Genomic DNA, 219,893 nt, shown 5'->3' on the forward strand with positions numbered 1-219,893 from the left:
GAGGGTGTGTGTTCATCCCTTAAGAGAGGTTTCCTCCTCTTGATACCCCACGTCTTCTCTGGCATACATCCCGTCACCTTGTCCTTCCAGCGTGTCCAGGGATAGGCTGTGGTGCTGCAGCTGTCCACTAGGGGTCAGTATCTGCACGTCGGGCGGGACCCTGGGTAAACCCCTGCACAGACTTCTCTTCCTCTGTGGCTCCTGGTGGAGCTCCCCGTGGCCCATAGATGCGGGCAGGAGGAGGAGGCAGTGTCGTGGGTGGGGGGCCTTGGGTTTGGGCCATGGCCTCATGTAACGTGAGCCTTCAGCGCTGTTTCCATTCAGTGAGGGAGCGCCGCTGTGCACACTCGGCCTTAAGGCTGGTGGTCAGGTAACACCCCGTCCTGATGGGCAGCTCAGGTCTCATGTTGACTTGCTGGCCCATGCTTAAGTGTTCCGTCTGTTTCAGGCCAAAAGCTATTTCTCAGAAGGAGAGTCGTTGTCTGTGGAGGATGGCCGGGCTGTGCTCCAAACCCCGAGGCCTGCACCGAGGTGCTTCCACCAAAGGCTCCAGACAGCATCCCTTTCTAACATTGAAGCTTTGGGTACCACTGGATCTGCTGGATCATGTGACCCAAGCCGCAGGACAGGTCACACAGTGGCCTGATTCGTGAGGAGCCTTCTCTTGTTCTGGGGCCCAAGTGGCCTAGTCAGTATTAACATACATATATTGATTGTCTGAGGAAGGGACCAGGAAAATGAAAAAGGATTCTAAGAAAAAGAGATGACATAGGACACTCGAAATAATGTTAACTGGCTGTGACCCAGGAAAGGGAACTTGAAAGGCAGCGAAAAATGTGTCCATTGGATGTTTGTGTTTGGAAGATTCTCCTGGAAGTTGCAAAATTTTAAAAACCTAATGAAACTCCAATACTTGGGCTACCTGATGTGAAGAGCTGACTTATCAGAAAAGACTCTGATGCTGGGAAAGATGGAAGGCGGAAGGAGAAGGGGACGACGGGATGAGATGGTTGGATGGCATCACCGACTCGATGGACGTGAGTTTGAGTAAACTCTAGGAGTTGGTGATGCAGTCCATGGGGTCGCAAAGAGTCAGACACGACTGAGCAACTGAACTGACTGTATATTTCATCCTCTATGGGTTCAGATACACTATGCAGTTCATATAGGATATGTTAATGTTCTGATTTTTAATTATTTGTATCAACCTTTAGCCATCGCGAAAGAAAATTTATGATTATTATAAATCTTGACAATGTAAACATTGTAGCTAAGTATCTGGAGAGGAGAGGTCAAGGCATAGTGGAGAAGGTCTGTCTATTTGTCAAGCATGTGAATCCGGTTGCCTGTCTCCAGAAGCAGCAGGTCCAGGAAGTTGGCCTCCTGTGAGGTTGGCAGGTGTTGGAGTCCATAAAAGACACGACTCACAGGCTCTGGATGGAACGAACGTAAAGAGGGAGATCAATTTCTTCAAAAATGAGTGTCGACAACCTGTGAGAGGTGGTCTGTACCCACCCCTATTGTGCAGCAGGGAACAGACCCTGAACCTTCTTGCCTGGGAACAGAGCTTGGAGTGGGATTGACCAGGCGCTTAAGCAGAACAAAGAAATACATATCAAACCCACAACAGAGTGAGATAGTCCTGAATAAAGAGATAGGCCCATACAGGCCATGAGAGTAACTCTATATAAAGAGGTATCCCAGGCCTGAGATACCTTTTTTGTGGCTGTGCACGGGTGGAAAAACTGAGCTCCTGAGACTGCCTTTCCCAGCATCCCTGGTCTACAGCCTCCGTGGAGGGATTCAAGTGATCCCGTCTAAAGGTTGGGAATCCAAACTTAATGTCTTTTATTTAAAGTAGTAAAAGCTTACTCCTTGAAAGAAAAGTTACGACCAACCTAGACAGCATATTGAAAAGCAGAGACATAACTTTGCCAACAAAGGTCCATCTAGTCAAGGCTATGGTTTTTCCAGTGGTCATGTATGGATGCGAGAGTTGGACTGTGAAGAAAGCTTATGAGCACCAAAGAATTGATGCTTTTGAACTGTGGTGTTGGAGAAGACTCTTGAGAGTCCCTTGGACTGCAAGGAGATCCAGCCAGTCCATTCTGAAAGAGATCAGCCCTGGGATTTCTTTGGAATGAATGATGCTAAAGCTGAAACTCCAGTACTTTGGCCACCTCATGCGAAGAGTTGACTCATTGGAAAAGACTGATGCTGGGAGGGATTGGGGGCAGGAGGAGAAGGGGACGGCAGAGGATGAGATGGCTGGATGGCATCACTGACTCAATGGACGTGAGTCTGAGTGAACTCCAGGAGTTGGTGATGGACAGGGAGGCCTGGCGTGCTGCAATTCATGGGGTCGCAAAGAGTCGGACACGACTGAGCAACTGAACTGAACTGAACTGAAAAGTACTCAAGTAACTGTTTTTATGCTTGAATAACTGCCAAGGGGAACTAATAATAATAATGAGGGAGGAAGGTATTTTTTTTCCGGTACATGTTTCTTTTTTTAACCTGTTTGATTTTAAAATTCTTTTCTCCAAAGGAAGGAGAATTTGAACTCCTTTCCCAAGGGTCTTGTCAGCTGTGCCAAGAATACAGAGTCCTTACGCATTCACCCAGGCTGATTCTCAGCCTATTTGCAAATGTCCTTGATGAGGTAAGGTCTTTTTTTTTTTTTTTCTTTTTGAGGTAAGGTCTTTTGATAAGAAGAGCAGGCCTGTTTACTGCTTGCTATAAAAATGCAGTTTCCCAAGCTCCAGTTTCCTTGCTTGTCACACAACCCACTGCACGAGCAGGCGTCCCTCTGGCTCCCCCTAGTCGCCACCGACGGACTTGCAAGATAGTGGGTGAAGCTCCCTGCCGCCTGTACCATTAAGTTACCCCTCTTGCTTCTGACTCAGGAGGCCCTTTCTCCTGCCAGCATCCATGAAACAGCAACAAACTAACTTGCTTGTAAACAGAGCAAAATCAAATCGCATACCCCGCAGTTAGCCTCTGTAAGGAAACATTTTTTAAAAACTAAGAAAGAATAAAGCCACCAAAAAATATACACACTATCAGAGACCATTAAAGGATGAGCTGTAATCTTTCACACTCCACCAGCAAACAGTATAAAAGAACCAGGGGAGGAATTCCCTGGCGGTCCAGTGGTTAGGACTCAGTGAGCCCAGGTTCAATCCCTGTTTGGGGAACTAAGATCCTACAGGCCTCAAAGCGTGGTCAAAAAAAGAAGGAACCAGGGGAACAAATTGAAGTTTTAGCAAAGCAGAAAGAATATTTTTCCCCAGCTTTACTGAGCTGTAATTTATGTGCAACCTTGTGTGAATAGAAGATATACACCATAATGATTTGTATGTATACATTTGCAAAAGATAACCAAGGTTAGTGAACACGTCCATCACCTCACATAGTTATAATTTTGTGTGGATGAGAGGAGAAGTTTTAAGATCTACTCTCATATAGCTTTCATGTGTATATAGCACAGTATTTTTAGCCGGAGTCCCCGTGCTGTCTAAATGCTGTTAACAGTTCAAAGGCCAACAACAGGCCAGATTGTCCGAAGGCCATTAAACCTCTGTGGAGAAGATTGTTTAGCTTCTGAGTCAAGACTAAGTTCAAAGGTCTTTAGGAATACACATCCATATCTTAAGTCAAAGTTGTAAAGTTCAATTAAGCAATCCATTTATAGCATTCGGAGAAGTCGGGGTGGGGGGCGGAGTGGGCAGAGAAAGAGAAAAATGTGTGTACCAGGAACCCGGGCCAGGCATAAGTTTGAAGCACATTTTTTTTTTTTATTTCTTAATGGTGAGGGCCTCTCACCTGGCTCATCCCCAGGAGCTGCCCTGATGAATTGGGGAGGCCCAGGAGATGGGGTTGGTGGTAAATCATCAATTCCAGAGAAAAGCCACTGACATCACCAAACATGATGTTGTTTGACCAGGAAGCCGGAGTCACGCACTTCTCTAGGTATAAGACGGTCTCAGGGCATGTGGTGGTGAGCGAGGGCACAGCGGCCGCCCACGGTCAGATGCCTGAGGTCACAGGACACACACAGCCCCGTCACTTGCCCTGAGAGCACTGGCTCAGCCAGAGGTAACCCTGTCCTCAGGAGACACAATAGGGACGTTTATTGAGGACGAACTGTCATCTGGTGGGTAGGAGCCGAGAGGTTGCTCAGCATCCTCCAACGCACAGAACAGCCTCCACGGAAAATTATCCACCCTAAGTGTCTCTCTCTCTCTCTCTCTTTAGTCACTAAGTCATGTCCAACTCTTGCGACCCCATGGACTGTAACCCGCCAGGCTCCTCTGTCCATGGGATTCTCCAGGCAAGAATACTGGAGTGGGTTGCCATTTCCTTCTCTAGGGGATCTTCCCGACCCAGGGATCGAACCCAGGTCTCCCGCATTGCGGGCAGATTCTTTACCAACTGAGCTCTGGGTGAAGTGTCAATAGCACCCAAACTGAGAAACTGTTTGGGACTTCGCTGGTGGTCAGTGGCTAAGACTCCACACTCCCAACGCAGGGGCCTGGGTTTGATCCCCAGTCAAGGAAGTAGATCCCACATGCCCCAACTAAAAGATGCCTTGTGCCAACTAAGACCTGGACACCCAAATAAATAAAAACAAAATACTAAACTAATAACTTGAAGGAAAAGAAAGCAAACAGACAATTGCAATTTGCCTGGAGATCGGTAGGTGTTTTCAGGGACATACAGGAGGCATTCAACAAATGCCTGTGGATGCGGATAAAAAGCTGCCATCAGTGAATCTAGACATGCCCAGGGCAGGGCAGGAATCGCAGGCAGCCAGAGGCTCTGAGGCTGAGAAAGCAGCGCTTGGGCCAGGAAGCAGGACACGAGCTGAGACTGAGCTCCTCCAGAGGTTCTTTGGGGGTAAGACGTTGATATAATGATATAATGATATAAATATAATATATAAAATTATATTTTTCTGAATTTTTTAACAATGAGCTTGTTCATAATCCAAATAAATCTAATGCACAACATGGTGACCGTAGCTAACACTGCTGTACGATGTACAGGAAAGCTTTTAAGAGTAAATCCAGGGGATTTTCATCACAAGGAGAAAATCTTTTCCTCTTTTCTCCTGTTCTTTTTATTGTATCCATATGAGATGATGGATGTTGTTAATTGAACCCATTATAATCATTTCTTACTATGTGTAAATCATGCTGTGCACTTTAAATTTATACAGTGTATATCAACTATTTTTCTATAAAAATGGGAAAATGTATAAAAATATATTTGACATCACTAAAAAATGTTTTTCAAAGCTATCGGAATGATCTAGTTTCACAAACCATCTCTTTCCTGGGCGTTATTAGTACTGACCATGAACTAGGCTGATTCCCTCTGCACATACAGACCTCAGTTCACCTGCTGGTTCAACCCTGTGAAATGGGAATCATCAAAATTTGAAGACCTTCCCTCCGGTGAAGAAACCCTTGGCAGCGTAGAGAGGTCCGAATTGTGAGTGGGAGCCCTGGGCTGTGGTCTCAAGTGTGGTACCGGCGTCTGCCACCTTGAACCAGTCATGTGAGCTCTCTGGATCTCTGTCCCCTCGGCCCCGGGGTGGCCGGCTGGACAGCAGGTGTGTCCAGAGCCCTGACCAGCCCTGGGGCCTCCCCGAGGTGCTCACATGAGAGCAGGGAGCTGGGTGCAAGCCCACCGCCCATGGCTTCAGTGCGGGCAGCACTGCCTCCCGAGGGACCCCCTAGGGGACCCAGTCCCGGTGTGCTTAAGGGCAGGGTAGAGTGTGTCGCAGACTGCCTGCGTTCCTCATTCCTCAACCCTGCCGATTCAAAAGCTGGACCGGCTCCGACTTCTACCTGCTGCTCCTGGTGCGTCTCAGCTGGCAGGAGACAAAGGCGAGCTTGCAAGGAGATGCGATCCAAGCTGAGTGTCCAGAAACCCTCTTGTTCCTACAAACCTTCTTGATCTCAGAGTGGTCAGCGGGTGCCAATTGACTCCACAGCCGTTGGTGAGGGGCAGTGCAGATACCGATTCTCTCTTCCGTAATGACCACTGCTACCCTGCTGTCACAGTGGGGAAACCAGGGCAGGACTGACACCCCCACCCCAGGAGTGACACCCCCACCCCAGGACTGCACCCCACCCCAGGACTGACACCCCACCCCAGGAGTGACACCCCCACGCCAGGAGTGACACCCCACCCTAGGAGTGACACCCCACCCCAGCAGTGACACCCCCACCCCAGCAGTGACACCCCCACCCCAGCAGTGACACCCCCACCCCAAGACTGCACCCCCACCCCAGGACTGACACCCCCACCCCAAGACTGATATCCCTACCCCAGGACTGACACCCCCACCCCAGGAGTGACACCCTTACTCCCTCTCCACACCGGCCAGGCACCAACTTTGAAGCCTCAGTCAGCGCTCACTCTTGCCTTTCAGCTTGACAAGCACTGATCCTTCACAAAATAAGCCTCTAAAGTAACAGAGACCTCCCTAATGGTCCATTGGTTAAGACTGCGGGCTTCCAATGCAGGGGGTGTGGGTTCAATCCCCGTTCAGGGAACTAAGATCCCACATGCCTTGGGGCCAAAAAACCAAGACATAAGATAGAAGCGATATTGTAATAAATTCAATAAAGACTTTTTAAAAAACTAGTCTACATCAAAAAACAACTTTAAAAACAGAATTTAAATCTACAGTCTTAAAAACCAGCAAGTTCTGTGATCTTTCTACTAACTAGCACGGGCATTAGGAGAAGAGACTCGTCGTCTCCAAGGCTTTTGAAGTTACTGCTGGTGCTTTGGCAGGCACCTTCCTTTGGCACAGGCTCGCAGCAAAGTCCAAGGTGGCTGAGACTCTGCGAGCTTATTATTTGAACACTGAATCCAGTATCACGGGATGCACTTTGTCTGGAAGGTGAAGCATGTGATAGACCGAGAGTGAGGCCCGGGGCCTGGTTGAAACTGAGCCCCGGTGCTGAGCACAGGGCCACCCCGTCCTCCAGGCTGAGGGGATGGCTCACCCACTCCCCACCCCCGCTGCCCAAGGAAGATTATTCTCCAAGTCCCTTCTGTTGTCTGGGTGTGCATGCATGGTCAGTGGCTGAGTCCTGTCCGACGACTCTTTGCGACCTGATGGGCTGCAGCCCACCAGGCTCCTCTGTCCATGGGCTCTCCCAGGCAAGAATAGGGGAGTGGGTTGTCATTTCCTGCTCCAGGGGATCTTCCTGACCCAGGGACCGAACTTGTGTCTTCCTGCATCTCCTGCGTTGGCAGGCGGGTTTCTTTCCCACTAGTGCCACCTGGGAAGCCTTCTCCGAGTAGCACCCAGGTGATTTTGGCTGTCAGATACTAATAGTGGATTTCTGTTTTGTTTCTCAGCCATCAGATGTAACTGATGAACGGGTGAAGAGGGGAAGGGAGGGCTAATAACGGAAGTGTTGAGCTCAGGGCCGCACCTAGAGTGGCACGTTGGGTGCTCCTCCGTCCAGGTTACCCTGCTCCACGGTCCTTCCCAGCTGCGTGTGGAAACCTCAGGCTGCGTTCAGTTCACTCCTTCACTGAATAATGTGGCTGTGATGGTTATTGCTTCACCTGGATTCCCAAGGAGACGCCGTGAGTTAGCTACCGAGGACCTCGCTCAGCCTAGGGCACAGCAGGCAGAAAGGCCGGGGTGGGAAGAGGGGGCTGGATACATAGAACAGAAAGGTGGTGAGCAGGAGAGATGGTTCCCTCCAGTCCAGCCAGGAGACTGGGCTCGTTGGGGGGACATGAGCCCTATCTGCAGGGACACCTTTCTGAGATCCCCCAGTAGCCTGCAGCAGGGTGTCTTCCCACTCTGGCTGGCAGCTCTGTGACATATTCCCAGCCCTCTGCGAGTCCTGGGAATTGATTTCTGCTGGTTCTATCACTGTCCTCCCCCAGTGACCTCACAGGGACACATGGGATGATTTTCAGCCAAAGCCTTGTCTCTAGGGGACTCAGGTACAGCTGTCCAGAAGACAGCTCCCCTCTCTCTGTCTCTCTTTAGCTCCCTTCTCTCCTGAGCTCTGCCCGTCTCATCCTAGCCGCCTTCATCTCCCCAAACTCTGATCTGTCTCTTCAACTCAGTGAGGCCATGAAACTCTGTGGCTCCCCCTTCCCGGTTCTGGGCCTGGAAGCAGCATTCGGACAGCATCTGGGGACGCCATAGGGCTCACCTGTTCCTCTTCTCACGATGATCAAGGTCCTTTCTAAAGCCTGAACCCATTTTTCCTATATTCTCTTTTTCTCTTTATGGAAGGAGAGATAACGTACCCTCTGTTACCCTGTCAAGGATAACAGAGGAAGTGGAAAGCCTCTCATTTATTTTTAAAGTCTGAAGCGGGTGGTAGTTCCCCACACAAAGAACACCCCTGCACACCTTCCTCAACATGTACTTTTCAGCCATGTTCTCACGGTCCCTGCAGCAGATGTTCTAACTTCATCATCATTTGGTTCAACTTCCCTTGTGGCTCAGATGGTAAAGAATCTGCCTATAATGCGGGAAATCTGGGTTCAATCCCTGGGTTGGGAAGATCCCCTAGAGAAGAGAAAGGCTACCCACTCCAGTATCTGGCCTGGAGAATTCCATGGACTGTATTAGTCCATGGGGTCGCAAAGAGTCGGACACAACTGAGCGACGTTCATTTCATCATCATTTGGTTCTCGACCGCCTCTGTGCCCCCCGAAGGATCACGCTTCCCCATCTCCCTAGAATTAGGCATCGCAGTGTGACTTGCTCTAACCAAAGAAATGTTGCTGGGAGCATCCTCTGTGCTTCCTACTGCTCCTCTCTCAGCCCGTCTTTTCCATCATGCAGTGAGAGTGTGGACGTAACAAGGCTGGAGAGCTGAAGCACATAGTGGATAGATGGGCTGGAGGGCGGTGGAGGCCTTCAGCGGGATCTGCACGAGCAAGGAGGAGGCTCCTGCCACCTTGAGCCACTGAGGCCTGGAGTTATTTCTTACACAGCATGAACTACACCAGTCTGAGTCTGAATGAGTTCCCCTGACCCTAGATACCCATCTACAAACAGGTTGGTTTAATGAAGCAAGAGTTCTTGAAAATATACCATAAGAAAAGCTATCAATCCACCAGAAGAAAATGAGGAGGAAGAAGCAAAACTTTACAGAAGTAAGCAAACTATTTTTTTTTGAGATCGAGTTCTTTTGTTGATGTGTTTGAATCACTTCCAGAAAGATCAGTCCACTATCATTCAGAAGGGTTTATACTTGCCTTGTCTCAAACCTAAACAGAATGGAAAAGAACTTAGCATCAACGGTAGATATTTGTCTACAACAGGAGACTTGACCCTCATAAACTGAAATTTTTCTGTGAGGAGCCATCCTCCCCAGTCCTCTTCTATTGCATGAGGTTAGCTTTGCTTTTTTTCAGCGCCAAAAAGGAAATGCTTTTGTGGGTAAGATTTACTTCCCAGCCACCTGCAGAGGTACATTCCCTCCCAGTTTTATTGAGCTGTAATTGGCATATGACATTGTATGATTTAAGGTATATAGCAGAACGACTGACATACGTGTATATTGTGAAATGGTCACAATACGTTAACATACATCGCCTCACATAGTTACAGATTTCTTTTTTCTTTTTTGTGTGATGAGACCTATTAATAGGTACTTTGGGGGCTTCCCTGGCAGCTCAGTGGTAAAGAATCCACCTGCCAATGCAGGGGACACAGGTTTGATCCCTGGTCCAGGAGAATCTCACAGGCCATGGGGCAATTAAACCGATGTACCACAACCACAAAGCTAGTGGAGGTGATGGAATTCCAGTTGTTCAAATCCTAAAAGATGATGCTGTGAAAGTGCTGCACTCAATATGCCAGCAAATTTGGAAAACTCAGCAGTGGCCACAGGCCTGGAAAAGGTCAGTTTTCTTTCCAATCCCAAAGAAAGGCAATGCCAAAGAATACTCAAACTACTGCACGATTGCACTCATCTCACACGCTAGCAAAGTAATGCTCAAAATCCTCCAAACCAGGCTTCAGCAGTACGTGAACCATGAACTTCCAGATGGATTTACTTCCAATTTCCAGATGGAAGTTCCAGATGGAAGTTCCAGAACTTCAAGCTGGATTTAGGAAAGGCAGAAGAACCAGAGATCAAATTGCCAACATCTGTTAGATCATCAAAAAAGCAAGACAGTTCCAGAAAAACATCTACTTCTGCTTTATTGACTATGCCAAAGCCTTTGACTGTGTAGATCATGACAAACTGGGAAATTCTGAAAGAGATGGGAATACCAGACCACCTGACATGCCTCCTGAGAAATCTGTATGCAGGTCAAGAAGCAGCAGTTAGAACTGGGCATGGAACAACAGACTGGTTCCAAATTGGGAGAGGAGTATGCCAAGGCTGTATATTGTCACCGTGCTTATTTAACTTATATGCAGAGTACATCATGAGAAACGCTGGACTCGAAGAAACACAAGCTGGAATCAAGATTGCTGGGAGAAATATCAATAATGTCAGATATGCAGATGACACCACCCTTATGGCAGAAAGTGAATAACTGAAGAGGCTCTTGAAAGCAAAGAGGAGAGTGAAAAAGTTAGCTTAAAACTCAACATTCACAAAATGATTTCATGGCTTCCAGTCCCATCACTTCATGGCAAATAGATGGGAAAACAATGGAAGCAGAGACTTTATTTTCCTGGGCTCCAAAATCACTGCAGATGGTGATGTAGTCATGAAATTAAAGACACTTGCTGCTTGGAAGAAAAGCTATGACCAACCTAGACAACATACTAAAAAGCAGAGACATTACTTTGCCAGCAAAGGTCCATCTAGTCAAAGCTATGGTTTTTCCAGTAGTCATGTATGGTTGTGAGAGTTGGACTATAAAGAAAGCTGAGCACCAAAGAATTGATGCTTTTGCATTGTGGTGTTGGAGAAGACTCTTGAGAGTCCCTTGGACTGCAAGAAGATCCAACCAGTCCATCCTAAAGGAACTCAGTCCTGAATATTCATTGGAAGGACTGATGCTGAAGCTGAAGCTCCAATCCTTTAGCCACCTGATGCGAAGAACTGACTCATTTGAAAAGACCCTGATGCTTGAAAAGATTGAAGGCGGGAGGAGAAGCGGACGACAGAGGATAAGATGGTTGGATGGCATCACCGACTCAATGGACATGAGTTTGAGTAAGCTCCAGGAGTTGGTGATGGACAGGGAAGCCTGGCATGCTGCATGCAGTCCATGGGTCGCAAAGAGTCAGACACGACTGAGTGGCTGGACTGAACTGGCCACAACAACGAGCCTGTGCTCTAGAGCCTGGGAGCTATGGCTACTGAGCCCGCATGCTTACAACCCGCACTCTGCACCATGAGAAGCCACCACAATGAGAAGTTCATTCACCGCAACTAGAGAGTAGCAAGGTAACAAGAGAAAGCCCACGAAGCGACAAAGACCCAGCACACACAATTAACAAATACATAAAAATAAAACAGCAATGTAAAAAAGAGGTACTTTTGATAGCAGCTTCTAACTTGCTTCCAAAAGAGGAATTCTTAACCTGTGGTCTGTATATCACTAGAGGATGTGTGACAATGAATCACATGGAATTGTAAACAAATTATATGCGTATTTTACATTTTTTTCTGGGAAAAGGGATTTGCACCTTTCATCAGATTCTTAGACATCTGGGTGACTCACTTTAAAGACAAAGTCAGTTTCCTCACCTAACAAGACTCTCATCTCACATTTCGTCAGCTGAATCCTGTTCTTTTTCTCGTAATTGCTTCTTCTTATTTTTTCTTTTTCTTATAATATGGACACTGAAGGAATGTCCTGAGAGGGAGGGCTGAGTAATTTCACAAGTGGATGGGCGGTAGATTCCACTTGGCCCTGGAGGTTCTGGGTGATCACCCAGGTCAGCTGTCTGAGCCGGATGCCTGATTTTGATCCAGCAGGCTTTATGCAAAATCCCCAGGGGCCCTTCAGGCTCAGCACCAGCTTGTTAAGTGATGGCAGAGCAAAGACCTACTGTCTTCCTTGGCCAAAGGAGGGAGAAATGGAAAGTCATTTAGCCTTGAGGAGAAAGGAAAAGTCCCTTTCACAGGGGTTTGACTCAGTGTGGGGTTTTGGATTTTTGTATGAAGGGTGTTGGGATGGGCAGGACATGTTGTGGCAGAGAGAATGAAAAGCGAGGGGAAAGCGAGCTCTGAGTATATCCTCACTGCCTCCTGGGGAGTCCTGGCACCTAGAGGCAGAGAAAGCTTATTTATCACTGTGAGCAAACTTCCGGATATAGAGACAAACAACCCTGACTGTCTAGTCGACACTGCTGTCTAAAAAATGCATGTGAGCCGCTGGGGGCCTCCTGGGCATTGAGAAGCAAGTCAAGCTGAAAATAGCCACCGTGACTGGAGACCCTCTGCTCCCTAAAGGCCACTTAGGAGCTAGGCGTGGAGTCTCGGTTCACGCATCACAAATATGCCTAAAAACTGAAGGAGGAAACAGACAGAACAGGCTCCATCTCGAGAGCAGGACTCCACCTTAGGCCGGACTGTGGACCTTGAGCTCTATGCCCAGTATCTATGGAAACAACATACCAACTGGAAAACCAGGGCCCCCGGATGGAAGAGCCCCAGGGCTCGTACCTAGACTCTCTGTTGCCTAAAAGAATACCCTAATTATCTGTGTAACCAAATAGAATCATAAATTCTATTATGATTATTGGGGTATGACCACAGGCCTATTGATAATTGTCCGCTGTTAACTACCTAGGCTTAAGGCATACGAACCACGGGTTAACTTTGATTGTATCTTTCTTTTCGTTTGTTCAGACTAGTTTCAGGGAATTTGGGGAGGTGGGTTTGGGCATGTACACTTAGGGTATATAAGGTTTTCAGAAAAACTGGTCAGGGTCCTTGGCTGAGAGGAGACTCTGCCTTGGGCCCGCCGGTATAATAAACTGCACTCCGCTATCCGCATTGTCCTTCTGAGTGAGTTTGTTTCCCGGAACGTGTGGCTACAACATTTGGTGCATGGGCCGGGAAACTCCTCACTTTGAGGAGACAAGTCCCATTTGGGACTACTCCGAGGCCTTGCAGCTCGAATCTTCTAGAGGCGGGAAGGCGCCTTGCCCTTCTGGAAGGATTCTGCTTCTCAATGTCCGGACTTTTCATGTTAGCAGGTAGTGGATGACAGCAGGGGAACTGAGCACTCAGATGAGGAGGAACCCACCTGGTAGGGTGGAAGAGGGGGCCTGACCACCCCCCTGGGAGGGATTAGAAGGGGCACGGACCCACAGGAGCCTGGAGTAGGCAGGCAGCAGCGATTGCTTGGTACACAGGTTGACGAGCATGTTAGGGCTTAGGAAGGAAATTTGTGAAGGTCATTTAGGAGGTGGTGTCCACGCCGTCTTGGGGAAAATTATTATCAAGCAATTTCCAGGGGATTTTAGGAGAAGAAATTTGGTTTTTGTGTGCTCGTATTCTGCCCTCCCCAAGGAGGTGTCCCATCTGCTATGAAATTCTTGACCCCCTCGGAATTGTCAGGCTAGAAGGAAGGGGATACATAAGTGAGTACGAATTAGCTTTTCCAGAGACGGCCTGAGACGTGGGATATTTAACCCATCTGTATTTTCATCCGTACCTGGTCAAGCCCACCAAGGCAGAATGGACTTTAAAAGTTAAGGGAGAAACAATCTTGGATCACGTGGTGTTCTGGTTCGGCTGTGCTGACCGGCAGGTGAAGACACGCCAATTCCCCTTCTCCCTCTGGGATCTGGCAGGTAAGGCTCTTCTCATTCCAGTTAGGAAGGAGGCAGAATGGCAATTTAAGTGTCATTGAGTGGAAATATCAGAAGTACATAGGGTACTGAGAACTTCGTAGACAGAACGAAAAGGAAAAGTAGAAGAAGGTCCGAGAAGGTAAGCAAGATGGGGGGAAGTGAATCCAAGGCAACTGTACTGGAGTGCAGGATTAAAAATTTAAAGAAGGGATTCGGAGGAGACTATGGGGTGAACATGAAGCCTAACCGCCTCCACATACTCTGTGAGGTCGAATGGCCCCTATGGGAGTAGGATGGCCACCAGGGAACACCATGAACTTAAAGATAGTGGAAGCAGTCTATACAGTAGTCACAGGAGAGCCAGGACACCCGGATCAATATCCGTATATTGACTCATGGCGAGGGTTAGCTCAAGACCCTCCTACTTGGGCAAGGTCCTGTATCCAGAAGGGAAAGGGAAGAATATTAATGGCACAAAAATTGACTGATGATAAAAAAGGAAATTCTACAGGATTTGGATGGGGATGACCTGACCCCTCCCCCATACTGGATAATGACACGCCTGCCTCCCAGTGCTCCACCAGGACCGGAGGCGCCTTAATGCCCCATCCAGGGCCAGGTGAAGTTCCTGCAGCAGCCTCTGCTCTTCCACCAGCTCTCCCGGAGTTCATAGAGCCGCCGTTTCTGCAGGCTCCAATCCCAGCGATGGAGACCTCTGGTCAGTGTCCCCAGAATTCCACCTCAGCTGGAGCTCCTAGATTGTATCCACCTCTCCTGGTGAGTACTGATGGGAAGGGGGAAGAAAACACAGCAATTAGACAGAGGCTGCTCTCCACCAACGAACAGGGGGGAAGAATCCCACTACAGATGCCCCTCAGAGAGCTACAACAGCCTCCAGTTCAGGACACGCTCCACTGTACTCGGGGGAGCCACAAGCCATGATTAGGCTAATGGGCGAACCCACCGCCCTACATAGAATGACATAATCCAACTACTCGTCTCCCTCTTCAGCACTGAGGAAAGACACAGGATCCTAACTGAGGCCAAAAAATGGTTAAGAGCAATGGCACCTGAGGGTTCTGCAAACCCGCAGCCGTGGGCAGAACTAGCCACCCTGAATGAGAGGCCCAATTGGGACTGTAACACAGAGGAAGGGGGGGCACCTGAAGAGATATCAGGAGGGTATTTTACAAGGTCTCAAGAGGGGAGCCCGAAAAGCTATGAGTATCACAAAACCCTCCAAAGTGATTCAAAGGGAAGGCGAATCACCCTCCGAGTTCTGCGAGACTAGGTGAAGCCTATAGACTTTATACGCCAATAGACCCCGCCAGAGGCTCCTGGGTCTCAGATGGTGATAAATGCAGCCTTTGTGTCTCTAGCCTACCCTGAAAATGTCAGATGGGGGGACAGCAAGTGACTCATGAATTTTTATACATCCCTGAATGCCCAGTACCCTTGTTAGGAAGAGACTTGCTGTCTAAATTGGGGGCACAAGTCACCTTTCCCCCCACAAAAGACCCACTGTTCGAGTGGGCTCAACCACCTATTTACTTGTCCTCTCAGTAACCCCTCAAGATGGATGGAGGTTGCACGATCTTCTGGAAGGGAAATTGGACAAGCTAAACAGTCGAGAGAGAGTTAACTCAACAATTCCCTGAGGTCTGGGCGGAAGACAACCCACCCCAGGCTTGCAAAACAAGTCCCACTGGTTTGGTTTGGTTGAACTCAAACCCAGTACAATGACGTCAGCATCTACCTTGGGCCTGCCAGACCTTGCTAAGCCGTTTACTCTTTACCTGACTGAAAAGGACGAGGTGGCTAGGGGAGTGTTGTCCCAGACTATGGGGACATGGGACAGACTGTGGGCTTATTTCTAACCAGCTGGACAATGTTGCCACTGGGTGGCTGTGACGCTTACAGGCAGTTGCTGCGGTTGCCTTACTGGTCCGGGAGGCAACCAAGCTGACTTTGGGCCAAGATTTGTTTGTAAAAGTCCCGCATGAGGTCAACACTGTCCTGCGAGGGGACCCCCATAAATGGCTATCAACATCCTGGATTACTCAATACCAGGGACTGTTATGTGAGACCCCCATGTTACTACTGAGCCTTGTCAGGCCCTGAATCTGGCCACTCTCCTTCCTGTGGGAGAAGGTGGGCCCTCACATGATTGCAAGGAAACGTGCCAGCAGACCTGACTTGAGAGACCAGCCAATCCCAGACCCAGATTGGGTCCTGTATACCAATGGCACCAGCCTGGCGAAACAAGGACAGTGACTGTTGGGATATGCAGTAGTCATGGAAGAAATCGTCGCTGAGGCTCGCTCTCTGCCATCACACTGGTCCGCTCAACAGGCCGAACTACATGCTCTAATCCAGGCCCTCCAGCTGTCCAAAGGTAAGAAGACAAACACTGACACAGACTCCAGGCATGCTTTTGCCACACGACAGGGCTCTGTATAAGGGAGAGGCCTCTGACAGCTAGTGAAAAAGATATTAAAAATAAGGAAGAAATTAAGACCCTATTAGATGCTGCCTGGGAACCAGAAAGGGTTGCAGTCATACACTGCTGAGGATATCAAAAAGAGGATACCCCCCAGACTCAGGGAACAGACTGGCAGATAAGACCGCTAAGCAAGCAGCCGAGGGCTTGGGGGTGACAAGTGAAGCCGCTATTAAAGCTCTCATGTTGGCGGAGCTACCCGAGCTAACGCTAGACTCTCCAAAATACACTGAAGCCCAAAACCAACTAGCCAAAGCAGAAGGGGCCATTAAGACTGAAAAGGGATGGTGGGAATTGCCAAGTGGCAAATTATTGGTACCAGAGGAGCTGGCACCCACTCTGGTAAGCCAAACACACCAAGCGACCCATCTAGGCCGTGATAAACTGGAAGAGCTAATTTGAAAATATTTCTTGGTTCCCTGCTTCTCTTCCTTATGCAGGACAGAATCTCAGAACTGCACCGCCTGCTCACAGGTCAGTGCTGCCTCTCGGCACAGACAGAAACCTCCAGGGATTCAGGTAAAAGGCACGCTGCCCTTTGAACACCTGGAAGTGGGCTTCACTGAAATGAAACCTCACTGACACTACCATTACCTGCTGGGCATGGAATGTACGTTCTCGGGATGGGTACAAGCTTTTCCTACCCGGACTGAAAGAGCATCACAAGTAGCCTGGTGCCTGCTCAGGGAGATAGTTCCCAGATTTGGATTTCCTACCAGCATTGGATCGGACAATGGCCCCGCTTTTGTAGCTTATTTAGTATAACAAGTAAGCAAAACTTTAAACATCAAGTGGAAATTACATACAACATACAGGCCCCAGAGTTCTGGGATGGTGGAAGGAACCAACCGGACACTTGAAGAGACTCTCCAAGTGGATCTTAGAGACTGACTGCTCCTGGGTGGACTTGTTTCCGACAGCTCTGCTCAGACTCAGGATGACCCCACAGTCCCATGGCTCTTCTCTGTACAAAACTGTGTATGGGAGGCCCCCTCCCATAATAAAACAGATGTCAACAAATTTGCCTCACGTAAGGGGAGATGAGATTTCACAGCAGATGGAACAACTGGGTAAGGTAATAAATCAGGTAACTAAGTTTGTACAAGAAAGGGTGCCATTCCCCCTTGGGGAACGGATTCACGAATTTGTGCCCAGGGATCAGGTGTAGTCAAGGACTGGAAACACGACTCCTAACCAGCCCTGCTGCAGTTAAAGTTGCAGGCGTCACTCCCTGGATCCACCACATGAGGGTGAAGAGGGCATACCACGAGACCCGGAGGACGCCAAGTGGACTACACAAAAGAACCCCACTGATCCCCATGAAACCAAGATCATCTTAAAGAAGAAAAAGAGATGAAGCTCAACTGCTGCTACAAGGACTTGCTGGTATCATCTTGAGACTAACCATAGTTTCAGTACAAAGAGGGATCTGTGCTATAATTAAAGTTGAATGTTGTGTATATATTCCTGATTTATCTGGCTATATATCAGCCACCCTAGATGACATGAAAGGTCAGGTAAAAGTTATGTCTGATGATAATCTTCCTTGTTGGACTTCAGTCCTATCTTGGGTGAAGGGTGATTGGTGGAAAACTATATTTACCATTGTTACAGTTGCCTTGATAGTTCTGCTTTGTGGACCCTTTATTTTACAATGTATTATGAACTTTGTAACCCAAAGGTTGGTGTCGTTCTCCCAAACTGGAGGTCAGAGAGTCAGGGTGCAATATATCCCTATGAATTATGCTCATACTATGAGTTAAGAGCATCAAGAGTGGGGAATGAAGGAGGAAACAGAGAGAACAGGCTCCATCTCGAGAGCAGGACTCCATCTTGGGCCGGACTGTGGACCTTGAGCTCTATGCCCAGTATCTATGGAAACAACATACCAACTGGAAAACCAGGCCCGCTAGATGGAAGAGCCCCAGGGCTCGTACCTAGACTCTCTGTTGCCTAAAAGAATACCCTAATTATCTGTGTAACCGAATAGAATCATAAATTCTTTATGATTATTGGGGTATGACCACAGGCCTATTGATAATTGTCCGCTGTTAACTACCTAGGCTTAAGGCATATGAATCATGGGTTAACTTTGATTGTATCTTTCTTTTCGTTTGTTCAGACTAGTTTCAGGGAATTTGGGGAGGTGGGTTTGGGCATGTACACTTAGGGTATATAAGGTTTTCAGAAAAACTGGTCAGGGTCCTTGGCTGAGAGGAGACTCTGCCTTGGGCCTGCCGGTGTAATAAACCGCACTCCGCTATCTGCATTGTCCTTCTGAGTGAGTTTGTTTCCCAGAATGTGTGGCTACAACAAAACCACAAACCGTGGGACGTTTTTGTAGTACAAAAGCCATATCTTCATGGAGAATCAAGCAGACTACCTCTTCTAACTTTAAACTCATATAATGTCACATGTCAGTTACATCTCAGTAAAACTGGAGGGGAAAACGTGACTGGGAAACTTAACTGCTAAGACATTTCCATGGGCACTAAGAAAAGATGCAAAGCTAACCTTGTGTAAAAGAAGAGAATCAAAGACAGATGTTGCCTCACAGAAAAATTTCAATTCACCAGGAAGTCACAGAAGTAAAGACTCATAAGATGGATGTGAGCCAGGTGACCTGAGGTAACAGCTCCTTTATTCTTCTTACTGTGCTCACTAAACTGTGGCAGATCCTTTTTTTTTTTTTCCTCTGGCTGTGCCACTGGACATGCAGGATCTTCCCCAACTAGGAATTGAACCTGTGCCCCCTGCAGCGGAAGTGCAGTGTCTTAAGTACTGGACCACAGGGAAGTCCCAGATCCTCTTTTGTCAGAGAAGTTATTTCGTGTTCACTTTTGTGGTTGAAACAGTCACATAGCTTGATCTGCAAAAAATGCTGTAATATTGTTTTGGTGACTGTCAGCTTTTTATCTGATGAGTTTTCTTCCATACTCCCTGTGGAAACATGTCCACTGGGGACAGCGACATGGTGGCCTCCTAATTCCAGAGCGAAGTTGAAAATACCAGTGATCTGTGTATTTGTTAGCAGAGGAGGAAAACCATGTGAGCCTGCTGAGTTTGTTAGCACCCCAGTGAAAAAACAAATTCTGTCAAATAGATAAAATACCAAATTAGAGGGTCAGAAGGCAGTGTCGCCAACAGAAAAAACCAGCAGATGAGACATTTGGAGAACCTGGTATTTAGTAAGTCCTGTTGAGGCTTTCGCATTCAATGAGCAAGTCAGAAATCATTGCTGTCCTCTCCATTTCCCCATGATTTCTTTGGGAGGAGATACATGACATCAAGAACAGTTAAAATAATTTATAACTGTAGGCAGCATTAAGCTTTACGCTAAAATAACCAGATGATCAGATGCTGGCTGTATTAGACACAAGCCCATTCATTCCCAACCCCTTTTTCTCTTGTCCATTTCAACTGAAGAGAGAGGGAAAGTCTCTAAGGGGGGGTCATGTGACATAATTTGTTAGGGGCTTCTGGGGAAGCTTTTTAGACACCACTGACCTAGATTCCTCTCTTCTTTCTACCTTGGATATTAGTGTGATGCCTGGAGCTGAAGCAGCCATTTTGTGATCATGAGTCAACAGGCCACTGTGTTAAGAATAAAGGAAAAGAAAGAAGGGCCTCATCTTGATCTTTGATGACATTGCTGAACTGCTACCCTAACTCTAGATGCTCTACCATGAGACTTCTTGTTTATTTTAAGATTTTTATACGTGAGTTTTCTGTTACTTCCAGCCAAAGCATTCCTAAGTACCTCTGATACATTAGCTATAATATGCTGTTACTGAGAGAATTTTTAAGTTGAAAAAGCACAGTTTATTTTAGATGTACATTTTATTTGTAAAATTTGTATTTATTTAAAATTTATATTATTTTTAATTCCCTAAAATTTATATTTTGAAACTTTTCAAACATAGAAAAACAGAAACATAAAGTTTCTCCTTTCTTACACACCCACAGGAGGGGGTCAGTCTCTGCCTGCATCTAGCCAAAGATGGGGAGCTTACTTCTACACAGGCAGTCCCCCCTTTTTTAAACTATAACACGCACCTAATTGCTAAAAAGTTCTTCTGGATGTGGAACCAAAACTCACCCCTCTGTAACTTTTTTCTCCACGTTCTTGGAGTGACGAGATACAGAGGTCTTAATATTAAACAGTGGCATTTTCCTCCATGGATGGGTCTTGTAACCCCCTCAGGAAAAGGGTGTTTCTGGAGAAGAGTTAAGGATAGAAGGGAAAGAGACACCCCCATACTGAAATGGGAGCGCTGTTGAGAGGCCTGCTCTTCCTCTTTGGCAGGAATGCTGTGGGGGAGGGGCTGGGCAGCTGACCCTCCTCCCCGACCCCTCCCCTCCTTCCCACCTCACCCACCTACTGGCCCAGCTCTTATGGAAGGGCCGGGGGTGGGGAGAGGGGGCAGACCTTTGTTGTCAGCTTCTTCGGTTAACTGAACAGCCAGATTCCACCCTGAACAGCCACCCGGCCCCTGGAAAAGGCTCTCCCTGAGTGTGGAACTGAACCGAACAATGGACAGGCAGGTCCTAGCTGTTCTTGGCTTGAGAAGGGCCCCGCCCACACCCCCCACCGGTGACAGGTGCGCCTCGGGTTGTTTTTCCGTCATGATGCGGGGCGGAGCCCAAGGTTGGACTGGCAGCGGGCACACCTGTGTGCGGAGCTCCGTCTAGGCCAGAGCCGCGAATACAGCTTCCCTGGCTCTCTGGCCCGTCGGGCCCGTCTCTGAACGGACGCATCGGCCTCAGGGGTCGCTGGCTTTCAGAAGGAGACCCGGGGGGAGGGCAGGGGCCACACAAAACCGCCTGAGACCCTGAGTCACCTGGGCTCCGGGTGCACCACGGCTGCGGGGTGGCCGAGCTGCCAGGCAGCCTGACGGGGTTCAGTCTGTGTCTGGGAGGCTCCGAGGGGTCACGCTCTTGGATTGTGAGGAAAACTGATGAGAGCCCAGACTCAGCTATCCCCCCGTGAGGTCAGAAGTCCAGTCGTGTGTGTATGTGTGTGTGTGTGCACGCGCGCACAGATCAGTGCCTCATGCTCCCTGTTTACAAAAGATAATAACCTAATAAAATGAACCTCCAAGCAACCCCTCCTATTAACGATGTCCAACCCCCACCCCACGGCCACGGCCAGCAGAGTGAGGCACGCTTTCCCGGGGACCTGAGCTGGGTGACCCCAGACCTCACCTGCACTGCAAGGCTTCTCAACCCCAGTGGGGTGGACAGTGGCCAAGACATACGGCCATGTCTAAGAAGGCGACGCCAGGGAGCTAGAAGGACCTCACGGTTGGACAGCCAGCGGGGGCCACCTGCGATGGAGAACACAGAGGGACCTCCCACTTCTCCCACGGCTGCAGCTGCTCAGTCCTTCTCTTGTGTATTCCAGGTCTAGCCTCTGGCAATGAAACCCAAAGACCTGTATCATCTGAGCTGCCATTGGCCCAGTGTCTACGTGAGAGGCTCGGTTTCCAGGCCAGTTCCACATGGGTGTCCACGTGTCCTTCATTCCTTCACTCAACAGGGACTCCAGGATGCCAGATGCTGGGTGTCCAGTGATAACTGTACAGACATGGCCCTGAAATGTACAGTTGGGTGGCAGCAGGGACGGCTGACACCAGCGTAGTGTCACTGTGGGGCAGGCGCTGGTCCACATCCTGTGTGTGTGTGTGTGTGTGTGTGCGCGCGCGCGCACGCACGCGCATGCTCAGCCATGTCTGACTCTTTGTGACCCATGGACTCTAGCCCACCAGGTTCCTCTGTTCATGGGATTTCCCAGGCAAGAACACTGGAGTGGGTTGCCATTTCCTTCTTTCTCCAGGGGATCTTCCCGACCCAGGGATTGAACCCGCGTCTCCTGCACCTCCTGCAGGTGGATTCTTTACTACAGCGCCGCCTATCTTAATGCTCACAGCATCCTTAATTCTCACATACAAAAGATTCAGAATCAGCGGCAGCCAAGTTCGGCTGGTTGCTCGAGGCTGCCCCGCTTGGAAAGTGTGGCCCTAGGATTCAAACCCAGCCGAGTTTGTGCATTTAAAGTTTGCTTGGTTCTGTCTGAGTGAAGGTGACCGAGTAAAGCACAGATGTGTGGAGTCAGATGAATCCCTGCCACTGAGGGTAACAACAGGATAGGTAGAAGGGTAGGAAATAGTGTGATGGGCTCCCTCTGAGGGCGTCTCGTGTGGGAGGGAAGCAAGCTGAGAAGGATGCAGCCAGTGGATGACAGTTCACACTGGCACCCTGAGTTGGGACCTGGCTTGTCGGGGACCCAGGGAGGGCAGCAAGCCTGGACCTTGGGCGGCAGGTAGAAGGACAGCAGGGGCAGAAAGGGGACCATGCCCGAGTAACAAGGGGGTGCCATGCTTTGCCCACCATGCTGTGGGGCGAGGTGCGGAAACAGGCCAGTTACTGCCAGTCCAGAGAAGGGCGGATGCAGTGGTCGGGAGGAGAGATGGGCCCAGGTGAGGCTTACCAGGCAAGTGTGATGCGGAATTAACAGCCCTGGGTGGACAGCTCCAGCTTGCCTCCGACACCCCTGAGTCCCACAGACTGGCTTCATTTCAAGTTTATGATCTCCGAGAAGCGCTGTGGGGAGCCGGGTGGGCGAAGGGTCTCCCCCTTATAGTGGGAGATCCTGGAGCACATCTGGACCCTGCAGGGCATGATCCAGGAGAGAGGGGGTTCGGTGACCCAGACGGTGGGGCTAAGGGAAGGGACAGAGTCCTTGGGAAGGAAGGGGGACAGGGTCTGAGCACGTGGCAGGGAGCAGGACTGCAGAAGCTCGATGCAGAAGCTCGAGTCTCTCCCCAGGACAGCTGTTTGTTGGAAGCTGTTCTTGCAGCTGTTTGAAGTTCGTGTCTTTTTCTAGACCACAGAGCTTACACAAAAGCGCTGGAGAACCTTCATGGTCAAGTTTTCCTCCCTGTCATTGCAGGAAAAGAAGACGATGTGGGAGCTTCAGGGATGGAAAATGAGGTCTCCACTTTCTCAGGGAAGCGTGAGGCCAGTGAATTGCTGAGAGTAGGGGGTGGAGGAGATGGGGTGGGAGGGAAGAGCAGCTTCAAATAATTGTCTTAGAGAAAATGAGCTTAACTGGGTAAAATGGGCCTGGATTAATATGCAGACAGGGTCTGAGACCATGAGGGTAAAATTTCTAAATGACCAAATATGGTCTTCAAATACTGTTTTCGACCAAAGAGAATCGGGGCTTTTTAAAGAAATGATTAATTCCCACTCTTAAGAGCAGAAAATGTACAAGATGAGCTTGGTATTTCATTCTAGAAGGCAAGGAAACAATCAAGGACTTTTGGGGTCCTGTCAAGAGGAGCCCTGCTGCTGCTGCTGCTGCTGCTGCTGCTAAGTTGCTTCAGTCGTGTCCGACTCTGTGCGACCCCGTAGACGGCAGCCCACCAGGCTCCGCTGTCCCTGGGATTCTCCAGGCAAGAACACTGGAGTGGGTTGCCATTTCCTTCTCCAGTGCATGAAAGTGAAAAGTGAAAGTGAAGTCGCTTAGTCGTGACCCCGTGGACTGCAACCCACCAGGCTCCTCTGTCCATGGGATTTTCCAGGCAAGAGTACTGGAGTGGGGTGCCATTGCCTTCTCTGCAAGAGGAGCCCAGAGCCAACTTAAAGATGCTTCCAGTGGCCAAAGAGGGAACATTTTGAGCATCAATAAGATTGCAAGGGACTGGAACACATCAAGTCTGTTTAAACTCAAATAGGAGTTCATAATGAAAGTGAAAAAAATATAACTAGTTGGTCACTATTGGAGGATGTTAATAGACCAATTCACTGAGTTCAAAGTAACTCATTATTTTGAACTCTAGTAAATAAAGGAAAAGAATCATGTTCTACCTCTTTTGTTTGTGTTGCCATCAGGTAAAAAATAGTAGATGGGAATTTTCTGTTTTTTAAGTAGAATTTTTGCTACTAATGGGGGCTTCCGAGGTAACTCAGTGGTAAAGAACTGCCTGCCAATGTAGGAGACACAGGTTCCATCCCTGGGTTGGGAAGATCCCCTGGAGAAGGAAATGGCAACCTGCTCCCATATTCTTGCCTGGGAAATTCCATGGACAGAGGAGCCTGGTGAGGTACAGCCCACGGGGTCACAGAAGTATTGGGCAGGACTTAGCGACTAAACAAAAAAGGCTACAGATCAATAAAGCAATATAATAGAGCATAACTGGTTTGCAAGAATAACAGCATTGAAGCTCAGTGGCTGCTACATCACAAAGAGAAGCAATCAGACCTGTGCTTCCTGATGGGAAGAACATATCTAACCAGGAAATAGAATCTGCTAGAGCTTCTATGTCCAACTACTGAGCTACATTACAGGTCATCCACTCCGCTCCAGTACTCTTGCCTGGAAAGTCCCATGGATGGAGGAGCCTGGTGGGCTGCAGTCCATGGGGTCGCTAAGAGTTGGTCACGATTGAGCGACTTCCCTTTCACTTTTCACTTTCATGCATTGGAGAAGGAAATGGCAACCCACGCCAGTGTTCTTGCCTGGAGAATCCCAGCGACGGTGGAGCCTGGTGGGCTGCCGTCTGTGGGGTCGCACAGAGTCGGACACGACTGAAGCGACTTAGCAGTTAGCACAAAGCAAGGGGACACTCTAAACGATACCACGGGAACACTCAGCAAAAGGCAGTCTGTGAGGGCTGCTGGGCATGCGAGCTAGTTTTTTCAACAAGTAAATTGCAAGGGAAAAAAGAAATGGAAGGGAAAGTTGTGTATCTGAAGAGGGTTAAGAGGACCTCCCTGGTGATCCAGTGGTTAAGAATTCCCCTGCCAGTGCAGGGGAACAGGTTCAATCCCTGGTCTGGGAATATCCCATGTGCCAAAGAGCAACTAAGCCCGTGTACCACAACTGCTGAGCCCACGTACCACAACTACTCATGCACGAGAGCCCTGGAGCCCGTGCTCCACAACGAGAGAGGCCACCGCAAAAAATAAAAATAAAAAAAACTAAAGGGGGTTTAGAGATGCATCAGTCAGATTGTGTCAATATTACTTGCGCAGTTCACACAAACTATGGAAAGTGACTGATGACATAACACATGGAAATGTGAAGACTAACAATATCCAATGATATTAAATAATTGTTGTTTAGAAAAATGACACCAGTCTGCAAGGTTATGCAATTTCTTTGGTGACTAAACAAGTTTATGGGAGATTGCAGTCTGGGTAAATGAATGAATCAGTTAATTAATGACTTGAGAATAATACGTTTTAGCTTTAAATATCCACAGTGTTAATGGCTAATTAAATATGGCATAGGAAAAGTACTTTGAAAAACTTTCAAGTTTTATCTAAAAGTTAGGGCTAGAAATCTTTTAAAGCCAGCCAGTCAGTACACACAGAGACTCGATAAAGCTCATCTGGGCTGGGTCGTTTGGCCAGTATATTACAGTGGTCACATTCTTCTCAACTCCCTAAAAGGGCCCGTGTTCTAGACAAAAGAATATCTTCTAATCTGTGAATGCATTTAGATGGAAACTTTTATTAAGGTATGAAAGTTAAGTCATAATTTGTTGTATGTTTAATGAAACCCTTTTAAAGAGAGTAAAAAGGTACATGAAATTGAAACAAACCCAGCAATGACTGTGGATCATCGCCTTAATCGTGTGCCACGTGAGTCAGAACCTTATTAGACAGTCCAGCATGCACACCACACGTTTCCAGGCAAGGAAGCTGGAAGACAGACCCAGAGTAATTAGAACAATGGAGCGTTTCGCCAGGAGAAACTGAGGGGGTTCAGAATGACGGTCTCCAAGTGTGTTGCATGCTTTCAATCACCTGGAGTCGACACCTAGACGCCTGGCTACACAGAGGGTCATGCAAGAAGAAATGGGCTGTAAAAAAGAGCTCCCTGTACCCCCTCCCATGTCCCCAAACTGCTCTCCTAATGGGCAGTCTTTCGACTGTGACAAAAGTCAAAGGACCAGTCCTGTCCTGGACCCAGAGTGGCCTTTGCCATCCTTGACTGCCGTCTGCTCCTTGGGATGATTCCTTCCTTTGGATCCTAGGACGGGTAATGGCTGGTGGTCCCCTACCTCATGGGAATGCTCACATTTTTATATTTACTCCTTTGCCTGGACCTCCCCCTGGACTCCAACTTATATAACCAACTGCCCACTCGACACCTTCACCTGGATTTTTAACAGGCATCTCAAAATTTTGTTGCTGTTTGCTAAGTCATGTCCGAATTAACATGCCCCAATCTGCCTGCCTGTTCAGCCACCTGCTCCTCCAATGGCCATCTTTATCTCAGCTCAGTTCAGTTCAGTCGTTCAGTCGTGTCTGACTCTTTGCGACCCCATGGACTGCAGCAAGCCAGGCCTCCCTGTCCATCACCAGCTCCTGAAGCTTGCTCAAACTCATGTCTATCAAGTCAGTGATGCCATCCAACCATCTCATCTTTATCTCACCTGATGACAACTCCATCTTTCCAGTGATCTGGCCAAAAATATCATGGTATCTCCAAACTCCTGCCTCCTCCTATTATTCCACGTCCACTCTAGCAGCAAACCCTGTGGGCTCACAGAATTCAAAGAACTACCCCAAACCCAACTGTTTCTCTCCTCTCACTCCCAGAGCCCATGCACACTTGCACCCCTGGGATGTCACAGCTGCTTCCTCTCTGGTCCCACTGCTCCCTCAAGTTGCAACTCAGAAGCCAAGATGATCCGATGAAAACATCACCTGAGCAGGCCTGGCCTGTCTTAGAAAGGTCTCTCGTCCTCTCTTGTCCCCTCTGCCCACTGTCCTCTTTACTTTGTGTTTTTCCCAGTCAGGCTTCCAAAGTTAGCAAACTATGCTTATTGCCCCCGTTTCTTCCTTAATTCTTCCCCGAGAACTCTGCATCTCAGGAGTGGGATGTGCCCCAACATTCCCCAGACGGGTCCACTGGTCTTCTCAGGCTGCACTCATGGTTCAGGTGTCAGAGCTGACCTTTCCTTGAATGTGTTAGGATCTCTTACTTTCTCCATCTGCTAAACGGGCCAGTGCCTAGGTGACTCTCAGGAAGCATGGATGAAAGGGCAAGTCTTCTTTTGCTGTCCCCGTGGACCCATCCCACTCCAAACCAGGGGGCAGCGACCTGAAAACACAGCAGGCACTTGGCTCATTCAGCCAATTCTCAGAGGTAGGGGAACAGCCATTATTGGCATCTAAGACGCACATTATAACTGCTGAAATCAGGGCATTGCTAATGATTTCATTACGTAGTTTAATTGGCAGCATTTTTTCCCTTCTCAGTGGTACATGAAATAGGAGTTCATCTTACAGTTCATTGTGTCTGACAGTGTCTAAGCTGTAAAGCTAAAGTGCTGGTCTGGACTATAGGAAAGTTTCTAAAATGTGTTCAGCACGTCACTGGGCAGAGCTGTGACTCATGGAAAGGCAGGAAAGAGGAGAGAGAAAAGTTTAAAAGACTTGATCCCCTTCTGCAGACCTTACAACCTAATTTGTGAAACAAGACTAAGAAAAAAGGACTCTACAAACACTTCTCAAGCAACATGTGAGCAGGTGAGAGCCAAAGTGGACATCTGTGAGTGTGAGGGGTTATCTGGAACCTCCACATCACAGGAAGGCTTCCTGGAAGAAGAGAACTTAGAGTTTAAAAGGAGAGGAAAAGTGGGCCAGAGGCTACTCTGCCTCATTCAATGGGCTCGCTGTTCTCAGGCAGAAACAATGTCTGCATTTTACAAATGTTTGGATAACTTAGGAGCATCCTTTCTGGGACTTTGATCACATCATACTGGGGTATGTGAACAAGAGGGCAGAATGCTCAGGAGCGACTTGAATCTCTGCTGTTGTTAGCATTTCCTTCGTTCTCCGAATCACACCTGGGAGGGTCCACAGAGGACGGACTACCTGGTCAGTCACTGCTGCTCGCTCCTCAATGTCTGCAAGGCGCGGCCATCCTCCTTGGCACCGGCACTTTACTTCTTCTGGAACATGCCCGATTCATAAACTACCTGCCCACAGTCTTCTTTCTCTGTGTGAGCAGGATAGGGGTGAGAGGGGAATCACCTGGACTCGGCGTCTAATGAGAACACCTGGATGAGGTCTGGAGCCGGCGTGTAGACACTCACTGTAGGAAAAGGAAATGAAACCCCCAGACCCACCCAAAGGGTGACTCCAGGTAAGCCCTCTCTCCTGCCCTCTCCTCTCCCCTGCAAGACCAGTCCCAACACCCGGGCTAAAACCCAGTGCCCAGAGGGGCATACTTCCTGTTCCTTAGCTGCCAGTCATCCTAGATGGGCCACATGTCCTAATGGGGGATGCACGGATACATGCTGGTGTCCACAGCCTGAGTATATACTGGCTGAGTGAAGTGTCCCCCATGAAGTCAAGGGCGGTACACTCAGCAGAGTGGGAGGAGGGGTTGCAAGGCGGAGGGAAAAGGCCCTTCACTCTCACTCCTGCAACCATCAGCACCTCACAGTTTGCCCTGCTTGCCACTCCCAGAGTGTTCAGCTCCTCTGAACGATGACTCCACGCCCATCCTGCAAGCCTCTGGGGCAGGTACCCTCACCATCTGATAAGAGAGAAAAGCAGGTTCAGAGAAGTCAAGGTCCCACGGTAAGCGTCAGGTCCAGAGATCAGGGGCTCAGTGTCTCAGAGACAACCCACCTTTGACTCCCCGCTACCCAAATTCTGCCTGGTGCGGACAGTGGGCCGCAGGACCCTCTGAACAGAAAGCTAGTAAAAGGCACCATGGATGGAGCACTTTCCGCTCCTCAGGCGTGCACCAAGCCCTTTGTACGAATTAACTCCATCCTCCCCTGCAACGTTATGAAGCAAGTACACTTTCTAATCCCGCTTTACCCTTTAGGGCCACTGAGTCACAGAGGACAGGCGACTCGCCCAGGGTCGCAGAAGCAGACCAGAGAGGGAGGCGCAGCGCCCTGGACGGGACTGGGGAGGACTCCGGAGTGCTGCGGAGGGCCGGGGCCTGGCAGTTTCTAGCCTAGTGGCGCCGCCAGGCCCCGGCGGGTCCATATAAGGCCGCGGGGCGTCCCGTAACGTTGCAGGAGCTTCAGGGCGCCCCGCCGACGGCAGCCTCCTCCGCGTCCAGGAATGTGTGGAATCTTCCTCCCCGGCTGCCGCCCACCGGGGGAGCACTTCCCCTCCGCTCCTGGCCCCCATCAGCCCCCGATCTTGCCCGGAGCTCGCCCCCCACCCACCCACCCAGCCGCGCCCCGGCCGCTGGGGGGAGCGCGGCGCCTCTGCAGAGCCGGCGGGGCGGCGGGGAGGCGGCCGCGCGCCCTCACCTGCCCGGGGCGGCGCGCGCGGGCGCGGCGGAGGCGGGCCGGGCGGAGGCCGCGGAACCGGCTGGGAGGAGCCTGCACCCGGCCCGCGGCGGGGACGCAAAGTGAAACTCCTGGAAGTTGCGGGCGCTCGGGGAGCTGCGCCGGGCCGCGCGCCCATGGCTTTGAGCAAGGCGCTGCGGTTGCTCCGGCGGCTGGAGGCCTCGGGGGAAAGCAGCGTCCTGCTGGAGGCGCGCGGCCGCAGGGACTGCCTGCTCTTCGAGGCCGGCACGGTGGCCACGCTCGGTGAGTGTGGCAGGCGGTGCTGCCCGGGTCAGGCGACTCCGCAGCGGCGCGGGGGGCTCGGGCCGCTTCCTCCGTCCTCTTCGGGGGGAGGTGCCCGAAGGGGAGGGCGCCTGCCTCTTGTGCTGAGACCGAGGCATACGGGGCACCTCCCTTCCCCGAGTTGAGCGGTCCCGGGGGCGCGAAGGCGGCCGAGGAGTGGGGGTCGCACGCGCGGGGTGGCCGGTAGGGGCCTGTTTGAATGAAGTGGCGCCGGCACGCCCGAGAGCACGTGCGGCTGCGCCCCCAGACCCAGGCGGCCCGCGGTCCCCCCTCGGGGTCTGCCATCTGCGCGCCTGCAGGCGGGCGGGTCACTCATGGAGAGCCGCCTCTGGCTTCTTCTGCCCCGCGCTCCCTCGGGACGCGTTCCACATTCGTGACCATCCGGGAGGGTTGACATAGGAGCCGGCCTGACCAAGCTCTTGGCGCCGTTTCTCTTTGGCACCTGTTGATGAAACAGGGAATGCCCACTGCTCTGCGATGGCCTCCTTTGCCCCTGGAGGGGATGAGGACAAAACACCGTTAACCCAGACGCCAGATAAACAGCTGATGGCACCTTGGCCTCAACTAACTGCTTAGTTGAGAAGCGTCAGTCCCGCGAAGTATAGAACTTGGAGGCAAATAAACGACCGGATGACCCTGTAGTGGCTGTATTTGACTTTGTTGTTGGGTTTACTCAGTTGTGTCAGACTCCTTGTGACCCTTTGGACTATAGCCCACCAGGCTCCTCTGTCCATGGAATTTCCCAGGCAAGAGTAATAGAGTGGGTTGCCATTTACTTCTCCAGGGGAATCTTTCTAACCCAGGAATCGTATCCTTGTCTTGTGCATTGCAGGCAGATTCTTTACCACTGAGCCACCGGGGAAGCCTGGATTTGACCTTAGATAGTTGCGACTCCCCTTTCACTTTCCACTTTCATGCACTGGAGAAGGAAATGGCAACCCACTCCAGTGTTCTTGCCTGGAGAATCCCAGGGACGGGGGAGCCTGGTGGGCTGCCATCTATGGGGTCACACAGAGTCAGACACGACTGAAGCGACTTAGCAGCAGCATCAGTTGCCAAGTCTGTGTATTTCAACTCTATCAAGACCGGCAAGTCTTGACACTGACATTGTGTCAAGGGCTTTAGAGACTATCTCATTTAATTTTCATAGTTCTGCAAAAGGGCTATTATATTGTCCATATTACAGAGGAGTAAACTGAGGCCTGGAGAGGATAAGAAACTTGCTTGGCCAGGGTGACAGACAGCACTGCCTGACATCCGGTGGCTGTTTCTGTATTGGTGTACAGAGTGTGGCTTCTTGGAATCACCAGCCATTGGGCCCCTTGTTTGGGGCCCTTCCCATTCACAGGGAAGGCCAGGTAATACCAAAGTGAGCAAAACCAGGTACAATTGTTGGAACTTCAACCTGAACACTGGAGAACAGGCTTACAACTGGTGTCCAGCTGCACCGTCTCCCTTGTTTGTTCAGTTCAGTTCAGTTCAGTCGCTCAGTCGTGTCTGACTCTTTGCGACCCCATGAATCGCAGCACGCCAGGCCTCCCTGTCCATCACCAACTCCTGGAGTTCACTCAGACTCAACGTCCATTGAGTCAGTGATGCGATCCAGCCATCTCATCCTCTGGCGTCCCCTTCTCCTCCTGCCCCCAATCCCTCCCAGCATCAGAGTCTTTTCCAATGAGTCAACTCTTCACATGAGGTGGCCGAAGTACTGGAGTTTCAGCTTTAGCATCATTCCCTCCAAAGAAATCCCAGGGCTGATCTCCTTCAGAATGGACTGGTTGGATCTCCTTGCAGTCCAAGGGACTCTCAAGAGTCTTCTCCAACACCACAGTTCAAAAGCATCAATTCTTCGGTGCTCAGCCTTCTTCACAGTCCAACTCTCACATCCATACATGACCACAGGAAAAACCATAGCCTTGACTAGACGGACCTTTGTTGGCAAAGTAATGTCTTTGCTTTTGAATATGCTATCTAGGTTGGTCATAACTTTCCTTCCAAGGAGTAAGGGTCTTTTAATTTCATGGCTGCAGTCACCATCTGCAGTGATTTTGGAGCCCCCCAAAATAAAGTCTGACACTGTTTCCACTGTTTCCCCATCTATTTCCCATGAAGTGGTGGGACCGGATGCCATGATCTTCGTTTTCTGAATGTTGAGCTTTAAGCCAACTTTTTCACTCTCCACTTTCACTTTCATCAAGAGGCTTTTTAGTTCCTCTTCACCTTCTGCCATAAGGGTGGTGTCATCTGCATATCTGAGGTGATTGATATTTCTCCCAGCAATCTTGATTCCAGCTTGTGTTTCTTCCAGTCCAGCGTTTCTCATGATGTACTCTGCATATAAATTAAATAAGCATGGTGACAATATACAGCCTTGATGTACTCCTTTTCCTATTTGGAACCAGTCTGTTGTTCCATGTCCAGGTCTAACTGTTGCTTCCTGACCTGCATATAGGTTTCTCAAGGGGCAGGTCAGATGGTCTGGTATTCCCATCTCTTTCAGAATTTCCCACAGTTTATTGTGATCCACACAGTCAAAGGCTTTGGCATAGTCAATAAAGCAGAAATAGATGTTTTTCTGGAACTCTCTTGCTTTTTCCATGATCCAGCAGATGTTGGCAATTTGATCTCTGGTTCCTCTGCCTTTTCTAAAACCAGCTTGAACATCTGGAAGTTCACGGTTCACATATTGCTGAAGCCTGGCTTGGAGAATTTTGAGCATTACTTTACTAGCGTGTGAGATGAGTGCAATTGTGTGGTATTTTGAGCATTCTTTGGCATTGCCTTTCTTTGGGATTGGAATGAAAACTGACCTTTTCCAGTCCTGTGGCCACTGCTGAGTTTTCCCAATTTGCTGGCATATTGAGTGCAGCACTTTCACAGCATCATCTTTCAGGATTTGAAATAGCTCAACTGGAATTCCATCACTCCACTAGCTTTGTTCGTAGTGATGCTTTCTAAGGCCCACTGGACTTCACATTCCAGGATGTCTGGCTCTAGGTCAGTGATCACACCATCGCGATTATCTGGGTCATGAAGATCTTTTTTGTACAGTTCTTCTGTGTATTCTCGCCATCTCTTCTTAATATCTTCTGCTTCTGTTAGGTCCATACCATTTCTGTCCTTTATCGAGCCCATCTTTGCATGAAATGTTCCCTTGGTATCTCTAATTTTCTTGAAGAGATCTCTAGTCTTTCCCATTCTGTTGTTTTCCTCTATTTCTTTGCATTGATCGCTGAAGAAGGCTTTCTTATCTCTTCTTGCTATTCTTTGGAACTCTGCATTCAGATGCTTATATTTTTCCTTTTCTCCTTTGCTTTTCACTTCTCTTCTTTTCACAGCTATTTGTAAGGCCTCCCCAGACAGCCATTTTGCTTTTCTGCATTTCTTTTCCATGGGGATGGTCTTGATCCCTGTGTCCTGTACAGTGTCACGAACCTCATTCCATAGTTCATCAGGCACTCTATCTATCAGATCTAGGCCCTTAAATCTATTTCTCACTTCCACTATATAATCATAAGGGATTTGATTTAGGTCATACCTGGATGGTCTAGTGATTTTCCCTACTTTCTTCAATTTAAGTCTGAATTTGGCAATAAGGACTTCATGATCTGAGCCACAGTCAGCTCCCAGTCTTGTTTTTGCTGACTATATAGAGCTTCTCCATCTTTGGCTGCAAAGAATATAATCAGTCTGATTTTGGTGTTGACCATCTGGTGATGTCCATGTATAGTCTTGTCTTGTGTTGTTGGAAGAGGGTGTTTGTTATGGCCAGTGCATTTTCTTGGCAAAACTCTATTAGTCTTTGCCCTGCTTCATTCCGTATTCCAAGGCCAAATTTGCCTGTTACTCCAGGTGTTTCTTGACTTCCTACTTTTGCATTCCAGTCCACTATAATGAAAAGGACATCTTTTTTGGGTGTTAGTTCTAAAAGGTCTCGTAAGTCTTCATAGAACCGTTCAGCTTCTTCAGCGTTACTGGTTGGGGCATAGACTTGGATTACTGTGATATTGAATGGTTTGCCTTGGAAACGAACAGAGATCATTCTGTCATTTTTGAGATTGCATCCAAGTACTGCATTTAGGACTCTTTTGTTGACCATGATGGCTACTCCATTTCTTCCGAGGGATTCCTGCCCGCAGTAGTAGATATAATGGTCATCTGAGTTAAATTCACCCATTCCAGTCCATTTTAGTTCAAGCGCAGAGGAGGGTCTCTACTCCTTTAGGTGGATAACCAGTGCACTTACCCCACCACACTTTATAATTGACTCTAGTCTTTTTTTCACATTGTACACATCCATTCTGCAGTTAGATTCTTCAGTCTACGTCTTGGAAGGACCGTCTCTTCTGTTTCCACTTCCTTAATCATTTTATTAACATATGGTTATCTGACTTGTTTTCAGTCACTCGGTTACTAAAACCATGTCTCCAGTAGTGTCAGCACCATAAGTTGTGCAGTAAATCATGGATTAAATTGTTATCAGATTATTTCAATTTGTACTCTAGCCTGAAAAGTCCAAGTTTGGTCATTTGCTAAGGTCTGAGGAAAAAAAAATCACAGAAATTTCCATTCCATTTTAAATGTCTACTTCATACCACATTTGTCAGAGCTGAGAGATTAATTGCATGGTACAAAACTACCGCTTCATCAAAGAGAGTAAAATATTCGTCAGTTGGATTACAGCAATCTTAAGAGAGTTCCTGTATATTTAAGAGTTCCTTTGAAGCCACTGGGCTTCCCAGATGGCTCCAGTGGTAAAGAACCCGCTTGCCAGTGCAGGAGATGTAAGAGACTGGGGTTCAATACCTGGGTAGGGAAGATCCCCTGGAGAAGGAAGTGGCAACCCACTCCAGTATTTTTGCCTAGAAAATCCCATGGACAAGAGGAGCCTGGTGGGCTGTGGTTCATAGGGTCACAAAGAGTCGGACACAACTGAAGTGACTTAGCACACTGTTGAAGCCACTAGGATAAAAAAGGCTTTATTTTTTCAAAAGTGAAGATTTTAAAATGATTAATGAAAGTAGTATAATGCGTATTTTCCATTTGGAAATTAGGTTTGGGCTGAAATCATGTATATTGTGTTGGTGGTTAGAAGTCTCTGGATTCTAGAACAGAGGAAGTAGTGAAGGCAATGGATGCGGCCTCAGCTCACGTGCAGTCCACGTTTGTCTGGCATTCATTTTTCAGTAGACTTTGGACTGACTGCCTAATTTTTGAAGTCTTTTGTGTCAGTCACTCAGTCGTGTCCGACTCTCTGTGACCGCATGGACTGTAATCCGCCAGGCTCCTCTGTCCCTGGAATTCTCCAGGCAAGAATATTGGAGTGGGTTGCCGTTCCCTTCTCCAGGCGATCTTCCCGACCCAGGGATTGACCCATATCTCCTGCATTGCAGGCATATTCTTTACTGTCTGAGCCATGAGGGAAGACCTTTTCTTACATTAAGTGAAACTATTTTTAAAAGGCATTCATTGGGTAATGTGGCTGGTCCCAAGAACGATTGTAGGAGCCTCTATTACTGGAAAGTTGTCTCAGACTTTTAGAGCATCCTAAGTATGTCACAATGGGATAGACTGGATCTGAACTTAAAATGCCCGTCTGTGTTCCAAAGGTCTAGCTTTTTGCTTTCCTGGATAAGGTTAAGAGTGCTTTCATTCTCCTCGCCCCCAGCACCCTGCCGGAAAGATGAAGGCTCTTCTTTTGTGTGGGGCAGTGCAGCTGTGGCAGCTTGCATAGCTGGTGGTGGAACCTTGGCCATTCCATGAGGTTCAGGCTTCCTCTTCAGGTCAGCTCTGGTTTCCCTTGATGAGTCTCCCCAGGGAGTGAGAGGTCAAGCAGACTCAAGTCAGTGGTTTATTCCCACGGGGTAGTGGTTTCTTGGTGTTTACTGAGTGGCCCTGGAGTCTGTGCAGCTCTGTGGCGGGTACACACCGCTACTTTTACAGGGACGTGGGCCGGACGAAAGCATAGCTCTTTAGAGCACATCCTAGCCCTCGGGGTCATAAGTTTAAAAGGCTTCCCACTAATGTTTTCAGGTATTGCGGAGACAGGGCTTGACTTAGGTTTTGAGTTTAGGAAAAACTGATGATTTCTGGGTTAGTCCTTCTATGCCAACATGACCTGGGTGGCCACCCGGCCTGCCAGCCGGTGAGGAAAACTTCCAAGTTCCAGCTTCTAAAAGATTTGAGAATGTTTCTTTAATATGGATCAGCGGGAACAGGCATTCCAGAGGCAGAAAAGCCTAACATGTTGGCACCAATTTCAAAGGTTTTTATAGCATTTTCTTGATGACCTGATTCGGCAGTAGAAAGAAAGAAAGTGAAGTCGCTCAGTCGTGTCTGACTCTTTGCAGCCCTATAGACTGCAGCCTACCAGCCTCCTCTGTCCCTGAGATTTTCCAGGCAAGAGTACTCGAGTGGGGTGCCATTTCCAAGGGCCTCTCAAATATCGATACAAAGCCGGAGCCTGTAACAATTCCCTTGGGTCCGTGGTCCACAATTAGCATACAGATGTTCTCTCATTTGCATACTGGGACAAAAAGTGCTTGCTGTCTTCTTTGTCCCTTTTAGACATCCTCCTTTGGACTAGATGAAGGGAACCGTGCGTTGTTCATGAGTTTCGTCCATTAGTAGAGCCAGTGACAAGGCTCCAAAGTCCCGTGTTCTCCAAACAGCCCCCCAGGAAGGGTGGCCTGTGACTGTGATGTGTTTACACGTGTGTGCCAGGTGTGCAGCCCCGCCTCTCTGCATCCCCCAGCCATACTCGAGTGAAACAGGCAGCCGGGAGCAGGGTGGGCAGGAGCCCCGTGAGATTTAATTAAGCTAATTAATGAGTGTCCTGAAATCGCTTTCAGCTTCTGAGGGGAAAGGTTCTGTGTAAACACGGGCCTGGGTTCTCCCTGCTGCCGCTGTTTGCATAGAGGCCACCCGGTCAGATCTTGTTTGACTTGGACACTCAGCCGTGGAGCCCAGCAAGGCTCTGAGTGGTTGCCTTGGCCCCTTTGTCAGGCTCCGTGGCCTGGATTTATTTGGTCCGTGACTTGAAGTTTGACCTGCCTGAGAGCATCTGAGAGAGTCGAATGAATCCTCCTGGGTGAGGATTGGAGCTCAGATAGAGCCTGGCGGGGGCTCCGGACTCCTGGCCGGTGACCCAGGGTGGGGGCACAGCGGCCTGGTGGATGGTGGCTCCTGCAGAGGCCGTTCCCGGTTGGTTGCAGGTTTGCTCCTCACAATATCAACAAAATTGCAGGCCAGGTTAGTGTGTGCTTCTGCCAGCCTTTTCGTAACTCACTGGGAGGAATGTGATTTCAGGTCTTGCCAGGCTCTTTTTTGGGCTCTGTTCAATCACTCAGTTGTATCTGACTCTTTGCAACCCCATGGACTGCAGCACATCAGGCTTCCCTGTCCATCACCAACTCCCGGAGCTTACTCAAACTCATGTCCATCGAATTGGTGATGCCATCCAACCATCTCATCCTCTCTCCTCTTCTTCTCCTCCTGCTCTCAATCTTGCCCAGCATCAGAGTCTTTTCCAAGGAGTCAGTTCTTTGCATCAAGTGGCCAAAGTATTGGAGTTTCAGCTTCAGCATCAGTCCTTCCAATGAATATTCAGGATTGATTTCCTTAAGGATTGACAGGTTTGATTTCCTTGCAGTCCAAGGGATTCTCCAGAGTCTTCTCCAACACCACAGTTCAAAACATCAGTTCTTCGGGACTCAGCTTTCTTTATAGTCCAACTCTCACATCCATACATGACTACTGGAAAAACCATAGCTTTGACTAGACGGACCTTTGTCAGCAAAGTAATGTCTCTGCTTTTTAATATGCAGTCTAGGTTGGTCATAGCTTTTCTTTTGTGGGGGCTGCATGGCTCCAAAACTTTCCTTTAACCTTTAATTGTGAAAATTTTCAAATGTACACAAAAGTGAAAGGAAAAATGAATCTCCTGTACCTGTCACTCACTGTGGATTGTTGTTTTTCAGTTGCAAAGTTGTGTCCAACTCTGTAACCCCCTGAGTTTGCTCAAACTCATGTCCACTGAGTTGGTGATATCACCCAACCATCTCATCCTCTGTCGCCCCCTTCTCTTGCCCTCAATCTTTCCCAGCACCAGGGTCTTTTCAGTGAGTTGGCTCTTTACATCAGGTTGCCAAATTATTGGAGCTTTAGCTTCAGCATCCATCCTTCCATTGAATATTTTGGGTTGATTTCCTTTAGGATTGACTGGTTTGATCTCCTTGGTGTCCAAGGGACTCTCAAGAGTCTTCTCCAACACCACAGGATGAAAGAAAGTGAAAGTGAAGTTGCTCAGTCGTGTCCGACTCTGTGACCCCTTGACTGGTTGGATCTCCTTGCAGTCCAAGGGACTCTCCAGAGTCTTCTCCAACACCACAGTTCAAAAGCATCAATTCTTAGTCCGGCATCTCCAGGCTGCGGGTCCGGAGGGCAATTCGATAGCCTGAAGCCCACCAGGCTTCTCAGTCCATTCTGTGTCACCTATCCCTGATTTTTTTTTTATGAAAAATAAATCTCCTAACTGATTCATGGCCAAGCAAGTTTTAATTTGTTTGGCTCGCTTTTTTTTTTCCTCCCCTACAGCTTGCATTTGTGCGAGTTCAAAATTTATTAGATGGATTGAAATGTGACCAACAATAGAAATGATGGTGTGAATTGATTCTGAGGTTCTGGCCGAGATACATTTTTGACAGTGAACTGACCACAGGGCAAGAATAAACCACAGCCTGGAAGAGCAGGGTGTCCCCTCCTGGGACAGCGTTGATGGGCTCAGTGGTTGCACTGCCCCCGGACCATGGCCAGGTGGGCCTTGCCCCGTGCCTCTCACCAGAATGAGGGGTCGGGCCAAGGGCTGTGTCCCCTGCTGTTTGCTGACTGCCCCCCGCCCCGCTGCACTGCCGGACCACACTCCAGAGGATCCTGGAATCTCCTGCACACGTGGTAACCTGCCCGCATACAGCCTGCGCTGGTCTCTTCCCAGAGCCCCTGACAGACTGCGCAGTGGGTGTGTCCACCCGGGTCCAGGGCAGCAGTGTGGCAAGGCTGCAGGGTGTTAGTGGAAGTGGACACACACTTGCTAGGGTGTCCTCGGGTGTGTGCATGAGGCCCCTGCAGGGTGGCGTGGAGCCTGGAGCCCGGGGTGGGTGGAAAGAGAAGGCGGCCAGGCTAGGGGCAGCTCTTTCTGCTGGGTACCTTCTAGACCTGACCTTAGTCCTGGGGTGTCTTTCTGGAGCCAAGAGGATGGAACGTAGTTTGGTTTTAGCAGTTTGTAAGCTTGATTGATACCTTAGAATTATTTCCACATGGAGGGTACAAGGCTCTGAGGGTGCCTGGCTCAAACCCCATCGATGTTGGGCCAGGTGAGCCCTGGGCACCTAGGTGGGTCTGGGTCCCACTCCGGGGCGTTCCTTGGGCACCCAGGTATCCCTTTGTGATTTCTGGCTGCTCAGCTTCTGTTGCTGGATGGTGTCACCTTTTCACCTGAGGATGGGGAACGCATTGTGTGTTTTTTACACTTTAAGTGTCCTTAAAGCCCTGGCAAACTGCCCCAGGCTCAGACTTGGGCATTAGATTGGGGTCCCTAGGATTAGGGTGTGTGTGGTGGCCAGGTTTCCCCTCCAGGGGAAAATCAAATCAGGCTGGCAAAGGTGTGTGCACCTGAGTTTGCTGAGGGCTTGACAGCAAGACCCCCACGCTGCGCCGGCATCTCCAGGCTGTGGGTCCGGAGGGCAATTCGGTAGATGCCGGATTCCCAGCAGAAGTCAACACAGAACAGCCCATTTATAGGCACTTCCTGCTTCCAAGACTTGCTGGAAGGAGATTGGGGGCCCTGTTATGTAAATATGTCCTTCTTGAGTACAGTTTACTGAAAAACCTTAGAAACATGCCTATCCTTGACCCAGTGTTCTACAGCTAGAATATCTCAGGAGACACACACACACAAGAACCCATTTTGCTTCAAGGATGTCTGTCTGTTAGAGTGTTTTGGATTTTCAGGTGGTCAAATAAACTTTGGTTCACTTGATCATCCTAGCTAACGCTCGTGGGGTGCTTGCCTCGTACCAGGCACTGTTTGAGGTTTACATGGGTTGACTGCTTTGGCCCTCACAGAGGGGCCGGTCCTGATAATCTCCATTTACACTTGGAGAAACTGAGGCACAGGGATGGGTAAGAGCTTGCAGGAGGTTCTGTTTCTAGTTAGTGGCCGAGCCACCATTTGAACAAGTCCAGGAGGCTCCAGAGAGCGGTGTGTTTGGCTGAAGTCGCATGCTTAGGAAAATAAGAAAACCTACTGTATGAAAAACACTTTTTTGGTCCTGTGTCGCTCTGCTTATCTTGGGCTTCAGGACGCACGTGCGTTCAGTGACGAGAAGGGCTGCTGGTAAGAGTGAGCATCCATGCCGCCTCCTGACCGTGACTGGGTTTCCATCGGACACTTCTTTTTTTAATTTGAAAGAGTTTTAAAAACTATTCATTCATTTTGGCTGCATCGGGTCTGAGTTGTGGCACGCGAGGGCTTCGTTGCGGCACGTGGGGTCTTTCTTTGGGTCACACGGACTCTAGCTGTGGTGCCCGAGCTCAGGAGTTGGGCCGCGTGGGCTTAGTTGCCCCTCAGCCTGTGGGATCTCCCTGGATCAGGAATGGAACCTGAGTCCCCTGGACCACCGGGGAAGTCCCCCATCTGCCAGGCAGATCCTGAAACCCCTGGACCACCGGGGAAGTCCCCCATCTGACACTTTTTTATAGAGGGGTGTCCAGCTGGGGGAAGCAGTCCCCTCCTTTCTGAGCGGTGTGTGAGATATTACCAAGGGGAGATCTTCACCGGAAGTGTGTGGGTTCCACGTTCTGGCAGGGCCAAGCCCTATGCCGGGTCTTGTCCTTCTCTGAGGACACCCTGATGCCTAGAGCAGAGCGTGGCTGGGACTCAGGGCTCAGAAGGAAGCGACGGGGTCCTCAATAGAGATGGCAGCGAGACCCCAGGCTCCTAAGGACATGCATCTCTATTGAGGCTGGTCAAACAGGTGACACATGGTGTCTTCCTGAAGCTTGCCTTGATGGTGAGTGGGGCGAGGTTCCTGAGGCAGTGTGCTGGGTGCCCCTCTGGGTGTATCTTCCTGTCCTCCACCTGCTTGTCCTGGGGGCCTGGGAGTGGCTCTGCCAAGGGGGCAGACAGACCGCTTTGCACCCGAGGTTGGGCGCCAGGCACCTGGTGTGGGTCCAGTGGGGCCAGCAAAGCGCCCGCCCAGGAAGGCTGGATGCAGCTGCTGGGTGCTGGGGAGGTAGCGGTCTGCACTCAGGGTATGCGATTTGCTTATATAGCTTCTTGGTTGAGAAAATGAATCCGGGCGGGAGGATTCACTCTGAGCGTGTTAACTGTGGAGGGCGGGCAGGGCAGCTCTTTCCGGTTCTTGGGAGCAATTCCAAAGTGCAGATGCAAAAGTCTGAACTTAATTTTAAGGCTGGTTTTTTGAGGATATGGGACTCTCCCAGAGAGGTTTCTGTAATATCAGGGGAGCTGGTACTTAGTTCCGCTCCTGCTTCTCTGCCCACTTCCGCCCCGCCTCCTCCGCTCCCTGAGGCTTGATGGGCCACCCCTCCCACTTCCTCGACGCTGTGCTCTGCTCTCTGACTCTTGTGTGTTTCAGGGAAACCATATGCCCCCCGAGAACAGGGCATCCTCCTCTGCTACTTCTGCTCTTTGACGAGGTCTGAGGTGATGGCCAGGGCAAAACGGATGGTGAGAAAGGAGAGAGGTTTTCTCTGTCGTCTAAGGCGCTGTGAGGTCTCACGCAGCAGAACTTGGGCCACCAAATGCTTCACTAGTAATGCGTTGACATGGGAGGTGGCAGTGGGTTGGGAAGCGGGCAGGGTGTTCAGGACTGATGCTCAGACCCATGGGAGACCTGGGGCGGTCTGGTCACCCGGCAAGATCTAGGAAGAAGGCCAGGTTTGAGGTGAGCACCACGCACAGCTTCTCTCTGCTGGCCGGCTGCCTTTTGTGTTCTGCTTGTACTGACATTCCTGACAGGTGGTAGTAATCTCTACTCAGGAAAAGCAGACTCTTTTCCTTTCCTCACTTTTGACCTTGGAATGTTCTAGTGATAAGTCCTCCCGGCCCCTCACCTGTTTCCTTCCTGCCTCTTGGCAAGAGAGAGGAGACCTGAATTTTAGCCCTGAGTCCTTAGGCTATTCCTCCCCTGGGGGAATTTAGTGAATCCCCCAGGCCTCAGAATCCTCATCTGAAAACAAATAGCAACCTGTCCTGCCTTCCCCCACTCTCAGATTCCTTCTGTCTTTAAAACAAATAAACCAGCCAAACCTTAAACACTGAGCATAGGCAGATAAGCAGTGCCCCTACCTTACACACCGTTAAAATTATAAGCCACCCAGAAATTTGAATCTTAGGAGAAATGACTTGGAAAGTAAAATCTAACATGGCTGAGATCTAAGATTCAACTAAACCTAGGAATCTGATGCTATACATTTTAAATTGGAGACATCAATTAATTAAAATGCATGAGATTGTTTCTCCTTGATTCTGGCCCCCCTATAATTAGCAAAAAAATATTTTAAGTCGTATCAATTTAAGCTTAAATTAGGAATATAACAGTATTTATTAAAGTATTATTGTTGTGGTTGTGTAGTCCCTAAGTCATATCCAGCTCTTTTGCAGCCCCATGGACTGCAGCCCACCAGGCTCCTCTGTCCATGGGATTTTCCGGGCAAGAATACTGGAGTGGGTTGCCATTTCCTTCTCCAGGGGAATCTTCCTGACCCAGGGATCAAACCCACATGACTTGCTTTTCCTGCATTGGCAGGTGGATTCTTCACCACTGAGCCACCAGAGAAGCCATTAAAGTATCATAAACTGTGTTAATTCAGTAGCTCTTTTAGCAGATTCTTATTAATATCCACTGACATCCCAAAACTGGGGTAGGGTGAGTTCTGTGTCTGGGTAAGTGTGGGCTTGTTTTATCTGTCTGTTTTTATTGCCTGTATGTTGCATGGACTTAGCTTCACCATCAATCTTATTGGTGGCTGATAAATATTATATGTCAGAAAAACTGTTTAAGCAGAGACAGTCCTCTGCTGCCTCTGCCTCCCATCCAAGCAGAGCTGAGGTCAGGCAGAGCCAGCTGGCCCCTGCTGGCGGAGAGGGTGGGGGTGGGGAGAGCGCCGGGGGCAGCAGCGCTGTCCCTGGTCCTGTGGACAGGACAGTGACACTCGCCTCGTGGCCTGTTCCAGCAAGGACTTGTTTGCTTCTATTTACATAGTGTGGATAGAGAAAGGAATGTTGAAAAATGAGGGCTGGAAATAACTTGCTGCCCACCCAGGCCTGTGCTTAGTTGCTCAGTCGTGTCTCTTTGCCACCCCATGGACTGTAGCCCGCCAGGCTCCTCTGCCCGTGGGATTTTCTGGGAAAGAATACTGGAGTGGGTTGCCATGCCTTCCTCCAGGGGATCGTCCCAACTCAGGGATCCAACCCAGGTCTCCTGCATTGCAGGTGGATTCTTTACTGTTTGAGCCACCAGGGAGCCAGGCCCTATAACAGTGTCCAAGGGCCTAGTGGTACCTGCTTCTCTTTTCACCGGGACCACTAGAAGTGGAGAAGGAGACGGCACCCACTCCAGTGTTCTTGCTTGGAGAATCCTGTGGACAGAGGAGCCTGGCGGGCTGCTGTCCATAGGGTCGCCCAGAGGCGGACACGACTGAAGTGACTTAGCATGTATGCATGCATTGGAGAAGGAAATGGCAGCCCACTCCAGTGTTCTTGCCTGGAGAATCCCAGGGACAGAGGAGCCTGGTGGGCTGCTGTCCATGGGGTCGCACAGAGTCAGACACGACTAAAGTGACTTAGCAGCAGCAGCAGCGCTAGGAAAGGAGCCTCTGGGCCAGGGAAGAGGAGCCTGTGGACCAGGAGGGGAGGAGTCTGTGGATCAGGGAGGAGGAGCCTGTGGGCCAGGAGGGGAGGAGCCTATGGACCAGGGAGGAGGAGCCTGTGGACCGGGATGGGAGGGGCCTGTGGCCCAGGGAGGAGGAGCCTGTGGACTGGGAGGGGAGGAGCCTGTGGTCCAGGGAGGAGGAGCCTGTGGACTGGGAGGGGAGAGGCCTGTGGACCGGGAGGGGATGTGCTGGTGGACCAGGGGAAAGAGCTGCAGCCAGATCACATCCGTGTGGGTAACATAAGAGGGCCAGCAGTAGAGCTGCAAGAATAGAATTCCATGTTGAAGTCGTATGTCTCTGGAGTGGACCAACAGAATCTTATACTTCCCATTTTTAAGGGCTTAAGAAACACCTGGAGTAACAGGCAAATTTGGCCTTGGAATACAGAATGAAGCAGGGCAAAGACTAATAGAGTTTTGCCAAGAAAATGCACTGGTCATAGCACCCTCTTTCAACAACACAAGAGAAGACTCTACACATGGACATCACCAGATGGTCAACACCGAAATCAGATTGATTATGTTCTTTGCAGCCAAAGATGGAGAAGCCCTATACAGTCAACAAAAACAAGACCAGGAGCTGACTGTGGCTTAGATCATGAACTCCTTATTGCCAAATTCAGACTTAAATTGAAGAAAGTAGGGAAAATCACTAGACCATCCAGGTATGACCTAAATCAAATCCCTTATAATTATATAGTGGAAGTGAGAAATAGATTTAAGGGCCTAGATCTGATAGATAGAGTGCCTGATGAACTATGGAATGAGGTTCATGACATTGTACAGGAGACAGGGATCAAGACCATCCCCATGGAAAAGAAATGCAGAAAAGCAAAATGGCTGTCTGGGGAGGCCTTACAAATAGCTGTGAAAAGAAGAGAAGTGAAAAGCAAAGGAGAAAAGGAAAAATATAAGCATCTGAATGCAGAGTTCCAAAGAATGGCAAGAAGAGATAGGAAAGCCTTCCTCAGTGATCAATGCAAAGAAATAGAGGAAAACAACAGAATGGGAAAGACTAGAGATCTCTTCAAGAAAATTAGAGATACCAAGGGAACATTTCATGCAAAGATGGGCTCGATAAAGGACAGAAATGGTATGGACCTAACAGAATCAGAAGATATTAAAAAGAGGTGGCAAGAATACACAGAAGAACTGTACAAAAAAGATCTTCACGACCCAGATAATCACAATGGTGTGATTACTGACCTAGAGCCAGACATCCTGGAATGTGAAGTCCAGTGGGCCTTAGAAAGCATCACTACGAACAAAGCTAGTGGAGTGATGGAATTCCAGTTGAGCTATTTCAAATCCTGAAAGATGATGCTGTGAAAGTGCTGCACTCAATATGCCAGCAAATTGGAAAAACTCAGCAGTGGCCACAGGACTGGAAAAGGTCAGTTTTCATTCCAATCCCAAAGAAAGGCAATGCCAAAGAATGCTCAAAATACCACACAATTGCACTCATCTCACACGCTAGTAAAGTAATGCTCAAAATTCTCCAAGCCAGGCTTCAGCAATACGTGAACCATGAACTTCCAGATGTTCAAGCTGGTTTTAGAAAAGGCAGAGGAACCAGAGATCAAATTGCCAACATCTGCTGGATCATGGAAAAAGCAAGAGAGTTCCAGAAAAACATCTATTTCTGCTTTATTGACTATGCCAAAGCCTTTGACTGTGTGGATCACAATAAACTGTGGGAAATTCTGAAAGAGATGGGAATACCAGACCACCTGACCTGCCTCTTGAGAAACCTGTATGCAGGTCAGGAAGCAACAGTTAGACCTGGACATAGAACAACAGACTGGTTCCAAATAGGAAAAGGAGTTCGTCAAGGCTGTATATTGTCACTGTGCTTATTTAACTTATATGCAGAGTACATCATGAGAAACGCTAGGCTGGATGAAGCACAAGCTGGAATCAAGATTGCCGGGAGAAATATCAATCACCTCAGATATGCGGATGACACTACCCTTATGGCAGAAAGTGAAGAGGAACTAAAAAGCCTCTTGATGAAAGTGAAAGAGGAGAGTGAAAAAGTTGGCTTAAAGCTCAACATTCAGAAAACGAAGATCATGGCATCCGGTCCCACCACTTCATGGGAAATAGATGGGGAAACAGTGGAAACAGTGTCAGACTTTATTTTTTTGGGCTCGCTCCAAAATCACTGCAGATAGTGACTGCAGCCATGAAATTAAAAGACGCTTACTCCTTGGAAGGAAAGTTATGACCAACCTAGATAGCATATTCAAAAGCAGAGACATTACTTTGCCAACAAAGGTCCGTCTAGTCAAGGCTATGGTTTTTCCTGTGGTCATGTATGGATGTGAGAGTTGGACTGTGAAGAAGGCTGAGCGCCGAAGAATTGATGCTTTTGAACTGAGGTGTTGGAGAAGACTCTTGAGAGTCCCTTAGACTGCAAGGAGATCCAACCAGTCCATTCTGAAGGAGATCAGCCCTGGGATTTCTTTGGAGGGAATGATGCTGAAACTGAAACTCCAGTACTTTGGCCACCTTATGCGAAGAGCTGACTCATTGGAAAAGACTGATGCTGGGAGGGATTGGGGGCAGGAGGAGAAGGGGACGCCAGAGGATGAGATGGCTGGATGGCATCACTGACTCGATGGACGTGAGTCTGGGTGAACTCCGGGAGTTGGTGATGGACAGGGAGGCCTGGCGTGCTGCGATTCATGGAGTTGCAAAGAGTCGGACACGACTGAGCGACTGAGCTGAACTTCCTCTCTCTCCAGACACATGGTGTTTGGGGTAAAGACTGAGAGAGTTCATCTGGTATAAATTGATTTTAATGAGGAGTAACAAAACTATTGCAGTTATTTCTCTAAGTTTTATTTGTTTGTTGACAGGGGAAGGGGTATGATTCCATTAGGGTGTTAAAAATATCGACATCTGCAAAGACCTCAGGAGTCTGGGATGGAACCACAGGGCAAGGTCCAGGACTCTGTGCCAGGTTCTGGGGTGAGAGGAGGGGGTGGGAAGAGTGGGTGAGGAGGGCTGAACTCCTGTTTTCTCCAAAGCCTCCCTGCTTTCCAAGCTGTGACTCTGGGTCTGAATCTGTCCATAACGGGTGCTTTTTTTCGAATTCACAAAAAGGCACTGTATGGCCTGGAGACCACCCTGGAGAATGTGGACAGCTCATGGCTCTTTTTAGCTTGTGTGGTTATGATAAAATTTTAATCCAACCACAGAACTGGTCATTGTAGCCTGCCTTTACAACACAAGGACCAGACCTATCTATGAAGTGAGAGATGATAATGACGTACCATTGCACACGGATGGCACCACACTTTGGGGGTTTCCGGGTGTGTGTCTGACTTCAGTAGCCCCCTCCCCCTTTTGGTTTCTGGATCAACTGGCTGTTAGAAAAATTAGGCTACTGAGAGCTTATTAGAATTTTGTCTTAAAAGAGAAAACAGACAGAGAATGAAGACTGGAGGAATGATCCTGTAAAGAAAGTTCATGAGCTTTAGAGGGTGGGCCTGTGACTTCAGTTTGGTTCCTGCCTTTCTCCTGGGTCTTGCAGGAGAGCCATGATATCAGTGGTTCTGTCTTCTCCCCTCCTGAATGCTCTCAGGGTCTTTGGTTGCAGATGCTAAGACTGTCCACTTATGAAATCCAGGAGCCAGACCCCGGTGTCTCTTAGTGCATTGACATGATATCTGGCACTTGCTTGCCAACACTCTGGGAGGATGGCCAGACGGACTTGTGTGTACATGCATGGTGGGGATGGGAGAACAGGTGAAATAAGATTGGGAAAATGTGGATGCCTGTTCGAGCTAGGTGATAGGTATGTGATAGTTCGTTAGACTTAGTGAATTAATAAAGTGGCTGCTTTTCAAGCTCAAGATGAAAACCTAAAGTTTTCCCATATACCATCATTAGTCAGTTAGAGTGTGCAATAGGAAAAACAGGTTCCATGCCCAGTAACAACAGTTTCGGGAATAAACATAAATGTAAAGCTATAAAACTTTATGGAGTCACTGAGTAAGTGAAAAGGTACAGCATATTCTTGGGAAAGGGACATCAACATTGTAAAAACTTTGTTCTTAATAAATCTGTAAATGCAAGTACCTATGAGTAAAATCCAGTCAACAGGAGTTTGATGTAAAGCTTACAGGCTGATTTTAAAATATCTGGGACTCGCCCCCTCTCCCCACTTAATCTTGTGCTTACCTTAATCTTCCCATTCTGAGTAATGGCAGCCCCCCCACCCCGACCTTGGGCTTCCCAGTGGTAAAGAGTCCTGCCAGTGGCAGAGATGCAAGAGACACAGGTTTGATCCCTGGGTCGGGAAGATATCCTGAAGAGGAAATGGCAACCGCTCCAGTATTCTTGCCTGGGAAAACCCATGAACAGAGGAGCCTGGCGGGCTATGGTCCTCGGGGTTGCGAAGAGTTGGGCATGACTGAGCACACACACAGCACCCACCCCGCATGTGTGGGCATAATAACTCCAGACAGAACCTGTGAGTCCTCCAGATCCTGCTCTCTTCTTCAATTCCATCCAGTCCACCGGGGCATCGAGACCCACTTTCCCTCCAAAAGAGATCTGAATCCACCCGGTCCCCCGTTTCAGCTGCAGCTGTACTGGTCCAGCCACTGCCTCCCCTCGCTTGGACCACACGCCACCTCCTAACTGGCCTCCTGGCTGCCACTCCCGGCCATCCCATCACCCCACACCGAGGGGAGGATGTCATGTGGAGACACGGACACACAGAGGGGAGTTGGCCAGGCGAAGACAGAGGCAGAGGCGAGAGTGATGCTGCCAGCAGCCATGGGACACCCTGGGCTCCCAGAAGCAGGGAGAGGCGGGAAGGACCCTCCCTAGAGCCTCCGGAGGGAGCCTGGCCCTGCCAGCTCCTGGATTTTGCTGTTTAATCGCCTGCGGTTGTTTCAATCCCCCAGCTTGCAGTGCTTTGTTTGGCAATCCCAGGAAACTAATAAGAGGGGCCTTGTCTTCTCAACACTGATGTGTGGAGAGACTCAGAAGCACTGTTGAATGATGAAGAAATGGCCAAAATAGTCAAGATGATACTGTAAAGTCATAACACTGATACGGCACAAGTCAATAGGCTAGAGGAGAGGGCTCGGAACAGACTCGTGTAAATAGAGTAATTTAGTTTCTTATTAAGGACAGTTTAAATCAGCTGGGGAAAGGTGGCTACTCAGTAAATGGTGTTTGTGCAACTTGGCACTTCCTCCATTAGCGAATATTTAAGAGCGGATCCTCCTTGGCCCTCTGGTCTGAGAGGAGAAGGCCTGGCTCTCCTCCGGGGAGTGAGTGGTCTTTGCAGCCGTTCATTGCAGTTGACTGTTCACACGGATGTCCACTGCTTACTAGCTTCTCCCCAGCTTAAAGCCTTGTGCCCGTAGGAGGTAGTGAAAGTGTTAGTTGCTCAGTTGTGCCCAACTCTTTGCAACCCTGTGGACTGTAGCCCACCAGGCTCCTCTTTCCATTGGATTCTCCAGGCAAGAATACTGGAGTGGGTAGCCATCCCCTTCTCCAGGGAATCTTCCCCGCTCAGGGATTGAACCCACATTGCCTGCATTGCAGGCAGATTCTTTATAAAAAGGCTAGGATCCTTTATAAAACCCCCATAGTTACGGGTTCCTGGGTTCACAAAGGGGCATGCCTAGTTACAAGGGTTGTCACACTTAAGGAAGCCCCAAGCCTGGTGTCCCCATCAGGGCTTCGTCATTCATGAAGTTCACTTTGGCCATAAGCTGTGTTATCTAGTGACATGGGGGATGTTTTACCTTTAAGGACTTTCAGGGAACCAGAGCTAGAGAGTTTGAAAAAGGTTTTGTTAAGCCCATGTGGACATGAATTAAGTTAGAGCCCTACATTAAATCATATATAAATTCCAGAGGTACATAAGTGTTAACTGTAAAGAAATCTCACTTTTAAAGCATTAGAAGAAAATATAGGAGAAACTTTCACAGTGTGATGGTACGAAAAGCCTTTCTAAGCAAAGCATAAGACTCAAAAGTCATAAAGGAAAAGTAACCTAAGAAGTTTTTTATTGACATATAACATATAGAGAAAAATGAACAAATTCTGAGTGGACAGCTTCATGAATTTTCATGAAATGAACTTGCCATATAACCAGCATGCAGGTCTGGAAACAGGATTGGAGGCATCTAGCTCAGCTGGTAAAGCATCCGCCTGCAGTGCGGGAGACCTGGGTTCGATCCCTGGATTGGGAGATCCCCTGGAGAAGGGAAAGGCTCCCCACTCCAGTATTCTAGCCTGGAGAATCCGGGTGACAAAGAGTCAGACACGACTGAGCGACTTTCACTTTAGCACCCCCGGCTCCTCCTGTGTCAGACTGAGAGATTTGATTACATAAAAATTTAAAGCTCTGGGATATCAAAAGATACCATAAATATAGTTAAAAGACAAGCGGGAAACTGGAATAAACTCTGTACAGCCTTTTGCCACATATGCAGGGACGAGAGATTGATGGCCTTTGTACACTGTAAAAGCCGCCTGTAGATCACAAAGAAGGATCAGTCATCCAACAGAAATAGTGGCTGCAGCCATACATTCTTGAGAAAAAGTCCAAATGGCCTGAGCAGTGGAGCCACATTGTCATTCTTGTCATGTCTCATGAGCGGCTCTCCAGGTCAGCCCTGTGGGCTCCCAGACAAGCCCAGATCCGACTTGTCTCCGAGGGACACACCTGCTCAGCTGAGCTCCCGCCCATCAGGGCAGGGCTCAGGTGCTGTGGCCAGGGCAGGAAGTAGGAGGGGGCCGCCATGGCCAGAGGTTGGGGCTGGTGAAAGGCGTGGCAACCGTCGGAAAAATCCAGAGTTGGGGAGGGCAAAACAGACCCCCCTGGAAGGTGGGGTGGGGTGGCAGGCTTTAGAGGCATTCCGTAAAGTCAGGCTTCCCCAGAGGGGAAACCCTCAGGAAAGGATTTCCTGGGCAGATGGCCGGGGTGGGACCTCTGGACAGGGTGCCCCCAGCCTGGGAGACGCCCAGCATGAGGTAGTGCTGGAAAGGTGTCCAGGCCCCGCAGTAAAACCTCCTGCCCAGCCAGCCCGGCCTGCCCCAGACACCTTTGACCTTTAGTTCTCAGAACACACACCGACACCTGACGGTGACCAGCGTCCTTGGTGTGTCCTTGGGTGATTCCTACTGCGAAGACGTGCAGATTCTAAAGTTAGGGTCTGAGCCAGCCACAGGCTTCTCTTTTCCAGACTAGAGCTGATTCCAGGTAAGGAAAGCCTTTGGCTGGAGGAGACAATTTCCAGTCAATGAAACAGTGTTATCTAGGTTCATTTGAGGTTTCTTCTGCCCTTTTGTAACAAAAAATGTGTGACTGTTTCCCCCCACCCCGCCCCCGATTCTGGGTGGGGCCTCTGTGACTGGGCAGGTGCGTTTAGCTGATAGACTTAGGGGACTTCCCTGGTGGTCCAGTGGTTAAGACTTTGCCTTCCAATGCTAGTAGACTTAAATGGAGAAAGATGCCAAACCTGTCACAGGTCACGCCCCCAGACAGTACCTGTGTGTGGGATTTAAGTAGAGAAGTGATATTAACGTGTCTGCTCCGAGCTGCACTTCCATCATCTCCCCTGGACCTGTGTGCTCCCAAGTTTGTCACAGAGGTCCCCAAAGAGTGTGGATGCAAAGCTGTGACAATCTGTGAGCATCAAACACAGGTGAACAAACTGCTGTGGTCAGATCCCTAATGAATCTGATCAAACAAAAAATTGTAAAAATCAAAGAAGCCTAGGAAATGAACAGTGGGGCTGTTGTCTGGATTCTGGATTAAAATACAGAGGAGGAATCGACCTCGGGGAGCTTGATCCACTCCCACACCAGCCTCCTGGAACTGTGCCCCGTCCTCATCTGCTCGTACCCCGCCCCCAAACCTGGCAGCCTTGCTGGGGGTGGGATGGGCACTGTGTTTCTCATTGCTGCTCCCCCCGGGGCCCCTCGCCCTCCCAAGAAGACTGCCTGCCTCCCGGCCACACTCGCATTCACGGCAGGCTGGGATTCTGCCGCCTCTCCTGCCCCCATCCTAGGCGGGGTCGTGCCCATGCGGTCTGCCGCCCTTCGTCACTGCCAAGTCTTTGCTCCCATCGCCTTCACACCCCAGACCTGCTCATCACCAGTCACCACACCGCCCTGGGAGTCTGGCACCAGGCGCGCACTCTGCTGCCTCCTGCCCTCCTGCCCTCTCAGGACCTCTGCTCAGACCTTGAGTCTGTGGTCCCTGAGCCTTCCCCCCACCTTCCCTGCCCTCCCATCCTGTCTTCCCTCCTTATCCAACCGTGGCGATCGTCCCCGTCTTGAACACACTCTCTACTCTTCTAACTGTTCTGTCTCCTCATTCTTGCCAGGCAAAGTCCCCAGCCCCGAGCGAGTCCTCTCCCCTGACTCCACACACGTTCTCATGTTGCCGGACACTTCTGGAGAAAACCCTGAGTGCGTGATTGGTCTGTTACAACTTCCTAACTGTTTCTGGTGCTGTTTGGTAGTCTGGTGGATTTGCCTGCTCATATTTCCCTCCCGCTCCCCCAGGTGACCATTTCTCATCTTCTCAAGCCTTCAACACCTTGGCCCTCTCAGCTCATGATTTCACTCCCTGTGTCACCGAGAGAATAAAATCGTTAAAAAGAGAACTTTGACAAGCTCTGGTGTGTCCTCTACCTGCCCCGTGCGGCTGGCACCGCCTCCCCCTGTATGGGTGCGTTGCCCTCCCAGCTCCTGCACCCCTTTCTTCTCACCGGTCCTGTCACCTCTCACCCGTGAAGACTCCATCCCCAGTTTCCCCTTCCTTCCTAGCTGGGTGATTTCCACTGTTAAACCAACAGGTGATGTATCTCATGTTTTGTTCAGTTGCCAAGTCTTGTCCAACTCTTTGGGACCCCATGGTAGCACGCCAGGCTTCCCTGTCCTTCACCATCTCCCAGAGTTTGCTCAAACTCACGTCCATTGAGTCGGTGATGCCATCCAACCATCTCATCCTCTGTCTGCCTCTTCTCCTCCTGCCTTCAATCTTTCCAGCATCTGGGTCTTTTCCAATGAGTCGGCTCTTCGCATCAGGTGGCCAAAGGATTGGAGCTTCAGCTTCAGCATCGGTCCTTCCAATGAACATTTAGGACTGATTTCCTTTAGGATTGACTGGTTTGATCTCCTTGCAGTCCAAGGGACTCTCAAGAGTCTTCTCCAACACCACAGTTCAAAAGCATCAATTCTTCGATGCTTGGCCTTCTTTATGGTCCACCTCTCACATCCATACATGACTATGAGAAAAACCATAGCTTCGACTATCCAGACCTTTGTTGGCAAAGTGAGGTTTCTGCTTTTTAATACGCTGTCTAGGTTGGTCATAGCTTTTCTTCCAAGGAGCAAGTGTCTTTTAATTTCATGGCTGCAGTCACCATCTGCAGTGATTTTGGAGCCCAAGTAAATAAAATCTGTCACTATTTCCATTGTTTCCCCATCTATTTGCCATGAAGTGGTGGGACTGCATGCCATGACCTTAGTTTTTTGAATGTGGAGTTTTAAGCCAGCTTTTTCACTCTGCTCTTTCACCTTCATCTTGAGGCTCTTTAGTCCCTCTTCGCTTTCTGTGATTCGAGTGGTATCATCTGCATACCCGAGGTTGTTGATATTTCCCCAGCAACCTCATGTTTAGAAACACTCTGTCTCCACAGCACCCCCACCTCCTTGCTCCACCCCATCCTCCTGTGAAGGGTCTGTCCTCGTGTGCCGTCTCTGCTCTCTCCTCCTGTTCTCCTAGTCAGGCTTAGGGGCGTGCCACTCCTCTGAAGCCTTTCCTCGGAGTCCCCGGAGATTGCCAGCTTGCCGGCTGGATCCCCTGCAGGTCTGTCCTCCGTCCAGTAGCTCCACCCAGGGATCACACCTCCTTCCTGAAAGATGCTTCTCCTCCTGGTTCTGTTCCTGCCTCACCGCTGCTCCCCCAGTGCCTGGGCCAGCCTTTGCACAGCAGACATCTAGCATCCTTGTTGAGTGATGGGGTCAACATGCAAAAAGGTGTTTTCTTTCCCCTTCTCTCTGACTCCCTTCCTGCACCTCATGTTGTATTGTGCTCAGTCGCTCAGTTGTGTCCAATTCTTTGTGGCCCCATGGACTGTAGCCCACCAGGCCTCTCTGTCCATGGCATTTTCCAGGCAAGAATACTGCAGTGAGATGCCATTTCCTCTTCCAGGGCATCTTCCTGACCCAGGGATCAAACCCGGATCTCCTGCATTGGCAGGTGGGTTCTTTATCGCTAGTGCCACTTGGGAAGCCCCATGTTGTGTTAGACAATATATATGGATCTCCAGTGCAGGAGACTTGGGTTCGATCCCCTGGGTTGGGAAGAGCCCCTGGAGGAGGAAATGGCAACCCACTCCAGTATTCTTGCCTGGAGAATCCCATGGACAGAGGAGCCTGGCGGGCTCCAGTCTGTGGATTCTACTTAGCCACTAAACAACAATATGGCTTCTAAAGGTAGGTGTGTATGCATGCATGGGAACAGGGCTTCTCTGTGCGGGAGGAGACCTGCAGGCAGGGTTTGGCAGGGCTGGGAGAGGCATTCAGGTGGAGTAAGGCAGTACTTCTTTCTGAGTAACGATGACGGTGATGTTGAGAGGGGGAAATACTCCGGAACTGGCCTGGCTGGTCAGTTAGAGAAGAAACTGGAAAAGTAGCTGGGAGTGGAGCCTCCAGCGCCAGAGCCGGGGGGTGGAGCTGACATGTTAGTTACGGGAAGCAAACGGAAGGGTTTGTTGTAGGCAGAAGTGACGCATCAGGACTTGCTCTGGGCGGAATCCCTGGGGGAGGGGGTGGACATCTGTGGGCAGGCCGTGAACTTGGCCTGAAGGGTCTACCTCTCTCCTGTGTCCAAAGAGAAGCATGCACACCTCTGTGGAAAAGGGGGTGATTTACACTCCTTCTTGTGCTCTGTGGGGTGGGATGGTCCTGCAGTCAGCCTGGCCCAGCCCTTGGTGCCCTCTCCTGGAGGTGTAAGGGCTGCTGAGCAGGACTTCAGCCCTATCGCCTGGCTCCGTCAGAAGCATAGTCAGCCTTCTGTCAGTACTTTTGTAAAAGGCCCAGATTCCTTCTTTTCAGGGGCAAAAAGAAGACTCTCAAGGCCCAGTGTCCAGCCCAGCGCTCAAGCCCTCTTGTCCAAGGAGGACAAGCCTCCCTTCCCCTGTCTGGTCACGCCAGCCTCTGCTGACTCTGCTGCAAGGAGGGGAGTTTGTCCAGCTGTGGCTGCAGGAGACGACCCGTTGTCCTCTTTTTCCCTCTGGCTGGTGGTACACGCGAACACATTCTTGCAGGGAGGCAGTGCATCTGCTTAGGTAGCGTTTTTTTTCATTTTTAGTGTCCCCTGCCAAACCACTCTCCGCTGACCTTTTCGTGTGGCTTGGACTTTTTGGAGAGAAAAGTTGGGGATAGCACAGGAAAGTGTCCTAGCCGGGCTGACGTGTCTGCCTGATTGGGTTTGTCTTAGTTCTCAAGCTTCTGTTTCAGACTGATGTTTTGATTTCCACTTTGCTTAGCAACCGCCCCCACCCCCCCAGCAGCCTCCACCCGCCCCCCCACTGCCCGGCCGGCCCGAGGAAGGCCATTGTCTTTCTGGAGCACTGCTTCAGCTCCCAACTGATAACTCTGGAAGGAACGGCCACAAGCCAGTCTGAGCTGAGCTCAGAATTAGCACATGAAGAAGACAGTGACCTGAATCTGAGTGATTCTGTCCTCTGGAGACCATGAAATAGAAGAAGCTGATATAATATCTGGCCCAGGGACACAGCCACAAGGGGTGCCTCAGTCTTGGGCCGTCTGCATGGTTAAATTGACCTACTTATTTTTCTGACCCGTGGGCTGGACCTTGCTGGAATTTCCTTAAGGCGTGTGATTGTGGAAAATATTGTGAAAGAAAGAAGCACGTGTGCTTGGGTTGATGACTGGTCCAGACAGCTCGCCTGCTGACCAGGAGCACAGCCTGCTTGGCCTGGGTTTTAAGGAGCAGAGCAGATTCTGGCCGCATTGCTGAGCTCTGTGGCTCCCAGGAGCCCTGCCCCGGCCCTGGAACGTCTGACGACAGAGCCCTGTCCTGGGAACCAGCATCTTGGACCGGCTTCGCTCTGCTGGGGCAAGCGCCGTCCCCTGCAAGGGAGCCCTTGCCCTTCCACTGCCCTTGGCCCCCTGGACCCAGGGGTGGGATGGTGGTCCCCCAGGCTCCTCCTTGCCACACCCAGGCTGTACTTCTTCCCTCCACTGTAAAAGCAGTCAGCTAGGAATCTCATGTCCAGCGCTCACCAGGAGGTCTTTCTAGGTTCATCTAAGCATCCAAACTGTCAACACCCCGCTCTGTACCCAGGACAGGAACCAGGGCTCCTGGCGGGGCCGCATGGAGTGTTCCTCTGTGAAGTCATTGTCACAGCAGCCCTGTCAATGGCATGGATGCTGGGTGGGGGGCGGGGAGGTGCGGGAAGGGCGTGGACGACAGGGTGTCTTGCTGAGAAGCCTCACCCCTGCTCCCAGTCACCCCAGAATGCACTGTTGGTGGCTCAGCTTCCAGGCGCCTTGCCCCATTCACGTAGTCTTCCCGGGCCCCCATCACTGTTCCTGTCAGCTGTGATTCCTGCTAGTCCGAGGTTTGCTGCCAGATGGTCTGTTTTTGCCTTACTGTAGTCTGGTAACATGGACGGTGTTTATCAGTTTACGGGACTGGGAGGCTAACCTGGGGTCAGATTCTCTTGCAGGCTCTGTTGACCCTTTATCCACATGCACCACAGAACCATGTTGCCCTCTGTCCCCCCTTGAGATTGCCTGTTTCCTTGCTGGTTTTACCTTCTTTTCTGTCAGCCCAGGCGCTCCATCTATGTCAGATGTTGCCCTTTTCATCTGCCACCTTCGTCTTTCCAGCTCATCCCTCAGTTCTCCAATTCCACCCACTTTGACCCCAGTGAGACTGCGATCCCATGAACCTGCCACCCCTTTAAAAAAATTTTTTCACATATATATATTTTTTCCATTATAGTTTATCATAGGATATCAAATATAGCTCCCTCTGGGATATATAGTAGAAACTTGTTGTTGATTCTCTGTATAATAGTTTGCATCTGTGAATCCCGAATCCACCCCTCTCCCATCCTGTCTCCCTCTTGGCAACCGTAAGTCTGTTCTCTGTGTCTGAAGTCTGTTTTGTAGATTACTTCATTTGTGTCATATTTTATTTTAAAAATTTTAAAAATTTTGTTTATTTTTGGCTACACTGGGTGAAAGAAATAGCAAACCACTCCAGTATTCTTGCCTCGAGAACCCCATGAACAATATGAAAAGGCAAAAAGATATGACCCCGGAAAATGAGCCCCCCAGGTCAGTAGGTGTCCAATATGCTACTGGGGAAGAGCAGAGAAAGAGTGGAGAGGCTGGGCTAGAACAGAAACGATGCTCAGCTGTAGGTGTGTCAGGCAGTGAAAGTAAAGCCCGATGCTGTAAAAAACAGTACCGCACAGGAACCTGGAATGTTCAGTTCAGTTCAGTTCAGTTGCTCAGTGGTGTCCGACTCTTTGCGACCCCATGAATCGAAGCACGCCAGGCCTCCCTGTCCATCACCAACTCCCGGAGTTCACTCAGATTCACGTCCATCGAGTCAGTGATGCCATCCAGCCATCTCATCCTCTGTTGTCCCCTTCTCCTCTTGCTCCCAATCCCTCCCAGCATCAGAGTCTTTTCTAATGAGTCAACTCTTTGCATGAGGTGGCCAAAGTACTGGAGTTTCAGCTTTAGCATCATTCCTTCCAAAGAAATCCCAGGGCTGATCTCCTTCAGAATGGACTGGTTGGATCTCCTTGCAGTCCAAGGTACTCTCAAGAGTCTTCTCCAACACCACAGTTCAAAAGCATCAATTCTTCGGTGCTCAGCCTTCTTCACAGTCCAACTCTCACATCCATACATGACCACAGGAAAAACCATAGCCTTGACTAGACGGACCTTTGTTGACAAAGTAATGTCTCTGCTTTTGAATATGCTGTCTAGGTTGGTCATAACTTTCCTTCCAAGGAGTAAGTGTCTTTTAATTTCATGGCTGCAGTCACCATCTGCAGTAATTTTGGAGCCCAGAAAAATAAAGTCTGACACTGTTTCCCCATCTATTTCCCATGAAGTGATGGGACTGGATGCCATGATCTTCGTTTTCTGAATGTTGAGCTTTAAGCCAACTTTTTCACACTCCACTTTCACTTTCATCAAGAGGCTTTTTAGTTCCTCTTCACTTTCTGCCATAAGGGTGGTGTCATCTGCATATCTGAGGTTATTGATATTTATCCCAGCAATCTTGATTCCAGCTTGTGCTTCTTCCAGCCCAGCGTTTCTCATGATGTACTCTGCATATAAGTTAAATAAGCACAGTGACAATATACAGCCTTGACGAACTCCTTTTCCTATTTGGAACCAGTCTGTTGTTCCATGTCCAGTTCTAACTGTTGCTTCCTGACCTGCATACAGATTTCTCAAGAGGCAGGTCAGGTGGTCTGGTATTCCCATCTCTTGAAGAATTTTCCACAGTTTATTGTGATCCACACAGTCAAAGGCTTTGGCATAATCAATAAAGCAGAAATAGATGTTTTTCTGGAAGTCTCTTGCTTTTTCCATGATCCAGCTGGAATGTTAGGTCCATGAATCAAGGTAAATTGGATGTGTTCAAGCAGGAGATAGCAAGAGTGAACATCAACATTTTAGGAATCAGTGAACTAAAATGGATGGGAATAGGCGAATGTAATCCAGATGACCATTATATCTACTACTGTGGGCAAGAATTCCTTAGAAGAAATGGAGTAGCCCTCATGGTCAACAAGAGTCCAAAATGCAGTACTTGGGAGCAATCTAAAAAATGCCAAAATGATCTCAGTTTGTTTCCAAGGCAAACCATTCAACATCACACTAATCCAAGTCTATGCCCCAACCCCTAATGCTGAAGAAGCTGAAGCTGTACAATTCTATGAAGACCTACAACTTCTTCTAGAACTAACACCAAAAAAAGATGTCCTTTTCATCATAGGGGACTGGAATGTAAAAGTAGGAAGTCAAGAGATACCTGGAGTAATAGGCAAGTTTGGCCTTGGAGTACAGAATGAATCAGGGCAAAGGCTGACAGAGTTTTGCCAAGAGAACACACTGGTCATAGCAAACATCCTCTTCCAAGAACACAAGAGACAACTCCACCCACAGACATCACCAGATGGTCAATACTGAAATCAGATTGATTATATTCTTTGCAGCCAAAGATGGAAAACCTTAATACAGTCAGCAAAGACATGGAGCTGCCTGTGGCTCAGATCATGGACTCCTTATTGCAAAATTCAGGCTTAAATTGAAGAAAATAGGGAAAACTACTAGACTATTCAGGTATGACCTAAATCGAATCCTTATGATTATACAGTGGAAGTGACAAATAGATTTAAGGGATTAGATCTGGTAGAGTGCCTGAAGAACTATGGACAGAGGTTCATAACATTGTATAGGAGGCAGTGACCAAAACCATCCCAAAAAAAAGAAATGCAAGAAGATAAAGTGGTTATCTGAGGAGGCCTTACAAATAGCTGAGGAAAGAAGAGCAGCAAAAAGCATGGGAGAAAGGGAAAGACATATCCAATTGAATGTAGAGTTCCAGAGAACAGCAAGGAGAGATAAGAAGACCTTCTTAACTGAACAATGCAAAGAAATAGAGGAAAACAATAGAATGGGAAAGACTAGAAATCTCTTCAAGAAAATTGGAGATACCAAGGGAACATTTCATGCAAAGATGGGCACAATAAAGGACAGAAACGGTACGGACCTAACAGAAGCAGAAGATATTAAGAAGAAGTGGCAAGAATAAATACATAGAACTATACAAAAAAGATCTTAGAAAGCATCACTACAAACAAAGCTAGTGGAGGGGATGGAATTCCAGCTGAGTTATTTAAAATAATAAAAGATGATGCTGTTAAAAGTGCTGCACTCAATATGTCAGCAAATTTGGAAAACTTAGCAGTGGCCACAGAACTGGAAAAGGTCAGTTTTCATTCCTATCCCATAGAAAGGCAATGCAAAAGAATGTTCAAACTACTGCACAATTAAGCTCATTTCACATGCTAGCAAGGTAATGCTCAAAATCCTTCAGGCTAGGCTTCAACAGTACGTGAACCGAGAACTTCCAGATGTTAAAGCTAGATTTAGAAAAGGCAGAGGAACCAGAGATCAAATTGCTAACATCTGCTGGGTCATACAAAAATCAAGGGAATTCCAGAAAAACATCTACTTCTGCTTCATTGATTACACTAAAGCTTTTGACTCTGTGGATCACAACAAACTGTGGAAAGTTCTTAGAAGAGATGGGAATACCAGACCACCTCACCTGCCTCCTGAGAAAACTGTATGCAGGTCAAGAAGCAACAGTTGGAACTGGACATGGAACAATGGACTGGGTTCAAAATTGGGAAAGGAGTACGTCACGGCTGTATATTGTCACCCTGCTTATTTAACTTCTACGCATAGCACATCATGTGAAATGTTGAGCTGGCTGAAGCACAAGCCATAATCAAGATTGCCAGGAGAAATATCAATAACCTCAGATATGCAGATGATACCACGCTAATGACAGAAAGCAAAGAGGAACGAAAGAGCCTCTTGATGAAGAAGAAAGAGGAGAGTGAAAAAAACTGCCTTAAAACTCAACATGCGAAAAACTAGGTCATGGCATCTGAACCAATCACTTCATGGTAAATAGACAGGAAAAAAAATGGAAACAGTGGCAGACTTTATTTTCTTGGGCTCCAGAATCACTGTGGACAGTGAGTGTAGCCATGAAATTCCAAGACACTTGCTCCTTGGAAGAAAAACTATGACAAACCTAGACAGCATATTATAAAGCAGAGACATCACTTTGCTGACAAAGGTCTGTATAGTCAAAGCTGTGGTTTTTCCCATAGTCATGTACAGATGTGGGAGTTGGAGCCTAAAGAAGGCTAAGCACCGAAAAACTGATGCTTTCAAATTGTGGTGTTGGAGAAGACTCTGGAGAGTCCCTTGTGACAGCAAGGGGATCAAACTAGTCCATCCTAAAGGAAATCAACCTTGAATATTCACTGGAAAGACTGATGCTGAAGTTGAAGCTCCAACACTCTGGCCTCTTGATACAAAGAGCCGACTCATTGGAAAAGACCCTGATACTGGGAAAGATTGAGGGCAGGAGAAGGGGGCAGTTGAGGATGAGATGGTTAGGTGGCATCACCAATTCAATGGGCATGAGTTTGAGCAAACTCTGGGAGATAGTGAAGGTCAGGGAAGCCTGGCATGCTGCAGTCCACGGGGTTGCAAAGAGTCAAACATGGCTGAGTGACTGAGCAACACAGGGTGAGCGCCGGCTTTTTCTAGTTGCGGCATGTGGGGCCTACCCTCTAGCTGCAGCACAGGCTTTCACTGCGGTGGCTTCTTCTGTTGCAGAGTATGGGCTCGGGCAGCGCGAGCTTCAGTAGTGCATGGGTTTTGTTGCCCCACAGCATGTGAGATCTTCCTGGAGTAGGGGTCAAACCAGTGTCCCCTGCATTTCAAGACATATTCTTAACCACTGGACCATCAGGGAAGCCCAGGTATCACATTTTAGGTTGCCGATATGAGTGCTATCGTACATATGGCATTCGTCTTTCTCTTTCTGACTTACTTCACTTTGTATGATAATCTAGATCCATCCGTGTTGCTGAAAATGGCATTGTTTCCTTCTTATTTATGGCTGAGTAGTATTCTATTTGTGTATGTGTGTATGTATGTGTATCAGGTAAAGCCATCATTCTTTACCTGATGGCTCAGTGGTAAAGAATCCTCTTGCCAAAGCAGGAGACGCAGGTTTGATCCCTGAGTCAGGAAGATCCCCTGGAGAAGGGAATGGCAACCCAGTCTGGTATTCTTGCTTGGAAAATTCTATGGACAGAGGAGCCTGGCGGGCTACATACAGTCCATGGAGTCACAAGAGTCAAACATAACTTAGCGACCGAAGAAATGAATGATGAACGAATATATATTTTCATTTATCCAGAATGTTTATCCATTCATCTCTTGCTGGACATTAGGCTGTTTCCACATCTTGGCTATTGTGAACAATGCAGCTGTGACACAGGGGTGCATGTATCTTTTTGAATTACAGTTCTGTCTGGATATATGCCCAGGAGTGAGACTGCTGGATTCTATGGCAACTCTCTTTTTAGCTTTTTAAGGAACCTCCATTCTGTTCTCCATAGTGGCTGCACCAACTTACATTCCCACCAGCAGGACAGGAGGTGAACCTGCCTCCTTTTCCAATGCCTTCCCCACCCCCTTACCCACCTTCGCTCCGCATCCCTCCCCCTCCACCCCTGCCCCTCACTTGCCCGCCCTACTCCCCTGGGGAACCGCTGAGCAGGTCCTCCTGTCCTCGCCTGGACCTGCCTCCATGTGGCGGGACGTCTCTGGAGCGGACCCACCGTCACGCTGGCAGTGGACCCCTCTTTGGGGTCCCCAGGCCCAAGCGGGGCCTCCAGGTAAGTTCCTATGTCGGCTCACCCTCCCGCCTCCCCCGAAGGCCCTTCTCGCTGAAGCTCCTTCGAGCCTCCGCCTCCGCGGGGCTTTGAGCAGACGCTTTGCTTCTCAGTTCACAGAGAAAGCCGGAGGCACCAGGAGAGCGTTTCCACCCGCGGCCTGCGCCCCGGCAGCCCCACCGCCCCTGAAGCCCCACCGCCTCTGCCCCAGTCCTTCCGCTCTCTTGTCGCCTTGGACGGACTCTTTGTTCATGTGGCCCCCCACTCACAAGTCAGGGTCATGACCGCGTCCGATCAGTGGGCCCCTTCTCTCCCCTCCAGCAGCCTTTACCTCCCGTGGATCAGTTCTGCCAGCGTGCAAACTCGTGTTAACTCCTCTTCTTAGGGCAACTTTTAGACCCCACTTTCTGCTCCCAGCCCCCCATTTCTACACACACACACGTGCACACACACACACAGATGAATTTCTCAAGGAACTGCTCCTACTCCCAGCCTCTATTTTTGCCTCGTCCTCCCCATTCAGGATTCTGCCCCTCATCTTTACGGAAGCTGCTTTTCCCCTGGCTCACCTCTGTGTGTAACTCGAAGGATGAGCGCTCAGTCCTGCTGGGATGGGACTCGGCAGCGTGGGACCTCCTCGCTGACCGTCTCGCCTCCTTGACACACTCTCCCCTGGCTCCTGACACCAAGCACTGCACCTTTTCCTTGTATCTTTCTGGCTTCTCCTCTGTCTCCCAGACCTTTAAGCACCCTGTCCCCCTCCACGCCCTCTGAAGGCGATCTCCCTGAGTCTGTGATTTTAAGAAGCTTCTGTTGGCCAGGGGTGTCCAGTTTGTATCTTCAGCCGATATGCCTGTGTGACTGCAGCTGGCACAACTGCATCCTCAAAGTCTTTACCGGGGCCGGTCTGACTCCATGACAGATGGCTGATCAGTCTCCATGGACGCCAGGGGTGATGGTCACACCATCCTGTCGGCTGTTCAGCATTATCCTTGAAACCTGTCCTTCGCTCATGTCCCACGTCCGGTCCGTCCATAAAGCCTTTTGCATTTGCCTTTGACGTATATGCAGGTATTTGATGACGTTAAGGAATTATGGTTACATTTTTAAAGATATGATCATGGTATTGTGGTGTATTTTTAAAAGGAAGCCTCATCTGTTAGAGATTCTTACTGAAATATTTATAGATAGAACAATATGAAGTCTGGAATTGGAATATTATCTTAGACAGTGGTTCTCAAGTGGAAGACTCATGAAAACAGATTTCTGGGTCTCAAGGCCAGAGTTTCTGATTTAGTGGGGTTAGGATGGTTTTTTTTTTTGTTTTTAAACTCCTGACACTGATTGTTGCTTATTGTCTGAGCCCACACAATGAGACTGATGTGAGGTGTCTGAGATGGGATGTGATAGCTTACGGTGAATAATGTCAGATTCATGATCTCTGAAGAAGGTTTAGCTTTGGGACCAGGGACCAGGCTTGATCACTCAAGAGCTTTTGTGTAGCAGAGTTGTATTAAAGTGGAAAGGGGACAGAGAAAGCTTCTGACACAGACATCAGAAGGGGGATGGAGAGTGCCCCCCTTGCTAGTTTTAGCAAGCTGCTTTATGTCTGTTAGAAAGCTATTAATCAGATAAGAGAGACACGTCAAGGCTGAGGGAGTTTCACCAGGCCCCTCTCCCACAATATGCATTTTTCAGATAGGATGGCTGGAGGTCTGTCATCCCCCAGCCATAAAACAATTGATATGAATACTGGTTTGTTGAGCTATTATCAGCGCAAGGTTTGAGAAAAGAAAAAAAGTTAGTCTTAGGTGGAACCATTTTGAAGAAAGGCAAATTCCCAAGCAAATACATAGTTTCATTAACATAATTTAAGAAAAACATTTCCATAAGAAAAACGCATTGGGTAGCTCAAGGTTTGAGAAATGTGAAATTCAGGTGGAACCAGGTGTCGTCATAGCAACACAGAACTTTGAGAGACACTTGCAGCCTGTTTTCTCCGTTTGGAGACCCCTGGCCTTCCTGCCTGTTACCCTCTCAGATGGGAGATACGAATGAAGTAAGCTTGAGTGTGAATAGATACCAGTCAGAGCTGGTGGGCACATAAAGTTATTACACTACTCTGCTTTTCTTTGCAAGTTTCAATAATAATAAAGTGAGTGCGTGTGTGTGGTATGTGCGTGTTCCCAGCACCTCCAGCCGCCCCCCCACCCCACCCCACTCCAAGCATCCTCTCTGCAGGATCATTGTAGCGCCTCCTAACTGGTCTCCTTGCCTTCCTCTTGCCCCTCCTGGATTTGTTTTCAACCGAGCAGCCATAGTGATCCCCCAAACCCCTCAGTGCCTCCCTCTGGCTCAGCACGAAAGCCCAAGTCTTGGTATGACCAAGACAGTGCTTCTCAGCGTGTCCCTGGCTCCATCCCCTCTGTCAGACTCGCTGACCTCACTGATCCTGCATATTCCAGGAATGCTGCAGCCCCAGGACCTTTGCACATGCTCTTCTGGGCCCACAGTGCTCCCCGGCCCTCCACTCAGCCATCTCCCTCTTTTCCTTCATCTGCTTTCACAGATTGCCCCTGCAGTGAGACCTTGCCAAACTGCACCATGTGAGAGTCCTCATTCCCCCGCTTCCCACCCCTCTTCCTTGTTCGCTTTTTCTTCTTGGCTCACGTCGCTGTCTGCATTGTGCTGCTGATCGCGTCTGTCCCCCTTGGCAGGAAGCTTGTGTGGTTCCTGGCCCCAAGTAGGCGCTGCCGCTCCACCACCTTTGTGACAGCCTTGTCGGGGCCGCTGCTCCTGCCTCCTACCCCCAGCGGGTTGGCTTCCACTGTCGTCACTCATCCGTTCATGACACATGTCCCTTCTTTGCCGAGGCCCCGCGCCTGCCTCGGCTGCCTCTGGGGTGGATGGGTTTGGGTCTGTTCAGGTCCCTGCTGGGTCCCTGTGCCTAGCCGGCCCTCAGATACACGCTCACTGGAACGAATGGCTAAATCCCAGGGCAAGAGGTGGATGAGGACAAAGGGGAGGACTTCCTGGAAAGTCGTAGCCGATGGTCGGGGTTCGAGGGGCGGTGAGTATGGGGAAGCAAAAACATTCTCACATGGACTAACCCTCCAGAAATGCAACAAACAAAAGCGTGGAAGACGGGAAAATTCTATTTTTGAGACATTAAGTAAGGAAGGACAGAAGTTGCCAATGGGCAGACCAAATACAGTCTGCAGAGGTGTGTGCAGCCCACACAGAGCTTAAAATAAACCTGGGTTGGTTGCCAAGACTGAGAAATCAGAAGTGCCCTATTTCTCTCAAAAAACTGGAAACTCGCTGGTACCCAGGCTGGTCTGACCTCCTGGGGGCAGTGGGCAGAAACGGACCATGTGTCCCCATTAGAAGGTGCGTATATCCTTGGGTCACCTTCCTGCAGCTTCGTTCCTTCATTACCTGCCTGAGGCTTTTGGTTTGTGAACTCCCTTTTAAGAGCAAAACGGATTTTTTCTTCCTTTGACACAAAGTGAGGAAATACGGTTATCTGGGGCAAGCGGTGGTGTCGGGTGGTTTTGCAACAGGTTGCCTGGGAGGCCAGGCCTCTGGGGGTCCTGGGGGCGCAGTGAGGAGGCCCTGTCTCCCAGGCTGGGACGTGTCCCGCTTACACATCACAGGGATGGGAAGGAGCCTTGGAGGGGAAGGCCTGGAGAAAAGGAGGGATGCTTTGCAGAGAGTCTGGACTTTTAACAGGGCTGGCTCATGGAAGGAAAAGGTTACTGAATCTTATGGGTTCAGCTGTGTTCCCCAAAAGATACATGCAAGTCCTAACTTCCAATACTTCAGAATGGGACCATGTTTGGACATAGGGTCCTTTGTGTAATTAGGTTGAGATGCGGTCATCCTGGAGTAGGGTGGGCCCCCAATCTGATGTGATGGGTGTCCTTGCAAGAGGAGAGAGACCCAGAGCCACACAGGGAAAAGATGGCCACGTGATGAAAGAGGCAGGGGTTGGAGGGACACAGCTGCAGGCCAAAGAAGGTCCAGGTTGATGGCCACCACCAGCCAGGACGAGGAGGGGAGGACCCTCCCTGGAGCCTTCAGAGGGTGGTGGCCGGCTGACACCTTCCTTCCAGACTTCCAGCCTCCAGACTCAAGAGCTGAGAAAGTTTTGATGTTTTAAGCCCCCCAGTTTGTTTACAGTTGGTCTGTTTGCGATGGAGGAAAAGCATCTTCTCCCAAGCCTGGCACATGCAGTCAGGTTGTGGCCGTCCGTGAGGTGCCTTGTGTGAAAGCCAGGGATGATGGTGCTGATTCTGTATTAAGGAGTTGATCATTTACAGGATTCGAATGGGACAAGGTGGCCTGTTGGTGCTGTGCTTGTTTGTTTTTAAAATAAGATGAGAAGCCTTTTTAAAATTTGTGTTGTTTAATTTTCCCAGCGCAGGGGGACCGGCTGTGTGTGCTTGTCTTCTGTGACCAGCGGGGCAAGGGGTCGGGTCTGTTTCCACAGCTTCTCCTGCTGTCCCGTTCCCACCTCTGAAGTGTGGATCTGACCAGGCTCCTTTGGCTGGCAGTTTCCCAGGGTTTTGTTTGTTTGGTCAGGACTGTTTGTAGAGGGACATAAAGGCACAAAGACTTCCTCATTTTAGGGTCAACAGGGTGAGACCCAGATGATACTCTGGCTTCAGGGTTCTGTGCTAAGGCTTTGTAAAGCTTTGCGGGTTGAAATACGATTTTTGTGTGTGAGTCAGAATTATGCTCTTGCATTGATCAACGTGTCCACTGTAGTGAGGACTGGAAGCTGCCTGTTTACCTCTCTCTCTTTAGACCAGGAGACACCACGTGTGGCCCTGAACAGGCCTGCAGGGGGCAATTCGCTTCCTCCTGCAGGGATGGGATTTCACAGGCTTCACCTGCCCTAGAGTAGGGGGCAGGCCACTTCCAGAAGGGCTCCGTAGGCACGTGGCAGCAGGCTTGTCCCTGAACGGCGGACTCGTCATCACCTGGATGGAGGAGGCCTTCATCTCTTTGGGGAGCAGACCAGGGTGGGCAGGAAGGCTGCCTCGTCCTCCTCATTGTCATCATTGTGGGGGCAAAGACCCGCGGGCTCCAGGAAGTGGGTCATGCCCATCTGTGGGCCCCTCAGTGCCCCCATCCTGATGCCCACTTCCTGTGACGGTTCCCACGTGTGGCAGAAGGGGCCTTGCACTTGTGATTAAGCTAAGGGCCTTGGGATAGGAGATTGTTGGGGATGATCCAGGGGCCCCGTGTACTCACAATGGTCCTTAACAGATGGAAGAAGGAGGCGGGAGAGGGAGAGAGGATGAGATGTGAAGATGGAAGCAGGGATTGGAGGGATGCGATTGCTAGTTTTGAAGGGAGAGGATGTGGACACGAGGGAGGGTGCAGTGAATTGGGAGGTTGGGACTGACTTATATACACTTGTTTAGTGGCTGCTTTGCAACCCCATGGACTGTAGCCTGCCAGGCTCCTCTGTCCATGGGATTCTCCAGGCAAGAATACTGGAGTAGGTAGCCATTCCCTTCTCCAGTGGATCTTCCCAACCCAGGTATTGAACCCAAGTCTCCTGCATTGGCAGATGGATTCTTCGCTGCTGAGCCACCAGGGAAGCCCCGGCTTTGGGTAATTACCTTTAGATTACTCTGCTCCCTCCTCCCCCAGCAAAAAACCCTGATTAGAAAAAGTCATGTGAATTTTGGAGGAAAATGTCATTTATTAAACTGGTTCTTAACCTTAGAGCTCCTTGAAGATTCTGATGAAAATTACGATCCCAGTCTCATAAAAATATACATCAAAAATTTTGCATACAATTTTAGAGATTATAGGGCTTTCCTGGTAGCTCAGTTGGTAAAGAATCCGCCTACAACGCGGGAGACCTGGGTTTGATTCCTGGGTTGGGAAGATCCGCTGGAGAAGGGATAGGCTACCCACTCCAGTATTCTGGCCTGGAGAATTCCATGGACTGTGTACAATCCATGGGGTCACAAAGAGTCAGACACGACTGAGCGACTTTCACTTTCACTTTTTAGAGATACAGAGCCCCCCAAAACCTATCTATGAAGCTGTGGTGTCTGCCAGGCTTTTTCCTCTGTCGCCTCAGATGGAGAGCCCTTGTATTAGATGAATTCAGTTGAGGCTGAGTTTTTGCTTCCATAGGAAGTCGCCCTAATGGTATTTGCTGCTGCTGCTGCTAAGTCGCTTCAGTCGTGTCCGACTCTGCGCGACCCCGTAGACGGCAGCCCACCAGGCTCCACCGTCCCTGGGATTTTCCAGGCAAGAACACTGGAGTGGGTTGCCATTTTCCTTCGCCAATGCATGAAAGTGAAAAGTGAGAGTTTGCGGGGTCCTTATTTAAGGATTCATCTGTGTTTGTGTTTTGTTCTATGCATTTAGAAATGTTCTTCTGAGAAAAGGGCACAAAGGCCTGGCCCCTGTAAGAGCCAGTGGCACCTCCAGTGGTGTCTGTGGTATTACTGTCAAGGTTAAGGGCTCCTTCCTTTTCCTGGTTTTTCCCTCTGCCAGGTTTTCTTCTTCTGCTTCTCATAGGCTGGGTGTAGTCCTGGGTGTTTCTAGTAACTCTGAAGACCCCAGGGACCTCTGCTCATCAGCCTGCCTTGGGATTCACTGGCCCCGGACGTGGAGCACCAGGCTCACCCAGGCCTCCTGCTCAGCCCTTGTGTGTTAGCAGGTCCCCAGGGGGCGGGTGGGCACTTGCACGACGCGGCCTCTGGTGGACAATACCTAGGAAGGAAGGTCCTCCCCATCGGGGAGCGATGACTCAGTGCTGTTTCTGAGCACGTGGGCTGCAGTACCGAGGGATGGGGCCGGCCTGAGACACCTGCTCCCGCCTCAAACCCAGCACCTCCACCGGCCAGGGACTCCCCTCCGCCTCTGCAGCCCTCCCTGGGACGCTGCCGGAGCTTTCAGACAGCAGGTGGGAAGGTCTCAGTCCCTGGAGCTCGGCGATCTTCCGATCCACAAGCCTCCACACAGATGACTTGGGGCCGAGTTACTGACTCTGCGTTTTCTTTGCCGAGTGGGTGGGAGCCGCATCGGAAGCTGCAGTGAATGAACTCCACCAGGAGGTTTGGCTGATGCTCTGTGCTGTGTTTCTCCCGCAGCCCCGGAAGAAAAGGAGGTCATTAAAGGCCAGTATGGGAAGCTCATCGATGCTTACGGCTGCCTGGGGGAGCTCAGGCTGAAGTCCGGTGAGTACCCGCGTGGAGGGCGGCAGCTGTCACACGCTCGGGGCTATAGACTTCTAGTGTCGGGCAGAGCTTCTCTTATGTGAGTTTGGAGAGGCTGTGGGATTTAGTCGTTTTATTTCAGCTGCTACCCTCTTTTAAAATGTTTCTTTATTTCCCTGAGCCGGCTCCTCCAGGCTAGGGCAGAGGTCGAGGTGAGAGCAGCCTGGTCCTCCCCTGTTGGCACTCCTTCCCACCCTGGGCACAGAGTGGGCACAGACCTTCTCTGGGTGCCTGCCAGGATCTCAGGTCTTCCAGCCTGGTCTGGGAGGGCAGGGGCATCTCCCCAGGGGCTGGTGTGTTGTTTTACAGGGGATCTGTATTCTAGAAGGGGGTGGAGGTCAGAGGTCAGAAGCCCCTGGACCTGCTGAGTGTGTCTTGACAGAGTGGAGCTGGGATGGGGCATCATTGGCAAGGAGAGAAAAGCCACCAGCGCCTGACCATTGGGCACTGAGGGTGGGTGTGAGTGAGAGCAAGGAAAAGAGTTCCAGAACTGGGCCACATGATCCGACTGGAAAGGGCAGAGGACTCACAGGAACGCGAGGGCATCCTTGCTCAGTGTAAGACGCGAGGGGCTGAACCGTCGACCCGGCTGCCTCTGGGGAGTCACAGTCTTCCCGTGAGGCCGCTCGGTCACCTCTGCACTCCTGGGCCTCGCAGGAGCCCTGATGCGATGTCGGGGCTCAGCAACCCCCTCCTTCCTCCCCTCTCTGCCGTCTGATTTACACTGTCCCTGCCCAGTGTCTCTGGTGACTTATGGGGCCAAGACCAGATCAGGCTGTGAGCTGCTCAAACGCAGGCTCTTCCCAAGCCTACATCCACACAGCAGCTGCTTTCATCTCCACATCCACACAGCAGCTGTGTTCCCTGGTCTGAGGATTTTCACAGCAGACAGAATAGCACAGTTGTTTGCCATTACTTTTCTGGCTCTTTTTTCTTTAGTCGGGTGGTTTTTTTTTTTCTCCTCTGAACTATGATGGTGATCATCTCCAAACAGTGTTTAGGAAAAACACTCAGTACCCACATGAAAAAATGCATGTATTAAATGTCTGTTTTGTGCCAGTGGCTAAGTGTACATTAGCTTCTTTAATCCTAAAAACAAGCCAACGTGATACCGTGTCTTTATTCTCCTTTTATTCTCCTTTTCAGTAAAGGAAACAGACTCAGAGGGTAAAAATCACTTGCCTAAGAAGCTCAGCTAGAATTCAAACCTGGATCTAGCGGCCTCTAAACACTTTTTTTCCATGAAGATGTGCTGCCTGCCAAGGGTTTCTGTAGGTTTTTTTTTTTCCCTTGCCATGATTTTTTTTTTTCCCGAGGTTATAAAAAATTCCTGCGGCCTTTCCTCAATCACGAGGATGTGAAGATGACAGCTGACCTTATGTGGTGCTTACTCTGTGCTGGGCCCAGTTTTAAGTGTTTTAATTTATTAACTCAGCTCTCCCAACAACTTGAGGTAGGAACTGGAACTGTTAGAAAGCTTAAGAGTTGTAATTCCTCTATTCCATGACACATTTTTTTATATTGTAACATCTGGGTGTTTCAGATATGTTACAGTTGTTGGCATTTTACAATTATGATTGGCAATATTTTTCTTGTGCGTAAATTAATGGTTCATTTCGCATCGGTGACTTGCCGAAAGTGGGGCAGTCCTTAAGTGGCAAGTGGGTTTTTTAAAAATTTAAATGTACTTATTTTTAATGGGAGGATAATTGCTTTGCAATGTTGTGTTGGTTTCTGCCATACAGCAATGTGAATCAGCCACGGGTATACATGTGCCCCCTCCCTCTTGAACCTGTGAAAGTGAAAGTTGCTCAGTCGTGTCCAACCCTTTGCGACCCCATGGACTTTACAGTCCATGGAATTCTCCAGGCCAGAATACTGGAGTGGGTAGCCTTTCCCTTTTCCAGGAGATCTTCCCAACCCAGGGATTGAACCCAGGTCTCCTACATTGCAGGCTGATTCTTTACCAGCTGAGCCACAAGGGAAGCCCCTTGAACCTGTGACTAGGTTTTAAACTCCTTTTTTTATGGCATCAGGGGCTGCCTTCACCAACTAGGCTGTTCTGTCCTGAAAGGGGCAGAAAGGCTAAGGTTCCAAGACCAGGGAAGTGGTACCTTGCCTGTATCCCAGGGGAAAGCTTGTCTTCCTGGGCTGAGGTTGGAGATCAGCTCTAGGAAACTGGTCCTGACTGGGAAGGCTTGCAGCCCCCACGGACAGTGTCCGAGTGAGCCAGGGTGTCTGTGGGTGCCTGGCTACGGGAGGCTCATCCCAGGGCAGGGAGTGGAGAGAGGTGACCAGCTCCCAGTGCTGCCCCAGACAAGGCCCTCTTCCCTGCCTGTGGCCCTTCACCCACCTGCTCCTCCCCCCGAGGGGGTAGCGAGCACAGCCCCTGGTCCCCAGCCATGTTTGATGTCCTCTGAACACCCCCAGCCCTGCCTGCCTGTGTCACCTTCCAGGGGGGCCTGTGAAGGCTCCCTGAGTGTAGTGAGAGTGTGTCTCACTTGGAACGTCAGGATTATCTGGCCTTTCTCAACACATTTCTGAGAGTGCCCAGGATATCTGAAGGATGTGGGCTTCCCTGGTGGCTCAGTGGTAAAGAACCCGCCTATCAATGCAGGAGACTCGGGTTCCATCCCTGGGTCGGGAAGATGCCCTGGAGGAGGACATGGCAACCCACTCCAGTAATCCTGCCTGGGGAATCCCATGGACAGAGGAGCCTGGCGGGCTACAGTCCATGGGGTCACAAAACGAGTCGGTCAGACATGATTGAGCGACTGAACAAGAGTCTGAAGGATGGAAGGACTGGGCCTTGTCATCGAGTTTTTCCAGTTCTCTTCGGTTACGCTGAGGAATGTTTGGCTTGAACTTGATTTTCTTTTCCGTCTGCAAGTCCCTATCCCAGAACTACGATGTGTTTTGTTTCTTCCCCACCTGTTGAGGGTGCTGGCAGTACAGAGTGAAATTCCAGCTTTCACCTGCCACCAGGATGACCAGACCGAGTGGGAGGTGGGCCCTGTTTTGACTCTTTTAGACTGAAGGTCTCTGTACAGAGAGAGAGACTTCCGCTCAGGTTCTTAATTAACTTGGGGCAGTTGTTCAGTTTCAGTCTACCTAAGTGAACACAGCCTTTTATGTTAGAAATTAAGAAATGTTCACAAGTTTGTAGATTTCCATGGAGAGCTCAGAGTCCCTCCTTCCTCTCTGAAATGCTAGCAGGAAGGGGACAATAAGCCCTGGAGTTGGGGCTTCCTATTGTTGTTCAGCCACTCAGTCATGTTCGACTCTTTGTGACCCCATGGTCTGCAGCACACCAGGCTTCCCTGTCATTCACCATCTCCCAAGAGCTTGCTCAAACTCATGTCCATTGAGTCGGTGATGCCATCCAATCATCTCATCCTCTGTCGCCCCTTTCTCCTCTTGTCTTCAATCTTTCCCAGCATCAGGGTCTTTTCCAATGAGTCGGCTCTTTGCATCAGATGGCCAAAGTATTGGAGCTTCAGCATCAGTCCTTCCAATGAATATAGGAAGGTTCATATAGTCAAAGCTGTGGTTTTTCCAGTAGTCATGTATGGATATGAGAGTCAGGCTTGCTGACCCATACACAATACAAGGCATAGAAAGTGAGAGTGTTGTTATAAAAAGAATTTATCCCAATGATTATAGGGATTTAACTCCCCTTTCCCCTAAGCTCTCAAGGCCTCCCTATTTCATAGCCTTGGGGGTTGAATACATTGAGGTCTCCGTTGAACTGTGTTTCCTGGAGTTGGGCAGTGCACAGCCTGTAAAGCTGTACTTGACAGTCCTGTAAGCTTTCCACCACACAGCCCTCCTCAAGTCTAATTTCAGCTTCTCGACAGACTGACCTTCTTAGTTCATTCAATATCTTGAGGGCTGTTTTCACACCTCTAAAAGCAGGAAAACTGCCTCATCTCTATCTTACATAGTTCTGAAGATTTTTATTAATACGTGAGAAAATGAACATGGACTGAACTTGGCTACTGAGTGGGTGTGAAGGGCTGTCCTGCAGGGTTCCCTCAGGGAGAACTAGGCGTGGGGCCCAGGCTAAGTGCCTTGGGTCTGTGACCCCTGGTGGTAGTCAGCCGCGGCTGACTTCTTTGGGCAGTCACTACACGATGGACTGTCCCCGGAGGGGGACCTTTGACAGTCTTTAGGAGTCCTTTGAGATTCAGAAAATGCAGTATTCTCTAGCAAGTCTTGAAAGGAAACGGCCATCAGTCTTAATAATTTAACTCTTATACCCAGTGGTGGGCTGGTCATCGTCTTAATAATTTAACTCTTACACCCAGTGGTGGGCCGGTCATTATTTGGCGTCCGGCTCTCTGGTGGGGAATCCCTGACGGTTTGTGTTTGTCAGGTTCCGTCATGTAAGTGTATCCACCGTGGGTGGTTTCAGGCCAGGATGGAATTGGGATGCGCTGTGCTCAGCCGGCTCCCGGAAGCTGGTGAAAGTAGCCAGCACACCGCTGCCTTCACGGCGCTTGTGTTCTCGGCAGGGAGGAGACAGATACCTGGTGGATCCAGGTATTCAGGATTCTGAGCTCGCTGGTAAGGGGCGGGGGGCTCGGACTCCTCCAGCCACAGCTGCTGACTTCACAGGTGGGGAAGCATCGGCTCCCAGGTCCTCTGTTCATAGATCTGAGGGTATCCCGGACCCGCAGTCAAGAGGGAGGATGGTGTGTAGGCACCCACGGTTGAGATCCCTCATACCTGGCTGGGGAGAGAACTCTTAGGCTGAGCAAACAGAGAAATTCCAACGCAGAACACGCCTGGCACCATCTCTGAATGAACCATTGTGTGTGCTGGTGACTCATGGTGGCCCCGGCGCCCGACCTTCCCGGCCAGATGACGAGTGGCCTCGGCTGGATGAAACTCGGGACCTGTCCCTGCAGGGCTTGGAATTTCTCCCAGACAGCTCTGACTTGGAGCTGGGCTTTGAAGATGGCTCTCTTGAGGGAGAGGATTTCTAAATTGAGGTTTTGGAGGTTTTTACAAATTGTGATGAAATATACATAAGATAGGGCTTCCCAGGTTGCTCAGATGGTAAAGAATCTGCCTGCAATGCAGGAGACCCGGGTTCAATCTTCGGGCCAGGAAGATCCCCTGGAGAAGGGAATGGCAGCCCACTCCAGTGGGATTCTCTTGCTGGGAGAACCCCATGGACAGAGGAGCCTGCTGGGTTACAGCCCATGAGATTGCAAAGAGTTGGACATGACTGAGCACCTAACATATATAAGATAATAAAATTTACCATTTTTAAAAACTACTTATTTATTTATCTATTTGGCTGCTCCTGGTCTTAGTTATGGCATGCGAGATCTTTGATCTTGGTTGTGGCTTGCAGGATCTTTGGTTGTGATCCTGCAATCAGATCCTGAGAGATCTGATTCCTTGACCAGGCCTCTTGCATTGAGAGCGTGGCATCTTAGCCACTGGACCACCAGTGAAAGTGAAAGTCACTCAGTCATGTCCAACTCTTTCCGACCCCGTGGACTATATTCGGTCCATGGAATTTTACAGGCCAGAATAGTGGAACGGGTAGCCAGCCGTTCCCTTCTCCAGGGGATCTTCCAACCCAGGGGTCGAACTCAGGTCTCCCACATTGCAGGCACGTTCTTTACCAGCTGAGCCACAAGGGAGGTCCCTCAAAGTTACCATTTTAACCATTTAAGCATTACAGGTCAGTGGCATGAAGGCCATTCATGTTCTTGAGCAGTTATCACCACCGTCCATCTCTGCTGCTGCTGCTAAGTCGCTTCAGTCATGTCCGACTCTGTGTGACCCCATAGACGGCAGCCCACCAGGCTCCCCCGTCCCTGGGATTCTCCAGGCAAGAACACTGGAGTGGGTTGCCATTTCCTTCTCCAATGTAGGAAAGTGAAAAGTGAAAGTGAAGCCTCTCAGTCATGTCCGACTCTTTGAGACCCTATGGATTGCAGCCCACCAGGCTCCTCCGTCCATGGGATTTTCCAGGCAAGAGTACTGGAGTGGGGTGCCATTGCCTTCTCTGACCGTCCATCTCTAGAACATTTTTTATCATCTCAAACTGAAACCCTATCCCAGTTAACCTGTATATATAATTTGCTCAGTCATGTCCCACTCTTTCGAGACCCCATGGACTGTAGCCCACCAGGCTCCTCTCTCCATGGAACTTTCCAGGCAAGAATACTGGAGCGGGGTTGCCATTTCCCACTCCAGGGGATCTTCCTGACCCAGGGATCGAACCCTGTATCTCCTGCATTGGCAGGCGGATTCTTTACTCCTTGAGCCACCTGGGAAGCACATATTTATATCGAGGTAGTTGCAATCCACTGCCCCACCCTGCTCACCCAGGCTGCCTCTGTGTGGGTATGGCCCTCCTGGTTCTGGTGTAGATGTCTTTTTGGTCTGTGACCCATTTCTTGCCCTCGCCAACACCTCACCTGACTCTGGCCAGCATCCTCTAACCCAGGCATGGTCTTGCTGCTGCTGGAGCCCTGGAACCAGAGAGTTGGAGCTGAAAGGGATGGGAGCCCATCTGGTGCCCAGAGATGGCCTGAGGCCCCACAGGCCGCTGAAAGGCGTGCGAAGCCCTATCTTCTCAGGCCAAGGTCAGCCTGACTTTTGTCTTTGCCTTGTTTTCAAGATCCTATCTGGTTTCAAGGCCCTGGACTCAGCCTTGGCTGATGACGTCTGAGATCCCCAGCCCCCAATCACTACCCCCCGCCCCCCCACGGCCCGTTTCATTTCCGGGCTGTGAGAAAATTGATCCTGAGTTACTGAAAACACAGCTGGGATCCCATGCTCAAGGTGACCTCAGAGAGGATTTCTCCCTCGCCTGGGGCAGGCGAGTCTCGCCAGCCTGTTTTACCCCTGGAGACACCTTCTGTGTGGGCTCAGGGGCCGCTCTTAAACAGATGGGGGGACATGGTGATGCCAGGACTGACTGACCCCTGCCAGGCTGAGGGGCCGTTTTCTTGGGGTCATGGAGACTGTGAGCACGGACGTGGTTAGATCTGAGGAAAACAACTTCCGCTCCTCAGCGCCTCCCGGTCATCAGTTTGCCTGAGAATGTCCTGGGATGTGGAGCTGGCTTCTCACCCTCCCTGCTCCACCCATAACCACCCTTCTGCTGTCTTATTTCGCACAGCATCTCAGCATGCTGTGTTGTTCCAGACGTAAATGCCTCTAGGTTGCCAAACAAAGGGACAAGTCAGAATATTGTCAGCGGTTGGGCAAGTCAGTCACCTCAATGACTAGGTGACAGATTTGTTGACAAGTCAGATGACAATTGTTTTCTTTCCACAAAATGGAAGAAGTAAGTGGGGTGTCAGCTGACAGCATTAACAGCGCTGTGTCAATAATTCATTGTGATTTCTTTTTTTCTTGCCATGTAACTCAGAAGGACTTTGAAGAATTGAGTGACGTTTCTCTAATGAAGCCCTTTCTGTTCCCATCTGTTTATCAATGCGAACAAGGTTCCTCAGCGTTTACATCTATAAAAATGAAAAATAGAACCGGAATTGGAATCTAGTTTCATTCCACCAATAAATACGTGTCCATGAACGAGAAATACCACTCGTCTCGTTAAGAGAAGCCTTTCCAGCAAATCTTTACTTTTTATGTTAAATGATCGTTTAACAAAAATGTTTTGTTTACACCATTTGACCAATCTCTACTGAAAATCATTGTAGGGATGACTCAAGCCCGAAGAAAAACTTTTTAAAGACTCGGAACTTTAGGATCAAAGTGCTGTACAGTATGATCGAGTGACGCACAGAATGTAACATTAGGATGAAATTCTGTGGGGAAAGTGGACGGCAAATAGGAGTAAAAATCCCATCTGTTCAAGAAGATCTTGTTCATGATTCCTTAAAAAAAATACATGATGATGAATATAAATCACCAGCTGGATTCCTCTGGATGCTGGTATGGAGGCCCACAACAGTTTTATTTTTACATGTCAATATTTAGCACATGCTGGAAAATATATTACTCACAACCATTTAAACTAATGATGAAAACTTCTGGTGTCAATTTGAAAATGAGCGAGGGGAGCATTGGCCAACCACAATTCTTAGACAACAGCTGAAGTGGTTGAAGGCCACCCGCCCGCAGGGCTGGACGGAGCCTGGGCCGAGGTGAGACCCATGTTTGCATCTTGGGTCCAACAGAGATGAGCCGTGCACTGGACAGGCAGTTCCGCTCCTCGAGGGCCAGTCCCCAAGTCTAGAACAGCGGTGCTGTAAGACAGGTTGGCTGTACTTCTGCCAAGGACACAGTCAGGAGCCCCCAGCCCTGGAACCAGACTTGGCTTGAGTGACTTTCCTGGGGTGGGCTAGAAAGTGGCTTTGAATCCCAGCTCCCCGCTGTGCTGCCTTGGGCAGGCTACTCACCCTCCCTGTGCCTCCATCTCCCTGCCTGTAAAATGGGACCTCCTGGTTGAGGGTGCTGGGAGCAGGTTTGTGGAGTGGTGCCTGGCACACGGTAAGCATCCCTGAGAACCGAGTGTCACTAAAGCATCTGCTTCCAGCTTGCTCCCACGCAGCGGCTCTTTCCTGCATCTTCTCCCGAGCCCCTCGGCCCAGGACTCGGGAGCCTGCCTCCTCAGTGGTGATGGCTCTTCCCCTTGCGCTCATTTATTTCAAGAGCCTTTTCACGCCTGCTGTCGCACGCCCGCCCCGAGCCTCCCCCGGGCCGCTGCCCTGCACAGAAAGTGCCTGCTGTCTTCAGAGCAACCTGGGACTCCTGCCAGGGACTCGGTCCCCCCACGCAGAGGCTGTTGAGGAAGTGGGGCTAGAAACCCACTGCACGACTGCACGACGCGGGTGTAGAGAGAGAGGAGAATTTCCAATCCTCCCCCGGGATCCGCCCCCTTCCGGTGGGACCCGCCCCTTCCGGAGTCCAGTCTCCGGCTCACAGCCTCAACCACTGGGCTGTCCTCTGGCCCGTGCGAGTGGACGGTTCTTGAACTCCACCTTGCCCGTGCTGAGCCCACGGAAGGAGGCAGATGAGATGCTTGCGCGCTGGTTCTAGCACAGGCCGTCAGCCGCACACAAACCCCAGCTGTTTTCCAGAAAGGACACTGGTTCTCCTTAAGAGACTCGGCCCCTGACTCCTGTCACTGTCCACAGCCATAACCACCTTATTCCTGCTGCTGTTAAGTTGCTTCAGTCGTGTCCGACTCTGTGTGACCCCATAGACGGCCTTATTCTTATGTTGTTTCAAAGTGGTTTCCCCGGCTTCCCTAGTGGCTCAGTGGGAAAGAATCTGCCTGCCAAGGCAGGAGACTCAGGTTCGAGCCTTCGTCTGGGATGATCCCACAGGCCGCAGAGCAGCTAAGCCCGTGTGCTGTAACTCCCAAAGCCCCCATGCCCTGGAACCTGTGCTCTGCAATGAGAAGCCCACACTGCAGCAAAAATCCAGCACAGCCAGAAATACAGAATGAATAAAGGTTTCCTGATCACATGACCGGAGAGGTGGTATGTGACCTCCTCCCCTACCCCCGAAGCCTATTGGAGTGGGTGACCTATTTATTGAATGAAGGGGTCTTTAATGAAACCTGACGTCCCCTGGCCCCCAGCAGTGCTGTCTTCCTGTTAAGTGCTGTCTTCAGGGTCTCAGCGGAGTGTCCAGAGATCTGAGAACGCTGACCACCACGGCTCCAGACGGTGACCACAGGTCATCCAGAGTAGGTCTTGGTAGGAGCGAGTCCCTTAAACCTTGGTGGGATGAGGATTCTGGCCGGCTTGCCGGAATCACGCCAGCCCCTCGAGGCCAGCTACCCACCGAGTTGTCTCCTGGGCCTTCTCCTGAAATAGAGGACGGTGGGTCAGTGTCCCCACCGTCCCCGCCCCCAGCGCGTGTCTTCGAGCACCTTTGTGTGCCTGGACCTGCTGCAACCTGGGGACGTGGAACAGAAAAAGCCGTGGGTGGTGTGGTGGGGTCCCCAGAAGGGGGGTGTCTCTCCTCCTGCGAACAACAGGGTCCACAGTGGTTGGGGTAGCCTTTCACGGGGAGGGGGCGAGGGGGCTTGAGCTGCTGTCTCATTGGCCTATTTAGGACGTTTTCATCAAACACTTGCTGTGTGAAGTGCCGGCTTGCCGGGATATGACAACCAAACAGAGTCTGTCCCTAAGGAACCCCCAGTCAGCTGGGGGATACGTGCATGGAAGGAGGCTGTTAGCTTTGTATGTGATGAGAACTAAGAGGGAACATCTGAGTGCTCCTCGCAGTGTCTAAGGGGCACCTGGTGGTGTCTCAGGAGAGCAGGGAAGGCTCCCCAGAGGAGGTGCTGCCGACTTGACCCCAGAAGGGTGGAGAGGAGTTCTCCTGGGAAGGGCGTGGGGTGGGTGGAGACATCAAGGAGGCCCCAGCTGGTCTAGAGGGTGGGGGCAGGAAGGTGAGTGGGAAGGAAGGCCTTGCTGGCAGAAGTCCAGGGGTGCAAGGGTGCTTTGGGGAGCCACAGAGACAGCCCATAAGAGCGGCTGGACTCTGTGTGCTGCGTGGTGGGGAGAGGCGAAGTCGGTCTGAAATCAGGCCGCTCTGTTAGTGGCGCTTGGAGGACGGGGCCCTGGGGGTTTGTGGGGAGGGTGGATTTGAGAGGCTTGGGGTGTGGGCTGGGCAGGCTGCAGGCAGTATGTCAGGCTTGGGGGTGGGGGAGGACCCACCTGGAACCCCTAGGCTTGTTAAGAGTAGGCTGCTGGCCCCGCCCCCGAGGCCTGGTGGGGTGGGGCTGAGAGTTCCAGTTTTTAACAGGCTGCAGGTGGCTCTCTTGCTGGTGGGCCGGGCCGGCTTTGGGCTCGGGTGGCAGGCGGATCCCTCAGCTGAAGGCGGGGTGCTGGGAGGTGAGGGAGAGAACAGGAAGTCCATCTCGTGGTTGCGGCTGTCGGTCACCCGTGTCACCGCCTGCGATCCTCAGTCCCCGTGTCTCACTTGCCTTCCAGGTGGCACCTCCCTGAGCTTCCTGGTTCTGGTGACAGGCTGCACATCTGTGGGCAGAATCCCAGAGGCCGAGATCTACAAAATCACCGCCACCGACTTTTACCCTCTCCAGGAAGAGGCCAAGGAGGAGGACCGCCTCACGGCCTTGCGGAAGATCCTCAACTCGGGGGTCTTCTACTTCTCCTGGCCCAACGATGGGTCTTGCTTCGACCTCACCGTCCGGGCGCAGAAGCAGGGTGACGACAGCTCCGAGTGGGGGAATTCCTTCTTCTGGTGAGGCCCTGGTCCTCTGCCCCCGGCTCACACGGAGGGCGGGCTCTGATGAGCACCTGCATCTTCTGTCTCTTAGCATCATCCCCGGGCACGTGGGTTACCTGTGGGAGCTGTGATTGGTGCCCACGCTCTCTGCACAATGAGAGGAAAACTAGCCCCCGCTGGAATCAGGGAGGGTGTTCAAGGTGGTCTTATGTAGACTCTGGAAGGAAAATCTGCTCCGTAACTAAGGAGCACAGTGCCGGCATCTGCCGGTGCTCCCTGAGCGCCTGGGCCTGTGCTCAGCGCCTCCCCTGGGCCCCTCAGTTCTCGTGGTGATCCTCCAGCGAACAGACATTTGTAAAGCAAGCGCTCTTCTAAGTTCTCTGTGGGTCGTAACTCACATACTCCTCATAGGAAACAATGAGGTAGGGTCTGTTTTTCCCATTTTACAGGTGAGGAGACTGAGGCTTGAATGAGGCAGGGAATTTGAACCCAGGCATCCTGGCTCCAGGTCCCACGCTGTTAATCCCACAGCCAAACCTGTCGGTTTCAGTGGCAGAGCCGAGTCATCCTGCCGAGGTGATGGGCGGTAATGGGCCCCTTCGGAGACCACGGGCGTGGATGCCCCTCAGTGTCAGTTGTCACCCCTTGTCAGCCCCGGGGCTCATGACCTTTGACAGGTCCCGTGGAAGACCCGGGGTGGGGCCTGGTGATTTGCATACAATGGAGCTGCTCCCTTCAGACTTACCCGGAGGTTCGAGTCAGAAGCCGAAGAGATGGAAGTCCTGCTGTAGGAATTGTTCAGAGACGCCTCACAGGACTGTGTGTTCTTGGCTCCAGTGCTGGCCTCTGGGGCCTTTCCCGCCCTGAGTCAGGGCGGATGAGGCATCTTTGTGCCCTCTGTTTGTTCCTTCCTCCCTTTGCCCAAACAGAGGAGGTCACAGGTTTCATCACCTGTAAGTGTACTTTCCTTGGCGCTTGGGACCCCACAAGCGAGCTCCTGACTCCACTTGGACAAAGAGGGGTTCACGGTGTCCTTGTATATGTGCGTGCTGCCTGTCCCCCAGATCCCCTTAGGTTCTCTGGTGATGTGGGGTTTGGGGGGGCAGTAGTGTGCTCAGACTTCAAGGACGTGAATCTTGTTAAAAATGCAGATTCTGATTGAGCAGGACTGGGCTGGGTCCCGAGACTCTGCCTTTCCAGCAAGCGGCCGACGGTGGCGCCAGGGCCGCTGGTTCAAGGACCACACTCCGGATATCAGGTCCAGCGGATGGTGTGTCTGAATCCCTAGCTCCGTTTTGCGGATGTCTGTGCTCCTGAAGGGAGCCAAGCTCAGGGACGCAGGGGCTGTGGATTATGAAGGAGTCTTTGTTAGGCCACGGGGCCATTTTCAGCCGGGACTGCCTGATGAGCTGAGGCTAGAGGTCTCGGAAGCTGTAACAAGCCTTGAATGCCTGGGGAATCTGTGTCACCCTTTGTACCTACCTACTGTTCCCAGGGCTCCTTGTGCCAGCTCTGTGGTTGGAGATTTGAGGTACACAGGGAAGAGAAAGACAAAGCAGGGAGTCACCCAGTGAAGACTGAGAGGGACTTGGGAAGGGGGAGGCCCCAGGTGGACTCTGGACTGCCTCCAATTGGCCAGGAGAAGCCAGCCCTGGACGGTGCGTGGTGTTTGGGCTCAGGGCGGCACCTGTGCAGCTCACCACAACTGAGTCAGGCCCGGCTGCATGGTCACGGGCTTGATTGCCTGAACCCACCATTAGGGGTGCTGGGTTCAAGATCTGAGCCCACATCTGGAGTCAGATGGGGTCAGCAATAGACGCGGCTGGTGCATGAGAGTGGGGGTTTGGTGGGTGAAGGCGTTTTTCTGGGTGGTTACTTTTCCCCGTCGATAACTGCTTCCCGGTACAATCAAATCCTGGAAGGAGATGCAAGCTCTTTTCCTTTATAGGTTTGGGTTTCTTCTTTCAGGGTTATGAGCTGTCCTACAGGGGGTCAGGCCAGTGTGACTACAACAGGGATTGTTTAGAGTTGTCTGTTTAGCAGAAGGTTGCTTTGACCCCTGATGACTGATGGCAGCCATCACTGTATGGCTGGAAGACCCTGGAACATTCTGGAGACCTTCCCTTGATGCAGATTTAATACATGGGTTACTAAAGTTGATTTAGTGCAGATGTGAGAATTGGACCATAACGAAGGCTGAGCACCAAAGAATTGATGCTTTTAAACTATGATGCTGGAGAAGACTCTTGAGAGTCCCTTGGACAGCAAGGAGATCCAACCAGTCAATCCTAAAAGAAATCAACCCTGAATATTCATTGGAAGGATTGATGCTGGAGCTCCAGTACTCTGGCCACCTAATGCAAAGCTCTGACTCATTGGAAAAGACTCTGATGCTGGGAAAGATTGAGGGCAGGAGGAGAAGGGGGTGACAGAGGATGAGGTGGTTGGATGGCATCACTGACTCGATGGACATGAGTTTGAGCAAGCTCGGGGAGATGGCGATGGACAGGGAAGCCTGGTGTGCTGCAGTCCATGGGGTTGCAAGGAGTCAGACACGACTGAGCCACTGAACAACAACAAAGTTGGTTTATCAGCTGAATTTCAGAGAGGGATTCAGAAGAGGGGAAGGTGTTTTTGTAAAGTGATGCTTCGAGCTCATTATTCCTCAGCAGCCCAGCGCCCTGTGTGAGAGCTCAGACATGGCCCTGCTTCCCGGGGGGCGGTGTGTCCCTTAGTGCCCACGTGGCCATGTCAGGGAGGAGGCTGGCCTGAGAGTGGGGAGCGGCTGCTCTTGCCGCTTGGAGAAGCCACCTGGGATGTCAGAGCTCACAGCACACTTCTCCAGAAACGCGGGCGCTGCGTCTTTGATGAGGGCTCAGGGCAGGAGTGGTGCTACCTTTTTAAATACACCGTGATCTAGACGAGCTCGCTACACGGTGGGGGTCCCTGCCTCTGGGGGAGCATGTGAAGGACCTCAGAACTGCACAGCTCGGGTTCCCTGGGTGAAGCGTGTAGAGTCTGGAAGCAGCCTGAGGTTCGTACCACCCCCAAGCCCCACTTCTCAGCCATCACCTGCTCAGTAAGCTCCCGTGGGTGTCGGGGAGGTGAGTGAGACATGAGAGCCGGTGTGACTATGTGCGGGGGCAGCTCTATAGTTAGGGCCTTTGGCAGGAGAGGCTTGGGCTGAAGAGCACAGCTTCCATGCCACGCGTACCTGGTTCTGTGACCTTGGGCAAATGTTTCTCCTCTGTGCCTCAGTTTCTTCATCTGTAAAATGGGGTGAATGATAATGCCTATACATAGGCTGATACAAGGATGAAATGGGTCGATCCATCCCAAAGCACTTAGAATGGAGCTTGGTTCCCTTTCTAAATGCTGGCTGTTATCCCATGAAGATCATGGACGCCAGAGACCCAGAACCATCCACTTGGTTTGGGGAGGAAGTACTGGAACTTTTAAGTTTTATGTTCATCTCATCCTTTTTATTTAATTCCCATTGCTTTGTAATACTCTCATCATGTTCACCTTGTGGAATCTGTATCTAATTTAAATAAGCATGCACGTATTTAATTATTTTTATCATTTGTCGTTTATCATTATTCTTTCATCATAAAACATGATTAAATTGTTACTGAAGGGATTTATGTTCAAAAACTGAAGAGGGCACTGATGTAAACAGAAGCTCCTCTGTGGTTCCCTGAAAGCCCAACAACTGGCTGACACCTGCACCTGCATGCCATCACTGATGCTGACGCCCGGGAGTAGCCCTTTCCCACTGCCTGTGTCCTGGTGGCCCTGCCGTTTGTGGTGCCCCTAGAGCACGTGAACGTCCTTGCTGTGTGTCCCGAGTGTGGAGTCCACGGGGCGTGTGCAGTGCAGGAATACGGCCCCCAGGCATCGCCCCTGCTTGCTACAAGTGCAGTGTTTCCTGGAGGGTGTGAGGCGGCCTGAGTCACTGTGGCCTCCGTTTTGCAGGAACCAGCTGCTGCACGTGCCCCTGAGGCAGCAACAGGTGAACTGCTGTGACTGGCTGCTGAAGGTCATCTGCGGGGTGGTGGCCATCCGCACGGTGTATGCCTCTCACAAGCAGGCCAAGGCCTGCCTCATCTCCCGCATCAGCTGCGAGCGTGCTGGCGCTCGCTTCCACACCCGCGGCGTGAACGATGACGGCCACGTGTCCAACTTCGTGGAGACGGAGCAGGTCAGTGCCCAGGCCAGCCCGGGGTCCCCGGTGGCTCAGAGTGGATGCACCCACGCAAATGTGTTTCCACTCAGGGTGTTGGGGGCAGTTTCTGATGATCGTGGCTCCTCACTCTCCCAGGAAGGAGGACAGAAAGTGTCCCTGGGGCTGTGTCTGCAAGCGTGGCCTCTGGTTTGCACGGTGTTCTCCTGATTCTCTTCTCATGCTGGAAAAACATGGCTTACCTGGGGTAATTGCAGCTAAAAAACAGCAGGAATTTTTGCTGCAATCAGGAAGGGTGGTGGTTATTCAGAGAGCAGCTGATGGATGAACCAATAGGATTTTTTTTTTTTTTTGAACCAATAGGATTTGAAAATTTTTTAAAGACAAAAGTAAATAGATGAATGGGCTTCCCAGGTGGCTCAGTGGTAAAGAATGTGCCTGCAGTGCAGGAGACGTGGGTTTGATCCCTGGGTTGGGAAGATCCCCTTGCAGAAGGAAATAGCAATTCACTCCAGTATTCTTGCCTGGAGAATCCCACGGACAGAGGAGCTGGCGGGCTATAGTCCATGGGGTCATGAAAGAGTTGGACATGGCTTAGCAACTAAACAGGAAACAATAAAAGTAGATGAGTAATGGAAGGATGAGAGAAGAAAGTTATTTTTCATTCTTGATCTCCTGAGGCTTCATCCTAGAAGCAAGTCTTAGCAGCTAAGGTTTGTGAAAGTTCCGTGTTGGGCATCAGTTGCTTTCAGTTCTATGGAGTAGAATCATCTGCTTAATCTCTTACTGACTTCATCCCCCTAACTTCTGTTCTCATTCCCAGAGATGCTTTATTTATTTATGTTTTTTGCTAACATGCAATTTGTAGGATGATACCACCATGTAGACTGGCAGTGGAGTCAGTCATAAAGGAAAGCCCACGAACGGCGCGTGTGCGGTGTTGCCATGCGTGTCAAGCTGCAAACAGCCCGTGTTTAGTTAGTGGAGATGTGACTTCGCATCCCCTCTTACTGCTGCAGCTGCACCAGGTGGTTTCTACCAGGACTTGAGCGGTTTAATTCAGCACAGGTTTGAGTCCCTGCCCTTGGTGTGTGAGCTGCTCCTGCCTGGGCTTTCCGAAGGCACAGTTCGGGGGAGGGTCCTCTAGGGGTCAGATGCTGAGTAGGAGGACCTCAATCAGCAGCCTGAAGATGAGTGACAGGGGCAGTTTCTTGCCTGTGACTTCTGTTTTCCCACTGTCTGCTCTCCTGGACATAGATGAGGCTGGTGAATGAACACCTGGTTTAAAATGACAGAGAATGGGCCTTCACTGGGTGGTCCGGTAGCAAAGACCCTGCACTCCCAACTCGGGGCCTGGGTTCGATCCCTGGTTAGGGGACTAGATCCCACGTGCCGCAACTATGACCAGGCACACCCAAATAAATATTTTTTAAAAACTGAGAGAGGAAACGTGGCCCCCATCTCCTCTCTTATAACCACGAGGTTTTTAAAATATATATGTTTGTTTGTTTTTGGCTGCCTCGGGTCATATTAGTCATGGCGTGTGGCTCCTCATTCGGCACATGGGCTTCTCTGGGTTTGCAGGTGTTTCTCTCTAGTTGCAGCATACTGGCTTAGTTGCCCTGAGACATGTGGGATCTGAGTTCCCCAACCAGGGATTGAACCCGCGTCCCCTGTATTGGAAGGCGGACTCTTAACCACTGGACCACCAGGGAAGTCCCTCAACCAGCTTTTGTTTTTTTAATTGGTGCCCCATCTACTGTATCTTGTCAAGGAAGTCATCGGGAAAGCACTGCCCCCCGGCTCACTGTCCGTTCCTGAAAGATAAGACATTTAAACACTGAAAATGTCAAGAAGATGGTGGTACTTGCCTGGAGCTGTTGTAACAAGTACCACAAATTGCGGGGTGGGGGAGTTAGGGGGTGAGGGTGCTTAAAGCAGCTGAAATGCATCGTCTCTCAGTTTTGGAAGCCAGAGTCCGAAATCAGGGCGTGGGCAGGGTCGTGCTCCTTCTGGAGCCTCTGGGGGAGGGTCCACCTCTCCTTGTCCAGCTTCAGGTGGCCCAGCCGTAGCAGCATCGCGCCAGTCTCTGTCCTGGTGTCCAGAACAGGGAAGCCAGAAAAGGGAGGTGTTTTCAAACCACCCACTCCTGCCACTCCTCCATGTGGCTCCTCCCCTTTCCAGGACACCAGGCACGTTGGACGATGGTGTCCTACCCCAACCTGACCGTGCTTACCTAATTGTGCCCGCAGTGCCTCTTCTGCCCAAATCAGGTCACGTTCACAGTGCTGGGGGTTAGGACGTCAGCATATCCTTTGTGGGTGGGGGGACACAATTCAGTCCGTTGCAAGAGCACCATCTGACCTTAGCAGATTAGGACTCTGCTTTAAATGCAGTACACTTAGGTGTATGAGAAATCCCTATGGTCGTTGCTTTTCTCATTTCTCTACACACAGGGCTTGAGCCTCTGCTCTTTGTTTCATCTAAGGTGCCTGGTGACTTGCGTTGGTACCCCCGTGGGCCCAGTTTCTGGGCTCAGAGGCAGGGACCTGGTCGCCTCCAGTACTGCGTGGCAGCCCAGCAAGGCTTTAGAGATGACCGCACCTGCCCCACGGCTCCTGGTGTCTGCAGCCCAGTGATTTCATTTTCACAGACCCAGATGGGGCAGGAGGTCGTGGGCTGGCAGCCAGGGCAGTTCCTCGTGGGGCGTGTTCATCCCAGGCTGCTCCGCAAGGGCCCCGTGCTCTCCACCATGGAAGGGAGGAGCCGGGGATGGTTCACGCCCATCGGGGGCCCCCCACCCCTGAACAGCCTGACTGCCCTGGCATGTGGGGGAGAAGGGGACCCCGGAGAGGAGTCAGTTCCCAGAGCTGATGCCAGGAGCATCCTCGTTGGCAACCGGATGCACATCTTGAGTTTGATGGTGACCCTACCGGCTGAGGATGCCACAGGAAGGAAACAAGCCAGCTGGCCCCTCGTGGGCAGGCGTCTGCATCTCGGGGGTGTCTCCCAGGGTGAGTGGTCAGTGTTCAGCTGCAAACCTCCTGCCTGGAGAGAGACGAGAAAGATAGCAGAGCAAGCGGGGGCAGGGAGAGGTCTGTGTGTTAGGAGGAGCCTGAAGGAAGACAAGGTGTTGCCTGCTTGCTGACCTGGCATTTAGAGAAACGGCAGGGTCTGAAACCCCACATCCGCACCCAAGGGGGGCAGGCGGCGGCTCTGCTTGGTACTGAGCCTGAGGCAGGAAGGCGCCCTAACTCCGGCGGCTCAGCCCCTTGTGATGCCAGTGGGTCACCTCCAGCCTGTGTCCCCTGCTAATGGGCTGGGAGGCGTCAGCCCCTAGGCGTCAGGAAGGCGGCTCCCATAGCAGGCGCCTGAGGGTGGTTAACGGGCCGCGGTGCCCCCGTTGTCCAGACAAGAGATGGGGCGAGATGGAGCCGGCTAGATCCCTGATGTGGAGACAGCAAATGGGCTTCTCCTGAGTCAGACTCTTGGGAAGCCAGAAAAGGGAGGTGTTCTCAAACCACCCACTCCTGCCTTTTATGTTTTTTCTCTCAGAGGAAAGAACAGTCTTTCTCCGTCAAGGCAGGCTATGTGTGTGTGCACTTTGTGGGTAGGGGGCTTTTGTTCGGGGGGGCGGGGGGCACGCCGGCATATGTATGCTGTGAACATGCTTGTGTGCACACATGTATACGTTCTGTGTGCATTTGTGCTCTGGATACGCATTAGCATGCAGGTGCGGATGGCATCTTGGTCTCCCTGGCGACAGGGAGGAAGCGTCTGGAGTCTTGGCCGCTCAGCTGGAAGACCTGCCTGGTGGGTATGCTCTGCCACCGTGACTCAGCCCAGAAAGTCCCCTTGTCTACCCAAAGAAAGCAAAAGCTAAAGCTAAATATTTGGCTCCTGAAGATAAGGCCACTGATTAATGAGGGAGGTCGGGAGGGACGTGAGTGCAGACCTGGAAAGAACTGGTTTGCAAACTGTTGAGGTCCTTTAATGGACGGGAACCTGGTGGTCAGAGTCAACGATAAGAAAGTAAAGGAGAGAAAGAGGCTGATATTCCTTGGTTTATGCAGAAAGCCAATAAAGCCCCTGGCACAGGGCTTGCTCTGTTCACGAAGGCCTCAGGCGCCCTCTCGATGGGGTGAAGGTACAGAGCACCTTCTCGAGAGGGTCTTGAACATGGTGTGGGTATATATACTGTCTTACAAGGTAGTTATTCTCAGCAAAGATAAAGATTAAAATTCCAGACTTAAAAACATAGGCGATCCATATTAAAGAGAGAGAGAGTTGTAAACAATCACTTTTACCGTATGGTTCACAAGAAGGAAGAGGGTACTTATCACCATATAGAAACACTAATGAAGGAAATGCCTGGATTCCTCAGTCCCGGGAGAGGTTTCCCTCTCCTCTTAATTCCTGAATATTCAGGAATTAATAAGGAACAGAGAATTCCTGACAGATCCAAAACAGCACACAGGAAGCCTCCTGTTAAATGCTTCCTCACAGCAAACACCTCATCCTGCAATAGAAGCTCAGCTGAAAGCCTTTTAGAGAAAAGCATCAGTACCAGTGGCGAGTCTTCCTGCTGTCCCTTTCTCTTGGGGGTTGTTGGGTCGCTGCTCCCACCTCTCTGTGAAAGAGGGCACGCAGGTGCCAGGTCCAGGGGCCCCCGGCCTGGCCTCGAGCCACACTCCGCCGTGACTCCCCCTTCCTGACGTCCCGCCTGCTGTGTGGCACCCCCACCTCTGTCTGTCCCCCACTAGATTCCCTCTCCTGCCTGCAGCCTGAGCCCTGCCCGACTCACTCCCTCCCCTGCGGGGCCTCGTCCACACCTCTGTGATCCAGGTTATGCAAGCTCCGTTGAGAGAGGGAAACTGAGGCTGGAGATGGTTAAAGAACACAGCCAAGGCCACCCCGCGGATCAGATGAGTGTGGGACCCAGGTTGGTGGTGTCCTAGAACCCGCAAGCTCACCTGTGTTCACCCTTCATTGTGCCTCCCCTCCCTCCGCCAGGTACCCGCTGTTAAAATTACCTTTGTGAAGCCAGGCCACAGGTGTTGAATCTCCCACTAGCATCAACACCTGTGTTCTTTCACCCAGAAAGGAAAGCCCTGCAAATCCGTCACTACTGGGTGACAGTCGGGGCTGTCCTGTCACCTTGGGAACCAAGAGGCGGGTGTTCCTGACGACAGGATGGGGCACAGAGCGGGGTATTTTCATGCGGGAGGAGGAATGGAGGAATGTGGAGGCATCTTTCCTTCCTGGCCAAGGCGTGGGGTCTGCAGTGCTGGGACTGCCTGTCGGGGGTTTTCCTGAAGCTGGTTCTGTGCGAGTTCCAGCTCGGGAGCAGCATGTCTAACTCTGGAAGCAATGCTTTTAGCGCTTGTTATATAAGGTGAAGGTGGCTTGACGGTAAAGAATCTGCCTGCCAGATCAGAAGACACGGGTTCAATCCCTGGGTCGGGAAGATCCCCTGAAGAAGGAAATGGCAATCCACTCCAGTTTTCTTGCCTGGGAAATCCCATGGACCAAGGAGCCGGGCGGACTACAGCCCATGGGGTTGCAAAGAGTCAGACACGACTCAGTGACTAAAATAACAACAAAATAAAGTGAAGGGTAATAGTTCCCTGAAAGCGAACGTGTTAGTAGCTCAGTCATGTCCAACTCTTTGTGACCCCATGGACTGTAACCTGCCAGGCTCCTCTGTCCATGGGGATTCTCCAGGCAAGAATACTGGAGTGGGTTGCCATTCCGTCCTCCAGGAGATCGTCCCGACCCAGGGGTCAAACCCAGGTCTCCTGCACTTCAGGCAGATTCTTTACCATCTGAGCCACCAGGGAAGTCCTTAGCATACACCAAATCCTGGGCTCAGTTACGAGTTGCCTTTACGTGGAGATGTTGGCCGAATTGGTGATCTCTCAAGAGTCTGGACGTGTGTGTGGTTGTATGCATTTAATCTCTTTGTAGCCAACAGTACTTTAAACAGCCTGCTACTTTCTTCTGCTTTTGTCAGTAAAACAGTGGTGGGTAACCCACTTGCTGGTGATCAGTATCTGGAAACAGACAAGTTCTTAACCCAGTGCATTTTTTCCTTTGGAGATGAAGGGATAGAGTTTCAGCCCAACCTAATGATGACCAGGCTTACGTGGTTCCTGTAGTCCAGGGAACCTTCACGTCTAATGTTCAGCTCCTCCACTGCAGAATTACTAATGCATGTGTGATCTGAGTGTGATCTAGCCACATGGAAAGCTACTCTGTGAGGGAGCAGGCCAGTAAGAAATAGAAAGGGCCAACGGCATCGCCCGGGCCGGCCCTGCCAGGCCAGGGTAGAGTTACCCAGATAAAGGGCAGCATCTGATAGCTGCCGCAGCCTCCCCCTCATGACGCTCAGGACTGTACTTTTTGTCCCTTTAGACCTCCCTGGCGCTAGAGCATCCGTGGGGGCCCGCGGGCAGGTGAAGAGTTGGTACGCCCTGAAGGAACTGTGTGCGGTGGGGGTGGGGGGAGATACTTCAACTTGTAAGAATCATCCGTGTCCTGCAGGTGCTGTCACCCTGGAAGCTTGTGGAAGGGGTGTGTGTATGTGTAAGCTTGTGGAGAGTGTGTGCGTGTGTGTGTAAGCTTGTGGAGAGTGTGTGTGTGTAAGCTTGTGGAAGGGGTGTGTGTGTGTAAGCTTGTGGAAGGGGTGTGTGTGGGTAAGCTTGTGGAATGGGTGTGTGTGGAAGCTTGTGGAAGGGGTGGGGTGTGTGTGTAAGCTTGTGGAGAGTGTGTGTGTGTGTGTGTAAGCTTGTGGAAGGGGTGTGTGTGTAAGCTTGTGGAAGGGGTGTGTGTGTGGAAGTTTGTGGAATGGGTGTGTGTGGAAGCTTGTGGAAGGGGTGTGTGTGTGGAAGCTTGTGGAAGGGGTATGTGTGTGTAAGGTTGTGGAATGGGTGTGTGTGGAGGCTTGTGGAAGGGGTGTGTGTGTGGAAGCTTGTGGAGAGTGTGTGTGTGTGTGTGGAAGCTTGTGGAAGGGGTATGTGTGTGTAAGGTTGTGGAATGGGTGTGTGTGGAAGCTTGTGGAAGGGGTGGGGTGTGTGTGTGTAAGGTTGCGGAAGGGGTGTGTGTGTGTGTGTGTGGACTCCGTGACACGCTTAGGAACACAGTGCTTGGGGCCGGGACCGACTGTGAGGTCATGTCCAGTCTGGACTCGGGCGGTCAGGTGCCGCCAGCCGGGCTTTGCCTACCGCTGCTCCCTTTCACTTCCTCTGGTCCTTTTCCAGTGGCGCCTGCTGCTTGGCCGGCTGACTGGCTGACAGTCGAGGGCTTCCAGGAAGGTCTCAGTTAAGTCCCAGAGCCCATCTGCTTCTGTTCCTGAAGCTGGTGGGGAGGGGACTGCGGGGCTTTTCGGGGAAGGTGGGTCAGGTTGTGGGAATTCCCGTCCGTCCTCGGAGGCTGGGGGGTGGCCTGCAGGCCCGTGCGCTGGGCTGGCCTGCAGGGCGGAGAGCGGGCCAGGCGGGGCGAGGGGCAGAGGGCACCCCAGCCCGCGGCCGCCCTTCGCTCTGGCTGGTGTCGGGTCTCAGCAGCCGGATCCCGTTACCCGGCCCCGGGACGTTCGCTTTCATTGAAGAATACCTTTCCCCTTCTGTCTCTCTGCGGTGCAGACAATTTACATGGATGATGGCGTGTCCTCTTTTGTCCAAATCCGAGGCTCCGTTCCGCTGTTCTGGGAGCAGCCAGGGCTTCAGGTAAGTGATGAGAAAGCCTGTCTGTGTGTGTCTGTCTGTCCTTGTTCACCTGCTCTTGCACACCGCTGTGGGCTGCTTCTTCTCATCGTGTTTCTTTCCTGGCACAGTTTCAGGTCTTTTTCCCCAGCCCAGCTGGATTGAGCTGAGCTGTCAGTGTGTGTGCACATGTGCATGTGAGCGTTGCACGTGTGTGTGGTGTTGTACACAGAGACACACGCGTTGTGTGATTTCCCACCTCGAGCTCCCTGATGACACTGGTGAGATGGGAGGTCTCTGGGGGTAAGTGGACCACGTCGTGTGATTGCAGTTCCCTTTGCTCAGACCCCAGTTCGGTGCGTTGAAAATGTGGCCTCTGATGTCTTTTGAGACCTGTGACCCTCCTGGAAAGCTTTGAAAGGTTTGGGGGGCCCTAGTGGCCGTGCGGCAGGTCTGGTGTTTGGAGGTGCCTGTTCCCGGACCACCTGAGAACTGCACACTGGTTTCTCGTGATTTCTAAAAATACCCCTTGCTGTCCCACGTGGGGCTCTGGCCGGTGCCAGGGCTGTTTGGCCTTCTGTCTCCTGGGAAGTGTTCAGGGTATGAGGCCAAGTACACATTTGTCATCAACCAAACAGCACGCAGCCCCATTGAGGGAGTTCCTACCCAGGAGGGTCTTGGCCATGTCCTCCTGGACCTTCCTCCCTGGCCAGAGGGGATGTAGGTGCCCTCACAAGACCCCTGTGCCCGGCTTCCATCGCTTTGGCCCTTCTTCCCGAGGGCTCGAGGCCCAGGGCCACCTGCCAGATCCTTGGGAGTGTTTGACACACCGGGTCTCACCGCCCTTGACCTGACTTGGCCTCAGCTGTGGGCACCTTGTCCTCACGCAGTTGGCAGCTGTGGAAAGGAAGCTTGTCCGCCCTTCGGGGAGACAGGTGGGCAGATGTCTTACGTGGGCTCTGAGTTCTACGGAAAAAGCTCTGAGAACGTTCAGTTTCTCCAACAGAAAGGAACACCTAAGACGCGTGCAGCAGCTTGTGGCATTAAGTGGCTGCAGAGAGAGGCACTCCCGGGGACGGATGGAGTGTTCCCTGGAGCCCATCCCCAGAGAGCTGTGTTTTTAAACAGCTCAGCTGAGATATAATTTACACAGAGAAACCTGGAGAAGCCTGTGAAGCGTACAATTCTCTGGGTTTTAGTCCATTTACAGAGTTGTGTAACCATCGCCGTGGTCTAATTTTAGAACACATTCTTCACCGCCAAGAAACCCTGTGCCCATCAGCGGTCACTCCCCATCCCCTCCAGCCCTACCCGAGTCCTCGGCAGCCGCTCATCTATTTTTTGTCTCTCTAATTTGCCTATTCTAGACATTCTAGAAGGGGTTTTGAAGTTTAATTTTCTTTAGATGTGCAGTTTCCTGGGCGGGGGTGGTTATGGGAGCATCTTAGAGTTTGGGAAGGACCCTTTGGAACTCGTCTGTTTTAGCCTCTCACCCAGTTTGGGGTTGCTCTTCCAGGCTTGAGGTCATGATTCAGGATGGCTCCGTCATCATCATCATTGTTACTAGCTAGTTTCTCCTTGCCTTGCACAGTCTGCCTCTGCAGGGGCTGTGCCACACGAAGTCTGCGTCCTCGGACCTTCACGGTCCCCCTTTTTCCACTTCATCTTCTCCAGGACCCTCCTTCATCATCTCTGTCTTGTTTCTAGAACTCGCCATGCTCTGGTCTCTCTCTTCTGAAAACAAAGCTTGTCATTCCCTTCTTTAATTTCGGTCTTCACGTTGAACCCGCAGATGCTCTAGATGCAGCCTGACCCTGCCGTGGAGCAGCCGTGCATCTGTGGACCTTGGCTGGCTCACTTTTCTGCAGCTATAGCACCTCCTGGACTCATGATGCTTGTTAAGGCTCTTCTACAGCCTTCGTGGTTTCTTCAAAATAAGTTTCAAAAGACTTCAGTGTTCATGAATCTTTTGCTAACCTTTGGGTTTGATACCTGTGTTTACCCTCTAAATATGATTCTGCATCAAAGGCAGATGAGGTCCTCTTTGGAGGGGGTTAGCTCTCAAACCCCCTACCTGGACTATCAGTAGCAAGTCTGACGATCAGTCTGGTGGTTTTTTTCCATTTTGAAAAACTCTCACTCCATCTTCACTTAGGTTAGATGAACAGTGCAAAGATTTGGAGGTGAATAGCTTGCATTTTAAGTTGCAGTGTTGCAGCCTCTTACGCTTGCCCCAGGGAGCAGATGAGCCCTGGTTGCGGGGAGTGGGGGGGAGGGGGGTGGGGGGGTATGAGGGTATGGGGGTGTGCAGAGAGGTCTGTGGATGGTGATTTGTCTACACATTTTCACAGGCCCAGGACCTTCATTGCAAACGCCTGGGTCCCGACTGCGTTTCCAGCAACACGTTCCCCTCACATTTCATCTTTGTCATGTCAGCAGGCTGTGCCGTTTATAAAGAGCCATATCGAAAGCTAGTTGCTCTTCCAGTTCAGTCTATTTAGTGATGTTTTTATATAGGATTCGTTTGAAGACTTTGCTGCTCTTGTTGCTTTAGCGTCTTCTTCCCTGTAAGGTGCACACACAAACAGGTCTTGCACTGGTGGGTCAGGTCTGTGTTTTGAAGCTTCATGTGGCTCAGCCGAGGAGGGAGAAGACCACTCCCCTCTGCGGCTCCCACCGTGCCCACATCCACCTCCTCCCCGTCAAAGCCTGTTCACTGAGCTCCGGGGCACGCAGCCCTGTGTGCTCTGAGTTGGGTGGTTGTACCTTCCTGTGTTCCAAAGACGATGTGAGATGGATCATACTGCAGCAGTTTTAGAAATAATAACAAGGTTGGGATGAGGAGAAAAAAGTGCTTAAAATGGATGTGAACCGAAGCCAGCATGACCCGGTACACGCAGTGCAGACCACGGGCCTTGCACAAAGCTCCTGGGCTCACCAGCAACATCACAGAAAGAAATAAGGTCACAAGACAGCTTATTGTGGTTTAGAGCATAGGCTCTGACGTTATAGGGACCTGAGTTCCAGTTCAGGTTCTGGTTCCCCTACTTAGGAACCATATACTGTTGAGAAGTTTTTATCTCAAAAAAAAAAGTGGAAAAACTCTTTCTTGCTAAGCCTTAATTTACGCTTCCGTAAAATGGGGTTGGCTGTACCAGTCTCATAGGGTTATGGAGAGGATTGAATATCATGAAATGTGTTAGAATTCAGTACAGTATATAGACTCTAAAAAGTATGAAAAATGGTAGTTGTTAATGTTATTCATAACATAAAATATAGCATCTAAGAGACAGAAGAACTTCCCAGGTGGCTCTGGTAAAGAATCAGCCCGCCGATACTGGGGACACAGGTTCCATCCCTGGGTTGGGTAGATCCTCTGGAAGAAATGGCGACCCACTACCTGTATTCTTGCCTGGGAAATCCCGTGGATGGAGGAGCCTGGCGGGCTACAGTTCACAAGGTTGCAAAGAGTCAGACGCAACTGAGCGACTGAGCACGTACGCAGACAAAAGCCCAAGTTGCATTAGGAGAGGTGTGGCTCTTTGTGCCCTATGAGTCGAGTAGGAGTTTCACACTGAGTCCCCACGGGGATGCTGTGTGGTGTAGAGACAGTGTCCTCACCTCTCTGAGTTCATGTGCAGCGCGAGGACCAGTCTCCGGGCTCTTCCACCACCCAGCCCTCATACACACCCCCGGGGAAGCCGTTTATTCATCCCGCAGGCTCTCATCACACATCTGGTACGTTCAGACACCTGACATCAGAGGTTGCCCCTGCCTTCCGGGAGGCAGGGACAGGTCCTGACGGTGTGGTATGAGCAGAGCCAGGAGAGAGGGCGACTGAGGTCCCCGTGTGCTGGGGTCCAGCCCCGGCTGGTCCAGGGTATTCGAAGCAGGGATGTCGTTGGTGAGGATCAGAATACAATAGCTTCAATTAGATATTAATTAAAGATGTAAAGAGTAATAGAATGAGGATAGCTCAGTAGGAAAATTCAGTGGAGAAAAGAGGCTGAGTAGCTTGGTTTATGCGGGAGACCAATAAAACTTCAAGACAAGAAGCTTGCACCACTTACGTAGGCCGCAGGCGTCCTTCCATTCTCCCGAAGGAGAGGAGACACTGAGGCCTCCCCGGTCGGATCTTAGAAGCCCAGGCATAATTAGTAAGCATGGCGGGTTCCGCGCTCCAGATGGAGACTCAGCCAGAATTTGAGAGAGAGAGAGACATGGGGAGACCAGTCTTTCAAGGAACTGATCCCAATTCTTTATTTTCCATGGTCTACTTTTATACACTGAGATGTTATTCAAAAGTCACACGGGGTCAGCAGTCCTGACTTTTATCAAAGTCAGGTGCTTCATACAAATGTATACGGAGGTCTTAGGGATGTTACATCATCTTCTGGCCAGGGGGCCTGCTGACAATTTATGACCCTCTCCTTGTGACAGCGGTCAGTCAACCAGGACATTTATTTCTCCAGGGGTGATTATTCTTGAAACAGACACCACCTTCCGAAAGTACCAGATAAAGTTACATTCCTATAGGGTGAGGGTGTAGTGGGTTTTAATTAAGGAAAGAATTTACTTAGCCTAAGGTCCAACGTGATTAATATCAAAGGTTAATACTTATTTCTTCTATATATTCATTAATGTGTGTAAGGGCAGGGGATGTGGAGTCTTAGCAACAAACATTGGCTCAACAAATGAAAAACCCTTCACCAATACAATTTCTAATCAGCCCATTATACTTATACTAATAGTTTTCTAACTTTTCTAAGGAACCTGTTTTTAGAAGGTTTAAGCATCTCGTGCCTCTCATGGTTGGGAGGCTGTGAGCAATCACATGTGGCCGGACAAGCCTGTCAGTCAGGCCAGAGAACCTTCAGAGGAGTTTGTAGGTTAAAACATTCTTGTCACGCCCAGGAGTTTTTATTAACTGGAGCTCTAAGTTAACTCCTTCTCCGAAAGAGGTGGTGGGGGACAGCCCCCCGTAAAGTCAGAGGTGTAGGTGAGAGCACAAAGTAGTAAAGCAGGCAGGCTCTGGTTATGGGGGTAGATGCTCGAGGATTTCCAGGGAGACTCCTGAGGCTCGATCCCGCCTTTGCGTATGTCGAGCCTCCTTCCTCATGACCTTTGCCACGGGCGGAGTGCCTCACTCTGGCCCCCAACACCTGTGCTGCGGGGGTGGGCGTCTGAACTGACTTGGGAAGGGTGGGGTGGGGTCACCCCGGCCAGGAAGGCAGAGGGGACCACGATGCAGATGCTGCAACCCCTGCGTCAGACCACATCCAGGAACTGTGCTGGCTCGGCCACCTACAGCTCGGCCAGGGGGACAAGTTCGTGGGGAAAGGTGTGGCTGGAGAAGCCAGCTAGGTCCTGATGAACATGGGCTTTGTATGTTACACTGAGAAGTTTGAATTTTGCCCCAGTGGTGCCCAAAGTGCTGCATGTTGAAGCTACTGGGCACTCATAAAATTCCTGGTGCTCAGGGCGTGTGCTATCCCCATTATATCACGACGGGTGGGAGCAGCCATGCATGCTGTTTTAAAGATGCTTAGATGGCTCCAATGTGCAGAAGGCTTGGGAACCACTCAAGGTTATGGTGGTAAACCAGCTTTTCTGGGGCCAGGAGGGAGAAGTTTGGAGTTGTTGCTTTTGCCCATTTTTGTGGTATAAATACTCCCATCATGGCTGATTTAAGGCCAACGCCTTAGCCGTGGAGCTGGGACACACCATGGCTTGTGAAGATAAAGGTAAAGCCACCAGGTAGGATGATGGCAAGGATCCAGACCACAGAGGCTGGCATCTTTAACTAGGGGAGGGGCGGGGAGATGTTCAGAGATGCCCTTTGTGGGTCTGGGACCCTCTCAGGAGCTGGTAGACACTCCATGTCCACCCAGCCAGGCGTTATTCTTCCATCCACTTCCTCAGGCTCAGCCTGGAGCGTTTAGGATCGCACCTCTGGCTTTAGAGACCAAAAGGGAATGGTCGGTCACGCGTCCAGTTGGCTGGGGGAGGAGGGTGGGCAAAGGAGGAAGAGGGAGACTAAAAAAAGCAGCGAGGTCAGTTCCTGTGTGCGGGGCCAGCTGTGGTTTCATTCTAGCCCTGCCCGAAGCTGCTCCCTGCGGCTCTGACCCACAGCAGCCTCAGGACTAAGTGACATCGGAGAGGAGAGCTGCAGGTCAGTGTCCGAGCCGGGCATGGGCAGGGCCCAGCATGGGGAGGCCGGATGTGAGGCCTTGGGCAGCCGGACTAAAGGGTTGTCCAGGTGACAGAGGAAGGGTGACCTTCCAGAGAGCATCCCAGGCCCGCTTCTGCCCAAGGACCACGTCCTCAGATAGTCCATCCCGCTGGGAGCCCACAGTGTCCCTTGGCCCCTCCTCCGTGATGTTACTTCAATCACCTGTGCAAGGTGTTCCTCAGTTTCTCTGTTTAATATGTCTTACTTTTCAACCGAGAAGCGATTTACGGGAGACACTTTGCAACCATGCAAATATCCTGCTCCTCGTCAAACTCCCTTAAGATGTATGGTCAATGGATGATTTTTGCCGAACAGTTTTTTCCTGGGATGGTTATAAGGCGATGATTTCCCATCACTCCTTCTGTGTTTATTGGTTGGTATTTGCTGTAAAAACCTTCCCTTCTCCCCATCCCTGTTCCCCACCCAGCTAGTCGTCTCACCAGGCGGCCACCGCCCCATCCACCTGCCCGCATCCATCTATCCATCCAGTCATCCACCCAGCCAGCATGCTCGCCTCTGTAGAGATTCCTGGATTCCTGTTCTCTTCATCAGGTTATAATCCGCTACTATCCTTAACACTGTTCCGTGTCAGGTTGTCCTAGATTTATCCAGCTTCAGAGGCCCTCAGCCAATAGCAACATGTAGTTTCAAGTTTGCGTTTTAAGCTGCCAGTGTGAAGTAAGTAGTTCTAGATAGTAAGGCAGATTCATTTGCGGGTAGTTATGGCAGCTCAGATTTGAGGGGCAGTCAAGGTCCCTGGCCTCGCAGAAGAGGCTGGAGGCTGGTTTCTCTCTCCTGGTTGGCTGGGCTACACCTCTGCCCCGTGGAAGTGTTTGTGGATCCAACCTGGGCCTCGTGGTCTGTCTTCTGTGGATGAGTCCAGCTGGCATGGTCCATGCGGCACTTAGGAGAGGGCCACAGCAGAGCCGGACTCGGGTTCAGGGTCTGGCCATCCTGAGCTGTAAACAGACCACAGAGGGGCCGTGGGGCTCCTGCTCTGGCCTGGCTGGTGGCGGAGGGCGAATGGGAAGGCAATCGAGTCCTGGGCCGGAGGAATCACTAGCGTCATCTCTCTTTGATTTAGGTTGGCTCCCATCATCTGAGACTCAGCAGAGGCCTGGAGGCCAGCGCCCCTGCCTTCGACAGGTAGGGCCGTCAAGTCCATCCTTCCTCCTATCAGACAGTGGGATGGGGGGCCAGGGAGTGGCCAGAAGGGGGAGACCCCAAATGTGCACTCTGAATCTGCCTTTCACTCTGGTTCTTTCTGCCAAAAGGCAGTTTACAAAGTGGAATTTTTCCCTTGCTCTCAGGTTTCCCTGCAGGTTCATTTAATAAATTGCTCAGGTAAAACTTTGCAGTTATTTTATCCATTCCTTCTGCAGTCACGCTTTTATCTATTTGTCCTAGTTAATAAGGGATCATCTAAACTATAGGGTATTTCCAAGCCAGTTTCCTTTTGTTTTTGAAGTTATATATTCCCAGGCTTTACAAAGTCATGGTATAGAAAGGTATAAGGGAAAAGGCAGAGGTGCCCTAACTCGCAATTTCCACTGTTAGCTTTTATGTGTCATTCTAGAAGAAATTCTGGTTCATTTCAGTTGCTCAGTCATGTCTGGCTCTTTGTGACCCCATGGACAGCAGCACCCCAGGCTTCCCTGTCCGTCACCAGGTCCCGGAGCTTGCTCAGACTCGCGTCCGTCGAGTCGGTGGTGCCGTCCAGCCGTCTCGTCCTCTGTCGCCCCTTCTCAACTCTGGGTCATACATAGTTAATTGTTTAAAGCACCGATTGAGTCATTGCACGCTTCCTATTTTTCAGCTAGCTTAAGAAAAGCCATCACTAACCTAAACTCTTGGTAATCTGTACTTGAAAGTTATTAGCTTCTTAAAATATATGTTGTTTTTACTCTGAATGCTAATTTTAAAATGATCTTAATGGCTATAAAAATAATTTTCAAAGTAATTTTTTAAGTGTTCTAATCATGCTACCTGAAGCTTCATTTGGACTTTAAATTTGCTTGCAGCCTTCTTCTTGACCTTAAAATCGGTAACACCATCCCACCTGTGTCCCTCAGTTGGTGTATTACTACTCACCTGAGCAGGCCCTGCTCTGACTCCACATGTCAGACCTCAGGCCAGGACGCACCTTCTGTGGGCAGGAGGAACCACAGAGCCTGGAGTAGTCAGGCCATGCATGTCCTGTTCTTCCAGCACCCGCCCCCCGGGGCTGCCTGGCTCCAGGGACGGGGTGCAGCCTGCCAGCTTGTGGGGAGGCTTTGATCGCCTAGATCTGATCCAGCCCTGCATCTTCCCAGGGGAGAGACTGAAACAAGGCAGGGTTGCTAGGACCATGGCCCTGGGAGAATTCCTCCCCACGGAGGCAGAAGCCCATCTGAAGATGAGCAGGCAGGCTTATTGTCAACCGTCTGCAGAGCAGCATAGACTGCCCACTTTCAAATCCTTGTTCTTTTCTGCAGTGTTTTCCTTCAGAGCTAGTAAGACAGGTTTTTTGTGTCCACCACCCCCCCCCCCCAGCCTTTATGGGGCCAAAATGGTTCTTTTGTGATAATTGACTTTAAAATATTCCATTTACGAGAGAAACGTTATTGCAGACACGGGGAAAATGCAAAACTGTTTAAAGAAGAAAAGAATCTAAAAGCGCATAAAATTCCACCACTTTTAACATTGTCCTGTGTTGTCTTCCAGTTTTTTCTAGTTTCAGACGTAAAGATTGCATTACTAAATCAGTTTTACGTCTGTTTTTTGCATTATGTCTCCCTATTTTTTTAAAAAGCTACATTTAGCTATTCTAACATTGATGAAAGTAAAAGAGGAGAGTGAAAAAGTTGGCTTAAAGCTCAACATTCAGAAAACGAAGATCATGGCATCCGGTCCCATCACTTCATGGGAAATAGATGGGGAAACAGTGTCAGACTTTATTTTTTTCAGGCTCCAAAATCACTGCAGATGGTGACTGCAGCTGTGAAATTAAAAGGCGCTTACTCCTTGGAAGGAAAGTTATGACCAACCTAGATAGCATATTCAAAAGCAGAGACATTACTTTGCCAACAAAGGTCCGTCTAGTCAAGGCTATAGTTTTTCCTGTGGTCATGTATAGATGTGAGAGTTGGACTGTGAAGAAAGCTGAGCGCTGAAGAATTGATGCTTTTGAAGTGTGGTGCTGGAGAAGACTCTTGGGAGTCCCTTGGACTGCAAGGAGATCCAACCAGTCCATCCTAAAGGAGATCAGCCCTGGGTGTTCATTGGAAGGACTGATGCTAAAACTGAAACTCCAATACTTTGCCCACCTCATGGGAAGAGTTGACTCATTGGAAAAGACCCTGATGCTGGGAGGGATTGGGGGCAGGAGGAGAAGGGGACGACAGAGGATGAGATGGCTGGATGGCATCACCGACTCGATGGACATGAGTTTGGGTAAACTCCGGGAGTTGGTGATGGACAGGGAGGCCTGGCGTGCTGCGATTCATGGGGTCGCAAAGAGTCGGACACGACTGAGCAACTGAACTGAACATTATTAAAATTATAGTTACTTTTCAATAGCTGGTGGTAAGAATATTGGAGTCTCCCCCTACTATTTCAATATATGTGTAATAGTCTCTGATATGCAAAGAATTTTCCTAAAGATGGAAATTTTCTTATAACCTTCTTGCTGAGGTTAAACATCATGAAATGCAGTACTTAGATGAAAAGACTGGGCCCCGAGGTTGATGGCTCCCCTACTGGTTTTTCTAGATTTGAGAAACTACCAGGTGAACTAGGTTAACTTTGGAGTTATGCACATTGCGTTTTTGAGGCTCTGTTCATGAGAGGCAGGTTAGCAGTTCTGGATTTACGGGGGGACTGTATAGAAGTCCAGCGTATCCTTGTCTGACGCCACGCGTGTTCGGAAGTCTGATCTGCTGTTCCTGTCGGCCGCTGCCTTTCCTGGGGCCAGCTCACCCTAGACCGCTAGTGCCCAGCTGGTGCCCTCGAGGGCGGGGTCGTCAGTGTGTGTCCCAGAGGCAGGGCATCACAGACTGCCCCGCTCTGTTGCAGGCATATGGTGCTTCTGAAGGAGCAGTACGGGAAGCAGGTGGTCGTGAACCTGCTGGGCAGCAGAGGCGGAGAGGAGGTGCTCAACAGAGCCTTTAAGGTAACTGGCTCCCTGCCCTGGGGCGAGGCCAAAAGAAGGGGAGGGGGGCCTGCTCTGGGTGGGCTTCCCTGGGGACTGGAGACAGTGGCCTGCTCGCCCCATCTTTGAAGAGACTTTTTTCCATCAGAGCTTCAGCATTAAGTGATCTGGGCTCCTGATGAATGAAGTTTACTTTTCGTGAAGCCTTGTTTGGGTGAATTTGCTCAGAATGAGAACAGAGCGTCTCCTAGCTCCAGCTGCCTTTTCTCCCCGCTGGGTCATTGAGGACTCAGCATGGCCAGGCCTTTCCCCACCTCTCTTGGACAAACATACACACGTGTGCATGCATACATGCACGCATACATGTATGTTTGGGCTCCACCCCATGCATCCCTGACCCCTCAGGGGGCTGGGGTCCCCTGCTCACTCGTCGGGCAGGCCCAGCCACTAGTCCACACCTCCTGGCAAGTCCACACGAACACCCGCAGGACACTTGTACCTAAGTAGCTCTTCAGAGCCCCTGCTGGGTTTAACGCGAGCAGCCTAACATAATTTCCTCCTGTGAACTTGGAGCCTTCAAGTCGTCATCCAGCCTTGTTTGGGCTGCCCCCCACCCCGCCCTGCCCGAAGCTGCTCACTGTCCCCAGCTCTCTGTGGACTCCCCTTGGCTTTTGGCACATATTCCCCGCCCTGGGAAGATGCAGCGAGAAGCCCTGGATGGGGAGGGGGGCCGTGAGCAGAAGGCTCCACCCACCTCCAAGCATCTCTCCCGATTCCCAGTGCCCCCATGCGCATTCAGTCTTCTCTGGACCGAGTGGGCTATGGGCCTACACAGTCCTTTCAGCCCGTGTCCCCTGCTGGATGGGAAAGGAAAAAACCCTGTGGTTGTTCAGAGCTCAGGGAAGCCCCTTATGGAGAGTGTGAGCTTCCCGTCACTTCACAGGAAGCGTGTCCCCCGTGGTCCTGGCCCCTGGCCAGTGGAAGCTGAATCCACGGGGTGCGCGTTTCCCGCTGTTTGGGGAAGCCCCGTGCTTGCAGCAGACTTTCTGGTGGCCAGTTTCACTTGGCCAGACCTGCTTTTCCTGTTTGGTTTGTTGCTATGGGCAACAAGCTTGACAAGTATCTCCCCTCCCATCCATCTTGGCAGCAGTGTTGGCAGCTTATTTTAAGAAAAAAGAAGGGGGGGAAACCCTCAAGAACCTTCTCCCCTTTGTGCCTCGATTTTGGGGAGAAGGTGTTCTTAGCTGCCCCAGCAGCTGGTGGACCCCCGGGCCAGAATGGCAGACAGCCGACCTGGGGCCCAATGCAGGAGGCCAGGCTTCTGGGCAGGGAGGGGGTGAGAGGCAGACACTACCTGGAGAGCCTGGGTCATGGTCCCCACTGGAGTCGCATCAAAGAAGCTCCCTCAGCCCGTCGGCTCCACCATGCTGAGGTCCACGCACCGGCAGCTGGCCTGTGACCCATGGCTCTCAGGCCACAGGGGACCGGGCACTTCTGCAGCTCATGAAGCCACCAAGCGTGCCTGCTTTGGGTCAGCTGACAACCTCAGAACGAGACCTTCTTAATGTCGGTGCTTGTGTGTTGATTTGCATCTAGCCCGTGGGGGTCAGGCACTCAGAGTCATAGGGACTAGACAGCCCGAAGCCCTTCTAGCCCTTTAAGTCACTAGACTCTGGCTGGGCACATGGTGGACAAGCCTGACCTGAAGCCACACTCTGGGATGGCAGCACGTCATCCTTGGCCCCCAGGGCTGCCTGGTGAGAGTGCTGGGGTACCCGGTGTGGAGGCCAGACCTCTGCCCAGCACCCACCTGCGTGCTTCTCCATCTCGGCCCTGCCTTCAGTCTGGCTCACCTGCTGGATCTAAGCCCCGGGAGGCCCTGAGCCCCCGTCTCCCCCAGGGTTTCATTGGGCCGGACCTCCCCCACCCGCAGGTCCTCCTGGAGGACCCTCCTGGAGGCTTGGCTTGTAGGGATGGGACTGGTTACCAGGGCAACGGGAGCTGGATTATGAGCTCCGCAACCTGCTTCACTGCCCCGGGTCCTGGGACACTGAGCACTGCGGGGCCTGCAGAACAGAGCCGTCCTTCCCCGCAGGCGCCCTCCGGAGAGCCCTGTGGGAGCTGATGTCCCTGCCGGGCCCGGGGCTGCCCCAGGGAGCCACGGGGCAGAGTCACAGAGCCACAGAGCCACAGTCTGGCTGTCTTCCGCCCGAGGCGGACCTCCGGCCCTTCTGCAGGCGAGACGCGCTTTGTGGTTTCGTCCCCAGGGTCGTGTTCTGTGCTGCCCCTTTCTGGATCAGGGCTGGTAAACAGCCTGGTCCACCGTAACCCTTCAGGCCAAGCCCCTGGGCCCTGCTGAGTGATGCGGTTAAGCGGCCAGATGCCCCGCCACCCTCTCCCATCCCCTTTCAGAAGCTGCTCTGGGCTTCCTGCCACGCCGGCGACACGCCTATGATCAACTTTGACTTCCATCAGTTTGCCAAAGGTGGGAAGCTCGAGAAATTGGAGAACCTCCTGCGGCCCCACTTGAAGCTGCACTGGGATGACTTTGACGTGTTCACCAGGGGCGAGAATGTAAGTCCACGGTGAGTCTCACTCATGTCCTGTCCTCCTGCCAAGAGGCAGGCGACTCCTGGGAACGCACCCCCAAGCCTCGCTGCTCCTGCTTTAGCCGGTGGGCAGACCTGTGACATGTCCTATTGGGGAAACCTCCACTGGGGTTTCCGTGGGAAAGACAGAGCCAGACAGGCAGCTTAGGATCCGCTCGTCTGCATCGTGCTGGTGACTCTGGGCTGCAGGGGTGGGCTCTAGGTGGCGGTGGGCTACCAGGCAGGAGGTGAGGGGTTCTCTCTTGATGAGTTTCCTTGGGGGCCTGCAATCCCACAGGCTTCTTCCAACACAACTTGTAACTTGTATCCATTGGTTTCCTAAGTTTTCAGAAAGGCACTTTGCGGATGAACTGTCTCGACTGCCTGGACCGAACCAACGCGGTGCAAAGCTTCATCGCCCTCGAGGTCTGTCTCTCGGCCATCTATATCCTGTCCTGGGCTGCTGGGGGGATGGGCTGGGCTCAGCACCCTCGTGGGCTCTTGTGGTCACCGTGGGGAGGGGACAGCCATGTGCCTGGCATCTAGAGAGGGGTCTCGCTGAGGGTCACGTGACCGGTGGCCCCTCACCAGTGAGGGGTGGTGGTGGGCCTCACACACTCTTTGGAAGGACCCCAGACGCGGCGGTCCATGGCCACCACCTGGAGGAAAGACAGGCTGTAGTGGTTGTTGTGGACGAGGGCGGAGTAAGGCTGCCTGAGGTGAGGCTGGGTTTGCAGCCTGCTGCCCGGGTGACCTCCCCTGGCTCCCTGCTGGGAGGAGGCGTGGGGTCAGCGCTGCCCGCCATCCAGCCTTGGCTGTCCTGCTTGCTGGGGGTGTCAGGGGAGGGCTGGGTGGTGTAGATGAAGTCCAGTGGGCCGTGGCGGGAAGCCCCATCCTCCGATGCGAGGGGGCCCTGTCCTCTGAGGGCGCAGAGTCAGCCCCATAATCACTGAGTAGGAGCTCTTGGGGGGTGGCGCCTGGTGGTGTACCCTGGGCAGCTTCCGAGGGGCACGTCGGTGACCGCTGGTCCCTCTGGCTTTCCCAGGTCCTCCATCTGCAGCTCGAGAGCCTCGGGCTGAACTCAAGGCCCATCACTGACCGCTTCGTGGAGTCCTTCAAGGCCATGTGGTCTCTGAATGGGCACAGCCTGAGCAAGATGTTCACGGGCAGCCGGGCCCTGGAGGGGAAGGCCAAGGTAGGGCCATGCCTCCGGGGGCGGCGGGCGGGCAGACAGGCGGGGGCCCAAGCGGGCCCCTCTCACGGCTGTCTGTCTGTCTGTCCGTTGTCCGGCCGGCGGCAGGTGGGCAAGCTGAAGGACGGGGCCCGGTCCGTGTCTCGCACGATCCAGTCCAACTTCTTCGACGGGGTGAAGCAGGAGGCCATCAAGCTGCTGCTGGTTGGAGACGTCTACAGCGAGGAGTCTGCGGACAAGGGGAGGATGCTGTTGGACAACCCGGCCCTGCTGGGTGAGGGGCTCCCACTTGCCTGGAGCTGGGTGGGGGGGCGTCCAGTTGCCCTGCCATCCAGAGGACATGCGACGGGTCCAGCCAGCCTGCCCACCCTCACATAATCTTAGATGGCAGGTGGCAGGTAGCCCCTGAGCGAGCTTCTGTGCTCAGAACCTGACCCTTGACTCTAGCTTGACCCGTCTCACGGTGTGACCAGCTGATCTAAACAACCAGCTGCCTTGTCTTGTGTGAGATGCTCAGCCAGGTGCAGCTGCAAGTGGAGGCTGAGGAGAGGCTCAGGAGAACACAGTCATTGCCCTCACAAGTCCTGGAGATGCCGCGTGAGGCCATGTAGAGAACCCCAGGGTGGTCAGGAGGCAGAAGGGCGCTTAAGCCATGGTTATTATTGGGGTTTTCATAGCGAAGGCTGGGTGGGGTAGACAGTGTGGCACGGGCTGGCTGGAGTAACTCTGGAGCTTTGGGCTACAGCCGTGGGCTCTAGGTGGATGGTTGCTCAGCTGTGTCTGACTCTGCAGCCCCATGGACTGCAGCACACCAGGCTTCCCTGTCCTTTACTATCTCCCAGAGTTTGCTCAAACTCATGTCCATTGAGTTGGTGATGCCATCCAACCACCTCATCCTCTGTTGCCCCCTTCTCCTCCTACCCTCAGTCTTTCCCAGCATCAGGGTCTTTTCCAATGTGTTGGCTCTTTGCATCAGGTGGCCTAAGTATTGGAGCTTCAGCTTCAGCATCAGTCCTTCCAGTGAATATTCAGGGTGGATTTCCTTTAGGGTGGACTGGTTTGATCTCCTTGTTGGGAGGACGTCGACTCCAGGGAGTGGGGGCTGGAAAGAGGAGGCGCAGCTCTGGACTGGTTGTGTGCACAGAACAGGTTCTGGCTGACTCTGAGACCAGGCTTAACCCCAGGAAGAGCAGTCCCTCCCCACCCCGAAGGTCGAGCTCCACAATATACAGAAGATAAAATTGTTTACACGAAACCAGCTGTCACTCTGGTTTCCGGGAGCCTGTTCTTCTGGACTCACGGAAGCATTCACGCTCCTCCTCTGTTAGTTTGGACCATTTTCCAAACCGAGAGGCTGGGAGAGATAAAGTGGGCTCCCCAGGAGCTGATGTCTTTGAATGTTAACTTACTCCAGGAATCTTTCTCAGCTAGAAAGGGTTCTTGGTCCCATTGCCACATGTTATTTATAGGCATTCTCCCCTGAGGGTAATCTCCTGTTTCTGTTATGACCCGGGACCCTAGAAATCCTGCAGTAGGTAGGCTGCCTTCCACTCTTAGGGACAGGACTGTCATGGTTCCCTCAACAGCTAGAGGTTTCTTTTCTTTTTTTTGAAATTAGTTATACTTGACATGTTAGCTTCAGGTGTATAACATAATGATTTGCTATTTGATGTTGCAGAATCAGTTCAGTTCAGTTCAGTCGCTCAGTCGTGTCCAACTCTTTGCAACCCCATGAATCGCAGCACGCCAGGCCTCCCTGTCCATCACCAGCTCTTGGAGTTTACCCAAACCCACGTCCATCCAGTTGGTGATGCCATCCCACCATCTCATTCTCTGTCGTCCCCTTCTATGCCCTAACCAGCATCAGGGTCTTTTCAAATGAGTCAGCTCTTCGCATCAGGTGGCCAAAGTATAAGAGTTTCAGCTTCAACATCAGTCCTTCCAATGAACACCCTGGACTGATTTCCTTTAGGATGGACTGGTTGGATCTCCTTGGAGTCCAAGGGACTCTCAAGAGTCTTCTCCAACACCACAGTTCAAAAGCATCAATTCTTCGGCACTCAGCTTTGTTTATAGTCCAACTCTCACATCCATATATGACTACTGGAAAAACCATAGCCTTGACTAGACGGATCTTTGTGGACAAAGTAATGTCTCTGTATTTTAATATACTGTCTAGGGTGGTCATCACCACAATAATTCTAGTTTACATCCATCACCACACATAGTTACAAAAGGTTGTTTTTTCCTTGTGACGAATGTGTAATGCGACGCTGTTAGCTACAGTCATCATTCTGTACGTCACACCCCCAGGCTGCTTCTTTCATAGCTAGAAGTTTGTACCTTTTGGCCACCTTCATCCACTGCCCCTCACCTCCACCCTAGCCTCTGGCAACTGTTCTCTGCATCTGTGACTTCATTTTTTCTTAAGGTTTGTATATGGGGATGTGTTGAAGATTCCGCATAAAAGTGCACTGGGGGCTTCTTTGGGAAATTTTTAATGGCATCTTACCTCCTAGGGCTTCCCTGGTTGCACAGACATAAAGAATCTGCTTGCTATGCAGGAGACCCGGGTTTGATCCCTGGGTTAAGAAGATCCTCTGGAGAAGGGCATGGCAACCCACTCCAGTATTCTTGCCTGGAGAATCCCATGGACAGAGCAGCCCAGCAGGCTCGAAAAGAGTTGAACACAACTGAACGACGAACAGTTTCACTCTCCCCTAGAGCAGGGGTCCCCAGCCTCCAGGATCTAACGCCTGATGATATGAGGTGGAGCTGATCTAACAGTAATAGAAATAAAGTGGACAATAAATGTAACGCACTTGAGTCATCCTGAAACCACCCCACCCCACCCTCGCCCTGGTCCATGGAAAAACTATCTTCCACGAAAACCAGTCCCTGATGCCAGAAAGGTTGGGGACCACTTCCCTAGAGCCGGTAAACATTATAGGTTCGTGGAAAAGAAGGGGAAACCTAGCAGTTTTCCTTATAAAGGTGTATAACTCTTATCTTAGAAATTTTTGGAGTTTTTGAAAAATTGGTTTGCCCATGCTGAAAATGGCTTCACACCCCTTTTCTGCTTTTATTCCTCCATTGCTGCGGAAATTCCCGTTTGGCTTCTGATAGGCAGGGTGATGTTTGTGTCAACCCTGGAGACGAGGCCACCTCAGGACAAGTGGAAAGAAGCTCTGAGTGGCACAGTGCGTCTCATTTCATAGCAGAGTGTATGTGATGGAGATTTGGCTTAAGTGCCCAGTTTAAAAAATGGAATATATTTTGGCCATCTAGAGGACGGACCTGGTTCAGAGTAATGATTTTTTAAAGGCTTGAGTCTGGGGGTACCACAAACCGTTGCTGGTGCTTGGACTGGAAGATGGAGAATGCAAAGTGGGTGTCAGAGCCGAAGTTCCGTGCGGGAAGTTGCAGGGTGCCTGTTGATGAACTTCCGTGGGATCGTGGCGTGACCGTGGAGGATGGGTGTCCCTGTGACCTGACGTCAGAGCCCGTGTGGCTGTGCTGGGGGAAGGGTGTGGAGGGGACATTGTAGCAGAAGGGCCACAAGGAGGTGCTCTGCTCGTGGTGGGCTTTAGCCTCATCCTCATAAGGCCCGGCCACTGGTTCCTGTGGATGGCCTCGGCGTCCCTCTCTGGCAGCAGCCCTGGCTGGGTTTCTGGGGGTGTGGGGGAAATGCATGAGTTTTGGGGTGAGACAGACACGCCCTTTCTGTGTCCCCGATAGTGACTCCCAAGATCCTGAGAGCCATGTCGGAGCGCCAGTCAGAGTTCACAAATTTCAAGCCGGTGTGCGTGGCTGTGGGCACCTGGAACGTGAACGGTGGGAAGCAGTTCAGGAGTAACCTGCTGGGCACGGCCGAGCTGGCCGACTGGCTGCTGGACGCGCCCTCGCTGTGCCGAGTCACCGGACCCCCGGGTGAGTGCGGCCGGGTCAGGGTGATGGGTGTAGAGCCCCCTCGCCGCGGGCCTCGCCCACAGGTGGGAAGTTGGGTGTTTGGCCTTCTCGCTCCTTAGAACGTTCAGCAAACGCTGTGGTCTGACTTTGCAGAAGATGTCCGGCAAGTTACATACGTGGCACCTTTTCTTTTCCAAGTGTTTGGAAGAGTTACCCAAGCGGTGAATCTCCATTTTCTCTTCACACATAGATTTTGCACTTTTTCAGTTTTGATGACTAGAACCCTCAGGCTGTAAGAAGTGAGTGAGATGCCAGACCCGGCCCATGCCTTGACCCAGAACACACACCCCTGCCTTTTCTCAGACCCCTCTTATTGACACATGTTTGCTTCAGCAGTCATGAAGAAGTTGTGTCCCCTTTTAAGAATAAAATAATTGCGAGGTTGGACACCTCACCTTTTATCCTATGTCATGCAAAATAATATTTAATGGCCTCAGAGGTCAGTATCCAAACACGTGCTTTTTCTCTGAGAGTCAGCCGTTTATTTAGGCCTTTGGTTTTTCTCCTGCTCATCTGGGTTCCAGTTCCCTGCCTGCTGTGTGCAGTGCTGGGGGGCGTGTGGGGGGCTGCACTCATGTGCCTTGATGACGATCAGAGCCCAGAGCCCCGTTTCCACTGTCTGTGCCCTGTCTGCGTGGGGCAGGGGGCAGGGTACCGCAAGGACACGGCTCGGAGTCACGGGGATGGCTTAGGGCTCGTCGAGAGGGATGTGGCCGGTGGCTGCAGGGCTTCTGTTCACCAAAGGCCCCTCGTTCGAGGGAAGATAGAGCTGAACAAAGAGCTGATGAGAAGCCCCTCTGCTTGCTCTGCTGTCTGTAAACCAGCATTTCTGGGGCAGACTTCATCAGAGCGGGTCCATCCCCTGACCCTCAGGACACCAGAGCCCTGGGAGAAGACCACAGTCGGACATTAACCCAGAGGGGCTGGTCCAGGGCTGTGAGAGTACTGAGGGCCACGCAGGTTTGAGCCAGTGCCCCCCACGTCCCGGGAGCTTAGGGCCTAGCAGGTTGGGGTGGGGCAGGTTGGGCCTGGGGCAGGTCTGCTGGCATGGAAGTTATGAGTCCAGGCACTTTCCACGTGTCCTCTGACTTCATGACCACCCTTCAGGGTGACCATTAAAGTGTCCCTTTTGAAAAGCAAGCCACAGAGAAGTCAGTGATGCTCCTGGGATGCAGGCAGGGAAGGGCCGTGTGCACAGTGGGAGCTGGAGGGAGGTGGGCGTGTGCTTGCCTGTGGCCAGGAGGGCTTGCCCAGGCCGCGGGGCTCTGGCCCTCGAGTTGGCCGCACCGGCCCTGGTGGGTCTGACTTCCTCCGTCTTCCGCTTGTTCCGCAGATGATGGCGGCAGCCCAGCTGACATATTTGCCGTGGGGTTCGAAGAGATGGTGGAGCTGAGTGCGGGGAACATCGTCAACGCCAGGTGGGCGGCCGGGCCTGGGGTGTGGGATCCCGAGCTGGGGTGGCCACTAACCTGCGACCCTTGGTGCTGCCCGAGTTCCTTAAGTCCTCCCAGACGTGCTCCTCCCTGTTCCTCTCTCTGCTGATTGAGGGGCCAGAAGGAAGGGTGGGGGAGGCTCTGTGCTCCCGGAGCTGCCTGGCCGGGAGGGTTGAGTCACCAGCTGCCAGTGGTGTGTGTGAGCCCCGAGGGTGTGGGCTGGGCTGGAGGGGGGCTGACTCACGTTTCCTGGGGAAAGATGAGAGAGGGAGAGGTGTAAAAAATCCGTACAAAGGAAGGAAAACCACTGGACTAACATTTGGTGTGAACTCAGCTGGACTCTTTCTTTCCTAGTCCGTTGTAAAGTACTTTCTGAACGAATAATAAAGCCTGGTTCTATGGCAGTCTAGTGGTAAAGAACCCACCTGCCAATGCATGAGACCTAAGAAACTCTGATTTGATCCTCGGTCCAGGAAGATTCCCCTGGAGGAGGAAATGGCAACCCACTCCAGTATATTCTTGCGTGGAGAATCCCACAGACGGAGGAGTCTGGCGGGCTACATATAGTCCATGGGGTCACAAAGAGTCGGACAAGACTGAAGTGACTTAGCGCGCACACGTGGAGGTCTTATGAGTAAGGCCCTGAGCTGGGTGGCCGGCGGCAGGCGTAGAGCTGATGTGCGGAACACAGTCAGAGACACGCAGATAGCACGCTGTGAGCGCTGAGGCTCAGAGGGCCCTGATGCAGGCGTGCAACCCATATGATGTCTGTGCGGAACACAGCCAGAGACACGCAGGTAGCACGCTGTGAGCGCTGAGGCTCAGAGGGCCCTGATGCAGGTGTGCAACCCATATGATGTCTGTGCGGAACACAGCCAGAAACACGCAGGTAGCACGCTGTGAGCGCTGAGGCTCAGAGGGCCCTGATGCAGGTGTGCAACCCATATGATGTCTGTGCGGAACACAGCCAGAAACACGCAGGTAGCACGCTGTGAGCGCTGAGGCTCAGAGGGCCCTGATGCAGGTGTGCAACCCATATGATGTCTGTGCGGAACACAGCCAGAGACACGCAGGTAGCACGCTGTGAGCGCTGAGGCTCAGAGGGCCCTGATGCAGGCGTGCAACCCATATGATGTCTGTGCGGAACACAGCCAGAGACACGCAGGTAGCACGCTGTGAGCGCTGAGGCTCAGAGGGCCCTGATGCAGGTGTGCAACCCATATGATGTCTGTGCGGAACACAGCCAGAGACACGCAGGTAGTACGCTGTGAGCGCTGAGGCTCAGAGGGCCCTGATGCAGGTGTGCAACCCATATGATGTCTGTGCGGAACACAGCCAGAAACACGCAGATAGCACGCTGTGAGCGCTGAGGCTCAGAGGGCCCTGATGCAGGTGTGCAACCCATATGATGTCTGTGCGGAACACAGCCAGAGACACGCAGGTAGTACGCTGTGAGCGCTGAGGCTCAGAGGGCCCTGATGCAGGTGTGCAACCCATATGATGTCTGTGCGGAACACAGCCAGAGACACGCAGGTAGTACGCTGTGAGCGCTGAGGCTCAGAGGGCCCTGATGCAGGTGTGCAACCCATATGATGTCTGTGCGGAACACAGCCAGAGACACGCAGGTAGCACGCTGTGAGCGCTGAGGCTCAGAGGGCCCTGATGCAGGTGTGCAACCCATATGATGTCTGTGCGGAACACAGCCAGAAACACGCAGATAGTACGCTGTAAGGACTGAGGCTCAGAGGGCCCTGATGCAGGTGTGCAACCCATATGATGTCAGTTTGGTAAAAAAGAACCAGCTCAGGGCTGGCGGAGTCTCCAGGTGGGAGAGCCTGCGTCCAGCTAACTGTGAACAGCATCGCTGCTTTCTCTCCTCCAGTACCACCAACAGGAAGATGTGGGGTGAACAGCTCCAGAAGGCCATCTCGCGCTCTCATCGGTACATCCTTTTGACTTCGGCACAGCTGGTGGGCGTCTGTCTTTACATCTTTGTGCGTCCGCACCACATCCCCTTCATCAGGTAAGAGCATTTCGTTTACAGACATCTGGGGGAACCCGGGATTCTTTTATTCCCACTTCCTTTCCCCCGCCCCCCACTTCCTGCAGCAGGAATCAGGACCTGCCATTATTTTAGTCAAATGTAACACAACCCCCAGGGAAAAACCAGGCTGAATAGAATATTGTCTAGCATTTAAAAAGCCTCGATGGGAACTTCTAGCTCGGGAAGCTGGACCCTTTTTGGAGCAGCGTTTCACCATCCCTGTCAGCCAGGCTCAGTTGGGCGCAGGGAAGGGGTTCCTTGCTGCAGTGTTAGACAGGAAACCTCTGGCCTAGAGCTGGGTAACTCATCAGGAAATGAGTTGTTGTCTCTTTTCAAAAGAATTCTACATTTCAAAAGATGTGTGGGCAGAAACTCTCTACCGCTGTCACCCCGTTACTCAGTCTCCAAAGTGACAGCTTTGTGAATGTCATGAGGGGAAAAGCCTTGGAACAGGATGTCTTTTAGGAAAGGGCGTGTGTGTGTGTGCACGCACAGGCATGCATGTGTGTTTTAAGGTTGGGAGGAACTCCCCTTCTCCCGCAGCTGTCTCATAGCCTTCCCTTGCTCCCTGGTCTCACTCATGTTGTTAGAGTCCCTGCCAGTCTTTCTCTTTGCCGATACCTGGCATTGAGCTGGCCTGACCCCTGAACCCAATAGGGTCATACAGGTTGTGCATCTCCTCAGAGGTCAAGGACCACAGACTGCCCGGGGCAGCACCTGGAGAGCAAAATGCTCTGTGTTCCTAATAATCTCTTCTGTGACCTCTGGGAAACTTTACGGTTCGTGTCCCCCGTGGTTGCTGTAACAGCCTGGCAGTGTCCACAGGGAGTGGGTAAAGGTCGGTTGTGGTTACAGTGAGGCTGCGGTTGGGGTCGGGATCAGAGATGGAACACGGGGAAGGGGTCCATGCCGAGGGGCTCTGGGTTTCCCAGGCGCCCGCTGAGGTCCCGACCCCGATGTCCTTGGCCCCGAGGCCCTCCAGCCTAGGGCTGGGTGAGCGCGCACTCTTGCTGGCAGGTTACCTCATACCTTGTCTGTCGGGCGCCAGTCCCAGGGAGCAGGTGGAGGCTCCGTGGTCCTGTGGACCCGCGCACTCCCTTGCGTGCATTGTAAGTCAGCATCTTAACACCAGCAGGCCACTGCTTGGTGGCCACCCCCCTCTACCAGTCCAGCACAAATAACTGGATGGCTCCTGTTTCTTAAACGTACGTTGATTATCTGAGGGCCCCTCCTGTACTTTGCAGAAAAGCTGTGTAGGATGCGGTGGCTGCTTCTGCTGTATCTGGGAGACCAGAAGCAGGTGGTGGGGGAGGTGATTCAACTCCAATGTGCTTCGTGGGTGCTTGTGTGAGCAACCTCGGACGGAGCTGGGACCACAGAGAGGATACTCCTGTCTGCCCCAGGGGGCTGCCCCAGGGCGAGGAAGGGAAGGGGTGACGTGGAGTGGACGGTGACGCGGGTCCCCGTGTGGCCTGGTCCCGGGCGGTGGGAGCCTCCGAGCGGATGGTGTGGGGGGGTTCTCGGAGCCCCCAGCCCCGAGCTGCCACCAAGTGGCTCGTCTCTGTAGCAGAACAGCGTCTGCTTTTCCTTCGGAGGCACTGGGAAGACCCCCCACCGCGTGTGCATTCTCTGTTCCAGGGACGTGGCGATGGACACGGTGAAGACGGGCATGGGAGGGAAGGCGGGGAACAAGGGCGCCGTGGCCATCCGCTTCCAGTTCCACAGCAGCAGCTTCTGCTTCGTCTGCTGCCACCTGACGGCCGGGCAGTGCCAGGTGAAGGAGCGGAATGAGGACTACAGGGAGATCACCCAGAAGCTGAGCTTCCCCATGGTGAGCAGGGCGGTGGGCGGTGGCTGGGTCCCTGCCCCGGTCAGCCCCGCCCGGTGTTCTGAGCAGCTGCAGGAGGGTGGGGCACATGGCTCTAGGAGCATCCCTGCCCTGGGGACTCAGCATTCCAGGCGGGGGAAACCAGCCAGGGAAGCTGAGATAGAGGTGAGCGGGCGTCCAGCCCAGGAGTGCTGGGTTCCCCCTGTATCTCTGTACCTTGCTGAACACGCTGATACACCCTGCGTGTTCTTATTCTAAGGCAACCGCGTGGAACTGGGAAGGAGAACCCGTGTGCTCTGTCTTAAGTTGGGAAAGAACGTTTGAATCCAAACCCAGCGTACGATTTGGTTTTCCTGAGACTCACACTCACCTTCTTGTGGTGGCTCAGAAAAGAATACCCGGTTTCGAAACCAGTCCGTTTGGGAGCCCCCGGATCCTGGTCTGGTTTCTTGGTTTCCAGTATCATGCATCATGCCGCCCTCTAGCGGGGGTTCCAAAGTTTTCATTCTGAAGCCATCTCTGCAAATTCAGATTTGAATGTTTTCCTTTCTATGTGGAGATGATGGTCTCGCATACCGTCAGCCCCCTGCAGACACACCTGTTCCCCAGCAGTGAGAGTAGACTTCAGCCGTTCTTGCCATGGATTCTGTCTGAGACACGGCTGGGTCACAGAGCTCTTCTGTGTAAGGCCAGATCCCTTAAAACTGACATCCTGTTCAAGGGCCTGCACTCAAGGCAAGAATTCCTTAGTTTTCATGAAGAAGAGCTTGAAGTTGTTCAACAATTAATCCTTGTTGAAGCTTTTATTTCTTGGAATAAAAATAAAGAAGTGAGTTGGGAAATTTGTCACTGTAGTTTGCCAGATTCAGTTCAGTTCAGTTCAGTTGCTCAGTCGTGTCCGACTCTTTGTGACCCCATAAATCACAGCACACCAGGCCTCCCTGTCCATCACCAACTCCTGGAGTTCACTCAGACTCATGTCCATCGAGTCAGTGATGCCATCCAGCCATCTCATCCTCTTTCGTCCCCTTCTCCTCCTGCCCCCAATCCCTCCCAGCATCAGAGTCTTTTCCAATGAGTCAACTCTTCTCATCAGGTGGCCAAAGTACTGGAGTTCCAGCTTCAGCATCATTCCTTCCAAAGAAATCCCAGGGCTGATCTCCTTCAGGATGGACTGGTTGGACTCTCCAGAGTCTTCTCCTTGCAGTCCAAGGGACTCTCAAGAGTCTTCTCCAACACCACAGTTCAAAAGCATCAATTCTTCAGTGCTCAGTTTTCTTCACAGTCCAACTCTCACATCCATACATGACCATAGGAAAAACCATACCTTGACTAGACGGACCTTTGTTGGCAAAGTAATGTCTCTGCTTTTGAATATGCTATCTAGGTTGGTCATAACTTTCCTTCCAAGGAGTAAGCGCCTTTTAATTTCATGGCTGCAGTCACCATCTGCAGTGATTTTGGAGCCCCCCAAAATAAAGTCTGACACTGTTTCCACTGTTTCCCCATCTATTTCCCATGAAGTGATGGGACCGGATGCCATGATCCTCGTTTTCTGAATGTTGAGCTTTAAGCCATCTTTTTCACTCTCCACTTTCACTTTCATCAAGAGGCTTTTGAGTTCCTCTTCACTTTCTGCCATAAGGGTGGTGTCATCTGCATATCTGAGGTTATTGATATTTCTCCCGGCAACCTTGATTCTAGCTTGTGCTTCTTCCAGTCCAGCGTTTCTCACGATGTACTCTGCATATAAGTTAAATAAGATTATGTAGGACTAATATTTTCTTTTTGTGTCTGTGTAACTTAAAAAAAAGTAAAGTCCAACCCTTCTCACTTGAAATGTGCTATTTTGAAGTAGCAAACATGGGACACAGTTTCAATAATTAAAGAGTTGATAATAGAGCTCTTTTTCGGTAGAAATATTGAGGGTACCCACACTCTATACCGGTGCTATTCAATAGAGTAGCCACTAGCCACAAGTAGCTATTCAAATGTAAAATAGAAAAAATAAAGCCAAAAGCCCTCAGTCACACTGGCCGCATTTCACGTGCGTGGCCCCATGTGGCTGGGCTTTGGACAGCTGAGGTTCAGAGCCTTTCCATCACTACCGAGCATTCTTTTAGGCAGGGCTGCTCCACATGGTTCTCTTATTGGGCTGTGATAATTTCAGTCTTCTGTCCAGAATACTGTGGGCTGAGGGGAGTGGAAGTACCACTCAGTGGCAGTGAGCAGAAGCAGGTTTCACGGCTGGCAGGTCTGAGTTCATATCTTGCCTATATCATGCACTAGTGGTGTAACCTTCAGCAGAGTTTCTGAACTTTTTTTTTTTTTTTTCTTTTAATCTGTTAGAGAATCAAGAGTATGTGCTTCTCAGGGCCACTGTGAAGACAGGGCACCTCAGAACAGAGCCCAGCATTGTGGGCGGTGGATACTGTGCTGCTATTGTTGTGATTCCTGGGTGGGGAAAGGGGAAGATGTCTGAGATCGACAGGGCTGCCCTGGATGCGGGCACACAGCTGACTGGGCAGGCTAGGGGCAGGGGGACTGATCAAGGCGGGTGATGGAGGATCAAGGATAAAAATGTATGAAACCCACGAGCTTTTACAGAGTTGCATGTCCTGAGCGTTTATACTTATTTTCTTAAGCCTCATTCTCAGAACACTGAATATTTGGGCCATTGTTGTTAGGATACAGACATAACGAAGCAGGGGTACAGCCTGGCGGCCGAGATCTGATGGGCAGAGCGAATACTGGCCATCATGCGCCTTGTATTAGGGATGGTGCTTTCCCCAGACCACTCAAAAACACTATTTAAAGTGTAAAAAGTAAGCCACATGCAAGTCTATTGGCAGGTTTTTATGGCATTAGTGAAAAATGAGATGCTTTAGCAGACTCTTGTTTTAAAAATAACATTTTAAGAAAAACATATCTGCCTATCTTCTGTACGGTGAATTTTTTTTTCCCCCTCTCCCACATTTCCTTGCAAGATGGATCAAATCATCAGGATTTCTTTCTTTTTATGACTTAGGGAAGAAACATTTTCTCTCACGATTACGTATTTTGGTGTGGTGATTTCAACTACCGCATTGATCTCACTTACGAAGAAGTCTTCTATTTTGTTAAACGCCAAGACTGGAAGAAGCTTCTGGAATTTGATCAGCTACAGCTGCAGAAGTCAAGTGGAAAAGTAAGTTGTGCTTTTGAAATAGTTTTTAACACCTGCTCCAGAGTGGAGTGTGCATGAGTGTGTTCTACGTTGCTTCCGTCCTCTCCGACTCTTCGCGACCCCATGGACTGTAGCCCGCCAGGCTCCTCTGTCCATGGGATTCTCCAGGCAGGAATACTGGAGTGGGTTGCCATGCCCTCCTCCAGGGGACCTTCCCCACCCAGGGATCGAACCCGCGTCTCTTCTGTTTCCTGCATTGGCAGACGGGTTCTTTACTACTAGCGCCACCTGGGAGCCCCCAGTGTGGAACAGCATCTACTGAATGCACACGCTCGTGTTTGCAAATTAAGCTTCATGCGTGGATGTAACTGATTCTGATATGGTAGAAAACGTGCCAGCATAAGAAGCTAGAGACATGTGAGTCTCCGTCCACACTCGTGTCCTGTTCCTGCTTTCTCTGGCCACAGTCAACGTCTGTGTCTTCTCGTGGCCGGAGGGGCTGTCGCTGTTTGAAAGGACACTGGCTACACGCAAGCCACCGCAGCAGCTCAGGGTGATAGGAGCCTCTATGCCCCGGCGCCGTGGTTGGAGGGGCAGGAAGCTGTCCCTTCCTCCTCCAGACAAGCTGAACCCTGGTCCAGGGCTTCCCGGGGAGTAAGTTTGAATCCAAGCTGATTCAAACAGCCCCACATCAGCCTCTGTGCACACAGCTGGTGAGGATGGCGGGTTTGATGTACACAGTCCAAACACCCTGTACTCGGGCTGAGGCTCGTAGGAATGGCTGTATGTCAGGCGCACTAAACCAGCAAGTGACATGCTAGACTCTGCTCAAAGCAATTCATTTTGGTGATATCTCTGTTTCTTGTTAGTGAACATGCTAACAAATTCATTTAATACACCATCTAATACACTTCACACACCGACTTGTATACATAGTTCTCAAGACCATCCTACAGATTAGGTATTATACCCATTTTATAGATAAGAAGACTGAGGCCAAAGTCACATAACATATCCAAGATCACAGAGTCAGTAAACAGAGCCATGATACAGCCCAAGACCGTCAGAGTTCAGCTCAGACTTACCTTGTGCGACCCCATGCAGGTTTTTAGTGCCTCCTCAGGTCACGATGCGAAGGCGATGGCACCCCACTCCAGTACTCTTGCCTGGAAAATCCCATGGACAGAGGAGCCTGGTGGGCTGCAGTCCATGGGGTCGCGAAGAGTCGGACATGACTGAGCGACTTCCCTTTCACTTTTCACTTTCATGCATTGGAGATGGAAATGGCAACCCACTCCAGTATTCTTGCCTGGAGAATCCCAGGGACGGGGGAGCCTGGTGGGCTGCTGTCTGTGGGGTCGCACAGAGTTGGACATGACTGAAGAGACTTAGCAGCAGCAGCAGGTCACGACGTAACAGGGAAGATTCAGCTATAGGATCTGTCTTCAGTTCAAGGTCACACTGGTGGGCCTCCACACCTCGGCACCTGTTTACTTCCTAGCAGGACAGACTGAGGGGAAGGGAAGCACAGCTAGTTCCATTCACCTGGTGAAAGCGCAGCGGGTTGTGTGGCACAGGCAGGGAGGGCAAGACCCCTTCTGAAGCGAGATCCGGTCATTCCTACGGGCTTTCTGTCGTCCCCCTCGGGGACGTGGGTCGCTGGGGATGGCCAGAGGGCAAAGGGACCTTTACAGGCCTTTCTGTTAAGGGTCCTTCTTCCTTCCTCCTGCCAGTGTCCTCCACATCCTTCCACTTGAACACCGAGTGAGTGTCTGTTCCTCGTCTGCCCACAGCATCAGGGCTGGACCAGGGTTAAGTGAAGACGGAGGGGAACTGGGCTTCCGTTCTGAGCCGCTCCCTACCTATGTTGACTAAAAAGATGTGCAACATGAGAGTTGTGAATTGTTTTATTTGGGGCAAAATGAGGACTGCAGCCCGGGAGACAGCACATCAGAGAGCTCTGAGAGAGTGCTCCAAGGCGGCAGTGGGGAAAATTAAACGTATAAGATTTTGGTGAAGGAGGAGTTCAGTGCAATCAAGCACTCACTTTACAAAAGGTTTTCTGCTAGTCACAAAGGGATTTAGTGATTTCTCGATATGAAGGGATGCAAAGATTGGGATCAGGAAATCAGTTCCTGAAAATATCTATCAAAGACCAGTCCCACTGGGTTCCCTGGAGCACTGAGTGCCTCATTCTCCACCCTGAACTCCCTCAGTTCAGTTCAGTCGCTCAGTCGTGTCTAGCTCTTTGCAACCCCATGGACTGCAGCACGCCAGGCCTCCCTGTCCATCACCAACTCCCAGAGCTTGCTCAAACTCATGTCCATTGAGTTGGTGATGCCATCCATCCAGCCATCTCATCCCCTTCTCCTCCTGCCCTCTTTCCCAGCATCAGGGTCTTTTCCAGTGAGTCAGTTCTTCGCATGAGGTGGCCAAAGTACTGGAGTTTCAGCTTCAGCATCAGTTCTTCCAGTGAATATTCAGGGTGGATTTCCTTCAAGATGGACTGGTTGGATCTCCTTGCAGTCCAAGGGACTCTCAAGAGTCTTCTCCCTGAACTCCCTCAGGGAGTGTTGAAGGTCAGCAGCTGCAGCAGCACAGAGTTCAAACTGCAGACGCAGATGGGAAGTGTCCTTGGCGAGTGCCCATTTGCAGTTGATAGCCAGTTGGTTTAGTTAACAGATAGGGATCAAGGCCTTGCCGGGGCTGGGCTGGACAGTCCTCTCGCATGGAAGCGGCCTCCTTGCCTGTGTCTGTCGCTGTCCCCCATGTGATCGATCTGGTGCTAAGGCAGGTGGGAGGCCCAGTGGTGTGTCCTTCGGCAGAACAAAGAGATGATCGTCACTTTTTTTTGCTGATTAAAAGGCGTTCAGATGTCCCGTATTCGACACGCCTGCCACTATGATGTAGGTTCTGTTCCTGTCAGGAACAAAAAGAACTGCTTTGGGACATGCCCTCTGGTGTGTGTAACGGACGTGACCTAGGGGAACTGAGATGGTCCTGTGACTTCTCCTCCCGATAGATATTTAAAGACTTTCACGAGGGCACCATTGACTTTGGACCCACCTACAAGTACGACGTGGGCTCCGCTGCCTACGACACCAGTGACAAGTGCCGCACCCCCGCCTGGACGGACAGGGTCCTGTGGTGGAGAAAGAGGCACCCTTCCGACAGAACAGGTGGGTGACGTGTGCAGCGTCAGACGCGGAGGGGGCGGTGACCCCTGTGCCACGGGAAATCGCGTTTCCTAGTCCAGTGCTCTTCGCTCTTTAAAGAACAAGGCTCCTGTTAACCCAGAACTACAGGAAACTCATTCCCGATGTTACCCCTAGGCTTTGGGAGTGGTGCTTTGGGGGAGCCCCCCTCTGGCCTCTTTCTAGAGACTGTAGCCTATGAGTGTGCGGGCTCCCGGGTCTCTGCATCTGTGCCTCGTGGCTCTCTGCCCACACCACCCCACCCTGCTGCCTTTTGTTCACAGCGGGGACCAGGGGAGAGGCCCTGGGTCCTCCTCTCGGGCACCTCTGCCTCTCACACTCGTGCCCTTTCTCTAGCCCGTTTTGTTCAGCCCAGCTCTTGCCTGCTGAAAGCCCCAACTCCAGATCACACATGAGCAAGACACAGGAAAGATAACTTTCATCCATTAGTCGTTGATTGTGTTTTGAACGATTATTGAAGCCCAGCAAGAAATGCAGTTTGTTAAAAAATTCGAACACCTATAAACTGATACATAAACAATTAAACTGTCCTGGTGAGACGGATGCTGAGATTGTAAAGCCCAGAAATCTCACCTGCAGATTGAGAAGATGCGTTTTTGTCCAGATCAGTTTGTGGACATCTGCGCAAGAAGCTTCTAGTCCTTAGTCTCTGCCTCTCCTACTGTACAAAGAGCTGCGGGCGTCCTGTTTACCGTGGGCCCGGGGCAGGATGCCTGCAGCAGTGACTGCTGTGTTCTCACCCACTCCGCCTGCTCAGGACGAGTGTTTTTTGTTTTTTTGGCTGCACCTCGAGGCACATGGGATCTTGGTTTCCAGCCAGGGATAGAACCCACACCCCCTGCATTGGAAGCGCGGAGTCTTAACCGTGGGACTGCTAAGGAAGTCCTGGGGGAGGGGTTTTTACCCCAGGCCCCAAAGCCGCCTTGACACAGTTTCAAGTCCAAGGGGTTAGAGCCACTGAGTCTGAGATAGGAGGTGGGCCGTGACATGGACCCCCGCTCTGTAATCAGTGTTTGTTCGTGTTGATAAAATTTTGTCTTGTATGCATACGATTATGTCTTGTATGTCTTTGTGTGCATCTCCTGATTGGAATCTCCATGCGCAGCTGGAGAACTCAACCTTCTAGACAGCGATCTGGATGCTGGCACCCAACTCAGACACACCTGGTCTCCCGGTGCTCTCAAGTATTACGGCCGGGCAGAGCTGCAAGCGTCTGACCACAGGTAAGGTCCTGGCCGCCGTCGGCATGTCTGCTGCTGGGGAAGGCGGGGTTGGGTGTTCCCTGCAGAGATCAGACCTGCCCATCCGAATGCGTGTGTGTGCATGTGTGACATGAGGTAAAGCAAAGAACGTGTGACAAGTAGCTGTGTGCTTGCCACCAAGAATTAATCAGTGTTAGCCTTTTGTCATCACTCCACATCAAAAGTGACTTCATTTATGAAAATTGCCAAGATACAGCCTGTATGATGTTTTGTGTCATTTAAGTTTTGATAAATTATGTCATTGTGCAACTTGCCTTTTTGTTACTTAAATATTTTTGAGATAGTGATATTGCTGTTAGAGATCTGATTCTCATTTGCAACCACTGTCCCGTATTCCGCTAAATATACCCATTGAATTTACCCACTCACCTACTGATGAATATTTTCCTAATATTTTATTATTAAAAACACCACAGAGTTTATAGTATTAGATTCAGGATTTTTTTGGTTTTTTTATTGATGTATAGTTGATTTATGTTGTATTTCTGTTACACAGCAAAGTGACTCAGTAATACATACATATACACTCTTTCTTATGTTCTTTTCCATTATGGTTTATCCCAGGATATTAGATATAGTTTCACTTATCCACTTAATATGGTAGATGTCTTCAGTAAGATGATGTCATCTGCCTAATAGAGGATTTTATAAATTTTTTGTAGAGTAAACCCATCCCTATGTAAAAATTACAAGATTTGCCTTATTTGCTGCTGATCTGTTTTCAGTGAATGTCAGGTAGATTTCTACAACGTTGTTCTTAGCGCATAGCATACGGTCATGTGGCTGTGTCGTAACCCCTTCCCTCTCCTGGGACAGTTAGAGGTTATTCCTTTGTCCCTCCCATCAACAGTGCTGCAGAGATCAACCTTGCTTATAAATCTTTGTCTGACTCTGGTCGTTTCCTCAGAACAAAATTCTAGAACTGAATTTGTTGGTCAAAAGATAATCACTTTTGAGGTTCTTAACACAAACCTCCAAATAGCGTGCCCTGCAAAATGCTTGAACCCCCCCAGCCCAGGGAGAATCCCCGCTTTTCCACATCCTCAGTGGTCCTGGGTGTGGTAGTTGCTCTGTTGTGTCCAACTCTTTGCGACCCGATGGACTGTAGCCTGCCAGGCTCCTCTCTGTCCATGGGATTCATTCTCTAGGCAAGAATGCTGGGGTGGGTTGCCATTTTCTTCAGCAATCCTGGGATTACATGCAAAGAACCTTTGCTGATGGCTGCTATGGATTTTCTCTCAAATCATCTTTAGACAGAAAAGCCAAGATAACGCCAAGGTTAGGGAAAGACGGATGAAAACTCCAGGACTGGAGAGCTCGGTTCCAGGCCCGAGGGGTTGCCGCACGCTTGGGCTGCGTTGTCAGTGTTTCCTGTTGACAGCAGAGTCTGGATGGCGGTTGGGCTGGGGGACGGTCTTGCCCTGGGCTAACGGTGCCCTCTCTTCCTTCCGTGTCTAACGCAGACCCGTGCTGGCCATCGTGGAGGTGGAAGTGCAAGAAGTCGACGTGGGGGCTCGGGACAGGGTGTTCCAGGAAGTGTCCTCTTTCCAGGGCCCCCCGGATGCCACCGTCGTCGTCAACCTGCAGTCGCCAAGCTCAGAAGAGAAGGACGAGTTTCCTGAGGACGTGCGCCTGGAGCTCATGCAGACCCTGGGGAATTACGGGACAATCGTGCTTGTCAGGTGGAGACACGCTTGGGCTGAGCTGGGTGCTCATCACTGGACAACATGAACCCGGGGCTGACCTGGCAAATCTCCTCTCTTCCAGGATCAACCAAGGGCAGATGCTCGTGACTTTTGCCGACAGTCACTCGGCACTCAGTGTGCTAGATGTGGACGGAATGAAGGTGAGGCATGCTTGATCACCCGTGGGGCATGCTTGTCCCCTCCGGCTTCTTGTGGCTGGTTTCTGTGAATGTAGACGCCCACAGGAGGGCAGGAGCTGGGTCTCTATCACATCTTTTTATTGGCTGTGCTGGGTCTCAGGTGCTGCATGGGCTTTTCCCTAGTTGTAGCGTGCAAGATTCTATTCCCTCGTTGAGGTGTGTGGGCTTCTCACTACAGTGGCTCCTCTAGCTGTGGGGCACAGGCTTTGGGGCACACGAGACGCCCTCACTGTGGCTCCCAGCCTCTGGAGCACAGGCTCTGGTTGTGACGCATGGGCTTGGCTGCTGTGTGCCATATGGAACTGAGACTAGAGATCGGACCTGTGTCTCGTGCATTGGCAGGTGGATTCTTTACCACTGAGCCACCAGGGAAGCCCCACATCTTTTTTTTTTTTTTACATAAAAATTTTTTTAAATTTATTTTTTGGCCATGCCACAAGACATGTGGGGTCTTAGTTCTCTGACTAGGGATCAAACCCATGCCCCCTGCATTGGAAGCCTAGAGTCTTAACCACCAGACTGCCAGAGAGATACCCTCATTACCACCTCTGCTTCTGGTGTCTGCCCTCCAGCCCCGGCTCCTTGCAGGACTGGGGAGAAACAGCAAGTTTTGGAGCACCGTGCCCCCTGCGTGACTGGGGCTCCCTGCGCTCACCCCCCACCCCGACAAGAATATTGGGGTCGTGCTCTCTTCATGGGCTTCCCTTGTGGCTCAGCTGAGAAGAATCTGCCTGCAGTGTGGGAGACTTGGGTTCGATCCCTGGGTTGAGAAGATTCCCCTGGAGAAGGGAAAGGCTACCCACCCCAGTATTTTGGCCTGGAGAATTCCATGGACTGCATAGTCCATGGGGTCGTGAAGAGTCGGACATGACTGAGAGGCTTTTCACTTTTCTGTCTCCATGGTTTGGGACATGCAGCTCATGGTAGTTTCCATTTTGATGAATAATGTGCTGGTTGTAAATTCACACCAAATGAAAAGCTTGGGATGACAGTTCGACTTCTATTCAGACCAAATGTGAGCTGTGCCGGGCCTGCCCGAGGTCTAGACCCTCTGGGAAAAAAGTGAAGGTGGGCCTGGCTCCCGATGCATGCCTTCGAGTGAGAAGCACTTTGGGGTCAGAGGGTCTGAGGTCAGCGATCATTCTCGGGTGGCCACTCTGTCCTCAGGTGAAGGGCCGAGCCGTGAAGATCAGACCAAAGACCAAGGACTGGTTGAAAGGTTTGCAAGAGGAGATCATCCGAAAGCGGGACAGCATGGCCTCCATGTCCCCCACGGCCAACTCCTGTCTCCTGGAGGAGAACTGCGACTTCACGAGTCTGGACTATGAGTCGGAAGGTGAGTCACCCCCCAGGACTTCCTGCTCTGTGTGGCAAGGCTGGCAGACGAGACCTTCTCCCAGCACGAGAGCCTCAAGAGCCCTTCTGAGACCCCCGCCTCGGGAAGGTTCCAGAGACCCCTTGAAGTGCAGGCTCACTCTCCAGGCCAGAGTTGGGGGACATTCATGCTGACGGGTGCTACCTGCAGTGCTAAGACTGGAGGCGTCTGAAGGTTCACTGAAGACAGTGGTTTTGTGGATGTCAGGGCTGTGGGCTTGGTCCTGGGTCTCAGACATCCGTGGAATTGGGGTCCCAGCCTTGCTGCCATGTGGGTGCCTGGGGCTGCTGGTGGCTGTGCCTTGGGGGACCTCGGGGGTCCTGACATGAGCCACGGGCCTCGATGTTGAAACACACCCATTGATGAATGACTTGGTGCTTTCCCCCTAATTGTTCGCTGTGACACTTCCTTCCCCAAGGGGATATTCTTGACGACGACGAAGACTATCTGGCGGATGAGCTGAGTCAGCCTGTGGTCTCAGACAGTGATCCAGGGGGAGACGAGGTCTCTGATGCCCCCGGCTCCACCTCCACGGCACCTCCCGGCAGGTCACCGGCACTCGCCAAGAAGAAGCAGCGTCCAACCTACAAAGGTAGCGTGGACCTTCCTTTTCTGACTCGCCTCTGGTGCAGCGTTCACTCTCAGCAGCTGGGCGTCAGGTAAAGCCACATCCAGTGTGCTCGGCCCATGAACAGAGGGGCAAAATGAGTCACAGCAAGAGGTGGACACTGGGCTCTGGGAAGACAGTTGCCACTACACTGATTTCCTCTAGTGATTTCATTTTTCCCCAACAACTAGGACCCCTCTAACACGCCAGATTCACGACCATTCAGTTCAGTTCTGTCGCTCAGTCATGTCCGATTCTGCGACCGCATGGACTGCAGCACACCAGGCCTCCCTGTCCATCACCATCTCCCAGAGTTGCCCAAACTCATGTCCGTCAAGTTGGTGATGCCATCCAACCATCTCATCCTCTGTCATCCTTTTCTCCTCCTGCCTTCAATCTTTCCCAGCATCGGGGTCTTTTCCAATGAGTCAGTTACTTTCCTCTATTTAAATTGGCATGGCTCTGAACTGGTTTTACATTTGTGATATTCCCCCCTCCCCCCGCAAGACTTTTCTGATTCAGTCCCATAAGACACATACTCACTATCAATGTCCTGAGTTGTTGGTGTCTTTCTATATTTGTGTAACATTATATTGTTATACAGTAATTTTACATCTTAGCATCATTATGTCATTTTAGACTCGAGAGGGACTGAAAGTCACTGGGATCGAACTGCCGGTCCCTAGATGATTAGAGTGGTTCACATTCTGCATCGAACTCTTCAGCTCCGTTTCAGCCACAGCCACCAGTGCCTTCCAGCTGTTGGACATTGTATCTCCTTGTTGGTGGCGAGCAGGTGCAGGAGCTTAGCTGTGTGTCAGGACCCTTTGTGCTGTGGCTGAGAACAAAGAACGGGTGACAGTTAGATACTTCCCAGGAGGTACAGAGACCACCCCCAAGCCCCTTTGACTGTTTTTGGTCCCAAAGCCAGTCAGTAGCCTGGCTGTGTTGAACTATCAGGAGCTTAATAGACTGCTGAGGCCTGATCATTTGCCACATTATAGAGATGTGGGCCTGGCAGGTGTGGCTGGGACCCTGGAAACCTGGCGACTCATGGAGCTCCCAGGTGACTCGGATGCACATCCAGGTGTGAGTTCAGTTCAGTTCAGTCGCTTAGTCGTGTCCGACTCTTTGCGACCCCATGAACCAAAGCACGCCAGGCCTCCCTGTCCATCACCAACTCCCAGAGTCTACCCAAACCCATGGTGTGAGACTGCTGCGCAATTCAAAGGCAACAGCCTTCTTTAGCGAATCAAGGTGCTTCTATATGCTGCACATCCAGAGGGCTCCTGCCCTGGAGCGGAAGTGGCTGAAGGGATGTGTCCTTGAGTCAGGAAATGGTCTTCTTCTCCAGGGTGGCTATCATTCAGGCATCCTTTGGAGGCAGAGCAAGTGTGTGCCTTTTGAATGAAGAACTTAATAAAGCAGCTTGGGGTTCTGACATGTGGGCAGACTCGCCTCCTGGTGGACCTCAAGGGAACATCTCCTTGATGCTTTAAGGCCCTCAGTCCAGTTGCTCAGTCATGCCTGACTCTGCGACCCCATGGGCTGCAGCACGCCAGGTTTCCCTGTCCTTCACTCTCTCCTGGAGTTTGCTCAAACTCATGTGCCTTGAATCAGTGATGCCATCCAACCATCTCATCCTCTGTCGTGCCCTTCTCCTGCCTTCTTCGATCTTTCCCAGCATCAGGGTCTTTTCTAGTGGGTTGGAAAAGGGCCCTCAGGAACTCCCTTTAGAAGGAGACATCCTGCCTCCCCCATCAGAGCTCACAAGATGCACCTCGCTTTTAGATTTGAGGGATGGGAGGATGAGCCGCGATGAAATGAATCGGTGTGTGCTGTGGTGTGGAAGAGAAGACCTAAAACTGTCCTGAATTTAAATGTAATAAGTGAAAAAAGTCACTCAGTCGTGTCCAAGTCTTTGCGACCCCATGGGAACAGTCCATGGAATTCTCCAGGCCAGGATACTGGAGTGGGTAGCTTTTCCGTTCTCCAGGGGATCTTCCCAAACCAAGGATCGAACCCAGGTCTCCCGCCTTGCAGGCAGATTCTTTACCAGCTGAGCCACAAGGGAAGCCCCAAATGTAACAAATGTACATTAATAAAACAGAAGCAGTCCCCTCCCCATACCCCTGGTGAGTCAGGATGGTGAACGCTCGGGCAGTCGCTGGCGTGGGCTGTGGTATTTGGGGCTTGAGTGAGCAGGGACCTTCCATGCTGGACTTTGCCTCTGGACTGCAGGCTGCCCCACCGGCAGAGAAGTGACAATATTCTCAACGCCAAACCTGTCACTGCCCTGTTTCAGAGTGGAGAATGAAAAATGAGGGGCTCTAGGGTCTTCCCTGGTGGTCCAGTGGTTGAGACTCTGGGCTCCAAGTGCAGAGGATACAGGTTCGATCCCTGGTCAAGGAACTGAGATTCCACATGCTACACAGCTCACCCAAAAAAAAAGAAAAATGGAGGGGCTCTGGTTTTCAGCTGTCATTCTGTGTGGAAGTCTTGTGGATTATTTGGGAAGGAGGCACGCGTACACTTTAAAATTCTTCGGTGTCTCTCGTGCGTGGACACCACACCTCATGCACGGCTCACCAAGTGTTCCAAGCAGGCATTGGGTGCCCTCTCCCCGCCCCCACGCCAGCAGAAAGGGACCCTTCAAGCTGTCCTGCGGGAGGGGTCCCTGCAGACCCGAGTCTGACTGCCCTGACTCACGTCCCGCCGTGTCCTCCAGATGATGCCGACCTGGTGGAGTTAAAGCAGGAGCTGGAAGCAGTTGGGGACTTCCGCCACCGCTCTCCAAGCAGGTCTCTGTCGGTTCCCAGTCGGCCTCGGCCACCTCACCCACCACAGAGACCCCCCCCTCCAAGTAAGACTCCGCTTGCTTTCACTCACCACGATGCCTGCTGGGAATAACCACGCCCTTCCTACCTGCTGAGCGAATGGCTCTAAAATCCTGCTGTTGGGTTTTCACAGCGCTTTCTCCCCTCCTCGGCCTCCTCTTCGTCCTAAATCCTTGGCAAGTTTGGTATCAGAGATCACTTTGTGTCTTGTGGACAAATCAAAGCAGCCCTTCCTAAAGCTGCTCTTCGCCCTCCTGTGGCTGTGCTTTTGCTTGAAGCTGCTTGCAGTTTGAAACCTTATGGGTTGGAGAACTGGGGCCACAAACGAGCTGGGGACATTATGAGCTCCTTCTCCCCCCGACCCCCAACGGCATCTCTCAGCATCTTCTCTCCTGGACCACTGCCCCCCCACCTCTCTGCTCACGAGGACGCAAGTAAGCCCAGGTGCCCTGACCCGGAAGGTGGCCATGCACGCGCCTCTGAGCAGGCAGCACTCCATCTGTGAGCCCGAGTCTGCTGAGAACGGCTTTTCCCAGTCCGGGCCTCAGCATAGCACTTTTCTTCCTGACTCCCCCAAAAAACAATGCTTCGCCCATAAAGCACTCCTCAATAATCGGAAATAAGGTTGTACCATGCTTCTGATCAGTTTGCATTTACCTCCACTGCTTGCTTCTCCCCACCTCCACCCCGCCGTGCCAGTAAAGATTTTCCTAAGCTGTACTTTCAGAACTGGGTTCATCACAGTCTGGGTTACATCACAATCGTAATCAACGGCAAATCAGAAACACATGACTTGTGAAGCATATTTTTTTTTTACTTTGCAGAGTTCATGCTCAGAATATAAAATATTAAATAAAAATAAAGTGATGTCCTATATTATTGTGGAGGTTTACAAAAAGAGATAACAGAAACAGTAAAAAATTTAATTTCACTTACCTAGCAATGATAGTTGTTAACCAAAAGATTTCCATCCTTTTTCCAATTAGATATATCTATGTCTATGCAAAATTTTAATAACAGAATTGGTATCCAATTTTTTTTGGTCATCTGTCTTTTCATCTAGTGTTTCTGTCACTAACTGTTGTTCTAAATATGATTAATGGCTATAAGTACTATTAAATATAGTTTATTCTCCGCTTTAGGAATGTTTTTTAAGACTTTGCCCAAGAAACATCTTTAAAATTTGGTCCTAATAACAGTAGTGTGTTTTAAACCACTTAAAAATGACTGATTAGGTTTTTTGTCAGATTTAACATCCCCCCGCCCAGGATGTTAGATTAAAATTTTCATTCAAACACTGCTTCTCCAGAGAATCTACATTAATAGGCCCAAGTTGTTAGAGAATCAAAAGACAGCCTCAGAAGCACCTCTGAATCGCTGAAGGCCATGGATGTACTCAGACCATGACCTTGCTCTTGCTCTCAGCTGGCTGGGAATTTTGTGTTGAAGTAGCTGTGACTGTACTGAGATGGAGTCTCTGCCCTCCTTGGTTTTTACAGCTGGTTTCATGGTGAAAAAATCAGCCTCGGATGCCTCCATCTCCTCCGGCACCCACGGGCAGTACTCGATTTTGCAGATGGCAAAACTCCTGCCGGGAGCCCCTCAGCAAGCGGTGAGTTCTCCTTTCTCAGATCTGAGCAAAACGGGCCAGCTTCTCAAACCCATGAGATCTGCCCCGTCCGTGGTCCATGCATAGCCCCTCACATCATGCCAGGTCACCTCTTTCCAGTGAATACATAGATTGCTGTCTCTAACTCTCTGCCTATCCACCACTTACCCCCCCAAACTCTATAACTTACTACCAGGTCCTTTATAGGGGTTTTTAATGGTCGTCCAGAGTGTGAGAGAGAAAATCGCATTTGAAGAAAACTCCCAAGCGCCCCTTCATGGAGGGACTGTTGGTTTCCAGACATACCTGCTTCTCTCCCTTTCAGCACTTGCATTTGACCTTGGAGTATAGAGCAGGGGCTGGTAGAAGGGGAAATATGAGAACTTCAGGTCAGTTGTCTTGAGAGAAGAGACTAAAAAGAGATCTAAATAATGCAGTAGAGATGCTGGTAATAGTAACAATAGGGTTTTAGAGGCGGGCATTCTAGAGGGTGGCACTGAGCTCTAAAGAAGACTGTGGGTGAAGGTCAGTGGGCTAGAGGTGAGGAAGGAGGGAGGTGCCACTGGGGGCCGGGTGGAAGGGACAGTGAGGAGAGCTGGGCCAGCTGATGGCCATGGTCATGCTCACAAGCAGGGGTAGGAGGCTGACGTGACCTCAGTGGTTTACAGTGATGAAGGCAGGTCCTCAAAGGCGACCCAGAGGTGGAGGTTGAGACGTAGAACAGTGAAGAAGTAGAATCAGCACTTTTGAGAAACATCTGGAAAGTGCTGAGTGACTCATTGGACCTTGGAAGGAGTGACTTCTGACTAATCTTTCTTGCTTTTTTACCTGGTTGTCGAAATAAAGATAGAGGATGGTTGGTCCGCATTGCACAGTCCTAGAACCACCCGGTTGGGGAGACCAGCGTCATCTAGATGTTACTGCATCCCTCCCCTCGGGTATGCGCGTGCTCCGAGGGAGAGACTTGAAGGATGCAGTTTAGATGGGAGCTGTGCCTTCATCGCTGATGGAGCTCTGTTAACCTCACGCTCACGTATGGATCCGTGGGTAGAGGTCTCACAGGGTGAGGCTGTTTTCCCACTTGTGCTAATATGTATTTCTTCCTGATTTTTGTCCTCAAGCCCAAAGCAAGGACTGGGATAAGTAAGCCTTATAATGTAAAGCAGATCAAAACAACCAACGCTCAGGAGGCAGAAGCAGCCATCCGATGTCTCCTGGAAGCCAGAGGAGGTAGGTGTTCCCCCGGAGCTCCTTCGAGATTCTGCTTTTCTCCTCATATTCTTGCAAAAAGAGGCCTAGAAAAGAACAGAACTCTTTTTCTGGAGGCAGTATTCAGTAAAAATACCCTTTAGCAACGTTTTATAAAATTCATCTATGAAGATTTATCGTCCATTTAGAACTTATATTTAAAATTCAGTAAGTATCAATAGATAAAAACAATCCCAAGATTATTAAGGAGCACTTAAGGGAGAGACAGAAATAACCGAAAATGAGTTTTAGAAGAGGTTCATGCTGGAGGCACTAGCTCATCCTGCTGGCTCTGTAGAAAGAGATGGTTAAGTAGGTGTTCTCCTTCAGGCAAAACATCTCGGTTTTTAATTACCAGCATCCCTAGATTCTTCACTGTCAGGCAGGGACCTCTTCTCTGCATACTGCCTGTTCATTTTTTGTTGCTGTCACTTCACCTAACCCTTGTTAACCATGTTTTAACTTAGAATCTCCCCTATGCATTCAAAATCACTGGTAACTAGCAATTTGGGGTTTGTTTGTTTGTTTTGACTTTATACTAGACTCTCTTTTGAAGAGGGCAAAGTATGCCCTCTGAAAAGCCAGATGCAATTACAGTTGCCTGATTTGTTTTTAGTCTGGATATTTCATTTATTTGAAATTCCCAAATAACATTTAAAGAGGGCATGGATTAAGAGGAGGAGAAACACTGTTGCATGATAACACCATGGTTTCTCTTTTATTAAAAAAAGAAAGAAAAACTCATTGAATGGATGAAACAGTCCATCAGCTGATGGACTCTCTTCCACCCAGCCCCCAGTGGCACCTCCCTCCTTCCTCACCTCTAGCCCATTGGCCTTCACCCACAGTCTTCTTTAGAGCTCAGTGCCACCCTCTAGAATGCCCGCCTCTAAAATCCGATTGCTGTGATTACCAGCATCCCTGCTGCTTTGTTTAGGCCCCACTAGGTCTCTTTATGGCACCCACTCCAGTGCTCTTGCCTGGAAAATCCCACGGACGGAGGAGCCTGGTGGGCTGCAGTCCATGGGGTCGCTGAGGGTCGGACACGACTGAGCGACTTCACTTTCACTTTTCACTTTCATGCATTGGAGAAGGAAATGGCAACCCGCTCCAGTGTTCTTGCCTGGAGAATCCCAGGGACGGGGGAGCCTGGTGGGCTGCTGTTTCTGGGGTCGCACAGAGTCGGACACGACTGAAGCGACTTAGCAGTAGCAGGTCTCTTTATCGGAGAAGGCAATGGCACCCCACTCCAGTACTCTTGCCTGGAGAATCCCAGGGACGGGGGAGCCTGGTGGGCTTCCATCTATGGGGTTGCACAGATTCGGACACGACTGAAGCGACTCAGCAGCAGCAGCAGCAGCAGGTCTCTTTATAGCCTCTTCTCTCAAGACAACTGACCTGAACTTCTCGTACTTACCCCTTCTGTCAGCCCCTGCTCTGTACACCAAGGTCAAATGCATAAAGTGGAGCATATCCATCCCATGGAATCTTATTCAGCCGTAAAAAAGAACAGAGTGCTAACATATGCTCTGTCATGGGTGAATCGTGAAAATACTGTGCTGAGTGAAAGAAAACGGACCCAAAAGGCCATGTGTTGTATGATTCCATTTATGTGAACTGTCCAGAAGAGTCAGATCTATACAGAGAGAAAATTATAGTGGTTTTCAGGAGCGAGAGGAGAGGAGGGACTGGGCAGTGATTCCTGTGGAAACGTGTGGGGTCTCTTTTTGAGGTGATGAAGACGTTCTGGGGACCATATGGTGATGGTTGTACAACTTTGTGACTATAACCACCAAAGTATAATCGTTAAAAAAGGGTAAATTTTATGGTATGTTAATTATATTACAGTCAAGGGTTTTTTTTCCTAAGTCTGTATAGACGTGGAGAGTGGGAGAGGTTTGAGGTTTGAACTCTACCCTGCGTCACAACTTAATATTTTCCTTCTCATGGGCCCTGCTAAGATTTCAAGGCGTTCTACCATCATCTCCCCTGAGCAACACAGGTACACATTAAACTTTGCAACTGATCTTAGGGTCTCACTGATTCTTCCCTACACAGACCCCATCCCTGTTGAGAAGGTGAGCGTGAGGAGCTGGGGTCAAGCCTAGCTGGTTGGTCCTGACAACCCTCAGAGATTTAGATCAAAGAGAAATACACTGCATTATCCTTTGAATAATGCCTTGTCCTTTACGCCTCTGCTGTGCCATTCCATGCTTCAGGCGTCCCAGGAGAAGCCCTAAATGCTCCAGCCTTGAGGGACCAGGAATCTTCCAAACCAGAGCCCACAGTGGGGGTGGCGCCTCTTCTGCCCCGTCGGCCCGCCCCCAGGGTTCCTGCCATCAAGAAGCCAACTTTGAGGAGGACGGGAAAGGTAAGAACCTGTCATGTAAGCCCGTCGCTCCTGGGCTGCTCAGATGTCTCCTTAGATAAGAATTATGTCTCCGATGAGTCTGGTCTCTTTATACATGTTCACGACTCCCAGCCACGGCCTCATCTTTGAGGAACATGCCCAGCAATTGCTTTCTCCCTCTCATCCCTGCTGCTTCTTAGCTCTCGCTGAGCAGAAACATTGGGAATTTCTCACCAAGACAGGAACAGTTTGGAGGCATCACTCTGTCCAAATGTTCCATTTCTGTTCCCAAACCAAGCCAGCGTGGGACGCTGTATTCCATTTGTCCCAGTAATTCCCATTTGTGTGTGTGGTCTGTGTCCTATGCCCACAGTTCACGTGTACAGATCTTATTTGCATTAGAAAAACAGTCACCGGTCTCCGGACGGGCCTTGTTTGACAAGCACTGGAGGCGCGACAGCTTTTCTTGCCACTTTTCTTGCAGATTGTTTTCTGCTCTCGCTCTCAAGCTTCTCAGCCTTGCTTGCTGCTTCAGAGACGTGAGTTTGTCAGGACAGTAGCAGCCCAAAGACTGGCACCTCTAGAGACATCTGGATCTTCCGTTTGAGCTCAGTGTGCCAGTCACGGACTCTCGGTAATCCTTGGCTGGTCGTTACAGAATGGCTGCTTGTCCACCTGGAGGAAGTGTGAGCGTGGCTTGGGCACCTGGTTCTTCCAGAGCCGGCTTTGTGTTTCCTGGGTTGCTCTGCTGTTCCATGTCTGCTCATTCATCCGCCCTTGCACTTACACCTCCTTGCACTTACAGACCTCTTTCCTCAGCCTCTTCTCTGTTCTCACTTTGTCTTTTCAAGGCCAGAGGTAGAAATGGGTTCGTTTTCCTCACCAGCTGCACAGGAGCTGCAATAAAAGGCTGTCAGAGAACAGGTTGTTTATTGCAGCTGGTTTATCTAAAGAACCAGTGGCAATACTGAAATGCTGATGTTTAAACTACCCACAGCCATGTCTGTACAAAAGCTCCCTCTGGTCTCATGCAGTTGTTTCCTTTGTGGTCCGTTTGAATCAGAACCGAGGAAGGGAAGTTCCTGTGTGAAATTTGCCATTCTTCTGTATTTAAATAGCAAAGATTCAAGGAGCCAGTATACCCTACAAAGAGTCCTTCAATTAGCTTAACACTGTGACATAAGCTACTTCACTGAATCATCAAAGCTGCAGCCTCCAGGAAGAATTTTCAGAGAGGTTCGCTGTTTAATAAAGGAAGACTATAATCCCGTTTCCTAGGTAACAGAGAAACTTGTTTCAGATTATTCCCTGTGGTGGGTTTAAAGCTTCCACTCATATTTCATTGGACCTGCTGTTCCTCATTGATACCTGTGCTCTCCCATGCTCTTTCGTGCCTGATGACACCCCCGCATCCCAGACATTCTCAAATCTTGAATTTGCTAGAATGTCCACGTGGTCCCATCTCGCGTGTGCTGATCGATTCCCAGTTCCCTGGGCAGGCTGCTTATTGACGCTCTTTGTCGTACCTTTTCTCAGCCCGCGTCACCGGAAGAACAGCTTGGGCATCAGGCCGTCCATTTTACAATCGAGCCCCCGGAGTTGAGCCCTGACACCCCTCCACTAGCGACAGTCCCTCCGGTTCCCAAACCGAGAACCCTTCAGCCGCGGAAAGGTTCCGACCGGAAGGCCACTTCGGACGAGGCCCCGCCTACAACCACCCCGCCCACTCCGGAGGCCCCGCCCACGGCCACCTCGCCCACTCCGGAGGCCCCGCCCCTCGTGCCGCAGGTGCCCCCACGCAGGAAGAAATCCGCGCCGGCGGCCTTCCACCTGCAGGCGCCGCAGAGCAGCTGCCAGCTTCTCCAGGGGCTCCCCTGCAGCGATGGTCCCCCCACAGCCCCGCCTGCCGGCGGTGCGCTCTCTCCACAGCCGGCTTTCCTGGGCGTTTCATCATCACCTGCAAGCCCCGAGGCTGATGGCACCACGAACAGAAAATCAGTGGGTGCCCCCCTTCTCAGTGACTATCAGGATCCCTTCTGGAGCCTACTCCACCACCCTAACCTGTTGAATAATTCCTGGCTTTCCAAGAGCTCCGATCCCCCGGACTCGGGGACCGGGAACCTCGGAAGGGTGTACTCAGCCCCTTTGCAAGTCAGTGCCTCACCAGCCCAGGAGCCGCCCCCGGAGCACAGACCAAGAGACTTTGGTCCCTGGGTGACAATCAGTGACAAGGACAAGAGAACGGTGCTGCAGGCGTTTGACCCACTGGCGAAAACCTGACGGGGAAACCCACGGCCGCTCCTCCGCAGGATGCCTGCCTTCTCCCCTTGGCTCCACTTTACAGGGGGAAGGCCCACTGCCCTTAACCCCACGTGGAAAGAGACATTAGTTAAAGGCACACTGAAAAAACATGGGTACTCCTGTGTAGTTTACAGAACTTGTGTCTCTTCCTCAATACCATTATTATTCAGCCACCAAGATATGTTTTATTGCAGACTTGTGCATGTTATGTCTCCTCTCAGGGTATGAGAAACCTCCGGGTAGATTCAGCCTGTGGATTTTAGGAAAGGAAACCTAGCCCATAATGCCCAGGAAGCTCCTTCCCACTGAATTTTAAATGATTGTTTAATTTATGTGTGTATGTGGTGTGATTTTTAGAAAAATATTGTTTGCAGTTTACAGATTTGGAATAACTTTTTGGTGACCCACTGAAGGTTGATGCATACAAGATTACACTAGAAGGGGGTTGGGACCATTGAGAGCTGGACCTGGTCAACACCAGGTTAAAAAAAATATCAGAGTAGGAAGCAGCAAATAGGTCCACCAAAAGACAAGACTGTACATTCCCAGCAGCCCTTGTGTTTATTTATGTACATGTATGTTAACCATGATGGTGTGCAAGTCTTAGGGGAGATGGTGGCATTCCCTGCTACGATTCTGGATCATATACCATTAGCTTCACCTGAGCTCCAGCTGGCTAGAGCCTCCTGTACCATGTCTTAGACTTTGCATGTCCCATAAATTGCTGCAGTCCTAAGCTCTGGTGTGCTACCCATTGTTCACACTCTCTGTTCCCTATTGAATAAAACCTCATGGACTTCTTTTCCCCCTTATATTCCATCCCCGGTAAAAGCACAGATTGTGAAAACTCGTACCGGCACATAATCCTGAGTCTCATTGTTACAATTTGAAGAATATTTGTTTTAGTCTGGCCTACCTGACTGTGGCTTCAGGAAAGAAAATACCATATGTCCCCAAGTATAAGAAACCCCAGGATATCCTGAGTTAACTTATCATCTACATTTTATTAAGGTTTTCCCCCCTATACATTTCCAGCACCACCTCTTAACTATTCAGTTCAGTTCAGTTCAGTTCAGTCGCTCGGGCACGTCCGACTCTTTGCGACCCCGTGGACTGCAGCACACCAGGCTTCCCTGTCCATTACCAACTCCTGAAGCTTGATTAAACTCATGTCCATTGAGTCGGTGATGCCGTCCAACCATCTCATCCTCTGTCGCCCCCTTCTCCTCCTGCCTTCAATCTTTCCTCTCAACTATTCAGTCGTCTAGAAAGACATTGCCATGCTGCTTTACATTTCTAAAAGAATGTTAGGAGGCCTGGAAGTCTTTGGGAACAGACTTCATAATTTTGCTGGTAAGAATTTGGCAAGATCGCAGTGTGCCACATAGCATGTTTAGGCATCTTTCATGTCATAGAATCAAACCTCAATGGACCAGGGAATTCCTGTGTTCAGAGCTAATGGTTTTGCTGCTGTTGTTGCAGTAATCATCTTGCCAGGGGAAATGCCACTCTCCTAATTAAACCTCTGGGGTTTCAGAATTAACTCTCATCACCACTATCAAGATAGAGTACAGATTATTTTAGTGTGGCACTCAAGACTATATCAAAGCTATATCTCATTTCACCTGAAGACTAAGAAAAAGATACTAGTGAGCCATGGAGATAAACATAATGTGAGTAGTTAACTCGGTCATAAAAAATGGTGTTTTTAGCCTTAGCTGATTAGGACTCCTTCTCTAGCACTTACCTCCTTTATATCATTTTTACGTCTCTAAGAAATGTAAGAAATAAACATGATCGTTGAAAGAGTTGGGACGAGAGAGGCCGCAAGATGGGGGATAGGCTTTGGAAAGGTAAATCATTTGCAGGATTCACATTGCTTTTAAAGGGTACAGTTGAGAATGGAATCAAAGATTTCTTAATTCAAACACTGTTTTCTCTATAACCTCTTTCCTGCTAAAAAGGAGGTGAATTTGAAGGCATATCTGTGTATCAAGTCAGAAAAAGCATGGGTGGGGGGCAGTAATAACCACAGAAGTCACTTCTAGGGCTTAATTTTCAGGTTTCTTCTTTGTTCTAGGCAGCAAATAGCCAATAAACGGTACTGAGAATAGAACTTCATTTAACCTAGGTGTTCATCACACCACAATTGTATTGAAGCAGGTCAAAGGAAAAATTAACAAGTAGTTTAACATGAAGAAGTGAATACTATTTGATCATGGCTGTTCAGACTTAATGAATAACAGAGACTGGGTTTTGAGTTGATAATATGTAAGGTTCTCACATTAACATTCTCTTAAAAAGGGACAACTGGAATTGTCTTATTTTTTAAATCATTGCTTAACAGTTGGTGTCTTTCCTAGGCTGGCAGTGGAGTTGGTTGAATAATCTTGACAGTGAGCAGCTGGCATCCTGGGGATTTCATTCTGGGGTTTTTATTTTTAATCTTTCCTTGATGCTCCCACACCAGCCTTTTTATTGTGCCCTTGCCGTTTATTTCATTACTGTTCTGTAAGGCGTTACCATTCACTACAGAGTATTTTTAGGCACAGACTTTATAATTTGGCATTGAACCCAATTAAATTCCTTTTTACAACATAATCTTCCCAGACTTCTTGCCTATTTAAAAAAAATTGTTGCAGTAAATTACTGAAACTGGGACATCTGCCCAAGCGACTCCTATAAAAGTTTAAAGTTGTTGAAGTTCAAGACACTTAAAATTCTCCTGACCTGTGTATAAGTAATAAGCAAGGTAACGTATAAAAACATTTCTTCTGTAATAAAGTAATTATATGAAAAAGGAAAGCTGCAAAAATTGCTTACTGAATCTTACTGGATGACTAGCAGTGAACAAAAACTGTTTATTTGAAGTGATAATTTGTACCGAAATTGTAAAAAACACCTATTAAATGTTTTGTCTTTTTTTTTTTTAAAGAAAATGTTTGGCTTTGTTCTTTTCAGATATGAGGAGAAGCTTGGGATATCTTCAGCCAGCGTTTTATTCTGGCTGAAATGTGGTTATTAGTTATTCCTCCGAGTTTCTGTTTCTTTTCTCAACCATCAAACTAAGTTGAAGCAGCATAAAAGTAATAGCTTGGTTAAGAATTTACAAGTTGAATGCTGCTGGCCGGGCTTACTGCCAGAACATTAATAACTTTATGCTGTAATATTGAGAGATGCTAAGATTCATATTCTATAGGATCTTACAGGATCTTCTATAGGATCAGATTGCTGAAGTGATTTGAGTCCATTATTGCATGGAGACAGGCGAAAGGAGTCTTCCGGTTCTGTCTAGGTTTGTTTTTAGCTCACTAATACACGAAATTTAGGTCATAAATGTTCTCTGATGCCTTTCAGGAATAAGAATATACTGACAATCTCCACATATTAAAGATGCTTAGTCCTTCGTGACCGGTAAGTACTGTATTGAATTAATTTAATCTGAGTGCCTGGGACTCGGATGGGGAAGAAGGAAACGACCCGTTAAGGTACCTTCTTTACCCTAGGTTGCAGACTGAAACTCATTCTCATACGAGGCATGCTGTTTGCACCTGTATAATCAGCTCTGTCTCCATGAGACAGGAGAATACAAATGAGGGAATGACTAACTGTGAGCAGAGGGCCAGGGGAGGTGTGACAGAATGTGGGCTAAGAGTCTGATATGTAGCAAAGTAGATTTCTGTACATGGAAAGAATGAGCAAATGGGAAAGACTGTCAGAGCACCTGAAATGACCGTTCAGGATTTTATTCTATTCTTAGGATTTTTATCTATCTATGTAGATACTAGAAGTAGCAGGCAGCAGAAATACCTAAATAAATCTGAGTGTTGGCATGCTTAAGATTACAGGCTTTGCCTGGGGTAATAGCAGTGCTTCAAAGCATCTGGAACATCATTGGTAAATGGTGTGAGGTAGGGGGTCTGATATGCTCCTGAGAGGTAGTTACCCTATGCCTTTTATTAAATATATGCCATTTGTTAAATAACCATCACTTTCACTTTCTAAATTGGGCTTCTCAAGATGTTATCCAATTTTGTTGACATTTTCAAATAACACATTGGTATTTATATTTCCTATTGTTTATTTTTATTTTATGTCAGTTTTTAAAACATTTTTAATGAATTTTAACTTAAAATCTTTCATTTGCACCCTTTTCTGGTTTTGTTATTTTCCTAATTTCTTAAAGCTCATACTGGGTTTCATTATTTTTAGTCTTGCTTAACAATAAAGACATTTAAAGTTATATATTTTACCCTGATTGTAGCTTTAAATGCACCCTACACATATTGGCATGAAAGAGTCTCATTTTCATTAATTTCTAGATTGCAATTTGCTTTTTTTTTTTTTTAAAGAATTACACTTCCCTTATTTTGTATGTGTGGCTGTTCTGGGTCTGTGCTGCTGTGCAGGCTTTTTTTCTGGTTGTGGAAAGCAGGGGCTGCTCTCTGGTTGTGGCTTGTGGATTTCCGTTTGCAGGAGCTTCTGTTGCGGCGCGCAGGCTCTAGGCACGCGGGCTTAACTCCCTGCGGCACATGGGCTCAGCAGTGTGGCTCCCAGGCTCCAGAACACAGGCTTAATAGTTGTGGTGCATGGGCTTAGTTGCTCCATCTTTCCAACCCAAGGATCAAACCCACATCTCTTGCATTGGCAGGTGGATTCTTTACCAGAGCCACCAGAGAAGCCCTGTAATTTGCTTTTATTTTCTATTTGGTTCAAGGGAGACTGTGCAGTTTTCCAGTAGTTAAGAGTTTGGCACTGTAAAATGGTTTCTTCCTAATAAGCTGAAACTCCAGTACTTTGGCCACCTCATGCGAAGAGTTGACTCATTGGAAAAGACTCTGATGCTGGGAGGGATTGGGGGCAAGAGGAGAAGGGGACGACAGAGGATGAGATGGCTGGATGGCATCACTGACTCGATGGACGTGAGTCTGAGTGAACTCCGGGAGTTGGTGATGGACAGGGAGGCCTGGCGTGCTGCGATTCATGGGGTCGCAAAGAGTCGGACATGACTGAGCGACTGAACTGAACTGAACTGACTGAATTTTACTGGACTATGACCTGAGAACATGGCCTAGATAAACATCTACCGTATGTCATTGTACATGCGTGCATGTGTGCTCCGTCATGCTGATTCTTGGTAACCCCGAAGACTGCAGCCTGCCGGGCTCCTCTGTCCATGGAATTTTCCAGGCAAAAATACTGGAGTGGGTTGCCATTTCCTGCTCCAGGATATCTTTCCCATTCACAGATCAACCCCTCATCTCTTGCATTGGCAGGCAAATTCTTTACCACTGAGCCACCTGGGAAGCCCATGTCAGTGTTAAGTATCAAGCTTAATTTACCCGAAATTAATCTAAGAGGATGGAACTAGAACTGATTAACAATATTCCCTGAGCTCCTCCAGGTTTGAGCATGTTGGTCCATTACTTTGGTACCCATGTCAAGGGCAATTCAACTGAACACAATTCTTTCTTTCCAACATCACTCTTTTCTAACATGAGGGCATTTTATTCGTTTTTGGATTTTTGTTTGCATCTTAAAATGCAGTGTTTTCATTCCTCTTTTTTTTTTTTTTTGTATGCCAGGATTTGGTCAATAACCGAACTTGCCAAAAAACACATCTAGGTCCCTATTCTCTGAGTTTATGTCAACTGTGTCTGTCTATTACCTTGTAGTTGAATGGTGACTTAACTGTTATCTTCTAATTAATTTTCCTTCTGCATTCACTGTGGTTCTGCAACCATTAAGCAAAACCTCTATTAAGAAGAGGATTTTCATCCGTGTCTCTCCCGTTCTTTAATGTGGTTTCTGCTGTATCCTGTAATTGTCTTGATTGGGTTTCCAATTTCTCAATCTCTTTTTCCCTTGTTCATCATTCTTTGTATTCTTCAAGGATTACATTTGCTTTCATAATGGAATCTTCAGTCATCAGTATATATAAAACTTGGTTTGCTTTCTTATGTTAAGTATCATGCCATTTCATCTTATGTATAATAAACTTCATCCAGACAAACTTGCCCTGCTTATCGGAAGCTGCTTCCTGTTCATCCCTGCTTGATGTTACTGCTCATCCCCTCTTCATTTATCTGAGTGTGGGAAGGGACAAAGGTTACCCCCGTACACCCCTGGGGAGAGCTTTGTACTATCTTTGTTTAAAGATCTGTCCTCTCCCACTTCTTTTGAGGATTTCTGGCCTCTCCCACTTCTTTTGAGGATTTGTTAATGGCTATCCTGGGATTCACTTCCCCTGGACTCTTATCCTCTGTCCCATGTTGTCGTCGTCCAGTCGCTCAGTCGTGTCTGACTCTTTGCAACCCCATGGACTGCAGCTCAGCAGGCTTCCCTATTTTTCACCATCTCCTGGAGCTTCCTCAGACTCATCTCCACTGAGTCAGTGATGCCATCCATCCATCTCATCCTCTGCCATCCCCTTCTCCTCCTGCCTTCAATCTTTCCCAGCATCAGGGTCTTTTCCAATGAGCGAGCTCTTAGCATCAGGTGGCCAAAGTATTGGAAGTTACTAGTCCCATAAGGGCTTCAGAAAACAAAGCCTGGCTGATTCTGCCTCCCCCATCGCCCACATTTACATGTCCAATTATAGAGGTTTCCAACCTCAAGGTTTATTCCTTAACTTTGCTCAAGACCACCTTCCTCTTTTTTTCTACAAAATAGAGAACTGTTATCACAGTTCTCAAGACTATTAATCTTGAGGTCAACTTTCTTCCCTAATATCACTTATTTTTTTCCTAGCTACCATTTTTCAAAGTTAATGACAGCTTTTAGTCCTTTCATTTTTTTAGTTGCTGTGAATTATTTTCCACTTTTCCTTTTTCTTCCCCCTCCTTTTAATGAGCTACTGAGGGAGAGAAATTCTACGATCAGCTTGGAAGTCCTAGACTACCCACTACTGTGATGTTTTGTCAGTTCTTAATGTTTTAAACGTTCTATGAAAACCCTGCAATGCACACGCATAGGTTTTAAAATAAAACCCAGGCTTAACCTTTGCTCTCACTAGCTCTGAGACTCTGGGCCAGTTTTATGACTATTTTAATGCTGAGTTTTCCTATCTCTAAAATATGGCTAAATCTACCTTGTATTCTTATATAAGGGGCTTCCCAAGTGGCTTAGTGGTTAAGAAAATGCCTGCCAATAAAGGAGATGCAGGTTTAATCCTTGGGTCAGGAAGATCCCCAGAGAAGGGAATGGCTACCTACTCCAGTATTCTTGCTTGAGAAATCCCATGGACAGAGGAGCCTGACAGGCTACAGTCCATGAGGTCACAGAGTCAGACATAACTGAGCGCACATTCTTATATAAAGCAACACTTGGTGCATAAGTATTCAAAACATGTTCACTGAATTACAGTTCTATTTTATCAGTAGGATGAGGACCAATTAGTCCAAACGTGAAAATCAGAATCAGAGACTGGGCAATAGAAATGGAAAAGGATTCTGGGACCCTTGGAAGAGAGAGGACAGCATCTGATAGTAATCCTGTGTGGGGAGGAGAAGTCCACTGAAAAAGGTCCTGCTTGAATGAAAAGTAATGAACTGTCTGAAACAGAAACAGGAGAGATGGACTCGATGGAGAATAAACACTGAAATTCTTAGGAGCTTTCAAAGTGTTAATTTTTTAATTAAAAGTTAATTTATTGAACATGCTTAAATTTTTTTCATGGACATAATTTTTATACCAAATGTCAATAAAAACCAAACCAAACATTAACATATTAAATATTACAAAGATGTGAAAATTCAGGAGGGTATGCCTAAAACTCAAATTTTAGGAATTAGAAGTAATTTGAGGGGCATCATAAATTATGAACCAAGCTCAAGAGACTCATTACTGTATTACCTTGTGGCCTTTCTCAACAGAAAGTCTGCCAGCACCCAACACCACGGGTGTGCCCACTGAGCCGAGGGCCACATCCTCCAGTATATTCCGGCTGTCGGTGTAACCTTGGCTGAATGGCTGAGCCAGCGTCGAGAAAGGTATCCTGATGCTCCACGAGCAGTCTCTTTCTGTGGCAACATTTACACACTGGAGCACAGGGGGCTCAGTGCCCTCGACTTTTAGGGTTGACAGTAAAACCGGAAAGAAGTGACGGGGGTGTAGATGAGAAGAACTAGCTTTCCATAGTCATCTGAATTGTGTTTACAGCGTGCTTTCAGGAGTCTGCTCTCTAACACGCCTGTACTGTTTATTTCCTTCTGGGTGAATCATTTAAAGCGACTTTTCACATGAGGGGAAAGGTAGTCGAAACTTCTCCCGAAATCCTCTCCCAGAGAGGACATTTAAACAAGGCTGACTGAGCTAGAACCATTTTATTGATGGTCTAAGTTTAAAACTGTTTCAAACGTGTTATGTTTTCATATGTTGTATTCTTAAGAGTTTTTCAGGTGGTGATTATTTTAAAAATATTATTGACTTAAATCTCACAAGACTGAAGTAAATCTGTGAATATCATATCCACTTCATAAAAAGAATAAACAGAAATGGTGGCTTGCCTGAGAAACTATAGTAATTCAGCAGTACACTGGATCTCTCTGCTAGACCTTATTTTTAAAGCACAGCTATAATAGCTATATCGAGATTTTATGAAGTGGAGTTTCATTCTATTACTCCACGTTAATGAACAGATGTTCCAACCATGGTTTATCTGCCATGGTTCATGGAAAACAAACAAAACAAAAAAGAACCAAACATACCTACACCTCTACCCTGTGATCCCATTAGCTAGTTTATTGCTGACAGCTAACCAGCACATTCTCTGTAGCAGGATAATAAGATAAGTCAAGTCACTTGTTAGATCATTGCATAATTAAACAATTAGATGTTGTTAGGGTTTATGGCTGACCCCTGTGTACCTTCAGATGCTGTACTTGTTTTAGCTTTTGACTATCCCATTCTACAAATGGCCATCATTTTCAAAATGGTAAACATAAGCTTAACATGACTTAGCAATTCCACTCCTAGTATATACCCAAGAGAATGTAAAACATCTCCACAAAAAAACTTGTACATGAATGTTCACAGCAGCATTATTCATAATAGCCCCAACATGGAAAGGACCTAAATGTCCATCAACTGATGAACGGGTAAGCAAATGTGGTACATCCATGCAGTAGAATGTTATTTGCCATAAAATAACAACAAAGCACTACATATATGCATGTTATATCACGGATGAGACTTGAAAACGTTATGCTCCAGGAAAGAAGCTAGGGACTCCCACAGTAGTCCAGTGGCTAAGACACTGTGCTCCCATTGCAGGGGGCCCAGGTTTGATCCCTAGTCAGGGAACTAGATCCCACATCTCAACTGAAGATGCTACATACCACAACTAAAACAAACAAATAAACGTTAAAAAAGAAAGGAAGAAGCCACATAAGATTCCATTCCATTCCATTGTAAGATTCCATTTATAATGAAATGTCCATAACAGACAAATCCATAGAGACCAAAAGATCAGTGTTCATCAGGGGTTGGGGCAGAGCAGAGGAAGAGTGGTTGCTGGTGAGTATGGGGTTATTTGGGGGGTGATGAGATGTTCTGCAATTACATAGTGGTCATGGTCGCACAACTGTAACTACTCCAAAAATCCACGAGCTATACATTTAAAACTGAATTTTACGGTATGTGAATTATTTTTCAACAATTACTTTTCAATTATTTTTCAAAAAGTCATCAATATTATTTCCTATTTCTCACATGCTGGAGACAATTAATAGCACTTCCAAATGAGCAAGAAGGAAAGGTATATTTTATTTTGCTAAAGTGAATCTGAGAATCTTGATACTAACTATTGCTAATACGTGTATTGGCTTAGAATAGTCTTATCTCACACTCTGATCAATAATGGATTTATTCTTCTTATCTGAGAAAAATTAAAAGTATAGGGAGCTACAGTCTGGAAGGAATTATTATAGGCTAGAACTCTTTGAAAAAGAAAAATACTTGTTCTCAGCAATATGAAAATGAAAACTTACCAGGAACTGACCCATGGATGACAAGAGGTAAAACAAAGCCACCACGTTAGACAAAGGTTTACACTGACAAAGTTTTAAAATTTACAGCACATGGAAATCCAGACCCAAAACAGAGTCTTGAAGGTCCTAGTTCCTGCTCTCTCCACTTTAGGTTCCCTCCGAGAGGCATTTCTACGGTAAGCTGGTGATGGCTCTCCCTGCAGAAGTCACCCGTGCCGCTCCCAGCATTCGCCGGGGATGGCCACAGATGGCCAAAGTCACAGGTCACGTGCTCTGCAGCCACAGCAGCTTGCTCCCTACCACCAGGGACAACGCTGCACAAAGTAAACCGACGCACAGGAAGTTGTTTTTTACTCAAAACAGTGCAGTCTAGCCTCCCTTCAGTCCAGTCTAGCCTCCCTTCAGTCTTGACCGCCCCTTTCACGTTCGTGTTTCACACAACAGTGGTCTGCTGCCTGCGACGCACTTCAAGCCGCCTGGATGCCACAAGGACTATGTCTGCATGATTGAGTAGAGCTTAAAAAAAGAACAGCACGCTTCTTGCACTGTGTTCACATATGAAAAGGGAAAAGACGGCTGTCAGTTTTCCAGGTCTTTGGCTAAAGCGTCACGGATGAACTGTAAGGTACGCTGGTACAAAAAAGCATCCTTTTTCTTTGGCTTACAAATGTTCAGATGGTTAACATCCACAGGAATTAGATCTCCAAGGCCTAGATCTAAAGAAAACAGAAATGTCAATAAAGTCTAGGTAAAAATATAAGCTGCCCCCGTCAACAGGGAAAGAGACCACCAGATGGGTAGATGTAAATGTCAAGTTGGTTGTGACAGAGATCTCTAAAAGATAAAGGAACTTAAAGTTTGACTAGCTAAATGGTATGTGCCTACTCATAAGAGGACGGAGTCTTAGGCAGTGCCCTCATATGCCTATGCTTTTCTCATCAATTCTGCATATGTGTGCACTGCCTGCTTCCTGATCTAACAGTGAGCTGTGCCAGAGCACTGTCATCTTCAAAGCCTTTATACACTGCAGGCTGTTCCTAAGTTACCCCACACTTCTGTGAACCACTTCTTTTTCTAGAGTTAATGTGAGAAACTCGATAGTGAGCTCCCTTGCCCGATGAAAAGAATGGGAACGTCTCACACAGAATCCTTTCTATGCCCAGACCCTCCATGCTCACTCTACCAGGGAAGGCGATGACATGGTGCTTGGGAGACCTGGGTGAGTTTTTCATGTTTCAACCTAGCCAAGTCCACCTCCTGGGCATGCCAGGAGGTACTAGTGAGGCCAGCCTGGTGAGCAAGTGCAGGTGGAGGTTATGAAGGAAGTAAGGCCAGCTGGTGACACAGAAGAAGGGGTGGACAGAGTTACAGTAAGGCTATGTCACTGCCAGCAGCTGGCCCACCATACTGATTCTGCTTTAAGCTTCCAAAGTCGTCATAAAAAACAAACAAAAAGCCACTGTTCTTTGAACTCTTTAGGTTCTTCAACTACCAAACAGCAACCCCTCACTTCATGGCATATTACTTTAAGGTAAAGTCTCTTCAGGTTCCACTACAGGGTATCAAGCCTTTTTCATTTTACTTAGATAATAACTAACGCAGCAGGAGAGAAGGCCCATCGGCAGGCGCTCCGGATACGCTCCACGCCTGGCTGCCCGGAGCCCGCAGTGCCACCAGGACAGCACCTGATTCAGCCTCTGAGGCGATCAGAAAAGAGTTTGACGAGCAAACTCAAGAGTTAGCCGGATGAGGGGAAAGCATTTCAGGGAGTGGAGTGTCCATGCTGTTTACTATGCACAGAGAAACAGAGGAGGCTGCAAGGAGAATGGAGATTTGAGCCCTGCCCGCAAGGAGCCTTATATGGGCTACAGGAGTGGGTACTGGCCATGTCCCTCATCCCAGGAGCAGGAAGAGACTTTACACTAGTTTTTTTCCTTTCAAATCTTTGTTGCTTGAATATTCCCCATGTACCCTCCATTTATTTACTAAGCATCCATGCCTTTAGTAGATTTAAAGGCTCCTGAAGGTGGCTATCAGTCTGTTAAATGAAATACTCCTTTTGATTGGGCTGATAGAAAAGTTCTGGATTCTTACCTGAAGGCAGCAGCTTTCAGTGTGGGAGCTAACACAGCGTTAGCCAGTTAACCTATGCCGTCTAATCAGTTAAATCAAAGCAGGGGAGGAAATGCCAAGGTTGAATGTTTGCCGAGAAATTTTAATCTGTGGCTTAACAGAGTAACAGAATCTAAATCTTCATAAAGCTGTCTTCTAAAAACTGAGAAACTGAATCTAAAAGCTGACGTTTATGATGACCACCTACCAGGAATCTAAGGTCAAACAAGTTTCAAAAGAGTGAATACCTGCCGAGTCCAGGGGCACCACGTGGAGCTTAATCATGCTACCGATGTAGGTTGGTAGTGTTTCTACAAAACTCAGCACCTGGAAGTTTTTGTCTTTTGCAAACTCCAGAAAGTCGTCCTGTAGTGTTTTAAGGGCAGGAGAATCTGTAGAATTATAGAGAATGAGAACATGACAAGTCCTGTGTATCTAGTTCATAATAAAATGCAGCAGCCTTGTGAATTTCGGGAGGAAATTAGGTTCTGATTCAAGATAGTGGCTTAGTTTCTTCACTTCCTAAGGAGCCATGAAGATGAGAGTAAAGGGCTAAAACCACGCGAGAACTGAGGAGCTGGTAGCAGCAGCAGCAGTTTCTCACGTTACTGGCTGACAGGAAGCAGTGCCAGGGCAGTGTGGTATGTAGGACGGAGGGTCCTGCAGTGTGCTGGCGGACACACCTGCGTGCATCCTGAAATACCTCTAACCAGCAGAGCCTGTGTGTAGTCACAGAGCGCCTGTCTCCCACCCTCAGATAAGAAAAGGGCAACCAAGAGGCGCCAGGTCTCAGGAAAGCCTGCCACCGGAGAGAGACCCGGCGAGCAGACAGAAAACCTGAGCACAGGAGACAGTTAAAAACAAAACCTCTGGTATCTTTAGGATGATTTCAAAAGAAAATGGATCACAGAAGAAAGCTGCTAGAAAATAAAATTTGACTTCAAAAAATAAAATTCACCAGAAGGTTTCAAGGTAAAGTCCAATAACTCTCCATAAAGCAGAAAAAAGAACATCTGAGCAAAAGGACAACGGCATATTAAGGCTTAGGCCAGGGGTCCCAAAATTCTCATAGCAGGTGTTCCAGAAAAAGAGAAGATGCTCATTAACCCAAAATAAATATAATGCCTTATAGTTAATATGGTGAATATCTTTAAAGCTCATGTATATTTTAATAGTTGATTTTGCAAACCTGTGGGAAAAAACAGTTCATTGGTAATTTGGAATAACACTTAACGCAGAACATTATGTATCTCTTAAAATTGTAAATATTTAAGATAGTATTAAAATTGTTGTATTTCTTGAGAAAATAATGTGTGCTAAAAAAAATGTGCTAAGTTGCTTTAGTGGTATCTGACTCTTTGAGACCCTAATGATCACAGCCCTTCAGGCTCCTCTGTCCGTGGGATTCTCCAGGCAAGAACACTGGAGTGGGTTGTCATTTCCTTCTCTAGGGGATCTTTCCTACCCAGGGGTCGAACCCGTGGTTCTTATGTCTCCTGCACTGGCAGGTGGGTTCTTTACTACTAGCACCACCTGAGAAAATAATGCTAAGACGAAAAAGGGATGGTATCAAAGAAAAATTCACCCCAAACTGAAAGTTTTCCATGATAGTCTAAACACAACTAATATAGAAAGAGTAAAGTGAGGTAATCTGGGTCAAGTCAGAAACTGTCTCCTCCTCCTATATACTGGTGTTAACACAATGCCAATTTTCTTCTGAAAGAAAGAATTACCTTTGCTGAGTTCTTTGACTTCCAAAGAGGGAAAGAGAAGATAGCGAATATTAACAGAGTATTCAGCCAGATGGGATCCATGATGAGGGACGCTATAAAAAATTATTCCTCTGGTATTGTTTATAATAGTATTCATTTCTGGCTTCTTCGAGGCTTCCAAGAGCATCTTTTTGACAAGAAGACCTAGTCACAGAGAAGGGAAAAAAAATGTGTAAGCTAATTTCCTTCGCAAACAAGAATACAGAAAGAAATGCTTTCTTTAAAAAAGCTGAAACAATTGTTCTCTGTAGTCCAACAAGCAAGGCCTTAAAATATTAACACTTAGTCATGCTCCTAAGCCTCTAAAATCTGTAGCACAAGACTGCACACAGGTGAGATTCTACAAACTGTTTGTAAGGCAGCTCTTACTTCACAGGACGCCCTCTCCCAGAGAAGAAGGTCAGGCATTGCATGCTGAGTGCCCATCAAGGCGGTGAGTATGCATGGCCAACCCCCACCCTAACCCACAGTAGCCCACTAACCGCCACTCCATTAAGACAGTACTAAGATTAAAAAACACAGACTCTCATATCGTGGGAAAAACAAAGCTGTTGTGGGAGAATGCACCTAGGAATGCACCTTCTCCTCTGTCCCCCAACCTGTGCTTAGAGCTGACAGGGAAACCCAAGGTAACATGGAGGGGAACAGTGGGTCTCTGAGAAAGTGTTACATCCACCTTTCGGCCCAGACACAGAGCCAGCAATCCTGAGCATTTCACCAGATAATCTAAGCCAGGAGCTGTACAAAGGCCCTCTGTGAGGTAGATGGTGAAAATTTAGAACTAGACTGGGGGAGAGGGTTGGGAGAAACAGGAGATGTGGCTAGCAAGCAAGCATAAGGACCGAAGAGCCAACCCCTGCGATCACACCGCCATCGTGGGCTCCAGCCAGGGGAAAGCAGGCCGGAAGGGGGCTGGGGCTGTGGGCACCGGAGCAACGACAGACTCTCAATGATGGTTGAGAAACAGGGAAGAAAGGGAGGGCCCTGGGACCAGCCATGCGTGCTGAGCGATATTTACAAGTCAGGCTTATACATGCCATGGACAGATTCTGACATTTACTCATTATCACGCTTAATGCCTCATGAAAGCATTAAGTGGCAAACTCATTTGCTTCTTTTTAGTTTCTCATTTTTCTTTTTATATGATCTGTTACTAGTTGTCCCTTTCTAGAAAAACAAATAGCATGGAAGGAGAGTAGTCATTCTCAACCTCCAAGCTATCGCCAGAAACATTAATTCAGGGGAAAAGGGGCCACCATTACACAGCCGCAGAGACTTCGCTCAGCCTGCTGGCTGACGACTCACAGTGCTGGCTGGCAGCAGTGAAGCGCACTGACCTCCCATGCTGTGCGACACCCATACCACCGGCCTGTCCCCAACGCCAGCAGCTCTGAGCTTCCGCAGAAGTTCGTTGCTCCTGAACGCGATGGACTTCCTGAACAAAATGAGAACAGCAGGCATGACAGGACGCTGTCGCTCTCCCCCACCCCCAGACTTTGCAGTCCATTCTTTAAAGCAAGAGCCTTTGTTCACTGTACCAATTCTACAGGCTACGTTTCGGAGTCAGGACCACCTCCATTCTCTTGGGTTGATCCCTGCAGTTGCTTATTCCCCATTTCTAACTTAATCACGCTGGTGGAAGTGGACATCTTTACTAAACAAGCACTGTTCAGGCATCTAACATGTATCTGGCAATTTTCATGGGTCCAACTGCCCCCCCACCCCACTTAGACTGTGCGTCCCCCTCTCAGTATGTGGCCTCACTGGAGACCACGTGGTCCCTTGCGAGTTCACCTGTGGAGTCAGCTCTCACTGCTGTTTAGCTCTACTTGTATTTATGTCACAAACACTAAGCTTCTATCATTTTGGTTATACTCCTTAGAAACAGCACAAAGCTAATCAGAATCGAAGCATTCAAATACATATTTTTAAACTAGAAGGGAACTTTAAAGCTGTCTGGTCTAGTAGATTTAAACTGTGTATCTGGAGAATCCTTTCTTTAAATAAAGGTGTATGAGCACTCGTCCGAATTAAGTGGGGAGGGAGCCCTGTGGACTTGTCCACTGACCCCTAGGCACCATTCCTCCATCGTCTGGGTGGGGATCATTCAAAGATAACAGTTTGAGAACACTGATCAGACCAACCCCCTCCATTGGCAGATCAAACTTCCCAGACCAGTGAAATGACCTAAAGTGGCTGGTGAGTCAAAGGCAGAATTGGCTACAGTCTGGCTCCTGACACCTGGAAGTCGCGTGCTGTCTCCTGTACCTACAATTGGACGAACGACGTACAAGTGACCGAAGGAGCCCACACGGTGCAACCTCTCTCGGCTGCCTTCAGGTGGTGTGCTCGGGAACACAAAAGCCAAAAGCCTCGTGTTTACTTCCAGGAGTTACAGAGACTGTGCTCCAAATCTGTGGTCCTTACTCAGTTCAGTTCAGTCGCTCAGTCGTGTCCGACTCTTTGCGACCCCATGGACTGCATCACGCCAGGCCTCCCTGTCCATCACCAACTCCCGGAGCTTACTCAAACTCATGTCCATTGAGTCGGTGATGCCATCCAACCATCTCATCCTCTGTTGTCCCCTTCTCCTCCCGCCTTCAATCTTTCCCACCATCAGGGTCTTTTCCAAGGAGTCAGTTCTTCGCATCAAGTGGCCAAAGCATTGGAGTTTCAGCTTCAGCATCAGTCCTTCCAACGAATATTCAGGACTGATTTCCTTTAGGGTGGACTTGTTGGATCTCCTTGCTGTGGTCCTTATTATGAGAGGAGTTTTAAGTGAACCATGTTAGGAACCCAATAGTAATACTCTAAGCCTTTGGTAGTTTCATTACTTATAGCTAACTGTCTCTAGAAGGAAGAGGGAAAAGGTTAAGAAGAAAATCCTGGCTGTGACATCAAAGACAAAACTCCCCTCCTTCCGGGCCACCTGTGGTGCAACCCCTTCCCCTCTGTTACCTTTCTGTAGGGCACCTGGCTCTCCAGTCGCTGAGGCTGGTGTCGTACTCCACAGATATTATTCGGAGAGCAGGACAGTCTCTTGCTAACCACGACTATGTAAAATAAAAAGTACAATAGGACAAATATTAATTTCCACTATCCCACTTACTTCTTAGCACCTGAAATGTGTACCTGAAGGCCCCTTGTTAATACTGACAGCCAGTCAAAGACTGCATTGGAGTCAGGTGTGAAGGTGACCAGAAAAATGATCGCAGCATTTTATCTTTATATCACTGCTCGCAAAGGGATATCAGTATTTACAGCATAAGGTCTATGTAGGTGTTAAGAGTATGCTCAATTTTAATCTGCTATAGACAAAAGCAGGGCCTGGTTCTGGAGTCTAGATCAAATTGGCTTTTTGAAAGCATTTAATAGAAAGCTATGATCTCAGGACAGACAGAACAGAGTGACAGAGGTTAGAGATCCGATCTGAGAACTCAGAGATACTGATTAGAGTCACGGTTCTGTCTCCATGTTCCGGTGTCACCAGAGGGAGGGCGCCAACTATTCTTTCTGCTGATAAGCCTCGTGAAGGTGAATAAGCAGCAGTGGGACAAAGCCCCAGAAACTATACATATTTACAGCATCAATTTTCACCAAGCTTTAGATAAATTTCATTCAGTAAATTCATCCCAGCATTTAGGCTCTTTAGGAGAAATAATGTCAAAGAAATCCAAAGCAGAATTACTTCTTCAAAGTCTTTCTATTATAATTATTGAAATCACAGAACTAGTCAACTGTCATTAATATATTATTTACTGAATTATATTTTCAGTGTGAGTGAACTATTACTGGCCCTCACCCCTGTTTTTTTTCACTTAATACACTTTGTATCATAGCATGTACCCAACATTATACAACAGAGTGACAAGCCCAGCTGTTCATGTAACATACTGTAGGTGTCTCTAAGGGAAAGAAAAACTGCACGGAAAAAAATCCCAGTAGAAGGAGAAAAACAAGTCACAATGAGGACCCAAAGGCTGGTGGCACAGCCGTGTGTCAGGATACGGGGTGGCCCGCCGGAGGCAGCCGCTTCCTTACCTTGGGCCAACATGTTGTATACTTGGTTTCATCTTCTGAGACCTTTTCAGTTAAATCCTGATCATTGTCCTGCTGGCGCCACGTTTTGAATGCTGCTCCCATAAGGCCATGAATAAAAAGGACATCTGCTTTAATGGGCTGACTAATAGGCGGGAGAGAGTTTTGAAAAGAAGCAGAAAAAAGTGCATTATTACTTTGATAGCACAGCTGGCCAGGCAGACCAACCAAAATCAACTGTAATGCACTTAGAGATCAATGAAGTGACATGTCATAGATTACCCTCCAGAGAATTCCATGAGAATATTACACAAATCAATAAAAATATTTAAGACATTAAATAATATGCTAATGTAGTTTCAAACTCAGAGTGCACGAAAGAGATTCTTTTTACCAAGGTAAGTGATGTTTATCAGAAACAGAGCAAATGAGATTTTAAAGTAACTTTATTCTCTCTTTGTATATGACATTTTAAAAATTACAATAGCATATTACTTGCAAGCTATTTATAATACACACACAGTTATGCCACACATATAAAATACATTACCATATCACATTATTTACAAATGAGAATTAACCAGGCCATCTATTTTTCAAGTTGAAAAGAAGTTCTTGCTATTTTCTGAGGTATTATTTTTAAAGTACCTGACAAAAACCCAAGATATGTGTAATTTTTTTGTTGTGGTCCTTTTTATATTTATTGTCTTAGCAATGATACAGCTAGAAATAGTGGCCAGAAATAACCTGAGGAAGAAGCATGAGTCAGATGTATCATTACAGCCCATTCTGCCAGGCACCGGCCTTTATACTCGCCTAAGCCTTCTCCAGTCCCTTGAGTCCTAGGCCCAGGCTCATTTGGTGCCTGCATATAATAATGTCCTAGTCCCTCTTCATCCAGATCAGCCTCTATGACCCTAATCAGTCAATAACTTACATCTACATGAAAAAGTGTAATGTAACAAAGATGAAATAGGCATCACAAAGTTTAAGTGAGACAAGTTATAAAAGGTGAATGCAGTCTTCCTAAAGGTAAGCCCTTGGTAGAAAATAACCCTGGTAACTTAGCTGGTTCCCATTCTTTGGTGAGTGTAGATTGTTTGGGTAAATGAGGTATCTGACGTATTTGTACGGGATTTCACTGGTCTAAATCGGGCAGAAGGCAGTTAGAATGTTAAGCCCTCCAGGCCCCAGGCCCCCGGGGACAGAGCGGCGCTGGGCCTTCTCACCTGGTCCGATACTGCGGGTGCAGCACATACACGCCATCGTGGTACTTGTCTGGCACAGTCTCTCGGTCTAGGTTAGCCAGCGTTCTGGCGGCATGGGAGGCCTCCATGACGTGCTGAGACTTGATTGCTTCCGCCAGTATGGAAACCCAGCCTGGTGAAGAGAACAGACTCCCTAAATACCAGCCCCCATTGCTCTCAGACTGTTGAGAGGCTTCAGGCTAAAAAGGGCGGGAGGAGGGCAAACCTCTGCCTCTGTCTGCGAGGAAAAGCCTGACCGCCCCAATTCCATTCTTCCCTAAGGCCCTCTGGGTCCCACAACACAACGCCACGATGTCCCCAGCCATTTTTTTTTTGTTTAGAAAGTGTAACAAAAGTTGTAATTACTAGGGATGAGGTCATAAACTGTAAGAAAAGGTCCTATTTTGCTTTAGCAATGATTATTAAACTCAGTGAGTTAATACTAGTTATTTCATTCTGATTGGCAGTCAGATTAGCAGGCCTTGATATCCATGAGGAAGCTGTTTCTTAATTATGAACTTAAGACCTGAGGTTCAGAGGGAAAAAAAATATTTTTTAATTGAAGCATAGTGGATTTACAGTGTTGTGTTCATTTCTGTGTACAGCAAAGTAAGCCAGTTATACCTGTATCTATATATTCTTTTTCATATTCTCTTCCTTTATTGTTTATCTCAGGAGACTGAGTATAGTTCCCTATGCAATACGGTGGAACCTTGTTTACCCATTCTCTACATAACACTGGAAAAACTTTCTTAAAGGGAGACAAAGAAATACTGCCTGCAGTACCATTGCATTTCTTTTTGATGTTTTTGTGGTTTAAAAGTTACATAAGTATGTACATAAGTATGTATGAAAATCTACGCATGCGTGCACACATCACACGCAAAGACCTAGAAAGAGGCACCAAACTAACAAATAGCCACTACGTCTTAGGAGGGGAGGCAGTTGGGATTGGGGTGGGCTCTGTAAAGGTGGGTTTAATTTTTTGCTGTATCTGTGTTCTCCGAAGTATTTACAGTGAGAGTCTGCCCATGAATTATTTAATTTAAAATAAAATAGGACATGGGCTTGGAGGTCAGAGAGACTTGGGCATCCAATTTCTGTGCCCTGCTGACTTGCTATGGAGCCTCAGTCAAGTTACTTTGCTCCTTTGACCCAAAGGAAGGTTCTAATAATTAATCTAGATAAAAACTGCCATTACCAAGCCCAGCAGGTGCTCAATAGACAGCAGCTTGTCCTCATGTCCTCCTCCCATTTTCTGTGGCAAAGTGTAGAGAATCACTGTGATGATAGGAGGCCATTATTTAATAATCCAGAAGAAATTTCAGACCTAACAATTTTTTAAACAATATTCTAATTTTAAAGAAAACCCCTCTTCAAAATCTGTTGTAGAATGCTTTATAATAAGTAATGTTTTAAAATTCTACCTAGAGAGATATACAAGTTTGTTACTGGTATGTACAAAAATATGGCTTCGTTTTTAATGGAGTCACAAGAAAGGTAACAGTAGAGCGCACGGCACAAGCCATTTCTACAGCATTCTTCAGTCGACAGAGTATTTTAACAATGCCTGCAATGCTTCACCTTTATAAACCATCAACTGCTCCTTGGGAAACTTGTGTCTTTCTTATATATTTACTGTTTTTAAATTACATAATCTCTGAATATATTTTAATTGTAAAAATGAACAAAAACAGCATTTAAAAATGAACTTTAGCATCCCCATCATTTCCCCATTCTCATTTATATCCTCAGAAGTAACCAAAGGTAAAAGTCTGGTAGATACCCTTCCAAACCTTTTTAAAAATTCAACTACATACCAATAATTTATACATATATCCTAGCTCCACATACTTTTATTTTTGCTAAATGGAATTATCCTGTTCCTACTGCCCAGTGACTTGATTTTATACTTTAGCCATGTACACAGATCAAATACCAATAATGAAATTGAATCAGTAACAATAGTAATAATAATAAACTCCCAACAAACAAAAGTCCAGGACAAGATGGCTTCACAGGCGAATCCTACCAAACATTTAGAGAAGAGTTAACACCTATCCTTCTCAATCTATTCCACAAAACTGCAGAGAAGGGAATGCTTCTGAACTCATGCTACGAGATCAGCATCACCCTAACGCCAAAACCAGACAAAAATATAACAAAAAAATAAAATAACAGACCAGTATCACTGATGAACATAGAAGCAAAATTCTCAACGGAACATTAGTAAGCTGAATTCAATGTACAAGAATCATACACCATGACTGAGTGTGATTTACCCCAGAGGTGCAAAGACGCTTCTACACCTGTAAATCCATCAGGGTGACACACCACATTAACAAGTTAAAAATTGTGAATTACTATGCTGTATACCTGAAACTTATCTAATACTGCACCTCAACTATACCTCAACTATACTAAATAAAAGTACATTAAAAAACAGAAAGGGAAAGCACAAACAAATGTTTGGAAAGATATGGACAGAGCCTCAGTGACCTGTGGAACAGAATCAAGAGGTCTAATATACAGAATTGAGGTTTCAGGAGGAAAGAGAGAAAAGGGGACAGAAAAAAATCTAACAATACACTATCTGTAAAGTTTCCAAATTTGAACAAAAACATCAACTCACAGATACAGTCAGCTCAGTGAACACCAAGTAAGATGAACAAAACAGACTAGATACTTCACAGTCAAACTGCTGAAAATCTTAAAAGAAGGCAGAGGAAAAAAAGACACATATCATATAAGAAAACAAATGGACCTAAGAGACTTCTCATCAGACAATACACACACAAACCAGCATGGTGACAGGAGCCTGCTCTTGGTGTCTTGGAAACATGCCCCCAAATTGCTGCTTTGTTATCAATAAAAGATTGATGTTCAAAAGAAAAAGGAGAATAGAATGATATTTTTTAAGTGCTGACAGAAAAAAAAAAACAAAACCACATTATCAATAAAGTATTTTTTATCCATGGAAAATAACCTATCCCTGGATAATAAAAGTCAAGATATTTTCAGAAAATGAAAGGTGAGAGAATTTATTGCCAGCAGACTCAGGTCTTTAGGTTGAAGGGAAATGATATCAGATGCAAATTTAGATAGAAAAGCAGGTAGAGTTCTGGATATAATATGTAAATAAAATTTGTTTTCTTATATTCTTTAAATATCACTTGACTATTAAAAGAAAACTAACCACAATATATTGTGATGTCTATGGCCTGTAACGTATTAGAGTTTGACAGCACCACAAATGATGGCAGAGGGCATAAAGTGAATCACACTGTTGGAGACACTCACATTATATTTGAAATGGTGTACTATGAATTCAGAATAGACTTATAAGTTAAAGATACAGTCAATCAAAAAAGCACACATTAAATACTGTAAAAAAGCTAAAAGAGGAGAAAGAATAGATTATAAAACAATACTCAAGTAACCCCAAAATTGCCAATAAAGGAGAAAAAAAGAAACAAAAACCAGAAAGGGGGAAAAATGCAAGACAACAGACATAACCAAACAATATCAATGATTATATTAGAGGCAAACAGACAAAACACTCCAATTAAAGGGGATTATCAAGCTGAACTTTCTAAAGAAGATGTAAGTGCGTGATGTCTGTGAAAGATGTACTTATTTTTAGGCACAGCAAAATGAAAGCAAAAGAGAAAAACACAAAAGACATGCAATGCAAACAGCAAGCATTAAAAAAGGCCAGCTGGCTATTTTAATACCTGATAAAGTAGACTCCAAGAAAAGGAGTATTACCAGTGATAGAGAAATTACTTAATAAAAAAGGAACAAGTCACCAGGAAGAAAAATCTGAGAGAACTAAAGGGAGAAACAGACAAATTTATAATCACAGTTGAAGAATTTAACTTGTCTTGGTAATTGATAAAAACTAAACAAAAGATCTGGAGAAGATTTGAATAATATAATCAACGAGCTTGGTTTCACTGTTACCATCCCTGTAAAACACTTGACCCAACGACAGGATATTCATTCATTTCAAGTGCAAATAGTTCACCAAGAGAGACCATAAAACAGGTCATCACATGAGTGTCAAATTACCAAAGACTAAACTCTTATAGGGTATGTTCTTTGAACGCCTGGAATATTAAACTGGAAATAAGAGACATATGATATCTAGAGAGCCATTAATATTTGTAAATTACTCCAACACACTTTTAAGTAACCCATGAAACGAAGAAATCATAAGGAGAACTGGAAAATATTTCAAACCGAATACTGATGAAAATACATACAAAATTTGAGGGATGCAGCTAAAGCAGGTTGGAGGACATTTACAGCTCTAAATACCTATATTAGAAAATAACTAATGATTAAATTAAATTTATTTTAATTAGTTATTTAAAATAACTAATAATTTAATGATTTTAAAACATGTCTTCAAATTCTTTTGACACTGTTCTCATCAAGAGGGGATGGATCTAAACCCCTTCTAAATCCTCTCCCCTCAAATATGAATTAGCCTTAGTGACTAGCTTTTAATCAACTAATACAATTATGTAAAGTTTAAAAATAAAATAAAATTTAAAAAATAAATAAATAAAACAGCATTTGGAGCAAAAAAAAAAAAAAAAATAGATTTGGCAAAAATTACTTCCAGTGCTTGATTTTTTTGTAAAAGGCAAAAGAGCATATTATACCTGGCTCTTTCTCGGAAAATTTGCCCTTGGAATCCAGCCACCATGCTTTAAGGAAGCCCAAGGTGGCTGTTGAAGGAAGCGAATGCTCCTGGCCCTGGCTGAGCTCCCGGCTGAAAGCCGGTACCAATTTACAAGTTGTATGAGTGAGCAATCTTTAAAGGGTAATCTCCATCCCATGGTTGAGCTGCCCTGCTGATGTAGCATAGAGCCCGTAAAGGCCCTCCCTACTGAATCTTGCTCGAATTTCAGATTCATGCACAAAAGATATGACTGACGTTCTAACCGGTGAGTTTGGGGTGGTTTGATACACAGCAATAGATAACTGAAACAAGAAAAAAGGTTCAACTCACTGATCTAAGTTCCCACCTTAAAAAAAGAAAAACAGGAACAAATAAAACCAATACTGTAAGTGGTCCTTTACAGGAAAGTCTGCTGATCCCTGTATCAGACTTCAGTAAGTTAAAATCTTCTGCTTATCAAGACACTCTTAAATATAAATTTAAAAAAAAAATGGAGAGAGATACAAGAGAAAATAGAATATAAATTCATCATTTCTACTAAATATTGTTGAACACATGCATGCATATGTGCACATATGCATGGTTATTTGTATATATCACCCTGCTTTTTCCACTGAAAGAGCCAAGAAGCAAAGACATCCCAGGAGCAATAAGCACATCTAACGCTATAGCACCCAACCTTGGTCTCTTAACAATTAGCCTCCACTAAAAGGAAACAGGATTCTCTGAAGAAATAAGCCTGGAACATGTCATTACACCAGCACGTAAGGAATGCCTCCCAAAATGAGGTGGGTACATCAGAGGACACAGGAGCTAGCTGGCTGGGCTCCACTGACCAAAGCTGGGACAATCTGGCATCAAAGTACAGTGAGAAGTTGTAAACCATGAAAAATTAGGAATCCATGTGCCCATACTGATAGGGAGGGAGGGAGGGAGAAGGAAAGGAGGGAGAAGGAAGAAAGGCAGGAGGCAGAGAAGGAAGGGCTCTTGCTTACAGCAGAATGCCAAATGCTGAACTGTCAACGAGGCAGGGATGCTGCAGCTGGAAAACCACCATGGTGCAGGCATCATGATGCATCATGACAGAGACCAGAGCAGGTGGGAAATTTCATCCACAGCATCTCCCCACAGGCGGTTTATTAGTTACAAGGTAGGGATATCACCTCTCTTTAGTCTTACTATGCCTCTTGGTTACCCAGATCATATCAAAGATGGTCGTCATGGCCGAAACTGCTCTCCTATGACTGTCTACACACTGATTAGCGTAGGTGAGGATTATCCACATGTCTCAAGCAATTCTTTGCCCCTACTAAAACGACATGCTCTAAGGACCCAAAACTAACCCTAAGCAAAGCCTTATGTCTGTTGAGAAATTAGAGTACCACGATGGAGGGGTAGAGGTGGGAGAAGAACAGAGGGCTGGATTCCAAATACTCAGTATGTAAAGTTGTTACCTGAGCGAACTATAGTAGAATGAAGATGTTCATTCAAAGCCATATTTCCAAGGATGCGCATTATATTTCTCTGCACTTTAGGACAGTCCTTGTGAAGTTGGTACAGCCTCTGCAGTAGCTGCAAGCCTCCATTTGCTTCAATTTTATCACAATGTGTGGGTATCTAGCACAATAAATTAATGAAAGCTCACTTTACGTTGTACAAGTTCACTAACCAGATGACAAGAGCATGCTGGCGGGCAGCCAGGTGGCTCCTGCTCAAGGAAGAGACCCAGGGAGACCCCCAAACTCTCAGCTCAGCTCAAATATATCAGCCAACCCCCATCTGCGTGGAAGTGCTTTAAAAATCACTGGAAAATGAAGGCCACTAGGACTTGTGACATTTTTATTCTTAAAAGTCATTCTGCTTAGCTCTTGGTTGGATGGAACCAGGATATCATTATTTCAGAATTGTTTCAGTATATATGGATATTTTGATTGGTTTCAAACTACATTAAAGGGTCTTCTCCCCTTGAGAAACCTGCCACCTGATGCCAGGAAATAACCCCCTGTGTAAATGGCAGATGTTGCTTCTGTCTATATGAACTCCCAGATACAGATAAGCAACATCTGTGATCCCACACAAGCCCACAGCTTGAGGGGGCGGTGCTCGGAGAGGCATGCTCACCTCAAACTTAAGAGTTGGACATTTTTTTAAAAGAGAAAGATCAGGTAAAAATTAGAAAGAAAAGGGGATGTGCACTTTTAATGGAGAAAAGAGATCAAAGAAAGCCAAAGGAAATCTACGGATTAAGGTAAGACGACAGAACTGACCCAGGACAGTCTGCCACGATCCCCAGGGTGGTCTTGCTCTTTTTGCCAGCACTTAGTTTTATCACTTATGTGACACCATGTCCTGTAGATGCAATGACTTTCCCTTTCTAAATTCTTATTAAATTTCACCACATTTTAAATGCATTTAAAAGTATGCCTTTGGGACATGTATCAGCTGAGATATGTCATACATTGAGAAGTTTCTGGAAAGGAAACTGTTACATTCTGTGCACTGGACCTACTACTACAGATGCACCTGTTATTTCGGACAACAGTCATAAGTCACAAAACAGTCAAGCTGCTTCTCCCACGTTCCCTTTTCAGTGTGTTACCACACTCAAGACCCTGGTGCTCATTCCTGATTCCACCAGTGGGAGCTGAGATGAGCACTACACTTCTGTGCTGTGTCTAACGGTTCTCAGTTAAACGGGAGCATTTAGAGCCGATTCTCATGATGTGGGATGACCCGCCTGCATCAGCCTCACCAGGGGTGCCTGTTACCAATGCGAACTCCTGGACCCCACCACACATCGACTCCATTCAAATGGCCAGAGGTGAGTAGGAATGTGCATTTTAAGCATGCTTCCTGGATAATTTTTATGCACTAATGCTTGAGCACCACAGTTTGTTGCTTTTTTCTTTATAAAATCAAACTATGATCATGATAGAAATGTTGTCATAATGCAAAAAAAAGTTTTTAAAATCATTGACATATACATGCTATGGTTAAAATTCAAGGCTATGGTCAAGTAGATACTTTTGCCAAGTATTTACTTTTTTCCTGTCTTACATCTTTGGCACATATTTTAACTGGAAATTAACTCCAGTTAAATAATAATACTTGTAAATTTTAATATTATTGATAATATTACTTGTAAAAAGTATCTGAGAAAGGTAATGGAAGACAGTATAATTGAAAGGTAAATGCTATATTTAGACAACAGGTTGCTTTATGTACACTTGAGATTAAATCCATTTTTAGAAATACTTAGCAAAGATGAAATTCATGTGTTGGTGCTAAATCATGATTATCAATGCTAATAATTGAGAAAAAAGCAGGAAAACAAGCAAAAAAATTTTTTTTCTTTTATAAAAAATTAGAATTACTTCCCTTGAATGAATCAACATGTATAATGTTTTCAATGTGATCATAAAATGTGACCATATTTTGAAAATGTAACTTACCTCAGAATGCTTTACTAAAGCTTCCAAACAGAACATTTCCACTGTAGCTGAAGGAACTTCTCCAAAACTTTCCGCATAAGGAAGTCCATTTCCTCCGAAACACCATAAACCACCCTGACAATGAGATGATCAAAATTCTTAGTGAAAAAAAGGGCCTAATATTTTTTGTTTCACAAAAAAAAAAAAAAAAAAAAAAAAACCTCTGTACTATATATAGTAATTAGAAAGAACTAATATGTAGGACTCAAAATATTTCAGAGACTTACAGGGAACTTTCATTATGCAAACTGTTGCTAGACTAGAAAACATGTGGGATTATTCTTAGAAGACAGCGGTCTTTGAGCTTCTCAGTTCTTTCCTCTGTGTCCTCTTATCTGAAAGTACAGAGACTAACACACAAATCTTCACCCGGTAAGAAAAGCCAGGGCTGAACAAATGGTGTTCTGGTGTCAGATTATGCCAGTAGAGTCTAGCTAAAATCTATCAATAAGAATGATAGAAAAGGCATTACTCAAAAAAGTTAAAATACAGACAATAACAACTGATCAAAGAGCTTTTAATTAAAAAAAGGGGGTGGGGCACGAATTCCCCGGCAGTCCAGTGGTTAGGGCTAAGTGCTTTCACTGCCAGGGTCGGGGTTTAATCCCTGGTTGGGGAGCTAAGATCCTGAAAGCCATGCAGCACAGCCAAAAGAGAGAGAGAGAAAGCTTTTAAGTCTTCTTAAGTTGAAATTCAAATTCACATGGAAGAATAAACAGAAGAGTTAGGAAAATTACGAAGGAGAGGAGTAGTGGGGACTAGTCCTTAGTAGATACTAAAACACAAAAATAAACTGGGAAAGGAAACTTTCAGTTCTTACAGCAGATTGCTAACATGCGATGATCGCCCACAAATCAGTGAGAAAATACCAACAAGGCTATGGAAAAATGAGCAACAGTCAGAAGCAGAAAGTTCTTAGGAAAAGAAATATAATGCCTCTAAAATATATGAAACAGTGCCCAACATGGCTGGATTGTCCTTAAACCAAGACCACAAAAGCTTCACAATGGAAAAACCACTGCACCACATCCACTGTTCTTTGACCCCAGGCGGTTTGTCATATTGGATCAAAAAGAAGTCACAGTCTGCACTGTCCAAATGTTTGCATCCTGTTTGCACCCTTGGGCTCTGAGGTCCTCCAACAGAGGCTGAACCTGGAGACAAGGTGACTGGGAGTGTCCAATGGTAAGAAAAACCAAACAAGACAAACCTGGATCCTGACATCAGAGGAGGAGCAATCTTGATGGTAACATGTGGGATGGTAGAAGACCAAGGACCATTCCTGCCTGGCCTCCCTCCAGAAGTACAGTCAGCAAATTTCCCAGGCTTTAGCAGTGGGAGTAGGTGACCATTAAAGCTGAGAAGCGCTTTCCTGTTCACCGACCCAGTTCTCCCAGTGAACTGAGAAAGTAAAAGCAGGGAAGCCAAATCATCACCAGGGTGGGTGGGGTGCAGGGGGGTGGGGGGTTTTGATACTGCCTCTAACTGCGGGTCCCTTCCTTTTAATACATGTGAGAGCTAATCTCTAGTGTTTCTTCATAAAAAATTACAACCTTAGAGCTCTGCAACTTGTTCAGACTCACTGGGCATAAACGATGTTCATTCTAAAGCACGAGTTTGTAACCCAGGTTATCCTTAAGGGTCTGGGGTATAGAGAATTCGGGGAAGAGAGGATGTAAGCTTGGATGGGAAAAAATTGTCTCTTTAACTTTCCTAACCCTTAAGTGAAACTTTTCATTGTGTTCAATTACCAACAAAGATAAAAAGCCACAGTGACAGCAGCAGTCTGTGCGCCTCTGCCAACAATAGAAAAGAAAGAAAAGGGACGTCGCTCAGTCGTGTCCAACCCTTTGCGACCCCATGGACTGTAGCCTACCAGGCTCCTCCATCTGTGGGATTCTCCAGGCAAGAGTACTGGAGTGGGTTGCCATTCCCTTCTCCAGGGGATCTTCCTGACCCAGCGATCGAACCTGGGTCTCCCGCATTGCAGGCAGATGCTTTACCGTCTGAGCCACCAGCGAAGCCCTGCAAATAACAGAAGGTGCATCTTTTCCCCACCACACGTCACTTGCTGCAGCTGCCTGAAAACAGCATCATGCTCATGGTTCCTTTGAATGCCAACTGCATATTCTCACACTGGTGACCCCAAACTGACCCTGCATCTAACTCTCAAAAGGCACAGGGTGGAAAACTGTAAACGTGCGTAAAAACAGACATAGAAAAAATGTATCTATAGGGCTTCCCTGGTGGTACAGTGGATAAGAATTCACCGGCCAATGCAGGGTACATGGGTTCGATCCCTGGCCCAGGAAGATTCCACATGCCTCAAAGCAACTGGGCCCACGCGCCACAACTACTGAGCTTGCGTGCAGCAACCACTGAAGCCCGCGCTCTAAGATCCAAGAGCCTGTGCTCTGTATCAAGAGAAGCCACTGCAACGAGAAGACCGAGCACTGCAACTAGAGAGGAGCCCCTGCTCACCACAACTAGAGAAAGCCTGTGCAGTGATGAAGACCCAGCGCAACAAAAAAAAAAAGAAAAAAAAAATATACACACATATATATGGAGAGTAAATGGGGAATGATAAAACAAATGGGATAAACTAGGAATAACTGACAAGTCTACTGAAATATATTATTGTTGCAATTCTTTAAGTTTGTAATTAAAGTACATACTTTACAAATTTGTAAATTGGATAATAGTATTTCAATATAGTCGGTCTCCCGTGTAATCCTATGTATTTTAAGCACCTAGAAATGAGTTCATAGGCTTTATCAAGTCACCAGAGGGATCCATGGTGTGCAGAGGTTAAGAAGCCAGGCTCTGAACCCAATCCTAACCGCAGGCTGTCCGCTAAGCCCAGAGGGACCTCTGCACGTGAGCAGTGTTGTAGAGAAGCTGCAGCCCCCACTGCCCCACTGAAGGGGGCTTGGGGACTGTCACGGGACGGGGACTGTCACGGGACAGGTCTGTCATAACTGGTCAGATCACTAAAAACCAGACGGGCGTGCCTCCCACTCCTTCCCCCAACTTACAAAAAAACCAGAGCCTGACTAAACTGGGAGTAAGAGTAACTGAAGTGGAGTTGCTCACTGGTCTGATGAGATGGGATCTCAGAACTAAAGTTACTGATTTCAATACGAAACTAACTAAAGATGGGCTACTCCTCTAAACTGCTGGCTGAGGCCATGATGTCCAGGTAGCAAGGAAGTGGTACAACGTGTTACACCATGCACTCTCTTCACTTAGCGAAAGGTGAGGACATCCTGTAGAAGGTGACAGAACACTAGAGAAGGCAGAGGGATGTCAACTGAATAGTCATGAGCAGAAGAAAATCTTTGGTGCTGAAAAATGAGGAACTCCAGGCCAGGTAGCAGGAGCTCTGCAGGGGCGTGAGGACAGAAGTTGAAAGAGAAGTCGTGGGAGACGGAAGCCGTGGGATGCCCTGTGGGAGGCAGGAAGAATCGAGAAGAGCCAGGGACCTCTCACCATCAGAAAACACAGGTGCTCTCACAGCTACCTTGGGGATAGAATTAAAAAGGACAACGAGGAACAGGCTCTGGTGGCCAGGCAGTGACGCTCTGAGCATCGAAAGGAAAACGATGATTACACTTCATTTGAGCGATTCCAAGACACGGCCCAAAGGAGAAATTGTAAAACATGGGCTAGAGAAGTCATAGCTACTAGTATGTCCCTAATTTCTCATAAAAACGGAAATGAGGGAAAGACAAGCTGTCTGGAAAAAAATGAATAATGTGAGAGTTGTGAGTGAAGTTTTATTTGGGGAAAAATGAGGACTGTAGCCTGGACAGAGAGCGTCTCAGATAGTTCTGAGGAACAGAGGCGGGGGGAAGGCCAGCATTTTATGTGGTTTTAATGACACACTATGGCAGAGGCCGAAGTGAGGAGCGCATGACACTGTTAATGATTTTACTGCTTTTCTAGATAAGAGGACATGCGAGAACTTGGGCTCATAAAATCTTTTCCTAAAAATATCTATCTGAAGGCCTGTTCGGCATGCCGGTTTTCCCCAGAGCACAGAGGGCCTCATTCCTGATCTCCACCCTGAACTGCCTTCGGGGTGTGTTGATAGTGGCTACCGTGGTCAGTGACTTAATCCTTGTGGAGGCAGATAGCAAGTGCAAATTTTTAGCTGGCAGCTCAATTGGTAAAAGAATACAAAATACTATGATTTGTTTTACTGATAATGCTTTTTATTTTATTGCATTTTTATTGCAAAACAAATGCAAACAAAATGCATTTGTTTCACTGATAAAATGCTTTCTCCTCACTGAGTTGATTATGTAATTAATATAGTAATAGTGACTATAATTTGTTTGGTTTCTCTTAGAGATGTAAGAGCTATTCTTTTTAACTTTTTATTTTGTATTGGGGTGTAACTGATCAACAAACAATATTGGGATAGTTTCAGGTAAACAGTGAAGGGACTCAGCCATACACATACCTGTATCCATTCTCCCCCAACTTCCCATCTACCCTGCCACGTAACAGAGCCAAGCTCCCTGTGCTGTACAGTAGGTTCTTGTTGGTGATCCATTTTAAATACAGCAGTGTGTACATGACCATCTCAGACTCCCTAACTGTCCCTTCCCCGTGACAACCGTTAAGTTCGATCTCTAGGTCTGTGGGTCTCTTCTGTTGTAAGAGTTATTTTTGGAAGACAGAAGTCTTGCTGAGATGATAGCAGAGGAACAGTGGAAGCCAGTGACCACGCTGGGCAGGCCGGAGCGGGAGTCTGTTTAGGAGGCTGCTGTGATTCACCGAGAAGCCCTCTGCGACGTATGGGTGGTTTTATGCCAGGTGTTCACATCTGGTCAACAGGCCGTGGCTAGAACAGCAGGAGTAAGGGTTTCGGGGAGATAACAGACACCTCCATCGGAAGTGATGGCTTTTCCTGTCTGAAAGTAGTCTTACTCCCAAGGAGTGGAGCTTCCCCGGGGAGCACTCTAAGAGCTCTGACCACGGTGCAAACACCGCCTTCCTCACCTAAGTGTGGTCTCCTTCAGTTTTCAGCCTCTTTGCCACCAAACAAACTTTACATCTGTGCCCAGTGGCGCCTTCCTGTCAATCTCCTCACCACTCCTAGGGGCAGGCACACCGGTAAAACACAGGCCAGTCCGTGCCTGGATCACAGTGAGGGGTTCAGGTTTAATGTGCAACGGGGAGCCATTTGAAGGGCTCCAAGCAGGAGTGTGACCTGATTGAACTTGTGTTTTGTTTTTAAATCACTGCAGCTGCTGAGGACACAGAACTGGAGACAGAAGTTGGAGGGTGAAGCAGTGTCGAGGTGATGGAGACATGATAAGGAAGCTTTCTAGATGCAGCAAGAAGGTGAACTTGGCTCCCAGGTACGGACAAAGAATGTAGCCTATCATTACACTAAACAAAAAATGTACCCACCATCAAGCCATCAGCCACTGCGGCACAGGCTACCCACTGTGTGCCCTGGGGGAATTCCGGATGGAGGGAAACAGAGAAAAGTCCGCACTCTGGATACTGGCCCGAGGTGATAAAGATGCATATCTAATGAATAATTTCAATGAGCCCAGATTTTTAACTCATGATGTGTTTGTGTGTGTGTGTGTGTGTGTGTGTGTGTGTGTGTGAGAGAGAGAGAGAGAGAGAGAGAGAGAGAGATTAGCAATAATCTTTGGTGTTCAACCGCAGGGTTTTTTTCCCAACAAAAACTCATATACCCTGGCTCCTTCCTCACCTCTGTGGAGCAGTTCCTTGGAGCTACCTTAGCTACAATCCTCAATAAGTTCCCCAAATAAAACTTAACCTGGAACTTTAGGTTGTGATTTTTTCTTTAGTTAACATACTGAGCCCCTCCCATGACAAGCATGCTTAATAAAATATAGCAAAACTATTTTGAAACAAAGTTAAGCTCTAAAGAAAATAAAAAAGAAATAAAGGGAAACCCCTGGGTGCTAGAACTGAAAACAATGTTCAGCAGAAGTGGTCAGCACATCGGTGATGGGTCAGCACATCGGTGATGAGGTAGAATGCTTGCAGGCCCCTGAGGATGGGATAGTAACACGTGTTCAGGGGTCACATCACCGAAGAAGATGGGGTTTGAGTCTCATGTTCTCTGGGAGCTAGATCCAAGATCTCTATTTAAAGAGAGAACCCTGCAAAGTTTGCCTCCTTGTCTATAAGACAGTCTAGAAAAACTGCTCACCAGCCCATGAGCAAGAAACCTGTCTCTGCTGGGCTTTAAGTGGGAAATCACAACCACAATCTGTATCATCCACAGATGTATGTGAATTCACACTACCAATGTGCTCTAGAAATTCCAAGCTAAGGAATTAATATAAAAAAAAATTAGTCCCATTATAGTGAACCCTTGGGGTATCCAAAAGAAGCAAACATAAAAACTTCTCCGTAGCAATAAATTTAGAATGTGAGGTACTTGGGACTCCCATAGAAAACAATCAGTCTAGCTAAAGATAAGCTCACAGTAAAAATGATTAACGTGTGTTAATCCACAATATAATATATCGGGGAGCCTCCACAAATAGGAATCAACACCCCAGTAAACTGAAATAAAAAAAGAGACTTTAAAATTATTTTTAAATGAAGGGAAGAACAGAACCAGGATGAAGGAACAGGACACTATGAGGAAGAGATGACGGTGGCCAGGAGTAAGTGGCTACAGTGAGGATGGTGAGACCATGGATTCAAGGCATATGTGAAGGAACAGCTTACACTAACTGCTGATCAGATGAACATGGAAGAAAAGAATCAAGAATCCCTAGGCTTTAGCTTAAGCAACTACATGGATGCTCTGCCCTCTACTGAAACAAAACAGACTAGGGGAGGAAGAGCTTTGTGGAGGGAGGGAGGGAGAGTTCAGTACGTATAGTTGGGATGCCTGTTAAACATCCATGTAGAGACATCAAGAAGGAGGCTGCAATATTTAAACCTAGAGCTTAGGTGAGAACACAGGTTAGAGAAGTTGAATTCAGGCATCACCAACATAGAGGTAATGTTTAATAGCCTTGTCGGTTACTACCTATTCATTCTTCAAGATCCAACTTCAGAGGACATCCTATAGAGCTTTTTGAACATGGCCTCTTACAAAGAGTGATGGGATCCTGGATCTCTCTTACACGCTCTGTAACTTTGTTTATTAACTGTCTCCCGTTATCCTGAACACCAAGCCCAGGATGTGGCAGACAACCAGGAATCAGAAGTATTCAGTTCCTAGATGAATGACTGCCCTACAGCTCTAAGTGCTAGCCTCTAGCACAACATTTTAGAAAAGTGGACACTCAAGGGTATTTACTAACTGAATAGAAGGGCTAACCTTCTGAGCAGCTAGACTTTGACTGCTCTCACTCAGAGCCAAAGCTGTAAAACACTGGATACACTCGTCCAGGTCTGTTTGAGGTAAAGAAGCCAGCAGGTGCCTGAGCTCTTCTTCAGTGGAAGAATCCTGAAATAAAGGGAAAAAATTCTTCATAACTAAATTCAACAATTGAGTATAATGAAAAGCACCCAAAGAATCTAAGCCAAAACAAAACAGTAGAGGTAAATCAGTGCTTTTAGTCTTGCAGCCGGTCACCCACCCTGGTAAAAGGGGACTGTTTAATTTTGAATTCCATACTTTCCTGTCTACTACCTCAGCCTGAAAGACCTACTGCAATTTATCGCTCAAGATTTCACCTCATGGGCCACTTCACATCTTGACTCAAAATGAATTACTATATTCTCTCTAATTAAAGCTGGCTTTTTAATATCCACAACTTGTTCCTATTGTTCTGATTTTCACTAATAACTTACGTCTAGTATAGTTTTTTTCTGTTTTTCAAAAACTCATGGCAAAGTTTTCAGATTTTCACTTTCTAGGAAAGCCTAGGAAAAGCACTTAGGGAACATGCTCTAATATCTTTATTAGTGGTTAACAATTAACCATTGTTATTAATTAACCACTATTATTTATTATTAATTAACCACTATAATTAATACTATTATTGTATACTAATACAGGGAGACCTGGTGTGCTGCAGTCCATGGGGTCTCAAAGAGTCGGACACGACTTGGCGACTGAACAACAACATGGTAATACATTAGTATCTAAATGCAGTGCTTCTCAGGGGCTGTTTTGCAGACTAGGAAATATTTAGAAATATCTGGAGACATTTTCGGTTGTTACAATTGGGGGGTGCTACTGTCATCCAGGGAGTAGCTGCCACTGTGTACAGAACATCTTCCAACAACAAAGAATTATTTGACCCAAAATGTCAGTAGTGTTGAGATTGAGAAAAACCAATCTATAACAATCTTAGTACAAAGGACCAATTGATGGATGCTGATATGCTAAGAAGCCACCCTCTGGTAAAAAGAGACTCCCAACTCCACAAAGAGGAAAATAATTTAGGAGAAATAGCACCTCCTGAGGAATCAAGAAACCTTGGAATGGAAGCTACAATTGCAGGTTTACACCCTAACTAACCTGCTTGTGAGAAGCAGCCAAAAAATTATTTTTTGAATTGTTATTTTGCACCCAAAGTGAAGATGATATATTAAACTTTTTTTCACTCAGCAGATTATTTTTACTTACTTCTTTTAAAGATGGCAGGGGAGGAGGGCGGAGAAAAAACCGAAGATCACTGTCTTTGCTTCGTGCCAAACCAGTAAGAGTTCTCATATCACAGGCTTGAGCGATTATCCTGTACTGGTAATCTATTGCAGAAGTATGCTGTTAGCACCCAACTTAGGCTATGGTTGTTTCAAAGATTAAATGAAGAACATAATTTTTAAACTATAAGTTTATAATTCAAAATTTTGCTGCATTTACAATACCAATAAGCGAAATATCCAACATTTCCATGACTGATCTGATTTTCAACACATATCTAGACATATCACAGTCTAACTAACCTTTTTGAAAAAATAAACCTCAAATGTGAAACCTGATAGATCAGAACCAATTTAATTTCTTCTCCTTTAAAAAAGAAATTCCAGCATTCAAAAGCTATTTTGATCACTACAGAAAACCCTGCAAGGAGATCAAACCAGTCAATCCTAAAGGAACTCAATCCTAAATATTCATTAGAAGGACTGATGTTGAAGCTCTAATACTTTGGTCACCTGATGCAAAGAGCCAACTCATTGAAAAAGACCATGATGCTGGGAAAGACTGAAGGCAGAAGAAGGGGGTGGCAGAGGATGAGATGGTTAGATAGCATCACTGACTCAATGAACATGAGTTTGAGCAAACTCCGGGAGACAGTGAAGGAAAGAGGAGCCTGGCATGCTACAGTCCAGCGTAGCAAAGAGTCAGACATGACTTAGCAACTGAACACCATCAACAAAAGCCTGCGGTTCCATTTAGATCCATCATCCCCTGGTACTGCTATGGTGCTCTGGCATTTCATGATGCTGATTAATAATCTGAGGTCCCAGATAGCAGTACTTTGGTTTAGCCTTCATGATTTCACTGTTCCATTCTTTATGTATTGCTATAGAGTGAATGTTTGTGTCCCTCCCAAATTCATGTGTTGGAACCTAATCCCTAATGTCATGGGATTTGGAGGTAGGGCCTTTGCAAGGTGATGTGCAGCGCTCATGACTAGGATTAGTGCTCCTGTAAAAGGGACCCTCCATCCTTACCAGACACCAGGGTGCCAAGTCTGCTGCCCTGATCTTGTATTTCTCAGCCTCCAGAAAACCGTGAGAAATAAATTTCTGTTGTTTATAAGCTACCTGAAAAGTGAAAGTCGCTCAGTCGTATCTGACTCTTTGCAACCCCATGGACTATATAATCCATGGAATTCTCCAGGCCAGAATACTGGAGTGAGTAGCCGTTCCCTTCTCCAGGGGATCTTTCCAGCCCAGGATCAAACCCAGGTCTCCCACATTGCAGGCGTATTCTTTACCATCTGAGCCACCAGGGAAGCCCAAAATAAGCCACCTAGTCTATGGCATTTTGCTACAGCATCCCAAATGGATTAAGACATGTGTCAAAAAAAAAAAAAACAAAACCTGCAACCACTGGAGGAGACATTATTTTTAATAATAGCCCTATGTAACCTGGGTGTAAGAATCAAGTGTGGAACTTTTTCAAAATCTACATGCCAGGGCTCCAACTTTGATGTTTCTGATGGAGCAGAAATCTGAATGGAGTCTTGGAAGGCAGATTTTGAAACAGATTTTTATTCTAAACCGCCACTCACATTCTCCACTGAGCTAGTTCAGTTCAGTCACTCAGTTGTGTCCGACTCTTTGCGACCCCATGGACTGCAGCATGCCAGGCTTCCCTGTCCATCACCAACTCCCAGAGCTTGCTCAAACTCATATCTATCAAGTCGGTGATGCCATCTAGCCATCTCATCCTCTGTCGTCCCCTTCTCCTCCTGCCTTCATTCTTTCCCAGCATCAAGGTCTTTTCCAATAAGTCAGTTTTTCGCATCAGGTGGCCAAAGTACTGGAGCTTCAGCTTCAGCATCAGTCCTTCCAATGAAGATTCAGGACTGATTTCCTTTAGGATTGACTGGTTGGATCTCCTTGCAGTCCAAGGGACTCTCAAGAGTCTTCTCCAACACCATAGTTCAAAAGCATCAATTCTCTGGTGCTTAGCTTTCTTTATAGTCCAACTTTCACATCCATACATGACTACGGGAAAAACCACAGCTTTGACTAGATGGACCTTTGTTAGCAAAGTAATGTCTCTGTTTTTTAATATGCTGTCTAGGCTGGTCATAGCTTTTCTTCCAAGGAGCAAGTGTCTTTTAATTACCTCCACCATAGTTTGGTCTCTGGAGAAGGCAATGGCACCCCACTCCAGTACTCTTGCCTGGAAAATCCCATGGACTGAGGAGCCTGGTAGGCTACAGTCCACGGGGTCGCTAGGAGTCGGACACGACTGAGCAACTTCACTTTGACTTTTCACTTTCATGCATTGGAGGAGGAAATGGCAACCCACTCCAGTGTTCCTGCCTGGAGAATCCCATGGACAGAGGAGCCTGGTGGGCTGCCGTCTATGGGGTCGCACAGAGTCGGACACGACTGAAGCGACTTAGCAGCATAGTTTGGTCTCAGGTCAAACAACAGGGAGGGAACACACCCCAGCCCATCAATCAACAGAAAATTGGATTAAAGATTTACTGAGCACAGCCCGGCCCATCAGGATAAGACAGTTTCCCCCTCAGTCAGTCTCTCCCATCAGGAAGCTTCCATAAGCCTCTTATCTGTCAAAGGGCAGACTGAATGAAAACCACAATCACAGAAAAACTAATCAAACTGATCACATGGCCCACAGCCTTGTCAAACTCAATGAACCTATGAGCCATGAAACTAGGGCCACCCAAGATGGACAGGTCATGGTGGAGAGTTCTGACAAAACGTGGTCCACTGGAGAAGGAATGGCAAACCACTTCAGTATTCTTGCCTTGAAAACCCCATGAACAGTATGAAAAGGCAAAAAGATATGACACTGAAAGATGAACTCCCCAGGTTGTTCGGTAGGTGTCCAATATGCTACTGGAGAAGAATGGAGAAATAACTCCGGAAAGAATGAAGAGATGGAGCCAAAGTGAAAACAACACCCAGTTGTGAATGTGACTGGTGATGGAAGTGAAGTCCAATGCTGTAAAGAGCAATATTGCATAGGAACCTGGAATGTTAGGTCCACGAATCAAGGTAAATTAGAAGTGGTCAAACAGGAGATGGCAAGAGTGAACATCGACAATTTAGGAATTAGTGAACTAAAATGGACTGGAATGGGTGAATTTAATTCAGATGATCACTCAAATTAAGTAAGCTTATTTTTACATTATAAATTACTATAGTCACCAATTAGTCAAACTGACTGACTAACTCGTATGGAGACAGAGATCTTATTCTGAAACTAAACTTTTCTTTGAGAACATCATTTTTTTTACATGTTTGTGAAAGTGAAAGTGTTAGTCACTCAGTTGTATTAGACTCTTTGTGACCCCATGAACTGTAGTCTGCCAGGCTTCTCTGCCCACGTAATACTCCAGATAAGAATACTGGACCCGGTTGCCATTTCCTCCTCCAAGGGATGTTCCCAACTCAGGGATCAAACCCAGGTTTCCTGCACTGCAGGCAGATTCTATACTGTCTGAGCCACCAGGGAAAGTGAAAAAAGCAAAAGCAAAGTCGTTCAGTCATATCTGACTCTTTGTGACCCCGTGGACTGTAGCCCACCAGGCTCCTCAATCCACGGAATTTTCTAGGCAAGAATATTGGAGTGGGTTGCCATTTCCTTCTCCAGGGATCTTCCCGACCCAGGGATCGAACCCGGGTCTCCTGCATTTCAGGCAGACGCTTTACCATCTGAGCCACCAGGGAAGCCCTCTACTAACAAAGTATATACTTTAGTCCCTGTACTATATTCAGAGCAGATCTGAGCTCTTGCTCATGTACTTTTACCGCAGAACCTGCAATTTTAAATACAATTAAATATTAAAAACCTTTCTTAAAAAACAAACATACACATGGCCAATTAGGTACATTTGACAAATTATTATATTAAAGCCAAGAGACTGTCAACTGAAAGCACATATCACTTTGGTGCAGCCAGCAATTAAAATATATCTCATTAAATAGGAATGAAAAAACATGCCAACACATTAAGCTATACCTATCAGAATCAAGAGTTTCTCCCATCAAGTATAAAAACTTCATTCTGGGAGAAAGTTTATACAAATATATCTACCTCCGTTTTCAGGGGGTTCTTACCAAACACCCCATGGCTACCAGGCCAGCAGGTTTCGTACTTTATCACTGGAGTTTCTTTTAAAGTTTTTGAAAATATTTTTTACACATGTTAATATTTCCTGAATTATTCTCCTTTGATGTCTCTGGCCCTTCATTTCACATCAGAGATCACGAGCTTGCCAATGTGTGCAGCGTGCGCTGACGTCTCCTTACCGTGCCAGTGACGGGCCTCCGACATCTCCTGGACGGCCTGCAGTCGGGCTGCTCTGTCATCCGACCGGCTCTTCCTCAGCAGCAGCCACACAGCGCAGTCGTGATCTTCTATATCGACTGTACTAAAAGTGTCTTCGCGGTAACAAAAAAAAGACAATGTGAACTGCTAAAACGTTTTCATCCTCACATGTAAGAGGGTAGTTTGTTAAGTATCTGAAATCTACAATAGGGAAGTTAAATCCATCGCCAGGTGTTGATAATGACTGAGGCTTATTCTCAGTTCTGTCATATTATGATGTTTCATTTGTTACGTATAATATGTACATGCTTTTGTTTTATATATTATGTTGGCTTTCACAATAAGGTCTTTGTTTCTTTTTGGCTCCTTTTCCCTAAAGAAACTTTTTATTATGAGAAATATCAAGTATATGAGATAGATTAAAATAATAATACATTAACAGCCACATGTTTACCACAATTAGATTTAACAAATGTTCTTATTTTGCCATAGCTGTTTAATCTGCATGGTGTGTATAATTTATTTTACTTTTTTGCTATGCTGAGCAGCTTGTGGGATCCTAGTTCCCTGACGAGGGATTAAACCCAGGCCCTTGACAGAGAAAGCGTATAGTCCGAACCACTGGGCTACCAGAGAATTCCCCTGGATGTGTATATACTTTTTTTCTAAACTGTGTAAAAGAAAGTTGCAGAAGTAATGATATTTTACCCTTTCATAATTCTAAATGCATGTCCTAAAAATAAGCCTACATTCTCCTATATAATCACAATGCCATTATAACACCTAAGAATACTAACAACAATCTTCCAGATCGTCTAAAAATCAGTCTAACTCCATCTTCAAATTCCTCCACCTTTTCTCAAAATATCTTTAGAGCTGTTTAAAAACAAAACAAAACAAAACAGGATTTTGTTAAGTCTCTTTAATAATTCTAGAAAGTTTTCCCACCTTTCCTTTTTCATCACACCAACTTTGTAAAGAGATCAGGTCAGCCCTTTTACAGGGAGCTCCACAATGTAGATTTGCCCAATTGTGAATCTAGATTTTTGATGCAATATGAGAAAGCATGGAAATGATTTTCTAACAAATAATTTTGAAATATTCATCAAGAGAGTCTCAATATTTATTTGGGCTTCCCTGGTGGCTCAGAGGGTAAAGTGTCTGCCTGCAATGCAGGAGACCCGGATTTGATCCCTTGGTCAGGAAGATCTGCTGGAGAAGAAAATGGCAACCCACTCCTGTACTCTTGCCTGGAAAATGAATCCCTTGGATGCAGAAGCCTGATAGGCTACAGTCCATGGTGTCACAAAGAGTCGGACAACTATCTAAAAATAATGCATCCATAAAGACAGAAGGAAAAATCTTTCCAAGGCATCAAGTCCTTAAAATTAAGTATAGCCCAAGAGAACAAGGTTATTCAATGTTCCATAGCTACAATAAATCTTAGCACAAGAAATGGAAAAAAAAATCTCAGGTTGATCACTGAATGACTTTCAGATTACTGATAAGGATTCTCAATTAAGTATGTGATACTTACCAGCAAATGGACCCCGAAATATCCTGGCTGATGTTGCTAATACTTTTCTTACTGCTTTGTGAAGCTCTTTTCTTGCCTGGTAGGTGATTCCTAGAATGATTACAGATGTAAATAAAATCAAATAGGTACTCTTAATGCTGTGCTCCAATACTTCAAAGAAAAATATATAAATTAAGTTCTGATTTTTTAAAAAGAAAATGTAAAATAGCATCTTTCTTTTTTTACTGTCACTATTAAAGCAACTAAAACCATTATGGGAACACAGAGTCTCCAAATTCCTACCCCGCTTCCAAAATTACTTTCCTAGTCAGGGAAAAGGTGAAAACAAAACAAAAGCAAACACACTAACTCAAGCTAACAAAAATCCTCATATACAACACAGGATTAACTATATTTGAGAAAATGTCACTTAAAAATACCCCTCTCACTGTGATGGATTCATTTTGATATTTGGCAAAACTAATACAATTATGTAAAATTTAAAAATAAAATTAAATTAAAATTACACACACACAAAAAAAATACCCCTCTCAAAGCGAAAATTAGAGATACGTGACTAGTGAGATTCAGCTTTACTATATAAGTAAATTACATGCTATAAAAACTAGCTGTGTAATTGATGTAACACACCATGAAAGCATGCTGAAATAAGTAGGGTACACTAACAATACATGCAGACTAGAGAGGGCGGTGATAGATACAGCTGCAGACAGGGGAGCAGCAGAACCTGCCCGACTCGGGGAACGTAAAGTGCTCACAGACATGGTTATTCTGGCTGACGATGTACAACAGGCAGCTGTAAATCTAGTGTGATGACTTGCCAGGCTACCCATATCCTGATGAAAAGATACTCTGTTCTAAAAGTTCATGTTCACCAAGCAACCATCTGATTACTAATTGGGTTTCTATCTGACCTAAATATGGAGGAGGGAAGGGTTTCGACTAGTAGAGCCAGGTTTTCCAACCTTAATGACACATTTTTTTTTTCCCTCTGTAAATAAGTTGGCATTCACATTTATGAATCCATCCCATGAGTTTAGGGTGCATAATAATAAATGCCTTAGACAAAAATACCTCTGAGCTAAGTGACAAAAATCATGTTTTCATGTTTGCTAAACTGAGGACCAGCGTCTGAACTGACAGTCCTCGTGAAGTAAAGAACTCCAAGTGAAAGTGAAACTCGCTCAGTCATGTCTGACTTTTTGTGACCCCACGGACTGTACAGTCCATGGAATTCTCCAGGCCAGAATACTGGAGTGGGTAGCCTTTCCCTTCTCCAGGGGAATCTTCCCAACCCAGGGATTGAATCCAGGTCTCCCGCATAGCAGGTGGATTCTTTACCAGCTGAGCCACCAAGGAACTCCAAGTTTAGACTAAAACAGTTGGCTAGTCTTCACCTGACTTAGTTATAGGAGAGCTGCAAATTTGGGTTAAATATGTGAAGTCCAAAATTTGATTTTCAATTAATTCCTTAGCAACTTGGTTCTTACAGGTCTGGTTATTCTTACAGTTAGCTGAACCTCTTTTATTAATGTTGTATTCATTTTTTAAAATTTTTATAGTTTTTTCTTCAAGTTTTATTGCACAACAATTGACATACAGGTCCGTATAAGTTTAAAGTAAACAGCATGATTTGAACATCTATCATCTCATGGATACAAAATTAAAGACATAGAAAAAAAATTTTTCCTTGTAAGGAAAACTCTGAGGATTCATTCTCATAATAACTTTCATATATAACATACAACAGTGTTAGTTACATTTATATTCATTAATGTACGTTATACCCTGAGTACTTATTTATCTTATAACTGGAAGTTTGTACATTTTGACCACCTTCATCCAATTCTCCCTGCCGCCACGTGCCCTGCCAATGGTAAGCACAAATCTGATCTCTTCTCTATGAGTCTGTTTGTTCTTGATGTATAATTGACTTACAACATTGTGTTAGTTACTGGTATTGTTGTTGTTGTTTAGTTGCTAAGTCCTGACTGACTCTGCAACTCCATGGACTGTAGCCTGCCAGGCTCCTCTGTCCATGGAGTTCTCTAGGCAAGAATACCAGAGTGGGTTGTCATTCCCTTCTCCAGGGGATCTTCCCAACCTAGGGATCAAACCTGTGTCTCCCACATTGACAGGCAGATTCTTGACCACTGAGCCACCAGGACTGTTGATATCACAATATAACAATCACTGGGGCAGGAACTATGGATTTTTTATATCCTTTATTTTTCTACTTCTCTCTGTTCTGTATCTAATCCTCCTGATCACTTTTAAAACTGGGTGGTTGGGGAGAAGCTTTTCCTTCACAAAGTTATTTCATTTTAGTTTGATACAGTTAGTATGGCTGGGAGACAACTAAGAAAATTTTCCTTTACTGTGAAACATTTTAGTTCTAATTTCTGCCAGTCACATGAAGTAATTTCATACTTCTATATATTTCAAAATGATCAGCACACTAAATCTAGTTATCATCTCTCACCATACAAGAGTACTGCATAATTACTGACCACATTCCCCACACTGAATACTTTATATCTGTAACTCATTTATTTATAACCAAAAGATTGTACCTCTCAATCTCCCTTGCCTATTTCTCTTCTTCCCCAACCCCCACTCCTCTGGCAACCACGTGTAGGTGTTCTGTATAAATGATTTGGTTTCTGTTTTGTTTACTCATGTTCGATTTTTAGATTCCACATATACATGAAATCACACAGTATTTTGTCTTTCTCTGTCTGACTTATTTCAATCAGCATTATACCCTCTGGGTCTATCGTGTTGTTACAAATGGTAAGGTTTCATTCCTTTTTATGGCTGAGCAATATTCCGTTGTGTATATACACACACATATCTTCTTTATCCATTCATCTATTGATGGGCACTTAGGCTGCTTTCATATCTTGGCTATCGTAAATAATGCTGCACTGAATAGAGGGATGAATAATCTTTTAGAATTTTCTTTGAATAAATACCCAGGGATGGAATTGCTGGTTCTAATATAGTTCTATTGTTAATTTTTTAAGGAATCTGAATACTGTTTTCCATAGTGTTTGTACCAATTTACATTCCTAAATACTCATTTTTTAAATTCAATAACTAACTTCCATTGTTCACAAAGATGGGATTACTTTACCATGACCATGAACTTACCATGATTTTCTGTTTTATCTAAAGAAACTGTGTGCACATATATATATGACTTCATTTTTTCTCTTTCTATCACTTGAGTATCTAATGTCAAAGACTTCTTCAAGGCCAGAACTTCATATGTAATAAATAAAGAGCCTCTTAAAAAGAAACAAAAAATTCATCATAAACATATAATCTAAATATAACACAGGAGCCACTCTTTTTTAATAAGCTTTCTGTAGAACTTTTTCTTTCTTTTTTATTGGGAAACATAGTATGAATACGGTAATGTGTATATAACATACATTATACATATATATATACAAATGTATATACACATTTCAGCTTAACAAATAATAAGAAATATCTGCATTACATTCCCAGGCAAAAAACATTAACAGTACCCAGAAGCCCACAGTGCGTCCCTCCCTGATCCTGACCCTGTCTCTCATCTTTATAGCCAATTATTATTCTCTGATTATAATAATATCCTTGCTATTCTTTATAGTTCACCACCTAAACACGAACCTTTAAACAACAAGGCCTAATTTTGTCTGTGAATGTCAAAGGAATGGAATCTCACTGTATGTACACTTTAGTCCAGCCTTCTTCCTGTGAGATTCACCCATGTTGTTACATGTATCTCGAGCTCAAGCATTTGTATTTTCACGTGGCATGTGATTCATCCACTGTGTGGCTATATAACGACTTACTTATCCATTCTACCACAGACGGGCATTTAGGGAATTTCTGTTTTGAGTCAATTACAAACAGTGTGTTATATACACACCATATACTTCTGCACTGTAGGCATGTGTATATGTTCCTCTAAGATACATACTCGTGTTCTATAGACACATATGTTCCTCCAAGATACATACTTAGAAATAAAATTATAGACTTTCTGAAAGTATTTATATATTGTTCAACTTTACTAGATAATGCCAAAGTGTTTTTTAAAAAGATTAGTCAATCTGTACTCCTTAACACCAGCATATGAAAATTTCTTCTCTCCTAAGTGTTAAACCTAAAATCAAATATTTGAAGTGAAACACAAGGACTGCTCTGACGACCCAGTGGTTAGGACTCTGCCCTTTCACTGCCAAGGGCCCAGGTCCAGTCCTTGGCTGGGAAACTAAGATGCTGCAAGCTGCACGGTGGAGGTGGGGGGAAGCAAACTGGAATTTGTTTTTAAGTGAAATACAATGTTGTACATCCTAAAGTGCAGGATTTTTTCCCCTAGTCAGACTGACCTACACACTCCTTATATCCAGACACAAAGGCTGCACTCTGTGAACTCAGAGCTTAGAAACAACAGTTATATGAAGCCTTTTCCCAAGCTTCCCACCCTACAGCAAAAGCAAGGAAGACAGAAAGGCCAGACACCGCCAGCACCAGAAGAATGGAGAGAAAGCTCTCGAGAGTCATCACCTCTCTGCGGGGATCAACCAGGGCAGCCAAAACAAACAAATCTATTCAGTATTTTTATCACATGTTTCATGAAAGACAAAATTCTTTACTAGAAATTGTGATTTTTCACAATATTCCTGAATTTTACTATGATATAAACAAAGAAACTTCATCATAGAAAAGAATATAACATGTATCTTTTGCCTGGAATGAGTCCAAGGAAAAAAATCCTCTAAATATGTTCTGTCTTACCTTATAATGTCATGGAGAAATGTATGTATTTGGATAAAATGGCAAATATATCTACTTTATCATTTTAGTATCTAAGACTTGATTTCATATTCACACTAATGAAAAAGATTATTATTAACAGAAACACTAGAGCAGCATTGGACATACACTTAATATATATCCATCCCTCCTCTCCAAAAAGAAGAAAAGAGAATGAAAAATAACAACCTTTGGAAGAAAATCACTCCATTCATTAAACATGTGCCTCTGAAACAGCATGAAATGGGAGTGTCAATCTAGTGGTTTTCTCAGTCAACCTCAATTCCTTTCATAACAGCTTTATGGTGACTCAAAGGACTTTCAAAAATAATTTTGACTATAGTTGATTTCAGCTTTCTTGAACCTCTTCATAACCTAACATAAGATGTGATCTTAGGTATGTGAAAGCTAATCAGTGAGTGCCTGCTCTGTACTTGCCAAGTGCTTTCCTCAGAGCAACAGTGCCAGGGCAGAACTCCCAGATCTACACTTAGATCCAAGAGAAAACACTCCTCAGGGCTTAAAGTAACTGGCTCAAGACAACACTGAAGTGACAGAACCAGTGATTAACCAGTGATGAATCCACATGTTCGCAGATTCCAAAATCTATACCCTTTCAGTACCCCTATGCTACCTGTAAATTCCTTCCACTGAGCTCTCAAACAGTAGTATAATGAAGTCAATTAACATTTCACAGTTGACACTTACCCTAAAATAAGTGATCCAGTAAACTTTATTATATTTCCTTCAAAAAGAAAGGGAAAAAAAGACAATGTCAATGTATAATTTGTTGGATGTATAGAAGCTTTGTTCCGAGTTTTGTTCAAAGCTTCAAATAATGCTGCCAAGAAAACATTTCTCCTCCCTACTGAGGGTTAAGGAACTCTCCACTGACTTCCCCACATATCAGCCCAAACATTCCTTCCAAGTTCTAGGAAACAGTTCCAGAACAGGAAAGAGGATAATTCCAGGAAGTCTTCCTTATTCCAAGATGGCTTCCTGGACTTCCTGAGGAGCAGCTGGTTTGTTTCCTCCTATACTGCTGGCCCTGTTCCTTCATACTAGGATGTTTCTTTTTCACTAAGCCCTGGAGACAGAGCGCAGACTCACAGCCTCTTCTGCTGCCCTACAGTATATTCACCACCCTTGAGTTTGTTCCGCTAGAAATGATGAGAGAAGAAAAGCTCCCTTCTCTGTTCCACTCCTTTTTGTATTTTTAAAATACAAAATCACAGAATTTTCCAGATGAAAAGGATCTATCCTAAAAACTGATCTCTCTTAAAGACCAAAAGGAAGCTCCATGAGGACAGACTTTGTCTTATTCAATACTGTACCCTCAGGGCCTAGTAGTACCCAGCACACAGCAGAATGAATGAAAGATGGCCTAGGTAATATTCTCATTTTACAAATAAAGGTTAGTAATAAACATAAACATTTACAAATAAAGACAGGACATTGGTGCTAGACCTTAAGTTCTTAGAGGGCAAGCGAAACATCTTCCTGGCTCTCCACTGAATTCCCAGAACCTAATACATGGGCCTGGCGCCAGTGGTATAGGAGCTTAATAAACAGCTGCTGAAGAATGGAGTGAGACTTGAATTTACAAGGATGAGTACGAACCTGACAGGAACAAAGGGAGGGGGAGATTCCCAAGAAAAAGGACTATGCATGCCTCTGGGCCTACAAACTGGGGGTGAACCATCAGTCCAGAAAAGTTGTAAACAAATCTGAGATTTATCACGGATTAAATAAGTTTTTGCGGACCACCCTGGAAACTTAACCAGAATTCTATCACTGTTTCTACAAGAAAATACTGTCGTTTAAACTGTACTCACTGATATCTCTCCAGTATGTGCTGCTTTTTGGCGGAGGAGTAGAGGTTCCCATTCTTCGACAGCAGATGACACAATAAGCAGCCAGGGACATTCTGTGTATTTAGAACAATTGTAACAGATTTAATTTAGCATGTAATTAAAATATTTCTTTTAATTATAAGAACATATCATTACAGAATAGTTCCACTGCTCTAAAAATTGACTGTGCATTCTATATTCATCCCTTCCCTCTACCTTCCTCTAAACCCTGGCAAACACGGGCCTTTTTACTATCTCTATAGTTTTGTCACTTACAAAATGTTATTATAATTGGAATCATACAATGAAAAAAAAAAAGAACATGTCACAATCACAGTAGATTGACCACAGAGTTAGATGTTTCAAGACTTGGAAAAAAAACTTTTCTATTAAAACAAAATTTCTCCCTTAAAAATTTAAAGCAGACTTATTAGAATAGTATTTTGCTGGTACCTTGACGATTATTATTCAAACCGTATCCAATTGTGAACAATGATTAGTAGGAAACAGGAAAAGAGGTTATTGAGAATATCAATATGGGTGTCAAAAAACTTTAAATGCCTTTGACACATATGCATATAGATAGATACTTATGTTTATCTTTGGTGACTGTGAAGTCCCTACAGAAGTGAAAAGCACTCTGAATGGAAGATATACTTAGGACCCATGGAAGCGTTTAGCCTTTCTTCAAATCCTTTAAGATGGTACCCAATATTGTTTAAAATCTTTGAAATTTAATTGTTACTTAGTGGCATCCTGACAAAGAAGATGCTGCTCAACTATCTAATCACTCACCTTTCATGCAACGATTTAACCAACTAAGTGAAGGTGATCTAAATATGATGCGATGGTTTTTAGAACACCTCAGTATTCTAGAATCAGGCTGTCTCCGGATGAAACATTTCTTCTTTTTTCTTTTGGAATAAGAGAAAGGAAAGAAGATGCCTTGAGGAACTCGTAAGAAATGGTCTTTGGTTTATTTTAATACAGTAAAAACATCTGGCAGCCTTACAGAGATTAGAGGGAAAATAATCTAACTAATGCTTGGTGTAAGAAAATCTGTTAGGAATAACACAAAATAAAAAGCTTAAAAAATTTTCTTGTGGTTCTAGTACATCAACTGATTAAGCAAACTGTTTAAGCAACAGGTAAACTTGTAAAGATCACTGTTTTAAAGGTCACTGTTTCTTATTTTCTCACTTGTTTAAAGAGTTGCTGTCACTTCACAAAAATTTTCACAGTATTACCTTAAACACACACACACACCTGAGCAGGTTCCCCTCCACCACATCCTGAATATGTCTGAGTGCAGCAGAAATCTACTCCATCTTCCCTCCCTCTGGATTTCCTCAAATGCCAACACTGGCCCTTTCAACTTTTTCTAGAATAAGCAGCTCCATATCTAATTCTCTAACGTTCAACTCTCTCAGCATCTAGACTACTTCCAGTTCACTGCTCTCCAGCCTCAACAAACCTTCCATCTTTGCCTTCCCGGGAGTGAGCAGCTATCTCATGGTTCTACTTCCTTCCAGACTCGCCTCAACTCCGGGGTACATCACTTCACCTTCTTTCTACCTGCTCCCTCAACACACCAGTTGAGTGAGTGAGTGAGTGAAAGTCACTCAGTTGTGTCCAACTCTTTGCGACCCCATGGACTATAGTCCATGGAATTCTTCAGGCCAGAATACTGGAGTAGGTAGCCTTTCCCTTCTCCAGGGGATCTTCCCAACCCAGGGATTGAACCCAGGTCTCCTGCATTGCAGGTGGATTCTTTACCAGTTCAGCCACAAGGGACGCTCAGCAGAGCCCTCCTCTTTCTAGTAATACTATTCTGCAGCCCCAACTTGAAACGTGTTTTCTCTGTTCCGACACTTGGGACAGCCAAGACGGGGGACAGGGGCCACAAGACAAACTGGGAGTGGGCTCCCAGAATGATCTCTGCTGTCCCTGATCGTTTCTCTCTTACCCTCACAGCAACTGCCCTAAATAGCCACGAACTCTGCCAAGCGGCCTACGCTCCCTTCATCCCTTTCAAATGATTTGTCTCTCACTTCGCTCAGAAAATGAAGCCTATGAACTCCTTCAACTTCTGCCCCCATACCTACAAGCAGGGATTGATTGAGGTATTGAGGGAAATAAATTGTATTCAAATAGTGGGGTAGGGGAAGGGTAGGAAGTTCCTTTAAAAAAAAAAAAACTACACACAAAACCACAAATATCAAATTAGGTACTAAAATGAAAGTAATTTAGAATGAGAAAAGATACCACAATAAATTCCTGGAGTCTTAGAAATGTTGATACCTTTCTTTTGGAGTTTCATTAGGTAATCCTTTGGAAGTGCTTACAAAGAAATGCTTCGGGATTATACTCTGATCTTCCTCCCTCCCTAAGACAGGACAGGTCCTACCAATTCTGAGTGCTCAAAGGTGCCCATGTGGTAAGGCACCCCCAAGCCTAAGCTTCATAATATCACAGGAAATCTACCCTGGCTGGTTTTTACATCGTTATCTGCATCACCTTCTCCAGATTGCAAATGGACTTTTATCAGCACTATTCTTTCCTATTTCTGAGGAAAAGGTCTCATCCTTTCTCACGGGGAAATGTATCATCTATGTTCTCATCTCTTTCACTTCCACAGGGACCTTGATCCATTCATTAACTTTCTCTTCTTTATCTTCACACACTCTCTTTCAGCTCTTTCTACTCCTCCCCTCGAAATACTAGATGTCCAGTGTTCTCCCATCAAAACACAAAAACTTCTCTCACCTCCTCAAGTGGTGGCAGTCTCTTCACGCCCACGACTGCTCTGAACATCCACATGCTCTGCCAAGCCCCGACCTGACCTCCAATCCACCACTTCTCTTTCCCATTGCACGTCTGTCACCTGCATTTCTTAAGACTCTTTCCCCAGTGTGTCTTCCTGAAACACTAGACTGGCCCTCCCCAGGGTCACCAGTGAGTGACATCTTTGCTGCGAAAGCCACTTTTCAGTCACCATCTTCCGGTCTTTGTCTGAAGCATTTGACTGCTCCCTCTTTCTCTCCTCTAGCTACTGTGACACCGGGTCTTCTAGGCTGAATTCTCACATTTCTGGCCACTCCATCCCATTACTCACTTGGCAAAAACTTACTAAGCACCCACCGCCTGCAGGGGATGGAAACCTGAGATGTGCCCTCAATGGGCTTACAGCTGGCTCTGCTGCCTCTGTGCGTGCGTGCGTGCATGCTACATCGCTTCAGTCGTGTCCGACTCTCTGCGACCCCATGGACTGCAGCCCACCAGGCTCCTCTGTTCTTGGGATTCTCCAGGCAAGAATACTGGACTGGGTTGCCATGCCCTCCTCCAGGGGATCTTCCAGACCCAGGGAACAAACCTGAGGCTCTTACATCTCCAGCACTGGGCAGGTGGGTTCTTTACCACCAGCGCCACCACCCAGTCCTTAAACGTCAGTGTTGCAGTGGGTTCCACCTGAGGTCCTCTTTTTTCCTCATACTATCTTCTGGTGCTAAGTAATTTCAGTGTTTTCATAATAAAGTTTTACCTGTAAGCTTATGATTCCCAAACTTCTATAACTATTTCTACTCAAATCTCTCTGCTAAGCTTCACACACATATTCAGCTGCCTAGTGCACATTTCCACTCTGAAGCACCACAAACACCCAGGATGTCTGAAGTCAAATTATCATACTCCTGAAACCAAATATCCCAAGACCATTTACTACCAAAACATAGTTTTCACACTGATTAGAAATGACTGCTCGCTACACCAAGGTCTAATCTACCTGGGGTCCATTTCTGGAGTTCTGTGCCACTGTTATATTTGTCTAACTCTGCATCCATGATACAATGCCTTTCTTAATTGCCATACCTTTAAAATAAGCTGATAGCTTCTAGGTAAGCACCCCGCCCCTATTCTTTTCACAATTATCTTGTCTATTGGGATTTTTATGGAACTGAATTGAATTTACAGACTTAATTTGGGAGAATTGATGCTTTTGAACTGTGGTGTTGGAGAAGACTCTTGAAAGTCCCTTGGACTGCAAGGAGATCCAACCAGTCCATCCTAAAGGAAATCAATCCTGAATACTCATTGGAAGGACTGATGTTGAAGCTGAAACTCCAATACTTTGGCCACCTGATGCGAAGAACTGACTCATTTGAAAAGACCCTGATACTGTGAAAGATCAAAGGCAGGAGAAGAGGACAACAGAGGATGAGATGGTTTGATGGCATCACCAACTCAATGGGCATGAGTTTGAGTAAACTCCAGGAGTTGGTGATGGACAGGGAGGCCTGGTGTCCTGCAGTCCATGGGGTCGCAAAGAGTCGGACACGACTGAGCAACTGAACTGAACTGATATCATATGGAGCCTCTCCATTCATTAAAAGTATTATCTTCAGTTCTTCTTTTAGATCTTTTGTAATTTTCTCCACAAAGGTCATGCATGGTTTTTCTTTGTTTCCTCATTTCATGGAAAATTTCAAATGTATACAAATGTGGAGAGAATAATAAAATGAATCTCTCATCACTCAGCTTCAAAACTTATCAACACAAGGTCAACCTTGTTTCATCTACACCTGCTCTAGCCAAAAGAACCTCTGCACGAAAGAGATTTCCTACTACTAATGTGAAAATATGCTAATATGACTGAGGAACTGTCATTTCAAATTTTAAATTTTAATTAATTTTAATTACCCACATATGGCTAGTGGCTATAGTATTGAACAGTGCAATCTGTAACCTACATTCACTCCACCACCATAACACTCAATTATTTTGAAGCAATTCCATGATGTCATGTCATATTTAACCCTTAAATACTATAGTATGTTGCTGCTGCTACTGCTGCTAAGTCGCTTCAGTCGTGTCCGACTCTGTGCGACCCCATAGATGGCAGCCCACCAGGCTCCCCCGTCCCTGGGATTCTCCAGGCAAGAACACTGGAGTGGGTTGTCATTTCCTTCTCCAATGCATGAAAGTGAAAAGTGAAAGTGAAGTTGCTCAGTCGTGCCTGACCCTCAGCGACCCCATGGACTGCAGCCTGCCAGGCTCCTCTGTCCATGGGATTTTCCAGGCAAGAGTACTGGAGTGGGGTGCCATTGCCTGCTGAGAAAATTAACCATCATTATTACCCTCTCCAAAAACATTCCTCAGTATCATCAAATGTCCAATGAATGTTTCAATTGTTTCATAAACTTTGGTTTTGCACTACTGGACTATTAGAATTAGGATCTAACCAAGGTCCACATTAGGCTGCTAATGTGCCTCTCTTTTAGACTCACTTTATTTCTATAACTACTAATTTAGATTTTTCTTTTCTTGAATTAGTCTTGATAATATTTATTTTTCAAGAAAGTGGGAATTTAGGTTTTTCAAAATCATGAACATAAAGCTATTCCTGCTTATTCCTATGATCTTTTTATCCCTAAAATTGCCTTTTTTCTTCCTAGCATTATTTGTTTCTTTTTTACTTTTCAGCTGTCTTCTAAAAGTTTACTAATAGAAAATGTTATTAATTTTCTTCATCTATTGGTTTTGCTGAGCATCTCTGTTTTACTTTGTTTTCTATTTCTGCTCTTCACTATCTTCTTTCTTTCTTTGGATTTACCCTGTCCTTTTCTTAACGTCTTCAATAAAACTTAATATATTATGAGCATTTCTTGCTGTTTCATAGTGCATTTAAAACCATAAATTCCCCTCTAGTTTTGCTTTACTTCAATTTCACAAGTCCTGATATTTCCACTGTGTGTGTTTAGTCGCTTCAGTCATGTCCGACTCTGCGACCCCATGGACCATGGCCTGCTGGACTCCTCTGTCCATGGGATTCTCTAGGCAAGAACACCGGAGTGGGTTGCCATTTCCTTCTCCAGATCTGACCTGAGACAAGACCTCCTCCAAGCTGTGGATTGTTTAGTTCTGTTTCCAGTCTTTAAACATGAAATTTCTAAAGATTATCTTTTCATTGTGCTAGATGGCATAGATTCTTTGGAATTGTGAAGACATGCTTTGCCACCTAATTGCAACCAATATTTATAAATGTATCATATAAACTTATTCTTTGTTATGGGCAAAATTTATAATATCCATTATAGCAAGCTCATGAATTTTGTTGTTAAAAGGTATCTATGGCTTTACTAAATTTTATCTGCATGATCTTCTAGTACCTCAGAGAGGTTTTTAAAAATTCTCATCCTGGTTTCTTATCCTTACGGTATCCTTGGACTTGTCCATTATTTCTTTAAATTATTTATTCATTCAACAAATACTTGAGCACCTATAAACCAGGAACTGTTTTAAGTACTGGAGATACAGTAATGAATATGAAAACTATGTACCTGCCCTCATGCATCTTACCTTCTACTATAGAACCCCCTCACTGTGCCAAATGAATATGGTCATATTTTGGTCATGATGTGAAAAGACATGTCATTAGGTGTATAAAAACTTAAGACTGTTGGAACCTTAGTACCCTGTTCATCATCATATCTGATCCCTCGTTATCCCTATTAATATTTATTGCCTTAAGTTCTATTTCATGTTAATATTTACTTTCCATTTTTCTTTCAACATGTGCATCATTTTCCCCAATCATGCTTATAGTCTTTTGATATCATATATATTTAATTCCAAAATCTTTTAACAGATAAGCTTAATCCATTTACATGTACTGTATGTGGGATAAATCAAGTTTTCTTTATTACCCTTTAACTGGTTTAAAGTTATATCATTTATTTCTATTCATTTAAAAAATACATTTTTAACATGCTACATTAAGTATAAACTTAAAGCAATACAAAAATTCTCCCAAATGAGAATGCTTTAAATCTAATCCAATCTCTATCTTTTTAGGTATTTTTGCCTACTATTTTAATTCCACATTATTTTTAAATACTCCAATGGGAGTCTGTTAGACACTTCACTAATAGGAACAGTTTCATGGACTATGGAAGTTATAAAGCAGACATGCAGGTAGCGACCTCACAAGAAGTCTTACAGGCAGAAAGTCTAGTACCAGGTACTTCCTCCAAAAAGGCAGAAGTTATCACTCTCACCAAAGCAGGATGAAGTATATCATACAGATGTCCCCCATCCAAAAAACCTGGAAAGAAGTACTCCCAGAAAACCAATCCCACCCAGTGGGTGGAGCCTCATCAGGTTTTGCTAGTAACTAATTCTTCTGCTAAACTTGAAGATGTTAAGCCTTGGATTCATCCAAGTGAAGGAGGATCCCTCCTGGCCATCAACACAATAAAGGGGAAAGCTGATGCTGAAAGCCCTTAACAGACTTTTAACTCTTTAGAAGAAACAGGAAGAACAAACAGGATGGCTCCTAACATTAAGATAAGGGCTGCAACTGTTTGGTTGCTTGAGCAAAGTTCTCTTATCTGATCCTGGAAACTAGTTCGGACTCTCAAGATCAAGTTACTTTACCCTTTCACTATAATTACACTACTTTGGAACTGAAGTACCCATTTCTGTCACTCTCTAATTTAGATTCAGCCTTTCAGTTCAGTTCAGTTTAGTCACTCAGTCGTGTCGACTCTTTGCGACCCCATGAATCGCAGCACGCCAGGCCTCCCTGTCCATCACCAACTCCCGGAGTTCACTCAGACTCACGTCCATCGAGTCGGTGATGCCATCCAGCCATCTCATCCTCTGTTGTCCCCTTCTCCTCCTGCCCCCATCCCTCCCAGCATCAGAGTCTTTTCCAATGAGTTAACTCTTCGCAAGAGGTGGCCAAAGTACTGGAGTTTCAGCTTTAGCATCATTCCTTCCAAAGAAACCCAGGGCTGATCTCCTTCAGAATGGACTGGTTGGATCTCCTTGCAATCCAAGGGACTCTCAAGAGTCTTCTCCAACACCACAGTTCAAAAGCATCAATTCTTCGGCGTTCAGCCTTCTTCACAGTCCAACTCTCACATCCATACATGACCACAGGAAAAACCATAGCCTTGACTAGACGGACCTTTGTTGGTAAAGTAATGTTTCTGCTTTCCAATATGCTATCTAGGTTGGTCATAACTTTCCTTCCAAGGAGTAAGTGTCTTTTAATTTCATGGCTGCAGTCACCATCTGCAGTGATTCTGGAGCCCAAAGAAATAAGGTCTGACACTGTTTCCACTGTTTCCCCATCTATTTCCCATTTTCATAACCTATGGTACTATATAGGGCCCAGACTAAGGCAGAATTTTTTGGAGTGATTGTCCCACAATCGGCTAGGGGGAGCTCGTTGTGGGTGTGTGTCAACAGGACTGGATGGCAGCATCCTCTGCAGGGTCCGGGTTATAATGTGAAGTGCTGTCTGCCACTTGTGTTTCCTGTTGTGCTTTGCCCTCACACGTACCAGCCTTTTTTTTGCAGGTGGGCCCCATCCTCAAGGTTACCTCCTGCCTCTGCTAGCCCCTGACCAGAATCAGTTTGAAAGTGAAGTCGCTCAGTTGTGTCCAGCTCTTTGCCACTCCATGGACTGTAACCTACCAGGCTCCTCCATCTATGGGATTTTCTAGGCTGGAGTGGGTTGCCATTTCCTTCTCCAGGAGATCTTCCCAACACAGGGATTGAACCCAGGTCTCCCGCAGTGTAGGCAGACACTTTACCATCTGAGCCACCAGGGAAGTAAGATAGTTTAACCGTGCTCAAACCCACAAAAGACGTGGAATGTTACAGGAGGCCAGGCGGACCACAGAAACCATACTGAATTTGGGCACCACCCTTACTCATATTACTGTGATCTGGGGCACCTAATACTTTTCGGCGAATACTCTTTACCCGAACTGCACCCAACCAATCACTCCCCAACTGAACCAACACCTGTGGTGACTTGAGCAACACTGGCCAAAACCTAAGAGAAGAGAGAGATACTGAGGGACCTGGGGCTGGCTAAAGGGGATGAGCCAGAGAGGAATGGCCACCAAGGAATACGGTTATGGAAAAGAAAAGGGACTATTAATGCAGATAGATGGATTAACAGGGCTACTATTTCAGGAAGAAGGGACAGGTGAAGAAAGCAGCCTAGAAGACAAATGATACTCTGAGTCAATGCACAAATCAGACCTAGAAAATAATGGCAAAAATGCTAAGAACCACTTCTGCGAACGGGCTGATAGAAACACACAGCAGAGCTTACTAAGCATGCTGATTGAACCAGAAGCCAAACTGGCATCTAAGCAGTGGTCCACTATACTGGGGGGTAGAAAGTCAGAAGGCAAAGCTTTGGGAAAACCCATGCCCTCCTTGCCCCCTAGGACTATGGGATATTTTGAGCAGTAACTATAATTTCTGCCACTGTGCCGTGACGGCAGCTGTTCCCTGGATTAACAAAAAGGGGCTGTAGGCAAAGGGAAAAGGAACACTTGCCAGAGACAGCATATACAGCCCATGGGGAACCACTGGGCCCTCATGAACAAACTGTGCCCCAGATTCAGATATGCAGCTCCAGTTCTAACTGTCACTTCTTGTCATGCATACAGGCTTCTCAGGAGACAGGTCAGGTGGTCTGGTATTCCCATCTCTTTAAGAATTTTCCACAATTTGTTGTGATCCACACAGTCAAAGGCTTTGGTGTAGTCAATGAAGCAGATTTCTTTTTTTTTTTTTATTTCTTTTTCTATGATCCAGTGGATGTTAGCAATTTGATCTCTGGTTCCTCTGCCTTTTCTAAATCCAGCTTGTACATCTGGAAGTTCTCAGTTCACATACTGCTGAAGCCTAGTAGAAGGATTTTGAGAATCAACTTGCTAGCATGTGAAATGAGTACAACTGTATGGTAGTCTGAATATTCTTTGGCATTGCCCTTCTTTGGGACTGGAACGAAAACTGCTGAGTTTCAAATTTGCTGGCATATTCACTGCAGCACTTTAAAAGCATCATCTTTCAGGATTTTAAATAGCTCAGCTGGAATTTCATCACCTCTATAAGCTTTGTTTGTAATAATGCTTCCTAAGGCCTACTTGACTTCATCAAAATTGGGAAAGGTATGTCAAGGCTATTTTTAAAAGGTTAAATAAGCAGGTACATCACCCTGCTTATTTAACTTCTATGCAGAATATATCATGCAAAATGCTGGGATGGGTGACTCACAAACTGGAACAAAGATTGCAGGGAGAAATATCAACAACCTCAGATATGCAAATGATATGACTTTAATGGAAGAAAGTGAAGAGGAACTAAAGAGCCTCTTTGATGAAGGTGAAAGAGGGGAGTGAAAAAGTTGCCTTAACACTCAACGTTCAAAAAACTAAGATCATGGCACCCAGTCCCATCACTTCATGGCAAACAGAAGGGGAAAAAGTAGAAACAGTGACAGATTTTCTTGGGCTCCAAAATCACTGCAGACAGTGACTGCAACCATGAAATTAAAAGATGTTTGCTCCTTAGAAGGAAAGCTATGACAAACCTAGACAGCATATTGAAAAGCAGAGACATCACTTTGCAGACAAACATCCATCTAGTCAAAGCTATGGTTTTTCCAGGACTCATGTATGGATGTGAGACAGGAGTTGAAGTTCATTTTTTCCCCCTCTATATGAATAGCCAATAGGCCCAGCATCATTTGTTGAAAACATTTCCCTATCCTCATTGAATCGACTTTGTGCCTTGGTTGAAAATCAATTGATTAAATAAGTAGGGCCTATTTCTGTACTACACTGCATTCCACTGATCTATTTGTGTACCCTTATGTAAAATCACACAGTACTGATTACTGCAGTTTTATAATAAATCTTGGGGCTTTGCAGGTGGTGCTGGTGGTAAAGAACCTGCCTGCCAATGTAGGAGACATAAGAGACTCGGGTTCGATTACTAACTAGTTAGTAGTTAGTGATTCTGCTTCTGTAGACAAGCAGTAGTAATGATGGCATGATAACATGAATATCCCTGAATTGTACACTGTATGTGGTTAAAATGGTAAATTTTATGTGACATGTATTTAACGCAAAGAAACAAAAAAGAAATCTTTCCCAGAAACAACATAGCCGCCTATATTTTTTTCTAAGTATTTTTCAGGTGTGTCTTTCACACTTAGGTCTTCAGTCCATTTGGAAATTGCTGTTATAAATGATGTGAAGTAGGAATCCAATTTTGTCTTCAATCTATATGGATACCACATAGCTCAGCATCATTTACTGAATACACTGTGCTTCTGTACTACTACTTGGTGGTATACTTCCATATGTATATGAGCATGTTTCTAAGCTCTCTCTTCTGTTCCACGGGTTTACTTTCCTGTCCCTAAATCAAGACCAGTAATTAAGCCAGGAGTCTTGATTATTATGGTTTTATATTGTTTTGATACCTAGAAGGCAGAGAGTTTTTCTTCAAAATTGAGTTAGGAATTCCGGGTGCTCTGTCTTTTCATAGACATATTAGGTTCAACATGTGAAGCTCCATGAAAAACCATATTCCAATTTTAATTGGAATTTCAACAAATCCGTAGATTTGGAGAAAATGGACATCTTTATAATACTGAGTCTTCCTACCCCAAGAATATGGTGAGTGAGTGATAGTCACTCAGTTGTGTCTGACTCTCTGCAACCCCATGGACTGTAGCCCGCCAAGGCTCCTTTGTCCATGGAATTCTCCAGGCAAGAATATTGGAGTGGGTTGCCATTTCCTTCTCCAATGAATATGGCATACGGCTGCATTTACTTGGGTCTTCTTTTATGTGTTTCAATAGAGCATTATAATTTTCTCCTTAAAGGACAATGTACCTTTAGTTTGATCTATTTCCAGATACCTTCAGTTTTCAATACTGTTATGAATAGCATCTTTTTATTATTAAAATTCCCAGTTATTGCTGGTGTGTAGAAGTTACTCTTTTATTCAGAAATCTGCTTGAATTGAAGGTCATTTTTGATGACCTCCTAACAAACGAAGCCCTTCCAGTTCTTCATTATCACATCCTATCAATTAACCTTCTAGTTATCTGATTTTTAGTGTCCTTTTCCCTGCCTATATTTAAGTTGCCAGCTCACATTGTAAGTTCAATGTCTAGAATAGGGTCTGACATATACTGCACAAAATGTTTGTTGAAAAAAATGGCGATTTTAAATCTAGATGATTTGGAAAAACAAGGGAAGAAAAGCAGATTTTGAAGTGATGGTGAAGTAAGGTCTAATTCAGGTTGGGAGGAATTCTTTAGAATTCTCACAGGTCATTAACATGCAGGCATCCGGCCACCACCTGGAGCACAAGCATAGAGGTTTGATGTGATGGAACTGATGAGACAGTGAAAGAGGAGAATGCATTCAAGAAAAAAAAAAAAAAGAAAGAATATATTTAGGAACAACGAGAGTTGGGGCAGATTAGAGAGAGGGAGGGAACGAGCATGAGCAGCAGCATGGAAACCAACCGGACCGGAAAGATTTGAAGCAAAGAAAGAGGGAAATAAATAAAAGAGCCAGGTTCCTAAATTACATGAACACACAATTGGAGAAGTACAATTTCACCTAAGGAACAGAAAGCAAGAAACCTCATTTCTCGACTGGTAAAAAAACAATTAGAGCTCCAATACATTGTTGTTCAGTAGCTAAGTGGAGTCCGACTCTTTGCAACCCTATGGATTGCAGCATGCCAGGCCCTTTCTGTCTTCCACTATGTCCCCGAGTTTGCTCAAGTCATATCCATTAGGTTGGGTGATGTTATCTAACCATCTCATCCTCTGTTCCCCTTCTCCTCCTGCCCCCAGTCTTTCCCAGCATCAGGATCATTTCCAATGAGTGGACTCTTCCCATCAGGTGGCCGGAGTATTAGACTACAGATCCGGGAATCTGGGGAAGGAAGTAATTTTAGAACTCTCTGGGTCTTTCCTCCGGGCTCGGAGGACCCATTAGCATTCAATCTTATTCATCCTCTCGCGTCACAGCTATAGAAGCTGTGGTCTGAAAGGTTCCGATCTGAACTGCGGATACTTGTTTCCTCCTCATTTTCACCATCCTTCCTGTGGCCGACGGTACCGGCAGGTGCTCTCTGGGCCTGGGACTTGAATTAAGAGGAGGGTGGCGACCGGGAAAGCAGAGCTGGGTTGCCGAGGCGGGGAAACAGGCCCTCACCTCACGCCCAGCGCCGGGTCAGCGGGTCAGCCAGGGGCCGCGCGCCCTCCCTGGGGCGCCCCGGCCGCGCCGCGTCGCCGCCCGCCGCACGGCCCGCAGTGCCCGGCTTCGCCGAGGCCTGCATCCGCCCCCACCCACGAGCCCAGCCCTACCTTCCTTACCTGCCGGCGCACGGAGGCGGCTACAGTCCCCTGGCAGTTCACGCAGGAGCAAGTCCGCGGGGAACCCGCCCCAGCCCACCGCTACCAGTCCCCGCCCCTCCACCAGTAGCGGGCGACACGTGACCCCGCCCTCACCTCGCCCCGCCCCGCAAGAAGCCCCGCCCACGTCCCTCCTCCTCGCCGGCGCGCCCCACCCACGAGGCCGTCGCGGTCGCTATGACGTAGGAGGCGCATGCGAATTCGGTAGTCCGTGTCTAGGCGCTGCGGGATCCGTGGGTGGAAAGGTGCGTGGCGTCGGCCCTCGGAGCCATAGGGGAGCCTGGGGTGCGTGGAAGCTCTGTGGGTTTCCAAGAAAAAAGGAGGAGAGGGAAGAGTCCCAGAAACCTGTCTTTCAGGTTGCGGGGATACAGGGTTCTGTCCTGTCTCTTTCTGACGAGGCCGGGCGGCTGCCCCGCGGCAGTTGAACTGTGAATTTCTTTTGCAGGGGGGCATTGCCCAGCGCCCAAGTGTGGAAGTTTAATAAGAGTTAATTTGGCGTGCGGTGAATGGGTTCCTTACCTTCGAGCGCACGTCATTGGGGTACATATTTTATGTGGCAATATAACACAAGATCTGGAGACTTGGATTGTTCTTTTTCTGCTGGTAGCTGCGACTTAAATCTTTTTGCTCCATCTCATCTGTAAAACGAGATGGTCGGAGCCCCCATATAATTTTTAAGGCCCCTTGCGAAGCTACCATTCTGTGACTCCTGTCTCCGAGAATTTTACTTTTTATTATACTTCTAGGTGGGAAAAAGAAATATTTTGAATAATGTACTTGTTCTAAACCTGGATTGGCCACATTGCTGTGGAGTTAGGCCCCATTACGCTTTCATTAGGATTGACTGGGGGTAGGTTTGTTTGCAAATAAGATTTGTGCATTGTTACTATCCCAAATAGACTCGTTTGAATTTTGTTAAAAGATCAGAATATCTGGATGTTTTCCTAATGTTAGCTCTATGTTTTCATAGACTTATATGTTTAGTCTTGGCATTTAATATTTTGCCTCTGTTCAGAAGTAAATCACCGAAGGATATTGAAGTTAATGCTTTTCTATTTTGTCACCTTAGGCTTTGTTAGCATTTTTAGGGTCATCAGCACCTTCTGACTGGGAAAAGATGGTCAACGTCTTGAAAGGAGTGCTTATAGAATGGTTAGTAGTTTTGATACTTATTAAGTTTTAAATCCGCACATTGAGTCTTGATTTGCATGTGTACTGTTTCCAAAATCCATTTTGTTTTGTTCTTAAGATCTGAATGAATCAAGTCTTTCAGCTTTCTCAACTTCATTTTTCTTGCTTAGTAACTAGTGGGACAAATTTTGTTGCTAAGTTTCTTCCTAGTGCCAGTTTTCAGCATCTCTGTTGAATTGATGTAATTGGCGTTATTTCCAACAAATTGTGGTCAGTGGCAGGCAGCATATATGTTAAATTAACCCTCTTTAGGGGAACAGTGCTTGTATTTTCAAGTCATCAGTGATTAACTAGAATTTTAGGGCCTGCCAAAGTCACACAGACTTTGGTCTTTAAAAAAGAGAAAAAAACAGGAGAGCCAGTTGGAGGTTTCTTAAACTAGGCACACATTCCAAAGGCGAAACTAAAAGCTGTGGGCAGAGTTAACTCCTTAGAGCTAAAGTAGGGCTCAATTATCCCCAGTTTGAAAATCTGAACTGCTGGACCAGTCTTGCTCAGTCTCCACTTTTTTTTTTTTTTAAGCCCCACCAAATAATTCTGTTTCATCTGGGAATCCTGCCCTGATTGTCTGAAAATACTACTGTCTACATTTCTTTACCTCTAATGTGAGCCGTCATATGGATGATGATACTGTTTCTGTGGTGGCAGCGTTCAGGGAGGAGCAAGACCAAACCCTCGGATATTCTGACATTTCAAGCAGCACCATCCAGTAGAAATATAACATGAGCCCCATATTTAGTCTTAAAGTTTCTAGTAGCCACACTGAAAAGTAAAATGAAACAAGTGCAATTTATTTAACTCAGTATAGCTGAAGTATTTCATCAGGTACAAAATCCTCAAAGTTCATACTAACACTTCAGGATTGTATTAAGTCTTTTTCCATGCTGCTGCTGCTAGGTTGCATCAGTCGTGTCTGACTGTGCGACCCCATAGACTGTAGCCCATTTCCATAGTAGAGCTTCAAAATCCACTGTCTTCTGTACTCTTATAGCTAGTCACAGGCTAGCCATATTTCAAGTGCTCAGTAGTGATGTGTGACTAGTGGGCTGCTTTATGGATAGTGCAGATTTAGCTTGAGTGGAGACCCCAAACATAATTAAGAAAACAGCCAGTGAAGTGGAAGGGAACCTAAGGGAACGTTTCACGAAAGCAAGTAGGCTGTGTTAAGTGGTGGTGAGAGGTTGAGTAAGATGAAGACACTGGAGGTCATTGATTTTTTTCTTTTTTTTTTTAATCAGAGCTCCAATAATTTAGTGGAAAGGTGGGATAGATACTTCAGAAAGGGGAAGGGAGGAAAGGAAGTGAGACTGTTTGTCTTGATAATGAACAAGTGAAGTCGCTCAGTTGTGTCTGACTCTCTGCAACCCCATGGACTGCAGCACCCCAGGTTCCCCCCTCCATGGGATTTCCCAGGCAAGAATACTGGAGTGGGTTGCCATTTCCTTTGCCAGGGGCTCTTCCTGACCCTGGGATGGAACCCAGTTCTCCCGCATTGCAGGCAGATTCTTTACCATCTGAGCCACCTGGGAAGCAAAGGGATAGAGAAATGGGTTGGTCACAGAGGAAGGATTGGTTAAGATACTCTGCTGCTTGTTACTCTCACTATTTTAACGTGAGAGACTAGAATGTTTGGTGATGGAAGTAAATGCTAGAAATGAGGGAAACGTTCACTTGGGAAAGCCAAGGGATGGATCTAGATCCCAGAATTCCAAGCATACTGCGCGGTTGTCTTTTGGAAAACACTTCTGAGCTACTTGTTTTTTATTTTTCTTATTACTTTGTCATAGCTAATAAAAACATTTTTCTCATTGGTCTTTTAATGTTATTTTTTTTAACACAGAGGATCCACACACACATTGTCAGCTGTTTTTCCCTTTTATTTTTTCCAATTCTTCCAAATTTAATCTTCCTTCTGGATTTGATTGGTATTTACCTCTCTCCTAGGGTCTTCATATTTTTCTTTTAATTAATATTTTGTATTTCATTCATCTGGAATTTATTGAGAGGAGGGGCAAATTAAATTAGCTGTCTTTTTTTTTTTTTTGGTCGATAGCTGAATAATTGTCCAACATTTATTTCCTTCCCTCATGATGTGTGATGGCTCTTTTATCACATCGTCTTTCTGTCCTTGCTACGCTCCCTAATCCCATCCCATATCCATTTTTTGTCATTCTTACCTATTCAAGAATAACCTGGGAATAATTTAGTTTGTTTCCAAAATAGTCCTTTTGGAATGATGGTTTGAATTGTATTACACACATGCGTATATATTTTTCAGTGATAGCTGGGAAGCATTTTAAAGAGCAAAACTTTGGGTGACTCATTAAAGTTTTGGTGGTAGGCTTTCAGTTTTAGCCCTAAGAACAGAGAGTGCAAGTTTGTAAGAGGAACTGAGGTACTTTTTCCTGACGGGGCAAGCTCCCACTGGTTTGCTTGTGACCAGCCTCGAAATTGTCCCTGGGCACTAGTGGCCTTCTGCCACCTTGTTTTTCCATGTATTGCCCAGACGACCAGCACCAGCACCATCTGGAGTTTGTTAGAAATGAAAATTTTCAGACCTCACCCCAAATCTCCTAAGTCAGAACTGTGCATACAAAAGGATTTTAACACAGTGCACTTAATCAGCTGAAGTTTGGTAATCAGTTTTGCAATGGAGAATTGTCTTGCCCCAAGACTAGATTTTATTTTTCAGAGGGATGCTATCCTAGCAGGGGCTTCCCTGGTGGCTCAGTGGTAAAGAAACTGCCTGCCAGTGCAGGAAACCCAGCAGACCCGGCCGGGTTTGATCCCTGGGTCAGGAAGATCTGGAGTAGAAAATGGCAACCCACTCCAATGTTCTTGCCTGAAAAATTCCGTGGACAGAGGAGCCTTGCAGTCCATAGTTCATGGGGTCACAAGAGTCAGACACAACTTAATGACTAGGCAATAACAACTATCCTTGCAAAACTTAATTTTTCCCTTCATGGTGAAATCTGAAGTGTAGCCTGAACAATTTTTCAGAAGGGCAGCTGTCTTCCCAAAGATTGAGATCTTTCAAGAAGGCTCCAGATCTAAGCGATAATAGAGTCGTAAAGGGCATGGCCAGGGCCAGTGGCCCTCCTTCATGAGTAGGTGCACCTGTGGGGATGGTGGTACCTGAACGAGTCTTTCAGTCCCCTCATGTCTATACTTGATGCCAAAGGGAAGACTGTTGATAATACAACAGCAGCTGTATACTTCTGTTTATCATCTCATAATATTCATAGATGGTATGAAGCATTTAGGTGAATTGGAGTACAGATATCCATTAAAAAAATAAACAGTGTATAACGTTGGCCATTTAGTCCCAACTGTCAGTGAATTGAAAAATTGAAAAGTACATGAATATAATAAGATTCTTTCTTCCCAACGCTTATCAATACCAGAGTCTAAAGATTTTCATATTTTTTGTCAAAATGAGGTTGGTGGAAACTTCCTGTTTTTTGGGATCCACCTCTTGTCATTGACTGCCAGCCTCACACTAAGAGTTTCCCTAGTGGAGCCAACCACAGCAGTTACTGAAGCAAGCCGCATATGCTCAGCACATGTCTGCGTCCGATTCCAGGTGCTCGAGCAGACCTCTGGTGTGATACTTAATCACAGTTGGTTTGGCAAGGGCTTCAGCAAGGAAGATTTGTAGTACAGGTGCAAGTTCCAACCAGTTCACAGCACGAGAGCAAAGAATCTGGAGAAATAGGTAGTATTAGACCAGTCTTGTCCTTACACTTTTGGCTTCCAAACCTGCATTCTATTTGAAAAGCAAATCAGAACTAAGGCCAAGCCAGTCTAACCACTGTCCTATTCTTTCAGAGTATTTGTAGTATCTTTTGTGAGCCTTTGCTTTGTATTCTTAGCAAGGCCACATTACATTCACTGAAGTTTCTTGGGCACCCAGAACAATGCCTGAGATATATATAGAGAGAGAGCTACTTAGTAAATATTTGTTTATTGAAAGAATTTTGGTAATAAAATTGAATCAAGGGGTATAATTTCACTTTAAATTCCAGATGATTAGTGTTCCTTTGGAGCTTGTATACTACGACAGTGAACTAGAGTGGGTCTTGATAGATTGAATTCAAGTTTCAGTACAGAAAAGGTTTGTACAATAGGCCTCCTTTTTGGCAAGTTACATCAGAGTAGCTTTTTTTTTCTTTTAATTGGAGTACAGTTGATTTACAATGTTAATTTCAGGTTTACTGCAGAGTGATTTAGTTATACACAAAATTACTTTCTCTATGACCATATTAATTCATCAGAAAAAAATAAAACATCAGGATGACTGGTGATTTTGTACTAGGTGAAGTTAAGCTGAAACGTTAATTTGACTTAAAGGCAATTAAAAAAAAACAAGACTTAGTAATACGTAATGCACGTGTAATAGGAGATGGCTAAAATGGCAAGGGTAGTCTGCAAATGGCAGAAATTTTGAAAACACTGACCTCCTGGTTAAAAACACAGATGTGAGTCCCTGGCACTTCTTGGTTTCAGTTTGTTCAACTTTTATTCAATGGAAAGTATGCAGATGTATTTTATTTGTAAAATTTCTGGAGATGGAAGTCTTCATAACCACTTCACCCTTGCTGTCTCTAATCCCAGTAGCTAGTCAACTGTGTGTCTTCTGTGAATGCACTGCACTCAGTAACAAGACAACGTATCAATTCGGACAGCAGTATTTATAATGTCCTTAGTTCTCCTCATTGTTCCAATTAAACCCACAGTTTATTTTAAAGGGTTAACAAAAAACTATTGTATGGCTTGCCACCTAAAGTGTATCTTTTTAAGAAGCCTCTGAATGTGTGCTTTTTGTAGGAGATACTAAGATTCCTGTGGAGTCTAAGGCAGTTCAGGACAGGAAAGGCCGTGGGGGTCAAGTGGGCACCAGAGTCACCAAGAGAGAGACAGGCATGTCCCTCCTCGCAGGGACGTGAGGGAGCAGCCTGGGTGCAGAGCGCTGAGGCCAAGGGGTGGTTTCTGTCTCCCCTTAAACTGCCCTCCTTCCTTTATCCACCTCTCCCCACCCCCAAACCCCCTTTTACATGTATAGGCTTGGAGCAATTGAGACAGTAGCTGAGATTTCAAAGAGTGTGAGCAGGAAGACAGAAGTTGTAGAGAAGCTGAAGGTTTGGTTTCCCCGTCCTGTGGGCCTTCCCATTTTCATTTCTGTAAAATCTGAAAGAACCCTGTTCAGCTGCTTCGTTACTGCCAGATTCTTTCTAGAATTATTCTTTAAACTCTTTTTTTTTTTTTTTTTTAATATTTCACAGCCTGGGTATGATTGGTAAGATGATTGGATGATTGGTACGATTGTCTACTTCAGTGAGATTTCTCAATTCAGGCTGGTGTTGCTTTACAAAAATTTCTTACTTAAATTTTTATTCTGTGTAACTGCCAAAATTAGGGAGTTACTGCAGGTGTAAATTTAACATCCTCAGTGTCTGATTAAATCTGTGACCATCACATTGCCTCTCTTTGTATTTATTGAAGACCCTGTTGTTTCTCCCATCCTGCATGGGCAGTGATGGGACCAGATGCCGTGATCTTAGTTGTCTGAATGTTGAGTTTTAAGCCAACTTTTCCGCTCTTCTCTTTCATGTTATTATCAGCCTTGAGACTCTCATTCCTAGGCCCTCAGTCACCCAAAACGCCACAGATTTCCAGGTCATCCTCATTCATTTTACATTCACTACCTTATGGCTCTGTTCATCGGCACTTAAATTCTACCTCCCCCTCACCCCTAGCCCATCCTTTCCACTTTGGCCTCTAGAACCTAGTGAAAGCAGGAACCCCCTGGATCCCAGCTTCTTCTCTCAACTTTCCATCTTTCTTCTCCCCCAATTCCCCTTTTTGTTGGTGTTATAATAAAACCTAGCTTTCCCCTGAGCCCACTCTGTTGACCTTTTTTCTCAAATATATCTTGTACCTTTGGGCCAAGAAATAGGATGGGTATCTATCTTCTTTGACTGTGTGGATCACAATAAACTGTGGAAAATTCTGAAAGATGGGCATACCAGACCACATGACCTGCCTCTTGAGAAACCTGTATGCAGGTCAGGAAGCAACAGTTAGAACTGGACATGGAACAACAGACTGGTTCCAAATAGGAAAAGGAGTACATCAAGGCTGTATATTTGACACCCTGCTTATTTAACTTATATGCAGAGTAGATCATGAGGAATGGTGGGCTGGATGAAGCACAAGCTGGAATCAAGATTGGTGGGAGAAATATCAATAACCTCAGATATGCAGATGACACCACCCTTATGGCATAAAGTGAAGAAGAACTAAAGAGCCTCTTGATGAAAGTGAAAGAAGAGAGTGAAAAGGTTGGCTTAAAGCTCAACATTCAGAAAACTAAGATCATGGCATCCGGTCCCATCACTTCATGGCAAATAGATGGGGAAACAGTGGCTGACTGTATTTTTCTGGGCTCCAAAATCACTGCAGATGGTGATTGCAGCCCTGAAATTAAAAGATGCTTACTCCTTGGAAGAAAAGTTATGACCAGCCTAGACAGCATATTAAAAAGCAGAGACATTACTTTGCCAACAAAGGTCCGTCTTACCGGGGTCCAGCCCCGGTTGGATCCAGGGATTCCCTCAGGATGATGGCGTTGGCGAAAAGGATAGAAATAGAGAAAGAGATAAGGAAAGAATTTTGCAGTTAAGAAAACAGAGGAGAGAAAAGAGGCTGATATTCCTTGGTTTACGCAGAAAGCCAATAAAGCCCCAGCACAGGACTTGCTCTGTTCACATAGGCCGCAGGCGCCCTCTCGAATCACTGAAGGTGCCCCACCTTAGGCACCTTCTCTAGTGGGTCTTATAAGCCTAGGCAGGAAAGTGAACGCAGAGAGCCCCCGCACTCCAGGGGATCAGCCTGAAAAGGAAAAGGAAAGAGAAGGAAACAAGAAAGAACCACAGGGGGAGACCAAGCTTTGAACAAGGCCCGTAGCTTTATTTTCAAAGGGAGCTTATGTACCTTAAGTTGTGCATAGAGGATAATAGGGGGTGTGAAATCATGCAAAGTCAGCAGTCCTTGATCCTTATCGAGACCAGGCTTTCTTTTCTGCAAACTTACTGTATACAAATGGCTTAGGTGATTTACATCATCTTCTGGCCAGAAGGCCTGTTAACATTTTATGACTCTGATAAAGGTTTGTCAACCATAAGACTTACTTTCTCTAAGAGTAATTATTTTAAAGTTTGGCGCCATCCTCCGAAGGTATTAGATAAAGTTGCATTCCTATAGGGCAGAGGTGCAGTGGGTTTACAACAAGGAAAGAATTGATTACCTTAAGGGTCTAAAGTTGTTAGCACCAAGGCCACTACTTATTTTTTCTACATACCAACTATATTAATTAATACACTTCCAAGGATACAATACAGGGGATGTGGAAACTTGGCAGCAAGCATTGGCTCAACAATGAAATCTTCTACTAGTTCTATTCTGACAATTTCTAACTCCCTGAGAGGCTCTATACTATTTGAATATACTATTTGAATATCTTAAGCCTCCCATGCCTCTCGAGGTTGGGAGACGTATGCGTAGCTGTAGGAGTCCGGGTAAACCCGTCAGGCAAGTTAGCCATCTGAGGGGTTTGGATTTAAACACTCCTATTATGCCCAGGAGGCTAATTAGCTAGAGCTCTAAGTTGATTTTCTTCAGAGAAAAAGTGGTAGGGGATAGCCCCTTGTTAATGTCAGAGGAGTTGGTGAAAGTTGTAAAATAGTAAAACAGACAGATTCTGGTTTTGGGGTAGATGCTCAGGCAGGTCCAGGGGGAGCCCCTTGAGTCCTGACTCGCCTTTGCATATCAGGCCTCTCTGCATGACCTTTGTCATGGGTGGAAACTCCCGTGCTGGCTCCCGGCATGTCTAGTCAAGGCTATGGTTTTTCCAGTGGTCATGTATGGATGTGAGAGTTGGACTGTGAAGAAGGCTGAGTGCCGAAGAATTGATGCTTTTGAACTGTGGTGTTGGAGAAGACTCTTGAGAGTCCCTTGGACTGCAAGGAGATACAACCAGTCCATTCTGAAGGAGATGAGCCCTGGGTGTTCTTTGGGAGGACTGATGTTGAAGCTGAAACTCTGGTACTTTGGCCACCTGATGTGAAGAGCTGACTCATTTGAAAAGACCCTGATGTTGGGAAAGATTGAGGGCAGGAGGAGAAGGGGACGGCAGAGGATGAGATGGTTGGATGGCATCACCGACTTGATGGACATGGGTTTGGGTGGACTCTGGGAGTTGGTGACGGATAAGGAAGCCTGGCGGGCTGCGGTTCATGGGGTTGCAAAAAGTCGGACACAACTGAGTGACTGAACTGACTGACTGACTGCCTTCTTTCTTATTGCCACTTCCAGAAATCCTCCACCCTGTCCAGGAAAACCCCCGGTTCCCAATCTGATGAACCCACCCAGTAATTCTCTCTTGTAATCATCTACAAACACCCCAGTCTTTGCTTGAAGGTTTTTCTTCGAAGGCGACCTGTCACTCTTCAGGAGCACTCCACAGATTCTTAAGTGATTTCATGTGTGTAGTCCTTTCAGTCCCCTGATGACCTCTCAGCTTTTTGACCTCCTTTTCCAATGAGCTTTCCTTGCCCTGCTGTCGCCATTCATTTGCATTGTCACACCTACCAGTATTGTGGTCTTGTCAAAATCTCTGTTTCAGGCACCCACCTCTGACCACCACCTCCTCTTTCCAGTTCATGCCCTCTAATACCCTAGTTTAGAGTTAATAGTTTCTTTTGGAGAAGGAAATGGCAGCCCACTCCAGTGTTCTTGCCTGGAGAATCCCATGAACAGAGGAACCTGGTGGGCTTCAGTGTATGGGGTTGCAAAGAGTCAGACACGACTAAGCAGCTAACACAGTTCCTTGGGACCTCCCTGGTGGCTCCTTTGATTCTCCCAGACCTGCAGTCTGCTGATCCCCCCAGCTCTTCCCTGTCCTGCACGGTCCCCACACCCTCGCTTCCATCAGTGTACTCGTCCTCTTAAAGACCCTCAACTCCCTTGGCCCTCTCTCAGTCACATTCACCAGGTCCGGTTCAGTCTAGCCCTCCCGCTGTTGTGAACCTTTACTTCCACAGCTCTAGATGGCTGGAGAGCATACTGATCGGTCTCACTTTAAATTCATGACTGTTACTAAACTCACGATTTAAATAAATGTAGCCTGCAAGTTCCTAAGTTTTCATTTGTTCTCCCAGTTTCCCAGTCAAGCTGTTGTATTTCATCAAATTAAGAGTCCACCAGTTTTAAAATTTAGCAGTATGTTATGTCCCTCTTAAGAAAAAACACATACCATTAAATCGAGTCCCATCCCAGTTTGGGAGATAATTCAAATCTTGGAATGAATGGAATGTGGTATTTCACCTTCTCTTATGGCAAAAACCACCCCTGTCCTCACCTCAGCTGATCAATTTGTTTCTTGTTTAATTGAGAAAATGGAAGCAGTCAGAACATCCGCGAGTCTTTTATCACATGGACCTGGGCCCATACACTCTTCCTGCCGTGACGCTGTGAGTGATATCCTTCTCCAACTCCCGCTTGATTTTCCTGCTCTTTGTAGCAGAATTTCTCAGAAGATACATCTCTGTTCACCTTTCTCTGATTTCTTTCCTCTCAGTCTAGAAACCACTCCAGTCAGATTCTTTGCTGTGTTGTCATCGTCTTGAAACTGCTCTTGTGTGGTCAGTTTTCAGTCCTTATCTCGCTATTCCTGTTAACAGCGTTTGACCCGGTTGATCTCTGCGTCTTCCTGGATATCCTTTGTTAACATAACTTGTAAATACGCTTCAGATTTTCTTCCGACCTCAGTGGTCACGTTATAGTCTGTTTTGCTGGTTCCTCCTTTCCTTCCTAACCTTTTGGGGTTGGGCTGTCCAGGGCTTGGTGCCTGGACTGTCCTCTCTAGCTCTGCTCCCTCCTTGGTCACGGCTCTAAATGCCATCTAGACACTGCTGACTGACTGAGTCCTTGTTCTTGACTTCACTGCTGAAATGCAGAATTGTATATCTGGCTTCCTGCTCAACCGCTTCACGCGGGCGACATCTCAAAGGTAACATGCCTGAAACTGGACTCCTGATCTTACCTGCTTACTTATCCTTCCGTGTTCCTCCTCATCTCAGTGCAAGGCCGCTTCATCTCTCTATTATCTCAGGCCAAAAGTCTTGGCATCTCCTTAATTCCTCTCAAAGTTCGAGTCCAGTCTCAGCAGGTTATGTTGGCTTTACATTCGGCATGTGTCTAGCAGTCAGCCACTGCCCAAGCTCGTTTTTACCACCGAGGTCCAGATTGTTGTGTCTTGTCTGGATTACCGCGGTCACCTTCTAATGAGTCTCCCTCCTTCCAGCCTTGCCTCCACCATCCACCAGTCTTTTCTCAGCCCTGCAGTCAGTATGATCCTTAACATTTAAAAGTCAGGTCAGTTTGTAAGTTAAATCAGGATAAAGCTCTGACCTCATCTGGTGCTGCTCCCGCCCAACCCCCGGCTGCCCCCTCCAGCTCTGTGGCCTTGCTGTTGGCTCTGCCTGGGCAGCTCTGCGTCGCGTCACCCCATGGTTCGCTCCCTGCCTCCTTCTGACGTTTGTTCAGATACCACCTGCTCAGTAAGGCCTTCCCTGAGGCCCCTTCTTAAACTTCCAAGATCACGTCACTGTCGTCACTGCCATTTCTCACTCCGATTCCTTGGTTTTTGTGCGTTTGTCATAGTGTTACCACTAGACTGTAAGCTCTGCAATAGAAAGGGTTCTGAATTATTGTTTGCCTCACTGCTGGATCCCCCGGACCACAATAGCACTGGACACATGTTGGATATTCAGCAAGTTTTCACTGAATGAGGGAATAAAACTTAAAATAGCATATTTGCTACTTCTGAGCAAATCAGTACCCCACATTAGTATGGTCATTCTGATACAGCAACTATAGAACTTAACTGAATTTTGCCAAACTTAAGTGGGTAAATATAACCTTAGTATTCTGAACCTAAGGTAACAAACAGACTAGGAGCTAAATTTAAAATCTGTGTTGTTTCTGACATGGGCAGACCTGCTTATTTATTCACATAATTTTAGAGCATAGTAAATTGTTAATAAAATTATTTGGAAGGTAAGTTGTTGAAAGTAATTAAGACAGCCGTTTTTTCAGGAAGAGTTGACTTTATTCGTAGTTGATACGCCATGCACCGCACTCGTTTAGTAATTGAAACCCATTACCTAGTAGCTTCACATATACCTATGCTGCTGCTAAGTCACTTCAGTCGTGTCCAACTCTGTGCGACCCCATAGACGGCAGCCCACCAGGCTCCCCTGTCCCTGGGATTCTCCAGGGAGGAACACTGGAGTGGGTTGCCATTTCCTTCTCCAGTGCATGAAAGTGAAAAGTGAAAGGGAAGTCGCTCGGTCGTGTCCGACTCTTGGCAACCCCCTGGACTGCAGCCTACCAGGCTCCTCTGTCCATGGGATTTTCCAGGCAAGAGTCCTGGAGTGGGGTGCCATTGCCTTCTCCGACATATACCTATGCTTGTACTTAAAAGCAATAAGATGTATACAGTTTTTACTAAATTACACTGACCTCTTTGAATTAAATAGGTATTTTTGCAATTGATGTTGACATCCCTCAAAAAAAATGAAAGATTGTGTGAGATTATGTTTTCTCTAAGAATTAAAAAAAAACCTGTATGTAACCGGACATAATTTTATATTCATCTTTTGCTAAACACATTATTGTATATTATATCCTTTGTTGTGATTCAGGTTTTTATAAAAAGCATTTCTATAAATCCAAAAAATTTTATCTCTTTGCCTTAAGACTATCCTGTTTATTCCAAGCTAAAAATCACAAATAGAGTTGAATTTAGCTCTTTTTTTGAGCTCAGTATGTTCAAAAATATTTGGTTAGAATTTCCTTTAAAGATTCTAAGTGATAGTTCAGACTTAACGAGGTTCAGAATTAAAGAAGAGAAAAATAGTTGAATATTTATTATCAGCCAGACATTGTCTTTGACATTTTTAAAATCAGTCAACAGGGCCGTGCTTTGGGTCCCTGTTAACTACAGAGTTGTGACTGTTGCTTTACTTTTACACTTGTCGCTGACAGATTATTATTTAAAATCTCATCGTTGGCCTCTTCTAAACTTCCACCAACTGTTCTCAATGAAGCTGCATCTGTGAATCGTCAGCCCTTGGGGCAGAGAAGAGAGGGGAGGGGTGGGGAACACTTGACAACTTTTGAAATTGTCCTCAAACAGTCTGTGCTCAGTCTTCATTGTTCAGGTCGCTGGCACACCTAGACGGCAAGGTGTCGCCTTGTCACATGTTCTATCTCGACAGTGACCCTGCCGCGAAGCAGTTGCTGCTGTACTTGTCTCATCACGTGTTTTATCTCGACAGTGACCCTGCCATGAAGCAGTTTCTGCTGTACTTGGACGAGTCAAACGCCCTCGGGAAGAAGTTCATCATTCAGGACATTGATGACACCCATGTCTTTGTGATAGCAGAGTTGGTTAATGTCCTCCAGGAGCGAGTAGGCGAATTAATGGACCAGAATGCCTTTTCTCTTACCCAGAAGTGAAAATATTAGCTACTGACCCCTTGGGAATTAAAAGTAACAAGTGTGAGAGTCTGCCACCATCCTATGTCTTATGTGACCCGTTTGGTTTACAGAATTGCTTAGAAGCTTTTCATGGGAAAGACAGGGGTATCATTCGTTTATAAAAAAGCCCTGAACTGACTTTCTTGTGCTCTTCCCACCCCCACCCCCAGTATATATACCCTAGAATTAAAAAAATTTAACTGTTGGGTATAATTTGGCTTTTATTTACCTTTATTAAACTATAATGTGAGAGACCTGGGTTCGATCCCTGAGTTGGGAAGATTCCCTGGAGAAGGAAATGGCAACCCACTCCAGTACTCTTGCCTTGAAAATCCCATGGGCGGAGGAGCTTGGTGCAGGCTACTATCCATGGGGTCGCAAAGAGTTGGGCACGACTGAGCGACTTCACTTTCACTTTAAAACCATAAATGTAATTGGTTTTCCTACCTTTTCATGCCAATTTATTCCATTAAAAAATAGAATGAAATATGCTTTTAAATCCTCAATCTAATAATCTAGATATTTATTTTTCTTGTTCCTATTAGTAACGGGGGTTTGATAGAGAAGGTATGGTTTGTTTTGTTTCAACTAGATCAATATGCCAGGGTGGGAACTTTGGTAATATTTGTGCTTTACAAATGATATCTGCATACCAGCCAGCTCTATTGGTGAAGAAGATGTGGAAGAGAACCATGTAACATTACCCGAAAATTCAGTTTTTAAAAGCACCGAGGATTAGAAACAACCAAATGGAAAAGGTGTGTGCTGCTTTGCAGCTTTCATCATTCCTTATTTAGACTTTGTCACATTTTCTTATTAAGGCAAGTGTTCTTTTATTAAGAAGTCAGTTTTACTTGGGACTTATTCCCTATGACAATCCCTGTTTAAACTTAGAAAGGTAAGAACAGACAGAATCAAAGTCAGTCTTGGTGGAGGCGGCATGATGAGATTAAGTTTTGTTGCATCTAATTCTGTGGTTGATGCAGGCAGAAACAAGGACCCTTTTGGAGGCTTTGCTTCCCTTCCTGAAGATGGTGTTAGCAGGATGGGTTCAGATAGCAGGAGTTTTCCAAAAGAAAAGAGAACTTTCAGGATGTTAGGTGGAATCTTCTCGAACCCCACTTCACCTGCCTCCCTATGGTGTGCGTATTCACAGCATCTGTGTACCAGCATCACTTGCACATGCATTCCTAAACCTAGAAACTTCCATTGGCATATTTATCATGATTCCCACCCATATAACTCAAACCACCCAATTTTGATTTTCACATAACCGTGCAAACAGTTTTGATGAGTCATTGGGGTTCCCTGATGGCTCAGATGGTAAAGAGTCTGCCCGCAATGCGGGAGACCTAGGTTCGATCCCTAGATTGTGAAGATCCTTTGGACAAGGGAACACTACCAACTCCAGTCCTCTGGCCTGAAGAATTCCATGGACAGAGGACCTTGGCAGGCCACAGTCCGTGGGGTCACAAAGAGTCAGATACGATTGAGAGACTTTCAGTCTCTTTTCCAGTGCCACAACTTGTTGAATACAGTTCCTTCCTTTAGGATTTCCAGCTGTCCTGAAATGTTAATGACTCTTGTATTTCAGGCATGTCTAAATCAATTTACCTTAGGTTTTTTTGTCCGTTAGCCTTTTAACATGAAAGTGAGAGAAAATTTTTTTAGAATATCAGAGTTTAAAAAGTACCAGAAAGACTATTGGACAGTGACCACAAAGAGTGTTAAGTGGAGGAAAATCTTTTTAATTGTTTAAAAAGTGGAGTTAGGGCAAATGCTCAGCATGTTTCTCCAGACGGCGTCAGAAAGATGGGACGGTGTAGTGCTGGGAGCGCCACCCGGCAGCCACTGAGCTGACTTGTCCAACGGTGAGAGAAGCTAGGAGAGAACAGGAAATATCTAGGCAACATCTTCCCTAGGCTCTGCTGCCTGGAATCTGGTTGACACGATTTGATTTAGCACACTTTGGTTGTATAGAACAAGAGAGGTTGGCTGCTGAATACGGGAGAAATTAACTGCTGTCTTTTTAACAAAGTCCTAAATATGTGAACAGGTAGTATTAACGTACATTTTCCTAACTGCATAAAAGAATCACATGTTAATTTATGGAAGAGAGTTGACCAGTCACAAATACCTGTGTACTAAAACTTGATTTTTAGAATTATGCTAAGTTCTTTAGAAAGTCCCTTTTTTAACACCGTCTAAGGACAAAACTTCTGAATTCCTTGGAACCCCAATTTCCTTGTGAAATTTAGTGTGATTAGTATAAAATTTCAAGCATCCTAAGTAGGCATAATAATTAACTTAAAAATGTTTGTTGAGAAATCCGTTTTGGTGAACACTAACTGATAATAGGCAACAAAGGTGCCAATCAAAGTTATTAACGATTATATTGTTCTTAACATTATCTACGGGGGGCTCCCACGGGGCACTAGTGGCAAAGAACCCGCCTGCAGTGCAGGAGACACAAGAGACACGGGTTCAGTCTCTGGGTCAGGAAGATCCCCTGGAGGAGGACATGGCAACTCACTCCAGTATGCGCTCCTGGAAAATCCCACGGGCAAAGGAGCCTAGAGGGCTACAAGCCATGGGACCGCAAAGGGTCAGACACGACTGAGCGAGCGCAAAACAACAACATTTATAATAGAGGTGATTTGACATAATAGTACACTTTTCTGGAAAGATGGTAAATAATGTGCTTGCTCAATTTCATAGTTACACATTAAACCTCTCTTAGCTCCAGAGAAACTAAAAACTCTGACATACGCCTTCTGATTTTACTGCAATCATTCTCTCAACCACCTTTACAGACAGGAAAAGGGTAGGTTTTAAAGATGAAGAACGATGAAGCCTGCAACTATGGTCAGTTCATATTCTCAGGTATGCATAGCTCTGCTTCATTTGTAGCAGAGACAACACTAAAGGGTCTATTGGTGAGATTATTGAATATGCTTTTGGAAAACACTGTTCTCCCTACAGAAAAGTGATGACAAGCCTGACTGGGTCCAGTCTGCCTGGGTCCAAATGTTAGCTCCCTGCTTTCCAGCTCTGGGATCTCATACATGTCGCTGAGTTTTTCTGTGCCTCTGAGCCCTCGTCTGTGAAAACAGGAAAAGTTATCCTCAAAACTTGTTTGGATGATTATATGTTAAAATACATAAAGCAGATGGTTCTGAAATTTAGTTACCTTGAATCTAGAAAAGCACAATGAAAAAGAGGGAAAAAAGACATTTCAGCACACATACACACTTTGTTTTGCATGATCACTATACTATGAGAACAAGCAGATGGGGGAGGTGGGGAATTCCATGTAAAAGAACATTAAGTAGATAGTTTGGGCACCTTTGTCAGGAAATACCTCAATGCTTATCTTTTCTGAGACCATCCCTCTCTTTTTTTTTTTAAATTAATTAATTTTTTTATTGAAGGATAATTGCTTTATAGAATTTTGTTTTCTGTCAAGCCTCAACATGAATCAGCCATGTGTGTGTGTGAAAGTCCTTCAGTCACGTCCGACTCTTTATGACCCCATGGACTATACAGTCTGTGGAATTCTCCAGGCCAGAATACTGGAGTGGGTAGCCTTTCCCTCCTCCAGGGGATCTTCCTGACCCAGGAATTGAACCAGTATCTCCTGCTTTGCCGGCGGATTATTTACCAACTGAGCTATCAGCCACAGGTATACATATATTCCCTCCTTTTTGAACCTCCCTCCCCTCTAGCTCCCCATCCTACCCCTCTAGGTTGATATAGACCTGGGTTTGAGTTTCCTGAGCCATACAGCAATTTCCCATTGGCTATCTATTTTACATATGGTAATACGAGTTTCCATGTTACTCTTTGCATGCATCTCCCTTCAATCTTAAATATCATTAGCCTTTATTAGAATTCCTGGGTCACAGTCCATTTTTATTAAAACTAAGCCACTTTTCCTCACCTTCAAATACAACTTAGTGACTAAACCACCACCAATCTGATGGATTTAAAGTAGAATTTAATCTCAATTATGTTTTTATCTTTTTATATTTATTTTTGAAAGCTGTTTCAGCCTTGTGTATGTATAACAGGGATAATTATATGCTCTTGTTTAATGGGAAATAAATAGCCTATCAGCTTCATTATTACCAGTTGGCCTCTACCCAAACGGTTATTCTAACACTAAACCTGTGGGGAAATACTATTTGTAACAACTGAATTACGAAACACTGTTGAAGAGGTTTGCTGCTGCTGCTAAGTCGCTTCAGTTGTGTCCAACTCTGTGTGACCCCAGAGACGGCAGCCCGCTAGGCTCTTCTGTCCCTGGGATTTTCCAGGCAAGAACACTGGAGTGGGTTGCCACTTCTTCTCCAATACATGAAAATGAAAAGTGGAAGTGAAGTCGCTCAGTCGTGCCTGACTCTTAGCGACCCCATGGACTGCAGCCTACCAGGCTCCTCCATCCATGGGATTTTCCAGGCAAGAGTACTGGTGTGGGTTGCCATATCCACTCCCAAAGTTGATTAATAAGATGCTAGAGGTAGACGTTTTCAGGGTGAATTTTTAAAGCAAGCTTTATCAAGTATACATAAAAGTGTGTGTCATAAATGTACACATCTCTGAGCTGCCACAAACTGAACACACCTCTGTAACCAGCACCATGATCAAGAAAAAATCACCAACCCAGAGCCCTTCCGTGGAAACAGTTTACTGTTACCACCGCTCACAGATAAACACTGTTCTAACTTTGGACAGTGGAGATTAGATTGCTTGTTTTTTTAACTTTATATCAATATAATCAATGCAGTGTATACGTTTGTGTCTGACATCTGTTACTCAACATTATACATGTGAGAGTCATCCATGCTGTTGCATGGATGGTAGTTTTTCATTCTCATTGCTATATGGTAGGCATTCCATTATTTTCGTCAATCAAAGGCAAAGAGATATTTTGGTTAATAAGTCCTAAGATTTAATAATAAATTAGTCCTAAAAATAAATAATTATATATATATATATAAATTTGAATTTGATACACATCAAAAATTTTTGCTGCTGTCAACTAATCATACTAATAAATTTTTTCTGCAATGGCAGAATGCATATACTTCTGTTGTATTTCTTTGAGAGAAGAAATGGAAGTATAGAATCTAATTGCCAAATATTCTGGCCTTAGTGATATTGATGGTTTTATGGTTATAATAGCTTCTTAATTTAGTCCTTCATTTACTTATTTAAAAAATGTGTGTGCCATGTCCTAGATGAGGACAGCTACTGTTGTTTAAAAAAAAAAAAAAAAGATGGATGAGGTTCCTGTATCAACTGGGAATGCTTTTGAGGACGTTCCCCTGGAGAAGGGATCGGCTACCCACTCCAGTTTTCTTGGGTTTCCCTGGTAGCTCAGATGGTAAAGAATCTGCCTGCAATGCAGGAGACCTGGGTTCTATCCCTGGCTTGGGAAGATCCCCTGGAGGAGGGCATGGCAACCCACTCCAGTATTATTGCCTGGAGAATCCCATGGACAGAGGAGCCTAGCGGGCTACAGTCCATGGGGTCGCAGAGTCGGACAGGACTGAGTGACTAAGCACAACAGAACAGCAATTAAGGGTGACATAAAAATAACCCACTCCAGTATTATTGCCTGGAGAATCCCATGGACAGAGGAGCCTAGCGGGCTACAGTCCATGGGGTCGCAGAGTCGGACAGGACTGAGTGACTAAGCACAACAGAACAGCAATTAAGGGTGACATAAAAATAAAGACATTTAGGCCCGTGTAACAAGAAGGCTGGAGGTAGATAGTTTCAAGGCCTTCAACCCTCTTCTAACTCTGGCCATCCCAATACCATTGACTTTGCATCCCTGGCTTATTGCCTCATGGCCCCAAGATAGTGACTGTCACTCCAAGGGATACACGTAACCAAGGAGAGGAAGGCTCCACTTGCTGCAGAGAAGACAAGGAGAAGCTTCCTCCTGGCATAATTGTTTCTTTTCATCAGGGAGAAAAATCTTTCCTAGAATCATCACATATGCCCATCCCTAGACCATTTACTGGCAAAGAAGAATGGAATATTTTAAGATCACCTGTGGTCTTTCTTATAGAAGAATTCCAAATTTATGGCCAGTCCAGGTAACACTAAGTCCCCTATCATGAGTGTGGATCGTACTTAGTGACTTGCTTCCAAAGAATAAGTTTGTACAGAGTGAAAAAGTAACTGTCCAGTGGCGAAATCTGGAAAATACTGCTTTAGCCAGGTGGTCAGGATTAAATGAGAAATAAGTCATGTTGAGACCAGGTACCCTGTATGTGATGAGACAGGCACTTCACCTCTGATTTTCTTCCTGAAAAACTGTAACCCCCAGTCTTACCATGAGAAAGGCATCAAACACAAATTTAAGGGAA

The 219,893-nt window shown here is 47.4% G+C and overlaps 3 protein-coding genes, 3 long non-coding RNA genes and 1 other non-coding gene across 20 annotated transcripts; 4 read left to right on the plus strand and 3 right to left on the minus strand.

Moving 5' to 3' along the window:
- The first annotated feature begins 15,337 nt into the window (after positions 1–15,337).
- Positions 15,338–18,537, plus strand: LOC147366399 (uncharacterized). The gene is made up of 2 exons (XR_015133367.1): positions 15,338–16,169; positions 16,715–18,537. It is a non-coding gene; the product is annotated as an uncharacterized LOC147366399 (long non-coding RNA).
- An 11,098-nt stretch (positions 18,538–29,635) lies between these two features.
- SYNJ2 (synaptojanin 2) lies at positions 29,636–140,587 on the plus strand. Of its 9 annotated transcripts, XM_086318560.1 has the most exons (28): positions 29,636–29,854; positions 69,509–69,595; positions 80,578–80,848; positions 84,809–85,034; positions 92,657–92,740; positions 100,033–100,094; positions 103,002–103,098; positions 105,490–105,662; positions 106,010–106,091; positions 106,711–106,860; positions 106,966–107,131; positions 110,596–110,787; positions 112,160–112,244; positions 114,142–114,282; positions 115,942–116,134; positions 119,160–119,318; positions 122,320–122,476; positions 123,618–123,735; positions 125,238–125,456; positions 125,542–125,620; positions 126,827–126,995; positions 127,453–127,626; positions 130,370–130,504; positions 131,978–132,090; positions 133,209–133,317; positions 135,555–135,706; positions 136,170–136,319; positions 137,222–138,318. In XM_086318560.1, the coding sequence occupies exons 1-27, from the start codon at positions 29,728–29,730 to the stop codon at positions 136,290–136,292; spliced, it is 3,843 nt and encodes a 1,280-aa protein (XP_086174686.1). In that variant the 5' UTR covers positions 29,636–29,727; the 3' UTR covers positions 136,293–136,319; positions 137,222–138,318. The 9 variants fall into 9 exon arrangements, with proteins under 9 accessions (XP_086174686.1, XP_086174685.1, XP_086174689.1 ...); XM_086318559.1 differs by lacking the exon at positions 136,170–136,319 and having other exon boundaries at positions 137,222–140,587; XM_086318563.1 differs by lacking the exon at positions 130,370–130,504.
- Positions 86,986–88,067, minus strand: LOC147366401 (uncharacterized). The gene is made up of 3 exons (XR_015133371.1): positions 87,950–88,067; positions 87,253–87,329; positions 86,986–87,110 (listed from the first exon to the last, which is right to left on the minus strand). It is a non-coding gene; the product is annotated as an uncharacterized LOC147366401 (long non-coding RNA).
- A 5,005-nt stretch (positions 140,588–145,592) lies between the features above and the next one.
- SERAC1 (serine active site containing 1) lies at positions 145,593–199,840 on the minus strand. 5 transcript variants are annotated; one of them, XR_015133369.1, is made up of 19 exons: positions 199,681–199,817; positions 187,266–187,384; positions 186,453–186,544; positions 185,326–185,362; positions 182,959–183,095; positions 179,806–179,895; positions 178,250–178,381; positions 173,913–174,034; positions 172,656–172,784; positions 165,287–165,400; positions 163,289–163,451; positions 157,127–157,277; positions 155,901–156,042; positions 154,818–154,912; positions 154,386–154,615; positions 153,197–153,294; positions 151,821–152,003; positions 150,336–150,479; positions 145,593–148,691 (listed from the first exon to the last, which is right to left on the minus strand). XR_015133369.1 is itself a non-coding variant. In XM_086318566.1 (18 exons), exons 3-18 carry the CDS (start codon positions 186,541–186,543, stop codon positions 148,555–148,557), a joined length of 1,965 nt encoding a protein of 654 aa, XP_086174692.1. In that variant the 5' UTR covers position 186,544; positions 187,266–187,384; positions 199,681–199,817; the 3' UTR covers positions 145,593–148,554. The 5 variants fall into 5 exon arrangements, 4 of the variants coding, with proteins under 4 accessions (XP_086174692.1, XP_086174693.1, XP_086174696.1 ...); XM_086318566.1 differs by lacking the exon at positions 154,386–154,615; XM_086318567.1 differs by lacking the exons at positions 154,386–154,615; positions 187,266–187,384 and having other exon boundaries at positions 199,681–199,840.
- On the plus strand, positions 150,923–154,199 carry LOC147366403 (uncharacterized). The gene is made up of 3 exons (XR_015133370.1): positions 150,923–151,059; positions 152,236–152,292; positions 154,019–154,199. It is a non-coding gene; the product is annotated as an uncharacterized LOC147366403 (long non-coding RNA).
- On the minus strand, positions 177,596–177,667 carry TRNAF-GAA (transfer RNA phenylalanine (anticodon GAA)). Its single transcript has one exon. It is a non-coding gene; the product is annotated as a tRNA-Phe (tRNA).
- Positions 199,841–199,884: 44 nt separating the features above from the next.
- Positions 199,885–213,726, plus strand: GTF2H5 (general transcription factor IIH subunit 5). 2 transcript variants are annotated; one of them, XM_086318572.1, is made up of 3 exons: positions 199,885–200,004; positions 200,789–200,871; positions 213,312–213,726. In XM_086318572.1, exons 2-3 carry the CDS (start codon positions 200,837–200,839, stop codon positions 213,490–213,492), a joined length of 216 nt encoding a protein of 71 aa, XP_086174698.1. In that variant the 5' UTR covers positions 199,885–200,004; positions 200,789–200,836; the 3' UTR covers positions 213,493–213,726. The 2 variants fall into 2 exon arrangements, with proteins under 2 accessions (XP_086174698.1, XP_086174697.1); XM_086318571.1 differs by having other exon boundaries at positions 199,885–199,964.
- The last annotated feature ends 6,167 nt before the right edge of the window (positions 213,727–219,893 follow it).

The sequence above is a fragment of the Bos grunniens genome, chromosome 9 (genome assembly GCF_055505025.1).
Source record: "Bos grunniens cultivar Pamir isolate PY7600 chromosome 9, Bosgru_T2T1.0, whole genome shotgun sequence".
In the NCBI taxonomy this organism is placed as follows: domain Eukaryota; kingdom Metazoa; phylum Chordata; class Mammalia; order Artiodactyla; family Bovidae; genus Bos; species Bos grunniens.

What these genes read in the sequence shown, in the direction of transcription:
- SYNJ2 (XM_086318559.1), top strand. Translation starts at nt 29,728, where the DNA reads ATGGCTTTGAGCAAGGCGCTGCGGTTGCTCCGGCGGCTGGAGGCCTCG. An exon ending in GGCGAGAATGTAAGTCCACG is followed by an intron (nt 105,663 to 106,009) that starts GTGAGTCTCACT and finishes TGGTTTCCTAAG; the next exon opens with TTTTCAGAAAGGCACTTTGC. An exon ending in TCTGGACTATGAGTCGGAAG is followed by an intron (nt 126,996 to 127,452) that starts GTGAGTCACCCC and finishes TCCTTCCCCAAG; the next exon opens with GGGATATTCTTGACGACGAC.
- GTF2H5 (XM_086318572.1), top strand. Translation starts at nt 200,837, where the DNA reads ATGGTCAACGTCTTGAAAGGAGTGCTTATAGAATG. An exon ending in AAAGGAGTGCTTATAGAATG is followed by an intron (nt 200,872 to 213,311) that starts GTTAGTAGTTTT and finishes TTATCTCGACAG; the next exon opens with TGACCCTGCCATGAAGCAGT.
- SERAC1 (XM_086318567.1), bottom strand. Translation starts at nt 186,543, where the DNA reads ATGTCCCTGGCTGCTTATTGTGTCATCTGCTGTCGAAGAATGGGAACC. An exon ending in CCCTGCCATCTTTAAAAGAA is followed by an intron (nt 172,785 to 173,912) that starts GTAAGTAAAAAT and finishes CCTTTATTTCAG; the next exon opens with GATTCTTCCACTGAAGAAGA. An exon ending in GCCAGGTGCCCTACAGAAAG is followed by an intron (nt 153,295 to 154,817) that starts GTAACAGAGGGG and finishes CATTTTGTTCAG; the next exon opens with GAAGTCCATCGCGTTCAGGA.